Here is a 288,358-nt window from a genome sequence, read left to right as displayed (position 1 = left end):
CAGAAGACATGGTATTGAGAGAGGAATTCATTCAGCATTTCTAAAATAGACCAATATAAAACCCATACATGACCTTCTATATCCAGCAGTGTTTACTGCAGGGTCTCTGCAAATGAGGCTGGGAACCTGAATGAATTTATTACCGTAATCATCAATTCTTCTCGGTGTTCTCATGCATTTACTGCAGACAAGAATGCACTACATCAGCTGGTAAAAAAAGAAGAGCTGGCACTGTTCATTGAAGCTTGCATTGCCAATATCAACATTCTTAATACAAAACTTCTTAAATTGTTTATGTATATATGGGTCCAGAGAAGGTGAAGATACAATTCACATGATGGAGTCTTTAGAAAGTCAATTTCAAGAAACAGAACACTTTATTTGAAAATAAATAACATTGTTTTCACTATAACCTCAATTTAATACAATTGTATGTCCCTTAATGATGAGGATATGTTCTAAGAAATGCGTGATTAGGTGATTTTGTCATTGTGCAAACAACAAAGAGAGAAATGACACAAACCTAGATGTTATACACCTAGGTTATTTGGTACAGCCTATTGCTTCTAGACTATAAGCCCCTACAGCATGCCACTGTACTGAATACTACACACAATTATAACACAATGGTCAGTATTTGTGTATCTAAACATATGTAAACACAGAAAAATGACTGTCAAAATATGGTATAAAAGACAAAAAATGGAATACTTATATAGGGCACTTACCATGATTGGAGCTGGCAGAACTGGAAGTTGCTTTGGGTGAATGAGTAGGTACTATAGACTTTATAAACACTGTAAACTTAGGCTACACTAATTTTTTTTAAAGCATTTTCTTTTTTTAATATAAATTAGCCTTACCTTCCTGTAACATTTTTACTTTATAAACTTGTATTTTTTAAAAATTTTTTGACCCTTTTGTAATGACTATTCAAAACAAAGACATTGTACAGATGTACACAAATTTTTTTCATTATATCCTTATCTATAAGCCTTTTTCTATTTATTCCTTTTAATTTTAAAACTGGTTTTGTTAAAAACTAAGACACAAACACATATATTACCCAAGTCCTACACAGAGTCAGGATCATCAAGACATCCCCAGGTGATAAGGAATTTTTCAGCTCCATTATAATCAGATGGGGCTACCATTGTGTATGTCGTCTATCATTGACTGAAACTTACTTGGTGCATAACTGTATAAGGTTAGTATTTCCTAGTTACACCCAAAGATCAATAAGCAGCTATGGTGGACAACAATACTCTGCCACTCTTCCTCCTGCCTTTGCCTGGCAACAATCTGTCAGTCTTGGCAGCTGTGTTTCATTATGTGATTCAAGCTATCCTTGTAATGGCTTATTGGGCAGGAGTTCAAACTGAACCAGTCAGATACTCTCCTGTGAGAATAAGAGAATGAGATTGAGAGAGAAAATCATGGGGCAACAATATTCTGACATTTGGACAGGAGAAAGGAAGGAAGGGAAGGGAAGGGAAGGGAAGGGAAGGGAAGGGAAGGGAAGGGAAGGGAAGGGAAAAAGAAGAAAGAAGAAAGAAAAAAAGGAAAGGAGAAAGAAAGAAAAGAAAGAAAGAAAGAAAGAAAGAAAGAAAGAAAGAAAGAAAGAAAGAAAGAAAGAAAGAAAGAAAGAAAGAAAGAAAGAAACAGAGAATAAAAGGCAAAAAAAAAAAAAAAAAAAAAAAAAAGGAGGGAAGGAGAGGCAGGGAGAGAAGGAAGCCAAGATGAGAGACAGATTTCAGATTTTCTGGAAATTTTCCCCTTCCTGTGGACTAGCTACATTCAAAATGATACACTCCTGTATCTTTAAAATACAATTCCCTTAATTACTTAAACTAGGATGGATTGTTTTGGTTGTGCAGAACAGAAAACCTTGATTTAAATGACTACCAGCAGAATCATAAAGTAAAACTAAAGTAACTTTCTTTATAAGTCAACTTCGAAGTATAGATTCCCAGAGGATTCTTTTAAACAGCAGTAGAGCATTGATCTGTAACTCCCATAATTGCAAATTAATATTCTCACATAGGCATATATAGGGGAGTTTTTCTAGCATGCTTTTGAAGTCATCTCAAACAAAGCTAAAAATCTCTTATTTTTTAATCAGTTAAATTTCTTAGTTTATTCGCTTTAAGTTTGGCTGTGCCAGTTTTGCTAGCAAACAATTATTTATAATTGATATAGCTTTAGGGAAAAGCTAATCTTAAAAAGAAAAAAGCTGGCATTTCAAAGAAAAAGTCATTTATTTCTGGTCCTTGCTATGTTTCAATAAGTGTATCATACTGTCTTCTTGAGATTTATGCACTGTTTGCTGTACTTCATTTGGAAAATTTGCATTTTTCTCTTATGCACTCAAGCTGGAAGGCACAAAACAAGAGTTACAAGGTTTGTTTGACATGAGATGTATAACAGTAATTTTCTTTCATCAGTTTTATTCTCTTCCAGTTCCAATTCCCAAGGGCAGATTTTTCATTGGATTTTGTGAAATATTTTATAATAACTGCCTTACCTTTGTGAAAGTTACTCCCACAATTTTTCAAAAGATTTGTCACAACTTTGTCCATAAGAAAGGTGTCATTCTTATGCCCATTGTGAGTTAATATTACCCATGTACCCATTTTCACATTAATTCAGAAAATTATAATACACCTATCATGGCTAGCTTTGGTGAGGGTGATGCTTATTCAGACATTTACCAAACACTTATTGAGGACCTACTATGCTTTAGGCATTCTTTCAGATAATGGGTATAACTATGAACAAGAAATATTTGTATTCTGTACTTGTGAAAAATATAGGCTAGATGAGGGACACAGACAGGAATTCAGAATAATAAATGCTAAAACTGTGAGAATATTATCAGAGAAAGGATACTTGCTCAATCGTTGGTGCTCAAGAAAGACTTGTTAGCATAATTTATAATGATGTTCAATGTAGCATAATCATTTTCAGTCACAATGATGTTCAATGTTGGCCTAGTCTGTTGCGTAGGAACATCGTACTTGTATGGAACGTGGGTGAAATTAGTGTTCTGGATAGAAAGAAAAAAGCATATACAAATTTCCCTGCGGTGAGTTAGAATATAAGCATGGAGAATCTAAAAATTTCTAACATTACTGAAACATACAAGGGACTCAAGAGAAGTGGAGAAAGAGAGAAGAGGTAGAAAGAAGTCATACAATTCCGCAAAGGGGAGATTAATTAAGAGGTCATCGCCGTTGTGTAGGAGATACTAACGGACTAGGCCAAAGCAGAGGAAGCAAAGCTGAAGGAGAGTGAGAGGAGCTATTAGTTATCAATAACTTATCAATGGACTTGGAATTAACTAGATGAGAGGCTGAGAAGTGAAGGATGACCCACTAGTATTTATGGGTCTGAAGATACAATTTAAAATGATTCAAACTACACTGAATTAAGGAACATTCATTTATTAATTTAAACATGCCATTGGATACCTATCATATGCTAGGTATTGTTCTGGAGGCTGACACCTTGAACACAAGTAACAACCTATTTGTTTTCATTAAGTTTCTATTTTATTGGAAAGAAAAATATACACCAGTTTTAGTTTATTTCATTAAGAGAATAAAACAGATCAACAGACACCTTTCTAGGATGGAATCCTATTTTAGGTAGAATAGTCAGAGAAAACCTCTCTGAGGAAGCAACATTTGCAAAAAGCCATGTTAAATGAGGAGCTAGCCATGGGAAAGTCTGGAATGTTTCTAGAAGAAGAACATCAATATCCTAGGGTGGAAAGAATGAGAGTGTGGTTTAAATGTGGTGAAAATGTTAGGAGATAAGACTACATGGAGAGATAGGCGGTAAGATAGGAGATGAAGGCCAAAATAAGGGGTTTGTGTCCTATGCCAACTAATATAGGGAGTCATAAACAGGCTTTAAACAGAGGAGTGACAACTGAATCATATATTTATAAGAACATCGGCAACCAGAGGAGATTGACTATAGAGAGTCAAAAGACAGACTGACCAGTGAGAATGCTAATGCAATCTTCCAGAAAAGACAATCACTAAGTTATGGTATTAAGGACTCAATCACTGCACTAGAATGCAGGATGGCTACTATGACAAGATCCAACACAGCAATAGGTTAAGCCAAATAAACATTGATCTCTCTCTCACTTACTATGTAAGTGAACACAATCCAGAATTTAGTTGTGTCCAGAGGGTAAAAGGGACCTAGGCTCCTTCCATTGTGCTGCTCTGCCTTTCTCAACATGTCACTTTGCATTTACTGGTCTAAGATAAATTACTCAGCTCCTGCCATCAAGCTAGTGTTAACTCAATGAGACTCAAAGAAGAAAGACAGTGAAGGCACGCGCTTGTTTGTTTATTTAATAATTGATATGTGAAAATCATGTCTTAAATTTGCATTTTCTTTATAGTAAGCTTTAACATTTTCTAATGATCATTTGTATATCTACTTTTGAGAATTGCTTCTTTTCTTTTTTTTTTTTTTTACTTTACTTTATGTACTGGAATACATGTGCAGAACGTGCAAGTTTGTTACATAGGTATACATGTACCATGGTAGTTTGCTGCACCTTTCAACCCATCATCAAGGTTTTAAGCCCCACATACATTAGGTATTGGTCCTAATGTTCTCCCTCCCCTTGTCCCCGACCCCTTGACAAGCCTCAGTGTGTGATGTTCCCCTCCCTGTGCCCACGTGTTCTCATCGTTCAACTCCCATTTATGAGTGAGAACATGTGGTGTGTGGTTTTCTGTTCCTATGTTACTTTGCTGAAAATGATGGTTTCCAGCTTCATCCATGTCCCTGAAAAGGACATGAACTCATTCTTTATTATGGCTGCGTAGTACTCCATGGTGTGTATGCGCCACATTTTCTTTATCCAGTCTATCATTGATGGGCATTTGGGTGGATTCCAAGTTTTTGTTATTGTAAATTGTGCTGCAATAAGCATACGTGTGCATGTGTCTTTATAGTAGAATGATTTATAATATTTTGGGTATATACCCAGTAATGGGATTGCTGGGTCAAATGGTATTTCTGGTTCTAGATCCTTGAGGAATCGCCACACTATCTTCCACAATGGTTGAACTAATTTACACTTCTATGAACAGTGTAAAAGTGTTCCTGTTTCCCCACAGCCTTGGCAGCACCTGTCATTTCCTGACTTTTTAATGATTGTCATTCTAATTGGTGAGAGATGGTATCTCATTGTGGTTTTGATTTCCATTTCTCTAATGACCAGTGGTGATGAGCTTTTTTTCATATGTTTGTTGGCCACACAAATATCTTCTGTTGAGAATTGTCTGTTCACTCACTTTTTGATGGTTTCTTTTTTTCTTGTAAATTTGTTTAAATTCCTTGTAGATACTGGATATTAGACCTTTGTCAGATGGGTAGATTGCAAAAATTTTCTCACATTCTGTAGGTTGCCTTTTCACTCTGATGATAGTTTCTTTTGTTTTGCAGAAGTTCTTTAGTTTAATTAGATCCCATTAGTCAATTCTGGCTTTTGTTGCTATTCCTTTTGGTGTTTCAGTCACGAAGTCTTTGTCCATGCTTATGTCCTGAATGGTATTCCCTAGGTTTCATCTAGGGTTTTTATGGTTTGGGGTCTTATGTTTAAGTTTTTAATCATCTTGAGTTAATTTTTATATAACATGTAAGGAAGGAGTCCAGTTTCAGCTTCTACATATGGCTAGCCAGTTTTCCCAGCACCATTAATTAAGTAGGGAATTCTTTCCCCATTGCTTGTTTTTGTCAGGTTTGTTGAAGATCATATGGTTGTACATGTGTGGCGTTATTTCTGAGGCTTCTGTTCTGTTCCATTGGTCTATAAATCTGTTTTGGTACCTGTGCCATGCTGTTTTGGTTACCATAGCGTTGTAGTATAGTTTGAAGTCAGGTAGCCTGACGCCTCCAGCCTCCAGTTTTGTTCTTTTTGCTAAGATTGTCTTGGCTATACGGGCTCTTTTTTGGTTCCATATGAAATTTAAAGTAGTTTTTGTTTTTTTGTTTTTTTCTAATTCTGTGAAGAAAGTCAATGGTAGCTTGATGGGAATAGCATCGAATCCATAAATTTATTTGGGTGGTATGGCCATTTTCATGATATTGATTCTTCCTATCCATGAGCATGGAATGTTTTTCCATTTGTTGTGTCCTTTATTATTTCCTTGAGCAGTGGTTTGTAGTTCTCATTGAAGAGCTCCTTCACGTCCCTTGTAAGTTGTATTCCTAGGTATTTTATTCTCTTTGTAGCAACTGTGAATGAGAGTTCACTCATGATATGGCTCTCTATTATTGGTGTATAGGAATGCTTGTGATTTTTGCACACTAATTTTGCATCCTGAGACTTTGTTGAAGTTGCTTATCAGCTTAAGCAGTTTTGAGGCTGAGACGATGGGGTTTTCTAAATATACAAACATGTCATCTGCAAATAAAGAGAATTTGACTTCCTCTCTTCCTATTTGAATACCCTTTATTTCTTTCTCTTGCCTGATTGCCCTGGCCAGAACTTCGAATACTATGTTGAATAGGAGTGGTGAGAGAGGGCATTCTTGTCTTGTGCCAGTTTTCAAAGGGAATGCTTCCAGCCTTTGTCCATTCATTATGATATGGCTGTGGGTTTGTCATAAATAGCTCTTATTATTTTGAGATACATTCCATCAATACCTAGTTTATTGAGAGTTTTTATCATGAAGGGGTATTGAATTTTATGGAAGGCCTTTTCTACATCTATTGAGATAATCATGTGGTTTTTGTCATTGGGTTTGTTTATGTGGTGGATCACGTTTATTGAATTGCATATGTTGAACCAGGCTTGCATCCCAGAGATGAAGCCAACTTGATTGTGGTGGATAAACTGTTTGATGTGCTGCTGGATTTGGTTTCCCAGTATTTTACTGAGGGTTTTTTTCATCAATGTTCATCAGAAATATTGGCCTGAAATTTTCTTTTTTTGTTGTGCCTCTGCCAGATTTTGGTATCAGGGTGATGCTGGTCTCATAAAATAAGTTGGGGAGGAGTCCCTTTTTTACTATTGTTTGCAATAGTTTCAGAAGGAATGGTACCAGCTCCTCTTTGTACCTCTGGTAGAATCTGGCTGTGAATCCCTTTAGTCCTGGGTTTTATTTTTGGTTGGTAGGCTGAGAATTGCCTTTTTGGAACGTGATTGATTTTCAATTGTTACCTTTGGTCTCTACTGTAAAGAAAGTCATTGTTCTTTTAATCAAATTTATTCAGATATATATACTTCGCATACAATAATCACAAATATCTTAAATTTTATATTTCAATGAATTTGACAAATATATACTGTATATCTGTGTAGCTACTACCAGAATGAAAATATATTAGAATTTTATATATAGATAAATCAAGTGTATAAACATATATATAAATCAAGATTTATCTATATATAAAATCCTATAAAGTTTCTGCATATCCCATTCACTTGCAATCAATACTCTCACCTATGTGAAGCTCCAAGACAAATATACATATATTTTTATATATAAAATTCCCAAAATGTTTCTGCCTACCCTATGCACTTGCAATCAATACCTTCCCCTACCTGATGCTCCAAGAAACCACTGATCTACTTTTTGCCACTACAGAATAATTTTTCCTGTTTCAGAATTCATTATAAATGGAATCACACAATTTGTACTCTTCCATGTAAGTCTTCTTTAATTCAGCATAATGCTTTTGAGATTTATGACCGGTTTGTCCCCTGTCGTTACTGAGGACTTTTCCATTGGATAAATATAACATAATTTATTTATATAATTACTCTTTAATGAACATTTAATTGTATCCAGTTTGTGTCTATTGTTAATAAATATGTTGCAAACATTTATGTGCAAGTCTTTGTGTGGAAACATTGTCATTTCCTTTGGATGAATTGTTAATTTCTCTTGAGTAAACATCTAGTAACAGAATTGCTGAATAGTATGGTAAGTTTATATTTAACTTCATAAGAAATTGTCAAACTGTTTTCAAAAGCATTTCCACCAGCAATGTATAAAGTTCTAGTTGCTGCTCTACTTTTTTAATAAGCATAAGTTGAAAGTTGCATGATGACTTCAGCCTACATCCCATTGACAAGAGATTAGTCATTGATCCCCATCTGCCTCCTGCAAAAGAAGCTAGAGATATGATCTGTAGCTGAGATGCCAGGTGCTTATCTAAAACTCATGTTTTCTATTACACAGAAAGAAAGACAAAAAGAAAGTATTCGCGATTAACTTCATTTGAAGCAGAGGAATTAAAAATGGCTTCTAGATTTTAGGTGGACATTAGTGCCATTAACTGATTTGACATGTTAAATTTGAGATGTTAGACATCCAAGTGAATGGATAAGTAAACTGTTTAGTGTACCAATCTGAAGTTCAAGGCAGAGATTAAAGCTGGAAATATAAACTTGGAAATGATCATCATATGAAAGGAATTTAAAGCCATGGGATGGAACGAGGAGTAAATGTAGGATATTGTTTCAATGATGCAATGATTTCATGACCTATTTTCAGAGACCAAGATATAAGTATAACTAGAAGAATGTTAGTTCGCCTAAAGTAAAACAAAACAAAAACCCTTTTTGCCCCTCTTCCCCTGGGCAATAGAGTAGACCGCTTAGGGATTACATTTTTCAGCCTCCCTTGCAGCAAAGTCTAGCTATATGAATAAATTCTTACCAGTGAAATTTGAATGACATAGTCTCCCTGTCAGTCTGGATCCTCATCTTCAGAGAAACCTGATGTAAAAGGAAAAATTAACTTCTATGTTATTTAAGCCACGATATTTAGATTTTGTTTAGCAGCTTAAGCCCTTTTTAGCATCTTAACCAATTCATGGGGCATATCAAATAATTTCTTATGCTCAAGTAACCAATTTCCATTGCTACATATTTTATTCATTTCTATTGGTTTTATCACAATCTTGCTTTTTTACAAAAATTGCTTATTTGGGCTTATTTTTCAAGTAGTGTTAAGTTGCTAGTATTTATAAACTGCTCCAAGAAATAAAGTAATCATATTATCTTGCAGAATGTTAATAAATATTTTCTTCATGTACTTGTGATTCTTTCCAGTCATTGCCTCAATTAGTTCTTGATGCTAGAGTGAAAATAAAAGTTAATGTAGTTGTTTGTGTTTCACTGAAAAAGAAACTAGAGATATTAAATTATTTGCCCATAATAGCAAACCAAGTCAATGGAAAAGGTGGAAATAAAATGCAATTATCTCACTTTTATTTTTATTGAACTATAAGATTACAAGTCACAACTAATTAAAAACATGGTACAAGAGCTAAAGCTGCATAACCTTTTTATGGTGAAGATAGCCTAACAATTGCCCTTCCACGTTTTTCGCATTTTACATTTGTAAAATGTTTCTTTTAAAATGATGTTTATTGAACTTTTTCACTAAGTTTAAATAGATGTAAAATAGATATAGATAGATAAATGAAAATGTAGAAAGTATTTTAAAAGTAGAATATATATTTTATCCAGATTTTCCACACATACCAAAATCTGTTTATATCTGGATGTATTCTTTTCCAGTGGTTTCTCTATTTCTATAACTAACACTTTACTTTTTACATAACTATCATTAATTAAGTATAAATTCAGGTGGCATTTAGTATATACAGTGTTTCTCAACACAAGTGAAATTCAGCAGAAATCCATTGGGTGGAGTTGTACTATAACCTAACATTTCAAAGGGTTTTTCAGTGTTCTTTTTTTAATTTTTTCCTCAATCTTTACATAGCTAATGGCTAAGCAGCATTTGCTATTTGAAGACTTTAAAAATGTTTTATCCGCACTGGAAATAGTTGGAGATGGTTGGTTTAGGTGTTATTTTCTTTTTGATTGTATCAAGAAGAACCCACATGCATGTGGATACAATTTAGGATTTAATAATCTTGACAAAGAATACGGTTGCTTATTTTCCCCCCAAAATATGCAGATTGGAGAGGTTAAGTAGAAAATAACAATTGACTTGATAAAAAATGCTGTTCTGTCCTTTCATCTCTCAAATTCGGTTCTTTTTTTTTTTTTTTTTTTTTTTTTTCCTGCCATTGGGAAGAGAGGTAAAAATCTAATATTCCAAATCCTCTGAGACAAAAGGTTATACATCCCAAAGAAGCAAGTTTTCATTAATGTTGATCCATTTCTAATAGATGCTACAGAAAGTTGCCAAAAACTTGACATATGCTTGAGAGATTAGTTCCAAAATAAAAGGTTTATTCCTGCAGGCAAAATCAGGTTAATCTCTCTCTAGCAGCATTTCTGACTTGAGGGTTCATAAGTATCAAGGGCCCAATCGTGGAAATTCTGATTTAGTCGATCCGAGGTGGACCTCAAGAATCTGTACATTTCAGGAACACTTGCAATGGTCCAATGATCATTCCAGACCAGCCTGACCAACATGGAGAAACCCTGTCTCTACTAAAAATACAAAAAAATTGTATTATTTTTGAAATTTTTCTTGCCCTTTTCTTCCTAAGAGCAAAAATGTGAGGAAGACAGAGATAGGGACAAATTACTTCAGGCATATTTTATTTAAGTCCTGTGAAAAGCAGAGACCATTTGTGTCTCCTTTAAAACATGCTGCTATGTGTGTTTTCACTTTTCACAGGTATTAAATAAAATATTGCCACAGTGTCATATCTGGTTATTGTTATTGTAAAAGAAAGACCAGGGAGTAATGTCCCATGCTCTTGGCTGACATGGAAAGCATGGCATTGCTCACTTTGTCTCCTTTTTTTATTATTGAAACCTTGAGTGTTTAATTTATAAACATAAAGAACTCAACTACTCACCTTAAGACTTGCTAAGAGATTAGTCATAAAGAAGAAGTTCTTGGTGGTAAACAACAACAACAACAACAACAACAACAACAACAACAACAACTGGACTCTTTTCTGCAAAATGCTTTCTGCTACATCTCATTTGTCTTCCCCGACTGCATTTTCTTCGCATTTTTCTGGGTTTTTCTTACAGCCATCAATTGACTTGCTAAGTTTTGTTTGAATTAAGAACCCCACCCTGAGTTTGTAAATGTTCACTAGTCACCTCACACATACTGTATGGATGGCTCATGATGTTCTTTTAAAAATAAATAAAATTTGGCCGGGCGCGGTGGCTCACGCCTGTAATCCCAGCACTTTGGGAGGCCGAGGCGGGCAGATCACAAGGTCAGGAGATTGAGACCATCCTGGCTAACACGGTGAAACCCCGTCTCTACTAAAAAAAATACAAAACAATTAGCTGGGCGTGGTGCGGGCGCCTGTAGTTCCAGCTACTCGGGAGGCTGAGGCAGGAGAATGGCCTGAACCAGGGAGGAGGAGCTTGCAGTGAGCCGAGATCGCGCCACTGCACTCCAGCCCGGGCGACAGAGCGAGACTCTGTCTCAAAATAAATAAATAAATAAATAAAATTTTATTTCTATCCCATTCCAACATACGCACATGCACAAAAACACACTTTTTTCTTTTTCATGTCATGAAAAAAATGATCAGAATGGATTATTTCCTTACTTTATCTTCCTTGAAAGATTACCTGGTCTCAGATATTAATATTTCATTCCCAAACGTAACATGTCAAAGTAGAGAGTTGAGTTGACCAGCAAGAAGTCAGAGGGTAAGAAATTTTTCTGCTTCCAGGAAAACTATTGTTAGTACAGTAGTCAATAAATAAGAGAGAAAGGCAAGAGAGAGCCTTTTATGCTGAGAGAAACGCAGACGACGACAAAACTTATAAGGCTAAGAAAAAACAAATCATCTTTAGGAGAACTTTCACTTGAAATGGCTTTGCCTTTCAAAAGGAAAAATGTCCTGCTGAATCAGCAGCATTTGGAGAAATTAAAAAAGAAAAAAAAAAATCTCTTACGTGATTTTCAAAATACTAAACACATTCACTCGCAAAAAAAAAAAAATAAGTTACATGTGTTTGCTTATAAAAATAAGTTTAAGTTCAGCAAATTGCAAATGAAGGAGACAACAATCAAGCAGAGAGGATGGGGATAAAGAAACAAAGCATGTTTGGGCTGGCAGCATCCTGACATCTAAAAGAAAAATGCACGCAGTTGGTAGTGTGCCTATTTTGTTCTGGCACTTTGTTTCATGAATGTGCTACAAGAAGAGAAAAAAAAAAAATGAATGAGCTTCAATTCTTGTTCAGTCATAGAGCTGTTCAGTCAAGCAAGATTACAGATGATGAATCTCTACAATGGAAAATTGATTCGTGGGCTCTCAAATTTTTCATTTTGTTTATGTTTCAGAAATGTGTAGCTGTGTCAGAATGTCTTACCCATTTTAAAGAATATTTTATCACAGCAAAAAAGGGATAACTTGACTTTAACTGTGAAATGCAAATTCATTTTATCTTGAAGTGTCAGATATAGTATTATTCGGTCTACAACAAATATAAAAAGGCACAGGATTCTTTAAAGGGCCCGATAACATAGTCAATAATATGCTTTTACTATGGAAAATAAAGTATCTGCAGCACTTCAGAAAATTATTCAGTCTGGATATTTATGAACTTTAGAATTACAGGCCTTAAATTATGATATGTATGTTCTCTTAGCTAGAAAATATTTTCTATACCTAGTGAACTTTATTATGTAATATATATAAATGTACTGTATAAATATTTAATGAGCATTTATTATCACTAATGGGTTGGATTTATTACCTAAAGGGTTATGATAGCACATGAAAAAAATTCTTAGATACCTGATATTTGCAACCTTTTAGCAGAATTTTAGGACATGTGTTATACTAGAAGTAAATGTTCTTAAGTAGGTAGAGCATTATCACAAGATGTTATGATTTACATATTTGTCCCCTTCAAAACTTATGTTAAATATTAATCCCCTATGTGACAGTATTGAGGGATGGGGCCAGATTTTTGAGAGGTTATTGGGTTATTAAGGCTCTGCCCTCATGAATGGGTTAAACTATTCATGGATTAATAGATCAATGAAATACTCGATTAATGGGTTATCATGAGAGTGGAACTGGTGGCTTTATAAAAAGAGTAAGAAAGAACTGAGCTAACAATTAGCATGCTCAGCCCCCCTCACCATGTGATGCCCTATGCTAACTTGAGACTCTTCAGAGTCCCTACCAGCAAGAAGGCTCTCACCGGATGCAGACACTGGACCTTAAACTTCTCAGCCTCTATTTTATATGAAAAAAAAAAAAAATTTTTTTTCACTTACTCATGTACTCACTCATTCATTCACTAAATATTTTGTGAATACTTTGTAGCAATAAATTTCTAATACCACACAATAACAACTCCCATTTATAGAGTACCAATTTTATGTCAGGGATTGTACCTTTTCGCTTCAGAAAATTTAATAAACTTGCTAAAGATTTCAGAACTACTAAGTACAAGCCCAGTCCATTTAAATCCCAGTACATCTACAACTGAAACTAATGGTCTTTCAACCACTCTAAACTGCTTGCCTTCTACTATTGTCTACTATTGTCGGTAGCTTGCACTCTGGTGCTAGAGGTAGGGGACATAATTAAAATTAACATATGCTGTTAATGTGGTAGGTACTCTGAAAGAGCATCGAGAAAATCTGAGTGTGAAAAGATCGACTGAGCTGGGTGCTGGAGTATAAGCCAGAGTTTCACAGGTAAAGGAAGGATGGGAATATTATGCCATGGGAGCAGACTTTAGCAGTACAAGGTCATGGAGGTATGAGAAAATATGGTATACTCAACAAGATTTATTATGTATTTATAGTGATACAGAATCTACACCATTTTTTAACTTTTAGACTCATGGGATACACATGCTTGTTTGTTACAAGGGTATATTGCATGATGCTGAGTCTTGAGGTGTGATTAAACCTATCACCCAGGTAGTGAACATAGTACCCAGTAGGTAGTTTTTCAAGCCCTATTCCCCATCCCTCACTTTCTTCTCCAGTAGTCCTCAGCATCTGCTGGTCTCTTGTGTCCACGTGTACTCAATGTTGAGCTCTCACTTATAACTGTGAATATTCAGTATTTGGTATTCTGTTTCTGCATTAATTTGTTTAGGATAATTGTCTCCAGCTACAACCATGTTGCTGCAAAAGAAATGATTTCATTCTTCATGGCCGCATCGTATTCCATAATGTATATGTACTACATTTTCTTTATTCAATACACCATTGATGGGACCCTAAGTTGATTCCATGTCTTTTTTTATTGTGAATAATGCTGCAGTGAACATACACATGCATATCTTTTTGGTAAAATGATTTGTTTTTCTTTGGGGATATACCCAGTAGTGGGATTTCTGGGTCAAACAGGAATTATCTTTGTAGTTTTTTGAGAAATTTCCAAACTGCTTTCTAGAGTGGCTAAACTAATTTACATTTCCACCAACAGTATATAAGCATTCTCTTTTCTCCACAGCCCCACCAACATCTGTAATTTTTTGACTTTTTAATAATAGGCATTCTAACTGATGTGAGATGACATCTCATTGTGGTTTTGATTTACATTTCTCCGATGATTGGTGGTGATCAGCATTTTTTCATATGTTGGTTGGCCACTTGTATGTCTTTTGAAGTGTCTCTTCATGTCCTTTGCTCACTTTTTAATGGAGTTATTTGGTCTTACTTGTTGATTTCTTGTTGCTTAAATTCCTTAGAGTACTGTGAACTTCAAATATCTAAGACAGGTCTCAGTTAATTTAGAAAGTTTATTTTGCCAAGGTTAAGGGTCTGTACCCATGACATAGCCTCAGGAGGTCCTGATGACACAAGCACCAGAGCACAGCTGGGTTTTATACATTTTAGACAGACATGAGACATCAGTCAACATATGTAAGATGAACATTGATTGGTCCAGAAAAGCGGGCCAACTCCAAGCAGGGAAGGGGCTTCCAGGTATAGGTAGGTAAGAGACAAATGGTTGTGTTCTCTTGAGTTTCTGATTAGCCTCTCCAAAGAAGGCAATAACGTATGCGTTTATCTCAGTGAGCAGAGGGGTGACTTCCAATAGAATAGGAGGCAGGTTTGCCCTAAGCAATTCCCAGCTTGACTTTTCCCTTTAGCTTAGTGATTTTGGGATCTCCAAGATTTATTTTCGTTTCACAGCACAATCTACCACTACTTGATGACACTAAATGGATGAATAAAATGTGGTCCTTGGACACAAATATTGTATTGTCTTTTAGAAAATAAATCCAATAAACAACTAGTTATTTTAAACGAACATAGATAATATTCTAAGATTGTGTATCAGGGCCACAATAGAAGAATTAGTTTCAAATGAGAATTTTAATGAAAAACTTCTAAGAAGTAACATTTGAAATGAGTCTCAAAAAATGTTTAAAAGTTCACTAGGCACTTTCTGCTTCCAATTAGGACACAAAAGCCCTTAGTTCTTATTGTTACAGGAAAGGGGTCTAGACCCAGACCTCAAGAGGGGGCTCTTGGATCTCATGTAAGAAGGAATTCAGGGTGAGTCCATAGAGTAAAGTGGAAGCAAGTTTATTAGGAAACTAAAGGAACAAAAAAAGGGCTATCCTATAGACAGAGCAGCCCCGAGGGCTGTTGGTTGCTCATTTTTATGGCCATTTCTTGATTATATGCTAAACAGGGGGTGGATTATTTATGCTTCCCCTTTTTAGACCATAGGGTAACTTCCTGATGTTGCCATGGCGTTTGTACACTGTCATGGCACTGCTGGGAGTGTAGCAGTGAGGACAACCAGTGGTCACTCATCATCATCTTGGTTTTGGCTGGTTTTAGCTGGCTTCCTTACCAAAAACTGTTTTATCAGGAAGGTCTTTATGACCTATATCTTCTGCCAACTTCCTATAGTTAGAATGCCTTGACTGTCTGGGAATTCAGCCCCACAGGTCACAGCCTCATTTTACCCAGCTCCTATTCTAGATGGAGTCACGCTGGTTCACACACCTCTGATGTTATGAGAACATCAAAAGATAAAGTAAAAATCATACTTACATATGGGACTGTCAGTGAACCATGAAAGGCTTGATGAACTGATTTCCAGAGAAAGGTGCCCTTTATAAGTAAGCAGTGAGATCTGGCAGGTCTGGATGCAGGGCAAGCAGAAGGATGCTCAAGATCCAGGACTTTACTGGGGGAAATGAAGCCATCTGAGCTATTGGCAACAGTGGAGATCGTGGGCTACATTACAGTGTGAAAGACTACCAAGCACAGTAATAATTTGCTCAGCACAGTAATTCTCTCTACCTCATCCCGTGTTTGCCAAAAACAATGAAATTGAAGTTAGAACAGATAAGCAGACAGAAATCATCCAATCTTCTGCGTCTCCCATATTCTCCCAATACCTGAAATTTAAAAATTCAAAGGTATTACAAGGAATCCCAAATAAAATCCTGATAAGATCCATGAGACTAGCCCTTCCTTGGAAAACTGAATGTTGGCGATTGGGTTAACAAGAGGGAAGCTTCAGCACAGTCCCAGATCAAATAAACCCTTGGTGAAATCTGAACAATCAACTCCCATTTTAGCCAACAGATGAAAAAAGAACTTGCAATTTCTTGGCAAAAAGAAAATAAAAACCCACTGTTAATCCTCTATCCCTACTTTTCTTCTGTACTTAATTTCTACTGTGCAATAACAAATTACAAGACCTATGTAGAGGCAGAAATAGGACTCACACGCAAGGAAAAAAATAACCAAAGGAAACCACAGGTGATCCAGATACTGGGATTAGCAGAAAATAATTTAAAACATCTATCTTCTGTAGGAAAATATGAGAAGAATAGGTGTCTAGGTGGGTAATATCAACAAAAAATAAAATAAAATAAGTAAGAAAAAATAGTTTAAAAAGTATATATCTCTAAATCACAATATTAAAAAAAATATACTATACAGAAGAATCACAAAACAATCAAATGGTTAGTCATCTTGAAGACAGGTCAAGAGAACTTATCCAAAGTAAAACGTAGAAAAAAAGACAAAATGAACAAACAAACAAAAACAGAGCATTAGTTGAACTGTTAAACATCAAGCAGTCAAATATACCTGTAATTGGAAGAACAGAAGGGTGAGAGAGGGAACAAGTCAGGGGACAAAGATCTTAAAGAAACAATGACTGAAAAGTTTCCTTATATGTTTGAAAATACATACACCTACAAATCCAAGAACGTCAGTGAATCTCCAGTAGAATAAATTTATACAAAATGCACGTAAGTATATTATTGTCAAACTGAAATCCAAAGGGAGAGAAAAAGTTCTAACGGGTACCAGAGTAAAGAATGCATCACATAAGAGGGAGTAACAATCTCATTAACCCAACACATTGACATTTTAAAGTGCTAAAAGAAAACGACTAAAAAATGATTTTCAACTTAGAATCCTACATCCAGCAAAAATCACCTTCAAAATGAAAGGTAAAATACATACTTTTTCAGATAAATGAACAAATAATAAATCAAAGCTGAGAGAATTTGTTGCCATCATATCTGCACTATAAGAGATGTCAAAAGTTCTTCAATCTGAAGAGAAATGATACCAGTAGGAAATTCAGATCTGCAAAAATAATTGAAGAATGCCAAAAATGGTAAGTAATAAGGTAAATATGCAAGCATTTTTTCTCCTAATTTCTTTGAAAAACATTTGACTATTTAAAACATTTATATTGTGAGGGTAATAATATATGGAAAAGTAAAATGCTTAGGGGCATTTAAAAGCATGAAATGGGAATAAATAGAATTATAATTTGATGAGTGTCCTATGTTATGTGTGAGGTGGAATATATTAATTCAATATAGAATATGGTAGGTTAAATGTGCACACTTTAGTCCCTAAAGCAACTACTTAAAAATAAAATGAAGAAGTGTAATAAAAATCTAACAGGTTATATAAAATAAAATGCTACTTTAATACTACTTTAAACTAATACTAGATTAAAAGAAGGTGAGAAATGAAGATCAAGGAAACACAAGAAGAGCAAAAAAATAAAAATATAAATAAGATGTTAAACTTCAAGCAAATCATATCAATAATTGTATTACATGTAAAATGACTACACATTCTAAAGAAAAAGCAATATTTTCAGAGGGGAAAAAATAAGTCAGTATACTAACAGTATACAGTATACCCTCTACAGAAATTGCATTTTAAATGCAATGTGAATAGGTTAAAAGCAAACCCCCAATCATAAGAGACCTGGTTAGTCTATATGAATAGCCAACAAAGTAAACTTCAAAACAAGTAGCACTACCAAAGATAAAGAGATATTTCATAATGATAAATGGAATTCATTAAAAAATACATAATATTTCTAAGTGTGCATGGTACTTATAATAGGGCTTAAAAGTAGGCAAAGCAAAACTTCACAGAAACAAAAAAATAAACAAATCTACCGAAGACATTAACATTTCTGCAAGTAGAAATAGACAAATTCACATTTATAGTAGGAAATTGTATTATGAATAACCAGGGGTTTGCTCTAGGTCCCATTGCTCACCACACAGAAAACCAATCACTGAGACAATGACTATTGTCAGAGAAGAAGCTTTTATTTGGGTGATGTCAGCTGGAGAGGTGGGAGACAAACCCTACAACCACTCTTCACTCTCCCACTCTCCCTCTTTCTCCACTCCCACTCAAGGGTTTATATAGCTGGGAAGGACAACAGAAGGGACATGGAAAAGAAGTTGGTCAACAGACAGCAGGTGCGTTTCATTATACAAATGTAAGTTTCTCAAGCTTCAGTTCTTTAGACACCTGGCTTGATGGAAAATTGGACTGATTTCAATTTCAGCATTCCTCTTTCAATAATTAATAGAACAATCATTTAACATGGAAATAATATGACCAGATTTGCCTTTTTTCCCCCTCTGGTGGTATTGTCAAAAAGATATTGAAGAATGGAGAGAAAGTCAGAGAGAGGGTCTACAAATTAGCAGCCATAGCAATAATCTAGTGAAACAAGATGATAGCCTTAATTAATGCAGAAACTGGGGGGTGGGGGGAGTAGAATGAAGCTAATAAACTGAAGATCTATTTGGTGTTTGAAAATAGTAGAAAGTGATCAGTTAGGTGTTTGACACAGGGGAGAGGTGGCAATAGGAAGACATCTAAAATTTTTAAGGGTTCTTGCTAGGAGACTGGATGGATGCTTTTTATTAAAAACATTGTGAAGAAGAAGAAGCACATTTGAGAGGAAAGGGAATGAGCTCTCTTTTGGACACCTTTGAAATGTCTGTGAGACATTGTTGAAAATGTCTACAAGGCAAGTCAACACGTGAGTATGACATCAGGAAAGAGGTCAGGTTAGAGGTAATTGCAATGGTTGAAATCATTGAAATGGTAGATATACTCCAATGAGGATAGACAGAAGGTCAAATACAGAAGACTTGACCTCTGACATAAACAGTGCAGACAGCAGAAGAAGAAATTGCAATGAAGACAAAGAAGAAAAGGATGAGATAATGAGACAGGAACCAGAAAAAGTGTGTCATAAAAAGCAAAGAGAGATAGGAATTTAAGAAGATAATGCGAGATAAGTGGTACAGAAAAGGTGAATACTGAAGCACAGTCATTGCATTTGGTGAATAAAAGGTTACTCCTGACACCAATAGTTTTCATGAAGTAGTGTGATAGGAACATGGCTGCATCAAATTGAAAACAATAAAAATATGAAAGTGAAGAAAAACTTAGTATAGGTTATTCTTTCAGGGAGCTTGATATTTAAGCTAAATAGGAACTCTTAATCTGAAATTAGTAATTGAAGAAGGTATTCGTGGTAAGTTGGTATCACCAATAATTTAAAAGCCTATTGCTTGAGTTGTAAGAAAGAAGCAATAGGTATTCTCTTCAGCTTAAGAAACCAATAGGCCGAATGTGGTGACTGACGCCTGTAATCCCAGCACTTTGTGAGGTCGAGGGGTGGATCACTTGAGGTCAGGAGTTCAAGGCCAGCCTTGCCAACATGGTGAAACCCTGTCTCCACCAAAAATACAAAGCCCTAGCATGGTGGCAGGCACCTGTAATCCCAGCTACTTGGGAGGCTAAGGCAGGAGAATCACTTGAACCCGGGAGGCAGAGGTTGCAGTGAGCCGAGATAGCACCATTGCTCTCCAGCCTGGGTTGCAAGAGCAAGACTCAGTCTAAAAAAGAAAAAAAATTAATAAATTCTTCTCAAATAGATTATTGTAGTTTCTTTCATTATTGTAGTTCGGTTGATTTTCAACCTAAGCTGCATCTTCAGAGACAATAGTCTTCAATAACATTTTTTATAAGCAGTACTGTCTGTGTGAATGGTACAGGTAAAACATAAATCTATAAAGAAGAATGTGATAAGCCCTTAAAGGCAATTTGGACAAAAGCCTACTTATATTTTTCACCACAAACAGTGGTAAGGTTTGGCACAGAGTTCTTAGTAATTTATATAATTGGAGGCACTCCCCAGGGAACTTAAGAGATTAAACAGTGTGTGGAAAAAATGTAAATGGTAGAGAAATCTAAATCACAGTCTTGTAAGATATTTCCAGTTGGGTACAGTGGCTCATGCCTGTGATCCCAGCACTTTGGGAGGCAAAGGCAGGTGGATCACCTGAGCCTGAGTTCAAGACCAGCCTCGGCGACATGGCGAAATCCCATCTCTACCCAAAATACAAAAATAATTAGCCAGTCACATAACTCAGTCTCAAATAAATACATAGATACAAGTTAAAAATAAAATAAATTTTTAAAATATTTTCTCTTTAGAGTAATTCCCTGTTTGAGCACCATGGACATAGCAAGGAAAGTAGTTTACAATTCAAATTTGATCGCAAATGAGTAAGCCCTTTCAGTTCTCTACCATGATCTCCAGAAATGTAGGTGAAGGGATTGAAAAGGATCAGGGAAGTTGCAAACAAAGAGCCAAATCCTAATTCTATTCTTGAAAATGGGGGAAGAAATGGAAATAGGGCAAATTGGGAAAAATTTTTAATTTGTATGTAAGATTTGGCATTTGAAAAAATAATCTAACTTGAAAGATCAGTTTTATCCAAGTAGTTCCCGACTGCCTCCTGACATAAGAACCCAGAGAACAGTCTGTTGTTTGGGAAGACTGACTCACCACTGTGAAAGCCACGCTTAGCCCGTATTTTTCAAGTTGCTGCAAAGTCAATGCTCACCCAGTCTGCTGGGTGGCGCCAGATCATCATAAAACTAAAGAATCCCAGCTGCGTCCAGCATTTCAAAAACCTGAAATGAATAAATATAAATATGTGCTTATCATCCTCACTATGCATTTTAAATTTATCTAACAAAATCCAAATAAGGATGTGAAAAAATTAAAAAGCAAAAAATATCTCAAGGGCAAATATATTAATTTTAAATGATTTTTTGATATTAATGCTAAAATATTTTATGTGTAGAAATGTCCAATGCTAATGTCCATACCTCTATGTCTTTTCCAGTTGGAGAAACAAAAATAGGTACAATACTGTTTGCAAAAACTGAATATGGAAGTACAGTTGCCCCTTGAACAATGTGGGGATTAGGGCTGCCAATCCCCTGCACAGTCAAAATTTTTCGTGTAATTTTTGACTCCCCCAAAACTTAAGTACTAATAGCCTACTGTTGAATGGAAACCTTACTGATAGCAAAATGTCAATGAACACATTTTTTATTACAAAATACAGTATACACTGTATTCTTACCCACAAAAATCGTTAGGAAAAAGAAAGTGTTATTAAGAAAATCATGAGGAAGAAAAAAAACTTTTTTTCTTCATTTTTGTCTTCATTTTTGTCTCTACCTTGAGTAGGCTAAGGAGGAAGAGGAAGAGGAGGGGTTGGTCTTGCTGACTTAGGGGTGGCAGAGGCGAAAGAAAATCTGCCTGTAAGTGAACTCATGCAGTCAGCTGTGTGTTGCTTGGGGGTCATCTGTATTCTAATTATTGATGTGCTCACAGCTCTGAGATGATTTTGACTTTGTTATATCACCAGCTCAGTATAATATCTCCACTGTGTTCTAAGATGATTCCTCATTGTGCCTTCGAGTTTATCTTTAGCTACCAAATTCTTCTCCAAGTTTATTTTAGGTGACTACTGTTTCAATTCTGCACCCAACTCACAATCAGGCCCAACTATCCTGCAGAGTGCCTACCGACTCTCCCCCTTTCAAGAATATTCCGTTGTATGTCTTATAACCTTGAGATTTTACTACAACAATAGCTAATTTATTAAATGGACTATGCAGAAAATGCTGACTGCTATTCTCTCAGAATAACAGAGTTCAAACAAGGTATGTGGCCACCCAGCTGGAGCCTACATTTTCCAGACTCCTTTGCAGCTGTCTCTGCCATATGACCTAGTTATCACCAAGGGAATATGAATGGAAATGATAAGCGCAATTTCTGCTTCATTGGTTTAAAAGCAAATTTCTTGCCCTCAACATCTGTTCTTTTCCCCTGCTGTAAGCCAGAACGTGGACATGCCTGCAATTCAACTTTGATCATGCAGATGAAAACATTTGCTAAGAAATTAAAGAACTTTTAAAGCCACTGCGTTTGGGATCTACTTTTTTTCTTAAAGAGCAGCTTAACTTTTACCTGACTAATATAGATTTTAATAGACCAGTGAGCTTCATCTCCTATGTTTGCTTTTTTAACATGGGCAGCGTGGAGACCCAGTTACTTAATGACAAGGAGCTCCTCCACTGTAAGAATTCTCCACACTGTAGCAAGCCAATCATGTCTGCCACTCTCATCGCTCTAATGACTTGGAAGGCCAACCCTATGTCTTTCTGGCAGTGGCATTTAGCACAGGTTTTAGTACAATGATAGATGCAGAATAGATGTTTAAAAATATTAGGAATAGAAAAGCTTTGCAAGCTCTGAAATCAGGTCACAGATGTAGCCACCTAACCTGCTTACACAGAGGGTGAGCCCGGGAAACATTAAGCTTTGTGAGCACTAATGTTGCTGTGTAGCAAGATATAATATCAAACTTGAAAGTAGACCACTTGGATAATGCTTAAACATGCCTTCGACATTTTGGCCTGCCGGAAAATGCGGCAGTTCATTAAAAGATCAGTAGTGAGTAATACTGACTTTGCTAACTTTATTGACATCTGAACTGTGCCTTAATATTGGGTGTCATAATATTGCAGAATGGAGAGATATCTCAAGGTTTAATTTTTAAAAAAAAAAAAAAGACTATGGAATTAATTTACCAGATAAAGACCAATAAATTTGAATCTGTAGTATTCATGTTGCTGCTCGAATGCTGTGCAAAAGCAAACCTAGCTCTCCCTGTGGCATCATCTCAGACTGTGTTTGTGTAAGTTAGGGCACATCTGGGTTGACACTGACTTCATTGAAGCATTATTTTGTAAAGGGCACTGCTTGAGAGCATTTCTTGGCCTGCTCTATGCATAATAATCTTAGCTGTAGTTGAATGTTTGTCTGCCAAATGTAGAGACCCATGTAGAAGAAGGAATTCAACCTATAGCTTTTTAAACCAAATAAATATCCAAGAAATACAAATAATACCTCAGTGATAATATTTAATGCCTCTTCACAAAGAAATCATAGTCAAGTGTAGACAGATAAAATGTCTATCAGGAACCAGGGTAGTTCTCAGATAAGAAATCCTAGAATAGTTGGGTTTTATCTCCTGTTCTCTAAGTCTTAAAGTGAAACTTTTCTCCACCACACTTGTTTGGCAGGCATCTCTTTAGATTTGCCTCCCCTTGCTTTTGAAGATTGAATACAAAGGGATAAAATGTGGGCTTGAGAGAGACGTAAGCAAACTGCTCTGCTTGATATCATTCCAGTTTAGGCTGTCCTATCACAGGCTGGAAAATGTTTCTATCTCTTTCTGTCCAGCTCTGCCTATGACACAAATACTTTAAAGTCAGGACAAAAGTTATATATTAATAAAGCATTTGAATTTTCCTGGATATTGTTAAGGATCTGGGTGTGCTGACCTCAAATATTTGTGGGTTACTGGGCAAGAGTACAAATGGAGGCCCACATATCATATATCTAAGTAGTTAAAAGTTATAAGTCAAGCAAAAAATGTAAAAGAAATATGTATATTCTTCTACTTCAATAAGTAAATCTTTATAACACCTGGAAGGCCAAGTTTGCATTTAGAACTCTTGTATTAGTTGGGTTTCTGGAAAAAAAAAAAAAAAATTGGTAGCATAGTAAGAAGCAATTCTTAATCCTCAGTGAGGTGTAACTTGCCTCATTGTCTTCTATCCCTACCTCCATCCCACACAAGAAAAGGCCTGGTTGTATGCTCACCCCATACTGCAAGTCCAAGTTCTATCTCTGCCCCTGTAAATGTTAGTCCTTTGGCTATTTCTTGAATCTTGGGATGGGTCCTCTCATAGTACAGTATTTCCTAAAGAGGATGCCCTCTAGGAAATGCCCTACATAAACCTTGGAAGTTGGTTTGGGGCTGTTTGGGAAGCAAATTTTAGGGTTCCAGGTATTCAAAGAACAATTATAGAGACAGAGTCCCAAATTCTGAATAGACACAATACCCTTGACTTTGCAGACTTTTAGCTCTTTGGAGAGAGGACATGGCTGTAGGAGGGCCTGCAGAGGTTTACAATTGGAACACAGACTCACTTGCTTTGGTCTGAGGGCGACACTGAATCCAGAGCAGCAGTAGGCAGCCAGGAGAAAATTTAAGAGATTTGAGTTCTTGTCCTATTTTCTATTACCACCACCTGATGTCAACATTTGAAATAGTATTCTTTTAGGAACACCACTTGTTAGCTGTGTTATACAATGGTATGGAGGTTATTCCCATCAGATCAAGTCCCTAGATCTCTGAAAGACCAGAAAGATATGATTTCTGTGCACAGCTATGATAAGCATTGAGAATGGGGATTTTCAATGAATTTTTTATAAAAAGAACTATCACTGCAGCATATGTCATATTGCCCTAGTTACTAAGTTAGTCTGATTAAGATCAACTTTCCAGTTTCAAAAGTGGAGCTATAGAAATGATTATTTCCCTTTAACTAAGTGAATATTCACATAGAGACACATAAGCACAGATGTTGGCAAGACATAGGCAAGATTTAATGTCACTTCTAATTTCTCCCATTAACTATGAGGACAAAAGACATGGTTCATGACCAAAAAAGAAGAAATGTTACATTTTCTCAGCATTTTCTAATCAGGGTTGATGGGGAGCAGAATGCATTTCCTAGAAAATAGGTCCATCTTTTTACTGTTCCAGGAAAGTCCTGTTGTTGCATGTGAGAACTGGTGGTGTACGTCTCATGAACTCAGGCTACCGGGGAGGGATAGCATTTAGGCCTCCCATTGTGTGGATGCAGTTGGATATGGTTGTAACATACCAGTAGTGATCAAGTCTGCAAGGAACACTCCAGACACAGTACTTCAATATTAATCTCAATTCTAAGCCAACTGGGAGATTCCATTACAGACCTATGCATATCCACGTTATTTTCTCAGGTCATATCAGCTCCCATTTATATACAGGTTAATTTAGGTGAGTCTATTGCCCAAAGAAATACAGTTCATTACAATGTAGCAATGGCTTCGGAGCCCCAAACTTCATAAAGAGAATTGTCCGGGGGACTTCTATCAAGACAGTTACCTAGCGTTATATGTAAAGAGAGTGCTTACACCAATCACTAAAGCTGTGGTGATTATGTGTTGAAATTAGGTTGGCTGAGACACCGAGTAGGGTAACTAAATTATCTGGAGATAAGTAGAAATTTGTTGGATATACTTACATATCTTTTATTGCTACTGAAATGCAATGTTTGTCCAGCTCACAAGTCATATCTTTGAGAGCTAACACAGTCCTTCATAAACTTCAATGCCCAAACACTTCTAGGCAATAACTAACTTGATCAAAGTTGGACGTATACCCTAAATTGAGTCAGTCTGACTATTCTAACCATTTGCAGTCAGAATTTGATAATACTAGCCAACCTCTGCTGGTGGCTTGCCTTGTAAACATGAGAACTTACATGGGTCATATTCAGCCATACGCATGAAGTAGCAAAATAGGCAATCTACAGAAGCAAATGAATTTATCAGGATCCCAGAGAGAAACTAAGATGTTTTTTAAAACGTAGTTTTCCAAAAAGAAGGACAATAACTTAATAACCTTCTGAGGACTTGATGTTAGTCACCTCCAAGTTCTGATCCCTCCTGAAGCTTGGTTGTACTTTCTCCCTTGGTAATCAAACACCCCTGTATCCTCAAATAAATTTTTCTTTCTTGTTTAGGTGTGAGTGAGTTTCTGTAACCAAAAAGCCTTCACTAAACATTACTTGAACTTCTTTACTCTATAAAGATTTTTGTAAACACTGGGAAAATGAAATATGTCTTGCTCTTCTCTTAATTTATGTTCTCTAAAAACAATTTCTATGATTTTATATTCCCAGAAAAAATTTTGTTTTCAAATGTGCATTGATTCTCTGTGGACCTTCCTATGGCTATATTCTGCTTTCACCCATCTGTCTGTAGTCACACAAAGAATTTTATAGTTATTCTCTCTTCTTTTCTGGTGTGAGGGAGAAAAAAGGTTTTGATGCTGTAGTGTCTGATATAGTTATTCACATTGCACAGATATCTTCTGTGATGTGTCTATTTCAGTGTCATACACTCTCAGTTTTGCAGAAGTGTGCTTCCACTTCCCCCCCGTTACTCATTAAGATTATTCTTTTAATGTTTAACTATTTAATGTCAATGTGGCAGATATATATATGAAATCAGGGTTTCACCACCTTTTTGGTATCAGTATACCTTTCCACACTTAAAAGTTACTGGGCATGTCAATGAGTTAAATATTTCTCATATTAGATAATAAAACTGAGCAATTAATATTTATATTAATCCATTTCAAAATCACAGTAATAAATTCAATGTATGTTAACATAAGTAAATGTTTTTAAACTGTGTTTTTCAAATAAAAATCACAAAGAGTAGCATTTCTTCATATTTTTCATATCTCTTTAATGTCATGTGTATTAGAAAACAGCTATGGAGTCCTGTCTGTCTCTGCATTCAGTCTGTTGCAATTTTACACATCTTGTAGCCCATGGAAACTGCACTGTGCACTCATGAAAGACTGAAGGTGAGATAGGCAAAAAAAAAAAAAAAAACTTTTAATAATATTATGTAAATAGTTTGACCTCAGAGAGTCTCAGGCACCTCCTAGAAATTCTCGAGCTATACTTCAACAAGTGCTGTACATTATACAATCACAACTTTAACCTAACAATTGAAAAGTAAATAATATTTTTACCAAAAGAAAATATTTTTTGTTGTGACATTTAACTGAATTGACCAAATTTAGATATTTTGGGCATCCTGTGCCAAAAAAAATTTTGAAGAGGAAATCACAGTCCTATTTTAAGATTGCTAGTGTGTAAAACACTGTGGTGAAATTTAAATTGAATCTGAAAGTATCTATGAACCATGCAGTAGACTGGTTTAATTTTTCATCATATTATGTATCATTATACATCTACTTATAGTGTAGACATACTTAATAAATTAGTAACTGACTTTACTTAAATGCCTTATATTACTAACATTACATTTTCCTTTGAATGCCCACATATACAATTGGACTATTCTAGCATTTTTCAGTTTTAATATTTTTTATCTTAACTTACTGGTCTAATAAAATCTAGTCAAAATCAAATTACAGAATTCTACATATCTATAAAAGAAAAAGAAGGTATGCCATAATTTGGTATATTTGAGATAGCTCAAATACTCCAACTTAGAAATTATCTTTCTTCAATAATCTCTAGATGGTTTGATCAAGTAAAAATTTCTTTTTATAATCTCTTGAAAATGCACCAGAGTAGCACTCATTTAATCATATCCTATCTGTTCTTAGATTAGTAGCTCCATGTCAAATTCAGTATTTCCCATGATATTTAAAGTTATCTGCTTGTTCTTTTCTCCACTATGGTCATTCACAAATTTTCAAGGTAATGTTAAAGGTAGGAAAAGCAACTCAAGAAAGAGTTTGCCTGAATCGCACAGGGTGCTCGGAGAGAATATGTAGCTACTTTTTCATGGTTGGGGTCTAGATTTTTGCTGTTTTCTGCCAAGGAATGACGCTAATGTGAAGACATAATGAAAAAAAAAAAAATGTGTATGTAAAACTAAGGGGATATTTATATTGACTTTAATAATCAGTGGGAAAAGAAATCAATCAGTAGTTCCCAGAAGTTCTCTCAAGACTTTACCCTTTTACATATAAATCATATCCTTTCCTTTCATGTTATCATTTTTTGTATATAGGTGAATTTTTTATCTTTGGCCTTGAAAAGAGCAAGTTGACCTGAAAGTAATTTTACTAGCTACTAAAATAAAACTCAACTTTCTTTAAAGGCAATCAATAAAATTCAGAATCACAACATCATAATAATAGTAATAATGTCCAGTATCCAGACAAAATTCCTACATATACAAAGAAGTAAAACATGTGATCTACAAATAAAAAATAAATAAGTAAATAGGAAGACAAACCTCAAAATGACATTAATAGTAGATTTAGCTGATAAGAGCTTAAAATAGATATTGTAAATACATTAAAAATTTAAAGGATAACCTTAATAAAAATTGAAGAAAAGGGAAATAAATTTTTTAAAATAAACCTTCTAGAACTCAAAAATACAATATCTAAAGTGAAAATTTTACTGGATGAAACTAAACAGAAATTAGAACCTACTAAGTTAAGATAAATGAACTTAAAGGCACTACGAAAGAAACTATACTAACTCATACTCAGAGAAAAACACAAACAAACTACAGTGTTCTGTGGAGGAATGCAATATAATTTATCATACAAGTAATTGAAGATCAGAGGGATGGAGAGAGAAGAAAAATATTTGGAAAAATAAAGGTCACAATACTCCAAATTTTATTTTAACTATTTACACAAATTTTATTTTAACTGTTTACTATTTATAAATCCAATAAAGACAACAAACCCCAAGCAGAGTAAACACAATGAAAATAACACTGCAGCACATTGTAATCAAATTTACAAAAAGCAGGTAGAAACTGAGACACACTACTTAAAGGGGAATAAAGAATACCACCACGCAGAACATAGTGCAGCAATATCTTTAAAGTGCTAAATTATCAACCAAGAACTCTATATCCAGCAAAATAAAATTTCAAAAATTTAGGCAAAAAAGAAAAGATATTTTAAAACACAGAACCTGAAACTGTCATCAGTAAACCTTCACTATAAGAATATATTTTTTAAGTTTAGGTGGAAGAAATGTTATACCAAAATGTAAATACACATCTAAATAAATAAATAAAAGAGCCTTGGAAATGGTAAATACATGGGTCAATATAAGAGATTTTCTTATTTTTTAATTTTTGACAAAGTTAATTGACAGCTTAAGGCAAACATTTAACCATATATTATAGGATTCATATTATGTGTAGAAGTAAAATGTATTAGTACTATCCATAAATAATGGTGAGAGTGAATGGAATTGTACCGTGGTTAAGTTGTTACATTATACATCAAGAAAGAATATTGGTAAGTGACAGATGAATGTTGTAAAGTAGAGTAACCACAGAAAAAATAAAGAGGTATAGCTGATTAATCTACACAATAATGTCTGCACAGGCAGGCATGCATCTAACCAATATGCTATACCTGGTGTTCTTTGTTCTTGCTATGTTCTGGTCTGGATTCTTCTGGTCTCAGGTAATGGAAAAAAAAAGAAAAAGAAAGAAAGAAAGAAAGAAAGAAAGAAAGAAAGAAAGAAAGAAAGAAAGAAAGAAAGAAAGAAAGAAAGAAAGAAAGAAAGAAAGAAAAGAAAGAAAGAAAGAAAGAGAAAGAAAGAAAGATAGAAATGACTGTCTCTTAACTAAAATAAAAGGTAACTGGGTCCTCCACACAGTCAACATTTTTGTCTCCAACAATCTCACATCTGTACTTGGCTCTGTTTTACAGAGGTGCCTTTAGTGGATAGAAATGGCCATTAGGGAATCTCAGCCTCACATCCTTTCTATTTAGAAATCACAGAAGAATGATATTATTTCTTGTTCAACATCCATATAGCAATCTAAAGGAAGGAATTTGTTGGGTCCTGCCTAGAATTATTATTTTCCACTGAACCAATCTCTGTGTTTAGGAAACTATGACTGGCTGGGCCTTTTTTTAACTTTTATTTTAGGTTTAGGGGTACATGTAAAGGTTTGTTACATAGGTAAACACATGTCAAGGGGGTTTGTTGTACATACTATTTCACCACAGGTAGTAAGCCCAGAGCCCAACAGTTATCTTTTCTGTTCCTCTGCCTCCTCCATCCTCCCACCCTCCCTCCTCAAGTAGACTTATTTTTAAAAGTCAAAAAATAACAGATAGATGCTGGCAAGGTTGTGAAGAAAAGGGAACCAGTGTCTGTTATTTCCTTCTTCGTGTCCACAAGTTCTTATCATTTGGCTCCTACTTATAAGTGAGAACATGCAGCATTTGGTTTTCTGTTCCTGCATTAGTTTGCTAAGGAAAATAGCCTTCAGCTCCATCCATATTCCCACAAAAGACATGATCTCATTCTTTTTTAAGGCTGCATAGTGTTCTGTGGTATATATGTATCACATTTTCTTTATACAATCTGTCATTTTTGGGCATTTAGGTTGATTCCATGTCTTTGCTATTGTGAATACTGCTGCAATGAACTATGCAGCCATAAAAAAGAATTGAGTTCATATCCTTTGCTGGGACAGGGATGAAGCTGGAAACCATCATCCTCAGCAAACTAACACAGGAACAGAAAACCAAACACCACACGTTCTCACTCATAAGTGAGAGCTGAAAAATGAGAACACATGGACACAGGGAGGGAAACATCACACATGTGCATGTGCATGTGTCTTGATGGTAGAATGATTTACATTCCTCTGAGTATATAACCAGTAATGGGATTGATGGGTTGAATGGTAGTTCTGTTTTTAGTTCTTTAAGGAATTGCCATACTGCTTTCCACAATGTTTGAACTGAAGTGTCCCCTTTTCTTCACAACCTCGCCAGCATCTCTTATTTTTTGCCTTTTTAAAAATAGCCATTCAGACTGGTGTGAGATGGTATCTCATTGTGGTTTTGATTTTCATTTTTCTGATGATCAGTGATATTGAACTTATTTTCATCTGCTTGCTGGCCATACGTATGTCTTCTTTTGAGAAGTGTCTGTTTAGGTCCTCTGCCCACTTTTTAATGTTTTTTTTTTTTCCCCTCATAAATTTGTTTAAGTTCTTTATAGATGCTGGATAAGACACCTTTCTCAGATGAATAGTTTGCAAATATTTTCTCCCATTCTGTAGGTTGTCTGTTTACTCTGTTGATAGTTCCTTTTGCTGTGCAGAAGCTCTTAAGTTTAGTTAGATTACACTTATCAAGTTTTGCACTTGTTGTGATTGCTTTTGGTGTCTTTATCATGAAATCTTTGCTCATTCCTGTGTCCAGGACAGTATTAAATTTTGACAGCTTTGTCAATCAGATGATTGTAGATGTTAGTCTTATTTCTGGGCTCTTTATTCTGCATTTTAATAAGTACCTTCTAGCCTTATAACACTCACCAAATTTGAAGAGCATTGTCTTAAAGTAGTAAAACTCTTTAAGAAATAATGCTTTTCCCATTATTACAATTAAACTGTAAGAAAAAGGGTAGGAGAGATCAAGAATAAAAAGTCTTGATAAATTGTGCTATGCTAAAGATAGAATATGATTTTGTTGAAGAAAATTCGAATACATTAAATTGTGATTTTCTAAATATTTCCTAAATACTGACAAAAAGGTAGAACGTTAACTTTAAACCACGGAAATATAGACCATGACTAAAATTTTGATGATATCATGGCATATTATACTCCAAGGTTGAAATACAAAAATCATTTTTATGGTTATATCTTGAAAAGAATGTTAGAAAATGTCTTCTATTCTTTATTTTGGTAAAGTATGGATTTGAATATTGTAGCAGAGATTATTTGGTATGTTGCCTATCAAATTCCCATTCTTGCATTCTCTCAAGTTAATTAAACTCTGATTATTTTCAGCTTTGTACATTGCCTAGCCTTCCCCACAACCCTCCAAATTGAGGAGTAATGATGTGACTAGGAACTGCCAATGTGTTGTAAGGGCAGGTTTTGTATGGAATATTTTTAAATCTCCTAAAGGAAGGGTATGAATCTTTCTCTTCTGCTTCCATCTTGCTTCTTAGAATATTGATTTGATGACTGCTGCTCCAAAGACCACCTCAGATCATGAGCATAAAAGCAACACCATAGGGACAGTGTTACCAAAGGGGATTGAGTCTCTGATAACTGCTAAACCACTGTGCTGAGACTTCTTTTACTTGACAAAGTAAACTTTTTTCATTTTTAAGTCATTTTGAGGGTCGCTTTTTTAAGTCACTGTTACAGTTGAAAGATACCCTAACTTATACAATGTTCTATAACTTTTGGGCCCTTATACAGACTAATAAGGCAAACATGTACCTGAATTAGTAAACAAAGTTTTTTATGTACTTTTTTAAAATTGTACTTTAAGTTCTGGAATACATGTGCTGAACATGCAGGTTACATAGGTATACATGTGCCATGGTTGTTTGCTGCACCTATCAACCCATCATCTAGGTTTTAAGCTCCACATGCATTGGGTATTTTTCTAATGCTCTCCCTCCCCTTGCTCCCCAACCCCAACAGGCCCTGATGTGTGATGTTTCCCTCCCTGTGTCCATGTGTTCTCACTTTTCAGCTCTCACTTATGAGTGAGAACGTGTGGTGTTTGGTTTTCTGTTCCTGTGTTAGTTTGCTGAGGATGATGGTTTCCAGCTTCATCCATGTCCCTGCAAAGGATATGAACTCAATTCTTTTTTATGGCTGCATAGTATTCCATGGCGTATATGTGCCACATTTTCTTTATTTACTTTGTTAAAGAAAAATAAAAATGGAAGCCACGGTTTAGATATACCCCAAGGTCAACTTCCTATAACCACGTAGCCAAAATTTAAGTCAATCTGATTCCCCAAAATGCTATCTTAAATTATAAACACAAAACATAAGCTTTGCATCCTTATCAGCATGATTCAGTGAAACTAAACTCTCTGTTTGCCTTAAAAAGAATGTTAATGTATGGCAGTCTATCACAAAAAAACAGTCAAAAATAGTTTTTCCTTTATGCTATAAAAACTGTGTTGTAATTACTGTAAGGCAAGCCTCTTATCAAGTCATTTGAAATCTCCCAGATCACGGTATATACTTTCTGTTTGACAATAAACCAAATTTCTCCTAACATGATCTGATTTTGTTTTTGACAACTTCAATTTGGTAACCCACTGCTGTACAGTGTTTCCAGGATGCATCAGAGTCCTAGATCTTATGGGAAATGTAAAGATGATAAGATCTCATTATAATTCAGTTAAAAAGAAGATATTATTCATTCTTGTCTCATTGTGATATGAGCAGCTCAAAAAATAACTATTATGAAATAGAGGGAAGTGTTAGAAGAAGTAAAGCTGACAACACCTTGGATGGCTTATTTGGAAAGGAAATATTTAAATTAGGTCTTGAACCCAAATTAGAGTTTTTTCAGAAAAATTTTGCAGAACGGGAAAGACAAGCATCCCAAGGCAGAGGAAGCAGCTTAAACAGTCACCCAATGTGGGAGATTGCGGGTGTGCTGTATACCAATCACAGATGAGTGAAGATGAGGTCTAGAAATGTGGGATAAAATTGTAGAAGACTTTGGACATTGGCTAAAGATTCTTGCTTTTATTCTTCATGCAATGAGTAATCATCATCTTTATCATTTGTTTATATTCTTTAATATGGATTTCTTTTTGAGACAAAATGTCACTCTATTGCTCCAACTAGAGTGCAGTGGTACAAACATGGCTCATTGCAGGCTCAACTTACCAGGATCAAGCAATCCTCTCACCTCAGATTCCCAAACAGCTGGAACTATACATGTGAAACACCACAACTGGATAATTTTGGGGGGTTTTTTGGTAGAGATGAGGTCTCACTATGTTGCACAGGCTCGTTTCAAACTCCCAGACTCAAGCAATCCTCTCGCCTAGGCCTCCCAAAATGCTGGGATTACAGGCATGAGCAACCATGCCTGGCCTCATACAGATTTTTTATGCAATCTTTTCTAATTAAATTTGTTTTCATTAAATTTTGTACTCTGGTGGCTTTTTTTCTATCACTGATTATTAGATCATTTTGAGTATAGTAAATATATATACATATACATATATATATATATAAAATCAGATAAGAGAAGCAGTATACCTCATTTCAGTTGCTCCCAAAGTGTGGTTCCCAAACCAGTAGCAAAAGCATCTCCTAGAAACTTCTTAGAAATGCAGATTTTTAGGACACATCCCAGACATGCCAAATGAGAAATGTGGGGATTGGGGAACAGCAATCTGTAGGTTTTGGGATTTTTTTTGTTTTGATGGAGTCTTGCTCTGTGGCCCAGGCTGGAGTGCAGTGGTGTCATCTCCAGTCTCTGCAACCTCCGCCTCCCAGGTTCAAGCAATTCTCCCTGCCTCAGCCTCCCGAGTAGCTGGAATTATAGGTGCCCACCACCACGCCCAGCTAAATTTTGTATTTTTTAGTAGAGACAGGGTTTTGCCATGTTGCAAGCCCGCAGAGTGATGCTGACACACAGCAAAGGGTGAGAACTACTGGCTTAGTGATTGGAGATGAGATCTTGAGACAAAGAACCAGAGTTCAACAACCGATTCTACCATTTGTCCTGAAGCAAAGTTCCTTACCTTTGTGGAAAGTCAATCTCCTTATTTTATAAAGGGTGACAGAGATGTGAGGTTTATGTAAGACACTGTATGTATTACTCAGAAATGCTAAGTCTCTCTAAATATTAGCTATTGTTAATTACTAAAAACGAAGCTTATTGCAGAAAATTCGCTCTGTATGTTTTCATGGATATAAGAATATGTACAATGTGATATAAACCATGACACATCAAATGATTCAAATCTAATATGTGAATATAATCTAACAGAAAATCTGTTTTGGTCTTCACAGATCCCAGTTGAGAACTTGTTCAGATCAGCTTTTATTCTGTAATTTTCTGTGGAGCACTAAGCACATGATTTTAAATATCATTGGCAAATCAATGTCTTCACTCCTTGCAAAATTTTTTATATTAGTCAAAAATTTGTTCAAGATAAATATTTTTAAAAGATGCCACTTCACTTCCACCACGCACACACACACACACACAGAGAGAGAGAGAGAGAGAGAGAGAGAGAGAGAAATGAGAAGGTAAATGTTGCTTTTTGCTTATGGAAAGAATTTCAACCAAGAGACCTGTATGGGTGTAGCCAGCAAATCATCACATTAGTGGGGCTTTTTGTGTTCTGTTCTTTCTTCTCTTTTGATGCAGATACATTATTATTATGGATCTGAGCGATTTTCATAGGCAAATATGCTGAAATATCACTCCTGACCTTCTTTCACAGAATTAGGCCAATTTAATAAGCATTCCAGAACTTTGTTTTACCATGTCCAGAACTAAGATAACATACACTACATGCTAATATATTTAAAACATGTATAAAGAATATAATTGTATTACTTATGTGAGTACTAGCTATCTGGTTCCTATAGCCTAGCACTATCTGGTGTATTTCTTCCTGGAATCCTTGGTCAATGGTGGTGACACAGGGGATAGGATGGATGTCATCCACATAATCATTCAGCGACCATGGCTAGTGCAGCCTCCGCCATCTTCCATAAAGGGCTTCCATCATCACCCTTAATGCTGAAATTCAGCTAATGAAATGGACAAAAGATGAAGAAAAGTAGGCAACTTCTCATCCTAACCACTACAAACAGAAGTAACAAATATCATTTCTGTTTATACTTCACTGATGAGAACTGATCAAGCAGTGCACCAGGTTCAAGGGAAATGGAAAATGTAGTCTCTGGCTGGATACTGGGTCAGTATTCACATGGTGTGTTTCCAAATTATCACAGGCAAAAATTTTACCAAATATCTCCACAACTAAATTAGCTTTCCTGCCTTCTAGCCTGCTATTTCTTTGTTTTTGTTCTTGTCATGGCTGTCCAACTTCAAATTATGCCACATATTTTGCATTTGGATATAGAAGCCCCTATTTAAAATACCAAATTACCATACACTACTGTCACCAAAACAGCCCCCAAAATATCAATGAAAATATAACGTTCTCAGATTAAAGCCCAATGCAGCTGTGACTGATTTGTTTTAGCCAAAGCTGCAGAGGGACTTTGTGACACACAGAACTAGTAGAGGATCTGTCGTCTTCTAAATATGGCTTACAGGGTCACCTTGAGCACTGGCATCAAGCTGGTAGCAGAGAAGGGAACAGTTAGGAAGGCACAATTGTTTCTTAGTCATTTGGGCTCACAGGTGACACACTCATCTCTACTACATTCCATTGATGAGAACCAATTATAAGGCTCCACTTGTGTAAAGGCAAGTATAGATGAATAGAATTTCCTGGTGAGCCCACCACTGCCCAGCAACAGCTCTATATTGCAAAATGGCAGTCAAAAAGTTTTACTAGATATAGGTCTCTGACACAAAAGTAAAATTGGGTATACATATATATGTGTGTGTGTGTATATGTATACATATGTATACACACACATATATATACATATGTATACACACACATATATATGTATACACACACACACATATATATGTAAGGTCTCTGAGCCCAAGCTAAGCCATCGTATCCCCTGTGACCTGCACGTATATGTCCAGATGGCCTGAAGCAAGTGAATAATCACAAAAGAAGTGGAAATGGCTGGTTCCTGCCTTAACTGATGACATTTCACCACAAAAGAAGTGAAAATGGCCAGTCCCTGCCTTAACTGATGACATTACCTTGTGAAATTCCTTCTCATGGCTCAACCTGGCTCAAAAGTTCCGCCACTGAGCACCTTGTGACCCCCACCCCTGCCAGCCAGAGAAAACCCCCTTTGACTGTAATTTTCCACTACCCACCCAAATCTTATAAAATGCCCCACCCCTATCTCCCTTCGCTGACTCTCTTTTCAGACTCAGCCCGCCTGCACCCAGGTGATTAAAGAGGTTTATTGCTCACACAAAGCCTGTTTGTTGGTCTCTTCACATGGATGCAAGTGAAATTTGGTGCCGTGACTCGGATCGGGGGACCTCCCTTGGGAGATCAATCCCCTGTCTTCCTGCTCTTTGCTCCGTGAGAAAGATGCACCTATGACCTCGGGTCCTCAGACCAACCAGCCCAAGGAACATCTCACCAATTTTAAATTGGGTAAGTGGCCTCTTTTTACCCTCTTCTCCAAGCTCTCTCACTATCCCTTAACCTCTTTCTCCTTTCAATCTTGGCACCATCTTTCAATCTCTCCCTTCTCTTAATTTCAGTTCCTTTCCTTTTGTGGTAGAGACAGAGGAGACACGTTTTATCCGTGAACCCAAAACTCCGACTCCGGTCACAGACTTGGGAAGACAGTCTTCCCTTGGTGTTTAATCACTGTGGGGCCGCCTGCTTTATTATACACCCATGTTTCAGAGGTGTCTGATCACCGTGGGGAAACCTGCCTTGGTCCTTCACCTTTAGTGGCAAGCACCACTTTTTTGGGGGATGAGCACCCCCTGCCCCTTCTCTCTGTGTCTCTACCCTCTCTTTTCTCTCCACTTTCCTCGTGGGGACAAGCACTCACCACGCCTTCTCCACTTTCCTGGGATCAAGTACCCCCCTCCCCTTCTCTCCATGTCTCTACCTTCTCTTTTCTATTCACTTTTTTGGGGGGCAAGCATCCCCCACCCCTTCTCTCTGTGTCTCTACTCTCTCTTTTCTCTGGGCTTGCCTCCTTCACTATGGGCAACATTCCACCCTCTATTCCTCTCTCTTCTCCCTTAGCCTGTGTTGTCAAACACTTAAAACCACTTCAGCTCACACCTGACCTAAAACCTAAATGCCTTATTTTCTTCTGCAACACCGCTTGGCCCCAATACAAACTTGACAACATCTCTAAATGACCAGAAAATGGCACTTTCGATTTCTCCATCCTACAAGACCTAGGTAATTTTTGTCGAAAAATGGGCAAATGGTCTGAGGTGCCTTACTTTCAGGCATTTTTCACACTTCATTCCCTCCCTAGTCTCTGTTCCCAATGCGATTCCTCCCAGATCCTCCTTCTTTCCCTCCCACCTGTCCCCTCAGTCCCAACCCCAAGCATTGCTGAGTCTTTCCAATCTTCCTTTTCTACAGACCCATCTGACCTGTCTCCTCCTCTCCAGGCTGCTCCTCACCAGGCCAAGTCAAGTCCCAATTCTTCCTCAGTCTCCGCTCCTCCACTCTATAATCCTTCTCTCACCTCCCCTCCTCACATCCTGTCCGGCTTACAGTTTAGTTCGGTGACTAGCTCTCCCCGACCTGCCCAACAATTTCCTCTTAGAGAGATCGCCAGTACTGAAGACATAGTCAGGGTACCTGTTCCTTTTTCTCTATCACACCTCTCTCAGATCAGTCAGCAATTAGGTTCTTTCTCATTAGACCCCACTAAATATATACGGGAATTCCAATATCTAACTCTGTCCTACAATTTAATCTAGAGTGACTTAAATGTCATCCTAACTTCTACCCTCTCCCCAGATGAATGGGAAAGTTTTTTCTCTGGCCCAATCGCATGCTGACAACCACCAGCTCCATGAGCCAGACCTCCAGGAAGGCATTAGAGCAGTTCCCCAAGACGATCCCCCATGGAACTATAAGGCAGATTCCCCAGGTATAGCTAGGTGAGATTACATGATTTCCTACCTAGTTTAAGGGCTTAAAAAGGCAGCTTACAAAACTGTTATTATGACAAGCTTAAAGAAACTACCCAAGGTAAAGATGAAAACCCAGCCCAGTTCATGTCTCATTTGGCAACAACCCTGACACGTTTTACAGCCCCAGACCCTGAAGGGTCAGAAGGGCATCTCATTCTAAACATGAATTTTATCAACCAGTCAGCTCCTGACATCAGGAAAAAAGCTTCAAAAATTAGAATCCGGCCCTCAAATCCCACAACAGGAATTAATCAACCGCGCCTTTAACGTGTACAATAATAGAGAGGAGGCTGCCAGGCTGACTTACAATTACTTGGGGGACAAAACCCAGCCGCACCTCCAGCACACAAGAAGTTCAAAATGCCTAAGTCACACACAACTAAGCTGTAGCAGTCAAGCATTCCTACAGGACTTCCTCCATCAGGATCTTGCTTCAAGTGTCAGAAAACTGGCCACTGGGCCAAGGAATGCCCACAGCCCAGGATTCCTTCCAAGCCATGGTCTCATCGTGCAGGAACCCACTGGAAATCAGACTGACCAGCTCTCCCAGCAGCCACTCCTAGAGCCCCTAAAGCTCTAGTCCAAGACTTTCTGACTGACTCCTTCCCAGATCTTCTCGGCTTAGCAGCTGAAGACTGACGCTGCCTGATTGCCTCAGAAGCTGCCTGGACCATCACGGACGCCAAGCTTTGGGTAACTCTCACAGTGGAGGGTACGTTTATCCCCTGTTTAATCTATATGGGGGCTACCCACTCCACATTACCTTCTTTTCAAGGGCCTGTTTCCCTTGCCCCCATAACTGTTGTGGGTATTGATGTCCAAGCTTCAAAACTCCCTAAAACTCTCACATTCTAGTGCCAACTTGGACAACATTCTTCTACGCACTCTTTTTTAGTTATCCCAACCTGCCCAGTTCCCTTATTAGGCTGAGACTTTTTAACCAAATTATCTGTTTCTCTGACTATTCCTGGACTACAGCCACGTCTCATTGCCACCCTTCTTCCCAATCCAAAGCCTCCTTTGCATCTTCCTCTCGTATCCCCCCATCTTAACCCACAAGTATAGGACACCTGTACTCCCTCCCTGGCAACCAATCACATGCCCATTACTATCCCATTAAAACCTAATCACCCTTATCCCACTCAATGCCAATATCCCATCCCACAGCACACTTTAGAAGGATTAAAGCCTGTTATCACTCGCCTGCTACAGCATGCGCTTCTAAAACCTATAAACTCTCCTTACAATTCCCGCATTTCACCTGTCCAAAAACTGGACAAGTCTTACAGGTTAGTTCAGGATCTGTGCCTTATCAACCAAATTGTTTTGCCTAGCCACCCTGTAGTGCCCAACCTGTATACTCTTTTGTCCTCAATACCTTCCTCCACAACTCACTATTCTGTTCTTGATCTTAAAGATGCTTTTTTCACTATTCCCCTGCTCCTCTCATCCCAACGTCTCTTTGCTTTTACCTGGACTGACCCTGACACCCATCAGTCCCAGCAGCTTACCTGGGCTATGCTGCCGCAAGCCTTCGGGGACGGCCTTCGTTACTTCAGTCAAGCTCTTTCGCATGATTTACTTTCTTTCCACCTCTCCACTTTTCATCTTATTCAAATATTCATGACCTTCTACTTTGTAGCCCCTCTTTTGAATCTTCCCAACGAGATACCCTCCTACTCCTTCAATATTTATTCCTCAAAGGATATCAGGTATCCCCCTCCAAAGCTCAAATTTCTTCTCCATCCGTTACCTACCTTGGCATAATTCTTCATAAAAATACAGATGCTCTCCCTGCCGATTGAGTGTGACTGATCTCTCAAACCCCAACACCTTCTACAAAACAACTTCTTTCCTTCCTAGGCATGGCTGGATACTTTTGCCTTTGGATACCTGGTTTTGTCATCCTAACAAAACCATTATATAAACTCACAAAAGGAAACCTAGCTGACCCCATAGATCCTAAATCTTTTCCCCACTTCTCTTTCCATTCCTTGAAGACAGCTTTAGAGATTGCTCCCACACTAGTTCTCCCAGACTCATCCCAAACCTTTTCATTACACACAGCCGAAGTGCAGGGCTGTGCAGTCAGAATTCTTACACAAGAACCGGGACCATGCCCTGTAGCCTTTCTGTCCAAACAACTTGGCCTTCCTGTTTTAGTCTGGCCATCATGTCTCTGTGCAGTGGCTGCTGCTGCCCTAATACTTTTAGAGGCCCTCAAAAGCACAAACTATGCTCAACTCACTCTCTACAGCTCTCGTACCTCCCAAAATCTATTTTCTTCCTCACACCTGATGCAGGTACTTTCTGCTCCCTGGCTCCTTCAGCTATACTCACTCTTTGTTGGGTCTCACACAATTACCATTGTTCCTGGCCCGGACTTCAATCTGGACTCCCACATTATTCTGGATACCACACCTGACCCCCATGACTGCATCTCTCTGATCCACCTAACATTCACCCCATTTCACCATATTTCCTTCTTTCCTGTTCTTCACCCTGATCACATTTGGTTTATTGATGGCAGCTCCACCAGGCCTAATCGCCACTCACCAGCAAAGGCAGGCTACACTGTAGTATCTTCCACATCTATCACTGAGGCTATTGCTCTGCCTCCCTCCACTACTTCTCAGCAAGCCAAACTCATTGCCTTAACTTGGGCCCTCACTCTTGCAAAGGAACTATGCATCAATATTTATACTGACTCTAAACACACCTTCCATATCCTGAACCACCGTGCTGTTATACGGGCAGAAAGAGGTTTCCTTACTACACAAGGGTCCTCCATTATTAATGCGTCTTTAACAAATACTCTTCTCAAGGCCACTTTACTTCCAAAGGAAACTGGAGTCATTCACTGCAAGGGCCATCAAAAGGCCATCAAATCCCATTGCTCTAGGCAATGCTTATGCTGATAAGGTAGCTAAAGAGACAGCTAGCATTCCAACTTCTGTCCTTCATGGCCAGTTTTTCTCCTTCTTATTGGTCACTCCCACCTACTGCCCCACTGAAACTTCCACCTATCAATCTCTTCCCACACAAGGCAAATGGTTCTTGGATCAAGGAAAATATCTCCTTCCAGCCTCATAGACTCATTCTATTCTGTTGTCATTTCATAACCTCTTCCATGTATGTTACAAGCCACTAGCCCATCTCTTAGAACCTCTCATTTCCTTTCCATTGTGGAGATCTATCCTTAAGGAAATCACTTCTCAGTGTTCCATCTGCTATTCTACTGCCCCTCAGGGATTGTTCAGGCCCCCTCCCTTCCCTACACATCAACTTGGGGATTTGCCCCTGCCCAGGACTGGCAAATTGACTTTACTCATATGCCCTGAGTCAGGAAACTAAAATACCTCTTGGCCTGGGTAGACACTTTCATTGGATGGGTAGAGGCCTTTCCCACAGGGTCTGAGAAGGTCACCACAGTCATTTCTTCCATTCTGTCAGACATAACTCCTTGGTTTGGCCTTCTCACCTCTATACAGTGCAATAACGGACCAGCCTTTACTAGTCAAATCACCCAAGCAGTTTCTCAGACTCTTGGTATTCAGTGGAAACTTCATATACCCTACTGTCCTCAATCTTCAGGAAAGGTAGAACAGACTAATGGTCTTTTAAAGACACACCTCACCAAGCTCAGCCTCCAAATTAAAAAGGACTGGACAGGACTTTTACCTCTTGCCCTTCTTAGAATTAGAGCCTGTACTCGAGATGCTACAGGGTACAGTCCATTTGAACTTTTATGTGGATGCACTTTCTTGCTCAGCCCCAACTTCATCTGAGACACCAGGCCTCTAGGCAACTATTTTCCAGTCCTCTAGCAGGCTAGACAGGAAATTTGCCAGGCTGCTAATCTTCTCTTGACTACTCCAGATTCTCAGCCATATGAAGACATCCTAGCTAGACAATCAGTTCTTATTAAGAATCTGACCACTCAAACTCTACAACCTCAATGGATCAGATGCTACTTAGTCATCTTTAGTACCCCAGTTGCCTTCTGCCTGCAGGATCCTCCCCACTGGGTTCACCGTTCCAGAATAAAGCTATGTCCATCTGACAGCCAGCCTAATTTCTCCTCTTTCTCCTGGAAGTCGCAAGCACTTTCCCCTACTTCCCTTAAACTCACTCACATTTCTGAAGAACAGTAATCACCCTTATGAGCCTAATAAATACCTTCATTCTATTAGGTCTGTTCATCCTTACCCTACTTTTTGCAACAGGACTTTATGCAGTCACCCCCACTATTTGAACTGAGCCCCCAAAACTAGTCATCCCTACTATCTTCTGTCTAGTCATACTCCTATTCACCCTTCTCAACTACTCATAAATGCCCAACTCTTGTTTACACTGCCGGTTTACACTGTTTCTCCAAGCCATCACAGTTGATATCTCCTGGTGCTATCCCCAAACCGCCACTCTTAACTCCCTCTTAGAGTGGATAGATAATCTTTGCTGGTAGGGCACCCTCCGATACTTTCACCCTGATGAAGTTCTGGTCTTTACTTTCATACTCACTCTTATTCTCATTCCCATTCTTATGCCAACCTCTACCTCTCCCCAGCTATCTCCACCACACTATCAACCTGACTCACTCTCTCCTTTGCTTTTTCTAATCCCTCCTGAGCAAACAATTGCTGGCTTTGCATTTCCCTTTCTACCAGCACCTACACAGCTGCCCCTGCCTTACATACAGACTGGGCAATATCTCCTGTCTCCCTATACCTCTGAACTTCCTTTAACAGCCCTCACCTTTACCCTCCTGAGGAACTCATTTACTTTCTAGACAGGTCCAGCAAGACCTCCCCAGACATTTCACATCAGCAAGCTGCCGCCCTTCTCTGCACTTATTTAAAAAATGTTTCTCCTTATATCAACTCTACTCCCCCCATATTTGGATCCCTCACAACACAAACTACTATTCCTGTGGCCACTCCTTATGTATCTCTTGGCAAAGACCCACTGGAATTCCCCGGGGTAACCTTTCACCTTCTCGATGTTCCTTCACTCTTCATCTCCAAAGCCCAACAACACACGTCACTGAAACAATTGGAGCCTTCCAGCTCTGTAATACAGATAAGCCATCTATCAATACTGACAACTTTAAAACATTAGTAGTAATTATTGCTAAGGAAGATACTTTTTCACTCCATCCTTGCCTACTTTCCCCTTGCTCATCAGACTCTCCTCCCAGGCTCTCTTCTTGTTTACTTATACCCAGCCCCATAAATAACAGTGAAAGATTGCTCACAGACACTCATACACCATGAAAATCGAACCTCCCCCTCTACACATTTACCCCATCAGTCCCCATTACAACCTCTGATGGCTGCCACCCCAGCTGGATCCCTAGGAGTCTGGGTACAAGACACCCCTTTCAGCACTCTTTCTCATCTTTTTACTTTGCATTTCCAGTTTTGCCTCGCACAAGGTCTCTTCTTCCTCTGTGGATCCTCTACCTACATGTGTCTACCTGCTAACTGGACAAGCAAATGCACACCAGTTTTCCTTACTCCCAAAATTCAATTTGAAAATGGGACTGAGGAGCTCCCTGTTCCCCTCATGACACCAAAACAACACAAAAGAGTTATTCCGCTAATTCCCTTGCTTGTCAGTTTAGGACTTTCTGCCTCCGCTATTGCCCTCGATACTGGAATAGCAGGCATTTCAACCTGTCACGACCTTCTGTAGCCTCTTTAATGACTTCTCTGCTAGCACCACGGACATATCACAAACTTTATCAGTCCTCCAGGCCCAAGTTGACTCTTCAGCTGCAGTTGTCCTCCAAAACTGCTGAGGCCTTGACTTACTCACTGCTGAAAAAGGAGGACTCTGTATATTTTTAAATGAAGAGTGTTGTTTTTACCTAAATCAATCTGGTCTGGTGTATGACAACATAAAGAAACTCGAGGATAGAGCCCAAAACCTCACCAACCAAGCAGGTAATTACACTGAACCCCCTTGGGCACTCTCTAATTGGATGTCTTGGGTCCTCCCAATTCTTAGTCCTTTAATATCTATTTTTCTCCTTCTTTTATTCGGACCTTGTATCTTCCATTTAGTTTCTCAATTCATCCAAAACTGTATCCAGGTCATCACCAATCATTTTATATGACAAATTCTCCTTCTAACAACCCCACAATATCATCCCTTACCACAAAATCCTCCTTCAACTTGACCTGTCCCACTCTAGGTTCCCACGCCACCCCTAACCCCATTCGAACCAGCCCTAAGAAACATCACCCATTATCTCTCCATGCCACCTCCACCAAAAAAAGTTTCACTGCCCCAACACTTCAATACTATTTTATGTTATTTTTCTTATTAATATAAGAAGGCAGGAATGTTAGGCCTCTGAGCCCAAGCTAAGCCATCGTATCCCCTGTGACCTGCACGTATATGTCCAGATGGCCCAAAGCAAGTGAAGAATCACAAAAGAAGTGAAAATGGCTGGTCCCTGCCTTTCCTGATGACATTACCTTGTGAAATTCCTTCTCCTGGTTCATCCTGGCTCAAAAGCTTCCCATTGAGCACCTTATGACCCCCCACCCCTTCCAGCCAGAGAACAATCTCTTTGACTGTAATTTTCCACTACCTACCCAAATCTTATAAAATGGCCCCAACCCATCCCCCTTTGCTGACTCTCTTTTCAGACTCAGTCTGCCTGCACCCAGGTGATTAAAAAACTTTATTGCTCACACAACGCCTGTTTGGTGGTCTCTTCACATGGACATGAGTGAAAATATATATATGCTGTTTTAAAAAAAATAAATCTCAAACCTATAAAGAGATAACTATTAATAAAGAATGTAAAAGATCAAGATCCTTGTGAGAAATAAATGTGGAATGTACTTTGTTTTGTGCAAAATAACTGCTTATAGACAATAAAAACTCAAAAGACATTATTTCAAAGATGTGTCTTTGATGAGAAGCCCAAGGTTTGCCAAGATAGAACTTTGGAATAAATACTTGAAATAGGATTAGTCCAACCAACCCTTCATTTTATAGGTGAGGGCATTGAAGCTCCAGAGAATTGATGTGAGAAGTCAAAAATTATAATGTTGGACAGTGAAAAATATCTCAACTTTTGATTTCTTTTTTATCATCAGAGTGATCAGTTGAGGAATCAAAAGGAGAAAGAAAAGAGATTATTGACATTTAGAATTTTAGGCTTCAGATTTAGAGATTATCATATGAGGAACTATGAAAATAAGGGGAGAAGGGAATCACAAAATGAAATGCTCTTGCAAGCAAACAAATTAAGTAGGCCCACACTTCTACCATGTGCATGTAGTCAGACTCAGGCCAATCCATGGCTTGCAGGTTAGTCCTTCATAGAATATGCTTCAATGGTATAAGGCTACACAGTGAGGAAGTATCTTATTTCCAGAGGTCTAAGACACAGACTTTTAATGAAACCTGCCTAAAGTTTTCTCTGTACCTTTGAAGGTTTCCATCTCATCATTACCCAATTCAGGAGATTTTATAAGCCTCTCCAAAGAAAGAAATTGTTTCTTTTCTCAGGTCTTTGGCCTTTCAGTTGTACTGCGTGATGTGGCAGATTCTGAGATGAAGCAGGGATCCCTCCTACCGGCCTGCCACCCACAAAGCATGGAAATAAAGGAAAATTTTGAGTTCTTTCTGGGGAAATTCCAGTCACCGACCTAGCCCTGAGAAGTAAATGAGCAACCTGATAAGTAAGAATACAGTAATATCTGAAAACAATAGCCAAGGAAGCTAAAGCCACAGTGTTTGCTTCTCTGTAGAAAGTAAAGGTAAAGTCTTCACATATGTCCCTGAGTTGTTTCTCAGAAACCTGGACCCCTCACCACATGGAAAAGCCATCTGCTGGCACATAGATCTCAGATGGGGGGAACTGAGGACTAAACTCTGTCATTCTTTGTTCTTAATTTCTTCCTGAGGGCCCTGAAGGAAATTATACTAACAGGCCAGAGCTCAACTCTCCTTTCTGCTGGCCCACACTTTTAGTCAAAGCCAAACCAATCACAAATCAGAAAATATTTGAATCCACCTGTGATCTGTGGGCCATGCCATCCTCCCCACTCACCTGCTTTGAGATGTCCCACCTTTTTAGGCCAAACCAACCTATAGCCTCCATGTATTGATTTATAGCTTTGCCTGTAACCTCTGCCTCCCTGCCTTTAAAAACTCTTACAGTTAAGCAACTGGGAAGTTCAGGTCTTAAGCATGAGCTGTCTGATTCTCCTTGCTTGTTGCCCTGAAATAAATGCCCCCACTTTTTCTTCTTGCAAATCCCAATGTCATTGTTTGGTCTTGTTGTGCCAGGCAGGCAGACCCAAGTTCAGTCTGGTAACCACTCCTCTAGAATATGCCATGAATTTTAGCTATGTGAAGTCAATAAAACCCAAAGTTTCCAAAAGAAACATTACTATTTTAATAATTATTTTGCCTCCATGAGGAATAAAAATATTTCCTATAGATGTACTGGACTTTTACAAGGGGGTATTAATTTGACAGCAATTTTATCCCATATTAATTATGGACTGTTGTGAATTCTACAGATTTCATATAGTTTAGCAAAGAAAATTATTTCATACTTATTTTCCTTCATAAATAGATGTATGTTTTGTAAATGTATTCCAGGCACTTGTAACCTTTATGATACAAACTTGCAATAACTACTGAGTTACTTTCAATTGAAGGTAAAAATTAAATGTTTTAATTTTGGAAGTGGTTTGGCAACAGTATTTCCAAAACGTGGTAGAAAATGGTGTTTTTTAGCTTCAATCCACACCAGAAGGCTACTCATTCTTCCATAAAGAGCTTATGGAAGACACTCCCATTTTTAAGCCAAATGGAAGAAGAACATGAAATCAGAAAAAAAAATTACCCAACTTCTGTATAATGCTTTCAGGATCCTCAGTAGGGAACTCGAGGCAGACTTTTAGCAAATCTTATTAAAGAAAACAAATATATTAGAAACACATTGTAAGAATATGTGCTTAAAGTGAAACTTGGGTAGTGATCTTATTACATTATCTCAATTATTGAACTCCTTTTGGTTTCTTATTCTGTTTTATTAATGTCATCAGTTATTACCATTTGAAATGAACTTGTTTTTGAATTTGTTCACTGGTTTACTGCTACCAGTAAAATGTCAGCTCCATGAAGACAAGGACTTTGTCAGATTTGCTCACTAATATATCCTTTGTGCTTAGAAAACTACCTGGAACATAGTGGAAGCTCAATATTTGTAGAATGAATGAATGAATCCCGAGAGCATGACATCTAATGCATGAAAGAGGATCAGAAGAATTCAGCCAACCCAAGAGAAACAGGAATGTGGACCACACCTGAATAAAACTACTATCCTCTTAACTCGTTATTCTCTCCTTCCTGAATCAAAGACTCATATTTTTAAAACAGATATGTTGTGAGGAATTTACACCACAAATGTGTGTCACTAACATATAGATTAGTATTTACTGTGTTATATCTTAAGTATGCTCAAATTGAAAGTAATAAATATTGCTTTCAACTATGTTATGATTTTTAAGCAATCACAATTCATTCTAAAGTTGGTTTCATAATGTCTTGAGTATTGCTGCTGGTTTTTCTGTAGATGGATACCTAGACTTTGAAAATTAAAGTAGAAGATGAAGGACAGCAGAATATGCCACCCTCAAAGATGCCACTTTTGCATAAGGATTATTTTGAGCTAAAGGCAACTGAGAAGAAGTAGATACAGGAAAAGTTATTTGCCTTGCCTAAACAATTTGCCTAAAAACAGGATACAAATTCACAAAGTTATCCCTCCTCCTCTCTCTACCAAGTGGGACAGAATTTGATCACTGAAGATGACTTAAGATGCTTATCATCCTGGAGATATCACCACAGGAATCTACACAACAAATTTTACAAAATAGCCTTTATCTACCATATATTTGCCTTCCTACAATTTACTGCCCTTAAAAATCCAAGGTCCTTTTCCTTTATCATTTCTTCAACAATGTATTATTCTTTGTCAAAGATGCTATGTAAGCCAGAGTTCTAAGCCACTTCTTTGAGATTTACCATTTTTTTCCTGGGTATCTTCTATGTGTACATGTGGTATATGTGTTAACAAATGTCTGTTTTTCTCTTGTGAATCTTTTGTTTTTTGAGATGAGGACTCACTCTGTTGTCCAGACTACAGTACAGTAGCATAATCATAGTTCACTGCAGCCTCAACCTCCTGAACTCAAGTGATCTTTCTGCCTTATCCTCTCGAGTAGCTGGGACCACAGGCATGTGCCACCACACCTGGCTATTATTTTTAACTTTTTTTTGGACAGGATCTCACTATACGGCCCAGGCTGGTCTTGAACTCCTGGCCTTAAGTGATTCTCCCACCTAAGGCTCTCAAAGTGCTGAGGTTACAGATGTGAACCACCACACCTGGCTATCCTGCCTTTTGTTACAATGGATACTAGCTCAAAGCTATGAGAAGTAGAGAGAAAATTACTTTTTCCTTCCCTGCAAAGGGAATATAATTCAGTAATTAAGGTCATAGATTTCTAGCTCGAGTAGTTCTGAGTTCAAATCTACCCACCATATTTATCAGTTATGTGTCTTTGACTAATTTTATAACATTTTTGAATCTCAGTTTCTTTATCAGGAATTTAGGTAATGCTTTTTCATAAAAATTTTAGTACATTTAACATAATGTAAAAAGTGCTTACTTCAGTGAGCCCAACACACAGTTAGGGCTCAGTGAGGTGTAGCCATTATCATTAAGCTCTCTGCCAAAATTCCCAAGACAAACAAACAAAAGGCATTTTACAACATTAGCTTGAAAATCGAAAAACTATGAAACATGCTACATGAAGTAATATTGGAATGTAGTTTCAGCTTTTGATATTTAGATGTGATGTTTCAGAGTATTCAAGGGAAGGGATCTGCATTTAATCTTTATAGTGCACAATCTCGACTCTAACACTTCCTTGGCTCAGTATTGTAAAATTGTGGAAGTTCAGCTTCCTAAGTCACACTAATTATGCTGCCACTTTCACCTATAAAAAGAGGAATGCTTTACAAAAGTGCTCAGTATTTCTATGTTGTATACATTTTAAAACCATAAATCAGTAGGAAAAAAAACTGGTATGTCTCAAAATTATTAAATGTAACATGTCAAACAACAAGTTAAGATTAGCGAAATGCCCAAAGCTCCTCTACTGCAAGGAATACTGGATCTCTGTGTCTTAAGCGACACCCCAGAGAGGCATGTACCATGGCCACGGTCTCTTGACCTTACCTCCCCATAGCTAGATAATGGTGCTATGTGTGAGTTTAACAGTCCAGTATTTTAGGATATAATACATTTGATATATAAGACAAGAATTTGATATTTAAGATATTATAGACAGGATTATTCTAACATGTGAATGGTAATATTTTATATATGCTCAAGGCTTTAGATGCACATAGATTTTCTAAAAGATACAAAAAGAACAGAAACAAATGCATACCTAACTTTACTTATTCATCAAGACAGATATCTATTAACACAGGCACAGTTTAAAACAGAAAAGATATAAGATATAGAGCAAATATTGTCAAGATGATGATATTTAGCCAATCAACTATTTTCGAGAAATCATCTTTTATTCTGAGGCTGTGTTTTCATTCACAGTGAATCTAAATCTCTTCCTTTTATCTCTTGGGTGTCAGGATTTGTCACTCTTCCCATAAACAAAATTGATTCTAGGGAAACAAACAAACAAACATATTTTAGGAATTTCTGGAGAAAACAACTGACAATAATTAGTTTTTCTTAATATTTAACATATTATTTGGCCTTTTTTCTCGGTAAGATAAATAGGTGGTGTCCAATAGCAAAGCCTTCTCCTTTGTCTCAAATTCATAATTATATCATTATTAATCATTTTCTGGTAATTTATGAAGTAAATTAACACCCACTACAGCTTGTCATGGAAAAAGCATTAATCCTGTTTTTCGGCCGGGCGCGGTGGCTCAAGCCTGTAATCCCAGCACTTTGGGAGGCCGAGACGGGCGGATCACGAGGTCAGGAGATCGAGACCATCCTGGCTAACACGGTGAAACCCCGCCTCTACTAAAAATACAAAAAACTAGCCGGGCGAGGTGGCGGGCGCCTGTAGTCCCAGCTACTCCGGAGGCTGAGGCAGGAGAATGGCGTAAACCCGGGAGGCGGAGCTTGCAGTGAGCTGAGATCCGGCCACTGCAGTCCAGCCCGGGCTACAGAGCAAGACTCCGTCTCAAAAAAAAAAAAAAATAATAATAATAATAATAATAATAATCCTGTTTTTCATTGAGGGAAGCAAAAATAAAAATAAAGTGACAGAGAGGTGTTCTTCTAAATATAGAGACCCAGTCTGGAGAACATAGCATAACAAAATGGTGATGAGCATGGTAGAGTTTTAAATTTAAGGCATTAGCAGTCATCATTTTATGCATATAATGTAACCCTTCAGGGTTAAAAGTGCAACTTCTCAGTTCTCCTTTTTCAGCGCTGAATCAAAGCTTACTTTACTGCCAAAGACAATATTTTTATATCTCTAGTATTTTCAAATCCTCACCAAAGTGATATAGTATACAGCATAAATGCAAATACCTGTTTTCAACCATTCTGTGTTTGCAAGTGAAAAGGAACTAAGAACTGAAGGACAAAACAGAAAGAATGATGTACCAAAATCTATTCACCATTCTTTTCAACTGGGTTAAGAGAAGTGACCTAAATCAATCAGTGTCAAATGTTGCCTTAAGTTCCTTACGCTCAGATGTAATAAAGATTAATTTCCAAAGTGATCAATTTTGCATAATTTTAAAGCTAATGAAAATGATATTTAAATGTATTTAAAATAATAGTAGGATGGCCCTTTTTTATTAACTCTACTATTCAGTCCAAAGACACACTCTTTGAAGAACCAATAACATGAAAATAGATATAAACTCCAGCAGATTTTATATATTTTGTTTGTTTGTTTTGTTTTGTTTTTGTTGTTGTTGTTGTTTTTGCTTTTGAGATGGAGTCTCGTTCTGTCGCCCAGGCTGGAGTGCAATGGCGCGATCTTGGCTCACTGCAAGCTCCGCCTCCCGGGTTCACACCATTCTCCTGCCTCAGCCTCCCAAGTACATGGGACTACAGGCGCCTGCCACTACGTCTGGCTAATTTGTTGTATTTTTAGTGGAGACAGGGTTTCACCATGTTAGCCAGGATGGTCTCGATCTCCTGACCTCGTGATCCGCCCTCCTTGGCCTCCCAAAGTGCTGGGATTACAGGCGTGAGCCACTGCGCCCAACCCAGATTTTACTTTTTATTATGAATAATTATAGTCAACAATGTTTTGTTTCAAAATATTAAAATAATTATGGGAAAAAGAAAACAAATACCCCAATATTTCAGATAGATAAAGATACATAAATACATTTCCCAGAATAGATATTTCATTTAGTCACAATAGGAATAAGCAGTGACTCTTTTATCTTCATAATACTAATGCCATAATGCTATGGCATTAAAATGTTCATTAGAATAGTTTGCCTGGAAACATTTTAAAGTAAATTCTATAAACACTAACTTATAATTGAACACAATATCTTAAAATTTTAAATACCTAGAAGTGTAGAATGTTACATAAAAGCCATTAGTACCAGCCTTTTCAATCTGTTTCTTCAGGAAGAATCACATTTTGAATTGAGTCCATGCCATCATCAATCTACTCACTACTAAATTGGGCAGATTAACAAAATCTCCCTTGACATAATAGTGAAGAATTTAGAGGCAGACTGAAGCAAAAATGATTATTATTTTTTATCTTCATGCTTCCTTTCTAAATAGGTATCCCCATATTTAATCAACATATTTATACAACATCTTCATCAGATGTAAGCAACTTTTACCTCCTAATATTACAATACAATAGCATTACCAAGCTAATGGCTAGAAAAAAAATTCTTAATGGATATTCTGCAATCTGCTTCTCCCCTCAACACATGACCCAAAAGAGTTCTAAATGCAATAACTTTCATTATATCTGGAGTCCTGTCAATTTCAAAATCATAATTGACTATTTTTTCAGGAATAGTACCTTTCATGAGTATCTTTCACAATTTTCTTCTCAAAGCCTATAAAGTGGGCCTATATCCTCAACCTTAAAATGGTGCTTTATTGTTCTAGAAGTTTAGCTTAGTAAGGGCTTTAGATGAATATACTGCAGTATAAAACTCATCTGATAGGAAAATCCAAATAATGTATAGATTTTACACAAAAGGACTGTTTGGATAAAAGAAAATTTCCAGGCTACGTAAAAATTGGTTGTACTAAACCTGAAATCATTCATCCTCATACTTCAGAAATCATCAACAGAATACATTTTATGTATACCATGAAGCCATTTAATAGTTCACTATGGTGATGCGAAATCACTATCTTCATTAATCTCAATGATTTCTTGAGTTCATTTGCAAGAGAAAAATTGATAAATCACTAAATATGTATTATCTTAAGATAACAGCCGTTTCTGTATTTTATTAGGTAACAATGAACAGTCCCTGATAAATGAATGTCCATTTATTTTAAACAATACTTTAAAGGGGCAACCCTAGTTTAGAAAGTCTCATTACAATAAAGAACATAAAACAGTTCAAACTGTCATTAAGATCTGCTAGTGAAGCATTATCATAAATAAACAGATAAGTGGGTTTTGAATTTTTGCTGCTGTTTTACTGATAGCTGTTACTTGGCCTTCGCATATAACAAGTCATCAACTTGGAAAATAGAGTAAAACATAATTATTCTAAATGCCATTATTTACTTGTGCGTTGATGCCCAATGAAGTTCCATACTACATAATTATATATTAATTCTGAAAAATTAGAATTATCTAAAGGTTAGACGTAGAGATCAAATGACATACTTAGAATACATTTGAACACTGACATATCCATTACTAGAATTGAAGTTGTGTTAATGCAGTCTCATCAATTCTAAAACTTTCATTGTTTTTAAAATATGACTTTCAGAAGGGTCACTCAGCATGAGTTTCATGGAGCCAAAAAAAGAGTGATGTATCCCTTACTGGGCCAATAATATCAGTATCCCTAGTTAATCTAACAGATTCAGATTCTGCAATTAATTTTGTCTCTTCTCCCTGTAAATGACTTTATACTTTTTCACTTGCCTTTCTTCTTTTATTCACTCACTCATTCATATTAACTTATTCATAATGAACACTTAGTATGTGCCAGGCACAGTGTTACAGGCTTCAAAAATTCTTTTATGTAACTCTGTGAGATAAGTACTACTATTATGTTCAAATAAGATACAGGGGAAATGTGGCTTAGAAAGGACAAGCAACTTGTTTCACAACTGTTAGTGAATTCAGCTGGAACTTGAGCCCTACCCAATTTCACACCCTGTGTCTCTAGTGAAACTGATATTATGTGCAAGGCATTTTGCCAAATATTGGCCTGAATACAGAAATGAGTAAAATGTAATTTCTACTATCCTGTGGCTTGTAACTCTCACATGAGCATTATGACTGCTGAAGGATCCTAAACATAAACTTGACAGTTTTCCCACTGTATTCACATTTCTGGCTTCTCTTATTCCCAGGAGAAAGTGCTGAAGAATCCATCCAGACAATCTGCATTTCTCTGTGTTGGCATTGTGCCCAATGCCAATCCAATCCACTACTTCCATGCTCCCTTTTTTACCTAACTGCATCGTCTTTCACCAGTTGACCAAGTTGGAGATTTGACTCCTTCCTTCCCCTCAGAACCTACACTAGTCACTTACTGTTTTGGCATCCACCTCTGAGTTCTTTCACAACTCCACACCTCTCAATTTCCATCCCCAATGTGGTATCATACACAGACAGTTGACCGGCATTCCCACTCTGACACTTTCTAGTTATGTAACCTGAGACAAACTATACAATCTTTCTCTGAGCTTTTATGTCTTTACTAGTCAAATATCTAATCTTTTGGAGTGGTTTCAGCTTTAGTGATGGTTATATGAAATGACTACCACATATAGTAGCCATGATGGCAGTTATTATTACCACTGCCCTATTTTAGGCCTCTGTCTTCTCTTAAAATACGATACCTGATATATAAAATGCACTTAACAAATATCCATTGAAAGAACAAAAGACTTCAGATATGTACATTGCAATTAGAAACTGGAACTAGTTCTGCCTAACATAATCAGTTCCCCCAAAGAATTCTCAAAAAAGGTACCTGTTGGGTTATGCTTCATAACAAACAGAAATGGATGATTTGCTACAAATTGGTTTTGAGCCAAACTCATGATCACAGGGATGTGTATGCCTATAAAATAGAGACAACAGTTATTTAGATACCTGCATTAAAAGATCAGTAAAGAAAGTATATTAATAATACATTTTGTAGATAGGAAAAGTCATTTTGTGTAAGGAGTTAACATGTGGAAAAATAACCATTTTCTAAATACAGAGGAATTTGCAATAAATTTAAAAACCAAAGTATTGAAGAATAAATATTAGGTCACTCACAGAATAATTCTAACTTTATATTTATGCTCAGTGAAGAAGAAAGCCAGATACCAGATTCAATTTAGTGAAAGCAGTTGAAAAAATTTATCTTTTAAACAGTAATTTTCTGTTCACTTTTTATTTGCATTATATGATTTATTTCTACAATGTTTGTAATTCCTAATTCCTATTTAGGCATGTTTGCACTTCGTTTTTATACTTCGGGTTTGTGGTAATCACATCTGAGCTCAAGTTAATTTTTTTTTTACTTATTCTCTCAAAATTATTCTGTGAGCTCAGAGTTTTTAGGATTTGGCAGTGAATGTGTGTGAGATTTTTATTATGAGATTCGAAGCAGAAACTTGCTGCCTTAAAAGTTACTTTCTGTGATAATTGATATTATGCTGCTCCATTATATCATTTGGCAATATTTAGAATGGGAAAATATAAAAAGTTACATATTTTTCCTATCTAGATTAAATGTTTTATGCTTAATTCAGATACTGTCTTTACCAATAATATAATTATTTTGTACTGTTATTTTCAGACCCCAGGAAAAATAAAATCACTACATATCATTAGAATTGTAAAACAGTCAAATATAATCTTAGTATGATAACATGATTGGCACTCTCCTATCCAGAATATCAAGGGTATGCTACCCAAATAATCAGTGAATATAGGCTCATGTATGAATTATTAAGATAAATCCAAAAGCAAGGTCAGTTTTACTCCTATTCCCATTCACAGTGAATACTTGGACTTTTTCTGCTTTTGAACAGTCCCTGAGTGGATTTCTGAAAGTCAAAATATCCAGGCTGACAATTCTGAAGAGTTTTACTATTGATTCATCTGTTTTCTCTTAGTGATTGTTACAGAATCCTAGAAAAGTTTAGACTTAAAATGAGAGACAGTGGGCAATAACATAAAGAGCTCTGAACTTAAAGTCAGGGAACATGAGTTGTGTTCAAATGCTGCTGTCAATCAATAGTATGGCCACAGGTAAGCCACTTTACATTGCTGGGACTGTTTCCTCACCAATATAATGAGATCAAACAAAAATCTATAAGGACTTTCTCAGTACTGTTTGAAAGCAGCTGGAAAATTTGTCTACATGACAAATTCATCCAGCAATTTCATCCAAATATAACCTTTTGACTTCTCCAAAGATTAATATAGTTCATCCCCTACAATCCAAGTTCCTTGAGCACAGCAATGCAAAATCTTTCAGATGACAAAATCGTAATGGAGTCCAGTGTGTTTCATCCAGATGTCAAAATCCATTGGCCCAATGCATCATTGCAAATTAATCAAGAAATTAATAAATGAATATCAATTTTTATATATTTATCAGTAAGACATTTTAAATGACAAATAGCTTTTAAATATTGATTAAAATCCAAGTAGTATGAGAAATTAAAATAGACATGAGGAATTCACTAAAGTTGCTTGTCCATTTCTAATTGATTTTAGGGCTTTTTTCTAATTATTTTTCAAGCATTATTTACATGCAGCACAGATGCTATTTAAAATGTCATTTGTTCAAGGAAATATGGCCTAGAAGAGTGGTTCTCAAACTAGAATGTACATACAAATTTCCTAGTGATCTTGCAGAATGCAGATTCTGATTCAGTCGGTCTAGGTTTTGGACCTGAGATTTTACATTTCTAACAAGCTCCCAGGTGGTGCTGTTGTTGGTCTATGCACCACATTTGTAATAAAAAGGGCAAGCTGCAAACCACTATGGAGCACTGGTTCTTCGATGCACATTGGCATCGCTTAGGAAAACCTAAGAAAATATTGGAGTCTGGATTTCACTTCCAGAAATACTGATTTAATTATTTTGGGGTGTGGACTGGGCATAGGAGTTTTTAAAGCTTCCCAGGTGATTTTTATGTGCAGGTTAAGTTTGAGAGCCACTGCCACAGAGATAATAACAAGAATCAAATTAGCGAAGTGGGGACTAACTTGGTGTAGTGAAAGAATGAAATAAAATACAATTATGTAAGGGTGAGCATTTTGAACCCCAAAATTTTCTCCACAGGTCCTGTCTGCTAATTTGCAGTTAATCCAATTCAGAGGTGAGCAAATATCAGTAGACAGGCCTCAACTCCTAACCCTTCCCTTCCTTTTTGTATCATGCTGTGACTGAAGAGAAATATGAACAGCATATACAACCATTTCCTTTTTTTCCTCCTGAAGTGTATTAGATAGCAGAAGAAAAAGATTACAATACTTCAAAAGGGTCAGCACCGTAATGTTCATCCTCTCCCCATCATTCCTTCTAGCTTGGCCAGAAATCATTCACCCTACCAGTTGATGTTGCAGCTTCACTGCCATCTTCATTTATCTCAAAGAAAACTTTCTGCATGATGTGGGAAACTTTCACTTCAGATGAATCTGGTTAAAAGAAAAACACACAAAAGTGTATTTAAGAGTTAAAATCAAAAGCCATTACCTATTAGGTCCCAGATTAATTACTTTTTTTGGAGATGGAGTCTTGCTCTGTCACCCAGGTTGAAGTGCAGTGGCACGATCTCAGCTCACTGCAACCTCTGCCTCCCAGATTCAAACCATTCTACCATCTCAGCCTCCCAAGCAGCTGGAATTATAGGCGCCTACCACCACACCCACACTTGGCTAATTTTTGTATTTTTAGTAGAGATGGGGTTTTGGCATGTTGGCCAGGCTGGTCTCGAACTCCTGACCTCAGGTGATCTGCCTGCCTTGGCCTCCCAAATTTCTGGGACTACAGGCATGAGCCACCACGCCCAGCATCATTACATTTTCAAATGATCAAAGGCAAGGAGACAAATAAATGAACTTTTTCCTATTTAGTCAATTTGCTACAGATAAAGGTGATTTAGACTTAGCTCTTCCAGACATGACATATATACAGAAAGAGAGAGAGAGATCACGTTTTTCTGTGATATAAAAGGTAAATGATGTAAGCCTCAAATCACGTATCCAACTAAGTGAAATATTTGAAGGGACAGAGAGCTTTTCCTCCCTTAGCCATTGTCTATAGACAGAATGAAAGAGGTTTTCCAGATTTGAATTAATCTCACTCTATATATTTAACCTCAAAGCCAAAGTGCCTTTTATATTCTGTATTTAGTTTTGATCTTAGTTTAAAATAAAATGTACTTGCCTTCAAATCTGGGGAAGCTATGAAATTCTAAGGAACTTCTGTGTCACCTGTTACAAAATCACTTCAGAGATACACTTTAAAACCTATTAAAGTTTTCAGCATAAGATCGTGTCTTACAACGTTTTGTTCTGGTGTGGATACAAGCTGAGAATGAATGCTCCTTTTTCTCCCCTTGGTGGAACTGATGTGTAGGTGAAGCGTTTCTGGTAGAGTGACTTGCAAGTATAATCTCCTCAAGAAGGAAGAAGTGAAACTGGGAGCCCAGAAGGCATGTCAAGCTGGCCTTGCAAGACAAGATAGATCTGACAGTGTTCCTCAGAGGACAAAGGAAGCATGCTCTAGAAAACTGCCTGGCTCATAATTGGCTTGCTATAAATATTTGTCATATATAAGCCAATAATAAATAAGTCAATGCATCTGAGTATGTCTAGTGATAGAAACCTGCAAAGTGGAGAGAGACGGGCATCTACTCTATTAGTGTGAATTAACTGAAATGCAAGAGAATGTTCTCTCAAGTTCCGGCAAATAAGCACCTTCTTCTCCCAGGATTGCCTGGAATAAGACAAATAAACACAGAGGGAATGACCTAGTGGCCCACACCAAGAGGAAAGACCACAAAGCAGGTTAGGAAGGAGTAAAGAATTTCACCCAGTTTAGCAATGGCACGAGCCAAATGACTCCCTCGCTATTAGACTACACCACTTAATCTCCTTTGTTCCATCTCACTGCAGACAAAACCCAGTCTTAGGAAAAGAACAGGCCCTGAAATATGATAGGTTAGAAGAATGTGAACTCTATAAACTCATTCATTGTACCTTCATAATAATTATTTCTTTTAATTTTTAAATAAAAATTCTAAGTACATTGTTATTAAATTAAGACAACAAGAAAACAATACATTTGCTAGATGTGCAAGTAATATTAATGTGATACTTTTCCCACTTGCTGTTTCATATTTAACTGTGTGCCAAATGTTAAAGTAGATTATTTACATACATTCTTTTATTTATTTCCCCAGTCACTATATTGTCTCACTTAACAGATTAGAATGCTTACACTCAGAAAGGTTAAATATTTTACTACAGGTTACACAAGGAGTAGTAACTGAGTGAGAAGTCAAATATTTTTTCTCAAAGTTTCCAAAGTAACTCTGTACAATCATTTCATTCAAAACTTGTGAACTATATAAATATAAGGTAGTGTCCCTTTCACACTGATGGCCCATAAGACTAGTGTTGGGCTGTTTCATAGTAGCCTTTAGTGAATGTTTATTGTACAAATGATAAGTAGAGATAGCGGAGAATTTACTGTGCTCCTAGCTACCAGTAGAGGTATCAGCATTGGCTATGACTATTCTATTCTAGGCAATAAGACAGAACCAAAATGGTTAAAACAGCTCAAATAGGTAACTCAAGAGGGAAAGAACAGAAAATGCTAGACATTTATTATTTTCTGCACTGGGTTATTTTCTTGAATAAAGTCTTCTATGAAACATTTTGGAAGTATTTTCTTTAAAAATCTGCCTGTAACAGGAGATTTTTTAGAAGTCACAAATTGCTGGGAATTTGCAGAACAAGTGGCTGTTTGAAGTGTCTGAGGCATATTGAGTGATCTCCCTATGGCTGGAAAGAAGTTTAAGAAAAGGAAGTGCATGACAAATAGTTTGGATTATTGAAGGTTGAAGAGGTGGTTGTGTCTCAGGGCACACAGAGCATCCTGTTGCAGTATTTAATGTTGACCATCTCATACCTAGTGCTGACAAAATTGTCAGAGAAGTCAGATCTATCTGTCAGTGTGAGAACGAGTAGCCACATCATGTGTGAAGGTGATAATGAACATTTTGATATTTGTGACCTCATTCACCTCCTCCATCAGGAAAGTTTTTCATTCTATTCATTTGCCCACATAATTGATGAATGATGACTAAATTAACAACATGTTTCCAAAGCCCAGATAGTTATATAGAAATAAATACATAAAACATTTCTGCAGTATTTCACGTTATGATTTACAACCTCATCAGACAGACACGCCTAGGCCCCTTTTTATAGAACAGAAGACTGAATTTAAAAGAGGGTAAGCAACTTGGGACAAATTGGCTCTCTTCATCCATTTTTTTTTTAAGCTAGTTATTTTTGAACTACTGAGTACCACTGAAACTCGAAGAATTCATAGACTGTGTTGGCTTTGTTGTGCAAGTGAACGTGTTAACCATGCAGGATTCCCCCAGTGCAAGTGAGCATAAAAGCTCCATCTTCTCAGATTTGTTGTCAGCCCAAAAGACACCGTTGCTAAATCTGCAAGCTGTAGCATTACAATTTCTTGATTGCGCTCATCATCCAGCAGCTTATGGATGACTATTGCATGTGTTCTCATATTAGTGAATTAACATTTGCAAATTGGTTTCTAAGAGTTGTATTAGCTCTGCTTAGATGAGAGACTCAAAGTTGTAATTCCCATTATTCAGATGAGGAAATCCAAACAGGGCAGAAATAAAAACCCATATAACACTTTTACGTAGTTTTATTAGAAGTATAGCCAGAGTGCTTATCTAACATTCCAAAATGCTTTTTGACTTTCATTAAGAAAAACTACTTAAATATAAAATAAAGTACTTGTTTACAGACAGCTCAACATGCTACGACATTTATTCACTGTGTGTATATTTACCAGAGCTGAATGCTCTTTCGGTTTTAAGCTCAGTTAGTTAATGTAGTCCTAACAAAACAAATTAACATGATAATATAAGAATTATTTATCATACTACCTGTTATTCCAGAAAGGTCGCAGCCACCACTAAATATCTCGGTTATGTTCAAAGAATATAAAACATCTTTGAAGTCTACTTTTTGTTCTACTTTAAATCTGTTATTTAAAAGAAAAAAGAAAAAGAAAAAGTCTTGAAACACTGCACATTTTTGCTATCAATTTTTTTAATGGATGTCTTGGAGGATAATATATTGTAAAATCTTTTGTTTGTATTATCTCAGTTACATTTTCTTACATCTCACACCATTTTCCCCAGCTCCAACAATCAGTTCTGGGTTGCCAATAACTTGCTTCCCAGATAAATGGATGGAGGAAAGAAAGAACAGAAATTGCATTTTTTTGAAGTAACAATTACCCAACAAAACTAGGTGAGAATTCTAAGTTCTATCTAAGGTCTCAATTGCTTGGCTCCTTTCTAACAAGTCTAAAATTTCCCTCTTAGGTATTCAAGATTTTCACACCATCAAAGATGGCTCCTGGCAGATGTCCATGACATGATGAGCAGAGAACAGGAGTCCACAGTCCTTGGAGAAGATTGTTAGCTATTAAGCAATAGAGAAATATTTATAACCTATCATTCATCTCGCCCATTGTCACAGTCAATGAGATGTTCTTCAGTTTATGGACAGGCATAATATCTTCAGAATAGGTCCTGTAAAAGGATAAAGGAAGGGGAACCACATTTCCGTCAAAGGAAATAAAAGACAAAAATTACAGGAGAGGGAAAAAAAAAAAAAAAGCAACTAGCCAGTGCTTCCAACACCAAACCATAAGTTAGGAGGCTAGTGTCTGGCTCACCTGTCTGTGCCTTAATTTGCCTCACCTGTGAAAAGGGAACTTAACCAGATAATCCCAAAAGATTTTCTCAGCCACTGATCTTCTATGATTCCAAATCAAAAGCAATCACTGAACCTCACTTTCCCATTTAAATAAAAGCGGGTGGGGGGCAGGGGGAAGCTGGTACTTATTGACTTCATAGATGCTTAAAGCATTAATTTACATTTTAAATACAGATTGGAAACTTGGTTTATGAAAGAAAAGACATGTGTAATAATCTTAAACAGGGAGCTATATATATTTCTGACATCAGCAAAATTCCAGGCAATTTCTACTGAGGAGCTTTGTCTGTGCTCTCTGGGCATTGGCCCCTGTGCTCCCGTTAGAATGCATACACCAGTGCTCAAGGATATGTGTTCATTCAGCAGGAGGCCCATATCTGGAGCTAGAAATTAGATGGGGCAATCAGTCTAACTAGATCATTGTTTTAACTGGCAAATACTGAATGACCTTCTTAATTATAATTCTCCAAAGCAATGAACATGGTGTGGCAGAACTCTACTGGGACTAAATTATTTCTTGGCAAAACAATATGCTTTTGTGGAAGATGGCAACTCATTCAGAACCCTATCTACCTGGGAATGGACACAACATGCACATTAAAATCAGCTGATAATGAAAATAGCTCATTCTATGCCCACTGCTTTCAACTTCTTCCTTGTAACTTCCTACTAAGAAAGATAATATGCAGCATGATGGTTTGGGAGATTTGCTTTTTTCCTGTTTTTATTACCACAGTCTTTAAACTGAATGGAGTATGGGCTTTTAAAGGGTGGAGAATATATGTTCTAATCTACCTATAAATGGGCTATAATAGTCCAACAATTTTAGGATAATGACAAGAATACCGCAAGACTTATTACAACTTCTAATAATGCCTAATTATCACTGGAGAGTCGTTTAAGTAACAGTCCTGCTCATAATATAGTCCGATGAAACCTACAGCAATAGAAACACATTCAGCCATCTAATGAAAGTATAATCTACAGCCAATTCCTAATTATCCTTAATTATTGGAGCCATGAATAGTCAGGTGTGAAGAAGCACTGCCATGTGTTAGGTACTTAATATAAATTACAGTTTTTAATCTTTACAAAAATCTAAGGAAGTCGGCATTATTATTTCCATTAATGTATAAGAAAATAGAAGTCTGAGGAGGTCAATTTCCAGGCTGAAGGTTGATTCCAGAGGTATGATTTAAACTCAGGTCTATTTGAAGTCAAAGCTAATGTGCTAACTGCCACTACCTTCTAATCAAAATATAATTCAACACCACCATATTGGTCAATATATATAATGTCCCTCTTCCAAAGTTTATGAGTCTTCGTATTTCTCCCAGTTGTGGTTCATTTTCCCTTTTCCTTAATCCTCCTCTAAAATTGTCAAAAGAACAGCAGGCAAAGGTAAAAGAATGAGCAGCAAAATGCTAGATAAACAAGTAGCAACTAAATCATGAATGGAATTTTTAGCATATACAAATAATATCTATTTGTTTAAAAGACAGTAATTCACTCCCAAATGTAACCATTGTGCTGAAACAGATCTCACATAGATAAAAGCTGCAGAAAAATGAAACACAATCCCAAGTTTTGTTTTAAGAATGACCTACTTCTGGCCTCCAGGCCCTGCTGGGGAATAGTATTGGCCCTTCCTTTCCCCTTATCCCCACAGTTCTCGTTTAATGAAAAAAAGCCTTGGATCAATTTCCCTCTGGGTTTGTGTCCTTATTATCTGAAATCCCAGCTTTGGTACAGTGGGCTTGAGTCATTCTTGGTGTATTAGACTATTCTCACACTGCTATAAAGAAACCTGAATCTCAAAGAGAGAGAGAGAGAGAGAGAGAGAGAGAGAGAGAGAGAGAGAGAAATACCTGAGACTGAGTAATTTATAAAGAAAAGAGGTTTAATTGGGTCACAGTTCCAAAGGCTGTACAGGGAGCATGATGCTGGCATTTGTTGGTTACCGGGGAGGTATCATGAAACTTACAATCACGGCTGAAGGCAAAAAGGAACAGGCATGTCTTACACGGCTGGAATAGGAGGAAGAGAAACAGGGGGCAGGGACTACACACTTTTAAACAACCAGATCTCGTGAGAACTCTATTACCATGAGCACAGCACCGAAGGGGGAAATGTGTCAAATTTGTCCCCAAGATCCCATCACCTTCCACCAGGCCCCATCTTCAACACTGGGGGTTGCAATTTGACATGAGATTTGGCAGGGACATAAATCCAAACCCTATCACTTGTACTGTTCAGAGTTGAAATCAACCAAACCAAATCTTAGGGTTGCTCGTGAGGAGAATAATACAACACAATCTTTGACAATGGTGGCCCTAGATGGTTATGTGAGTACACAGTAAATCCCGGTCACTTTCCAATCAATTACCTCAGTGTGTGTGTGTGTGTGCGCGTGCACATGTGTCTGTGTGTGTAAAATAATTAAAATAATCTATTAACCTCACAGACTGAATTTAAAATACTTTCTGTCACATATGAAACATCTGGATGCATAATGTATGCCTAGTATTCCCATTTTTATCCATGTCCAATAGGTCAAAGTAAATGAACATTTTGTAATCACTACTGCAGCTGGTCACAACGTATCTATTCTCATATCCAGTCTCATTTTCCTTGCCTTCCTCCCATCCACACACAATTTACATTCACCCACTTATAGATCCAATGCTGGTCAAGCCTAGAATTAATTTCTAACCAGCAAAAAGATGACCCTTTATGTCCTGTGGTAAGTGTTATATGTTTTGAAAAGTCTCCTTGGTACGGCCACTCCAAATCTCTCATCCTACTGCTCACTCTATCACTGACTGCTTGTTCTGTTCTGTGCTCCCTCTCATGCTTGCCCTACAGTCACCTGTTTTCCGATGCCTGGCTGACCTCTTCTAGTATTGGCTCAGCCATTAATTAGCTGTGTGACCACAGGCAAGGTATTTGCCTGTCTCCATCTTGTCTGTAACCTGAACATAAAACTAGATCTTCATCAAATTGATTGAGGAATTAAATGAGATATGATGGGGGGTCACCTATTACGATGTTGGCGTTATAATATATGGCCACTGTTAGAATTAAATGAGTAATAATACAAATAATATTCAGCTAATATTGAGTACTAAAAATTGTATACACATTATCTCATGGAGTCCTCACAACAGTAAGAGGCATGTATTATCATTACTGCATTTAATAGAATAGAAAAATCTTAGAGAAAAGTAATTTGCTTAAAGTTATATAGTAAGAAAGTGGCAGGGCTCTGGGTCTTCAATATTATTTTCAGTAATCTGATTTCAACAATTGACAAAAGATACTGTGAGGCGCCACATCACTCAACATTTTTAAAGAATGACACGTCTCAGAAAGACTATGGCTATTATTAAGATAAATACTTTTGAAGAGAACTGTAGTGCTTAACAAGTTTAAAGGCCTAGACTTCCAAAAATTTAGTGAGAACTATAAAGCCTCTCCCAAGGAAAATACATACCTAACCTTACGTGCATAAACTTGCAAATAATTTCAGGATTTCAAGGACCCTTGGAAGTATATCCTAGACCTCTCTAGAAGTCCATGGTGCCCAGATAAGGACTACTACAAAAAAGCAAGAATTCACAGCCCTCTTGTTTTCTAGTAAGTTGAGCCTGAAACCCCAAAACAACCTATTTCTTCTTAACCCATTACTAGTTAGTCACACATTCCAATAACTTCACCAGTTCCTTACTATTCCCAGTGAAGCTGCTCCCTTTAAACTCTCTTTACTTAATGTCTGAATTGTTGCAGTGGTTTTTAAACTGATCTTTTAGGCTTTAGTCTTTCCCTCTTTATCAAATCCGGGATATTACCACTAGATCAGTTTAAAGCAACAAATGTTCATTGAATAGCTACCTTTTTTTATATACATGCTTTTTGCTGCAGTCACAGAGAGAAAACATGCGCAGCTCTTCACCTCAAGTAGCTTAGGGGTCAGAGGGGAAGACAAACAATTCACTTTAAAGCAATTGCTATGCAGAAATAAACACAAGGTACTAGGAGAACTTTTCCCAGGGGGAGAAGGGAAGATGCTTGTATGATATTGCATGGAGAGATCAGAAAGCCTTTCTAAAACTCATACTTAATTTTAAGGACAAATAAAAGTTATATAGAAAAATAGGGACGGTAGGCAGGGGTGGGGGGTAAATGAGGAGCAGGGAAATTTTTCAGACAAGTTATCCAGGGTGAACGATTCTGACTACTACATATACCTTTCTAAAACACTGACTTAATCATTTCATCACCTTACTTGGACATAGTCAATAATTCTTCATTGCATATAGGATTTATTCCTCAACTCTTTTAAAACCCAACTCAAGTCCTTCTTTCACGAACCCTTTGTTTACAATTCCAGTTTCCTGTGCACTCTCCCTTTTTGTGAACCTTCTAATGCTTACTGATTATACCATTCTTTTAGTACTTACTGTACATTGCTGTGTAGTGAATTTTTTTTTTTTTTTTTTTTTTGAGAAGGAGTCTTGCTCGGTCGCCCTGGCTGGAGTGCAGTGGCATGATCTCGGCTTACTGCAAGCTCCGCCTCCCGGGTTCACGCCATTCTCCCGCCTCAGCCTCCGGAGTAGCTGGGACTACAGGCGCCCGCCACCAGGCCCAGCTAATTTTCTGTATTTTTTTTTCTTTCTTTTTTTTTTTTTTTTTTTTTTTTTTAGAGATGGGGTTTCACCGTGTTAGCCAGGATGGTCTCCATCCCCTGACCTCGTGATCCGCCCGCCTCGGCCTCCCAAAGTTCTGGGATTACAGGCGTGAGCCACCGCGCCCGGTCGTCTTAGTGAATTTCTTGCACAAATCTAGTACTATTCCATTTTATTAATAGGTGGTAACCATCTTATCAGTAGAGAACCTAATGCTTTACATCTATCCCAGCCTCTTGCCCACAGTAGAATCCCAATCAATGTTTTTGAACAGGAAATACACTTTCTAATAATTATCAAACTAATAAGGCTGTGACCCAACAGACATGAGAGCTAATCCTTCCCTGTCAATACTCATTGAATGGCAATCAATTTATCTTCTCAGTGTCTCAGCTTTCTTATCTTTGAAATGGGAGAATGACCAAGTCAGATGATAAAAATCACATTTACTATTAAAATATAAATGCTAACACTTCACAAAGTTAAAAGTTATGTGTTTATTTACCTTATATGTATTAAACTATCATTTTTGCCCATACACACAATTTTTAAACTATATTTTCAGAGTGTTTCTTCTACAGAGAGAATCTGGCGTATAGCAATTATGTTTTAGACTCTTCAACCAAAGGAAGCTTTATTACTAACATTTTTAAAGGATCTCATATTACATTTAGACAAAGTAATATAATTATTTTAGCTGACATTCAATTGCAGGATGATGTCCAAAATTATATATCTAGTATATTACAGATAATAAATAATGGAAAGCACTCGAGTATTTTTAGATATCTTATTGGCCTTGATTCTAAACTAGTTATGCACAATAGAGGGGAAGGGGAAGTATTTCTTAAGCAGTAACTATAAATAGTCATTCACATGCTCCTTTCTACTGTAGCTTAAATATAAGCATTCTTATGGGTTGTGTGTGTTTTTTTTTTTTTTTTTTTTTTTTTTTTGGCATGTACTAAACTTTGCTACCAAAGAGCCATTTTGTTTTACAACAATATAGATTGTATTACAGTTGGTGTAATGGGTTGAGCTGTGCATACCCCTTTTCCCAAATTCATGTGTTGAAGCCCTAACCCCCAGTATCTTTTAATGTCACCTTATTTGGAAATAGGAATGGGCCTTAATCCGATATGATTGGTATCCTTATAAGATATGAGAACACCACACAAAGACAGATGGCTACATGACAACAGAAGAAATAATTGGAGTGATTTATCTATAAGTAGAGGAACACCAAGGACTTCCAGCCGCTATCAGAAGGTAGGAAGAGGCAAGGAAGGATTCTCCTAACAGTCTCAGTGAGAGCCTGTAGTGCTGACACCTTGATTTTGACATTTAGCCTCCAGACTGTGAGAGAATAAATTTTTGTTGTTCTAAGCCACCTACTCTATTGTGTTGTGCTGTTATAGCAGCTCTAGGAATTAATGAAGTTGATTAAGCTGTTCCAATTTTATCAAAATATTTAGTTATTAGTTTGAAAGCCATTACACATTTATTCAGATGTAAAAGAACCACAGTATTCAGTAATAAAATATAAATCTGCCAGTCTACCCCAAACATTTATTGAGCCTACATTGTTTTCTCTCTTCTCCACCAAACACTTATTTTAAACAGGTATTTTTCTGTTGTGAGGAAATTGTTCCTTTTGGGAGAAATGTATTTCAGAATTTTTAATCCATGATTTTAGTGCTCAGGAAACTTAATTCATAAACATGTTCTGATAAGTTAAAATTGTTAATGAACTAAATACATAAGCAAATTGTTCCTTTAACAAATCAGAAGACATTAATTTAGTAAAAAATGAACACATTTTACATGTAATTCTGTATTAATGTGATTAAACAATAACAAATTTCTGTCCTCTGAATTTAGAAAAAAAATCTCACTTTTCCTTTTCTAGAGAGAAGTTTTGAAGTAAATGTCTAATGTCCTATTTTTCATGATGCCATATGTATGGAAAGGTGGGAAAGCTTCATTCAGGGTCCTCAAAGAGAATAAATTAGAGTGACTGGAAAGTTGAATTCTGGTTTTGAAGATATTTAAAATTAAATAAAGAGAAATAATATAGAATTTCTTTCCTTGAAATTATTTGTGTACTTTAACTCAGTAATACTCATTTAGCACATACTATATACCATGAAGCATGCTAGGAACAACAGAAACTAAAATGAACAAGACCTAACCCGCTGTCCCAGAAATCACATTTTAATAGGACAGACAGGAATGTGAGCAAGAAATAAAAATGCTGTGTAACAAGTGCTATGATGTAAATTTTCCTGAAATGTTCTAGAAATGTAGGTAAGGAATGGTTCACTCTAACTAGGCATATTTGAGTATATCTACATGGAAGCAATAACTTCAAGGGAAACCATGGAGGATTAATGGGAAGTCATTGGTCAGACACCACAGAGAAGGGCCTGCCACACAGAAGAGAAAGGAGTGGAGTCAGAGAATTCAGAGAAGACATTGTTTCTAGTTTGGTACTGACTAGGCAGTGATCTTCTTAACAAAGAAAAAAATAAAATAAAGCTGTCATTTATTTAGCACCTTCTAGTTGCCAGACTTTGTGCTATGAATAGAAGTATGTAATGAGATACTGTAACTGAAACTGCCAAGTTTTTAAATATCATTGGTGGCTGGAATTTGTATGGAAAAGGGGGATACAACTGCCAACTATTGTTTCTGTTTCTATATAAATGAAGATTCAAATTCAGGTTTTAAGGCAAATTGTTCTTTTGTTTGGGGAAAGCAATACAATGGGCTTTTTCATTTTGCAAGCAGAACCAGTGGGAGGGAGATGGAGTTTGAGATGATGAGGGCATAAGCTATTTTATATGATATGAAAACATTGTTTTCACTGAAATCTCTGCTATAGATTTTGTTTGTTTGTTTTTTGAGATAGGGTCTTGCTTTGCTGCCCAGGCTAGAGTGCAGTGGCAGGATCACAGCTCACTGAAGCCTCAAACTCATGGGCTCAAGCGATCCTCCTGCCTTATCCTCCACAGTAGCTGGGACTACAGGCACACACCACCATGTCCAACTGATGTTTTTTTGTTTTTTTTTTTTTTTCCTAAAGACAGGGTCTTTCTTTGTTGTTCCTGCTGGTCTTGCACTCCTGGGCTCAAGAGATCCTCCTGCCTTGGCCTCCCAAAGTGCTGGGATTACAGGCATAAGCCACCACACCTGGCAACTATAGATTCTTGTCACAACTGGGAAACTGGCCTTAGAGAGCATGGAAGAAAATCTGGGTCACTTTCTCTTTATACGGGGAAATGGTGAAGGACTCTGAATGCTGAATAGGAGGGAGGTGTAAAGATAACTCTTTTGGGTGAAGGTGGGTGCTAGTACCGCTGCAATGGTAGGCTAAATATAACAACGGACAGAAGGGGACTCTTTGGTACAAGAAATAGTCTACACTCAAGGACCTATCATGATTGGTACCTGGTTTTAAATTGCTTTCTATGTTGCAAGCCCCTTTCACTATCACCAAGATTTCAGTAAAATTTGCTTAAACATTGAAGTCGTTCTTCTTGTATTAGTTTGCTAGGGCTGCCATAACAAAGTACCACAAACTGGGTATCTTAAATCACAAATAGATTGTCTCACACTTGCAGAGGCTAGAGGTCTAAAATCAAGATGTCAGCAGTATTGGATTCTTCAGAAGGCTGTAAGTGAAAAATTTATTCTATGCGTCTCGTTGATTTGTAGATGACCATTTTTTCCCCTGTGTCTCTTCACATCATCTACCCTCCATGTGTATCTCTGTCTAAATTTTCCTTTTTAGATGACACCAGTCATGTTGGATTACAGCCCGGCCTAATGACTTCACTTTCATTACTCTGCAAAAACCTTGTCTCCAAATAAGGCAACATTCTGAGTTACTGGGTGGGGGGATGCAACTCAACCCATAACAGTTGTGCTTGGAAGAATTAAGAGAGAAGTCTGTGTCTACAATGTGAGAGTAGTTGTATGGGAAGTGTAGAGTGTGGAGATGCTGAGAATAGGGCCAAACAGTTCAAAGTTGTCTACACTGTGGGAGTAGTTGTATGGGAAGTGTGGCCCTGGAGTGGAGATGCTGAGAATAAGGCCAAACAGTTCGAAGTTGTCTACACTGTGGCAGCTTGGACAGATTTTTGGACTGTGAAACATTCCTCTAAGGATTCCTAAAAATGCTGTCAAAGGAAATTCTGGTGAAAGCTTGTATTTCTTCTTGTCAATTGAGGTTGGGGCTTATGCATTATTATTTAGACTGAAAAATCTGGCAATCAGTATCATTATCCACATTTTAAATTGATAAAACCGCAACTCAAAATGGTCAAGTGACTCTCCTGAGACCCCACTGGTGGTACATGTCACAGACAGTTTTCAAACTCAGTAATTTCATTTTTGTCTCCAAGAAAGTGATTATTTCAAAGCTAAGAGAAGCAAATTTGAAAATAAACAATTTAATTTCAAAAAATATCATTTCATTATTAGAAGGTAAACAATCTGTCATACACACCATTAAACTCCAGTGTTTGGCACAGTAGGTGCTAAAAAAATTCTTTGAAAAAAAGAATAATGTCAAGTAGAGATATTCAAATGGCTGGGAAATGAAAGAGAAGTTGGGGTTAGAGATTCAGATTTTAAAAACCAGAATAACAGGGGATAAATAATATTTCTCAGAGAGAGTAAGAAGAGGAAAATTCTGAAGATGAAACTGATAACATTTTTGCCTGGGAACAGAAACAAAATAGAAGTAAGTCAAGGAGCAAGGAAAATTTCCAGAAAGAGAGAAAGAAATAAATCAGTAGTGTCCTGGGGACTAAAGGAAGAAAGCCTTTCTAGAAAAAAAGGGATGCTTAATAATACTTTGATCAAGATCCCAGAGTTAGGATGTGAGAAGTAGAGGATACTTCTTTCTCCACAATATCAAAGAAGGTAAAGATTAATAAAGATTTACATAAAATTTGAGATGACTTCTATAAATAAAAAGGAGAAAGTTTACCTGATAATAGGTTTTCTTTAGGATATAGGAGACTGGCACACTTGATGGAAGTAAGAAAAATCAACCTAGAGTAGTAAGTGAAGGAGAGAAGTAATGTCCTGGTATGGTGTGGGTAGGAGTAAAGAAAGTTCTCAAGAGTAAGCAAGGAGTGCTGAGCTCTAGTCTTGGTGAGGCCAGAAGTTACTGCTTTCCAGGTTTTTGCTCCAATAAAATCAACAGTTGCAGTAGTTGCAGTAGTTGAAGAACAGGAGCGGCTTTCACTGCAAACCTCCATGTTCACTTGATTCTCCTGCCTCAGCCTCCCAAGTAGCTGGGATTACAGGCACCCACCACCATGCCCAGCTAATTTTTATATTTTTAGTAAAGACAGAATTTTACCACATTGGCCAGTCTGGTCTCGAAATCCTGACCTCAGATGATCTGCCCGCCTCAGCCTCCCAAAGTGCTGGGATTACAGTCATAAACCACCATGCCTGGCCAGGAGTGGCTTCTTGAGTATACTCAGAATTGAGGATAATTGAGAAGAGAATTAGGAAAGGGATAAAGACAAGAAGGCAAAAACATTAAAAATGTTAATGAGACTATGATTGAAATAACTAATGACTACATCCTGGCTTAGTGGAAAAGGAAGTAAAAACCAAGAGGTTTAAGAGACCAATGGCCAGAAACAGGGGAGCACAAAATAATTAGGGATTGATGAGTCTGAAAGAAAATTTAGAAATAAAACGACAGTATATAACCTATTAGACATAAATCTCTTTTTAAAAGCTTGGGTAGAGTGTGAATTGAGTCATTTGGGCACAACTTTCTCTTTGAATTTTCTCCTGTCCCTTAGACGCATGATGTTAAAAAATTAGCTCATAATTACTGCCTCCTGAGATAACTCTTTGCAATTTTCATTTTGTACTAACTACCTAAAATTGACTATAGGATTCTGTTTATAATTCAATGATTAGAGCACTATCTATCAAAGTGATATGACATATCTTTCAATTGTATAAAACACACCATTATAATTATTTTTTCTTAATAAGAGATAAATATTAAAAATTCCAATCAGGAAAAAAGTGGAGAAAGATAAATTAGCATAATAAAAAGACAATAATTCCTTCTAATCCCAATATTCTAATTTTAAGACATAGACTTATCTTTTTCAGAGAAAACTAAGCCCTTAAATTCAGTTCTTCTCACAGTAAAGCAATGCTAGCACAGGTAAGCCCTGCTTTAGTATCCAAAAGTAGAGTGAAATTTCCAAATGCATTTGTATTTTCATTTGCGTCAATAGACTTTTCAAGTATTTGCTACCTTTCAGCTGACTGCTCAAATTCCTACGTAAGTGGAAACGTAAGAACTCGTATAATAAAATAACATCACCAACCTAGGGAGGCTTATTTCCACTTCCTCTTCTTGCATCTCAGAGAGCCATTTTAGGATTTGCTGAGCAGTAATAAGTTTTTCCACTTCTTCTATATCCATACCTTCTGCAGGAAGTATGGTAATTAAGCTAAATTCATCACCTTTATAAGACAATTCTAAAACTTGGTAGTTCACAGAAGATTCAGAAAAATAACCTGGAATAGACAAAATAAAATATCAAATATACTTGGCAATTCTCAAGACTATGCTTAGGAACTGTGGTTTCTCACATTACCATATTTTGTTCTCAGAAGAGCCTTCATCATTGGAATTTTGACAGTTGAACCATTTTTCTTAGTAAAATTTATCAGCTGTGTGTCCTCTTTTCTGAATTTCTGTTTCCAATCTCCTTTGAAATAAATAGCATTCACCAGGACAAGCCGAGTCAGAGGGCCAAATTCTTCCCCTGAAAACATGTCTTTAATTTTTCCTAGGAAGTGGGTGGAGGAGGAGGTAAGAAGAAATGTGCAATAGTGATTCAGTGGAATCGCTTTGAATAGAATTAAAGCAAAAGTGTCTTTTGCATATCAGTTTTGGATAGGGCATGTTATCATCTAAATATGGTAAATTTGAGAATAAACAGGATTGCTATTAAATATTTCATGAAGAAACAGGTGCAAATGGAATTTCACTATGAAATTAGAAATATGAGACTGTTTTAGGCAAACTTAGATATACATAGACTCTCTTCAGTAAGATCATTTGTAACCATTGTATGTCAGACATAAAGAATAAAGATATTTCTTCTTCCATATTTACTGTTATTATTCTGTCTATTTCAAGGTCTTCTAACATGTCAGTCATCATAAGTAAGTTAATGGTACACCCAAACTTGCCACTCTGACAGCTGCGTCCACTGACCATTGGAAAGGGAAGAGAATGGAGGTTACTAGCATGATTATTTTCCTCCAAATAACCGATCTCCTACTTCTATGTCCAGTGAGTTTTTCCAAGTTATGAGAAATAGGCATGACTGGGTGCCATGGAGCTGTCTAGTGATGTCCTCATTTCCTACAGCTGTGAACATGACTCACCACACTTATCTCACACTTTCAACTTATGCTTCCCCATATAAGGCTTCCTATAAGGCATATGTCTTATAACAACAGTTTTCGTAGCTGATTAAATGAAGAAACAAAGTACTATTAATTGAGGGCTTGGTATATGCTTGTCACTTCACATACATTATTATTAAAATTCCAAAGAATTCTGAAATGTTTTAATAATATCTTCATTTTAAATGGAGCATAGCTTATAACTTTCCAAGATTTCAACTGAGATTTGTATGAATTTAAATTAACTATATCCCTCTGTAGTCAACTATGAAATTTTTGCTAGCTTGCCTTTAAAGTTTAGACTACCATGTTTATGATAGAACTATTAACATTTATTATTAAATATTAACACATTCAACTAAAATGTGTTAATCGTTTTCAGCATCTGTGGGAAAGAAGCCATTTGGGATTGACAGATTTAACTTCTACCTAGCCAAAGAGATTATTTCTGCTTTTATACCTGAAAAATCTAGGTTTTAACAAAAATTATTATTAAAATTATTTCATTAAAAAGTCTATAAGCAAGTATCCCTAAAAATAAAATAAAAGAATCAGTATACTTTTCAAAGCAGCTTACAATTTCTTTCCAGTTTTATAATTTAATATTAATTTAAATAACAATGAAATGAAATAGGACATTTGATTCCTCTGATCCATAGTGCAGTAGGAAAATATTCAGCCATTCCTTACTTTAGGATATTAAAAACCATGAATACAATGGCAAATAATAATTTTACAAAAATGGGAAACTTTACCATCTGTTTTTCTTTCTACCCAGGTACTTATCATCTCTGCACAAGCCTTTGCATCTTGAAAATCCACCAGTTTTATAGCACTCTGAAAAAATTCCTTGTTGCCATGGAGATACTGTTCTTTCACAGTGAATCCTTCTTGAAGGTAGAGGGCATTGGCAAGATTAAATGTAAATTCCTGTTTTTTCTCTGAGATGGCAGAGAAAAATGACTTCAGTACAAAAAATTCTTCCCCTAGAAAATAATTTTAATATATATTGGCATATTGAACAACACAAAAACAACAGATTTTCAGCTTTGCTATCTAAGCACTCTGATTCATATCACTATTTTTTTTGCACCCTTAGGTATAACTAATAATCCCTTCAAAATTAGTATAAATATTTTAAGGATGTATCTCCTGTAGAATATGCATTTTGTAGAGAAATCATCTTTTATATGGAAAAAAGAATGTCCATGTAAATTTGAAATTTGTCAAAAACAAGAATATGCATTTATAGAAGCTGAAGGGAAGTCCCTCTTGATAGTCACATTTAGCTCATTTTTAGTTGTTGAAGTTTATGTTTAGAATCTTATTCTTTGCATAACATGAGCATGTGATTCCTATGAAAAGGGAATGCTAATGAATGCTGATGGGGATATGACAGTGATGAGCAATCCTTTTCAATATTACTTTTATTTCAGCTGAAGAAAAAAATTGTTCTCTTATAAGCAACTGCACCTGTACAGGTTTTAAAATTTACAAGGCAACCTCTGTAATCATCTCTAGAGATGCGTAAGAATCAGAATTGCCTATTTCTACAATTCATGAATTTATATACTTTGGCTGTCGACATCAACCATAAAAATCTTTAACCATTTTAACTCTAACCACTAGCCAAAATAAGTCAGTCAGAGTCAACTGAAATAATCACTTTAGGCCTATTATTTATTTTTGGACTGTTCTGACTGCCGTGTTGTCCGGAAGCTATATATGCCTATGAGAGAAGTCTACCCTGATATTTGGTTCAATAGCTTCCTGTTCATTGCCAAAGTGTACTGACAGTTTTCATTTCCTTCTGGCTTAATCTTAGAACTCAATCATTAAGTCTTGTAACTCTATTTCAAACAGGTTCTTTCAGGGCCTTCATTATATTTTCAGTTAAATACTGCAAATGCCACTTTCATAACATAGAAGTTGATATATTCAATTAATCTTTATTCAAGAAAACTGGGTATTACTAAGAGGGATTTACTACTAGATTTCTATTGGAAATAATGAGGATGTGTGTGTGTGTACCTATGCTTGTGTAAATACATTTTTTTTTTTTAAATCAGAAAGCTAGCAGCCCATAGGGCATCTTTATGCAAATAAAAATAGTTCCCTCTCTGGGGGCTGGGCAGCTCCATGGCCTCTCATCTTGTCCAGCTGGGTAGAGACTACATTTCAGTTCCTACTTGCCTTTTTTGCCTGGCATTCTCATAATCTCACAGGAGGCTTTATGAAGTATATTACATTATATTTCAAACTCCAGGATTCTCTGTTAACTAGTATATAGACACAGGTATAAACAATTTCAGATATAAAAAAAACTTGCTTCCATATTATTAGATCAGAAGAATTTCAATAATTCTTTATAACCCTGAAATTCCTTACATTAGGAAGGGAAGAAAGTGAAGCCATTTTGCGATGTATGTAATGATTTCAGATGTAACCATTTATTGCTATTTGAAGCCTGAAACAAATATCTCCATCGCTAGGCGGCTCCAGAAAAGCCTTTCTGAGTAAAGACATGAGAGCTTTTCCAAAAGAATTAATTAAGGTCAGAAATGAAGTGACAGAATCTGAAACTCATTTTCAGAAATCTGAAATACATGAACATTTTTAAAGGAATAAAAAAAAAATAAGGGGAGAAAAAGGAGTTCCAAATCATTTGTCAAAGCAAACAGATTTATGTCATGTACTTAAGGTCTAAGTCTATGTGACAAACAGCTGCCCTTTGATAAATCGTGGAACTCAGAAGTCAGTGAAAAAAAGGTCACCAAGCAGTACAAGTTTGGAGAAGAATATAACATTATCTGCCCTATAAATTTTATTTGGTTTCTAGATTAATGATATTTTTAGCACAGATCAAAAAAGAATGTATATATACACATATGTATATGTATATATGTGTATGTATGTGTGTATATATATATGTGTATGTGTGTGTGTGTGTATATATATTTCCTAATAAGTAATGAGAACAAGTTTATTTCATTTTCTAAAATAGAGCCATGGATAACCCACAGGTCATGGGTGAATGTGGCTCTTGATTTGATTGTACCAGACCTCCAGAAAATGTTCTAAAATTCAGTGCATGTTCTCTTCTACTAGTAAAAGTCTAAAAGCCAATTTTGTGTGCATATGGGAGATCCAAAGATGAAAACCAAGGTAGTCATAGAATTATAGATTATTTCAGCCAGAAGGTCCAAATAAATTACCTAACCTCAACTTTTCTTTTTACAGTGAGGAATCTGAGGCCCAGAGAGATTAAGAAGCTTCACAAGTGGCATTACTTGTGCCAAATCACAAAGTCATTTAGTTGCAGAACTGGGACAGGAATTCATGTCCCGTTCTCTTTTCAAAACCCTGTGGAAAAAAGAAGCACCTTCAATTTTGCCTTTCATTCGTCATCAGCACTAACAGAGGTAAAATAAAAGGGAATATTAACAGATGTTCAGCAAAACAGAGGTGTTAAATTCAGAGCAGATGTTTTTACAATGAAGTAAAGAAGAAGACCTGAGGACACTGAGAGTCTTACATAATATATAATAATTCATATTCTTATTAATGTATTAATGAGAATATATTGCTCTTATATTCTTAATTGTCACTGAATTATTTTAGGAATTAGCGCTGAGCAAAATTATTTAACCTTTCTTTGCCTCAATTTTCTGAGGTTTATTAGAAGGCTGTTTAACTAACAAACTAACTATAAATATTAAATGAGAGAATATACATTAAGCGCATGAAGCAGTGGCTGAAATGCTATCTATATTTTTGACAGTGCATTATTATTATTACTTTATCATGTTCACAATTCACACTTGTTAAAACTTCTGTGTTTCTCTATATGATGTATCCATTTAAAGTCATTTAGTTTCCACAGACTCTAATTTATGTATCTTCACAAATATTGTATTACTTTTTCAAAGCTATAGCATGTAATTTAAACATTTCTGGGAGTGGGTGTAGTGGGATTTGCTGAAATTAATCAAGTTAAATCTGGAATACATTGACTTCAGTATGCACTATTTGCAAAGAAAAATTCTTACAATTCACTTCACTATTACCAACTTCTTTTCTGTATAAAATTGTCTTTATTTAAAATGAAGCAAATAAAATCTTGTAAATAGTATTTTCAGGAAAGCAAATTTATAAATACAGCTACTCTGTGACAAGAAAAATATACTGAAATTATAGTTGTAGCAACTAAATTCCAAAATCAAAAATCTATATTTAGAACACAGTATCTCAGAGTAATCCAAAAGCTGAAAATTAAAACAACTACAGAAACTGAGAGGATGAGATAGCTAAGGAGATGAGCAACAACTTTTTTTTTTTTTTTTTGAGATGGAGTCTGTTGTGTTGCCCGGCTGGAGTGCAGTGGCACGATCTCAGCTCACTGCAACTTCTACCTCCTGGTTTGAAGCACTTCTCCAGCCTCAGTCTCTCGAGTAGCTGAGACTATAGGCACATGCCACCATGCCCTGCAAATTTTTGCATTCCTAGTAGAGATGAGGTTTCACCACATTGGCCAACCTGGTCTCGAATTCCTGACCTCAAGTGATCCACCGTATCAGCCTCCCAAAGTGCCGAGATTACAGGTGTGAGCCACCACGCCAGCCGAGCAACAATTCTTTCAAATGGGATGCCAGCACAAAAGCACAGTATCCCAGTAAGAGGGATAGACACTATCCCAGACAGACCATGAGGAGACTCCAACAAAACAACCAGCATTCACAAGCACAAAGGCCTCTGATGATTTAAATCCTTTTTTTTCCATTTTCCTTTTAAAACTACTAACAAGCTCTTAAAATGAACAAATTAATGTTTTTTCTTGGTCTTGTTACAGATAAGGTGCATTTTTTAAAAAAGAAATGTTGGAGACAACCTACTGAAGAAAGGCTAAATAAGTAATGGTATTTCTAATAAGATACAGTAATTAAAATTATATTTTGAATCAGTTCCATGACATGGGAAAATGATCACAACATAGTGATAGTGAAATAATATGTATGTATATAGATGTATATTTTATGACTAAGTACATACACACACATATGCATGCCCAATATAATCTCAAGTAATTAAAACTGGCTAAAACAAACCAGAAGAAAATGTACAAATATATACTTAATTTTACATTTACACAGATGTCAATTTCTCAATAATTTTTGTAACTTTTTAGAGGAAATAATTCTAAACAAATGAAAATTACATTTACAATTCTCCATTTTATTACAATTTTCTACTTTTCATTACATTTTCACTTATTAAAGTTTTTTTATCCTGAACTTCTAATATTAAAAAATGAATGTGTCCATATCTTATCCAGTATAAGTAAGGAGATGTAAGGGTCTCACCAGCTGAGGTTTCCTGTTGTTTTAAAGTTTGTCTTATCTGCTGCTGTGCTTTTCCTTTGGCTCCCAGTTGTACCATCTCAAGAACCAAAGTAATTCCAAGGGGTGAAAATATAATGTTGTTCTTATGAGATAAGGAAAGCTCTTGATAAAGATCCACTGCAAATTCGGTATTTTTTTGAGCTGAGCGTCTTGAGGCTTGACTTCCAAAAAACAGCGATAGGAGACTCCACAACAAGATTGTGTCCATTTTGACTCCTCTGTATCGTTTAAATCAAAATGTATTCATTTTCAAAATAGAATTTTCCATAGAGAGCTCAACAGAAAACTTTCTACCTATTGTAGCTTTCTATCTTAATAGAACTTACTAGCGCGAGTGAACTCTATCCAATTAGATTTCTAAGTATCATCTATTTAGAAAAAATGGTTCAAGTGCTAATGGTATTTCTTATATATCTTCAAGAACCAGTAGAACATTTACTTGTAGTTTTGTAACAAAAATCAAAAAATACACTGCAGTATCGGAATGTTATCAATGGCAATGGAATCTCCAATAGTTATACAATAGTTTTTTCTATCTTTTCTCATGCTTTTTAAGTGGGATAACTGTAACTCTGACATCAGATAAACCTTCTGTGCAGTCTACTCTACAGTAATTTATACATCAAGAGGAGAAATGGAATAAAGACAGACTTACTCCAGTGTGATTTTAGACCTATAATATTAGAAAATTAATGTATTCTAAAATAACTGAGTAATCGGGCTAACATTTTACAATTTTCCTCGCTCTTTATTTCTTAGGACAAAATAACCCAAAGCCCTCTTCCTGCTTTTCCAAAAGAAGAAAAATGCAATGCAGAAAACCTGCAAAGTTTGAGACAAAATGGCAATCAAATATAAATGATACGATAAAGTACTATGCTCACTATCTGGGTGATGAGATCATTTATACCTTAGTGTCAGGCCATATACCCATGTAGCAAACCTGCACATGTACCTTTTAATCTGTAATAAAAGTTGAAATTGTAAACGAAAAAATATAAATAAATGAAATATAATATCAAAGAATTGACAAAAATACTAACAAACATAAGAGTAGCAGCAATTGAAAACCATAAACAATTCACAAGATTAATAATACCCTATTAAAGTGCTCTCCACTAAAATTGCAGGAAATTCAACCATTTGATTATACCTCAAGCAGAATTAGTTTTGCAATATTACCACATATTTGGTAGAATGTTGACTCCAAGGCCTCATAAATTTTAGTAACAATAATTTTACCTTATAAATAACACATGTTAGTAACCCTTAAAAACGTATCCATCAGTAAGTTACCAGAACGTAATCACTAATTAGTGGTAAAGATGAAAGTCTTCAGAATAGTGTGTTGCCAGCCTTAAGTAGAGACTTATATTTCTAGAGTGTTTTGCAGATCATTAAGGGGGCCACCATGACCCACAAATGGGTAGGAGTCCCTAAGAACAACTGTATTTATATATAAAGATTACTAATAGTCAAGTATTCTTCCAAACTAAACTATGGAGTTATTATTTAGATATTTCAAATTATCTTTCAATGTATTTTGTTAAACTGTATTTGTTTAGACATACATTTGCAAAAGACAAAAATCTCAAAAAACAATCCAAGGCAATTGTTAGAAAATGTGTTGGTAAACTTTAGATGTAGACATATGCTATTAATATCAAGCAAATGTTTCATTAGGGATTAATTTAGCATACAAGCTTGTAAATGACAGTGCAATAATAGTTAAAAACCAGTGAGTAAGAGAAGTTTTACTTGCAAAATAAATGTCTATGTATCATTATCTTCTAATATATTCAATTTCTCAGAAGACTTCTGATCAAAATATGTGCTTGTAGATAGTCAAAATGGTATTAGTACTTTTAAGTTATCAAGTGGAAATACATTAGATATAGCTTTATATATTTGGTTTATATTAGAATAATGAACAGTATTATTAAAAATGTAACTTTTTCTTTGCGGTAGAATCTCAGTATTAGAGTTTCCTTCTCAATATTTTTAATAATCTTAATAATTAAATTTGTATTATTTGAGCATCTATTTTTTCTAGAAAATTTCTAAGCACTTAATAAATTATAACCTCAGACAAATATTTGTTTTAAAAATTCACTTGCCTCATTGGGTTTTGGATCATATATTATCAGAAAGCACAAAGTACTGCTGAACTAAACAACCTGATGAATAGTCCTATAAGAACTGGGTCTTCTGATTTGTAGTGAAATCATTTAAGGAGAATAAAAGCGATATGTTAATTAAACAAATTCAAACGATTTTTACACCAAAGCAAATTGAAATGCCATTCCTTACTTTACTAAACACTCATACACAATGTTATTTCATATATACTTATTCAAAAGCTATTTATTTCTAAGGTACTTACCCCAAATTGGCTTCTGATTATTCACTGGAATGTTACAACTAAAATATGCTTGCAGGAAAACCCTTGTACATAAACACCTGAGCAATCAAGGCCAACTCCACTTATCTTGAACATTGCTTGATAAATTACTCTAGAACCAAAGCAGGTGTTCACTACATTTGAATTCAGAACTAACATGATCGGGTTAATGATCAACTGATGAAACGTGCAAGAATTGAGAAATAAAACAATTATAGAATTTCTTAAATTATTAAGTTCATATTATGATTTTATCCATTATTTTACTTCTTTTAAAAGTTGCACAGAATTTGAAAGGATGTGCTGGTGGTTGTAAATTTGCTAGTAATTAGTTCTTTTTGTTTCTCACAGGACTCCCACATCAGATTACCAATGCACTTCGTCATAAATATTTCAGAATGCCTATGAGAAAAAGAATAAAGCTAAATCAAGTCCGGAATACAGAGACAAATTACTACTGCATGTACAGAGTTCTCAACAATTTGTCAAATTATACAATAGTCAGAGGAGTTTCCTGTGGATATAAGGTCCATTTGAATTCTTAAGAAAAAGAGTGGATATTGAAGAAATATGTTCTTTATTTTGAGTAAAAAGGCCAGCAAAAAAGATAATGGATTTGCCAAAATATATCAGCATAATACTATTAGCCATAGGTAATTTAATGATAAAAATTGGTGTTACCTTTATATACTTTTAAAACGCTACACGATTTTCTTTGCAAAAAGGTCATTAATAAAAAGTCATTAATAAAAAAATGCATAATTTAATGGGTTTCATCTCACTTTTATAGGTCAAATCAATCACCTCAATGGCAATCAGATATTAAGCACATTGTATTATTTATCCATGGCCTTTGAGAAGAGAAACATATTAGTCCAGTTTTAATTAAACAAATATCTGTTGATCCCCAAATTTAATACTATTGCTGATAAACTCATGTAAAAGAAATAAAGCGAGTGTAGATAGCTTTAAATGGAACTCATTTTATTAACTAATAAATTGACTAATAAAATGAGTTCCATTTAAAGCTATCTACACTCGCTTTATTTCACGGAGGACCCTGTTAACATCTTTCCATGTCCTAACATGACTATAACTTAAAACAGGCCTAAGAGTAGATCATTGCAGGCCATAATCTACTAATCAACTAAAATTTTTGATTTCCCATATAGGCATCTCCAAATATTTTCTAGATCTTGAGTTTTATTCTAATATTTCCTATTCTAACATAAGCATACTCTAGTGTAGCTTTAAGTTAACACAGAGATAATTTTCCAAAAAGAGTTGTGCAACACAAGAATACTATCATTCTACTTGCTTCACACTGCAATACATAAATATTAAGTCTGAATGTCAAGAGTATCATTCAATCAATGCTTTTCTACCCATTTACTGACACCAGCAAACATACATCACCAGTACCCTTGGCTACCACATTATTATGTCTGTACACTGCTCAGATCACAATGTGATTTATCCAAAAATAGGCCATTACTTTTCCTACCAATGGCAGAGACCATCACTCTGTCCTACTAAGACCATTTAATGAAATTGTTCTGCAAGGACCTTATATTAGAGCAGTTCAGGCAGAATGTTCATTTTCCTGTCTCTTGAGGAGTAAAAAGCAATAGCCATAAATTTATTCTCCCTGGTTTATACTCTTTTAATAGACAATGAAGACAATACAATTTTCCATAAAATATTGCACAAATTTTTAAAATATTATCCCAAACCTCTTCTTTCTGCAATCCTATTTTGCTCCTAGAAAATCAGGGGGTGGGGGGAATTATTCGTTAATACAAGCCAAGGTGTCTTAATATAAGGTTGATTGCCATTACTGCCCCACTGTAAAGTATAAACCTGGGAATAGATATAAAAACCACACAAGGGGTTACAGTTATTATCTCATCATTTTTCTTATCTTTTTATAGTTTTTTCAAGTAAAAATGCACTTGATTCCAAACTTTAAAAATATATAAGCAAATGCCCTCATCAGTAAAGAACTTAAAAGTTAATTCTTCCATTTAAGCAAGGACTCATTTCAGGCAATTTTTCTTGGTCAAGATTGTTCCTAAATTTTGAGTGATAATAGGAAAATGTTCTGTCAAAAGAAAAGGTTAAATTATATTTAGTGTAAATGTAAGTAATACAAACAAGGTAGCCTATTGAAGATTATGACATATCCTATTTTAATGTGACCAATTCCTTTCACCATAGAAAAATGGATCATAAGTAATTGAATCTGAATGTTAATTTGAGAAACAGCTTATAATGCCTTCAGTTCTGTTAAGAGTTGATAGGTGAGATCCTGCTACCTGCCTAGAAAATTAGATGCTGTGAGTTACAAAAGAAGAGTAAGACATATAAAAAAGATATTGTCTTTTTTCTTCTTTTTGTGTTTTTTCTACAAATTATTAGAAACAGTTACATTAAAAGAAACTCTCATACCTTTAAAAGTTCCCTTCTCATTGAATATATTTATGAGACAACTCTTCTTAATTCCTTTTACAGAAGCAGCCCTGATGTCAATTAAGGGTGGAATTAGAGTTACAGCGTAATACCATGCACATGTAGTAGGCTATAGAAAGAAGGTCTGTCTATATGAACCACACTATCTCAGGCTATCACATCAAACAAAGCTATCTTCAAGGGTAAAAAGTAACATATGTTGAGCAAAAGAATGTCCAAATTATGCCAGAAAAAAATATGCCAAATGATGAATTTCCAACTTATGCCAGTGGGCTCATTCAGTGTTGGTTTAATAAACCACTACGTTTTATATAGCTTCACTTCAGAACGCTGAGGGTAGAAAAGGTGGATTCTATTTATATGTGAATATCTGGTACCTAAAATAGTCTCTTGTACATGCCTTCAATACTTACATGAGGGATGGCTGGATCAGTGGGGAAAAGAGCCTTTGCAAATTATTTGGTACCCGCATTCTACTTCTATAACATCTTAACATTCCATTAAATTTCTGGGAATTGGCTCAGATTTCACTCCATTGTACTATCACCAACCTATGATTCATAAATCATATGCTCTGAGTTTGAAATGGATGGACTATCCAATCAAACCTCCTACCCCGTGCAAGAAGTCTTTGCAATATTCCTTTTGAGACAGTTACCCAGTGTCTGCTTGAACATCTCAAATAATCTTTTTGTCCAAAAGCAACTTTTCATATTTAAAAAAAAATTTACCTTGAAATACTTTCAAACTTACATAAAAGTTGCAGATATAGTTCAAAGAACTGCTATCTCCATCTCCACCTCCTCCTGTTTCCCCAATTGTTAGCATCTACCGCATGTGTGTGTTTCATCTACATATCTATCCTCCCAATCAACAAACAGATGTAAACATAGATATGTATATGTGTTACCTGTATGTGTATATATATACATTTTATATATACATATAATTAGTATTTTCTGAATCATTTTATAGCAAGCTGAAAACATAATTTCTATCATACGTAAACATTCTATTATTATATTTTTCTAAAACAAGGACACTCTCCTACATCATCACACCACTCAACAGACAAACAAACACACATGCACACACACACAGAGACAAATATACTTTTCTCCTACAGTCTTTCCTGTATGTAATTTTCATTCCATGGGGAGGGAAGGTGATATGAATAGCAGTCATAATGCCTAACTCAGAATGCACTTCAATGTAGTTAGAATAGGCAGCTGTCTTCTGAAAATCTTTCCGTCACTGCGTTCTCCACCAAACAAAAATATTTGTTCCACTGGTGCTGGAAAGTCTATTGTTAGAATTCATTCCAATGGCTTTATACTATTAAGAAGCAAGTGAACCGAATGATAAATGACAAATACCACGGTTTGGGAGTAAAACAGACCTGGGCTCCAATCTCAACTCTGCCATTGATAATTGAGCTCTCTCCTAATAGATTCATATCTCATATTTTAGCTCTAAGCTAATATATTCATATGATTATTGGGTGGTTTAAACACAACGGACATTTGTAGTTGCTATACCAAGTGGTCCCCTACATATTGCAAATTATTTTCCTTTATTACATGTATTAATGAAAAATTCTGAGCTGGCACTTATCACCGCATTAGAAAGCAGCCTCAGGACCTGCCACCTCCATCACTGGCGTCACCATGGGGGCTGTTCTGGGTGTCTTCTCTCTCGCCAGCTGGGTTCCATGCCTCTGCAGTGGTGCCTTATGTTTGCTGTGTAGTTGCTGTCCTAACAGTAAGAATTCCACGTCGACTCACCTCATTTATGCTTTCATTCTCCTACTGAGCGCTGTTGTATCCTATATCATGCAGAGAAAAGAGATGGAAACGTACCTGAAGAAGATTCCTGGATTTTGTGAAGGGGGATTTAAAATCCATGAGGCTGATATAAATGCAGATAAAGATTGTGATGTGCTGGTTGGTTATAAAGCTGTGTATCGGATCAGCTTTGCCATGGCCATCTTTTTCTTTGTCTTTTCTCTGCTCATGTTGAAAGTAAAAACAAGTAAAGATCCCTGAGCAGCAGTACACAATGGGTTTTGGTTCTTCAAAATTGCTGCCCTTATTGGAATCATGGTTGGATCTTTCTACATCCCTGGGGACTATTTCAGCTCAGTCTGGTTTGTTGCTGGCATGATAGGGGCCGCCCTCTTCATCCTCATTCAGCTGGTGCTGTTGGTAGACTTTGCTCATTCTTGGAATGAATCATGGGTAAATCGAATGGAAGAAGGAAACCCAAGGTTGTGGAATGCCGCTTTACTGTCTTTCACAACCGCCTTTTATATCCTGTCAATCATCTGTGTCGGGCTGCTCTATACATACTACACCAAACCAGATGGCTGCACAGAAAACAAGTTCTTCATCAGTATTAACCTGATCCTTTGTGTTGTGGCTTCTATTATATCGATCCACCCAAAAATTCAGGAACACCAGCCTCGCTCCGGCCTCTTGCAGTCCTCCCTCATCACCCTCTACACTATGTACCTCACCTGGTCAGCCATGTCCAATGAACCTGATTGTTCCTGCAACTCCAGCCTGATGAGCTTTATTATACGCATAACTGCACCAACACTGGCTCCTGGAAATTCAACTGTTGTGGTCCCTACCCCTACTCCACCATCAAAGAGTGGGTCTTTACTGGATTCAGATAATTTTATTGGACTGTTTGTCTTTGTTCTCTGCCTTTTGTATTCTAGCATCCGCACTGTCACTAATAGCCAAGTAGACAAGCTGACCCTGTCAGGGAGTGACAGCGTCATCATTGGTGATACAACTACCAATGGTGCCAGTGATGAAGAATATGGACAGCCTCGACGGGCTGTGGACAACGAGAAAGAGGGAGTGCAGTATAGCTACTCCTTATTCCACCTCATGCTCTGCTTGGCTTCCTTGTACATCATGATGACCCTGACCAGCTGGTACAGCCCTGATGCAAAGTTTCAGAGCATGACCAGCAAGTGGCCAGCTGTGTGGGTCAAGATCAGCTCCAGCTGGGTCTGCCTCCTGCTTTACGTCTGGACCCTTGTGGCTCCACTTGTCCTCACCAGTCGGGACTTCAGTTGAACATCTGAGTGCCAAGGACAGCACTGAAACTCACAAAAGTCTCCTTCACCGAAAACTCATATACCTTTTAAGTTTGCTTCAACTAAAATATTAAGTGAATGCTTTGCAAGTTTGACTGTATCCAGGTTTATATCAGAAGGTGAGATTGAATAATGCTTGATGCAGAATCTAAACTTCTCATTTATCTGTATATTTTGTTTACTTTTAAAGATATAGCACAAAGGGAACATTTTTTGTTTAAAGCGAACTACAGCTGTGCTATGAAGAGAGTTCTTTATAAAGCCTGTAGGTTCTTTCAACTTTGGTTTAAAATGTAAGATAGGAAAATGTTGGATATTTGAGGCCATGCTTAATATATTTATATTACAGTATCCTTTAAAAGCAAAAAAAAATGCATTTATATTACAGTTTTCCTCTATGAAAGTCCTTACTTATATGATACAAGTGCTCTGTTTTGTGCTTAAACTCTTCAGAGGGGTAGCATCAGAGTTCTTGGGGAAGGATTGTATATGTGGGTCCCTTCCCTAGAAGAATGGTTGCTGATTCCCAAGAAGAATGGCTACTGCTTCTACATCTTGAGTTTTTTAATTTACTTTTTGTACACTGTAGTATTGATACTGCTTGATTCAAGTCTGGTGCTTTGCCAGATGTATTAATTTCAATAAATGCTTTGTGAGTTTGGTTAAAAAAAAAAAAAGATAAAAAAGAAAAATTCTTCTTAGACTACAGCTTGTTTTGAAAGGACTCTTTAAAATATAAATATACAGTAAGTCATTATAGTTATGTAAGTGAATTTACCAATTCTTTCTATAGGACACAATAAATAAAGCAGAATAATAATATTAGTTGCCTGGAACATGATTATATTTATAAATAAAGACGCGTCAACAAACAGAGGCAGTAAGTTGCAGAACCAAATATTTCCCACTTGACTTTCCATATAAAGTGGGTCCTTTATATAACCCCAGGCCCTTTGATTTTTTTTCAAGACTATTACTTCTTTGATGTGCTATGATATTCAATTTTTTTTATTATACTTTAAGTTCTAGGGTACATGTGCACAATGTGCAGACATTCAATTTTAAAGTACAGTATAACGAACTATTGAAGTAGATCATATGCAGTACTTTCCCAATAAGCTTATAGAATGAATAAAAGCCAATAAGAATTAACAAGAAGTGGTGCTATTGACAAGGTCTGATTACCATTATGAGAATTATTTAAAAAGCACTAGAAAGTATAAAAAAGTGGAAACAGTTTTCTTATTCACATTTGTAGATATTTACTGTATCAGTACTTTTCATATATTTCAATGCAGGTTTTACAAGGCAAATTGATCAAAAATACTTGTCTATAGGAACAACCAGAAGGGCAACTGGTTAGAACTTTGTTCTGGAATCGTAAATTTTTTATATAAAAATTCTTGAGAATAAATACCAAGATGATGCTACAACTTCAGTTCAATATTTATTTTATTAAGAATACAGAGAAATTGAAAGACGATGGATAAGAGCAGTACTAAATTATCCCATGAAGACAAAACTTCCTGAAGTTCAAATATAAAATAAAAGGCAGAATTCTTGATGCTTTTTCTGCATTTTATATATGTACTTTATGTGACGATGAAGTTTTTCCTATTATAATTACTTCTTATTTTTCTTCACTTCACAACTTTTTTCTTGGCATAATTGCTTGACTTTTCGTTCATGATCCAGAATTTCCTTGGGAAACAGGTTTTTCTCATCAAATACAGCTTTCAAAGCTACAAAATGATGAGGAAAATTAAAAGTAAATTATATTTGTTAAGAGACCTATTTACATGAAATAGTGGGAAGAAAATTCTCAAATTTTGCTTTTTCTAAAAATCTTTGTAAAACACAGAGTGTATTTGGGGAAATTTTCTCTAAGCTTCTGCTATTCTGTTTACTTCAATTTACATCTAAAAGTTAAATTTTAGTAGAGTTTGTTCTTTTAATGCATATATCTTAATAAAAATCCACCATTCTAAGGGTAGAAGATTATAGAAGTTTGTGTTTTCCGTTTTTGTTTTTTAATCTACTTAACAGCTATTAAGACATAAAGAGCCAAGAAAAAATTATTCTGTATTGAAATAAGACAATTAAAATAATAAAACACAGTTTTACTGTCTGCATGAATAAAGAAGTGCATCTACAGTCACATCCATAGGGGTTGCAGTTTTAGGGAAAAAAAAGAACCAAATTATTTCCATGAGTGGTTATATTGTGCATCAGTGAGAAGTAGGAAGAAACTGTGCCATGCATTCTAGAAAATAATTTTGGCATTTTGCATAATTTTATTATTTAAACAAATGCTTATTGAATGTCTATTATACACAATGTTCTATGCTCAGACATAAATGAGGCACAAATACGACTAAGTCATCACCTTTCTTCCAATTGGTGGAAACTAGAAGCAGTAACCAAATAACCAAAATATCATATACAATAAGATATCATTCCAAGAGAATATAAGCAATGCAAATTGTGTATAAACATGTAAAAGATATTATAACAATATATAAAGATTTTTTAAAAAGCTTTAAGAATTAGGTACTTATTTGAGGTAGGTCTTGAATTCCAGATAGGATTTTAATTGATAATAAGAAACATGGAGGTGGGGAAGAATTGGCAAAGGTTGGATAGGAAGTGTCAACTAGAGAAAAAATGGTGAATAAAGAATGGAAAAATAGTCCGGGCATGGTGGCTCATGCCTGTAATCCCAGCACTTTGGGAGGCCAAGGCAGGTGAATTGCCTGAGGTTGGGAGTTCAAGACCCGTCTGGCCAACTTAGTGAAACCCCATCTCTACTAAAAATATAAACAATTAGCCAGGCGTGGTGTCAGGTGGCTGTAATCCCAGCTACTTGGGAGACTGAGGTAGGAGAATCGCTTGAACCCTAGTGGCAGAGGTTGCGGTGAGCCGAGATCACACTATCACACTCCAGCGTGAGCAATAGAGCGAGACTCCGTCTCAAAAATAAATAAATAAATAAATAAATAAATAAATAAACAAACAAACAAACAAACAGAATGGAAAAATAATAACTACTATTGGAATAACTCTAAATAATTCAGTACAATTTAAAAGAAGCATAAAATATGTGAAAGAAAGTAAAGTGGAATAAAGTTGGAGCTGGACCTAGGAACTTTTTAAACACCAACCAAAAAATATGAAGTTTAAAAAGTAAACATCGAATGACTTTACAGTATAGTGGCATCTTTATATATTTGGATTAAACACAAAATAAAACAAAAACTTTCCCCTTCCAGTATAAACTATACTGTATATAGGAAGTATATGTAGACCTTGGCTACAGAAGTCAAGATCTTCCCTCTTCTTCTCACGGAAATCATATAAAAGCAACCAAGAAAATGAGAGATAATAACTTTGCAAATAAATTGTACTTTAACAAAACTCAAAGACAGATGTAATCTGCAGCTTACAAAATATAAAGAAGGAAAATAGCTGAGACAGGACAAAAGTTGCTCAAGAAAAAGTGAAAAGTATAGAGAGTATAAGAAGGCCAGCAGCAGCATCTTAGCATGTGCTGGGAAAAAGATAGTCACTGTGAGTGACAGGCTCACCAGGAAATACAAATGCTTTATTCCTTATATACATGGATGCTAAAAAGAGGTGAAGGTAGCTGGAAGCAGAAGCTCTCTGGGACCTGGTTTGGACCGGTGAAATAGATGAGGTAGGGCTACTTGTATCACACACATGAGTCATTTTTCGCTAAAGCAGTCTGTCCCCATGGGATGTAAAACCTGAAGGATACCCTGTTCTCACATCCAAGCCTCTTACTCAAGGATTTACCACGTATTTCAAGTTAAAAAAAAAAAAAAACAAAAATCCACCTCATTAAAGCTAATTAATTAAAAGAGGAAACTTTTAAAACACAGCATGAACACAAACTTACATAAGGAAAAACTAAAACCAATCAAATTGAAAAAAGAGCAGCAAAACTAATCAATACATGAGTTACCACCAGAAAAATATTGCACAAACATTGTTACCAAGCATTTTGACAAAATTAAATTTTAAAAATTAAAAAACAGCAGTTGCCTCCATGAAGGAAGATCACAGAGCAGAAGTGAAAAAACTCAGGGAAGAGATGAAGACACAAGAGGAAATGATTAAATATGAGGTAGCAAAACTCAGAAATAGAGGCAAAAAAATCACCAGGGAAAACAAAGTTCCTGGAACACAGTAGGAAACCTAGAATATAGAAATGAGAAAATATATAATAAAAGGAAAATTATAAAAAGAATGAATTAGAAAAATAATAAATGTTGAAGACACACAAATAAATAGATCTACAAACATATAATTAGAGTAGGTACTTATATTAGTTTGCCTTTACACTGCTGATAAAGACGTACCCGAAAATGGGAACAAAAAAAGCTTTAATTGGACTTACAGTTTCACGTGGCTGGGGAGGTCTCAGAATCATGGCAGAAGGCAAAAAGCACTTCTTATATGGCAGCAACAAGACAGAAATGAGGAAGAAACAAAAGTGGAAACCTTTGATAAACCCATCAGATCTCATCAAAGTTATTCACTATCATGAGAATAGCACGAGAAAGACTGGCCCCCATGATTCAATTACCTCCCCGAGGTCCCTCCTACAGCACATGGGAATTCTGGGAGATACAATTCAAATTGAGATTCGAATAGGAACACAGCCAAACCGTATCAGTACTTAAGAAAGAAAACCAAAATATAACAAATATTTAAAGGCATCATTTAATAAAGGTTTCTTCAAATAAAAGTCAATCTGACATAAGTCGAAAGGACACATTGTGTACTAGGAGTAATTGACTTAAAATACTCAAAACCAAGTCATATCCCAGTAATGTTATCAGACTTTAAAGATAAAGAGGAAATCCTCTGGCAACTATACAAAATAATCAAGTGACCTAAAAAGGAGGAAAGTATCTTGCATTTGATATTTTATAGGAATGACCAACACTAGAAAAGGGTAGAGCAATGCCTACAAGATAATCAGGGAAAGAACATGTGAGCTAAGAATATTACATACATTCAAGTTGTCCTTCAAATCCAAAAACTATCAATGGTGTCAATATGTAAGAAATTTAGGGATCATTGTTCCACAGAGTCCTCTTTGAGGAAATTCCAAAAAGCTAAACTGAGGCCAGGCACGGTGACTCACGCCTGTAATCCCAGCACTTTGGGAGGCTGAGGCAGGTGGATCAAGAGGTCAGGAGATGGAGACCATCCTGGCTAACACAGTAAAACCCGGTCTCTAACAAATACAAAAAAAAAACAAAAAAACTAGCCCGGCGTGGTGGCGGGCACCTGTGGTCCCAGCTACTTGGGAGGCTGAGGCAGGATAATGGTGTGAACCCGTGAGGCAGAGGTTGCAGTGAGCCAAGATTGTGCCACTGCACTCCAGTCTGGGCGACAGAAGGAGACTCTATCTTAAAAAAAAGAAAAAAAAAAAAAAAAAAAAAAAAGCTAAACTGAGAAATGACTGATAAATTTTTGAAAAAAATAACTTGGTGGTGATCACTGAATATATTTAAGTGTAGAAGTAAAATTAAAACAATGTGGAGTTAAGGATGACAAATTTAGAAGGTAAAGTCCATGTGCCTGACAATGTATGAATGATACAATTGACAAAAATTATGAGGATAAAGGAGAAAGAAACCTTGTTTATGATAAATCAGAGACAAAGAATAACATTGAAAACTGAAAAATCAACTAATAGCATAAGCAAATTTAACAAAATAAAAGTAAGCATAAAGAAAATCATGTTATGGAATGAAATTGTGTGGTAGAAGGGAGGCAGGAGAATGAGAAAACAAGTTTATTCTATCATCACTGAGCATAGATCTAATAGTGTCTAAGAGAAATGAAGAACTAGAGGAATTATGTAATTCCTATGATTATAAAGTTAACCACTAGAATAAACATACACACAAACATAAACAAATAAAAAGCTACAGATGCAGTGAAAAATTTAAAAATATATAAATAGCATAAAACAGTCTGAGAAACAAAGTGTTTAATATATAAATATACAGATACTCTATTTCCCAATTTTTTTAAAAAAATGATTTTTAAAAAATGGATTAAAAGCGAAACAACACATCTGATATAAAATGATTCAGGAATTTATTAATAAAAGAATGGAAAAAATATATTAGACAAATGAAAGAAGTTTCACCCTTGACTGACATACTTGCCAAAGAAAGCAGGGATCATGTTCAAAATCATAAATACATATAGAAACCCTAAAAGTTTACACAGAAACTTGTAATAGCGGCTGCAAGAAATAGATGACAGTGGGAACAATACAGAACATCATCATAGGAGGGAGGGAAACTTCTCAATGAATAATTTTTTGTATGTTCTAATATTTGAATTCTGTGAATATGTTTTTTTTAAGCAATAAGATGAAAATGAATAAATCTGGAACTAGCATTAAGCAGAGATAAAGTGAAAGACAATACTTTCTATTTGCCTAATACCAGTGATATGAGATAATGTGGATATCTGTACATCAGCAGCTGGTCCTGTCCCGTATGACTGCAGATTAGCACTTTAGAAGCACAAGCAATTCTGACGCCTTTGAGCCCTTCTGAGATATATTGTAAAAGCCAGAATGTTACTTCTGAAATAAATTCTGTTTTACTGAGATTTGTCTCTCAATTAGATGACAAATTTTCATTGCAATTGACTGGGTTTCAAGACCATTAACCCAATAACTGATAAGTCTTTGTAAGATATTGAAAGAGACAAACTCACTTGGATGGTTCATTTTTAATGTTTTTTCTTTTTAGTTAACAAACGGATTATAAAAAGTACATATGCTGGGGTGGATCCCTGTTTCTTGGGCCTGAAAGTTACAATTTTGGGAGCTCTCTTTAGAAAAAAAGAATATAAAATTACAAATATAAATTTATTTATAAAAGTGGCTATTTAGGATAAAATAAATTTCAACAAATTTCTAGTAATTTTTAGAGTTAGGTCCTTTTCTCCTGAGATCTCTTTTTAAAAAGATACCTGAAATGCTTACCTGGAAATGATTGTTGCTTGTAACCTTGCTTCTGCTCTTCACCTAGAACACTCTCAAACTCCTAGCAATTTCTAATACTCAAAGGGTCTTTGTAGATGAGGCCCAGAAAACCTAACCTTCATTAGCTTCATTTGTAAATCTATATGTGGCAAAAATGATGTCATTAACTTAACATCTTTTAAATGCATAATGGTAATCAATTCCTCTCACTTTCGCAGTAACGTCTGCTAGGTTAATGGCATAATGATTTTTTATGATGATATGTTAAGTATGTAGTAGATCATAATACATGTAAGAAATAATCATTTATTGAACTTGCTTACAATAATTTTTAAAATGTTTTTAACCTTACTGTGATGACTTTCTTGATGTATTAAGTTGCGTAGGGTAAAGTTCACAGCTATGAAGTCAAATATTAATATAAGTGTTGCTTTGAAGGGATTTTGCAAATGTAGTTCAAGTCCCTGATCAACAAACTTTAGATAAGGGAGATTACCCTGGATAATCTGGCAAGCCAGACTTAAACAGATAAAAGGCCTTAAAAGAAGACTGGAGGTTCCCTAAAAGAGTGAAGAAATTCTACCAATGAACGTTTCTGCCTGTGCCCAGCCTGCCCACGATCTTTTCTTCTTGACTTAGTGCTACATATTTTGAACTTGCTCAGCCAACCCAACAAACCCGTAAGTCAACTTCTTGTAATAAATCTCAATATGGAGTCCTGCTGATTTTACTTCCCTGTTTCCCCTCTGACTGATACACTTTCCATGAAGTACACTATCACAAGATGATGGCAACAACAACAACAACAACAAAGTGGTGTGTTCTTATTATAGCAAACAGGCTGATTTGTCAAATTTCCTTTGGTTTGTGTCTGGAGATGATTGAATACCACTTGTAAAAAAATATATATATATGAACCAGAGATACCATTTGACCCAACAATCCCATTACTGGGTACATAAAGAATTATAAATCATTCTACCATAAAGACACATGCACACGTATGTTTATTGCAGCACTGTTCACAATAGCAAAGACTTGGAACCAACCAAAATGCCCATCAATGATAGACTGGATAAAGAAAATGCAGCACATATACACCATGGAAAGCTATGCAGCCATAAAAAAGAATGAGTTCATGTCCTTAGCAGGAACACGGATGAAGCTGGAGGCCATCATTCTCAGCAAACTAACACAGGAACAGAAAACCAAACACCACATGTTCTCACTCATAAATGGGAGTTGAACGATGAGAACACATGGACACAGGGAGAACATCACACACCAGGGTCTGTCGGGTGATGGGGGCCAAGGGGAGGGATAGCATTAGGATAAATACCTAATGCATGTGGGGCTTAAAACCTAGATGATAGGTTGATAGGTGCAGGAAACCACCATGGCACATGGATACCTATGTAAAAAACCTTCACGTTCTACACATGAATCCTAGAACTCAAAGTAAAATAAAAATAAAAACAAAAAAATAAAAATAAAAGTTGAGAAAAAAAGAAAATTTGTGTCTACTTGAATACACAACTTAGACATAGAATTCAGCATCTGGATGGCAAGGAAGCACAACAAGATTTAGGACACAGCTGAAACCCAATGTAAGGAACCCAAGGAATACAGTAAAATGATTCGAGAGCTGAAATATTAAATAGCTATTTTAAGAAAGAACCAAACTGAACTTCTAGAACTTAAAAATTTACTACAAGGATTTTATAATACAACTGGAAGTTTTAACAGCTGAATAGACCAGGCTGAGGAAAAACTTCGGTACTCAAAGACTGGTTCTTCAAATCAACTCAGTCAGACAAAAATAGAATTTATAAAAAATGAACAAAACCTCTGAAAACTATGAGATTATGTAAAGAGACCAAATCTAGGACACACTGATAATCCTAAGAGGAGACAGAATAAGCAACTTGGAAAATATATTTGAGGATATAGTCCACAAATATTTCCCCAATGTTGCTAGAGTGGTTGACACACAAATACAAGAAATACAAAGAACCCTGGCAAGATACTATACAAGAGGGCCATTCCCAAGGCACATAGTTAGCAGATTCACCAAAGTCAATGCAAAAGAAAAAAAATATCTTAAAGGCAGTTAGTCAAGTCACATACAGAAAGACCACATCAGGCTACCAGTAGACTTCTCAGAAGAAACCTCACAAGCCAAAAGGGATTGGAGACCTATTTTCAACATACTTAAAGAAAAAAAAATTCCATGCAATAATTTCATATCCCTCCATACTAAGCTTCATAAGTAAAAGAGAAATAAAATCTTTCTCAGACAAGCAAATGTTGAGGGAATTTATCTCAATGGGATCAGCCATAATTACAAGAGTCTCTTAAGGGCATCTTAAATACAGAACCAAAAGAACAGCACCTGCTACCACAAAAACACACTTAGGTGCATAGCCCACAGTTCACTATAAAGCAACTATATGATCAAGTCTACATAACAACCAGCTAAGAATATAATGACAGGATCAAAATCTCACATACAAATACTAACCCTGAATGTAAATGGGCTATAAACCAACTTAAAAGACATAGTGTGGCATGCTGGTTACAAAAACAAGATCCAATCATCTGCTATTTTCAAGAGACCCATCTCACATGTAAAAATGCCTATAGGCTCACAGTAAAGAAACAGACAACCTTCTCCCATTGAAACAGAAAACAAAAAAAGAGCAGGAGTCCCTATTCTTAAGCCAGATAAAACAGATTTTAAACAAATAAAAATTAAGAAGGGCATATGCATATAATCCAACAAGAAGATTTAACTATCCTAAATATACACATACCCAGCATTGGAACATCTAGATTCATAAAACATGTTCTTGGCCTATGAAAAAACTTAGAAAACCACACAATAATACTGAGAGACTTCAACACCCCACTGACAACATTGAACAGGTCATCAAGGCAGAAAACTAACAAAGAAACTCTAGGCTTAAACTCTACACTTTATCAGTTGGACCTAATTGACACCTACAGAACACCCCACTGAACAATCAACAGAATATATATTCTTCTCATCTGCACACAGAACATATTCTAAGATCAACCACATGCTTCCTCACAAAACAATAAATGTCATTCATTTAAGAATTAGAAAAAAACTATTCTACAATTCAAATTGGACCAAAAATAAAGAGCCCAAATAGCTGAAGGAATCATAAGCAAAAAGAATAAAGCTAGAGGCATCACATTACCTGACTTCAAACTATACTATAAGGCCACAGTAACCAAAACAGCATGCTACTGACACAAAAACAAACACATAGACTAATGGAAAAGAATAAAATAACTCAAAAATAACGCTGCCTACCTACAACCATCTGATCTTCAACAAGGCCTACAGAAACAACCAATGGAAAAAGGACTCTCTGTTCAATAAATGGTGCTGAGATAACTGGCTAACCATATGCAGACAATTGAAACTGGACCCTTACCTTTCAACATATATACAAAAATTAACTAAGGGTGAATTAAAGATTTAAATATAAGACCCAAAACTAGAACATTTCTGGAAGAAAATCTAGGATATACCCTTATTGACATCAGTCTCAGCAAAGAATTTTTGGCTAAGCTCCAAAAAGCAATGGTAGCAAGAACAAAAGTTGGTAAGTGGAAACTAAATAAATAAAAAAGCTTCTTCACAGCAAAAGAAACCATCAACAGAGTAAACAGACAACATACAGAAGGGGAGAAAATATTCACAAACTATTCATCTGACAAAGATTCGACATCCAATTTCTATTAAAAGAAAAACTTAAATCAACAAGCATAAAACAACACTATCAAAAAATGGGCAAAGGACATGAATGGACACTTCTCAAAAGAAGACACACAAGTGGCCAAAAAACATAAGAAAAATATTCATCAGCACTAATTATCAAAGAAATGCAAATCAAAACCACAATAAAATACCTTCTCACACCAGTCAAAATGGCTATTATGAAGTCAAAAAACAACAGATTCTTTCAAGGCTGTGGAGAAAAGGGAAGGCCTTTCTGTGGAGAAAAGGGAAGGTAGGAATGTAAATTAGTTAGGCCACTGCGGAAAGCTGTTTGGAGACTTCTAAAATAACTTAAAACAGAGCTACCACTTGACCCAGAAATCTCACTACTGGAAATACACCAAAAGGAAAATAGATCATTATACCAAAAACACACATGCACTTATGTGTTATCACCATGCTATTCACAATAGCAAAGACGTGTAATCAACTTAGGTACTCATCAATGGTGGATTGGATAAAGAAAATGCGAGATACACACACACAGATACACACACACACACACACACACACACCATGGAATACTATGCAACCATAAAAAAGATGAAATCATGTCTTTTGCAGCAATGCTGATGAAGCTGGAAGATATAATCTTAAGCAAATTAATGCAGGAACAGAAAGCCAAATACCACATGTTCTCACTTATAAGTAAGGGTTAAACATTGAGCACACATGGGCATAAATATGATAAAAATAGTCACTATGGACTACTAGGACAGGGATGGAGTGAGGGGCGTGGTTTGAAAAACTACCTATTGAGTACTATGCTCATTACCCGGGTGCAATATACCTATGTACCAGACCTGCACGTGTGTTCCCTGTATCTAAAATAAAAGCTGACATTTTTAAAAAGTAATAAATAAATAAATATATAGCTTATCTTAAAGCACCCTCAAGTTCCCATATGATCACAAGCTTAGGAACCTCAAGCCTCCAACTTCTTGCCTCCCAGGCCATATAACTTATTTAGAATCCTGGACAGTAGTTTGCTTAGAATAGTGAGCAACAGACACTGTCTAGATTCATCAGGTCACATTCCTCTTTAAATCCTCTGAAGGCTTCCCTTTATACTTAAATCAAATTTTTTGCCCAGGCAACATGGTCCCACATGACAAGACCCCTGATCGCCCTCTAATCTCATCTGATACCTGTCTCCTTACTCCATTCTAGCAACGGTGACCTCTTTTCTGTCCCTGGAACATGTCAATTTTGTTCTCAGTGGCTTCATACTTGTTTCCTGTGCTTGGGACATTCTGGCCCAACATCTTTGTAGAACTTTCTATCTTAGGATTTAGCTTAAATGTCAGAGAGACCTTCACTGATATTCTTCCGAATGTCACCTTATTACATTATCTTGTTTTATTTTCTTCTTAGCTCTTATCAATATCACTCTCCAAACTTATCATCTTTATTTATTTACTTACTTATTACCTATCTCTATTCCTAGACAATAAATTCAGCAGCAGTAGACTTTGTTTGCCTTTGTATACCATATATCTCTAGTACCCAGCATTGTATCTGGTTCATGGAAAGGGATTCAAAAAGTATATTTGTTGAATATATGAGCACATGAATGAAGGAACTTTCAGGCATGCAAAGGCTTTGGCTCACTCCTCACCCTTTGGAATCCCTGCATTCCAGAGACCTGGGGACCCTATAATATTGATAAAAGGGTGATTCTCCACATCATATATATACATATACATCCATTTAACCACAACCAAGTTCTTAAAAATTAACATCTAGTGTTATCAGTAACCACTTACATTCACTATTCCCTTCCTGGGAAAATATGACATTTATATACTCATCACTTCTCTTTATACTTGGCTGCCTGACAAGGTTTGTTATAATGATAGCCAAAAGCTGTTTTCACAGTGATGAAAAGGAAAGATGTGGTGGTCAGGAAAGTATTCAAAACATTTTCTCTATAATAAAATGATTCAAGGATCTCAACACAGAAGAATTGGTTTATATATTATCTTCTGGTCTTTCCCTTGCCTGCTAATTGGCATCTAACTATATCAGCTGAACAACAGCGGCAAAACTCACAAAGATACCCTGGCAACAAGGGACTTGGCAGCTACGTAATGTAGTATGCAATGACTACCTGTCTATGAGTGTACAGCATTCTGAAAACTCCTTTCTAATTCACATTCTTCCTCCTATTCTGTGTCCTATTTTGTGTCTTCTAGACAAATCATCCTTATTTATCAAACTTTTATGTGCATAAGAATCACCTGGGATCTCGTTAAAATACAAGTTCTCATGCAACAGATCTGGGGTGGGTCCTGAGATGCTGCATTTCTAAGGAGCTCCCAGGTGATGCCCATGCTGCTATCCACTGCCCGCATCTTGATGTCAAGGTTCTGATTTCTAAATTTAAGCTCTAGGTCAGTATTGTCAAATGTCCTTTTATTTCAGCCACCATCCGGTAACAACCAGGCAACAAAGCAACTGGTTGGTGAGAAAGAGTGCTGATGATTAATCAAAATACTGCAATAGTTTTCATATGACTCTCAAATAATGGTTGCTTGGGACCTGTTGAACCTTTTAAACATGTTGTTCACATATTAATGACTTCTGTTTTATAGATCCCAACTTTTGGTATGTGTGTATTGTATTTGTGAATTTTGAGATAATTTAGTGTTATGTAAACAAAAATGTAGAGCAATAGGAAGGATTTCTACTTTTAAAATGCCCCCGAGTTTTCTGTTCATTCTAGATGTTCACTATCTAAAAGGTTCTGAGGTAAGCCATGTGTAGCAATCTCTCGTTTATCATATAGTCAATGTATATATCTATGAATGCTTTCTTCCTGCATTTTAATTATTTGTTCAAGTAAGAACTTTTATGTAATATCAAAGATTATTTTTCTTTACTGGTGCTAGATTTAAAATAATATTCTAAAACAAAGATACATTAAACTAGATTTTACTAAAAGCTTACGTGTATATTTTTCATCTGTAGTTTAAGGGGTAATGTGAAACATTGTGTGTTCCAATGAAATCCTATGTATTATCTCCAGCACACCCTTCTGGGTTGTTAGATTCTGGTTGAGTTCACTGTTTTTGAATTATTTTTGTCCCTCTTTACAAGTTGCAAGTCTCTGATGGACATGCAAACTTTTCTTATCTACTAGAGATTTGATTTCCTCTTCTCCTTGGAAACACCACTTTTGGGATTTACTTCAAATTGGACTGGAGTCTGCTACCTTGCACAAATTGTCAACTCTCCAAACTTTTCAATCTTATGTGGTTTTTTTCCACATTTAACTACTACTTTCCAAACTAATATTTTCAGTTTTTCTCCCTCCCACCTAAGGACATTACCAAGAACTAAAACCTGACATCCCAGATCCCCATATAGACTTTTGGTTGCCTTGCAGCTATCCCTTTCTCCCAGGATCTTCAGGACTTCAAAACAGCTGACCTTTGCCTCCACCTGGCAATATAAATTCAAGTGGTTTTGTACGAGCAACACCAACAAGAACCCCTGAGAGGCTATTTCTGAGACTCTGCTTTGCCCCACCCAGGAGCTTTAGGATCACTACTACGTTGTTCAGCAATGAGTGATACTCATTTTTCTTAAACAAAAGGTGGATGAGACTGACAATGCTGAACTTTACCTCAGTCCAGTGCTCCTCGAAAGTGAAGACATTTAAGAAATCTCTCTACCCTTTCATGTTCTAGAAACAGCTAACCACAAAGGACTCCTCTCCTCTCATATATTCTAAGACCCTCTCTTTCCTTCCACATGAGTCCTATAAGAAACATAGATGACTTCCTCATCTACCTATCTCTACAAAAGCTCAGACCTCCTTTCTTGTCTTTGAGATGTTCCTGTTTAATGAACTTCCTCCGTACTGCAGTAGGCTGAATAAAACCATCTCTTTGTTTCATACACTTTGTCTTTCACAGAACAACAACAGCTACAACAAAACAATTCACCTGAAGTATCACTAATAGAGCATTTTCTCCACACTGTTTCAAGTTTTAAAGATTTTACAGATACAATGTGAATGGGTCCTGGGGAATTTACTGGCAAAACCTGACCCAGAGCCAGTTCTAAGTAGCTTCCAGGATTTTGAATAAGGCATATCAAAGAGGGGTTTCAAGCTGTTTAAGAACCAACTGGGAACAACTTGAAAGCTTAAAGGTAAGTGCGAAGAAAGATGTTTCAAGTTGAAAGGGAAAGAAAGAGAATACCAAAGGACATAAAAAACCCAGCAGATACGGCTAAAACATCACCTGGGGATTTTAAAGTGTTTGAAAACCGTCCCAAGTTCCAAAGTGATAGTTTAGGACATTGAAAGTGAAACTGGCAAAATGCCTCTCATTGTACAATTGCCAAATAACTTATGCATGAGGTAATTATGGAGATTGCAGCAAGGTGGGTAAAATGCAGTACAAAGACATAAGGTAGATTCTGTAATGATAGTGTGCAGGAGAAATATATTGGTAATTGAGGTTTTTTTGAAGTGTTGTTTTATAATAACGATTTTTAAATTCAGCATTATCCTTCTGAAAAGATGAACAATTTTAAATGAAAATAATAAAAAGAGGTAATACAGTAAAAATGGCTGGTTTTAGAAATAAGAGCAAGAATAAGCAACTAGGGAATTGGATTTGAATACTATTTGAACAGGGGAGGCTGCATTTAGAAATATTAATAGCATAAACACCTGAGTCAGTTTTTTAGCATTCCCATCTAGGCTCTACCTTTACTATCTATGTGAACTTAGGTCAGTTATTTGAATTCTTTATGCCACAATTCTTCATATAAAAAACGTGGGGAATAGTAATTCCTACACTGTAGAACTATTTAGTTGAATAATAATACAGATACAGAACATTACCAGTAAATAAAATGTATCCAAGTCTTACTAGGTATCAGGCACTGTGCTAAGGGCTTCACATGGGTTACATCATTTAATGTTCACAGAAACATTATGATGATAAATAAGATGAAGCCTGTGTTCAGTTGAGGAAACTAAGGCACACAGTGTTTACTTGAATTGCTTAAGTTTACAAAGCTAGTAAGTAGTAGAACTTTGTTTTGAAACCAGTCTTACGCTCAAAATTTTGTCTTTATACCTATATTGTTTCCATGGTTTATTCTCTTTATAAATTGCAATTCCCACCCCCACCCCCAAAGACAACCGTTACACCTTATAACTTACTGGGGATAAAACTGTAATTTTAAAGGTCCTAACATGATGTAGAAGGACCAGGAGTGGAGAACAAGCATGAAGGGGCAGATAAGATGAGAATATGCCCAAATGTATTGCCCAAACTTTTTGATGCCTGCTCTGTGATGACAGACTCAAGCCTACAATGTCTCCTTTGCTAGCTGGCATGCTGTTGGCTAAGGGGCAATGGAGAGACACTGGAGGAGAAATGGATTTGTCTTCCAAGTTCTAGTTTCTCTGTGCTCCTCTCCCAAGAATCCTGCCCTGCAGTTTCTCCAGCACCAGGCTCTTATAGGATGACTTCTCCAGTACCAAGCTCTTGCAGTAGCTTTTCCAGCACCAGACTCCGGCAACGCAGGTAAGGCTTCTCCAGAACCCAGAGCTAGCAGTTTCCCCTGTCAGCAATATGCCAACTATCTGGTACCACTCCATGAATGGTTTTCCATAATATCCTTGACAAGCAAGAGGCCAACTGTGTGACTCTTCCGTGTGAACAGCCTCCCCTGTACCCTCTTAATGGGTTTGCAGTAAGTTCTGAAAAACAGCACCTTCCTATGGATAGTTTCTCCTGAAACCCTGGTGGTAGATTTCTGGTAAGTTCCACATACAGCATCTCTGTGGGTTTGCCATTCAGTGAGGCAGCCCTGGGATGAGTAGGACTCTTCCTTGGTCAATATATCTCAGGCCTGGGAAGTAGTGGCTGCTCTTTCATTTTCCTATTCCTATATTCCTTAGAGTTCTGCTTACTTCTTACTAGTCAATTTTCTATAATACGCATGCATCAAATCTAAAATCAGAAGAAAAATATTGAACTTAATTCTAAAACAGGCCTATCAACTATAGTTTCTTTTCAGTTATCACTTCTTTTTTCTTTCTATGATGGCTAGTTTCTTGGAAAAGTGTCAGCTTTCTTTAGTACGTGTCCCATAGTCACCTCCATCTCAACATATCTTAGAAACTAATGTCATTTTCTAACTCTATATCATCTTCTTCTGTATTTCCTCTCTCAGTGATAGTCTTTTTACTTCAACATAGTTACCCAAACTAGAAGACTGATTGACATACATGTATTCATCTCTTATTGGGTACATAATCCTTTAAATTCAACCTCCTTAATGTCTCTCAAGCTAGTTATTTCCTTTCTAGGTTTTCCTCATCTTCAAAATCATAATAGATATCATCTAGTGAATGGTTAGTGTGCTAGCTATTGCGCTATAATCAACCCACATAACTCTAAGAGGCAGGCATCATTATCCCAATTTTACAGATGAAAAATAAACTGAGACTTAATAGGGTGAATAATTTATTCAGATATAAACAAATAGTAGAAGGCGAAGTGATGACTCAAAAGCAGAGAGCTGACGCACACAAGTTCCCATTACTATAATATTGCTGCCTTCAGTCTAGCCCCATCAGACTAATGTATCTACCACAGTTTTCAGAACGCTTCTCTAAAATGCAGATCTGGTCATGACACTTTGTTTTAAACATTTCAACAGGAATTTTGTTTCTGGATAGGATTTAATAGGTAGTTGCAGGTTATCTTTCTCACTGCACCAGATAGGAAAAAAAAAAAAGATAAATTACAAATGATATGTTTAAAGCCATCAGAAGGCTGTGGAAGCAATGATGACCAAAATAACTAATTCCAGAGATGGTAGGGCCCTTCCTAGATGAGCTAAAATTGCAAGTATTTTCTTCTTTCTGAGGATTTATTATGTTTGGGCATTGCTAAGAAACAGACCTGCATTCGACTGAGAGACTCTATCAAGAAAAAGTAAATTTGGAAGTGTTTTGATGGCTATGTGGGTTGGTGTGATGTATTGGAATCTAGAGAAATGTCAGAGTTTGGTCCATCTTTCCCATAGGACGTTCTCTGAGCCCTGGGGTGGTGTGGGAGACTGTGGATTGGACTGGAAATGCAGAGTAATGTTTTTTGCAGTTTTGCAGTACGTGGGAGACAATACCCCACTAAAAGGAGAAACCTAAAACAGACATTTGAAATCAGAAGTGGACTAAGCCGAACTAAACCTGTACCTCAGCACTGACCCGGCGCAAGTCCTAATTAGATTAAGGTCATCAGCGTCTTATTCTCTCTGCTGAATTAAGGAAAGAGTGAACGGATTGCTGAGAGAAAATATTAATTTTGGTGTCTATAGATCTTTTAAATTTTCTGTCATATAATAAAAAATTACAGGACTTGTAGAGAAGCAGGAGAAATGAGACTAAAAACCAAGAGGAAAAAAAACATGTATTAGAAGCAACCCAAGGATTATCCAGATATTGGAGTTAGTCAACCAGGACTTTAAAAATTACCATTATAAACATGTTTCAAAAACAGAGAGAAAAGATGAACAAAATGGATGAAAAAAATTTAACTGAGAACTATAATCTGTATAAAAGAGATTCAAGTGGCATTCTAAAACTGAAAGTATAAAAATATGTGTGTATATATATAATTTCAGATATACATAAATGTATAATCTGAAACTGGGAACTGATTAGATGGGTGTAAAAGCAGACTGGTCAATATAAAATATACAAACTGAAGCCTACCTAAAGAAATAAAATGTTTTTCCATTTTATTTATTCCATTATTTAATTCCACTTATTAAAAGAGCATCAAAAACATTTGTGATATAATTAAACAGTCTAGCATATGTGTAATTGCTATTCCATCACAGAAGAGAGCAGGAATAGAATAAAACATAATTTGGATAAAGATAATGGCTGAGAATTATTCAAAATTGAAGAAAGATGCATTCGATAACTTTCTATGAACCCCAAGTAGCATAAATACACACACACACACACACACACACACACACACACAAAACAGTACTTAGACTCATCACAGTGAAACATCTGAAAACCAAGGCTAAAGAGAAAGATTTTAAAAGCAGCCAGAATAAGATGATTCAATAATATTAAGAGCAGGATTTTAAACAGAAACTATGGATGCAGGGAAATATGTTAACTTTAAAAAGTTGAAACAGCAACAATAACAACAACCCTGACATCTAGAGTTTTAAATCCAATGAAAATATCCTTCCAAAGTCAAAATGAAATAAATGCATTTTTCAGACATCTAAAAGCTGAGAAAATTATTCACAAGCAGGCCCATATTTTAAGAAATTCTGTAGAAAATTCTTCAGACCAAAGGAAAATAGTCTCAGATGAAAGCCTAGTGTCACAAGAAGGAATAAAGAGCACAGGAAAAAGCATTGTAACTTCTAGAACAATCACTTTAAGAATAATACAAATAAAAATAAACATTGAAGAAGTAATATAGGATATAAAATGGTAAAATTCAGAATGATTAAAATATTTCAATAGCTCCCTACTTCTGATTAAATAAATGTCAAAGTCCTTAGTATAGTTTACTAGATGCTCCATTGCCCCCCACCTACCTGTCTAGCCTCATTTTCTTCAAGCTCCTTCTAGAACCCAGCCAGTAGCAACTACATGTAACTCCCTTAGCACACCATATTATTTATACCACCTTAGAGCTGCCTATACCACTCCTCTACCAGAGTATCATCCCTCGCTTTTTTTTTTTTTTTTTTTTCCCCAACCTGGCTCATAGCAACTTAACTTTTAACATCTAGTTCGGGTATACTCTGGTTTTCCTGAAAAGTCATCTCTGGATTTTCATGTGTTCCCATAGTATGCAGTATGTATCTCTATCACAGCCCTTGTTGTAGAATATAATTATTTGTCTATTTATCTATTTCCCCACTCCACTTCGATGTCAAGATCTCTGAAGGCTGGGTATCTACATATTATCTCTGCATCTTCAGCATCCAGCACAAATGCTACTATATGCAATATCTAGCCTAGGAAAAGCTAAATACAAGAATGAACAAACATTATTTCAGTATCTGCTTGTGAAAGACTCTATGATATCACAGAATGTATATACAATCTGCTTCAATCCTCCAGAATTTTATTTGTAAATGGCACACCAGTACCTCTAACTTAACACATTCCAAACACATTTTACTTTACCTCTACTAACACGTGTAAAACTCAGTTAATGTCTCAATACCTGAAGTCACTCATTGTAGCCAACTTGGATTCATTTTGACTTCTGCTCTTTCCTCAACCTTGATATGTCCTTCCTCACTATTTCCTTGTTTTCTCCCTCATCTTTGACGTACTCATCCTTTAAGTCCCCGCTCGAATGTGACTGAATTCTTTCCCATGCTCCAGCCAGAATGAGTCAAACTTTTTTCCTGGCATTTTCATGGAACCTCATTGGTGGTGTCCTATGTCATCAATAATCTGTATCTGTTTCTCTCACAAGTTGGTGAAGCTTTTAAAAGAAAATTATTTTCACTTGCAGAAAAGGTAAGTAAGAGGAAATACTTTCAAAACAGGGAAGTAAAGAAAGAAAAACTGAAGAAAGAAAATAAAAAACCAAAAGAAAGAAAACATTTTTAAAAAACCGTGGGGAAGTTACCGGAAATTTTAATAAGAAATCCAGGGGAAAAAAAATTCTCTTTGAAAATTTATTAGAGTCTTTTAGGTATTTTGGTTATTTCTGCCCAGCCATTAACCCCACCTCTTCACCCACACATCTTCCCTGCCCATATGAAGAATTCATGTGTGGCTTCCTTCTGCCACAGATTATATAAAAGATTCTTCATAGAAGCAGGAACTCTCACCCACTGAAGACAGGTCTTTTCTGCTCTCATTACCTGTCTCTCTCGCTTCTTTCCTCCAGCTTTTGCATATTCTCTGTCACCTATTCATCTTTCCTCAATTCTGACTCCATTTTCTGTCTTGGTTTCCTCCTGTATGTATACCTGTATCTGGACTATCTTTACAACCTTGTCCTATGTCTGGATCTTTTTTTACTGGTCGTTCCTGTTTCATGTCTGTTTGTGGCTCACAAGGACAAGATAAGTACTTCCCATATTCATTCTTTTTTTTTCCCCCAACAGGCTAGTGCAGTGGTGCAATTTTGGCCTCCACCTTCCGAGTTCAAGAGATTCACCTGCCTCAGCCTCCTGTGTAGCTGGGACAACAGGCGCACACTACCATGCCCAGCTAATTTTTTATATTTTAGTAGAGACAGAGTTTCAACATGTTGGCCAGGATGGCCTCAATCTCCTGACCTCATGATCCGCCCGCCTTGGCCTCCCAGTGTGCTGGGATTACAGGCATGAGCCACCATGCCCAGCCCCCATTTCATTCTTAAAAGTGAATCATCCTGGTGAAAAATGATGGGATGACAGACTGAAATCCTTATCAGCCACACTAAGAGTTATTTAGAGCTGTAGGGGAGTTTAAACCTTCCCTCTGGAGGTTGGGCAATTGAGCTTATTGAGGTAAATTGAAAACACGAAGATTAACAGGTAATAATATACAAATTTATTAATGTACACATGTGCATGAAAACCCCACAAAATATGAAACTCAAAGAAGGGCCAGAGGGTTGAAGTTTAAATACTCTATTCACAGAGAAGAGGGAAATGGCAAATGGCAGGGTGGAGGAGGGAGGGTGAGAGGGGTAGGCAATTTTACAGGAAGAATAAATACTTTATAGGGGAAATGAATGAGCCCAAGGAACAGAAAATAGCCCAGGACAAAGTTTCTTTGTGCTCTGGGGGAGCTGATGACAAGTTTTAAAAGGTGAGGGGTAGAACTGCACTGTGAACAAAGGTTGTCTTATTTTGCAGGTAGTCTTTTAGGTTAAAAAAGAGTTATTTTAGAGCACCCTCCAGAAAAGTAGGCAATAGCCTGTTTGGATGTGGTGATGACTTTTAATTTCTCCTCTGATAAATAACATTTCCTGGTTGTTTGATGAGATTCCTAGAGAGGGGGTTCAACACAGTTGCATTTCTTTAGGAAGAACCCTCCTCAGTCAGATAAGGGAATTTCAGAGAGAAACCCTCCCTGAACTTGGAAAGGAAAAGCAGAGTAGACAGCAGGAGAAGGTAAGAGAGACTGGTTCTGAAGCCTTTCAATCCACTTCATTCAAAGCACTTAACATGCCAAAGTGGCATATTTTGGGGTATCATTTTCTGAGCCCGCAAAAAAGCCCTAAAGTTCTGGCTTCATTTTTAAGAGAAATGAGCAGAAACCATAGATTACCCACACAAGAGAAAGCAAAGAGAAATTCTAAGAAAATGTTTTTTTTAAAAGAAAAAGAAAAAAAATACCTGATAATAATTAGACTGTAAACTATGGTAATGAAGTATGACAGCTGTACCTTGCCTATAAGTAGAATTTCAACAACAACAAAAATGTTGACCAGCTGTTCTCCCTTTCCATAGGCACAAAGCAAAAAGGAGACTCTTAAACTTCCCCTACTGTGGATATAAGGAAACACCTTTCTACTGCAAACATTATTATTTCTCAAGGATGATGCTGAATCCCAGCTCAGAGGATTTTAACAGTTTTGAAACCACAGATCTCAGATGGCTTAGTTTAATTCTGATTTTTTCTGATTCTTACAAGCTGAAAACTTGAACTTTTTATTAATTATTTTAAATGAGCTTCCCTGCAGTGTCCATATGCTTTCTGAGTGCTTCACTGAGAATCAGGTTGTGTTACCCATTCTCCCACAGGGCCCTTCTTTGCTGGAAGAATTTTTCTACAGAATTATTCCTCAAACTTTTAAGAACTCAGAAGACTATAATAGTCCGAAAAATAAAGAATTATTTTGTACATCTTGTTTCTATATCTTTAGACATCATTCACTTATAGTTTCTAACTTAAGCTTTCTTGTCTTCTCATCTCATTAGCCTAGCTCTGCAGCTGGAAGACTTTAAGACAATACATTTTAAGTCGTCTCTATTTAGAGTGTTTCACATGAAAATAAAACAAGATTGCCAGACACTGTGTTCTAAAGTGGTCTTATGATGGCTTCCTCCAGCATCGGTTTTGAAAATTAAGGTTATTTGGGGAGAGAGATTCTCATCCATGGAAGATTCATGGATACGTGTTCGTGGCATTCTAACTTCAGAAAAGGAACAAATTAAAAATATTCATTTCATATATCCCAGCCTGTTGGCTGTCCTATCTGAGAGCACAGATCAGCAGCTGAACTATAAATCTTAACAGTCAAACCACACTTTGTTTCACGGCAACCTACAAGGCAAACACTTGTTATTTTCATGCTTTTCTACTCTATTTTTAAATGATTAAGTTTCATGAAAAGGGATAGTAGAGGTGTATGATGGCTGAGAACTTACTGTCAAAAAGTGACGGGGCCTCTGGAATTTGGGGACGCTCCTCCTCTGGCTCTTTCCTAAAGTATTTCTCAGGGTCTAGAAGGAAAGCAGGTTTATTCACTTCCGGCAGCTCTTCCAGGACTCCAATGCTTAATGACCTAAATGCACCTTCACAACAGCAGGTTTTAGAGGAAGACAGGGAGAAAAAGAGTACAATATCATTAATTCTTTGGAAAGAGCTAGCACATTTCCAAGTTAACATTTATAAATTTAACCTTCCTATTACTCAGCAGGTACAGCTGCAGTGATCTGCAAACCCTATAAACACAGCTGTTCAAAATAAATCCATAGTGCTTTTTATTCAAAGGAACCAAAAGGAACTCAAGGCTTCCCATTCATTTTTTTTATTTTGTATTTTTCTGCTATTTTCCCTTGAAAATGAATATTCTGCAGTTTTGGAAAAGCTCCAGTTTTTCTTTTATCTACAAGAAAATTGTATCCTTTGTGAAATGGAATCTATTTTTTCAGTGCTTAGTTTAACAAAACATCTAAAATTTTGAATTGGCAGGTACTTTTTAAATAATGTTATCAAATAAACCAGAGTTGTGTTACTGTATTTATTATGCACACAATGAGATGATAGAAATCTATTTTAATCATGCTCTCAAAGGCAAAGTCTTGAACAAAGTGAAAAGAAATTCTCTGTGCTTCATGTAATAATTGGATAATAGCATGGAAATCTATAAAAGCTCAATTTGAGATATAATTTTATGTTTCTTTGTTAGTTCTGTGAAGGTAGGAACGGGGTTTTTGTCATGATGGTGGCTCAGTACCTAAGAAAAGGAAACTAATCCATATTCAGCAGCTGATACGGAACAAGTCTTGTTTTATGTCAGTGGATTTCAAACTATAACAGGCATCAGAATTACCTGGAGGCTTACTAAAACACAGACTGCTGTGTGACCCCCTTGGCTTCTGACTAATGGAGGAAAGCAGGGATGAGGGTCCCATAATTTACATTTCTAGTAAGTTCCAGTTGATGCTTATGGTGCTAGGCCAGGGACCACTCCTTGAAAACTTAATGTGCTATGTCAAATTAAAGAAGAAATCTTTACAACATGTAAGGTATTATTGTGCCCTTAAGACAGATGAGGAAACTGAGGCTTAGGATGCTTTAGTAGTTTGTCTCAGTTCACGTAACTGTTAAATAGCAGACCATGGACTTAAGTTGAAATATGTTTAATCCCAAAGGTTATGCTCCGAGGTATAACAATAACAACATGACTAATAAGATTGTATTGGTTGCTGTAATATGCCAGGGAGTAGTCAAAGTGCTTTACATATCTATCTCATGTAAACCTAACAAAAAATCTGTGGCGATTACTTGGTAAATGGGCATTGAATGTTAACAAATAATTAGGCAGCTTTTTACAGCAACATTTCATCAGAAATTTAGAAATCAACATATCTGCTCTATGAAAGTGTGACATTCCCTTGGACATAAGTTGAAAAGATTATTTTGCAGTAAGTAACATATTTTTAATATAAAATAAAGCTTCAGGAAGGATTCTCATCTATGTTTCTAAACAATATACCTTAGTATAATAATGATTCCTTTGTTTTAGGTTACTGGTCTTACAATTCTTTTCTGGTCAGTCAACAACTAGACTAATGCATTGTTCTGTGTGGCTTCAGGATTTCTGAGAGCAAAACTAGTTTTTATTCATCTTCATTTCTTAAACACTTAAGGGAAAGAATAAAAATTCTGGTGCCATCTCTTCTTTTAGAACTGTATTAGGTACTTCACACATATTTTCTGACTAATACAGTTAGGATATTTGTCCCCTCTAAATCTCACATTGAATTGTAATCCCCAGTGTTGGAGATGGGGCCTGGTAGAAGATGACTGGATCATGGGGATATATTTTTCATGAATTGTTTAGTGCCATTCCCTTGGTGCTGTCTTTGCAATAGTGAGTGAGTTCTCACAAGATCTGGTGGTTTAACTGTGTGTGGCACTACCCCCAACTTGCTCCTACTTTCACCATGTGATATTGCCTGCTTCCCCTTCACCTCCACCATCATTGTAAGATTTCTGAGGCCCTCACCAGAAGGTGGGCAAATGTTGGTGCCATACCTGTACAGCCTGCAGAACGGTGACCCAATTAAATCCCTTTTCTTTATAAATTACCTAGTCTCAGATATTTCTTTACAGCAATGCAAAAATGGCCTGACACAGAAAATTGGTACCAAGAGTGGGGCATTGCTAAAAAGATACCTAAAAATGTGCAAGTGGCTTTGGATCTGGCTAGTCGGCAGAGCTTGGAAGAGTCTGGAGAACTCAGAAGACAGGAAGATGAGGGGAATTTTGGAAATTCTTAGAGACTGGTTAAATAGTAGTAGCCAAAACGCTGCCAGTGATGTGCACAGTGAAGTACAGGCCGACAAGGTCTCAGATGGAAATGAAGAACGTACTGGGAACTGGAGCAAAGGTCACCCATATTATGCCTTACCAAAGACTTCAGCTGCATTGTGTTCATGGCCTAGGCATCTGTGGAAGCTTGAACTTAACACTGATAATTTAGGGTATCTAGCAGAAGAAATTTCTACACAACAGAGCATCAAGATATTCCCTGGCTGCTTCTAATAGCCTAGCTTAGATGTAGGAGCAAAGAAATGATTAAAAGTTGGAAGTTATATTTAAAGAAAAAGCAGAGTATAAATCTTTAGGAAATTTGAAGCCCAGTCATGTGGCAAACAAACAAACAAAAAGCATTATCAGGAGAGGAATTCAAGCAGGCTCTGGAGCAACCATTTGCCAAAGAGATCTGTATAACTAAAAGAGAGCCAAGAGCTAATATCCAAGACAACAGGAAAAAGGCCTTGAAGGCCTTCTAGACAGCCCCTCCCATCACAGGCCCACAGGCCTACAAGGACTATAGCACTGTTCTCCATATCCCTGCTGCTCCAGCTCCAGCTGTGGCTCAAAGAGCCCGATACAACTCAGGCAGCCACTCTAGAGTGAGTAAGCCACAAGCTTTGGTGGCTTCCATGTGATGCTAAGCCTGCAGGTAAATAGAGTGCAAGAGAGAAGGAGGCTTGGCAGCCTCACTTAGATTTCAGAGAATATAAAAAAAAATCCTGGGTGCCCAGCAAGAAACCTGCTGCAGGGCAGACCCCTCACAGAGAACATCTACTAGCACAGTGCAGAGGGGAAATGTAGGGTTGGAGGTCTCATGCAGAGTCCCCACTGGGGCACTGCCTAGTGGAGCTCTGTAAAGAGGGCCACTGTTCTCTGCACTTGAGAATGGTAGATTCACTAGCAGCTGCATCCTACGCCTGAAAAAGCTGCAGGCACTCAACTCTAACCCATGAGAACAACCACAGGGGCTGTACCCTGCAGAGACACAGTGGCAGACCTGTGCAAGACCTTGGGAGCCTACCCTTGGTGCCATTGTGCCCTGGATGTGGGCATGGAATCAAAGGAGATTATTTTGGAGCTTTAAGATGTAATGACTGCCCTGTTGAATTTCAGACTTGCCTGGAGCCTATAGCCCCTGTCTTTTGGCCAATTTCTCCTTTTGGAATGAAAATGTTTACCCAATGCCTATCTCACCCACCCCGCACCCCCACCCCCACCGCCACCCCTCACCACCCATTTTATCTTGGAAGTAAATGACTTGTTTTTTATTTTACAGGCTTATAGGTGGAAGAAGCTTACTTTGTTTCAAATGAGACTTTGAACTTTGTACTTTTAAGTTAATGCTGGAATGAGTTAAGACTTTGGAGGACTATTGGGAAGGAGTGGTTTTATTTTGCAATGGGAGAAGGACATGAGATTTGGAGGTGCCAGGGATGGAATGATATACCCTGGATACTTATCCCTGCCCAAATCTCATGCTGAAATGTAATCCCTAGTGTTGGAGGTGAGGCCTGTTGAGAGGTGTTCAGGTCATGAGGGTGGATCCCTCATGGCTTAGTGCTGTCCTCATGGTAATGAGTCCTCAGAGATCTGGCTGTTTAAAGTGTGTAGCACCTCCCCCACTCCCTCTTGCTCCTGCTCCCACCCTGTGACGTGCCTGCTATTGCTTCACCTTCCACCAAGCAGATGCCAACATTATGGTTCCTGTACAGTCTGCAGAACTGTGAGCCAATTAAACCTCTTTTTTAAAAAATAAATTATATAGTTTCTGGCATTTTTTAATAGCAATGCAAGAGTGGTCCAACACACTGACTTAGACCTTACACTTTTTCCGCTAGTATTCTGTGGGGCCTTGGACAGGTGACTTAATGTCTCTGTACCTCAATTTTCTCCTTTGTTAAATGGGGTTCACAGGACATTACGTTCATGTTTATTAAGGAATAGGTACATTCCCAACACGCAGAGTAGCCATTTGTATTCACACTAATCTATTAAATAACATTATAAAAATACATTAACAACAGAGACTACTTACTGAATGATTTTTTTATAACTTCACCATAATAAGGTTTTTGTGTTTCTTTCATGCAGGTACTTCTTTCCTTATATTTTATGCCTAAATTTATATCTTCTGATGGTCTGACACTGGAATAAAATAAATTCATGATGAAATACATTATTAACCACTGGGATGAAGAGACTCTTTCTGGCTAGATGTATCTTTGACCGAAAAAAAAAAAAATCTATTCCTGTGAACAGAAGTAGTGATATTTGTCTACACTAATCAAGCCATATCTTTTAACAAAATGCCTGCTAGCCAGGTGATAATAGAAAAGAGTGAGAGCCAGAGTGTCCAAGAGTCTAATCAAACAAAGACCCTGTCCCCATAGCATTATTCAGAAGAAAATTTTACAGAAACACATACATTATCCTTGTCTTATTAATAAATTACATAATGAGAAGTAAGCATCAATGCTTTGTGTCAAAGCTTATTTATTCAGTGTTAGGCATGTATCTTTAGTTATGGTTATGGCATCCAAAATGTAAAAAAGTTCAGTATTTTTGAGGCTTTCTCATATGAATTTATAAGAAAACTTTAGTGTAACTTGAATCCATAGAAAGAATTTTTATCAATAAAACATGGGAAATCAAATCATTACATAGTTGTATATAATCTTGTAAGAAAACAGAAAATGATCTCAAATCTATTTAAAATTCACTGTCATAGACTTCAACCTTAACAGTTATAAGTTGCCAAAAATTGTTATTAGTCTCTTCAGAGTACCATGCCAGAAAACACATCCATCATCACAAAATCGTGGAGAGTCCTGGGGATCTTGACTCACCCTCTTCCTTCTGCCTCCCTTCCCTGCATCCCTCAGCTCTTTATAGTTCCTTTCCATTCTTCCACTCCCTGACTTTTATTCTTATATCTTCTATGGATTTTGTAGCTATAAGACCCTGAGTTGTTTCCCATACTTTCAGCCTCAATTTTCTCCTCAATGTAATGGGACTCTTGCTATAGATTTAAAGGAGATAAGATGGATGAAAGTTCAGAAATGTGCCTAATAAATAATAGCATTCAAGTAATGTTCATTTCCAGCTTTCTTTTTCCTTCACCCTATTTTTACTGTATCTTCCAATTTTAAAAGATTTTAAAATATCAATACAAGTAAAAAGTCTATATATCTTTCTTAAATTTAATATCAGATGCTATTTGCATGGCTTTAAGTAGTAATGTATTAATTGCTTTCTCATATATAAACTTTTCATTTTAGAGGTTTTAGATTTGCAGAAAAGTTAGTAGAGCTCCAGTATACCCCTCAACCAATTTTCCCTATTATAACATCTTACACTACCATTTGTCACAATAAAGATATCAATATTGGTACATTACTATTGCCAAAAAATGTTATTAGTCTCTTCAGAGCACCATTACTATTAACTGAATTCCATATTTTATTAGAGTTTTACTAGTTTTTTCTTAATGTCATTTTTCTGTAATATCAACATTATATTTTGTTGTCTAACTCCTTAGTCTCTGGCCTGTGACAATTTTTGAGGCTTTTCTTGTTTATTATGATCTTGACAGTTTTAAGAAATACTTGTCAGATTTTTTTGGTAGAATATCCCTCAGTTTGGGTTTGTCTGATATTCTTCTCACAGTGAGACTGGGGTTATGAGTTGTTGAGAGGAAAGCAACAGAGGTGAACTGCTGCTCTTATCCCATCAAACCAAGTGTGCATGCTACCAACCTGTCTTCCATGGTTGATGTTAACTTCAAATACCTGGCCACCATTGTATTTGCCAAGTTTTTAGTAATGTTTACAATAGCTACTGTACAGTTATTTTTTCCCTTTTTCCATATACTACTCTTTGGAAGCAAGTTTTCAAGCACAACGCACATTTAAGAGGGGATGGGGGGAGGTACTCAATCATGATTTCCTTGAATCAGGAGAGTATCAACATAAATTACTTGGAATTATAGATATTTTTTTTTCCTTTTAGGAGAGCTTTGTGATTGGGTAAGTGGCAGTTTTTCCCCAATTGCACTGGAATGGCATCCCTCGCCATATGCCATCTCATGTGAGTAAGAATTAGTATTTAGCCACTATTTAGGCTTTCAAGACAAGACATAATGATATCCTTAGAGAGGCATTTTAAGATAGTAAGGGGATCTACAAAAATAAGAAGTCGGTGTTGGATACTGAAAGCATGGAGTGTAGTACAGTTAGGCCCTGCAGTTATTGGATTAAGAATATACCTTTTTCTAGAAAAGAATTATTCATGTAAACATGTGCAAAAGATTGGGGGGGGGGCACAAGTAAAGAGGTTCCCCTTTAGAGTAGTTAACGACATACCTTGATTTTTTTTCCAAAATACACTAAACTCTTCCCTGTTTTCAGACCATTTGCTTTCTGACTATCTCATCCTGTGGAATCTAAATCAAAGCAAAACATTTTGCCCATTTCCACTAAAGAGTTTTATCCACAGAGGGAGAAAAGTAGGCAGAGGGTAGGAGAGCATCTCTTGGAAATCACAACAAATAAAGTCAAAAATCTATTGCTTTCTTTTCACAGGTAGACATCTGACATTTGCAGGAGTGGTTACTCTGAAAATGTACAAGGAACTGGAACAAGGCAAATATTCTCAAGAGGAGAAGTGATGGATGAAGAAAAAGCAGAAGAGGGGTGGAGCAAGATGGCCGAATAGGAACAGCTCCAGTCTCCAGCTCCCAGCGCGAGCGACACAGAAGACAGGTGATTTCTGCATTTTCAACTGAGGTACTGGGTTCATCTCACTAGGGAGTGCCGGACAATCGGTGCTGGTCAGCTGCTGCAGCCCAACCACTGAGGTCTGAAGCAGGGCGAGGCATCGCCTCACCTGGGAAGTGCAAGGGGGAATGGAATACCTTTTCCTAGCCAGGGGAACTGAGACACACAACACCTGGAAAATTGGGTAACTCCCACCCCAATACTGAGCTTTACCAAGGATCTTAGAAACGGGCACACCAGGAGATTATATCACACAACTGGCCAGGAGGGTCCCATGCCCAGGGAGCCTCCCTCATTGCTAGCACAGCAGCCTGCGATCTAACTGAACGCAGCAGCGAGGCTGGGGGAGCGGAACCTGCCATTGCTGAGGCTTAAGTAGATAAACAAAGCCGCTGGGAAGTTCAAACTGGGTGGAGCCCACAGCAGCTCAAGGAGGCCTGCCTGTCTCTGTAGACTCCACCTCTGGGGATAGGGCACAGCTAAACAAAAAGCAGCAGAAACCTCTGCAGATGCAAACGACCCTGTCTGACAGCTTTGAAGAGAGCAGTGGATCTCCCAACATGGAGGTTGAGCTCTGAGAATGGACAGACTGCCTGTTCAAGTGGATCCCTGACCCCTGAGTAGCCTAACTGGGAGACATCCCCCACTAGGTGCAGACTGACACCCCACACCTTACATGGCAGGGTACACCCCTGAGATGAAGCTTCCAAAGCAAGAATCAGACCGGTACACTGGCTGTTCAGCAATATTCTATCTTCTGCAGCCTCTGCTGCTGATACCCAGGAAAACATGGTCTGGAGTGGACCTCAGGCAATTTCCAAAAGACCTACAGCTGAGGGTCCTGACTGTTAGAAGGAAAACTAACAAACAGGAAGGACACCCACACCAAAACTCCATCAGTACTTCACCATCATCAAAGACCAAAGGCAGATAAAACCAAAAAGATGGGGAAAAAGCAGGGAAGAAAAGCTGGAAATTCAAAAAATAAGAGCACATCTCCCCCTCCAAAGGAACGCAGCTCATTGCCAGCAACGGATCAAAGCTGAACGGAGAATGACTTTGATGAGTTGAGAGAAGAAGGCTTCAGTCCATCAAACTTCTCAGAGCTACAGGAGGAATTATGTACCCAGCACAAAGAAACTAAAAATCTTGAAAAAAGAATGGAAGAATGGACAACTAGAATAATCAATGCAGAGAAGGCCATAAACGAACTGACAGATATAAAAACCATGACACGAGAAATACATGACAAATGCACAAGCTTCAGTAACCGACTCGATCAACTGGAAGAAAGAGTATCAGTGATTGAGGATCAAATGAATGAAATGAAGCGAGAAGAGAAGTCTAAAGAAAAAAGAGAAAAAAGAAATGAACAAAGCCTTCAAGAAGTATGGGATTATGTGAAAAGACCAAATCTACGTCTGATTGGGGTGCCTTAAAGTGAGGGGCAAAATGGAACCAAGTTGGAAAACACTCTTCAGGATATCATCCAGGAGAACTTCCCCAACCTAGGAAGGCAGGCCAACATTCAAATTCAGGAAATACAGAGAACACCACGAAGATACTCCTCAAGAAGAGCAACTCCAAGACGCATAATTGTCAGATTCACCAAAGTTGAAATGAAGGAAAAACTCTTAAGGGCAGCCAGAGAGAAAGGTCGGGTTACCCACAAAGGGAAGCTCATCAGACAGCAGATCTCTCGGCAGAAACTCTACAAGCCAGAAGAGAGTGGGGGCCAATATTCAACATTTTTAAAGAAAAGAATTTTAAACCCAGAATTTCATATCTAGCCAAACCAAGTTTCATAAGTGAAGGAGAAATAAAATCCTTTACAGATAAGCAAATGCTTAGAGATTTTGTCACCAGCAGGCCTGCCCTACAAGAGATCCTGAAGGAAGCACTAAACATGGAAAGGAACAACCAGTACCAGCCATTGCAAAAATATGCCAAAATGTAAAGACCATCGATGCTAGGAAGAAACTGCATCAACTAACGAGCAAAATAACCAGCTAATATCATAATGACAGGATCAAGTTCACACATAACAATATTAACCTTAAATGTAAATGGAATAAATGGTCCAATTAAAAGACACAGACTGGTAAATTGGATAAAGAGTCAAGACCCATCAGTTTGCTGTATTCAGGAGACCCATCTCACATGCATAGACACACACAGGCTCAAAATAAAGGGATGGAGGAAGATCTACCAAGCAAATGGAAAACAAAAAAAAAGCAGGGGTTGCAATCCTAGTCTCTGATAAAACAGACTTTAAACCATCAAAGATCAAAAGAGACAAAGAAGGCCATTACATAATAGTAAAGGGATCAATTCAACAGGAAGAGCTAACCATCCTAAATATATATGCACCCAACAGAGGAGCACCCAGATTCATAAAGCAAGTCCTTAGAGACTTACAAAGATACTTAGACTCCCACACAATAATAATGGGAGACTTCAACACCCCACTGTCAACATTAGACAGATCAACGAGACAGAAAGTTAACAAGGATATCCAGGGATTGAACTCAACTCTGCAACAAGCGGACCTAATAGACATCTACAGAACTCTCCACCCCAAATCAACAGAATATACATTCTTCTCAGCACCACATCGCACTTATTCGAAAACTGACCATATAATTTGAAGTAAAGCACTCCTCAGCAAATGTACAAGAACAGAAATTATAATAAACTGTCTCTCAGACCACAGTGCAGAACTCAGGACTAAGAAACTCAATCAAAACCACTCAACTACATGGAAACTGAACAACCTGCTCCTGAATGACTACTGGGTCCATAACAAAATGAAGGCAGAAATAAAGATGTTCTTTGAAACCAATGAGAACAAAGATACAACATACCAGAATCTCTGGGACACATTTAAAGCAGTGTGTAGAGGGAAATTTATAGCATTAAATGCCCACAAGAGAAAGCTGGAAAGATCTAAAATTGACACTCTAACATCACAATAAAAAGAACTAGAGAAGCAAGAGCAAACACATTCAAAAGCTAGCAGAAGGCAAGAAATAACTAAGATCAGAGCAGAACTGAAGGAGATAGAGACACAAAAACCCTCCAAAAAATCAATGAATCCAGGAGTTAGTTTTTTGAAAAGATCAACAAAATTGATAGACTGCTAGCAAGACTAATAAAGAAGAAAAGAGAGAAGAATCAAATAGATGTAATAAAAAATGATAAAGGGGATATCAACACCAACCCCACAGAAATACAAACTACCATCAGAATACTATAAACACCTCTTTGCAAATAAACTGGAAAATCTAGAAGAAATGGATAATTTCCTGGACACTTATACTCTTCCAAGACTAAACCAGGAAGAAGTTGAATCCCTGAATAGACCAATAGCAGGCTCTGAAATTGAGGCAATAATTAATAGCCTACCAACCAAAAAAAGTCCAGGACCAGATGGATTCACAGCTGAATTCTACCAGAGGTACAAGGAGGCGCTGGTACCATTCCTTCTGAAACTATTCCAATCAATAGAAAAAGAGGGAATCCTCCCTAACTCATTTGATGAGGCCAACATCATCCTGATACCAAAGCCTGGCAGAGACACAACAAAAAAAGAGAATTTGAGACTAATATCCCTGATGAACATTGATGCAAAAATCCTCAATAAAATACTGGCAAACAGAATCCAGAAGCACATCAAAAAGCTTATCCACCATGATCAAGTGGGCTTCATCCCTGGGATGCAAGGCTGGTTCAACATACACAAATCAATAAACGTAATCCAGCATATAAACAGAACCAAAGACAAAAAACACATGATTATTTCAATAGATGCAGAAAAGGCCTTTGACAAAATTCAACAGTCCTTCATGCTAAAAACTCTCAATAAATTCGGTATTGATGGAACATATCTCAAAATAATAAGAACTATTTATGACAAATCCATAGCCAATATCATACTGAATGGGGAAAAACTGGAAGCATTCCCTTTGAAAACTGGTACAAGACAGGGATGCTCTCTCTCACCACTCCTATTCAACATAGTGTTGGAAGTTCTGGCTAGGGCAATCAGGCAAGAGAAAGAAATAAGGTGTATTCAGTTAGGAAAAGAAGAATTCAATTGTCCCTGTTTGCAGATGACATGATTGTATGTTTAAAAAACCCTATCATCTCAGCCCAAAATCTCCTCAAGCTGATAAGCAACTTCAGCAAAGTCTCAGGATACAAAATTAATATTCAAAAATCACAAGCATTTTTATATACCAGTAACAGACAAACAGAGAGCCAAATCAGGAATGAACTTCCATTCACAATTGCTTTGAAGAGAATAAAATACCTAGGAATACAACTTACAAAGGATGTAAAGGACCTCTTCAAGGAGAACTACAAACTGCTGCTAAGTGAAATAAAAGAGAACACAAACAAGTGGAAGAACATACCATGTTCATGGTTAGGAAGAATCAATATCGTGAAAATGGCCATACTGCCCAAGGTAATTTATAGATTCAATGCCATCCCCATCAAGCTACCAATGAGTTTCTTCACAGAATTGGAAAAAACTGCTTTAAAGTTCATATGGAACCAAAAAAGAGCCCGCATTGCCAAGACAATCCTAAGTCAAAAGAACAAAGCTGGAGGCATCACGCTACCTGACTTCAAACTATACTACAAGGCTACAGTAACCAAAACAGCATGGTACTGGTACCGAAACAGAGATATAGACCAATGGAACAGAACAGAGTCCTCAGAAATAACACCACACATCTACAACCATCTGATCTTTGACAAACCTGACAAAAAACAAGCAATGGGGAAAGGATTCCCTATTTAATAAATGGTGCTGGGAAAATTGGCTAGCCATAAGTAGAAAGCTGAAACTGGATCCTTTCCTTACTCCTTATATGAAAATTAATTCAAGATGGATTAGAGACTTAAATGTTAGACCTAATATCATAAAAACCCTAGAAGAAAACTGAGGTAATACCATGCAGGACATAGGCATAGGCAAGGACTTCATGTCTAAAACACCAAAAGCAACAGCAGCAAAAGTCAAAATTGACGAATGGAATCTAATTAAACTAAAGAGCTTTTGCACAGCAAACGAAACTACCATCACAGTGAACAGGCAACCTACAGAATGGGAGAAAATTTTTGCAATCTACTCATCTGACAAAGGGCCAATAACCAGAACCTACAAGAACTCAAACAAATTTACAAGAAAAAAACAAATAACCCCATCAAAAAGTGGGCAAAGGATATGAACAGACATTTATCAAAAGAAGACATGCATACAGCCAACAGACACATGAAAAAATGCTCGTCATCACTGGCCATCAGATAAATGCAAATCAAAACCACAGTGAGATACCATCTCACACCAGTTAGAATGGCGATCATTAAAAAGTCAGGAAACAACAGGTGCTGGAGAGGATGTGGAGAAATAGGAACACTTTTACACTGTTGGTGGGATTGTAAACTCGTTCAACCATAATGGAAAACAGTATGGTGATTTCTCAAGGATCTAGAACTAGAAGTACCATATGACCCAGTCATCCCATTACTGGGTATATACCCAAAGGATTATAAATCATGCTGCTATAAAGACACATGCACACGTATGTTCATTGCAGCACTATTCACAATAGCAAAGACTTGGAATCAATCCAAATGTCCATCAGTGACAGACTGGATTAAGAAAATGTGGCGCATATACACCATGGAATGCCACACAGCCATAAAAAAGGATGAGTCTGTGTCCTTTGTAGGGACATGGATGCAGCTGGAAACCATCATTCTCAGCAAGCTATTGCAAGAACAGAAAACCAAACACTGCATGTTCTCACTCATAGGTGGGAACTGAACAATGAGATCACTTGGACTCGGGAAGGGGAACATCACACACCGGGGCCTATCATGGGGAGGGGGGAGGGGGGAGGTCTTGCATTGGGAGTTATACCTGATGTAAATGACGAGTTGATGGGTGCTGACAAGTTGATGGGTGCAGCACACCAACATGGCACGAGTATACATATGTAAGAAACCTGCACGTCATGCACATGTACCCTAGACCTTAAAGTATAATAATAATAAAGAAAAAAAAAAAAGAAGCAGCAGAAGACTGTAGTTCCAGGCTTAAATAGAGTTTTAAAACATTTTTCAAAAATGCCTTAGTAGGTGATGCAGGAAGGTGATCTACTATGGGATCCACTAGCCTTGGCATAAATACTATGAGAAGGAAAGTCTGTAACTGATCTCCCTTCTCTTGGCTCTGGCTGTGGAAGGGAGGTATGACTGTGACAATCACTCGAGTACCCTCCTAGGCATAAAAAAGGGAGTAAAAAATGCTTAGAGTAGTGGCTTATACATAGAAGGTACTTGATAAAATATTTGATGGCTTGACTCGCAAACCAATAATTTGTCAATATTTTCACATGATGCTTGTTAGGTAAAGTACTAACTCTGGAGCCTGAATGCCTGCATTTGTATCCCCGGTTCACCTCTTGGTTGGTTGACCTTGTGCAAATCACTAAATTTCTCCACCTGTTTTTCAAGTTGTGAAACGGGGATGATAATAGTAGCTATCTCCAAGGATTACAGTGAGAATTAAATGAGGTAAACATATAAAGACCTTAGAACGGGCCCTGAAATATAGTCAGGGCTCAGATGGTGTTGGCTACTATCACTTTAAGCAAGAACGAGACAATATTTTTCACTCCAAGCAGGGAGTTCTAACATCCCCCTACAGCAGCTCTAATATTCTTGAGAACTAGCAGAATGATCAGACAAAAAGTAAAAAGATGCGGCACTCCCCCAAATAATAATTTACTGCTCTAGTATTTTTAAATTTCAAATTTCAAAAATTGAATAGAGCATCACATGCTTTCATTTGTCATACATGGACATAGGATAGTTATTGCCAGATTGTTGGTGAAAGTAGACTGCCAATTCTTCAAGTATTTACACCACATAAAGCCTAATTTAAAATGGGATTTTAATATTTTGTGTTTTTCTTATAGCTATTTATCTATTTTCTAATTTAATTTCTCATGTGAAATCTACTGACAGAATAACTAGGTAATCAAAAGCATGTAAATAATATTAAATATCAGTTCCCTCCTAACAATAACATGGAATTTAAAATACCATAATTATTTTCCATGTTTAAGAAACATTAATTTGAGGTGTGCTTTCTGCCTTATATAAAATTACTGGGAAACTAGCAGAATTTTTGTTTCATTTCTCATCTGACTCTTTATACTCGTTTCTAGTAATGAATCCCTTCCAGACAAGCAATTTTTTAAATGGTAACCAAAGGAAAATGTGTCAGATAATAAAAATGGAGTAGTTTATGCTCTTTGTTGCTCTAGAATAAGAATGAAGATCTTGATAAGTGAGAGTTCTACAGATGGATTTTACTTAACGTTAGAGACATTAAGAATAGACCAATAACAGAGAAGTGCATCTGTGAGATGTGAATATGTCATACAGGAACTATTCAAAAAGGCTGGGATGTGTTTCTCTTAAGGATACCACAGGAGTTAGTCTAGTAGACTTCGAGTATCCCTTTCAAATTTATTATTGAATTACTAAAGGTTAATAAACCTGAAAATTGTTTACTTTCATAAATAATCAAAAACTGTAGTTTAAAACAATAAGATATCATAGCAACACTTTTAAGATGGCAATAACATCCATTCTTGGTTCAAAGGCAGGAAAGCAACCATTTGTATTGCTGCTGGAGGGAGAGCTGATATGTCCAGACAGCAAGATGACCTTCAGCAAGATGACCCAAAGGCCTTTATGCCTTTTGACTCAGCAATTTCTCTTCAAAGAATTTATTCTAATTATGAATTCAATAAAATATTCTAATGTGTGCACATGAAAGTATTTAAAGAAGTGTTTTCCCAGTTAAAATTTGTAAACAATCTATGTATTTGAAATAAAGAAAATGGTTAAAAAGCTACAAGTCATTATAAATGTTGTTGTCCATGGATATTCATATTAACTAATATGAAAATGTACTTACTATATATTTTTGAGTGATAAAACAGGTTATAAACTGAGTCTACTAAGCTCCCATTTTTATAAAATGTACATTTTTTCATTGTGGTAAATAAGCCTAAAACAAGGTCTTAAAAGTGAAATGCCTAAAGTTAACAATGGCTTTACCACAGATATTTTCACCTTTTGCTCATTTGTACTTCCAAATTTTCCCATAATAAAAATGTATTATTTTTGGCCAGGCACAGCAGCTCACGCCTATAATCCCAGAACTTTGGGAGGCCAAGGCAGGTGGATCACGAGGTCAGGAGTTTAAGACCAGCCTGGCCAACATGATAAAACCCGTCTCTACTAAAAATACAAAAATGAGCTGGGCATGGTGGCACATGCCTGTAATCCCAATATTAATTTTATAATAAGGAAATATTCTGAAACTGTATTTTCTAAATTATTCATTTTATCTATAATTTTCCTTTTTTAGATAATTTTATATGAGTCCAGAAAACAAATATTCCTATAAACTAGGAAAAATATATGTCCACTGTAGTTTTTTTTTTACGATTTTATCCCTTCACTTATTTGTTTATTTATTTTTAAAGTTTTTTAAAGCTAGTATGACTTTTGCAGAATCTAGGAAAAGGATAAATCTATTTCTCCATATCAATTGTTAACTTAGAATTAGGCCTTTCTATTAATCTCTTAAATTCTATATTCATCTCCCCAAGACTTAAATTGAAGATAATTCTTTACCTTCTACCTACTTCTCACAAATAGTGTTATAAAATACTTTCAGCCCTGCAAAAATCCAAGTATGTTTGTATAAGCCAGAAGATAATATATACCCTAATTTTTTAATCTGCAAAGAGACTCTTAGGTGTTAAAATGAGAAAATAGCTTTAAAACACTTAAATTTTTCTTCATGTTTCTTGTTTCTCCCATTTTCTTTAGACTTTTTCTTTTTTCCTTCATCTTTCTTCCTGTGCACACCCCCCTCTCTAAACATACCCCCACCTGCATATATACACCAAATGTACTTTTTGCCCTGTAGTCTAAATTCTTTCACATATTTATTTTCCTTTCATATTTTTTCATATGGATGAGAGTTAGCATGATTCTCTCCTTGAATTTGCCAATCTGATTAGGTAAAGGGGCAGATTCTTCAGAACAATATTTCTTAAAAACAAAATGATTTATAATATTTTCTGTATCAGATGGAAAGCACAAAGGACATTCTATAGCTCATAATTTTATTGTGTTTGTCTGATTTCTGCAAAGGATTCCTGATCATATTCCTGGGAGAACTGAAGGATGTACATGATAACCAATTCTGAGGATACGTTTTTAACCCTTTTTTTATTAGTTTAATTCCTAAATGACATTTTTCTATACTATCTCATTATTACAAAGTCTTAAAATTATATCAATCCAGTCTCATCTGAATTAGATTAAGACAGAAACTTTAAAGATCACAAGTACTTTTTGATGCATTATTTTTCATTTCACAAAATGCTGTACAGTAGAAATAACTTTGCCTCTCACCCCCAGAAGTCTACCAATGCCTGTATAATCTTATAATCAACCTGAGAAGACCTGTTTGCTGTACTCCTATTTAATCTGATAGACAACAAAGCTCCAGTTTTAAGAGAAATCTGTGAACTACAAAACCTATATATTGGTGAGTGATTGAGCTACCCCCCAGGGAAACCATGTTTTTTCCACGGATCTGTGAACCCATGAATCAGATCACCTCGTGAGCCCACACCACCAGGGCCTTGGGTTCCAAGCACAGAACTGTGCAGATTCTTGGTGACCGCTTGGGTGGCAGCCAGTGGCAGCACGCTGGAGACTGCCTAAGACAACCAACTACCCAGTGGGAGGGGCAGTCACCATCACTGTGGCTCCAATCAGCCGTTTTCCCCTGCCAGTGCTGGGGAGACTGGGCAGTTTGGCCTGGGAGGAATACCCCACAGGGCAGCACAGTGGCTGTGGCAGATCGTGGCCAACTGCTTCTTTCGGTGGGACCTGGATCCATCCCTCCTCTTTGGGTGGGCCCTCCCTGTGGGAACTTCAGCGATTCCAGCCAGGGGTTTACAGACAGAACTCTGATCTCCCTGGAATGGAGCCCCTGGGGGAAAGAGTAGCCATGGTCTCTGGTTCAGTGGACTTAGTCTTTCCTTCTGTTGGCTCTGAGGAATCAGGGCAGTCGAAACAAGTGGAATTCCTGCCAGTGCAGCACACCCATTCCACCAAGGGACAGATAGAGTGCTTCATTAAGAGGGTCCCTGATCCCATGCCTCCTGAGTAGGTGAGACCTCCAAACAGGGGTCACCAGACACCTCATTCAGGAGAGTTCCCAGTGGCATCAGGTCAGTGCCCTTCTGGGATGGAGCTCCCAGGAGAAAGAGCAGGCAGTCATCTTTGCTCTTCTGCAGCCTCCACTGGTGATACCTCTAGGTGCAGGAGGGACCCAGGTAAATAGAGTCTAGAATGGACCCCCAGCAAACTGCAGAAGAAGGGTCTTACTGTTAAAAAGAAAAACAAACAGAAAGCAACAACAGCATCAACAAAAAAGACCCCACAAAACCTCATCCAAAGGTCAGGAGCCTCAAAGATTGAAGGTGGATAAACCCACAAAGTTGAGAAAAAAATCAACACACAAATGCTGAAAATTCAAAAAGCCAGGGTGCCTCTTCTACTCCAAAAGATTGTAACACCTCTCCAGAAAGGGCACAGAACTGGGCTGAGGCTGAGATGGATGAATTGACAGAAGTAGGCTTTAAAATTTAAAGGGAAGCCAGAGAGAAAGGCCAGGTCACTTACAAAGGAAGCCCATCAGACTGACAGCAGACCTCTCAGCAGAAACCCTACAAACCAGAAAAGATTGGGGGGCCAATATTCAACATTCTTAAAAAAAGAATTTCCAATCCAGAATTCCATATCCAGCCAAACTAAGCTTCATAAGCAAAGGAGAAATAAGATTGTTTTCAGACAAGCAAATGCTGAGGGAATTCTTCACCACCAGGCCTGCCTTGCAAGAGCTCCTGAAGGAAGCACTGAAAATGAAAAGGAAAAACCATTATCAGTCAATACAAAAACACACTGAAGTACACAGACCAATGACACTATGAAGAAACTACACTAACAAGTCTGCAAAATAACCATCCAGCATCATGGTGACAGAATCAAATTCACATTTAACAATGTGAACCTTAAATATAAATGGGCCAAATGCCCCAATTAAAAGACACAGAATGGCAAACTGCATAAAGAGTAAAGACCCACTGATGTGCTGTATTCAAAAGATGCATCTCACATGCCAAGACACACATAGGCTCAAAATAGAGGAATGGAGGAAATTTTACCAAGCAAATGGAAAGTAGAAAAATCCTAGTTTCTGACAGAACAGACTTTAAACCAACAAAGATAAAAAAAAAAAAAAAAAGACAAAGAAGGGCATTACATAATGATAAAGTATTCAATTCAACAAGAAGAGCTAACTCTCCTAATATATATACACCCAATACAGGAGAACCCAGATTCGTAAAACAAGTTCTTAGAGTCCTACAAAGAGACTTAGCCTCCCACACAATAATAGGGAGACTTTAACACCCCACTGTCAACATTAGACAGATCATCGAGACAGAAAGTGTAAAAGATATTCAGGGCTTAAACTCAGCTATAGATCAAGTGGACCTGATAGAGATCTACGGAAATCTCCACTCAAAAACAACAGAATATACATTCTTCTTGGTGCCACATGGCACTTACTCTAAAATTGAAGACATAATTGGAAGTAAAACACTCCTCAGCAAATGCAAAAGAACTGAAATCATAACAGTCTCTCAGACCACAGCACAATTAAATTAGAACTCAATATTAAGAAACTCACTAAACACCACACAACTATATAGAAGTTGAACATCGTGCTCTTGAATGACTCCTGGGTAAGTAATGAAATTAAGACAGAAATGAAGAAGTTCCTTGAAACTAATGAAAACAAAGAGACCACGTGCCAAAATCTCTGGGACACAGTTAAAAAGTGTTAAGAAGGAAATTTACAGCACTAAATGCACATATCAAAAAGCTAGAAAGATCTCAAATCAACATCCTAACATCACAACTAATGAACTAGAGAACCAAGAGCAAACAAACCCCTAACCTAGTAAAAAACAAAAAATAAGCAAGGTCAGAGCAGAACTGAAGGGGATATAGACACACACACAAAAAAACCCGTCAAAATATCAACAAATCCAGAAACTGGCTTTTTAAAAAATATTAATAAAATAGATTGCTAGCTAAGTTAATAAAGAAGAAAAGACAGAAGAATCAAATAGACACAACAGAAAAAGATAAAGGGGATATCACCACTTGCCCCACAGAAATACAAACAACCATCAAAAAATACTATAAACACCTCTATACAAATAAACTAAAAAATCTAGAAGAAATGGATAAATTCCTGGACACAAACACCCTCTCAAGACTGAAGTTGAATCCCTGAATAGGCCAGTAATGAGTTCTGAAATTGAGGTGGTAATAAATAGCTTACCAACCAAAAAAGCTCAGGACCAGAGTGATTCACAGCTGATTCTACCAGAGATACAAAGAGGAGCTGGTACCATTTCTTCTGAAACTATTACAAACAATTGAAAAGGCGTGACTCTTGCCTAACTCATTTTATGAGCTCAGTATCATCCTGATACAGAAATCAGGCCGAGATAAAACAAAACAACAAAAAAAAAAGAACTTCAGGCCGATATCCCTGATGAACATCAATGTAAAAATCCTCAATAAAATACTTGCAGAACAAATCTTGCAGCACATCAAAAAGCGTATCCACCACAATCAAGTTGGCTTCATCCCCAGGATTCAAGGCTGACTCAACGTAGGTAAATCAATAAACGTAATTCATCACATAAACAAAACTAAGGACAAAAACCACATGATTACCACAATAGGTACAGAAAATGCTTGCGATACAATTAAACATTTCTTCATGTTAAAAATTCTCAGTAAAGTAGGTATTGAAGGTACATATCTCAAAATAATGAGTCACTTATGACAAACCCATAGCCAATATCATACTGAATGGGCAAAAGCTGGAGTCATTCCCCTTGAAAACCGGCACAAGACAGGGATGCCCTTTCTCACCACTCCTATTCAGTGTAGTATGGGAAGTTCTGGCCAGGGCAATCAGGCAAGAGAAAGAAATAAAGGGTATTCAAATAGGAAGAAAGGAAATCAAATTCTGTTTGCAGATGACATGATACTATATCTAGAAAACCATATCGACTCAGCCTAAAAGCTTCTTAAGCTGATAAACAACGTCAGTAAAGTCTCAGGATACAAAAACAAAGTGCAAAAATCACAAGCACTCCTATACACAAATAACAGATAAGCAGAGAGCCAAATCATAGATGGATTCCCATTCACAATTGCTACAGAGAATAAAATATCTAGGAATACAGCTATCAAGGAAAGTGAAGAACGGTCTTCAAGGAGAACTACAAACCATTGCTCAAGGAAATCAGAGAGGACACAAACAATGGAAAAACTTTTCATGATCATGAACAGAAAGAATCAATATCATGAAAATGGCCATACTGCCCAAAGTTATTTATAGATTCAGTGCTATTCCCATCAAACTACTCTTGACATTCTTCACAGAATTAGAAAAAAAAAAAAAAAAAAAAAACTATTTAAAAACTCATATGGAACCAAAAAAAAAGCCTACATAGCCAAAACAATGCTAAGCAAAAAGAACAAAGCTGGAGGCATCATGCTGCCCAACTTCAAACTATACTACAGGGCTACAGTAACCAAAACAGCCTGGTACTGGTACAAAAACAGACACATAGACCCATGGAACAGAATACAGAGCTAAGAAATAAGACCACACATCTACAACCATCTAATCTTCAACAAACCTGATGAAAACAAGCAATGAAGAAAGGATTCCTATTTAATAAATGGTGCTAGGAGAACTGAATAGTCATATGCAGAAAATTGAAACTGGACCCCTTCCTTACATCTTATGCAAAAATTAACTCAAAATGGATTAAAGACTTAAATGTAAAACCCAAAACTATAAAAACTCTAGAAGAAAATCTAGGCAATATAGTTCAGGACATACGCACAGGCAAAGATTTCATGATGAAAACATCAAAAGTAATTGCAATTAAAGTAAAAATTGACAAATGAGATATTAAACTAAAAAGTTTCTGCACAGCAAAAGAAAGTGTCATCAGAGTGAACAGAAAACCTACAGAATGGGTGAAAATGTTTGCAATCTATCCATCTGACAAAGAGCTAGTATTCAGAGTCCACAAGGAACTTAAATAAATTTACAAGAAAAAAAACCATTAAAAAGCAGTCAAAGACAAACTGACACTTCTCAAAATAAGACATTTATGCAACCAACAAACAGATGAAAAAAGGCTTAACATCACTGATCATTAAAGAAATGTAAATCAAAACCACAGTGAGATACCATCTCATGCCAGTCAGAATGGCAATTATTAAAAAGTCAGGAAACAACAGATGCTGGTGAGTCTGCAGAGAGATTCAAACGCTTTTGCACTGCTGGTGGGTATGTAAATTAGTTCACTCATGGTGGAAGACAGTATGGTGATTCCTCAAAGACCTAGAACCAGAAATAGTATTTAAACTACCATTTGACCCAGCAATCTCATTACTGGGTGTATACCCAAAGGAATATAAATCATTCTATTATAAAGATACAGGCACACATATGTTCATTACAGCACTATTCACAATAGCCAATAAATGGAATCAACCCAAATGCCCATCAATGATAGACTGAATAAAGAAAATGGTGGTACATATACACCATGGAATACTATACAGCCACAAAAAGAAATGAGATAATGTCCTCTGCAGGGACATGGATGGAGCTGGAAGCCATTATCCTCTGCAAACTAACTCAGGAACAGAAAACCAAACACCACATATTCACATGTTCTCACTCAAAAGTGGGAGCTGACCAATGAAAACACATGGACACAAGGAGGGGAACAACACACACTGGAACCTGTCCAGGGGTAGCAGATGGGGAGGGAGAGCATCATGAAAAATTGCTAATGCATGCTGGGTTTAATACTCAGGTTATAGGTATATGGGTGCAGCAAACCTCCATGGCATACATTTACCTATGTAACAAACCTGTACATCCTACACATGTACCCCAGAAATTAAAATAAATTTTTTAATAACTGTATATATCAGCACTGATTTGCATAACAAAAAGTTTTCAGGAACAATAGAAAACAAAGTTAACTGAAAACGAAGTCAGGAAAGAAGTAAAGAGTTCAAATTGCCAATGTTTGAATCTAGGAAAAGAATGGTTTAAAAAAGTATTTAGGACGGGAGTGATGGTTCACATCTGTAATCCCAGCACTTTGGGAGGGTGAAGTGGGAGGATCACTTGAACCTAGGAGTTCGAGACCAGCCTGAGCAACATGATGAAACCCCATCTGTACAGAAAAAAAGTGTGCGTGCGTGTGTGTATGTGTGTGCAAACTGGGTGTGGTGGCACGCCTGTAGTCCCAGCTACTTGGGAGGCTGAGGTGGGAGGATTGCTTGAGCCAGGGAGGTTGCTGCTGCAGTGAGCTGTGGTCGCACCACTGCATTTCAGCTGGGCGACAAAGCAAGACACTCTCAAAAAAAAAAAAAAAAAATGTTTAAAGGATAACTGAGTTTGTCATAAGGAATGGGAAAGTATTATATTGGCTGAAATACTCTTAAACAGGAATCTGTAACACTTGCCTTCACTCTTCTATGCATGTGATGGAAAGAGAAAAAAAAAATGATCTATCTGTGTTATCCTAAGGTAACTTTATTTCTTCATCTGTAAGATTGAGTAGGGTAGGTAGGCGGGGACATTTTATCCTATGTAAAGTCTTTCCATTCCCAGCATTCTATGATTGTACAGGATTGCTCATGCTAGATTTCTAAATTGAAAATATCCTTCTGCCTAAATGTAAAATGCCACTTGACATTTCTGCAAGCCATAATTCAAGGAAATGGAAGAACAAATACCAAAGTAATTTAGCATAACAGAATGCTAAAGGGGAATTTTTTTCTTCTATCTATCTGTCAGTAGAGGTTCAAAAAGTTTGAAAGCAAAGTAATCTATTGAGATGTTTAATATAAAAGTATTTCTGCATGCCAACATGAGGTGGTTAGACTCTTTATGTGCAGGGTCACTTTGCCAAGAAGGTAGCACCAAAACTGATCTTGTGACACTTAAGCCAACATCACTGTAAGATATAAACAAAGGATGCGGAAACTATAAGAGATGATTGCATCAGAGAGAGTCTTATGTGCCAATTGTGACCCACTCCCATTGGAAGGGAGGAAAGTTTTTCTCTTTTTCATTTCTAGCCTCTATTCACATAGCCCAAATAGCTTAACGTAGTCTTCTAGGGTAACAATGAGAGGGACACAGCAGACCTTTGTCTCACTAACATCTGAAGAAGTCTACAGGCAAAAAGCTGTACCTGGAGTTGCAGGGAGCAGTGGGGAAACAGTGGAAAAGTTGGTGTTGCAAAATGTGTTTCCTATAGGCCAAGCAGAAGTTAAACCAGCAGTTGTGCAAGAAGGGAGGCTTGGCAATGTGCAGGACTGTAATAGAAAACACTGTGATGTGTATTACAAGGGGCATGAGCTGCAGAAGGTGAGCCATAAGAAACTAGCCAAAGAGTTTATGAAATGTGCAATGCAGAGGTCCCTGAGTGGGGTCATCAAAGAACCCTCAACTATATCGCCAGGAAGAAGAGTATGCTGTGCACATCTGCCAAGCCTCAAGAACAGCAATGCTACCTTTTTCCTGCCTCCCAACCCACCTTTAGAGCATCAATGAAAGGAAAACTGTGACTAGTGAGTTAAAGGGAAGAAGGAAAGACAGTCCTCTCCGGTGTTTCACCTGTTTAACATAGAATGTTACAAAAGCATTGAATTAAAACATGGTGGGAGTTTTATAGAAGAACTATTTTCTTGTCAGCTCTCTGAGTAAGCTCCATTTCTTTTCTTACATGGAACAGATAATAAATCAAAGGCACCAAAATATTTTTATTATTCTCCAACTAATAAGCTTGGATATCTATCTCTACGAGAATAAAATAGCCATTTAGCATGAAAGTTAAGTTATGAGAGCATGGTTTGGCAAAAGCATAGAAAACAAAAGAACTAAACTCCTTGACATGAGAGCATAAATGGAGTGTAAATATGGGACCTAGCAGAGTGACGTGAAGAGAAGAACGTCTGAGCAACCTAGAGGCATGAGAAGCCTTAAGGAAATGATGTCTAACTTGAAAGTTAAGCTCTTTGAACTTTTGTCACATAAACCCCTGTGCACTTCATCAAAACCAGGAGTAAAATCTGATACACATTCTAAGATAGATAGATAGACAGACAGACAGACAGACAGACAGACAGACAGACAGACAGATAGATAGATAGATAGATAGATAGATAGATAGATAGATAGATAGTTTTTGAAGAAAGGGGTCAATTTTCACAATTAGATTGATGATGGAGTAGAAATATAAGACTAGATGGCACTTAACACATATCAAGAATCAATGTAGTCAAGAAATAAGAACCAAATATGGCCTTGATAATATAAGTCACTCCTCCATACATACCTACCAACACCCCAAATTTTGGAAAAATCTTAAGGTAGTCACTGAACATTCCACAGAGGACAGAAGGAAGTTTGGACCAGTCTTATCTATGTCTTACCTAGACTCCAGTTGACATCTGGCTAATGTTCAAAATTACTTACTTGTATGTTGAGTCATCTTTGTTTTTCTTGTTAAGTAGAGAATGTTCTGTTGGGTCTAAACAAGATTCCTCCTTAGAAAATAAAGAAATTTCCTTTTGAATCTCACTTTCCACTAAATTAGTATCTCTTTTAGGAAGGAAAAGGTAGTTTTCAATATGCCAGTGCTTTGCCTGAAAAAAACGAAAACATCTTTTATTTTTATGAAATTTATTTTCTTCAAACATTTACGTGTGTTTACCATGTGCTAGATTACTAATTAAAGTCCTGGGGTGGGACACAGAAGAAGATGAAAAAGACGTGACTTTTCTCCACAAGAAGCTTACAGTTTTACAGGGGAAATGAAAGAGATTCATGTACCTTTAATGAAGGTAGAAAATGAGATGTGTCATAAGAAACAATGAAAAGATAATGAACTACAAGAAATTTTTTACCTTTCCTATTTTAAAATTCTGAATAGTCAGATATATATTTACTAAAAACAAAACAAAGCTTTTGTTAAAGAATTGCCACAGTTATTTTTTCCCTCAATTACTTTATTTGCATGTTACCTCCTTAAAATGTTTTCAAAAGCTAGTTCAGTTATTAAATATTATTTTCTAAAAATTATGTGGGTTATATAATAATTTTCACAGATTTTGGCTACACTTCTTAAAATGCATTCATCTAACAAAAGTTTCCCGTTAACAAATTATTTTATGTTTTAAATACAGAGCCGATTTTCTCGTCTTATATCAATTCGCTTCATGCACACAGAATGTTCCAAAGAATGCAGCCTGTGAGATACGAGGGGAACCGTAGGCATCCTGCAGATATTTGGCTGGTCTGCAAATTGATCAGCCTTGTCATAAGTGTTTGCAGAATAAAATGCCTACAGGGTCAGTCAAATAATATCAATGAATGAATTGAACCTAATACAAGAAAATAAATGGGTAATAAATAGTAAATAAAACTCGCCCTCAGTATTTAAGGCAATAAAAAAATTCAAGGACTATACTGCTACACTGAATTAAAGAGAACTCATTTTACATAAAGGCTATAGTTACTCTTAAGGAATGATGTATGTTCTCTTTTTTTTTTTTTTTTTTTTTTTTTTTTTCCCCACTGTAAGTTCTGGGATACATGTGCTGAATATGCAGGTTTGTTACATAGGTATACATGTGCCATGGTGGTTTGCTGCACCTATCAACCCATCATCTAAGTTTTAAGCCCCACATGCATTAGTTATTCATCCTAATTCTCTACCTCCCCTTTCCCCTCACCCCCCGACAGGCCACAATGAGTAATGTTCCTCTCCCTGTGTCCATATGTTCTAATTGTTCAACTCCCACTTATGAGTGAGAACATGCGGTGTTCGGTTTTCTGTTCCTGTGTTAGTTTGCTAAGGATGATGGTTTCCAGCTTCCTCCATGTCCTTGCAAAGACATGAACTCATCCTGCTTTATGGCTGCATAGTATTCCATGTTGTATATGTGCCATATTTTGTTTTTCCAGTCTATCATTGATGGGTATTTGGATTGGTTCCAAGTCTTTGCTATTGTAAATAGTGCTGCAAAAAACATACATGTGCATGTGTCTTTATAGTAGAATGATTTATAACCTTTTGAGTATATACTCAGTAATGGGATTCCTGGGTCAAATGGTATTTCTGGTTCTAGATCCTTGACGAGTTGCTACACTGTCTTCTACAATGGTTGAACTAATTTGCACTCCCATCAACAGTGTAAAAGCATTCCTATTTCTCCACATCCTTGCCAACATCTGTTGTTTCCAGACTTTTTAATGATTGTCATTCTAACTACTGTGGGATGGTATCTCATTATGGTTTTGATATGCATTTCTCTAATGACCAGTGATGATGAGGTTTTTTTCATATGTTTATTGGCCACATAAATGTCTTGTTTTGAGAAGTGTCTGCTCATATCCTTCACTCACGTTTCGATGGGGTTGTTTGGTTTCTTTCTCGTAAATTTGTTTAAGTTCCTCGTAGATTCTGCATATTAGACCTTTGGCAGATAGATAGATAGATTGAAAAATTTTTCTCCCATTCTGTAGGGTGCCTGTTCACTCTGATATTTTCTTTTGCTGTGCAGAAGCTTTTTAGTTTAATTAGATTGCATTTGTCAATTTCAGCTTTTGCTACAATTGCTTTTGGTGTTTTAGTCTTGGTATCTTTGCCCATTCCTATGTCCTGTAGGGTTTTGAAAGGTTTTCTTCCAGAGTTTTTATTGTTTTAGGATTTACATTTAAGTCTTTAATCCATTTTGAGTTAATTTTTGTATAAGGTGTAAAAAAGGGGTTCAGTTTCTATATTCTGCATAAGGCTAGCCAGTTTTCCCAGCACCATTTATTAAATAGGGAATGATTTCCCCATTGTTTGTTTCTGTAAGGTTTTTCAGAGATCAGATGGTTGTAGGTGTGTGGTGTTATTTCTGAGGCCTCTGTTCTATTCCATTGGTCTATATATCTGTTTTGGTACCAGTACCATGCTGTTTTGGTTACTGTAGCCTTGTAGTATAGTTTGAAGTCAGGTAGCATGATGTCTCCAGCTTTGTTCTTTTTGCTTAGGATTGTCTTGGCTATAAAGGCTCTTTTTTGGTTCCATATAAAATTTAAAGTAGTTTTTTCTAGTTCTGTGAAGAAAGCCAATGGTAGCTTCATGGGAATAGCCTTGAATCTATAAATTACCTTGGGCAGTATGGCCATTTTCATGATATTGATTCTTCCTGTTCATGAGCATGGAATGTTTTTCCATTCGTTTGTGTCCTCTCTGATTTTCTTGACCAATGACTTGTAGTTCTCCTTGAAGACGTCCTTCATGTCCCTTGTAAGTTGTATTCCTAGGTATTTTATTTTCTTTGTAGCAATTGTGAATGGGAATTCACTCATGATTTGGCTCTCTGCTTGTCTATTATTGGGGTATAGGAATGCTTGTGATTTTTGCACATTAATTTTGTATCCTGAGACTTTGCTGAATTTGTTTTTCAGCTTAAGGATTTTTTGGGCTGAGATGATGGGGTTTTCTAAATATACAATCATGTCATCTGCAAACAGAGACAATTTGACTTCCTTTCTGCCTATTTGAATACCTTTTGTTTATTTCTCTTGCCTGATTGCTTTTTTTTTTAAGAGAAATGAGAAACTTGAATCTTTACTTGAAATCTATTATTGTTTAAATGTGGGCAACTAAATCAAATTTTAATTATTCACTGGATGAAGAGACACAATCAAAGTCACTGGACATCAAATCAATCAGATGAGGAGAGTTGCCAGTACATAAACTCTGTCTAGCATAACAGTAGTTAGTGCACAAAGAGGGGCACTGAAGAATTTCAAGCATCATTTGAATTTCTTCTTATCCGACAATCACCTGACAGCTTCGTGGGATAAACATGCATTCATGAATAAATCCTCTTCACTCCTATTTCTCCAGCTCTAGAAATAGACATACCACACAACTTACTTTTAAAAATCTAACCTGAAAACCAGCCTAAGCCCAATAGCTATGTTATAAAAGGGATTCTAAGTTTTGTTTTGTTTAAAAAAAAAAAAAAATCCCTTCTCTCCTCTCTCTTTCCTTTCCCTCTTTTCCTTTCCCCTTCCTCTCCTTTCCGTTTCCTCTTCCCCACACTCTTTGCTCTACATCTTGGGACTAATGGCACCTATATTCAAGACAGCTTGATAAAAGTAAATCCTTTAAAAAAAAAAAAAAAAAGAAGAAGAAGAAGAAGAAGAAGAAGAAGAAGAAGAAGAAGAAGAAGAAGAAGAAGAAGTAGCACAAACAGAAGGAACTAGGAAACCGTTTTCCCCAGCTTTGCTAGCCTTCAATTTTTAAAACTGACCCAGGTCGGATGACTCTTCTCCTGTCTTGAACAGAAGGGAAAAAATAAAATTATTCTCATGAGGGCTTTTTGGGTCTGAAGTCCTTAAAAAACGCAAGATTTCACAGAAACAACAAATACTATCAATAAGATAAAAATAAGTAGTTTTATAAGCACCCATTTCTGAATTAAAATAAAATTTAGCTACAGATTATGTTTGGTGGGTGAACTTTATATGGCACCTACACCTAGAATGGTGTTATTTCTTGGTTCAACCCCAGATGTCTAAGGAACTTCTCAGGTCACCCACTTGATGATGTTTCGTTTCTTTACCATTGTTCAAACCTCCACCTCATCTTGCCACAGCCTCCGTCAGCAATGCATCGGCTTCTTCAGTGGCCCGAGGCAGGCTTCCACCTTCTTTCCTGTCCAGACTGCCAGCCATGTCCCACTCTGTCTCACTCATCACACACCCATATGAGTTCCCACTTAGCCGCTTTTTTTCCTGATTGAGAAAAATCTAGTGCTTGTCTTGTTTACAAAAATACAAGAGATTGATACAGCTCCTGAGTGTTACATTGACACTCTCATTGTCCAGCCAATGTGGGTCCACCTCCTAGATGATTTTCTGATTTGCCAACACCCTCTGCATCCTAAAGGGTTGCTTAGACTTCTTTCCACACAGGTTGGTCTCATCAAACTGACTTTACAAATACAGCAACAACAAACGTTGTCTTCCGACACTAAAAGAATTGCCTACTCATTGTGGTTTTGATTTGCATTTCTCTGATGGCCAGTGATGATGAGCATTTTTTCATGTGTCTGTTGGCTGTATGAATGTCTTCTTTTGAGAAATGTCTGTTCATATCCTTTGCCCACTTTTGGATGGGGTTGTTTGTTTTTTTCTTGTAAATTTGTTTGAGTTCTTTGTAGGTTCTGGATATTAGCCCTTTGTCAGATGAGTAGATTGCAAAAATTTTCTCCCATTCTGTAGGTTGCCTGTTCACTCTGATGGTAGTTTCTTTTGCTGTGCAGAAGCTCTTTAGTTTGATGAGATCCCATTTGTCAATTTTGGCTTTTGCTGCCGTTGCTTTTGGTGTTTTAGACATGAAGTCTTTGCCCATGCCTATGTCCTGAATGGTACTACCTAGGTTTTCCTCTAGGATTTTTATGGTATTAGGTCTAACATTTAAGTCTCTAATCCATCTTGAATTAATTTTCGTATAAGGAGTAAGGAAAGGATCCACACCAGTTAGAATGGCGATCATTCAAAAGTCAGGAAACAACAGGTGCTGGAGAGGATGTGGAGAAATAGGAACACTTTTACACTGTTGGTGGGATTGTAAACTAGTTCAACCATTATGGAAAACAGTATGGCGATTCCTCAAGGATCTAGAACTAGATGTACCATATGACCCAGCCATCCCATTACTGGGTATATACCCAAAGGATTATAAATTATGCTGCTATAAGGACACATGCACACGTATGTTTATTGCAGCACTATTCACAATAGCAAAGACTTGGAATCAACCCAAATGTCCATCAGTGACAGATTGGATTAAGAAAATGTGGCACATATACACCATGGAATACTATGCAGCCATAAAAAAGGATGAGTTTGTGTCCTTTGTAGGGACATGGATGCAGCTGGAAACCATCATTCTTAGCAAACTATCACAAGAACAGAAAACCAAACACCGCATGTTCTCACTTGTAGGTGGGAACTGAACAATGAGATCACTTGGACTCGGGAAGGGGAACATCACACACCGGGGCCTATCATGGGGAGGGGGGAGGGGGGAGGGATTGCATTGGGAGTTATACCTGATGTAAATGACGAGTTGATGGGTGCAGCACACCAACATGGCACAAGTATACATATGTAGCAAACCTGCACGTTGTGCACATGTACCCTACAACTTGAAGTTTAATAATAAATAAATTTAAAAAAAAAAAAAAAAAAAAAAAAAGAATTGCCTACTCTCCAGAGTAAGATTGGCACCTGAGGATCCTAAATAGAACCAAATCAGCTGGCCGAACAGAAATTGAGGCTTCACCTTAAACTTATACCAGGTTTGAATAGTACTGGTTGAAACCAGTCAAACATATTTTGTCCCCAAAAGCATAAATGGAACAGGAAAAGTTCCCAAGAAGGCAAAAGGATAAAAGAACAGAAAATATGAGACTAAATATTTCCTTTATTTCATGCCCCCTACTTCCATTTCATTTTATAGGCAGGGACAAGTCAGATCTTGAGAAAGGGGTTAAAGATGTGAGCTCTAAAGTGACCCAACTTGAGTTAAAAGCAAAACTCTACCACGATTAGCTTCTGCGAGCTCAGGCGATTAATTCAAACTCTCTGTGCCTCTGTTTGCTCATTTGTAAAATGGGAATTGTGAGAGCTGCCCCCTCCTGAATTGAGCAATTGTGAAGATTAAATGAGTTAATTCTTGAAAAAAATCTTAGAACAGTGCCCCAGGTACACAAGAAAAACTCAGCAAATGTTAACTATTATTATTTGCGGCAATAAACCAGAGAATGAATAGGATGATTGGTTTTTTCTTAAAATTTTCTACATTTGATTATTACATTCTTAGTTAACAGTCATAATCACCTGTCTTTTTAGTAACACTATCATTTTATCCACGTTGAACTTTTACTAAATTTTGAAATTGAAGGAATTTATTTTAGAGGAGAATTTTTTCTTAGAAATCTTGGAATATTTTGAGCTGCACAGAGCTCCATCTTTCCGTGTCTCTGGTGTCTTCCGCTTGATGAAACTGTCTTGGTTAATGGAAAACAGGACAAAGTCGCCTGGAGCTACTGCTTCAGAAATGTTGTCAGTTCTTTCATGACTAATGAACATTAAACAGCTGATGAGATTCAAATAGAAATCAGCCCAAGTTAATACTAAACATCAAGTAAATACTAGAATAATAAAGAGCAATATTTCTACCTGACCAAAGATCCAAACAGGAGCATTGCAGACACCAGTCACACAAATGCTGCAGTCTGCAGAGGAGGAGATAATCAGTAACTGACCACCCGGCTCACACATCTCTAAGGAACTTATCCGGTCCTCATGAGGTTGGAATGATCTTATCAGAGTTGGGGCCTTTGTGATTTTGTTCTTACTGGAATTAAGACAGTACTCCTGAATGAAAAGAAATACCAGACCTCTAAAAAATTCAAATATGAAACGATTACAATGACATAACACTTTTTTAAAAAGGCCGATTTTCAAACTTGGGAACAATAACCTGTGATCCAAATGCGAAAGCAAAGTTCATGATAAAAGAGGCTAGAAAATGAAATTACATTAAGAAAAAGAGGTTTCTAACTTATCTGACTACTTGGGAAATACAAAAAGGAACTAGTGGGGAAGGAGGAAGGAAAGAAAAATATAAATAGTATAGCCAATTATTTGATAGAGATGAACTTTACCACATATATGTGGTCACATATACAACTTTTAAATATTATTGGAAAATCGAGGAGGTAATCAGTGATAAAAAAGAAAAAAATCCCAAACTAACTCAGGGTAACAATAATGTTAGATGAGGAAATAGTCCTCTAGTATTTAAATTACATTTACAGTCTCATTGCAAATAAGGTGTAGTCTCACCTCAGTCAACATAGTGAGACCCTGTCTCTACAAAAAATAAAATAAAAATAAAATAAAATAATTAGCTGGGCATAGTGGAACACGCCTGTAGTCATAGCTACTCAGGAGGCTGAGGTGGGAGGATGGCTTGAGCCATGAGTTTGAAGTTGCAGAGAGCTATAATCATGCCACTGCACTCCAGTCTAGGTGACAGAGGGAGATCCTGTCTCAAAATAAATAAATAGATAAACAAATAAATACATCAAAAATAAGGTATATCCTAATTATTTACATTCACATAATGCTGCAGTGCCTTCCTAACAATATTGCATTTCTAAATTGGATGATTTACTTAACAGAAGGCTGTCAATATTGAGAAAAATATGATTTTCCTCATTAATTATTTAAAAGAAGTCTCTGCACGAAACTTGTAAATGTTTTATTTAAAACACTTAGACTAAATATTTTTTCCTTCGTTTAGGAGACAGACAAGACTTGATTCATAGTTACTTGCAACAAAGGGTCACCAAAAATCTTAAAGGTAATGTGATAATGTTTTTCAATTTACCTCTATATCCCAGATTTTCAACCATCCATCAAGATCTCCTGTAGTAAGGTATCGATTCATCTTATCAGTAGACATAATAATCGTTCCAGCTCCACTATGAGCCAAAAATTCAGCCAGAAGTTGCTTCTTATATATATCCCAAAATCTGACATAACCAGATCCTCCACATGATACCAGGTTAGCTCCTCCTAACATGTAAGGGAAAATCTAATTAGAAAACTGAACAACCCATGTCGGAAATAACTTCTTCAGTGACTTTCGCTGTGGAAAGCATATGATGTTGGAGAGGTGAGTAGCCCTGAGATCAATTCCCAGCACCACTTTAATTTTGTCAAATATAAAATGGAGGTAACAGTATGATAACCTCACTGGTTTGTGTTGAGTATTAAATGACATAGGATATTGAAATGTCCCATTACATTTAGTTCCCTTTTCTTCATTCATTATTCTGATGTTTTGGGGGTTTTTATATTTATTTATTTATTTATTTATTTATTTATTTATTTATTTATTTTGTTTGTTTGTTTGTTTGAGACGGAGTCTCACTCTGTCGCCCAGGCTGGAGTGCAGTGGCCGGATCTCAGCTCACTACAAGCTCCGCCTCCCGGGTTTACGCCATTCTCCTGCCTCAGCTTCCCGAGCAGCTGGGACTACAGGCGCCCGCCACCTCGCCCGGCTAGTTTTTTGTATTTTTTAGTAGAGACGGGGTTTCACCGTGTTAGCCAGGATGGTCTCCATCTCCTGACCTCGTGATCCGCCCGTCTCAGCGAGGTGGCTAGTTTTTTGTATTTTTTAGTAGACACGGGGTTTCACTGTGTTAGCCAAGATGGTCTCCATCTCCTGACCTCGTGATCCGCCCGTCTCGGCCTCCCAAAGTGCTGGGATTACAGGCTTGAGCCACCGCGCCCGGCCCAGGGGTTTTTAAAAGTTAGATAGAATTAATTTGTTTCCTCAGACAAACATGAAATATTAATTCCAACATTATGATAATATTCTCATTATATAAAATTCATCTTCCCTAATAACCCATTGGATATATACAGTGAAGTAAAAGTCTGCATGCACAGATTTGGATGGAATATGTAGTGACAGCAGAATAGCTATTGACTTCTCCATTTGGCAGCCTGCTTAGAATTCTATTTATGAGCTTTCTTTAAATGTTTTCATCAATAATTCATTGTAAACCCTTATAAAACCCTTTTTTGGTGAATGAGTCTAGAACTAACCTTTTCATTTTCCATTTTTATGTTTTGTTGAAGCACCTTACCTAAGTTATTCTTCTGTGGCAAGGTTCCTATTATTTGATAACTCTCTGAATGACTTCCAGTTTGCCTCACAAATGTACTGCCAATTAACAATCATATTTATTTAAGGTAGAAATAATAACACGTAGCTGCTTCAGTGAAAACAATCTGGGAATACTGATAACATTAAAATTAGTATTGAGGAAATGAGAGTAATTTCAGGATAATAATTCATATTTTGAGTATAAGCAAGTTCTAGAAAATGGAAAGTTTTAGAATCTAATTGTTTCAAAGTTTATTCTAAACAACTCAGAATGTTTTTAAACTATACCTTTATTGATTCTTAATGATTAAAAATTTTATATGAAAATTATACAGATTTTTCATCTGTAAATTAAATATGGGAAACAATAAACATAATTCAGATATGTTCATTTCCTTTTCAAATCCATAATACATATGTGTCTAGATTTCAAATACACAATACATATGTGCATTATTCTCCAAGGCAGATTTTCATTTCGGAAAGATGCAGCCTGCATCAACACCATGCTAATGTTGCCACTGACAACAGGGAAAAAAATTAAGCAAATGGTTATTTCATTTACATAATATCAAATAACTACAGTAAATCATAAAATAGCATTAATGTTAGTATACATCTCTGGAGAATATATAACTAATACTTCAAAAAAGAAAAAAAGATGAGAACAGAGAAGAGAGCAGGCAGCTCTTATCCTGGGATTAGCAATTCTTTCAAATTCTGTTACTGTGCTTAACATCCATGCTCCTCATTATTCTCTTCCAGCCTATTTTGATTAGGTACTCATATAGTCAGTCTCAGACTCAACTCTTCTGCTATATGTGGACTTAAGCTTTGACTCTGGCATACATCTTGCTGTGCCCCTACGGTATTAAAATCTCTATGCCATGTCTGGGACAACAATTCTGATTGTTGCCCGTATTCAATAATTTGTCAGAATTGTTCCCTTCCTGATTTTAACATATACAACACTGGATAAATTAGTAGTGGGGTGTAGTCTGCCTCCTACTCTTGAACCCATCCTCCTCAATTCCAACTTCCTTTGCCATGGTCTGTGACCTCACATGACACACTCCTGACTGGTTAGCTACATGCACTCAAATTCTACAAGATCTAGTAGAAATAGACTGGATTTTCTTTATTGCTCCCTTTCCAACTACATGTAAAATGTAAATATATATTTTACCTGTCACTGCAGTGTTTTTTCTTGCTTTGAGGAAGCAAAGCCTCATAACAGCATTTTTGCCCTCAGTGTCAATCTCAAAGTTGCGGACTCCCATGGTAGATTGGTCTGCCACGGGGTGGGTGGAGTGGCTTCTCCCAGCACTGAGAAGTTTTTGAGGTTTTGTATCTGTGATGGAGACAAAGCCAGGTATATTAATGAAGAAAAATATCTGCTTTGAAAACTAGTGCCTATGAAACAGCAGGCCGCCATCTATCACTATCTCCAATGACTCCAAGTCTCACAATAGACTTCCAGTCAACATCTATCAAGCCTTCTGACATTTCTTAACCGCAGCTGGAAGAACTGTTTGACTTTATTTTTGTTTTTCATGTTGCATACAAACTTGCTGTGTTTTCCTTGATATGAGTTAAATAAGAACTTAATATTGGCATCAATGCTAACATCTTAGGGATCCTAATATGCCCAAGACAAATGTAATTCTGATATTGTGGCATTTTCAACTTATTAATCATTAAAATTAATCTTGGAAATATTATAATGAACAGGAGCTCTAATGACTATGTTTAATTAAATGAGGCTTTTTAACAATACTATTTGTCAGTCAGTTACTCTGGAGAAAACATTTCTAAGCATACTTCAATTATCTAATGATATCATCTCCAGGCCACACTAGTAAAACCTGGGGATATTCATCTCAGAATCTATGAACAGTCCGTCCATAATTATGGAAAATCTATACAGACATATTTTCAAAATTCCCAAATAAGAAATCGATTGCAGTGCCTTTCATGTCTTTCAGAAATTTGACATCTATTCACTTTTCTCCTTAATTATCTCTCTGTGTATTCTAAAGCCCAGTGTAGAGGAAGAGGCAGAATTCCAAACCCCTCATGGTATAAGTTCAAATGAATCCTAAAATGATTAGCTCTTAGGACATAAAGCAGGTCAGAGCTTTGTGTTTGCAGCCAAGTATCCCCTAAATCTCTTGTTTGTTTTCCTACTCTTAATAAAATAGCTTCTCAGTTTTCACTCAGAAAGAAAACTGCATCTGATGACCAGTCCATTCCTAAAGTTCAATTCAGCCTCTATGAGTTTATTCAGTTGAGACAACAGAACCTCACTGGGCCATGAGGAATGACATTTTCATTACCAAAATAAATTAGTCTAAAGAAAAACCTTTAGTATCTAAGGAAACTGAAATAAAACGTGAAAGGCAATTGTCAAGACATTTTACTTAAATATAAAATATTCATGTGCTCTGCTAAACTCCCATAAAATACAATATACTCCCATCTAATGTTCCTCATGGGCTTCTAAAGCAAGGAATAATTTAAGATTTCCAGGTGGCATAATATTTATTACAAGCTCTAGATTGAGTATTAACAGCCTATCGAGTGAACATGAATTTCCATTTTCTTAGCAAAGGGTACCTAACGTTCACTCTTAGGTAATTTGGCAAGGTTTATTGAAAAAAATAAACTAAATAAAAATGAGAGTCTTGCTCCCTGCTATCAGTAGTTCAGAAATGCCAATGTAGCATAAAGAAAAGAAATGTCATGCCATGGAGAATTTGCTAAGCCAAGTAAATCTCAAGATTCTCTTTAGCCACGTTGACAAGACAATGATATCCCTAATCCTTCGTGCTTACAGCCAATCACCTATAATTTAGAAGCAAGTTGCAGCAGGCACATGCATGAACAACTAGGCCTACAGTGATTTGACTAGCCATGTTATTTTAGTTTCAAACTCACGCTTACCTAATTTTGACTTTAGCAACCTCTGGTAATCAGGGTGAAGAACATGGTGAGCACTCTCTGTGCTATTGTTCCATAGAACAATTTCTCCATCATAACTCCCTGCACAAGACAGGATGGAGAATATAATTTGCCAGGAGATTAAGATAGAAAATACGAGCAACAGCAATCAGAAGAAGTTATTAGCAGTATATCTTACACAGAATATGGCACATAGTGGGCACGCTATATTTTTAGAAACATGAATAATAATAATTGGTATTTGTATTAACTTTAGAGCTTACAATCCCCACAGTATAACCTGAGCATATGTGTGTAGAAATTACTGCTGTTTCCTTTTATCTTATGGTAATAAAGCATTCAGAACAAATGCTTTGCAGATAAAAAAACTGGAGCTTGAGTCTTGGTTCTCTCACTTACTGTGTGACCTTGGACATGTTATTTAATTCTACTTGATGCTGCAATTTTCTCATCTATAAAAAATAGTTAATAATTGTATTTATCTCCTAGAGTTATTGTAGAGAATGAAAGTACTTACAGTAGCACTGAGCATATTGTAAGTACTGGAGAAAATGTTAATTACCATCATACTTTTTATTATTGGGTAAGGGCAAGTAAATCAAGTCCTCCTATGTTTCTGTTTCACACATCCCTTCTTGTGTGTGTATGTGTGTGGATGGGTGTGTGTGTGTTCTCTTCATTCTTGTCTTCCACAATCCTAAAGTTTTTCCTACAGAAAGTCCTTCAGTACTCCTCTTCACAGAAAACAAAGAAAAGCCCCAATAGCCCAAAAGCCCAAAGTGAGGTGGAGTCTGAGCAACCTTGTCCTGTGGAGGAACAAAGCAGCAATGTCCAGACCATTGTTCTCAGTGACTTAGTGAGGACAGCTACCCACTGAGCAGAGTGTCTATGGCAAGGAGAGCAGAAGAGTTTGGGTGGGATGTACAAATGGTGACTTTTTTGGGAATAGGGGAGAAGAGAGAGAAATGCACACTAAACTGTATTGTCCTAGAAAGAGCAGTCTCTTTGGGAGGCTGAGGTGGGCGGATCAGGAGGTCAGGAGTGTGAGACCAGCCTGGCCAATATGGTGAAAACCTGTCTCTACTAAAGATACAAAAAAAAAACCTTAGCTGGGCGTGGTGGCATGTGCCTGTAATCCCAGCTACTCAGGAGACTCAGGCAGGAGAAACACTTGAACCCTGGAGGCAGAGGTTGCAATGAGCCAAGAGTGCACAATTGCACTCCAGCCTGAGCAACAGAGCAAGACTCCACTCCATCTCAAAAAAAAAAAAAAAAAAAAAAAAAAAAAAAAAGAGAGAGAAAGAAAGAAAGAGCAATCTGTGCAGCTCACAAATTGAACCAGGGGGATGGAGTTCAGCTGTCCATAGAAACATCCATCTTCTCTTATGCTTTACTAGCAGTGATTGACCAAATATTTCCACATAGGATTGATGGGAGGAGAATGAGTGAAGAGACTGTCAACCCACCAATACAATGGTATTTACTAATACTTTCACAATAACAACCACACTGTTTTGCACTTCAGTGCCCATCACATTTCAGGATGCGATCCTCCCTGCAGGGGTGGCCTTCCAGTGACTGTAAAGCTAATTTATCTACAGAGTTGGTCTTACTAGAAAGTAATTTAGTTAGTCCTGAAAACAGGGGAACTTTAAATGTAGATAGATCAGTAAACCTCATATTGTAACACTTCATAGATATCCTGGATCTTTTCCTGTAAGTTTTCATTCCTCTTAATTGATGACATTTTTGGTTCTATAAAAAAAAAAAAAAAAAATTCAGCTGTCAAAATATGGACTTGAAAATTTCATGGTGCAATCTGTCTCTATAAATTGTATTCTTTGGCCAGAAATGATACAACAATTTTTCATTCTCTTTAATATGTCACATCAAAGCATGCCTATGAATCATTTTAAGACCTTAGATTTGTAGACATTTTGTGAGGACAGACTTTTATCAACATTATCTGGGCTAAATTATGCCAAAGAATTAATATGTTCACATTATGAAACATCTAAGTGCCACCAATGTGTGATTCGTACCCAACAGTCCTAATGCTGCTCCTGGAAAATGGACAATACAAATAAAAGCTAATATTTATGGATGAGCTTATTGTGTGCTGAGAACTGTGCTAAACCTTTGCACAGATAATCTGAACTATAAACCAAAAATATAGATATATTATTATCTTCCAGACAAAATTACGATTTAGAGTTTAAATAACTTGCTCATTATCAAGTTGTGGCAATTGGTAGAACTGTGATGGGAAATCAGACAGCCAGGCATAGGAGCTGATGATCAGAACTACTAATATATTTCCCTAGAAATAAGGACTAAGAAGAGCAAGCGCTGCTTCTTCAAAAATCTATTCATGTTCAAAGGAAACAATCAACAAAGCAAAGAGACAACCTACAAAATGGGAGAAGATAGTTGCAAACTGTACATCTGATAGTATAAGGGGCTAGTATCCAAAATATATAAGAAAATCAAACAACTCTGTAACAAAGAAAACCTGATTTAAAAATGGACAAAAGACCTGAATAAACATTTCTCAAAAGAAGACATAACAAATGGCCAACAGACATACAAAAAAAAAAAAAAGTCCAACATCTCTGGTTATCAGGGAAATACAAATCAAAACAACCTGAGCAAGACATCACTTCACTCCAGTCAGAATGGATCCTGTCAAAAAATCAAAAGATAAAAGTATTGGCAAAGATATCGGGCAGAGGGAACACTTACATATGGCTGGTGGGAATGTAAATTAGTATAGCCTTTATGGAAAACAATATGGAGGAATTGAAAATAGAACTACCATATGATCCAGAAATTCCACTACTGGGTAAGGAAATGAAATCAGCATGTGGAAGATATATCTGCACCCTTATGTTTATTGCAGCATTATTCACAATAGTCATGATATAAAATCAACCTAAATGTCCATCAATGAATAAATGAATAAGGAAAATGTGCTATATATACACAATGGAATAGTATTCAGTCATAAAAAGAATAAAATCTTGCCATTCGCAGCAACACGAATGAACCTGGTGGACATTATGTTAGGTGAAATAAGCCAGGCATATAAAGACAAATATCACATGGTATCACTCAGTTGTGGAATCTAAAAAGTTATTCTCATAAAAGTAGAGGGTAGAATAGTGGATACCAGAGGATGGGGAGGGGAGAAGGGAGCAGGTGATGGTGAGAGATTGGTCAACAGGTAAAAAGTTACAGTTAGACGGGAGGAATGAGTTCTGGTGTTCTATTGCATAGTAGGATGACTAGAGTTGACAATAATGTATTGTATACTTCAAAATAGCTAGAAAAAAAGACTTTTTAATGTTCTTATCACTAAGATATGATATATGTGTAAGGTTATTAATACACTAATTACCATGATTTGATCATTGCACAATTTATACATGTATTGAAACATCATGTTGTGCCTCACAAATATGTACAATTATTAATATTATGTGTCAATCATAAGTTAAAAAGAAATACATGGCCGGGCACAGTGGCTCACGCCGGTAATCCCAGCACTTTGGGAGGCTGATGCAGGTGAATTGCTTGAGCTTAGGAGTTTGAGATCAGCCTGGACAACACAGTAAAAACCCATCTCTACTAAAAATACAAAAAATTGGCCAGGCATGGTGGGGCGCGCCTATGGTCCCAGCTACTCAGGAGGCTGAGGTGGGAGGATCACTTGAGCCTGGCAGACGGAGATTGCAATCAGCTGAGATCTGGCCACTGCACTCTAGCCTGGGCAATAGGTAGAGACCCCATCTCAAAATACATATATATATAACAACTGAGAAAAGGCTTTTTAAAAAGTGAGTGAGCCAAGACAAACCAAAACAAACCAAACTTCACCAATGATTGTCAAGTGAAAGTTCAATTTACCTGTAACAACAGTTTGTGGAGGTAAAAACGCAGCACATAAGATGTCATGATGGTGCTGTATGCCTCCTTTCCATTCTTCAGGCTGGATGAAAAATTGATTGAAGTTTTGGGGTCGAAACACAGCAATAGCCCTAGCAAAAAGGATATAGAATTTAGCTGTGGATCTAAAATTGATGTAGATATTGAGTAACCACTATCCACTTGAATGATGTGATTAGAGACTTCTAAAAGACTATGCTGCCCAAAATTTATCCCAAATTGACATCCATAATACTGAGTTTCCCACACTAAACATTTTTATTACCTCATTAAATTATCTGGTAAATTATAAATTTTTGACAATAGAAGATTAATTATCCTTTCACAATCATTAACAACAAACCATGTAACCATTTATCAGATTAATTATCCATCACCATGACCCTAAAGCAAAGTTTCCCCACATAGGTATTATGAGATCACTGAGTTTTATAGTAATAACAATTAAAACAGAGGGCAGGCCTATGAACAAATAATGTTTTGTACTTCAAACAAAATCAATAAGGTTTTTTTTCCATCAAAATTTCTCAGGACATTTAGCACTCCTTGTGGCATTTTCAAGACTTAACTGATCACAGAATCCATTCTCTTGGAATCTACAGCATCTTGAAGAACTATAATTTGTGGAACACACTTAGAAAACGCCACCCCAAAGAAGTGGGACATAGAACAGATACATTTTGAACAGAAAGAACAGTATTAGAGAGATCAGTATCTGGGGGCACTGCTGATAAAATTGAGAATAGGACAGGATGGGCAAAGAATGAAATGCCTTGTGCCTGGTGGGGAAGGGAGGAGTGTAAAGATTCCATTTTTGGGGCATTAACACCACCCTGTTTTCACTTGCTGATCTGAGCTCTGGCCATCAGCCTATGCTAAGCCTCTTGTTCCTTCTAGAGCCATCTAGATCTCAAGTGAGCATTTGCAACCATAGTTATGGGGTCTTTCACCATCATTCTCTCTTCACCTTCTTGAGATCTTTTATTCCTGCCACTCTAAAGGTTTCCTAGTTGTCCTACCAGTGTTACTCCTCAGCCTCAGAGTTTCCAGTGGCCTGCTTCTCTTCCTGCCTCCTCATCTTTCTTTCCCCACTCTTTATTTTCTATTCCCTTCTTTCTCTCACCCTTTTTAACATGTGGTATATATACACAATGGAACATTCCTTATCTTCATTCCTCCACTTCTGTCTATCCACTCAAACTGGCTTAGAGATCTCATATATCACCATGAGTTCCAAAGTCACTGCTATACAAATGGCTCTTAAATTATCTTCATTCATAATCTTTGCCAGAAATAGCTTCCATTTGCCAGTTGACAGTTCCATATAATGCTTCTATCAGCAAAAGATCTCAACATGTCAAAAATCCAAATTTGACATCTTCCCTCCATACCAGCCCTCTGTCTGCAATCGCAAATATGGTTAATAGACTAACATTCCAGCCTCTTTGGATGTCTTTCTCTTCCCCAGTCAAATTAAATACTTAGATTATATCTCTGCAATATGTTACATATTCGTTTCTTACTATTTTACTTCAAACAGTCAATGACAGCTTCCTGGTTCTGTGCTAACTACCTCATGGTTGAATGACTGTAATAGCCTACTGATTAATTTTACTGCTTCTAGTTTACCCATCTCTGGCACATTCTTCATCTGGCTACTAGATTAATTATTCTACTCTGGGGCATTTTCATTTATTCTGTAAGAATTTCTTATTTGCCACATGGAAGTCACAGTTCATAGTGATGCAGGGTACAGAGCCATCAGCATAAAATGACTAAATTCAAGGTAAAATGTGGTAAGTGCTAAGAGAGTACTGATCAACTGCCATGAAAGGCTGGCGTAGAAATCAAAGAAGGCTGAGTTGAACACTGATATTTGAACTAGACCATAAAATATGGGTAGATTTTGCAAGATGAAAACACTCTGGATGGAGAAAACAACATGATAAATGATAAGGCTAATGCCCCATTAGAAAACATTTGTTAGTTTTTCATTTCCTACATGATAAAATTCAAATGTGTAGATCTGTTATTTAAGACCCAATAGTACATAGATCTACTCTATGTTTCAGAATTATTTCTCTCTATTCTTCTACCCTTGCTTTTCAGTTATATGTGAATGTCCAATTAAATATTTGACAGAGGCACTGGAAGCCATAGGGTAAATATGGTATACCTTAAGTGTTGGTTTTACTCAAAAAGTTTGAGGAAGAATAATTTTCTCATAAAATAAAGATAGATGAATTAATGCAAGAGAATGCAAAGTTCACCTGAATTTCAAAAAAGGAATTCAAAGTTTTAAATTTATTTTTTGCTTGCAGTAGCTGTTTTGAACTGCTAGGAGCTACGTTTCTGAAGCACAACTTCTTGTCCAACCCAAACAATATTCTTAGTCTTCTCTAGGTACCTCTGACATTTCTGTCTGTTTTGTTTTGTTTTCATTCACGGTATGCTTTTTCATGCCCTTAGGAATTTATTTTTATACACAGACTCACATGAACCTAACCACACACCAACTCTTTAAGGCCCATCTTATTCTGGTAGAATTCCTTAATAACTAGGATTAAAAGAAATAGTTCCTCTTCTGACCTCTTAACATCATTCACATTTAACTTACAACATTCAATGTTATATAGTTTCAGCTCCTTGGCTAAATTATAAATTCCTAGAAACCATGCATCTTGTCTTAATCTGTAACCCTACAGTAGCAAGCATAGTGACCTATACATATTGAGTGTTCAATAAATATCTGTCACATAAATGAAGAAAAAATTATCTGCTTAAATGTCACCTCCTCAGGCAAGCCTTCCCTGACCACCCTATCTGAAGACTCTCTGAGTCTCTCATCTCTTACTCTATTTCATTTTTTATAACACTTACCATTGTATGACACTGTGTTCTATATTTATTTGCTTATGTTCTATCTCTCCTATTACAAAGTAAGTTCTAGAGGATCAAGGACTTTGTTTTTTTTCTTCTACAACAGCAGCATCTAGAATAATACCTACACATGATAGGCATTTAATAAATATTTGCCAAATCAATGTACGAATTATTCTATTTTAAATAATCAGATCCTTTGAATGAAGCAACAGGTTGCTGTAAATTCCACGAGACAGGAGAAAAACTGGTGCTTTCTCAAAAACGCCACCTCCTGGCTGGAGGCCAACAAACTCAGGACATTACAGTAACTCATGACAGAACAACCCTGCTCCAAGGGAGGAGAAAACAACAGCTAATCCCACTGCCTGTAACATCCTGGCTAACCAGCGGTCCTGAGTCTGTCCATGTGACAACTTCACTGTTAGCATAATGAGCATTCAAGAAAGTCAGCACACTAAATATATCTACAAGGACTCTCACAGAGTCTACTTCACTCTCCCGACTCCTCCACCAGAGCAGGTGCTGGAATCTATGGCTGAAATACCTAAAGATGGATCACATCAGAGGACTCTTTGCAGACACTCCCCAGCACCAGCCCAAAGGCTGGTAGTTCCACTGGGTGACTAGACCCAGAAGAGCAGCAACAATCACTCCAGTCTGGCTTGTAGGAAGCCCCATCCCTAGGGGAAGGGACAGTGCACCACAGCAAGGGATCGCCCCATGCCATGAAACAAAAGAATCTGAACAGCAGCCCTTGAATTCCAGATTTTTTCACTGAAATAGTCTACCTGAATGAGAAGGAATCAGAAAAGTAATTCTGGTAATATGACAAAACAAGATTCTATAACACCCCCGAAAGACCACACTCGCTCCCCAGCAATGAATCCAAACCAAGAAGAAATCTCTGAATCATCAAATAAACAATTCAGAAGGTGGATTATTAAGTTACTCCAGGATATACCAGAAAAGAGTGAAAAGCAATGAAAAGAAATTTTTAAAAATACAGGATATGGATGACAAAAAATGCTCCAGAGAAATAGATACCATAAAGAAAAAAACAATCACAACTTCTGAAAATGAAAGACACACTTAAAGATATACAAAATGCACTGGTAAGTTTCAACAATAGAATCAGACAAGTAGAAGAAAGAACTTCAGAACTCAAAGTTCAGAACTCAAAGGATTTCAAATCAACCCAATCAGAAAAAGAAAAAATAATTTTTTAAAAATGAACAAAGCCTCCAAGAAATTTGAGATTATGTTAAATGGACAAACCTAAGAATAATTGGTGTTCCTGAGGAAGAAGAGAAATCTAAAAGTTCAGAAAACTGCTTAGAGGGAATAATTGAGGAAAACTTTCATGACCTTTCTAGAGATCTAGACATTCAAATACAAGAAGCTCAAAGAACACCTGGGAAATTCACCACAAAAAGATCATCGCCCAGGCACATAATCATCAGGTTATCTAAAGTCAAACAAAGGAAAGAATCTTGAGGCCTATGAAGCAAAAGCGTCAGCTAATCTATAAAGGAAAACCTGTCAGATAAACAGTAGATTTCTCAGCAGAAACCCTACAAGCCAGAAGGGATTGGAGTCCTATCTTTAGCCTCCTCAAACAAAGTAATTACCAGCCAAGAATTTTGTATCCAGCAAAACTAAGCTTCATAAATGAAGGAGAAAGTCTTTTTCAGACAAAAATATACTGAGAGTTAACAACTACCAAGCCAGGACTATAAGAAATTCTAGGAGTTCTAAATCTTGAAACAAAACCTCAAAATTCACCAAAGTAGAACCTCCTTAAAGCACAAATCTCACAGAGCCTGTGAAACAATAACACAGTGGAAAAAAAAACAATGTATTCAGGCAAAAACTAGCTCAATGAATAAAACAGTACCTCACATCTCAATACTAACATTGAATGTAATGGCCTAAATGCTCTGCTTAAAAGATACAGAATGCCAGAATGGATGAAAATCCACCAATCAAGTATCTGCTATCTGCAAGAGACTCACCTAACATATAAGGACTCATAAACTTAAGGTAAAGGAGTGGAAAAAGATATTCCATGCAAACAGACATGAAAAGCAAGCAGGAGTAGGAGACATGAAAAGCAAACATGAAAAGTCTTACATCAGACAAAACAGACTTTGAAGCAACAACAGTTATAAAAGACAAACAAGAACATTATATAATGATTAGAAAAACAATCCAACAGGAAAATATCACAATCCTAAATACATATGCATCCAACATGAGAGCCCGCAAATTTATGAAACAATTATTACTAGACATAAGAAATGAGATAGATGGCAACACAGTAACAGTGGGGGACTTCAATACTGCACTGACACTAATAAACAGGTAGTCCAAGACAGAAAGTCAACAAAGAAATATTGGATTAAACCATACCCTAGAACAAATGGGCTCAACAGATATTTACAGAGCATCCTACCCAACAACTGTAGAATATACATGCTTTTCATCAGCACATGGAACATTCTCCAAGATACAACATATGATAGGTGACAAAACAGGTTTCAATAAATTTTATAAAATGGAAATTATATCAATAAATTTTAGAAAGTTGAAATTATATCAAGTACCCTCTCAAACCACAGTGGAATAAAATTGGAAATTAGCTCCAAAAGGAACCCTGAAAACTATACAAATACATGAAAATTAAGTAATCTGCTCCTCAATGATCTTTGGGTCAACAATGAAATCAAGATGGAACTTTAAAAATTCTTTGAACCGAACAATAATAGTGACACAAATTTTTAAAACCTCTGGGATACAGCAAAAGTGGTGCTAAGAGGAAAATTCATAACATTAAATACCTATATCAAAAAGTCTGAAAGAACACAAATAGACAATATGAGGTCATACATCAAGGAACTAGAGAAACAAGAAAAAATCAAACCCAAACCCAGCAGAAGAAAAAATATAACAAAGATCACAGAAAAATAAATGAAAAGGAAACAACAAAAAAAATGCAAAAGATAAATGAAACATAAAGCTGTTTCTTTGAAAAGGTAAACAAAATTGGTAGACGATTAGTGGGATTAACCAAGAAAAGAAGAGAGAAGATCCATATAAGCTCAATTACAAATGAAATGGGAGATATTACAACTGATACCACAGAAATATGAAAGATCATTCAAGGTTACTGTGAACACCTTTACACATCTAGAAGATTTGGACGCAAATTATTTCCTGTGCAAAGCCAAGAACGCTCTCAGGCTGAGCCCCAGTTTGGGAGTTTACTTGCATTAAGACAAGTTGCAGAAACTGTAGCATGTCCTTTATTCCTGTGGTGTCTTACTAATACCAGTGTGTCAATCTTTCCTTATGGTATGTACTGATTTTAAAATCTAGGGGATTTGGACGCATTTCTGGAAATACACAACCCTCCTTGATTAAATTGGGAAGAAATACAAACTCTGAAGAGACCAATAACAAGTAGTGAGATTAAGACAGTAATAAAAACGTTGCCAACAAAAAAAAAGTCCAGGACTGGATGAATTCACAGCTGAATTCTATCAGATATTCAAAGAATAGTTGGTACCAATCTTACTGAAACTATTCCAAAAGATAGAGAAAGAGGATATCCTCCCTAAATCATTCTATGAAGCCAGTATCACCCTGATACCAAGAACAGGAAAGGATAAAACAAAAAAAGGAAACTACAGACCAATAACCCCGATGAACATAGATGCAAAAATCCTGAACAAAATACTAGCCAAATTAATCCAACAGCATTTCATAAAGATAATCCAACATGATCAAGTGAGTTTCATACCAGGGATGCAGAAATGGTCTAACATACACAAGTTAATAAATGTAATATATCACATAAACAGAGTTTAAAACAAATATCACATGATTTTATCAATAGATGCAGAAAAGACATTTGACAAAATCCAGCATCTCTTTATGATTAAAATCCTCAGCAAAATCTGCATCAAAGGAACATACTTCAAAGTAATAAAAGCCACCTATGGCAAACCCACAGCCAACATTATATTGAATGGGGAAAAGTTGAAAGCGTTAACCCTGAGAACTGAAACAAGACAAAAATGTCCTCTTTCACCATGTCTATTCAACATAGTACTGGAAGATCTACCAGAGCAATCAGACAAGAGAAAGAAATAAAGGGCATCCAAATCAGTAAAGAGGAAGTCAAACTGTTGCTGTTTGCCAATGATATGATTGTATACCTAGAGAACCCTAATGACTCCTCTAGAAAACCCTAATGACTCCTTCAAATGCTCCTAGATCAGATAAATGAATTCAGTAAAGCTTCAGGATACAAAATCAATGTATACAAATTGGTAGCACTGCTATACACCAACAACCACCAAGCTGAGAATCAAATCAAGAGCTCAACCCTTTTTACAACAACTGCAAAAAAAATAAAGTAAATAAAGTACTTAGAAATATACCTGACCAAGGAGGTGAAAGATCTTTACAAAGAAAACTATAAAACACTGCTGAAAGAAATCATACCTGACACAAACAAATGGAAACACATCCCATGCTCATGGATGAATAGAATCAATATTGCAAAAATGATCATACTACCAAAAGCAATCTACAAATTCAAGCAATTTCCATCAAAATACCATCATCATTCTTCACAGAATTAGAAAAAACAATCCTAAAATTCACATGGAACCTAAAAGTAGTCCACACAGACAAAGTTAGACTAAACAAAAAGAACAAATCTGGAAGCATCACGTTACTTGATTTCAACCTATACTACAAGTCTATAGCTACCAAAACAGGATGGTACATAGACCAGTGGGACATAGATTGGTGGGACATAGGCACAAAAAGGCCCATAGACCAGTGGGACAAAAATAGAGAACCCAGAAATAAAACCAAATACTTAAAGTCAACTGATCTTTGACAAAGCAAACAAAAGCATAAAGTAGATAAAGGACATCCTATTCAACAAATGGTGCTAGGATAATTGGCAAGCCACATGTAAAATGAAGCTGGATCCTTGCCTCTTTCTTACCTTACAGAAAAACCAAGGCAAGACGGATCAAAGACTTAAATCTAAGACCTGAAACCACACAAATTCTAGAAGAACATAGGAAAAACTCAGGTAGACATAGACTTAGGCAAAGAGTTGATAACCAAGAACCCAAAATCAAATGCAACAAAAGCAAAAAATAGATGGGACCCAATTAAACTAAAATGCTTCTGCACAGCAAAAGACATTATCAGCAGAGTAAACAGACAATCCATAGAGTGGGAGAAAATCTTTGCAAACTATGCTTTCAACAAAGAACTAATATCCAGAATCTGCAAGAACTCAAACAAATCACCAAGAAAAAATACAACAATTACAAATAATCCCACCAAATGTAGGCAAAGGACATAAATAGAAAATTTTTAAAAGAACATATACAGATGGCCAACAAACATGAAAAAATGCTCAACATCACTAATTATCAGGGAAATGCAAATCAAAACCACAATGAGATACCGCCTTACTTCTGCAAGAATGGCCATAATCAAAAGCAAAATATAATACATGTTGGCATGGACATGGTGAAAAGGCAACACTTTTAAACTGCTGGTGGGAACGTAAACTAGAACAACACTATGGAAAACAGTATGAAGACTTCTTAAAGAACTAAAACTAGATCTACAATTTGATCCAGCAACCTCACTATCAGGTATCTCCCCAGACAAAAAGAAGTCATTATATGAAAAAGACACATGCACACGCATGTTTACAGTAGCACAATTAACGACTGCAAAAGTATGAAACCAGCCCAAATGTCCGTCAATCAATAAGTGGATAAAGATAATGTGTATATATATATTCACCCTGGAATACTACTGAAATAATAGCAACCAGGATGGAGTTAGAGACCATGATTCTAAGTGAAGTAACTCAGGAATGCAAAAATCAAACATTGTGTGTTCTCACTTATAAGTGGAAGGTAAGCTATCAGGATGCAAGGGCATAAGAACGATATAATGGACTTTGGGTACTTGCGGGGAAGAGGGGAAGGGGAGTGAGGAATAAAAGACTGCACACTGGAAACAGTGAACACTGCTTGAGTGATGGGTACACCAAAATCTCAGAAATCACCACTGAACAAATTTTCCATGCAACGAAATACCACCTGTTCCCGCAAAACTATTGAAATAAAAATAAAAAACAAATAAATAAATAAATGTAATATTAATAGCTATATTATTTTAATATTATTAATAAGGCTTCACAAGATAAGGTAACACAAGGTAACTTGAAGTTCTGAAATTGCAGTTTAATCTCATAGTAGCTTTATGTGTATGTATTTTTGATTTTCTCTTCTCCTCCTGGTAAGTTTGGTTGAAGAGATTACCCTTTGAGGAGGGAGACAGTGAGGTGGCAATGGGAGATAGAAGGTCAATCTTACATATTTTGCATTATCTTTCAAGCAAAATTCAATGTCTAATGTCTTTTTGCCAAGATATTCATATCAAATTGACATACTAGGTATAGTCAGAGAATAACACTCAAAAGCACAAAATCCATAAAAAATAGTCTTTCTGATATTTGACCTTGTGTGTCAAAATGTTGAAAAACTAGTTGGCTACCACTTTCCCCTTGAAACCGAACCTGAAACCTTCATTTGAAATGACAGTTGTCCTTAAAATAATTTAAGAATCTTCACTGCAGCTCTCACTTTTTCTGTTTCAAAGATAACGGTTTTTAAGTTTATACTTTTGCCAAGTAAAATTAAAGTTCAGAATGAGCCAATTTTAAGGCCATTTTAGGAGTCTGAGAGACTTCTTTTTCTGGCATTGAAGGAGTTTACTAGTTCCAGTACACACTCCACATTTGCCACCCTGAGAGTATCACAGTACTGCTACTGAATGATTGTATCATCTTGTGAAAATGAATCACGCCTCTAATTTAGAATTTTGATACGACGACCAAGTCTGTGAGAACAAAATTAGTTTACCTGTCAAGTGCAAAAAAAAAAAAAAAATACAAAAAGAAAAATGTTTAAAACCATCTTTTTTCTAGGATGAATGAGCTAGGCAAATAACTTTTTAACCCAAACTTATCATGTAAAAATTGTCATGAAGAGAACACAAGAATTCAATTAACTACTTGTTCCCTCAGAAGTTAATTGTTGTTAGTCCTATTGTCATGTCTTTTTAATGCCTGTTTTTCAAGTCATTGCTTTTTAGACTTAAAAAGGGTATCTCAAAGGCAGAGAATTCATTTGATATAAATCAGCTTATTTTTAGTCATTTTCCAATTTTCCTAAAATTTGTAAAGTCAAATTTTGAGTACTAGAATAAGTATAAATTATATGTAAGAATTATTTGTGAATTTCAAAAATGCCTGCCCCCTCTTTCCCTCCAATATGGTTATTCTAAAATAAATTACAGCTTTGGAATATTCCATTCTGATTCTTATCCTAATAATGGAAACCAATTGAGTCATATAGAGTTATAGTTTCTTAGTAAGGCAATTATTAAGAATGTAATATCTTGTGATATATAAGTTTTATTTTTTGTAACTTCAAATCTTTAGTCTTGTTTCACTTAAAAATACTTTTAAAAATCACATCAATAGCTATTTATTGAATTCCTACTTTCTACAGTGCTCTGTGAAGGATGCTAGTATAAATAAAATTTTCACAATCATTTAAAATTATATGAAAAATTCTCTTTTTAGTATGTATGTCTAGACTTTTAAGGAGATAAAATCTTCATAAACAAATTTCTCACAAAAGAAAGCAATAAATATATAAGGTGACAGATATGTTCATTAGCTTGATTTAATCATTTCAAAATGTATACAAGTATCAAGACATTACCTGTGTACTGTAAATATATACAATTTTTATTTGTCAATTATACTTGGATAAAGTTGGAGGGAAAACTACAGAGATTTCTCCTTTATAGAAAAGAGAAAATTAAAATGGGGGGAACTAAGAGGTATTTTTTTTTTTTTAGAGAGCTTTAAATATATTATAAAATCATAGATTTTGGAGGCAGGATAAAATCTTAAATTCTTAAGAGTATTTACTTAATTTTACTAGAACTATACATATTATATGCCTACTTTGAACAAATGCAAACTTAACTGATAATCTAGCCATTTAATTTTAGCAACATAAATACGGCCACAGATTCAACCAGGTATTTTTGAATTGACTCTGTGCCAACTCACAACTTAGTTCTAAGTATATTTTGCTTAAAATAATGAGAAACACATTTCTACGGTTCTAAATTTGGGACTTCTTTTTACTGACAGAAAAATTCTCTAGATATGAATGACTGTATTCCTAAATAGCTAACATGTGCTCTCTAGTTCATTTTGCTTAGGCCCAAACATTCATGTTTACCATATCCTGCCTTGTATGTATTGACCTGCCATCCATAAAAAAGTGGATGCGTTTGAAACAGGAATCATGATTCTTTACATTCAGCCTTCTGTAGTTTCTAACTCAGGGCTTTCAACCTAGTGCAATTTAAAAATATATATGGGAAGGAAAGGGAAAAAAGAGAGTAAGCTATATATCTGAGTTGTTAAGTTGCTAACACGTGTTTTTTGTGTGTGTGTTTCTTCATATGTACTGAGTCATTAGCTTCAATTAAAATGACAAAATGCTCAATTAATCATTTATTTTAAAATATATAATTGCTGTCTCATGGTGAGATGACTCCATTTGCAATCAGTCCTACTCAGGAGTGGTAGAAAGAGTACTGACTTTGGCACAGAATTCTAACTCAGCGACCTACTAAGTTTGTCACCTTGGCTGAGCTACCCAACCTCTTCAAGCCTCGGTAGCCTTCCTTGTAAAAAGGGGTTGCTAATACTTAGACTTCTGATTCATTGTGAAGAGAGACTATAATAGATTTTAATATCTATGCTGCTTGCCTCTCACTAGGAATGTGATTGTGAGTAATTAATCTCTCTAATCCCTAGTTTCCCTGTCTATTCAACTAACATTTATTAAGTCACTCAATGAGTATCACCAAGTATCTAGTAAGCTCCAGGAATGCACACATACACAAATATCCCTATTAAAGAAAATACAAGAAACTAGAGAGCACAAAGACAAAATGGGGACATTTTGTCTTCTATACTGAGAGTTAAGAGAAATGTCCTGGTGGAGAAGATATCTGAATGAGTCTTCAAATAGGAATAAATGTTAGCCAAATGAGCAAAGTTTGAGAGGGATTTCTAGATGAGAGAATAAAGGCATAAGGGTGTAAAACAGTATGGTTTGTATGCGAACACCCTAAGCAAGCTGCTATTTGATAGAGTTTAGAATATACAGAAAATGGGTGAAAATGAAACTAGAAAATAAAAGAATAGGTCCAGGTCAGAGGGAGCTTAGATTTATTTTGTAGACACTCTGAAAGGTTTTAAGCAAGGACATAACATAGAATTCATTGGAGAAAGAAATCACTGTAGCTAAAGCGAGCAGAATCTATTTAAGAAGTGAGAGGTGGGCATTAGGAGGACAAAGGATAAGTTAGAAGGCTGTGGCATTCATCAAAGTGGAAATTATGCTCTGAATTATACTAATACCATAGTACAATTTATAGGAGCAGGTTTAAGAAATATTTAGGGCATAAAATAGATATGACTTAGTGATTTCTTTGTTGTGTGCAAAGAGAGAGAAGCAGAGTGGATGTCTTGGTCTCTGGCAATTAATTGAAGTTCCAAATAAAAGAGAAATAGCAAGTTTTGGAAAGGAGATAAATAATTATTTCAGTTGAGAACATGTTGAATTTGAGATTGCAATCAGACACATACAGCAAGCAAATGGATAACTGAGCTTAGAGAGATAAGACCTGAAGACAGACATTTGAGGTATCTATAAAATATTGCCTACCTTCCAAGATGATGCTAAGGATTAAATTAGCTAATGTGTATAAAGTGGCTAATGCTACACAGCACTGTAAATAAAATAAATCGGATGGCTTATTTAAGTACTTTACTCGAAAATGTAATTACCATTCCATCCTGCACATAATTCTTGAACCAATCTCTGAATTTGAATAAAATCTGAAGTAAAAGTTACAACTTAACCTAATAGACTCTAAAATAATGCATTGAAGAAAGCTTAATAAGACGACTGTCAATCTTCTAGTTATTTCTTCTGTAATCACTAAACTATTAAGGAGTTGGCTTAATGGTCCATCCTCCTCTAACTACAACTGAACAGTTCCTGCCCTGTTGCCTCTTTTGTTACATGCCTCCTGGTAAAAAGAATCCTGTCTTAGATCCTGTAAAATCTATCTTAACATAAAGCCTCTGACTTAGAATATATAATTTTTAAATTCACCAATATAAAAGTGAAATAATATAACGGAATGTATTAATTCAATTTTCAATTTCAACTAAGGTATCCAAGTCCTGACAACCTTGAGGATAATGGAAAAGATGAAAGAAGATGGAAAAAGTGGTAAGTTTTCCTACTCTCATCCCAGTTTTTCCAAAGCTTCTTCCCCAAATTATAGAAAGTGACCACCCACCAACATAGATAGAATAATAGATGTTCCTTTAAACCACTTTTAGGTGACTCTACATCTAATCTTTCCAATTTTCCCTTGTAAGCAATCAAAAAAACTTACAGTTGATGCTAATTCCTAACGATGGATATCTAAAAATAAATTAAGGAAATGGCATTGCCAAGTTTTGACTTGATTATTTTTTTAAATTCCTTTTTGTTATGTTTAAAACTTAAATTGAATCAGCTGGACATCACACATGGTAGAGAGCTAAACTTATTCATTGCTATTTTCTAATTATAGAGATCATTAGATCATAGACTGTGGAGTGGTTGTGGGTTGATAATGGATCATGAATCCTTTCCGAGATGTGAAGAAGTCTTGTCCTTCATGGATGAGGATGACTGAATTAGTTATTAATATCAAGTAGAATAATCTGGCTATACTTACTTTCTTATTGTCAAATTACTCCTAAAAATAAGGTAGTGTGTGGCACTATGTTTGCTGGTCTGTATTTGCACATTTGCATTAGAAAAAACTCTTCCCTGTGATTGATAAAAATCCCCACATATATACTGCTGGTTTTCTAGGTATAAAGTCTGATGTAATCCTGGCTTCAAAGCATTAAGGTCATAATTCTATAGTGAATAACATTGGATGATTAACTATTAAAGCAATATTTTCTAAACTGATGAATTAATGGACAATATATTTTCAAAACATATCACACTTTAATTTTCCTACTGCTTATACAGTGCCACAGAACTGTTTATGATCCTTAGTTCTGTCAGAAAGAAAAGGAAACAGAAGTAATTTTCCTTGTAATGAAATGGATGCAATGCTCCTTGAGAAGAGTAAGTGCCTTTGAAAAGCCCTTTTCTGCACTGATAGAAAGGAGGAGCTATCACAGGACTCAGTTGGCTATTTCCTTCTTGTGTTGCAATTGAAAATAAGTCATGAAAAAAGAAGTAATGAGTTTCCTTTACAGTTGAAGGAATGTAATTTACAAGTTAAGAATTTATTGACCATAAAATTTGGGAAACTTTTGGAACCTAGGAAGTGGTAATACATCCCCACCTGAAATGGTTAAAGAAAGAAAAATTTCCAAAGCCAGAAGAAATTTCCAAAGCCAGAAGAAAACCTTCTAACAATTCTCAAAGCCACCCAAGCTACGCAATCTTCTAATATTTTATTCACTAAGCATTCAGTCAATTCCAACTAGGGTATCACTCACCTAGGTCACCAGCAAGTTTTAATGACACACAGTCAACCAAGATTTTTATGTTCTCTTTTCTTTTAGATTTTGATTAAAATAAAACATTCTCCTTTTCACCTTCCTATAGTTTTCCATGAGGCATAATCATACCTCTCCCAGCCTGTAACCAGTATTGTCTTCTCAAGAATGAGGATTTGTGAAATATCCACAGCTCCATCTTGCCCAACATTTAGTGTATGGTGACAATATCCATTGAAGTCCCATATCTTTAAGAGAAAAATTAAAACCACCTTTGAGACAGGCAGGTAAACTTTTGTGTTTATATTCTGAACTAGGATTAATTCATTTAGGATATGTAATCATTAAAGAAAATCAACTCATCATTGAATTTTGCCACTATATTACTCTAGTAATATTGTGAAATATCTACTTGGTCTTCATCCCCATTTCTCAGCACAATTATTTGTAAAGCCCTCAGACTCTTTCTCTAATGATAAGATAGTATTTAGTATGCTAATGATATGACTCCAGGCTGGGGATCCCCTAAATAGCTTCAGAGTGGGGGCCGGTCTCAAGAAACACCAAGCCCCACCCCAAAACCCCTAGGGAGCAGAGAGGAGTTTAAAGTTGAGTTCATCTCCAGTGGTCAGTGATGGAATCAATCATGCCTGTGTAATGAAGCCTCCATAAAAACCCAAAAGTATGGGAGTTGAAGAGATTCTAGACAGCTGAACATATGTGGAGGTTGCTGGTGGGTGAAAAGCCCAGTATGGAAGAACTGTGTCCACATGCCTTGCATTATGCATCTCTTCCATCTGTCTGTTCATCTGTATCCTTTGTAATATCATTTGTAATTAATGAATACATGTAAGTCAAGTGTTTCCCCGAGTTCTGTAAGTCACTCTAGCAAATTAATCGGATCCAAGGAGAGGGTCACAAGAATGCTGATTTACAGCCCATCAGTCAGAATCACAAGTTACAACATATGCTTGTGACTGGCATCTAAAGAAAGAAGCAGACTTATGGGACTGAGCCCTCAACCTATAGGATTTGACTCTATCTCCAAGTAGCTAGTGTCAGAATAGAATTGAATTGGAGGACACCCAACTGGCGTCCTCTGGAAAATCTACCACAGAATTGGTGTATGGGAAAAATCCCTACACATATTTTGGTGACCAGAGGTGTGTATCGTATTCAGTGTGACGGTAGGAGAAACTGACTTTTTTTCCTATATAAAGTCATGCATCACTTAATAACAGGATACATTCTGAGAAATGCATCATTGGGTGATTTTATCATTGTGCCAATATCATACAGTGTACTTATGCAAACCTAAATGGTACAATCTACTACACACCCAGACTATATGGTATAGTCTATTGCTCCTAGGCTAAAAAGCTGTACAGCATGTTACTGTACTGAATACTGTCAACAATTGTAACACAATGGTAAGTATTACTGTACTGAATACTATCAACGATTGTAACACAATGGTAAGTATTTGTGTATCTAAACACAGAAAAGTACAGTAGAAATATGGTATTATAATCTTAAGGGACCACCATCATATATGCAGTCTGTTCTTAACTGAAATGTTAGACAGTTCATGACTGTACATATTTTAGACTCTACTTGTAACTCTATCAATCTATTCCAATAATAGTTCTTCAAATACTATAAGTTAATATGTATTCTAAATGGAGACACAATATAAAATCATGAAGAAAACCATTGTGGAATCTGTTGACATCCTGAAGTTTTCACTATGTCTAAACTTCTGCTTCCTCATCTGTGACACAGGAACTTTACTCTTCAGGGATGCTTGGAGGATTAAACAGCTGACACAGAACCAGAAACAGTCATCATTTATTAGGTTTCTCATCCTCTACCAATAAAATCTCCTGTTGATAGTGGGTGCTAGACACAGTCCTCAAGAGGACACAAGCAGTTCCGGTTTACCTACTGAGGCAGTGGAGTGAAAACTTAAGCCCAATAGGCATACTTTAAGGAGAGCATCATTACATTAGTAGCAGTTTAAACTAAGCTCTACTATGAAACCTTGTTGGCACATCATGCACAGAGGTCACATTGGCACTATCGAAATTAAAATGCAGGCCAGGCACCGTGGCTCATGCCTGTAATCACAGCACTTTGGGAGGCTGAGGCAGGCGGATCACCTGAGGTCAGGAGTTTGAGATCAGCCTGGCCAACATGGTGAAACCCTGTCTCCATTAAAATTACAAAAATTAGGTGGGACCAGGCACAGTGGCTCACACCTGTAATCTCAACACTTTGGGAGGCTGAGGTGGGCGGATCACAAGGTCAGGAGTTTGAGACCAGCCTGGCCAATATGGTGAAACCCCTTATCTATTAAAAAAACAAAAATTTGCCAGGCATGGTGGCATGCGCCTGTAGTTCCAGCTACTCAAGAGGCTGAGGCAAGAGAATAGCTTGAACCCAGAAGGCAGAGGTTGCAGTGAGCTAAGATTGTGCCACTGCACTCCAGCCTGAGCGACAGAGTGAGACTCCATCTCAAAAAAAAAAAAAAATAGCTGGGCATGGTGGTGCACACCTGTAATCTCAGCTACTCAGGAGGCTAAGAGAGGAGAATCACTTGAACCTGAGAGGCAGCAGTTGCAGTGAGCCAGGATCGTCCCACTGTACTCCAGCCTGGGCAACAGAGCAAGACTCTGTCTCAAAAAATAATAATAATTACTAAAAGTCCTATACCCTTTAAAAATTTAGCTTCTAGAAAATCATGCCACAGATGATTAAAAACTGGCTTAAATTTCGGCTTCAAAGTTCAGCTTCTAGAAAATCATTCACAGATACATTTATATATGTAAAATGACATACTTTCAAGCATATTCTTGCAGCATTGTTAAAAAGCAAAAGATTTGAATCAATGTAATTGCTCACTAGTAAGAAAATAGCACAATCAGAATAAGGACTGTCTATGCAGTAGCATATAATGTAGCCGTAAAGAAGAATGAGTCATTCCATTTTTCATTTTCCTAGACTCTGCCAAAACTCAACCACCTATGGAAGCTTGAGCAAGTTGCCTTAACTCTTTGGGCTTCAGTTTCCTCGTTTGTAAAATCAGGATGATAAGAGTACCAACCTTGTAGATATACGTATATGTGTGTGTGAAGTCCTTAGAATAGTGCCTGGTTCATAGTAAGCATGGAATAAATATTAGCTAACATTATTATTATTGTATCCATTTATATGAGTCAATATCCTTGACAGAAAAATGCAAATGCAGAACAGCATGTATAGTAGGCTGCCATCAAGAAACAAATGACCAGCCACAGCGGCACGTGTTTGTAATCCCAGCTACTCAGGAGGAGGCTGAGACACTAGGATCACTTGAACCTAGGGGTTTGAGACTTACCCAGGAAACATAGTGAGACCCTGTCTCTAAAAACAAACAAACAAGAATGACTGAGTGAAAATAAACAAACAAATGGTGCTTATGGCCAGAAGGATGCACAAGAAAACAGTAACAGTGGTAGCCTCAGAGAAGGAGCTGGAAACAGCGATGATATATTTTCACTATACATCCATTTTATATTTCAAAAATTTTATTATATGCACACATTAATTATTCAAAACATTAATTAAAAATAGACCATTCAAAGCCATGATGAATAAGTTAATAATTTTAAGTCTTTGATTACATAGGTACTGAATTTGGATTCTAAATTATAAATTAGATTGGAAAATGTCATTCATTCTTGTTTCTTCATAGAATACGGCCATAGCAACTCGAACCTGATTTATGTGTCCTACACAGAAGTTGCCAGACTTCAGAATTCTGTTGTGCTCTTGTGATAAAGATAAATGCACCTTCAGAAGCAGTTATTATACTACTAAATTCACATTAACTTCTAAGATGTCAAAGCTTCAGTTGAGACTTGAGGCACACGCATACTCTTCATCCATGTCACTATGTTTTCCTCTAAACATAGCTCTTACCAAGTTCACCTTAAATAATTTCCACAAGTAGGTATTGCAAAGATCTGAATGTCCCCAGGTCCTACTAAGTCCCTTAGTTGGGATTATTTTAGCAACATCTACAAGGTAAGCCTTACCCTAGATTCTATACCCAGTTACTTTCCGAGATAGAGTTAAATAGAACCTAATCCATTCACTCCAATGTTCAATTCATTCTCACACCCCAGGACTGGTAAGTGAGATATTGGCTTTTCCTATTTGCCTGAACCACTGTCTAATACTCCAATTCCAGTTATTTCTCTTTTATTTCACCTCAATTATTGGGATTATGGTTGTCCTGGTACCTTCACACATCTTATCAGCTCTCCTGTAAACTAGATTACTTTACTTAAACCCAAATCTCCAGTCCATACCTCATTCCATTAACCTTCTCATAGGCCAACTTCTACTAATTTCCAGAGATTCCCTTTTCAACCCCCCATAGCACCTTCCTCACACTAATAATTCCCAGCCTGTAATCCCATTGAATACTTAAACTTCTAGGATGTTCTACCTACATATCTAGGTAGCTTTCCATCACCCTCCCCTACAGCTTAACTGAGTGCATCATACACTACACCATGGAAGGTAGTCTAATGCCCAGTTTTAGCAAGTTTGAGAAACATTCAAAGTTTATTCAGGAAATTACCTTCTATTGTCTCATAGTGGCACAAGCCATTTCCAATCAAAGACTCGTTACTCTTGGGGCTGAGGGGAGCAGAGAAGATTCACTGGTGGACATGACTTCAGATATCAAGTAACTAGTTTTTCATGAAAAGTTGATAATTTTGCAAAAAAAATTAGCACCTTCCTCCCAGAAGAAACAAATGATAAATATAGAACAAGAAACTTAGAAGCATCAAATCATGTTAGTTTAGAATGGATAAGATTATGATTATTCTTTCTACTATCTGAATTTCACATAACAAAAATTAAAATTACAAAATAGTTTACTTTTAAATATTTATTTCTTGAAAAATTTGCATCTATGACATTTTTTAAAGTTTACTTAAGTAGTCCTGATTTCTCATTTAATCAACTTTAAAAAGAGAAAACTACAGACATTAGCCGAAGCACATGAAATTATCCAGGCGTCGTATTCCCCAAAGTAGTCCCCTATTCACTACAATAAAAAAGGGGCTTTCTGAAATGAGTAAGCCAAGTTATATTTTCATTCTAAATAATTTATTCAGAAAAATTATTTATTCATTTTTCCACAGAGGTTTATTTTCCTAGCAGTTTTGTTATTAGATGGTTGGAATGTTCTCGCTCTTATCATGTCTCATTTCTCTTCTTGCAATGCCAAAAAGGCAAAAATGAGAATATCTATAGCCATGTCTTCTGGCATAGTATTTTAATCTCCTCATATCTGGATAGAAAAGCATCATTGTGTTCGCACCTTTACAGTTCCATCTGTGCTGCCAGTCAAAAGCCGAGTCTCATTTGCATCAAGGGCCATGGTGCTGATTTCCGCGTTGCCATGGCAACCAGTAAACTGTTTGATTTTCTGCCCAGTGTCTATCATCCAGAAGGAAACAGTAGACCCTGTATCAGAGCTGATTACCTGAGAGAAAATAACATTTTAAAGAAATTAAATATAGTCTCAGAATCAACCATTTATATTTCAATAAAGATATCCAGCCTGTGCATTTCTAGTCCGAAGATCGCCCAATAGTCAGAGACATTTTTGTGATGGACTTTCTTTCGGTTAAGCCGATAACATTTCAATTTCGACTAGACCTGAGGTAATGAAGTCATGATCCTCTTTATCAGAGGAGATAGGAATCTGCTTTCCTTACTCACCATTCAGCTTTAGTATCTAGAGGCCATTCCAAAATCAAATTCTGAAAATAAACTTACGAACCTTTCCCATTTAGATGAGAAAGCTGATTTTACTAGTCATGGTGCTCTGACACTATTTACTATATGAAAAGAAACATTTCACAATATAGCAGCTTTCATTTAGCATTCAGAAAAGAAGCTCTATCAGCCATTATGGAAAATGTTAATTTCAATGAATTACTAGAACTATGCTTTTAATGCCATTAGTCCTTTGTTTTCTTTTTTCCCAAACTACTGTGTATCTTTTTATAGCTAAACGCAATTACTGATAGGTCACGAAAACAAACGAGCACAGGTTAAATATAAATCTACATGCACACTTTGAGAGAAAGGCAACAAGACAAATGCTAGAAGGGAAAGGATTATATACAGCAGTTCAAAAATGAGAAATTTTATGGTGGCAAGTGGACTGCTAATTTCAGTTCAAGATATTTAAGAGATTCATACGTTAAAACCACCTACCTAATATGACTTTGAAAACCAAAATAATGAAAGAAAAATAATAAGCACATAAATGCATAGCTAGGAAGTTGTCTAAAGCAATATGTAGATTTTACCCAGCACTTTGGGAGGCCAAGACGGGCGTATCACTAGGTCAGGAGATTGAGACCATCCTGGCTAACATGGTGAAACCCCGTCTCTACTAAAAAATACAAAAAACTAGCCGGGCCAGGTGGCGGGCCCCTGTAGTCCCAGCTACTCGGGAGGCTGAGGCAGGAGAATGGCGTAAACCCGGGAAGCGGAGCTTGCAGTGAGCTGAGATCCGACCACTGCACTCCAGCCTGGGCGACAGAGCAAGACTCCGTCTCAAAAAAAACAAAAGAAAAGAAAAAAAAAAAGAAAGCTTAAAGCATTTCTTTTTCTGTTTGGGTATTGATTACCATTGTATAAATGTAAATGTATTAATAACATGTTAAATTTAAATGCTGCATTTTCATAATCAAACGGGCTGAAGTTTATCAAATGTATATTCAGAACTGGTCATCATGCATGCATTCATTCATTCATTCATTCATTCTACAGCCACTTGCATAACATCCAGGCTCCATAATGGCAATGGAACTTCACTGGCAAAATCCTGCTCTCAAGGAGTCCATTGTCTATAGTTTACACCTGTACATTAAAACAACCTGGGGAACTTTAAGAATCATCACTGCATACCAGACCAGAAACTCTGATTTAATTGGCCAAGGAAATTGATTTTTACAGAGCATCACAGGTGATTTAAATTTACAGGCTGACCTATGACCTGCTGGTCTAGATGAAGAAACAGGCAAGAAACAGATAAATGCTAAACAATGTTTCAAGTTTAGAGGTATCACCTTTGGGTGCTGTGGAAGCACAGAGTGGAAAACCTGAAGTCCACTGGCTGGAGTAGGGGATTGGGTTAGGGAGTGGAGGAGCAAGGGGCAAGTCAGGATTCACAGAGAAGGTGATAACTGATCTGGGATTGAAGATGGAGACACGTGTTTATTATGAGATGTACCCCAAGCCCTTTCACTTATAATCTCATTGAGTCTTTACAAAAACTCTATGAAATAATGTTAGCACCATTATTTTACCAATGATGAAATTGAGTTTGTAATTAGCTAAAAATGTCCCCAAACTTACAGATTTGAATTCTAGACATAGAGAGCCACATCGTAAGGTCTTCCTCTATTCCAGCACAGTATTCCAGACAACTAACAGTTCACTTAGGAAAGCACTTGGAGAATATTCCAAGAATGAGAAACAATGCAAAGCTTCATGGAGCCCGAGTACAGAGTATTTGAAGCGACAAATATGGTGGGATTTCAAACGAGGAGGCAAGCTGAAGATGAAACTTTAGAAATCTCTGGTAAGCAGCTCCAGAGAATACTGAGTAATGTATAAAGTCAGTTTTACTGGGAGAGGGCCCACAGCTTTCATCAATTATCACTGGGGGCCAGTGATTAATGTAAAAGGTTAAAAATATTATTATTGTTCTTAATAAGGGAAAGAGTAATATAGTATTTTTTGTTGGTTGACTTGTGAAAATACTTCTTGCAACAATGTGGAGAATAAACTGGAGTTTTGGGAAGACCATTTGGAGGCTGCTGTAAGAGTACAGATAAGAGATTCTCACCTAATAGAGTAGTTCTGGGGTACAAAGGAGGGGAACAATTGAAAGAAAGGGCCATGATTTAGCAACATTTGTATCTCAACAAAGAAATGAGCCAGGTGCGGTAGCTCATGCCTGTAATCCCAGCACTTTGGGAGGCCGAGGTGGGTGGATCACAACGTCAGGAGTTCGAGGCCAGCCTAACCCACATGGTGAAACCCCATCTCTACTAAAAATACAAAAATTAGCCAGGGGTGGTGATGCACACCTGTAATCCCAGCTACTCGGGAGGCTGAGGCAGGAGAATTGCTTGAATACAGAAGGCGGAGGTTGCAGTGACCCAAGATCGCACCACTGCACTCCATCCTGGGTGACAAAACAAAACTCCGTCTCAAAAAAAAACAAAAAACAGAAAAAAAACAAAGAACTGACAATGAGCATATGATCCTTTTAGCCCTTCTTTTTCTGAAATTACAACTTTAATGAGACAATTTCTTAAATGAAGTAAACCTGTATTTATACTACACATTTTCTCTCACTGAAATCAAAGGTACCTTAAATATTTAATTACCATTGTTAAACTACTGTGTAATTTCTAAGACTAAATGATCTGGATCTTTGAAATAATGTAACAACACATTAATTATCATCCCATGTCATTAACTGTTTCTATTTGATTGTGTTTGTGCACTATACACCGTGTTTAGGAGCACTGGATCTGGAGTCAGGACGCCTAAGTTTGAATGTCAGCTGCCTCACTAACTATTTTTCTACCTTGGACATTAAGGTCAAGCACATTAATTACCTTTATGCTTCAACTTCCTTATCTGTAAAGCAGAGTTATTCATAGTAACTACTTCAAACCATTGTTATGAAGTTTAAACAAACTAATACTTTTAAAGCATTTACCACAGTGCATGGCATAGCCATACATAAGCCATAAAAGTTAAGTAGTGTTACTATGCCATCTAAGCTTTATTTACCTAACCTCTTAGGCTTGTATCACTGTGCATATCCAAATCAACTTAAGGAAAATAATATCTTGCTTTCCTCCAACTATGACAGTGAATGTAGACAATTATATTTTAGAAACCAGATTTTAGATGCACATTGAAATTTTGAATTATACTTGTGAATTTCTCACGGAAGTGCTTAGGAAGTTGGATTACATTCATTAAAGATAAAATCATGAAAGTATAATTTGCCAAGCTTATGTGAAAATTTTGATAGTGGTCTTTTAAGAAAAGGTTAAAGATTGTGAAGGATTTTATTATTTCTATTAAAGAGCATTTTTTGGATTTATTTGTTTGTTTTTATTATTTTAAATTGACACATAATAACTACATACTTATGGGGTACCGTGTGGTATTTCAATACATGTACACAATGTATAATGATCAAACAGGGTAATTAGCATATCCATCACCTAAAACATTTACTATTTCTTTATGCTGAAGCATTCAAAATCCACTCTTCTAGGTGTTTGAAAATATACAATAAGTTTTTGTTAACTATAGTCACCTTATAGTGCTATAGAACACTAGAACTTATTCTTCTGATCTAGCTGTACTAAAAAGCATTTTCTGAGCAGCTATTATATGTTAGCCATTTCAGTACCAGAAGATGGTACTTTTTATTTCCCTAACAGAAATAAAAGAGCCATGTTCAAAGAAAAGACTTGATTTCCTGTTTGGGGTGGGCATCACCCACATTTCAAAGCATCTAATCATTCACCATTGTTATCTAATATAGATATTCAATAAGGAATTAGTAATGTTCACTTTTTGCCATTTTATACTCTTTCCCCTGCCCACCTGACTGAGCCCCAACATACTATTCACCAGTTTTCATTACCTTTCTCTGCTCATTTAACAATTTCTCATGAAATCTAAATCAGTCATGATAACAGCATATAGCCAGTCTGATTTCATTTTATGGCAGTCTGCCTCACGGCACAGTTTGCAGGAAAACAGTGTGTTGAAACTGACTATGTCTCAAACATCCAACCAGTATTAACCAGAATCTCCTCTCACTATGACAATATTGGAATACAAGAATAACAATACGGGTGAAAAGGGGTTCGAAGTTTAGTGAAAGAGGAGTACATTTAACATTACTTGGCAGATGAAGAAAATGGATTCACTTCATGACAGTGGAAACTGTGTTTGGCAAGTTGTTTTCATCAGTAATAAAGCCTAGGAATAAGTCCTGGCGTCACATTTCTATGCCACATTTTAATGATACCAAATCTCTTTAAGTTTGCAATTTATTTCTGACTATCTCTTATCAGGCTAGACCTCAGCTGATGAGGATGGGGCCCTGACACTGCAGAGTGAAAATGGTGCTAACAACCACACTCCAGGGCACGTGGGCCTCCTCAGTCGATCGTCGTTCTGATGGGAACAGTCTCCCTCTCATGTACTTCAGTTAGTAACTGTTTAGGAATATGTGTCTCCATTTTGTTTCTCTCATCTGAAGCTGTCACAGCTAATCAGACAATTCTAAGATATGTGAGGTTGTATTCATGTTACCTAATTGTCTTATTGCTATTCCAATAACAGTAGGCACTTTCATTGTCTTTTATTTGGATTTCAAGTCCTAGGTCTAAGAAAAAAAAAAAAAAAAAACAGGAACCAAAAATTACAGCAGCAAATGCCACAAGCTAACAGAGGGTTGAGATATTTGATTCCATCACTGTTTATGATTTTATTTATTTTAGTTAGTGCTGTTTATGATCCTATAATATAAAATAGCTTACTTCCTTTATTTCCATTTTGTAGAAAATCTCTAGAAGTTACATTTCAGTGAATAGGGAGGTGAAGAGAATGATGATATCTCAGAGTACAGGTACAAATTTTTCAAATATTTTAGGGCAGCCATTCTTTATTTATAAATCTTGCTAATTGGATTTTGTCTTTTCTTAAATTAATTGGTAATTTGCTCTTTCAAATTCATTATTTGAATGTATTGAATACCTGTAATATGCAAGGCCCTAAATCTAGAAACTAGTGATCCAGCAGTGAGTAAGTTCTGTTCTTACATTTTGTCCAGGGGAGAGGCAACAAGATCAGGGAAAAAAGCATATCTATCTACACACACACACACACACACATATATATGTAAAATGCATGTGCATATATGTAATATGTGTGTGTGTGTGTATATATATGTATATGATGTTTGGTGGTAATAAAGGTTATGGAGGAAAATATGGTTGAGAAGGAAGCAGAGGGCTTTTGTTGTAGGTGCAAAATTGGGGAATCTGGGAAGGTCTCCCTGAGGAATCATTTGTGGAAACACATAACTGAGATGAAGAAGTGAGCCAACCAGATACTTGGGTGAAAAGAGTTGCAGACAAAGGAAACAGCAGTGCAAAGGCCCTGAGGCACAGTGTCCTTGGCACATTCAAGGAATAGCAAGGAAGCCATCAAGGCTTAAGCAGCGTGAGGGAAGGGAGGAGCCATTGCCTGCAGTCGGTGCGCAGAGATTCAAAACAATCCAAAACTACCAAACTCCCATAAGAACTAGGGAACAAATTTTAAAAATGGAAAAAAAAAAAAAAAACTTTCCTCTTTTTGGCTAATATTAATTAAGCATTTACCCTTGCTTTATTTCATGTATCTTTATATATAATATCACTTGTTCTTAATAAAAATTCTACAAGAGATGTATTATAATTAGTATTTTATAGATAAGAAAGCTGAAACTTGAGGAGTTGAATCACCCAGTCTGTGTAAAGTATTGGGAACTCTGCCTGACTCTAAAACTCCACCAGTTCTCTTATTCTAAAACTCTTCTTCTAAAACCAGTTAAGACTGTGATGATGAGAGAGGCTGAGGAAAGGGTCCTCTCCTATACTGGTTTAGTGTAGCTTTATGGAGAGCATTTCACAACATTTGTCAAGATTACAGATGTGAATATTCCTTGCCCCAATAATTCTAACTATAGGAATTTATCCTATAGGTATTTTCTCATCAGTGCAGAGTTCTGAGCCCAAGGTGAAAAACTGCTACATTATTTTGTAACAAAAACTGCTGGAACTAACCTAAATGCTTAAACGAAGTTTGGAATATGCATGCAATGGAATACTCTGCCACTGTGAAAATGGACAAGGACACTCTTTAGGTAATGAGATAAGACTATCTTTAGGATGTATTGTTACGTATAAAAGCAATGTACAAAGCAGTTGGTCTGTACACATAAAATGCTCTCATTTTTGTAAAAAAATCCTATAAAATAATATATATTCTTAAATATTGAGTTATTAAATATTACATATCTATTTCAAAGAATAAGTTTACCCTGCAACAACACAGGGGTTAGAGATGCCTACCCCCCACACAGTTAAAAATTCATGTATGATGTTGATCCCCCAAAAACTTAAGTACTAATATTCCACCATTGACCAGAAGCCTTACTGATAACATAAACAGTTGATTAATACACATTTTGTATGTTACACGTACTACACACTGTATTCTTACAACAAAGGAAGCTAGAGAAAAGAAAATGTTATTAAGAAAATTATATGAAAGAGGAAATATACTTACTATTTATTGAGTGGAAGTCAATTATCATAAGGGTCTTCACTTGTGTCTTCTTCACATTGAGAAGGCTGAGGAGGAGGAAGACGGAGGGTTGGACTTACTGTCTCACGGGTGACAGAGACCAAAGAGGTAGCGGAAGTGGAAGGGGAGGCAGGAGGCCAGGAGAGGCAGGCACACTTGGTGTAACTTCACAGAAACATCTTGTAATTTCTGTCTGACTTTTTTGCTTTTTCTTTTCTCTAAAAATGTTTTCAAATAGTACCAATCCCTCTTCCAATATGTGCTTTAGTTTCAGTGCCTATATTGTAGAAAGGTCTATGCCATAAGATAAGTCAAAAGCAGTCTTGAATAATCAGAATGCTGCTGCCAGATTGCCTAACGTCCATTATTGTCTAACGTCCATTTGTTTTCTGGCACTGCTTCTTCTATGTCTTCTTTCTCAGTCACTGGTTTGAAAGCACTCCTCTTCATCAAGTCATCTTCTGTTCATTCCTCTGATTTAGTGTTTATCACATCTTGAATTTCCCCAAAATCCATGTCTTGAAACCCTTCACGTCACCCCCATTCCCACCGTTTTTGCCATGTTCACAATCTCTTTCATGATTTCCTTGACTGGCTCTGTGACTCCTGTGAAGTCCTTGACTCCTGTCATGACTCCTGTCCGTGACTCCTTTCCTTGACTCCTGTGAAGTCATGTGCAACATATGGACACAGTTTTCTTCAGCAGGAATTTATTGTTTCGGGTGTGAGGGCTCTCGTGACCTTTTCTATAGCAATGATGGCATCTTCAATGGTGTGATCCTGCCAGGCTTTCATGACATTCTCTCTATTCTGATTCTTTTCCATAGCATTGACGGTCTTTTTCATAAAATCCCAGTACCATGCGTAATGAGCCTTAAAGGTCCTCATGACCCCCCTTGTCTAGAGGTTGATTTAGAGATGTTGTGTTTGGGGGCAAGTAGATCACTTTGATGCCTTTAGTGTTGAAATCATGAGGTTCTGTGGGGCCAGGGGCATTGCGTAATATCAAAAGAACTTTAAAAAGCAGTCTCTAACTGGTAAGGTGCTTCCTGACTTCAAGTGCAAAGTATTGAAAGAACCAGTTCAGAAAAAGCATTCTCATTGACCAGGCCTTCATGTTGTACAGCCAAAAGAATAGTGGTTGATGTTTGTCTTTTCCATTCTGGGCTCATAGGTTAGCAGCTTTGTAGACAAGTGCTGTCCTGATCAAAAGCCTGGCTGCATTTGCACAAAATAGCAGAGTTGGCCTATCCCTTCCTGCCTTAAATCCTGATGCTTGCTTCTCTTCCTTATTAGTAAACATCCTTTGTGGCATTTTTCTTTCAGAATAAGGCATTTTCATCTGCTTAAAAAATTTGTTCAGGCAGCAATCCTTTCTTCTCAATGATTTCCTTAATGGTGTCTGGAAACTCATTTCTGCTTCTTGATTGGCAGAATCTGCTCCTCCTATTATTTTGATATTTTTTATACCAAACTATTTTCTAAGGTTATCAAACTATCCTTTGCTGGAATTAAATTCTCCAGCTTTAGGTATTTCACCTTTCTTTTGCTTTAAATTATTGTATAATGACTGCTCATTCTCTAATCATATTAGTCTATAGGTATGCCTTTCTTATAGCAACCTGCACCCACATAAGACCTATATTTTCAATATGAGATAAAAAGATATTTCACAAAAAATATATATGGTTTTTGCACCTGCTGGTGTAACTATAGCAATGGTTTCATTAATTTCTTTTTCTTTTTTTATGGTGGTCCTAATGCTGGATTCGTTTATATTGAAATGGCAAGCAACCACAACTGCAGACCTCAACCTATCGTACGTATCAAGCAACTCAACTTTTCTTACAATGTCATCAGTTTTCTCTGCTTCTTGGTAGTACTTACAGCATCCCTAGTGACACTTCTTATGAGTTCCATGGTATTATTCAAAGTTTATGGTACTGCAATAAACAAGATGAAAATATGCAAGAAGTTCGAGAGATCACATTTTCCTGAGACAGGTCATTTAATGTAGAGAGCAACTGCTCATTTGGAGATGATTAGTATCACATGGCATTTTAAGCAAATGCAACACTTGAGCTCACCACAACAGCAACAGGGGGTGGCTATGAAATCACTACAGTAGTGCAGTATGTACTACAGTTAATTTTTTTGTTTGTTTGTTTGAGACAACGTCTTGCTCTGTTGCCCAGGCTGGAGTGCAGTGGTGCTATCTTGGCTAACTGCAACCTCTGGCTCCCGGGTTCAAGCAATTCTCTGCCACAGCCTCCCGAGTAGCTGGGATTACAGGCACCCACCACCACACTCGGCTAATTTTTTTGTAAAGACAAGGTTTCACCATGTTGGCCAGGCTGGTCTTGAACTCCTGAACTCGTGATCCGCCCACCTCGGCCTCCCAAAGTGCTGAGATTACATGCACAAGCCACTGCACCCAGTCCGTACTACAGTTAATTTTACGCAGTTATGATTTAATACTATATCTTTTTGTTTGCATTTCTCTTGACTGCAAATGGTGCCATGTACAGTCTGTTTGAATATGTAAGTTTTGATAAATTTTAACTTTTTATAATAGATTTTGTATATTTTATGGTACTAACTAATAAAATAGGCTAGTATATATATTATATATATATATATCTTTTATGTGTTCATTCTATGTATAATATTTTCTTAATTTTTTTATATTTCTGGGTAATTTATCTGTATTTTTTAATTGTTGTAAATATCCAAAAAAAAAGTTCCAATATATTCATTTTTAAAAATCCATGTGGAGCTGGGCACGGTGGCTATGCCTGTAATCCCAGCTACTCAGGAAGCTGAGGCAGGAGAGTCACTTGAGGCCAGGAGTTTGAGCCTGCAGTGAGCCATGATCATGCCACTACACTCCAGCCTGGACAACACAGTGGAAAAAAAAAAAAAAATCAAATACATATGGCCCCTCCCAGTTCAAACCAGTGAAGTTGAAGGGTCAACTGTATATATAAAAATATATATATATATTCACTTGTTTAAGAAGTAGAATAGCCCTTAAACATTGCTTGTGGAAGTCATAAAACTAGTTGCCTAAGGGAAAGGAAACTGAGTAGGGGGATAAGAGAAAATATTTGCCATATTCCTTTTTGTTGTTTTGAATTTTTCAGTATGTAAATATGTTATTTCTTCCAAGCTAATCACATTAAATAAATGTGTATCTGTTCGGACATGTATGTGTGCATGTACGTGTATGTTTTAGTATAACCTCCAAAACTAGGAACTTCTTATCAAGTGACGACAGCACACTGCCTCAGAACTGACATATAACAAATTATAGCTTTAAGCTAGCCAAAACAACAACAACAACAAAAAACACAACTGTATTAACAGAACGGATGTCGCTTGGTGCCCAGCAAAGAGGCAGGAAAGGAGAAAATTTTCATTGTATAAATCCAGTTCTGTTCAAAACAGCAACTCATGGATTTTGCACTAAGTGTAAATCCTAAAAAGGTAGACTGTCTTGTACGATGGAAATAAATTTCCCTCAAACCTGTCCTCTTTTCTCCGATTTTACAATTACCAAGGGAACCACCAATTGAATTGTTTGGGTCCTCAAATACCCTCAATTTCCAAAAAATTATGTGCAGAAAAGAGGACAAAAGATATGCTATCAAGAGAAAATTATACCTCATCCCTCGTTTTTTAAATAATGGAAGGCCACATGTTTATTATAAATTTTGGACATGCATATGTATACATGGAGCTGTTTGGACTGCAATAATCTAAATTAAGATAAGGTAACTATAAATTGTAAATAAGGTTAAGGGTGGAAAAGTTTACTATAAAATTTTGAATATGATGGCATAGATAATAACTTGGTACAGATGCTTTACATGTATACATAATGGAATTTTTTGACAAGAAAGATTTTTTTAGTGTTTACCTTTGATATATTTTTATATTGTGCCACAGTAAAGAAACAAAAAGCTGCAATTAAATGATGATAAAGCCAAGTGCAATGGCTCGTGCCTGTAATCCCAGCACTTTGGGAAGCCGAGGCGGGTGGATCACAAGGTCAGGAGTTCGAGACCAGCCTGACCAACATGGTGAAACCCTGTCTCCACTAAAAATGCAAAAATTAGCCAGGCGTGGTGGCACACACCTGTAATCCCAGCTACTCAGGAGGTTGAGGCAGGAACCCAGAAGGCAGAGGTTGCAGTGAGCCGAGATAGCACCACTTCACTCTAGCCTGGGTGACAGAGTGAGACACTGTCTCAAAAAAACAAAGATGATAAATATTTGCTTGTCAGTTAATCTTGAAGCAACCAAAGGTAAGGGCACCACCACTCTATGGCTGTGACCTGGACCAGCCCCCATTTTTAAAAAATAATTTGGCAGTTTGTAGATAGTATAATAATCAAGCCTCAAGAAACAGCATCACGCCAGATAAAGTGAAGAAGGTCTAGTATTGAAATTTGCAAAGCCAGCATGCTTCCGGATTATGAAAACCCCGGAGAGAACCTCAGGTCGCTTGGAATAAGCCAGGTGATCACTGTCTGACCTATCTCTTCATGTAACCAAGTATGTGATTAATATATTAGAGGTTAGAAGCGGGATAAAAAAGTAAGATTCTAAGACGCAATTTGTTTCTCAAATTATCTGATATTCATATCCTTTAGCCTAGAAATTTACTCCTAAGAATTTACCCTAAAGAGATATAGTCATAAGTATCAATGTATTTATCTACAAAAAAATCATAATAGTAAAATCTACATCAAGGGAAATGGATCAGTATATTACGATATGTATATACAATGGGCTACTGCTGCCTTTTAAAAATGATAAAGTAGTTCTACATTTAGCCGCAAGAAAATATATTCTAACATATTATTGAATAAAAAAGTATGTTACAGAGCCTTGTTTATGTAAAATAGTCTATGCACAGAAAGATGTTTAGAATATGTTGATATCAGCAATAGTTTTGTATTTGAGTTTTACTGCATTGCTTTAATTTCTTACACTAATCATGTAACATTTTGCAGCAGTTACTTAAAAAAAGTTATTTTGATAAGAAAAATTGTAAATACCATTTAGTCTATTAAAATTTGATGACACCTGAATGTCTAGCTTGATTATAAATGTGTTCAAGGTTCCCAACAAACTGAAACATTATCTATTTTACAAAAATACATAAACCTACATCATTAGGATGAGAATCATTGTGATAACACAAATATTTCATCTCTTCTAGTTTATATATCTAGACATACATGTTTTAAAGTTTTCCAAATTCATGAGTGTTTTTTTGTTTTCTTTTGTTTTCTTGTAAAAAGCTTCATAAGAACTGAGTGCAGAGATGGTTCATTAGATCTGCTTTCAGGATATTGGATTGCTTTAATTCTTTCCAAGTTGTACATTCCAGAGGACTCCTTCATCCAGTCCCAACTTGTTGTGCAGCTGGCTGTGAGAAAAAACTTTGCCAGGTGAAATAGAGTATATGATTTCTTTTAAAAGGCTTTGCATGGCTTAACACCACTTTCCTAGACTAGGATACAAGGGTATCAAAAGACAGGAAGATAAATAAAAGTTACAGAAATGTCCCAAGCTGCTTTTATATAGGAATTATATTGGGTCCCCACTGAAGTCCAAATACAAGGAAATAATAAAGTGTAGGCAACATGTTGAAATGACAACAGAAGGGAAGGTTTTCATTAAATTCAAGCAAAGGGAAAATGTTCAAGAAAGACACCAAACCAAATAACCAAAGATCAAGAGACCATGGACTGAAAAAGCATGACTTCCTGTTACGCTTGACATGAAAAATGGCAATAATTTATCAAGTCTAGTAGTTGAGCATTCATTTTGTGATCAGAACAGTGTTAGGAGCTGGGGGAAAATACAAAAATGGAAGAAAAGGCTCTTCCCCTCACACCAAAAACATAGAAAGAGAGAGAAATAAGTTTAGTTAAGTGTTTAACTGGGAAAACAACTAAAAAATGTGGCCAATGCTCAGGAAGAGGAGAAGTAAGTGTGGGTTCAGAAGGCTCTGGAGACTTCAGGGAGCTAAGGACCAAAGCTGAGGCTTGCAACTAAATGTTTACAAGACGAAACTGCAATGGTGAAGAAGAGAAGGCGGAGGATAAACAACTTTTCCACCTCAAGGGGCATTCCTGAGGAGAAGCAGGGGTAGGGACAAACTGCAGTTCAGGGTGTCCTCACCCTTCTAATTCTTCCTAACATTTGTTAGCACATGCCACAGTGTTAACATAAAGATTAAGGAATCTCAAGAAGTTAATAAGAAAAGGAGATGTCATAATGCAGCGACATTCACCCTATGTGGTATGGGGGACCTGAAAGAACCTTTCAGGGCTGGCAGCATGAGAGACAAGAGGACACTTCCAAGATTTCAGTCCTAACAAGGCAATGCCAGGGAGGCACATGTTATTCCCATTACTATTCCTACACCCCCACAGACACACACATTTTAAGAAGCTGGCAAACTAAAGCTCAGACAGGCTAAGCAGTCTGTTCAGAATTTGAACCCACATATTTCCAACCCAGCAGTTCTGAAAACTTTTGGTCTTGGGATTCCTTTGCATTCTTAAAAAGTATTGAAGAATCCAAATAGCTTTATGTGAAATACACACACACACACACACACACACACGTACACATATATAATACAGATAGATCGATCTGTATTTTTATATATGTTTACCATATTAGACATTTATAGGGAGACGGTAATGCACAAAAATATAACAGCACACATTCCCTTAGTCATAAGAGCAATGCTGTTATCACACAACACACATCATACAGCCTCTAGAATACTCCAGTGTACACTTTTGAGAGAATGAAAGTTTAGAAAGAAAACAATAAATTAATATTATGATGAAAATAGTATTGACCTCCCAGATTCCCTGAGAGAATCTGAGTCTCCCAGAGGTCCAAGATCACACTGTGAAAAATGTTGTTTTAATCTCAATTCTATGCTTTACTTTTCCAAGACCAGACAGTGATGCATTCAACGAATGGCCATCAATATGCTAACATCCTTTTACTGCTTTAACTCCCACAATGTCTGCGAAGTATTCCCAAACTGGCCACCCCAAAATAAACCCTCTCTCCAAAAATGCACTGTGAGTGCTCAAGCTTCTTTGCAGGTGCTCACGTTGTATCTTCGGTCTAGAACTACCTCCTCCTCCTTTTAGAGATTTTAGCTTTCAGGGTTCTGCTGAAATGTGACCAACACTGGCCCCAGGCAGAATTGATCGCTCTCCATAAAGAGCACTTCGGTTTTACCTCTACTTCGTTTTACTGCGTTCTACTGTTTCCTTGTTAGTAATATGTCTCCCTTCCCTTCTTTCATTCCACAATCCTGTAAGGAGCACCTGTCCAGCAATCATCAGCACTATGGGTAGGACCCAGATCTTCCCTTAAAGAGCAGAATCTTCCTGAGCTACTGGGGGAGTAAACTAGTTTATTAATCTCTAATTCTTCATCCTTGGCACCTGACACTTGTTCAAAACTGTGTTATTTGCTTTGTCTGACTACTCTAAAATGATAAATTATCACTGGTTTATGGGAATGTGAGTGATATTTTCTTTGCACTTTTCTGCAATACATTTTTATAATTATAAATATAACACATACAGTGTTCATGTTTCTATAGCTTAGCAGCTAATAGGAAATGCTGTGGTATGTGGTACACAGCTCTATGTGCTTTACATACATATCAATACTTATCATTATTTATGTTATTCACAGCAAGTAGAGGTGTGAATACTCAATCATATAGTGATACATCCTATATCATATACGATATGTACATTGTTCTTCGGTTGTCTATAAGTTGCATGTATGTGAGTTACCTTGGCTTTGTCTTTGTGCCCCAAATAAATCCAGATCTTCTTTGTGTCTAATTTCCTGAATTTCTCAGGGAACATTGCTCATCTTACGGCCAGGCAACATAGGATTTTAACATCTACACACAAATTTAGCATTTTAACTTTGCAGATCTCAATTAGGAGAATGTTCTCTTGGAAACAAATACATCTTTCAGTGGCCACCAGGGAGTCAAATTAACTGGTTGCCTTCATAAAGTTCAGTAAAACATTTAGCAGGAAATGTTTTCCCGCAGATGGAATTCAAAATGAGTTGTTTTCTAAATGATTTTATTTCCTAGAATAACCAGAAAACAGTGTTTTAAATAGTGACATGACACACTACTCATTACTAACAAAGGGCTTCCCACCCCTTGCACAAAATCTCCACTAGTCATTTCTGTGTGAATGCAGAAACTTCTGCAGAAGGGAAAAGAAAGAATGGATTGAGTTACTGTTTAATTGGCTGCAAGCTGGAGACTTGCTTCTGTTTGGCTCCTGCTGTGCTGTTACCATCAGGCCTGAGGGAATCGCTGCAGCAGGCTAACCTCTGATGCTGCTTGCTCCCGTCATGGCACCCACAGGCTGCCCCACACTGAGCTCACTGGCTTCACTGGCTGGGCCGCCCTCTCCTCCAAGAAGGGCTGTGGTCTGTGCAGCAACTCTGCTCCAGGGGAGCCCTGCTTCTTCATTGAGATGCAGGTAATGGTCCCCTAAGCCAAGGCTGCGAAGCGTCATTAAAGTGGTGGGGAGACAAACAACACTCGTGCTGCATACCAAGTGGCATCACATTTAACCGAATCATTTTATTATGAATACATTCCAGGCTGCCACTGTGAACCACTGGTGTAAAATATGCTGGCAAAATGGATCTCTGCTAATTATGTTTCATGCATATTTCAGAACTTTCCACAGGGATACAGGAAGATGGTATTCATAAAAGGGAATATTACAAGCAGGGTCACTTGCATTCGGCTCAAGACTAGCAGATAACAAAGACAAGTTTGATTATCTTACAGGTTGTTTTGTTTTAGCCGGAATGCTGTAATTCCTTATAACTCTATCGCTGCTCCTGGGGTCACTGGCTGAAAATGAAATCATTCTCCAAGTCCAACTGAATGTGTATTATTACAGAAAAGCACATGGCTATTAAATCATTTCTTCCCATATTTACCTTTACTATATTTGTCTTCCATTTTACCTTAAACTGAATGAAGTAAATGAGCCTCTGGATTTGGAGATATATTAGGAGAGTGAAAGAAAAGAAAGCATCATTACCTGCTTCAGGATAGAATTGTAAAGAACACAAGTGACTGCTTTCTCATGGCTTTTCACCCTCTTGCTGGCATCGGTTTTCATTGCCAACAATGCTAGCCGGTTATTAAATGAGATGAAAAGTCGTCCATGGGCTTCATCAAAGTGGAAGAGACATCTGAAGTCCTGACTTTCGGGGAAAGAACAAGCTATCCTCTGGATGGACAGCTGGTGTTGAATATCCCAGAGTCTCAAAACCTGGATGAAAAGTGATAAAATCGTTTCAATATGTCAAAGATAATTCTAATTTTGTAGCAAATTTTTTTCCAGCTCACCCTCAGTTGTTTCCTCCACAGTGTGGTAACTGGTTCTCAATTCTGTCATAGCACCTATTATTTTGTATTTCAGTCACCTGTTTAAATATCTCCTAAATTGTAAGCTCCTCCAGGAAAGGGATTGGGTTCTATTTCAGTCCCTGGTATAAGGCTTGGCATTTAGTATGTGTTTGTGGTGGGCAGAATAATAGTCCCCCAAAGATGTCCGTGTCCTAATTCCTAGAACCTGTGAATATGTTATCTTTGTGGCAAAAGAGATTCTGCAGTACGACTAAATTAAGGACTTTGAGATGGTGAGATTGTCCTGGATTATTTGGGTGAGTCCAATCACAAGGGTCTTTAAATGTGAAAGAGGGAGGCAGAAAAATGATTAGAATGGTGCAATATGAGGACTCTTCCTAGTCCTGCTGGCTTTGAAGAGGGCCATGATCCAAGGAAGCTTGAAAAGACAAAGGAATGGTTTCTCCCCCAGAGCCGCCAGAAAGGATGAGACTCATGTCAAATTCTAACCTACAGAACACAAAACAAGTTTGTGCTGTTTCAAGCTACTAAGTTTGTGCTCATGTGTTATACTAGCAATAGAAAACTAATACAGTTCTCTCTCCCTCTCTCTCTGTCTATATATACACGTGTGTATACATATATATGTGTATATGTGTGTGTAGATATATGTATCTATATATGTGCATATAGCTATATACGCATATATATGTATGTATGTGTATATATGTATATATATGTATTTTTGGTAAAATAAAAGAAGTGGCATTAAATGAGGTCAAGTTCATATAACCATAGATATTAAATTCTTGTTCAAACACCTTCAAGACACGTAAATGACATGCATTTACCAATGGCTAGTAGAAGGCAACACTGAATCCTTGCTCAAGAAATAAGTTGCTTTAGATTCAACAGACATTAAAAAATTGTTTTTCTTTTTCTTCTATTTTCTAATGGCTCCCTTCAGTCCAAAGAAGGTGAGTCACACTAAGTGTCCCAGGAAGAAAACAGAAAGATAGCTTTGTGGTGCAAGTGTTGGTGCTATCAGTAGTGGTGCAGAATTAACAGAGGCTATTGAGGCAGTAAAAAAACCTCTCCAAAAGGGGATATCAAGCAAGTCATCAAGACCTTGTTTACTTTTAAAAAACATGTAGAATGTGTCTGTTGTACAAAATCTAGAAGCATCACAGGGCTTTTATTTTAACCATATCTCTGTAACCTAGGGTCAGATTTCCTGGGTTCTAATCTCAGTTCTATTCCTTACTAACAGGGGGACCCCCAATAATTTTTTTTTCATCTGAGTTTTTAATGTAGTTTCTACCTCACCTAATGCTATGAGAATTAAATGAGAGTCTATATCAAGCACTTAACATGATGACAAGCCTGTAATGTGTTCAGTGAATGTTCCTTATTATTATGTCTATTTTATTTTTTCATTGTGTAAATATTAGAACCTAAAAGCAGAAAATATTATTTCAAATAAACTAGTCTATCCAACCTGAAAAATATTTCTAAATTATCTATAGAAGATAGTTTCTGTTTAGATGAGTCCTTATTACCCCATAAGGCAAGCAACCTTATAATTTTTAACCTATTTTAAATCATATATCCCTTTGGGGGAAAAAAAATCTATTGAAAATGATAGTTCTATCCCAACTCATCAAATGCATATACCCATATATACATACAATTTTACACATAATTTATTTGGGTACATAGACACACCTCACAAATATACCAACAGGTCCTAGGAATCTACAAGATAGGAATCCTTACAGTAATTATTAAATATGTTCATCCAAAGACATCTTCTTTTACCTTTTCATTCTACCTTACCCTCTTCTCACACCTGCATAAGCTTCCTCTTACCCCTTTTCTCCAGGTTAAATGATCCCAATTCCTTCAATTATTTCAGTATCAGTTTTCAGATCTCACTACCACCTACCATGGTGCTCATGTATTACCACAATGGCCACTTGATTCTCTCAATGTCTTTGTTTCCGCTTTCTCTCTAGGGGAGGGTCGTCATCCAGATCTTGTTTACTTTTAAAACCCATAGTAAGATGTGTCCATTGTATAAAGTCAAATAGCACCAGAAGGCTTTTATCTCAAATCATATATTCTACTCCAGTCCCAATCCTTAGAGATGGCCTTCTTTTACTCTTTCATTCTTTCTGGGTTATGATTTTTTCCGTAACACTAAATAATATAATTGTGTACACATGTGTGTATATATATGTGTGTGTAGTGTATATACTTTATATATAACTAGATCTAGTGACTCAGAAAGAAGAAGAAAAATTACTTATACTCCTTTTCTCCCTTTCTCCTCCCGTTTCTCCCAAGTTAGCATTTTAATTTTTTTTGACTTGTTGGGGTCATAATTTTAAATATGTTTATACGTTAATTATTGACCCATTAATTTAACACTATCTGTAAGCACCCAAAAATCTTTAAGGATCTGCTTTAAGGAAGTCACTCAGAATTGAGCTAATATTTCCACTGTGTTCTAATCATTACAGGTGCTATTATTTCTTTAAGGCAGCCTATTTTTGCGTTAGCTGATTAAGCCTCTCCTTCATGCTTTTCACTTGCCTTGATGTCTTAATTGAGCAAAATTCTATATATTATTCCCATGAACAAATAACCAAGCCAGATGTCTACTCTCCTGTTTCCAAAAATACATTTTTTAATTAAGACTAAAATTTTTCCTATTTTTGATGTAGAGTTTCAAGTGGCAATATCATTTTGAATCCTAATTTAATTATATTGACAATTCCTCCCTGATTTCTCCACATATCCCATAGGACATTGATATGGTTAGGCTTAGTGCCATTATGTCACCACTCAAATCTCATCTTGAATTATAATCTCCAGGTGTTGAGGGAGAGACCTGGTGGGAGGTTATTGGATCACGGGGGCAATTTTTCCCATGCTGTTCTCGTGATAGTGCATGAGTTTTTACGAGATCTGATGGTTTTGTAAGCATCTGGCATTTCCCCTGCTTGCAATTCTCTCTCCTACAGCCATGTTAAGAAGGCCCTTGATTCCCCTTCACCTTCTGCCATAATTGTATGTTCCTGAGGCCTCCTTAGCCATGTGGAACTGTGAGTCAGTTCCTCACCATTCCTTTATAAATTACCAAGTCTCAGGTAATTCTTTATAGCAGTGTGAAAATGGGCTAATACAGACATAGGCAGTGTTTGATAAATATTTTTTGAATTAAAGATTGTGGCTCACTCTGTCTATACCCAGATCATTGATGAAAAGATCAAACAAGATAGGCCCAAGAATACAACACTCCCACACAAAAAGTTTCCTTCACTTCTACATATTTATTTACCCAATTGCAGATCTCACATAATCCACAATGAAAATTTACAGGATTTTTTAAAATATCTTGCAAAATAATTATGCTTCTAGCATAGGGTAATGTCTCCATTTACCCTAACTACCAGCCCTTATAACAAACTTGAACTAGCCTAGTTAATCTCTATTTAGTAAACCACATCACCAATCCCTCTGACCCGAAAAATATAGATTCATAGGGAAAATTGGGTTTTCTTGCCAAAGATTTTTATTAAAGAACTCATTTGGGTTTTTAATCATCACTAAAAAAAAAAAAATTAAAAAAATTAAAATATTCTGGCAGCTCTCCAGGAAATGCTTATCTTAAAAAAATATATAAATTCTGTTCTAAATATAAATAGAATTGATAAGCTTTTATTTTGAATGTTAGTTATAAAATTAGACATATTTAGATCATTCTCAAATACTTATATTACTAATGATAGTCATGCCTTCATTATTCAAAATCCTGTCTTGTTTAGTATGGACCCCTTCTAACAAATAGACACTTCATGTCAGAATAATAATATAGGGTATAGTTGAGTACACATTGACAATAACTCCACAGTATTAATGAACTATAATTTCTCCAGAATCATTTTTCATTGTGTTAAGTAATTTATATTGGATTTGATATTTCACTGACATTTAGAAACATAAATTATATGATAAATTAAAAACAGGTGAGTCATAGCCTGTCTAGTCTACAACAGGTTACTTCTTGTTGTCAGGAATTAAAACTAGAAATATTTTTATCAGAATGTGCACATTCATTAATTTTTTAAATTAATGTTTACTGTTCTTCTTCCTCTGGGGAACCCTAAACTCTCTCAATTAATGATCCCACTAAGTTCACCTTCCATCTTTAATTCTCTAATTTTGCTTTCTGCTGAGAATTAAGCAACAGCATTGAAGTACAGCCATGAAAGCATAAAATGGGTGACGGTATATGACCTCCCTTATGTTCTTAATTTTTCCTACCAGTGGTTCTTAAACTTGACTTTAGAAACAACTATGATGTTCTAGAAATCTCTTATGCTTTGACCCTTTCCCAGACCGATTAAATCAGAATCTCTGAGGATTGGGCTCAGATATTAGTATTTTTTAAAATTTTTTCCCAGGCATTTCCTTTGTATTATACCTAACTTCTCTGTTTTGTTTTAAGGTCAATAATAATCTCCTTGAAAAAGAAATCTTTCCTTCAGCTTAATTAGTAATATCGCATAGCTTGGCTTTAAACCAAATAATTGTATTCCCCTTCTTTTTTATCAGTCTATATCCTTTTAATCACAAAAGCCCTCACATTAATTCAGTTTTATTAATCAAGTCCTTTGACAAAAATGTCATTTAAATATCTAGTCATTATTTGAGAATCCTGCGTTCTCACCTTCTTTTATATTCAAGTTGACTTCTGGAATAGAATTAAACCACAGTTCAGAAAGGAGTATGTCTAATTTCAATTTTCATTTCAGATATCCTAGAAAGGTTTTCTTTATTCTTAGTAGAAAAATAGATTCACAAACCTTTAAGCTTAAAAATTACAATGGAATACTTTTTGTAATTTGTATTATCCACAAAGTTTTATTTAAATTGATCTGTATCTATTTACATCACTACATCTGAGAACTTGTGATATCTGTCTAAACTCAGACTTACTAAATCAAGTCCATGAACAGGCATGTTTGGGGGCTCTGTATTTCATGTTCACTTTTATATTAGCAATAATAAGCACCTAAGTTTATGATTTTATATTAAGGCAAATAAATGTTGCCTTAATTAGTAATATCATATAGTTTTTCAAATAATGATGACATTTTCTTGCATAATCTTTTTCTTCTTTTAACTGTTAACCTCTTAGCAATGCAATATTACAAGTGAATACTGTATTATTTATATACTATAGATCTACAAATCAATGGATTGAGACTCCAGATACCCAATCCTAGTTTTCATCCGAGTCAGTTCAGGTATGTGATTTTTATCTTTCCATTTGCTCATCTTTCTGCTGAAGGGGCCTCTACCAGCTCTGGAGTTCTGTCAAATTTGTCTGCAGTGTAGTATCTAAATACTCTAAAATAGCAATATTTCAAACAAATTTAAAAAGGTACATTGTGAGGATCGAATCAAAGAAATGAGGACATCACCATGTTTTCAGTCTAGCTTTGCTGAAGAATCCCCTACTCCCTGCCAGGGATGGACAGAATCACTATTATTCACATAGGCATCACAGAGCTATAAGAAATAAATCAGTAAATAAAGAAAGAAAGCGTTTCTTCTGTGGTACAAATAGTACATTTATAAGTGGATAACTTCATAGATATAGGTAGGGGTATAAATAGATGTGTGAATGGATAGAAAATCTATTTTCAGTGCACTTTTAAATCCAAATCAGTATTATTTACATACTAGCAACATGTTTAATTCAAAGTAGTCAGAAAATTAAACAATTTGTAATTTCCTCATAAAGGCATAAAAGTGAAGGAGACGTAGAAAACAGACTTAGAGATTCCATTTAAAGGAGACCTGCTTGGCTTTACCAAACATGTACTAACTCCTCTCATCCTGTAAGAGATAAATATAAAATAACAATAAGAAAAAAGGGAGAGTGTGTATATGCCTCCGTGTGTGTGTGTGTATGTGTGTGTGTGTGTGTGTATTACTAGGGGATTTTTGAGTACAGCAGTGCAGCAGCCCAGCTCACCAGGAGCAATCCACACAAATGGATAGCCTACTTGCAGATAATAGGATAACAGGAATGGAGGGCATTGCTTTTCCTGAACACACATTTATGTACTAACAATCTATTTTATTTATTTAGAGGTTAGGCCTTTCAGTAATCCACAAAAGCATAATCAGTAAATGCTTAAAGACAATTTTGTTTGACATGATGTATGCTAGCAGAACTATTCTACTGAATACCTTGGCTAACATTTTTATCTTAAAGTCATATAACAGTTCTTCCTTCAAAAAAGATTTTTGCTATTTTTTTCCCAGGACTGAAATCAAACTTAAAATACTAGTTTGAAATTAAAATCTTCTCCTCTGCCATTTATCTTTAAATTGCTACTATAACTATTGTCAGGCCTCTGAGCCCAGGCTAAGCCATCACATCCCCTGTGACCTGCACGTATACATCTGGAAGTCCTGAAGTAACTGAAGAATCACAAAAGAAGTGAAAATGGCCAGTCCCTGCCTTAACTGATGACACTCCCTTGTGAAACCCCTTCTCTTGGCTCATCCTGGCTCAAAAGTTCCCCCACTGAGCACCCCCTGCCCCTGCCTACCAGAGAAAAACCCCCTTTGACTGTAATTTTCCACTACCCACCCAAATCTTATAAAACGGTCCCACCCCTATCTCCCTTTGCTGACTCTGTTTTCGGACTCAGTCCGCCTGCACCCAGGTGATTAAAGAAGTTTATTGCTCACACAAAGCCTGTTTGGTGGTCTCTTCACATGGACGCAAGCGAAATTTGGTGCCATGACTCGGATTGGGGGACCTCCCTTGAGAGATCAAGCCCCTGTCCTCTTGCTGTTTGCTCCATAAGAAAGATCCTCCTAAGATCTCTGGTCCTCAGACCAACCAGCCCAAGGAACATCTCACCAATTTAAAACCAAGTAAGCAGCCTCTTTACTCTCTTCTCCAACCTCTCTCACTATCTCTCAACCTCTTTCTCCTTTCAATCTTGGCACCATCCTTCAATCTCTCCCTTCTCTACATTTCAATTCCTTTCCTTTTCTGGTAGAGACAGAGGAGTAGCGTTTTATCCGTGAACTCAAAACTCCAGCGCCAGTCATGGGCTCGGGAAGACAGTCTTTCTTTGGTGTTAATCAAGGGACGCCTGCTTCATTATTCACTCACATTTCAGAGGTGTCTGATCATGCGGGGACACCTGCCTTGGTCTTTCACCCTTAGCAGCAAGCACCACTTCTCTAGGGGGCAAGCACCTCCCACCCCTTCTCTCTGTGTCTCTACCCTCTCTTTTCTCTGGGCTTGCCTCCTTCACTATGGGCAACCTTCTACCCTCCATTCCTCCCTCTTCTCCCTTAGCCTGTGTTCTCAAAAACTTAAAACCTCTTCAACTCACACCTGACCTAAAACCTAAATACCATTTTTTCTTCTGCAACACCGCTTGGCCCCAATACAAACTTGACAATGGCTCTAAATGGCCAGAAAATGGCACTTTCGATTTCTCCATCCTACAAGACCTAGATAAGTTTTGTCAAAAAATGGGCAACTGGTCTGAGGTGACTTACATTCAGGCATTTCTCACACTTCGTTCCCTCCCTAGTCTCTGTTCCCAATGCGATTCCTCCCAAATCCTCCTCCTTTCCCTCCCGCCTGTCCCCTCAGTCCCAATCTCAAGCGTCCCAGAGACTTTCCAATCTTCCTTTTCTACAGACCCATCTGACTTCTCCCCTCCTCCCCAGGCTGCTCCTTGCCAGGCCAAGGCAGGTCCCAATTCTTCCTCAGCCTCCGCTCCCCCACCCTATAATCTTTTTATCACCTCCCCTCCTCACACCCCCTCTGTCCAGCTTACAGTTTCCTTCCACGACTGGCCCTCCCCCACCTGTCCAGCAATTTCCTCTTAAAAAGGTGTCTGGAGCTAAAGGCGTAGTCAAGGTTAATGCTCCTTTTTTCTTTATTCGACCTCTCCCAAATCAGTTAGTGTTTAGGCTCTTTTTTGTCAAATATAAAAACTCACCTGGCCAGCAATTTCCTCTTAAAGAGGTGGCTGGAGCTGAAGGCATAGCCAAGGCTAATGTTCCTTTTTCTTTATCAGACCTCTGCCAAATCAGTTAGCGTTTAGGCCCTTTTTCATCAAATATAAAAAATCAACCCAGTTCATGGCCCATTTGGCAACAACACTTAGACGCTTTACCGCCCTAGACCCAGAGAGGCCAGAAGGCCGTCTTATTCTCAATATGTATTTTATCACCCAGTCAGCTCCTGACACTAGAAAAAAGCTCCAAAAATTAGATTTCGGCCCTTGAGCTCCACAACAGGACTTAATTGACCCCACCTTCAAGGTGTACAATAATAGAGTAGAGGCAGCCAGGTAGCAACATATTTCTGAGTTGCAATTCCTTGCCTCCATTGTGAGAGAAACCCCAGGACATCTCCAGCACACAAGAACTTCAAAACACCTAAGCCACAGTGGTCAGGTTTTCCTTCAGGACCTCCTCCCCTAGGATCTTACTTCAAGTGCTGGAAATCTGGCCACTAGGTCAAGGAATGCCCAGAGCCCAGGATTCCTCCTAAGCCATATCCCATCTGTGCGGGACCCCACTGGAAATTAGACTGTCCAACTTGCCCAAGGCTCTGATTGACTCCTTCCCAGATCTTCTCAACTTAGCAGCTGAAGACTGACTCTGCCCAAATGTCTCAGAAGCTTCCTGGACCATCACAGATGCTTTAGGTAACTCTTACGGTAGAGGGTAAGTCTGTCCCCTTCTTAATCAATATGGAGGCTACCTACTCCACATTACCTTCTTTTCAAGGGCCTGTTTCCCTTGCCTCCATAACTGCTGTGGTATTGATGGCCAGGCTTCTAAACCTCTTAAAACTCCCCAGCTCTCGTGCCAACTTGGACAACATTCTTTTATACACTCCTTTTTAGTTATCCCCACCTGCCCAGCTCCCTTATTAGGTTAAGACATTTTAACATTATCTGCTTCCCTGACTATTCCTGGACTATAGCCACATCTCATTGCATCCCTTCTTTCCAACCCAAAGTTTCCTTTGCATCTTCCTCTCGTATCCCCCAACCTTAACCTGCAAGTATGGGACATCTCTACACCTTCCCTGGCAACTGATAACATGCCCATTACTATCCCATTAAAACCTAATCACCCTTACCCCGCTCAACGCAAATATCCCATCCCACAACAGGCTTTAAAGGGATTAAAGCCTGTTATTACTCGCCTGCTACAGCATGGGTTTCTAAAACCTATAAACTCTCCTTACAATTTCCCCATTTTACCTGTCCAAAAACCAGACAAGTCTTACAGGTTAGTTCAGGATCTGTGCCTTATCAACCAAATTGTTTTCCCTATCTACCCTGTAGTGCCCAACCCGTTCACTCTTTTGTCCTCAATACCTTCCTCCACAACTCACTATTCTGTTCTTGATCTTAAAGATGCTTTTTTCACTATTCCTCTGCACCCCTCATCCCAGCCTCTCTTTGCTTTTAACTGGACTGACCCTGACACCCATCAGTCCCAGCAACTTACCTGGGCTGTGCTGCTGCAAGCCTTCAGGGACAGCCCTCATTACTTCAGCCAAGCTCTTTCTCATGATTTACTTTCTTTCCACCCTTCCACTTCTCACCTTATTCAATATATTGATGACCTTCTACTTTGTAGCCCCTCCTTTGAATCTTCTCAACAAGACACCCTCCTGCTCCTTCAACATTTATTCTCTAAATGATATTGTGTATCCCTCTCCAAAGCTCAAATTTAATCTCTATCCATTACCTACCTAGGCATAATTCTTCATAAAAACACACATGGTCTCCTTGCCGATCCTGTCCGACTGATCTCTCAAACCCCAACACCTTCTACAAAACGACAAATCCTTTCCTTCCTAGGCATGGTTGGGTACTTTTACCTTTGGATACCTGGTTTTGCCATCCTAACAAAACCATTATATAAACTCACAAAAGGAAAGCTAGCTGACCCCATAGATCCTAAATCCTTTCCCCACTCCTCTTTTTGTTCCTTGAAGACAACTTTAGAGATTGCTCCCACACTAGTTCTCCCTGACTCATCTCAACCCTTTTCATTACACACAGCTGAAGTGCAGGGTTGTGCAATCGGAATTCTTATACAAGGACCGGGACCGTGCCCTGTAGCCTTTTTGTCCAAACAACTTGACCTTATTGTTTTAGGCTGGCCATCATGTCTCCGTGCAGCAGCTGCTGCTGCCCTAATACTTTTAGAGGCCCTCAAAATCACAAACTATGCTCAACTCACTCTCCACAGCTCTCATAACTTCCAAAATCTATTTTCTTCCTCACACCTGATGCATATGCTTTCTGCTCCCTGGCTCCTTCAGCTATACTCACTCTTTGTTGAGTCTCCCACAATTACCATTGTTCCTGCCCCGGACTTCAATCTGGCCTCCCACATTATTCCAGATACCACACCCGACCCCCATGACTGTGTCTCTCTGATCCACCTGACATTCACTCCATTTCTCCATATTTCCTTCTTTCCTGATCCTCACTCTGATCACATTTGGTGTATTGATGGCAATTTCACCAGGCCTAATCACCACGCACCAGCAAAGGCAGGCTATGCTATAGTATCTTCCACACCTATCGTTGAGGCTACCACTGCACCACTACCTCTGCCCTACTGCCTCCACCACCTCTCAGCAAGCCCAACTCATTGCCTTAACTCGAACCCTTGCTCTCGCAAATGGACTACATGTCAATATTTAGGATCTACACTCTACATATGCCTTCCATATCCTGCACTACCATGCTGTTGTATTGGCAGAAAGAAATGTCCTCACTATGCAAGGATCCTCCATCATTAATGCCTCTTTAATAAAAATGCTTCTCAAGGCCACTTTACTTCCAAAGGAAGCTGGAGTCATTCACTGCAAGGGCAATCAAAAGGCATCAGATGCCATCACTCAGGACAACACTTATGCTGATAAGGTAGCTAAAAAAGCAGCTAGCATTCCAACTTCTATCCCTCACGGCAGTTTTTCTCCTTCACATCTGGCCACTCCTACTTACTCCCCCACTGAAACTTCCACTTATCAGTCTCTTTCCACACAAGGCAAATGGTTCTTGGACCAATGAAAATATCTCCTTCCAGCCTCACAGGCCCATTCTTTTCTGTCATCATTTCATAACCTCTTCCATGTAGGTTACAAACCTCTAGCTCACCTCTTAGAACCTCTCATGTCCTTTCCATCGTGGAAATCTATCCTTAAGGCAATCATTCTCAGTGTTCCATCTGCTATTTTACCACTCCCCAGGGATTGTTCAGGCCCCCTCCCTTCCCTACGCATCAAGTTCGGGGATTCGCCCATGCCCAGGACTAGCAAATTAATTTTACTCACATGCCCCGAGTCAGGAAACTACAACGCCTCTTGGTCTGGGTAGACACTTTGACTGGATGGGTAGAGGCCTTTCCCAAAGTATCTGAGAAGGCCACCATGGTCATTTCTTCCCTTCTGTCAGACATAATTCCTTGGTTTGGCCTTCCCACCTCTATACAGTCTGATAACGGACCGGCCTTTACTAATCAAATCACCCAAGCAGTTTCTCAGAGTCTTGGTATTCAGTAGCGCCTGGTTTTACCTCAAACTGCCACATTTAAGTCTCTCTTTAAGTGGATAGAAGATCTTAAGTGACAGAGCACACTCCAATACGTTCACCCTGATGAAGTCCTATTCTTTTATACTTACTCTTATTCTCGTTCCTGTTCTTATACCAACCTCTACCTCTCCCCAGCTATCTCCACCACACTATCAATCTCAGTCACTCTCTCCTAGCCATTTGTAATCCTTCTTTAACAAACAATTGCTAGCTTGGTATTTCTCTTTCCTCCAAAATTGCCGAGGGCTCGACTTACTCACTGCTTTAAAAAAAAAAAAAAAGGCCTCTGTGTATTTTTAAATGAAGAGTGTTGTTTTTACCTAAATCAATCTGGCCTGGTATATGACAACATAAAAAAACTCAAAGATACAGCCTAAACTTGCCAACCAAGCAAGTAATTATGCTGAACCCCCTTGGGCACTCTCTAATGGGATGTCCTGGGTCCTCCCAATTCTTAGTTCTTTAACATCTGCTTTACTCCTTCTCTTATTCAGACCTTGCATCTTCCGTTTAGTTTCTCAATTCATCCAAAACCATATCCAGGCCATCACCAATCATTCTATATGACAAATACTCCTTTTAACAACCCCACAATTTCACCCCTTACCACAAAATCCTCCTTCAACTTGACTCCTCCCACTCTAGGTTCCCATGCCGCCCCTAATCCCACTTGAAGCAGCCCTGAGAAACATCGCCCATTATCTTTCCACACCACCCCTCAAAATGTTCACCTTCCCAACACTTCAACACAATTTTGTTTTATTTTTCTTATTAATATAAGAAGACAGGAATGTCAGGCCTCTGAGCCCAAGCTAAGCCATCATATCCCCTGTGACCTGCATGTATACATCTAGATGGCCTGAAGTAATTGAAGAATCACAAAAAAAGTGAAAATGGCATGTTCTTGCCTTAACTGATGACATTCCACCACAAAAGAAGTGAAAATGGCTGGTCCCTTCCTTAACTGATGACACTACCTTGTGAAATCCCTTCTCCTGGCTCATCCTGGCTCAAAAACTCCCCCACTGAGCACCTTGTGACCCCTGCCCCTGCCCACCAGAGAACAGCACCCTTTGACTATAATTTTCCACTGCCCACCCAAATCTTATAAAACGTCCCTACCCTCATCTCCCTTTGCTATCTCTCTTTTCGGACTCAGTCCGCCTGCACCCAGGTGATTAGAAAGCTTTATTGCTCACATAAAGGCTGTTTTGTGGTCTCTTCACAGGGACACGAGTGAAAACCATTATCTTCTATTTTTTTTAGCTCTCTTCAACAGAAATGAGAGAAGACACACAGCTCTAAGACTCGAATTTCCATTACGTGTCTGTTTATTTTTTCATTGACCTTAAAAGAGGCAAAACGTTTTCTAACAACTCTGATTTGTTGGACAGAAATCTCATTGATTTCCCAGTTCAAATTTGCAATAGGCTGGGCACGGTAGCTCACACCTGTAATACCAGCACTTTAGGAGGCCGAGGCAGGCAGACCACTTGAGGTCAGGAGTTGACCTTCCTGGCCAACATGGTGAAATCACGTCTCTACTAAAACTACAAAAAAGTAGCTGGGCATGGTGATGCAGGCCTGTAATCCCAGCTACATGGGAGGCTGAGGGAGGAGAATTGCTTGAGCATGAGAAGCAGAGGTTGAAGTGAGCCAAGGTCACTGCACTCCAGGCTGGGCAACAAAGCGAGACTTCGTCTCAAAACAAACACACACACACACACACACACACACACAAAAACACACACACACAGAGAGAGAGAAACAAATTTACAATAAATTTAACTAATGCCAACATTTCATTTAAGGTGCATTCTTTTTTTAGGACAGAAGTTCATTTGGAGAATTTTTTTTTTTTTTTTTTTTGAGGTGGAGTCTCACTCTGTCGCCCAGGCTGGAGTGCAGTGGCCAGATCTCAGCTCACTGCAAGCTCTGCCTTCCGGGTTTACGCCATTCTCCTGCCTCAGCCTCCAGAGTAGCTGGGACTACAGGCGCCCGCCACCTCGCCCGGCTAGTTTTTTGTATTTTTTAGTAGAGATGGGGTTTCACCGGGTTAGCCAGGATGGTCTTGATCTCCTGACCTCGTGATCTGCCCGTCTCGGCCTCCCAAAGTGCTGGGATTACAGGCTTGAGCCACTGTGCCCAGCCTGTTTGGAGAATTTATAAATCTCAGGTTGATTCTTTGCAATTATCATTATTCACATAAAATTAAAATCTTAACGGAATTTTTCTTTGCCTTTAAAAATGTCTTTTAACTTTCAAAGATGACAGCTCCTCTTTTAATTTACAAATTAAAACACTTTAAATTTTAAAATTCTTTTTTTACTCAATACTTATACTAACAACTTAAAAAAATCAAAAGCAGCTACAACATGAGAATTCTGATTCAATTATCATTAAAAACTAGGTTTTTGTAAGGGGTCTTCCTGCTTCAAAGAAATACAGTTCTGAATAAAACATAATTTTTGGCTGGCTGTGGTGGCCACATCTGGAATCTCAGCACTTTGGGAGACTGAGGTGGGAAAAATCTTTTGATGCCAGGAATTTGAGACCAGCCTGGACAACATACAAAGACCCTGTCTCTATTAAAAAAAAAAAAAAAAAAAAAAAAACACCACACACACACACACATACACACACACACATAAATAAAACATACTTTCTGTTGCCTTGCTGGACCTTCAGGAAGTAAGAAGCATTTCCATGGGTCCAAAAACAAAACAAGGGAAAAAGAAACAAACTTAAAGTGGGGACAGTAACAGCAGACATAAAGGAAAGAACTACAACCAGAAGCCTAAGCCTTGGTCCACCAGCAAGATATAGCCATTGCAGTGAGACTCCTAAACTGGGCAACTGAGATGTAGAATGTAGTAGCCTCAAGACAGTAGTTTTGCACATTTATACCCTACAGAAACAAACACAAATCTTCTGTGGAAGAAAGCATCTTCAGTTTAGTTCCTCAGAATAACTATACATTAGTAACAGTAAAAAATGAGGGAACAAGAAAGATAACCAAACATAAAAGGAAACAAGTCACTATGAGGAAGAATCACCAGAATAGCAAATATCAAATTAAGAACACAAAGAACTCCAGATATTCTCATTATAAGCAAGAATGTAAAATAATTAGGTATAACATTAAAGAGTTAAAAGTCAGGATCCCGTAAATGAACAAGCAACAAGAGACTATCCAAAATTACAAGAGAGTTCAAAAAAAAACTTTTAGAAAAAAGTTAGTTGAAATTAAAACCCAATGTATGAGTAATATAGAAAGTGGCCTGCTCTCCATTAGAAACAACCTCAAGAAAGTCAAGAATATAAGAATGCCTCCTAAAATACAGAGAAACAAATCTGAACATAGAATGGGATGTAAATTAAAGCATGCAATTTTTATGGAATTTAGTGAAGACTGAATAAACAGAGAAATACTGAGAGCTCTTTCTCAATGTTTTAAAGATGTCAAACATTACCAAGCTCAATGAAATTTCAATCCAAATACTGATAGAGCTTTTCATGGGAATGGGACATTTGTATTGATCCTAAAATTTACTTGGAAGGATAATATGTCAGAGGATAGTTCAAATGGAAAAAGAAAAACAATAAGTAGGAATTACCCTACCCGGCATCAAAATACACAATAAAGATAGAATGGTTAAACCATGGTATATTAGTATAGGAAAAGATAAGTAAATTAATGGAAAGAATAAAGCATATACAAACAAATTCATGTATCTATAGTAATTCAGATGATGATAACAATGGCATTTCAAACCAGTAGGAGAGACAGATTATTCAAAAAATAACCTTAGGCAACCATTTGTAGAAAAAAACTACACAAAAATGAACTATAAAGTTAAATGCAAAAAACAAAAATCAACAATAGAAAAAGTATTAGCAGAAAATAAAGAATATTTTTATAATAACTTACAAATAGGAGATGTGGAAGATATTTTGTGTCTAAGCTAGACACAAAATTTAAAGCCATAAAGAAAACCATTCCTTAGACTCATTTTTTGAAAAGTCTTGACTTTTTCTTGATTGAAATAGCTTAAAATTTTTTGTTGTCTTTTCTTTGTTATACACATTGCAAATATTTTGCCTCTTTAAAGCATAAATTTTCAAACTTTGTTTTTTTCATTTAAAAGTTTTAAATATGTATAAAATTGAGTCTAAGAAATGGTTTCCTTAGATAAATGTCATGATCAAATATTGCACAAAAATCAATAAATATAAATGGCCAATAAATATTTGTAAAAGAAATTCACCCCAGTTTTTGTTCATCAGGTTCACACACAAAAATGAACCCATTTTCACTGTTGACAAGAGTATGGGAAAACAAGCACTTTCCTATACCTCTGATGAGCATGCCTATGGGTACATTTCTTCACTGTAATAGGCAATATTTATGGAAAGCCTTTGAGATCTAATAGTAGCATAACTTCTAGAAACTTATTACAAAAAAAAAACCCTAAGAGGTCTTAAAGGGTTGTGTGTGTGTGTGCGCATGTGTGTGTGTGCGTTTGTGTGTGTGTATCATGGCTAACAAAGGTAAAAAACTTAGAAACAATATCTCTTTTAATCAATAAGTGATTAAGTAGTTAAATTATGGCCATCCATACCATGAATTACTATATAGCCAAAAAATGCAGATATATGTATATCTATGTGTCTATCTATAAAGATCTTCAAGCGATACTGTTTAGGAAAAAGCAAATTGTAGAAAAATATGTGTCATATGATACCATTTACATAAAAACTAATAATAAATACTACCCTGTATTCGTTCACACTCACAGGATAATATATAGTAATATATTAAAGTTGTATTTTATTACAATGATATTATAATACATTATTATGTATAACATATTAAGTATATAGCAAAATAATATAAGAAGATATACATCAAGGGTGGTTAATAGTTATTCCTTGGGAAAGAAATTGATTTGAAGGTGAAATGATCATAAGGAATATTCACTTTTTGCACTATATGCTTCCTCATCATTTGTAATTTTTATAGGATGGCATTAATCCATTTACTGGTGTACTTTAAATGAAAATTCTTGGTTTCTGGACGGATAGATGGAAGTCGGGGTGGGGAACAGTGTGGAAAAAAGAAAAGAAGACAAAAGGGTAAGATGTAGTCATTCCACACAAAAGTCTGATTATATTCTTACCAACCATAGGTCTACAATATAGAAGCCAGGTTCTGAGAAAAAGCAGAACCTCAAACAAAGGATAAAGTCACAGACTGATTTGCTTCTTCTGACCAAATCAGGATTAGTGGCCTAGGGGAGAATAGTTAGGAGTAATGAAAAAACTGAATTAGGCTCACAGGCTGAATGTCAATCTCCAGCAGAGAGGTTTGACATAGGCTTTGAGAATCATTTTTACTCCGCATGGTGGTTCCTCTCCAAATGACCAAGTTACTTGCCCTCAGCAGGGCCTCAACGCCAGTGACTGCCATCTCAAGAGAATCAGTTTAGGAGTTCAAAGCAAAATACAACTGAACTCTTTAATCATCACTGGAAAGTAGCAATAGAGAAGATTTCCAAAAAAGAAATGAAGTTTCAGATCATTTTTGCAGAAAATTTTGTAGATCTAAATTGCTTTGTCTACAGATCTTCTAATTCAGCAATTCATTGACCAAAACATGTTTCAATCAAAAGCTCTTGAAAACATAAATGTGTTTTCATTTTTTCTAACTTAGCCCCAGTCCTATAAAATATCCACAAGAATTTGATGGCAATAAAGCAGAGGCTTGCCCTGGTGGCGGAATGCATTGTTGTTTGTTGTAAGGACATAAAGACTGAGATCACGGTGCATTCATTAAAGTGAAATAGGTTTAGACTAACAGAAAGACAGCATGACAAGCTTCATTATAATGTAATGCAAACAAAACAAAAATAGAAAGATAAACTGTTTTTGGAAGAGGCCAGGTAGTCTTAGCACTGATGATGGCTGTACATAATCAACTGTGACTCTAAAGACATTTTTTCACTTGCTTTTACATTATAAAACCTCTCATAGAAGTCTGTAATGATAAAATATTTGATACTTGTTTCATATATATATTTGATAAAGATTCTCTTATTTAACTACAATTTATTGGGGACCTGGTATATATATGGCATAATTCCAGAAAGACATTGCCCCTAACCTGATGAATCCTATCATTTAGTTGATAATTATATGATTTCATATATTGTATTCAACATGTATTTAATACATTAATATTTTCTAGGTCTTGGGAAACACAAAAATAAATTCAACAAATAATTTTTACCTTCAAGCAATCAGAATCTAATGAAAAACAAAATATACATATACAATGCTCTGGTATCCAAGTCAGATTGTGTTAAATTCAATAATGGAAATGAAACAAAGTGCTAAAAGATCTCAAACAGTAGGCCAGCTAAATCTAACTCAGGCATCATAAAAGGTTTCACTCAAGTTTCTTTGGTACTTTAGACTCAAAGTAATATGTCTTCACTTCAAGCTGTCAACATGTAACTATTGAATAAGCACTACAAGGTGCCAAGCCCTGTGATAAATACCAAGAATACAAGCTGAAAAGACACCGACCTTTTCTTGTTCATTTTTTCTTTTTTGAGACAGGGTCCCTCTCTGTCACCCAGGCTGGAGTGCAATGGTATGATCATGCCTGACTGCAGCCTCAACCTACCAGGCTCAGATGATTGTCTTACCTCAGTCTTTCTGGTAGCTGGGACTACAGGTGTGCACAACTATGCCCCCTAATTTTTGTATTTTTTGTAGAGATGGGTTTTTTCCATGTTGCCCAGGCTGATCTTGAATTCCTGGGCTTGAGTGATCCACCCACCTCGGCTTCCTACAGTGCTGGGATTACAAGCGTGAGGTGCCACGGCAGCCCTCTTTTTATTTTTTCTAATTAATTTATTTTTATTTTGGTGGATACAGAGTAGGTGTATATATTTATTGATTACATGAGATATTCTGATACAGATATGCACTGCATAATAATCACATCAGGGTAAATGGAGTAACTATCACCTCAAGCATTTATCCTGTGTGTTATAAGCAATCCAGTTATATTATTTTAAATATTGTAAATATACAATTAAACTATTTTTGACTATAGTCACTCTGTTGTACTAGCAAATACTAGGTCCTCTTAATTCTTTCTATTTTTTGTACCCATTAACCATACTCACTTCCTCTCCAACCTCCCCCACCACTACCCTTCCCAGCCTCTAATAACCATTCTTCTTCTATCTCCATCAGTTCAATTGTTTTAATTTTTAGCTCCCACAAATAAGTGAGAACACTTAAAGTTTTCCTTCTCTAACAGGCTTATTTCACTCAGCATAATGACCTCCAGTTCCAACCATGTTATTGCAAATGACAGGATCTCACTCTTTTTTATGACTGAATAGTACCCTACTGTTTATAAATACCACATTTTCTTAATCCATTTATCTTCTGATGGACATTGGGGTTGCTTCCTAATTTTGGTTATTGTTAACAGTACTACAGTAAACATGGAAGAGCAGATATCCATACAATATACTGATTTCTTTTCTTTGGAGTATATACCTAGCAGTGGGAATGCTGGATCATATGGCAGCTCAATTTTTAGGTCTATTATAGTGATTTTACCAATTTACATTCCTACCAACAGTGCATGAGAGTACCCTTTTATCCACATCCTCACCAGCATTTGTTATTGCCTGTCTTTTGGATATAAGCCATTTTTAACTGGGGTGACATGATATCTCATTGTAATTTTGATTTGCATTTCTCTGATAATAAATAATGTTGAGCACCTTTTCATATGCCTGTTTGCCATTTGTCTTCTTTTGAGAAATGTCTGTTCAGGTATTTAGCCCACTTTTAATCAGATGATTAGATTTTTTTTCCTACAGTTGTTTGAGCTCCTTGTACATTCTTGTTATTAATCCCTTGTCAGATGGATAGTTTGTAAATATTTTCTCCCATTCTGTGGGTTGTCTCTTCACTTTACTGATTGTATACTTTGCTGTGCAGAAGCATTTTAACTTAATGTGATCCCACTGGTCCATTTTTTTCTTTGGTTGCCTTTGCTTTTGGGGTATTGCTCAAGAAATTTTTGCCTAGTCCAATAGGCTGGAGAGTTTCCCCAATGTTTTTATTTAGCAGATTCATAGTTTGAGGTATTAGTTTTAAATATATAATCAATTTGGATTTAATTTTTGTAAATGACAAGCTTTAGGTGTCTAATTTTATCTTCTGCATATAGATATTCAATTTACCCAGCACTATTTATTGAAGAAACTGTCTTTTCCTCAATATATGTTATTAGCACCACTGTCTAAAATGAATTCACTGTAGATCGATGAATTTATTTCTGTGTTCTCCATTCTATTCCACTGGTCTATGTGTTTGTTTTCATGCCAATGTCATGCATTTTAGTTATTACAGCTCCACAGTATAACTTGAAGTCAGTTAGAGTGATTCCTTCACTTTTGTTCTGTTTGCTTAGGATAGCCTTGGCTATTCTGGGTTTTCTGTGATTCTACATAAATTTTAGGATTGTTTTTTCTATTTCTGTGAAGAATGTCATTGGAATTTTGATAGGAATTGCATTAAATCTGTAGATTGCTTTTGGCAATATGGATATTTTAACAATATTTATTCTTCTAAACCATGAACATGTAATATCTTTCCATTTTTGTAGCTTCTTCAATGTCTTGCATTAATGTTTTATACTTTTCATCATACAAATCCTTCACTTTTTTGGTTAAGTTTATTCCTAGATATTTAATTTTATTTGTAGCTATTCTAAGTGGGATTACTTTATTGATTTTCAGATTGTTTGTTGTTGGCATGTAGAAATGCAACTGATTATGTTGATTTTGTATCCTGCAAACTTTACTGAATTTGCTTACCATTCTAATGTTCTTTGGTGGAGTAGTTTTTCCAAACACAAGATTTTATTATCTGCAAATAAGGATAATGTGACTTCTTCTTTTCCAATTTGGATGTCCTTTTTATATTTCTCTTGTCTGATTATTCTAGCTAGGACTTACAGTACTATATTGAATAACATAGTGGGCATTGTTGTGTTCCAGATCTTAGGTGGGAGGCTTTCAGCTTTCTCCCATTTCAATATGATACTAGCTGTTGGTCTTTTATATATGACTTTTACTATGTTGAGTTATGTTTCTTCTAAATTAAAACATTTTGAGTCTTTTAAATCATGAAGAGATGTTGAATTTTATCAAATGCTTTTTCAGCATCAATTGAAATGATTATTTAGTTTTTGTCCTTCATTCCATTGACATCATGTATCAAATTGATTGATTTGCAAATGTTGAACCATTCTTGCATTCCTGGGATAAATCCCACTTGGCCATAATGAATGATCTTTTAAACATGTTGTTAAATGTTGATTGATAGTATTTTGTTGAGGATTTTTGCATCAATGTTCATGAGGGCTATCAACCTATAGTTTTCTTTTTTGATGTGTCTGTGTCTGGTTTTGGTATCAGGGTAATAATGGCTTTGTAGAATGAGTTTGGAAGTATTCCTTCCTCCCTTATTTAGTGGAATAGGATTGGTACTAGTTCTTCTTTTAATGTTTCGTAAAATTCAGCATCGAAGACCTTAGGTCCTAGGCTTTTCGTTGTTGAGAGGCTTTTTTCTATGGCTTCAGTCTCATTACTTGTTATTGGTCTGTTCAGGTTTTGAAATTTTTTAGGGTTTAATCTTGGTAGTTTGTATACGTCTAGGAATTTATCCATTTCTTCCAGATTTGTCAAATTATTAACATATAGTGGCTCATAGTAGCCATTAATAATCATTTGAATGTCAGTGATATCACTAATAATATATCCTTTTAAATCTGTACTTTTATTTATTTTATTTGGGTTTTCTCTCTTTTTTTCTTAGTTAGTCTGGCTAAAGGTTTGTCAATTTTGTTTATCTTTTCCAAAACCAATTTTTTATTTCATTGATCTTTGTATTCTTTCTTCATATCGACTTCATTTGTTGCTGGTCTGATCTTTATTTTTTCTTCTACAGATTTGGGGTTTGGTTTGTTCTCGTTTTTTGAATTCTTTAAGAGGCACCATTAGGTTGTTTATTTGAAGTTTTTTCTCTTTTTTGATGATAGCTATAAACGTCTCTTTTAGTACTCCTCTCACTGTATCCCACAGGTTTTGGTATGCCATGTTTCCATAATCATTTGTTTCAAGTAATTTTTCAATTTCCTTCTTAGTTTCTTTATTGACACACTGGTAATTCAGGAGAATATTGTTTAATTTCCATGTATTTGTAGTTTTCAAAATTACTCTTGTTATTGATTTCTAGTTTTAGTCCCTTGTGATCAGAGAAGATGCTTGATATTATTTAAATTTTTTGAATGTTTCAAGACTTGTTTTGTGACCTAACATATGGTCTATCTTTGAGAATGATTCATGTAGTCAGAAAAAGATTTTGTATTCTGCAGCAGTTGGATGAAATGTTCTATAAATATCTATTAGGCCCCTTTCTTCTATAGTGTAAAGTCTGATGTTTCTTTGTTGATTTTCAGATCTTCTCAATGCTGAAAAACGAGTGTTGATGTCTCCAGCTATTGTTGTATTGTGGTCTATCTCTCCATTTAACTCTAATAAAATTTGCTTTTTATATCTGGCTGCTCCCGTCTTGGGTACACATATATTTACAATTGTTATATTCTCTTGCTGAACTAATTTATTTATCATTATATAATGATTTCTTTGTCCCTTATAGGTTTGGCCTGAAATCTATTTTGCCTGATATGAATATAGCAACTCCTGTTCTTCTTTGTATTCCATTGGCATGCAATATTATTTTTCCTTCCTTTATTTTCAGTCAATGTGTGTCTTTATAGGTAAAGTGTGTTTCTTGTAGGCAATAGATAACTGGGCCTTGTTATTTTTTTATCCAATCACTCTACTATGTCCTTTGATTGGACAGTTTAGTCCATTTACATTCAATGCTATTATTGATAAATAAGGACTTACTATTGTCATTGTGTTGTTTTCTTGTCTTGTGGTCTTCTCTTCCTTCTTTCATTCCTTCCTGTCTTCCTTACAGTAAAGGTGACTGTCACTGGTCATATGATTTAGTTTCTTGCTTTGTATTTTTTTGTGTATTCATTGTATGATTTTTGGTTAGAGGTTACCATGAGGCTTGAAAATACTATCTATAATCTATTATTTTAAACTGACAGCAACTTAACACTGTTCGCATAAACAAACCAACAAGCAAAAAGAAAACTAACAAAGACTCTATACCTTAACTTCATCCTCCCACTTAACTTTCTGTTGTTTCTATTTATATCTTATTGTACTGTCTGTGTCTTAAAAGTTATTGTAGTTATTTTTGATTAGTTCATCATTTAATCTTTCTACTTCAGATAAGAATAGTTTACACAGCACAGTTACAGGGTTATATTCTGTGGTTTTTTGGGTACTTACTATTACCACTGACTTTTGTACTGTTGGATGATTTCTTTTTTTTTTTTCTTTTTCTTTTCTTTTCTTTTCTTTTCTTTTTTTTTTTAGATGGAGTCTCACTCTGTCGCCAGGCTGCAGTGCAGTAGCACCATCTCCACTCACTGAAACCTCCACCTCCTGGGTTCAAGCGATTCTTCTGCCTCAGCCTCCCAAGTAGCTGGGACTACAGGTGCACACCACCATGCCCAGGTAATTTTTGTATTTTTAGTAGAGACGGGTTTTCACCATGTTGGCCAGGATGGTCTCCATCTTTTGACCTCGCGATCTGCCCATGTCGGCCTCCCAAAGTGCTCGGATTACAAGCGTAAGCAGCTGCTCCCGGCCAGATGATTTCTTATTGCTCATTAACATTCCTTTCTTTCAGATTGAAGAACTCCCCCTAGCACTTCTTGTAGGACAGGTCTGGTATTGATGAAATCCTTCAGCTTTTATTTGTCTGGGAAGGTCTTTATTTCTTCTTCATGTTTGAAGGATATTTTTGCCAGATATGTTATTTTCCTTCGGAACTTTAAATATGTCATGCTATTCTCTCCTGAAAATTTTGCTGCCAGACATATTGAAACTCCATTTTATGTTATTTGTTTCTTTTCTCTTGCTGTTCTTAGGATTATTTCTTTATCCTTGACCTTTGAGAGTTTGATTATTAAATGCCTCGCATTAGTCTTCTTTGGGTTAAATCAGCTTGGTGTTCTATAACCTTCTTGTATTTGGACACTGATATGTTTTGCTAGGTTTAGGAAGTTCTCTGTTATTATCCCTTTGAATAAACTTTCTACCTTGTTTCTCTCTCAACCTCCTCTTTAAGTCCAATAACTCTTAGATTTGCCTTGTTAAGGCTATTTTCTAGATCTTGCAGGTGTGCTCCATTCATTTTTATTCTTTTTCCTTTTGCCTCCTCTGACTGCATTTCTAAATATCCTGTCTTCAAGCTCACTACCTTCTTCTGCTTGACTGATTCTGCTATTAAGAGACTGACACATTCTTCAGTTTGTCAATTCCATTTTTCAACTTTAGAATTTCTGCTTGATTTTTTAAATAATGTTAATCTCTTTGTTAAATTTATCTGATAGAATTCTGAATTCCTTCTCTGTGTTATCTTGAATATCTTTTGAGTTTCCTCAACACAGCGATTTTGAATTCTCCGTCTGAATGGCCACATATCTCTGTTTCTCCAGGATGTGTTATTATGCCTTATTTAGTTCATTTAGTGAGGCCATGTTTTCCTGGATGGTGTCGATGTTAGTAGCTGTTCTTTGGTGTCTGGGCATCAAAGAGTTAAGTATTTATTGTAGTCTTCACTGTCTTGGCTTATTTGTAGCTATCTGATATGGTTGGCTCTGTGTTCCTACCCAAATCTCATCTCAAATTGTAATCCCCATGTGCTGAGGGAAGGACCTAGTTGTAGATGACTGGATCATGGGGGAGGTTCCCCATGCTGTTCTCATGATAGTGAGGGAGTTGTCACAAGATCTGATGGTTTAAAAGTGTACAGTGGTCTCCATCTCTCATTCTTCCTCTCCTGCTACCATGTAAGATGTGCCTTGCTTCCCCTTCACCTTCTTCCATGATTTTAGTTTCCTGAAGTCTCCCCAGCCATGGCACTTGTGAGCCAATGAAACCTCTTTTCTTTATAAGTTACCCAATCTCAGGTACTTCCTTGTAGCAATGTGAGAACAAACTAATACAGAAAATTGGCACTGAGATAGTGGGGTGCTGCTATAAAGATACCTGGAAGTGTGGAAGCAACATAGGAACTGGGTAACGGGCAAAGGTTGGAAAAGTTTGAAGGGCTCAGAAGAAGACAGGAAGATGTGGAAACATTTGGGACTTCTTAGAGACTTGTCAAATTGTTTTGACCAAAATGCTGATAGTGATATGGACAATGAAGTTCATGCTGAGGTGGTCTCAGATGGAGATGAGGACCTTATTGGGAACTGGAGCAAAGGTCACTCTTCCTATTCTTTACCAGAGACTTGTGGCATTTTGCCCCTGCTCTAGAGATGTGTAGAACTTTGAACTTCAGAGAGATGATTTAGAGTGTCTGGCAGAAGACATTTCAAAGCAGTAAAGCATTCAAGATATGACCTGGCTTTTTCTGAAAGCATACAGTCATATTCATTCCCAAAGAGATGGTCTGAAGTTGGAAATTATGTTTAAAGGGAAGCAGAGCATAAAAGTGTGGAAAATTCGCAACCTAATCATGTGGTAGAAAAGCAAAATCCATTTTTTAGGGAAAAATTCAAGCTGGCTGCAGAAATTTACATAAGTAACAAGGAGCCAAATGTTAATAGCCAAGACAACGGGGAAAATGTCTTCAGGGCATTTCAGAGATCTTCATCACAGGCCCAAAGTCCTAGGAGGGAAAAATGGTTTCATGGACCTGGCCCAGGTTCCTGCTGCCTCTGTGCAGCCTCAAGGAATGGTACCCTGAATCCCAGCTGCTCTAGCTCTAGCCTTGGCTAAAAGGGGTCAAGGTACAGCTAGGGCTGTGACTTCAAAGGGTGCAAGCTCCAAGCATTGGCAGCTTCCACATGGTGTTGAGCCTGTGGGCATACAGAAGACAAGAATTGAGCTTTGGGAGCCTCTGCATAGATTTCAGAGGATGAACTAAAATGCCTGGATGTCCAGGCAAAAGTTGGCTGCAGGGACCCCTCATAAAAAACCTCCACTAAGGCAGTTCAGAGGAGAAATGTGGGGTTGGAGCTCCCACAGACAGTCCCTCTGGGGCACTGACTAGTAGAGCTGTGAGAAGAGGGTCACCATCCTCTAGACCCCAGAAGGGTGAATGTACCCTTTCAGGTGCGTCATGAACCTGAAAAAGCCACACACACTCAACACCAGCTTGTAAAACAGCCACAAGGACTGTACCCTGCAGAGCCACAGGAGCAAATCTGCCCAAGGTCAGGGAGCCCACCCCTTGCTTTAGCATGTCCTGGATGTGAGACATGGAGTAAAAGGAAATTTTGGAACTTTAAGGTTCAGTGACTGTCTTGTTGGGTTTTGGACTTGCATGGGGCCTGTAGCCCCTTTGTTGTGGCCCACTTCTCCCTGTTAGAATGGTAACATTTACTCAATGCCTGTATCCCCATTGTATCTTGGAAGTTGCTAAATTGCTTTAGCTTTTGCAGGTTCATAGGTAGAAAGGACTTGCCTTGTCTCAGATAAGACTTTGGACTTAGGCTTTTGGGTTAATATTGGAATGAATTAAGACTTTGCGGGACCATTGGAAAGGCATGATTGTGTTTTGAAATGTGAGAAGGTTGGGCTGGGGACAGTGGCTCCCAGCACTTTGGGAGGTGAGGCGGGCAGATCACAAGGTCAGGAGATCGAGACCATCTTGGCTAACATGGTGAACCCCGTCTTTACTAAAAATACAAAAAATTAGCTGGGCATGGTGGCCAGTGCCTGTAGTCCCAGCTACTCTGCAGACTGAGGTAGGAGAATTTCTTGAACCTGGGAGGCAGAGTTTGCAGTGAGTCAAGATCGCACCACTGCACTCCAGCCTGGTGATAGAGCAAGACTCCATCACCCCCACCAAAAAAAAAAGAAAAAAGAAAAAAGAAATGTGAGAAGGACATAAGGTTTGGGAAGAGCCAGGGTGGAATGATGTGATTTGGCCCTGTGTCCCCACCCAAATCTCATCTCAAATTGTAATCCCCATGTGTCAAGGTAGGGAGGTGATTGGATCATTGGGGTAGTTTCCTCATGCTGTTCTCATGATGTAAGTGAGTTCTCATGAGATCTTATTGTTTAAAAGTGCATGGTGGTTCCCCCACCCCACTCTTTTTCTCCTGCTGCCATGGAAAATGTGGCTTGCTTCCCCTTCACCTTCCACCATGATCGTAAGCTTCCTGAGGGCTCCCCAGCCATGTGGAAACATGAATCAATTAAACTTCTTTTCTTTATAAATTATCCGGTCTCAGGTAGTTCTTTATAGAAGTGTGAAAATGGACTAATACACCATTCTTTTTTGAGAGGCTTTCCAGATATTGAAAGGACTTGAGTGTTGTGATATATCTGTATCTTCATTAGGGAGCACCCCAAGCCCAGTAATGCTATAGTTCTTGCAGACTCATAAAGGTCCAGTTTGGAATCTTGCATAAAATCCAGAAGTGTCCAGATTACTAGACAGGCTCTTGTTCTCTCACCTTACTTTCTACCAAACAAATAGAGTCTCTCTCTCTCTCTCTCTATTCTGAGCCACTTTGGGTTGAGGGTGGAGTGACACAGGCACTTATATGGCCATCACCACGGAGACTATGCTGGGTCAGATATGAAGCCAGCACAGCACTGGGTCTTGCCAAAGACCTGCTGTAACCACTACCTGGCTACCACCTATGTTTTCCCAAGGCTTTGGGGCTCTATGGCCAGCAGGTGGTTAAGCAGACAGCCTTGTGTCCTTCCCTTCAGGGCAGTTAGTTCCCTCAGGTTCCAGGCAGGTCCAGAGATGCTGTCCAGGAACCAGGGCTATAGTCAAAAACCTAAGAAATCTACTTGGTGTTCTATTTTACTATGGCTGAACTGGCACTCAAACCACAAAATTAAGTTCTTCCCACTCTTCCCTCCCATTTTCACAGGCAGAGGAGCCTCACTTCATGACCATCACCACCACTGTCCCATGGGGAGAACTGCTACGCTACTGCCATTATTCACTTAAGGCTTAAGGGCTCTTCAGTCAGCTTGTGGTGAAGTCTGCCAAGCCTGAGACTCACCCTTCAGGGCAGGGGGCTCCGCTATGGCTCAGGGCTGTCCAAGGGACGATGCTAGAATCATGGACCTGCTTGGTGCTCTATCTCGCTATGATTATTCTGGTACCTAAGATGCTAGACAAAAATCACCTTTACTTTACTTCTGCTTTTCTCAAATAGAAGTGGCTCACTGCAGCCACCACAGATAGTAATATTCCATGTCTTACCTGAAGTCAACACATCTCAGTCTTATCCAAGTTCCATGGTGTACTATCTGGGTATCCCTGTTGTGGTTATTTAGAGCTCAAGGACTCTTTAGTTAACAAGTGATGGGTCCTTCCAGGACTACGTCCTTTCCTTATGGTAGCGGGTTCCCTTCTGGCCCAGGATATGTCTAGAAATGTAATCTGGGAGCTAGGGCCTGGAAGGGGGCACCTCAAAATTCTAACCAGGGACCTATCTTATTGTGGCTGTGCCGGTGTCCAAGTTGCAAGACAAAAGTCCTCTTTATGAATTACTTTCCTCTCCTCAAGTGGAAGGAAGGGGTCTCTTTTGAAGCTGTGAATTGTGCTGCCTGGGGTTGGGGGAGTGGTGGTACAAGCACTCCTTTAGCTGCCCTGGCTGGTATCTCAGTAAGTCATGTCTCCCCGCCCTTCCCCCAAGTCTACTGACTTTTAGTCCTTCTCAGGCACTACAACTCACCTAGGAGTTGCAGTCCTTGTGGTCCATGTCACACAGACACTGTGGTGGGAAAAGGGAAGGGGTGGCATTAGTAATTTGAGACTGTATTTCCTACCCTCTTCGGTGATTCTCTGTTAAAACCAGGCACTGTGAGTGCTCACCTGATTTTTTTTGGTTCTTAGGAAGGTGTTTTTGTGTATGTGGAGATAGTTGTTAAATTCTAAGGGGGGTACTTTTGGTAGGGTTTTCTCTTCCATAATCTTGCTCTATCCCTATGTTACATTTTCAATATTGATGCGCCTTAAGAAAGCAAACTAACAATATCAGTACAGCATGATACATGCTGTAATGAGAGACACACAAATGCAACAGGAGCACACAGAAAGAAACACCTTTGTCTGCATAAGAGACTTCAAAAAGTCTAAAATGTGGAGGATACATAGGCGTCTGCCAATTAATAGAAGACAGGGAATTGAAGGCAGAAGGAAGAGCACGTTGCAAAGCCATGAAACTGCATGGTGAGAACAGATAATAATTTGATATGACTGGAGCATTAAATGAATTTGAAAGAGAAAAGTGGGAAGTGAAGTGGGACTAGTAGATGGGGGAGCTTTGTATAAAAGGTTAAGAATTTTGGAGTTCATATTTACATAGAGGGCAGAGATGAAAGACTGAAAAATTGTTCTGCAAGCTTCTTGCAAATTAGCAGAATGGAGGGCAGATTAGAGTCAGATCAGTCTGAAAATAAAGAAATATGTTAGAAAACCTTTGCAGTATTTTGGGGAAAAGAAGATAAGGTTTCGCATTATAACAGTAGCAGCTGAGATGGAGAGGTGAAACCAATCAACATATTTTGATGATAAAATCAACAGGAATTGGCAGTTGATCATTGAAGTGCAAGAAAAAGTTTACATGCTAGGTAATACAGTAAAATAAGTAAGTTTGGTAGAATTTATGGTGGTTAATTTTGGTAGAATTTTTGGTAGAATTTATAGGGTGTGGCTAAGGAGTGGAAGATGAATTTCTATGTAATTTATATTTGCATATATTTTCAAATACACCAAAAATTTATATTCACTCAAAGAGTATCAAAGACTATCATCAATACACTTTATATGCACCCTCCTCTTCATAACCAACTATCTTGAAATCTATCATGTTAACTGGATCTTTAAGTTGGGCATTAAGATTGAAATTTTACCAAAGAACAAAAGTCAAGACTCAGAGAAGGAGAAATTTGCCTAAGCGGATATAAGTGATAAATAGTGTTGTCAGGATTCAACCTGGACTCTATGACTCCAGTGCCATATTTTTTCCACCATATTTAAAATATCCCATCAATATCATAAAACAGAGATGAACTGATATATTTAATTAAAAGGTTCTTAATGTGTTTGATATTCTTCAGATTAACTTCAATTTGTAATTAACTGAGTCTCTTCAATACCAAAGCAATAATATCTAATTGACTATGCCTAGCCACTATCTTATCAAAGCAACATTTCATTTTCTGTTTTTTCTATTGAATTTGTGAGAACATTGGAAGTTGTCAAGGTGTGACATATTGAGAATCCAATAAAGATTAAATCCCTGAGTACATGATTTGAAAAAATTTAATGAAATACTTTGCCCAGTTGTCTAGGACTACTGTTAAGTAACCATCAACCAACACCTTTTCCAAATATAGATTTCCAAAAACATAAGTAGCTAGCCAGTCTATTTTAAAAACTGACACAATCTCTCAGAGAAATTCAGATCCCAGAGTTGATTTGGGTAGGAACCAGGGAAGCAAAACTAAATTAATTAAAAGAACAATGTTACTTACTTTATCCTTGGAGAAGCTGAAAAGTTGTTTTCTTTCCACAAAGAATTGGACGGCTATTACACTGGCCGAGTGGCCCCAAAGGACACCCACGGGTTTAGAGACAACATAGGGATTCCAAAGGCAAACTTTATTGTTAATGCCAGCAGTTGCTAATCAGAATTAGAAAGAAAAAAATGTTTTTAATAGCATAAATAGCCCACAGCATTTTCTTTGTGAAATGAGTTTACCATATAACTGTAGCTTGATAAATGTCAACTGTAGATTGACTAATGCACCCTGTTTTGCCATTGTCTAACTAGACCAGGCTAATAGGGCATGAGTTCTGTCAATAGAAATAGTTGAAATGGAGGGAGTAGGGAAGAAAAAAATTCATAAAGGGGAAAAGGCTATGTATGAGGTGAAAGAAAACATATAGTCCCATTTAGAAACCAACCAACAGCCCAACCAGGAGGGGACTGAATCCTTCTTTCTAATCCTGATATTTCCCCTCTCCAGCCAGCTTCACCTAGAAATGTAGGCAGTGTTAAAGTTATCCCAAGAGTAAGAAAGAAAGAAAACAATGTTGAAAGTTCACAAATTAATTAAAAAGTATAAAAAGACAAATTATCAAATAATCAAGTACAGTCATGCATTTCATAACATTTCAGTCAACAACATACAGCATACATGAATATGTTCCCGTGAGACTATAATATGGTATTTTTACTGTACCTTTTATATGTTTAGATACATAAATACCATTGTGTTACAATTGTCTACAGTGTTTAGTAAGTCACATGCTATAGAAGGTTGTAGCCTAGGAACAATAGGCTATAGCGTATAGCTTAGCTGTGTAGTAGGCTACACCATCTCTTTGTGTAAGTACACTCTGTGATGTTCACACAATGGAAAATCACCTAATGATGCCTTTCTATCCTCATCATTAAGCAATGCACGACTGTACATGCAAGCAAACAAGTAGCACAAATATACTTTTGACCTGCTTTATTAATGGAATAAGATATTTTTGAACATCAATCGGTTAGTTATATTTAGGGAGCTCTTCAAGAGCAGGAAATGTATCTATTCAATACAACACAATACTCTTTGTTGCTTCCTAGTTTAGGGCCAGTTGTGGAGCTGAACTTAATCATCCTTATTTTTTCCAGCACTATAGCAGGTACAAAGTAATTATTATTCTACAGAGATTGAAATGATTAACCAATCAATATATTAAATAGTTGCTATTTGAGTCCTTGCCAAAATGAGTCACCAACTCCTCTATCCTTCTCTAATAAATCTACAGTACTCCTTGAAGATTTGATGTTGGCATATTCATGAATTCATATTCAAGGTATCTGTTACTGTGATTGTCAGGTATTATTTGGGGAATTTTATGGACACAGCTCCTTAGCTAATATTAAAACTCTTTGTATGAATGACAACTATTGAATGTGAGTTAATATGACCCATTCTGTAGACCATGTGTATGCTCTGTAACTACCCTATTAATTTTTCAATAATACATCTATACTTCATTTTTATGTTTGAACTAATATATATGTATATCAAATTATCAGCTTTCAGAATATCTAAATTTTTAATTTAAATAGTTAACGCCTGAGAAACTTTATATTTCCTCAGCTAAAATATACTTTTTTTTTACATTGAAAGAACTCCCCTCTAATAAACAAACCTAGGATAATCTGAACATTTTCAAAAATCATTAGAGATTGTATTCTGAAAGGTAATTGAAAAACAATCTACATTTTGCAGTTCCCTTGTGTATGGATGTGTGTGTGTGTGTGTGTGTGCATGCGCTGGTAGTGGTAGCTGTAGTAGTAGCAATGAAAAAATGCATTTGTTTGGGTGGAGCATTTGGTGGTGTTAGGAAGATGGCAGAATGGCAGATGCTGCACAAATTGTCTTCCTTCTCTGTATCATTTTACACCCTTCATCAATTGTAATAAAAAAGACTCATTAAAGCACTGGGCAGTTTCTCATATTTTTACCCCAATGTAGTTCATATACACTGCCTGTCATAATGCATCATTATCAGACATTCTCAGGCAATAAAATGTGAGCTGCTCAAGATGGTCTCTCTAGCAATAAAACAACAAGGTGGAGAAGGCTCCATGCATACAAATGCACCCCAGACTATTTATGAGGCCCTCATAGTTATCAAGATTTATTTTACCTACCAATTAAATTGAGCCAAGAGTGATAATCAAAAGCATGAATGCCCTGGGCAATGTTGAAGGATGTCATATGAAGATGCTTTTTTGATTTCTCTCTCCAAGCTAGCACCACACTATTTGTATTGCTGGTTGTACTGGAAATGATAGCATCTAAAGATGCATTGTAAGTAACTAATAAAAAATTAAAAAGAGAAAAACAATCTTTAGTTGATTCTTCACAAGATATTAGTAAAATGGAGCTGTTTTAACATGTAAAGTTAAAAATTAAACTCAAACTATGATGATACAAACTGACACTTAACACCTCACAAACCCCTTCTCCCACCTCCCACAAAATAATTCCATTGAGAAGTTACAGGAAATTCTACATTCTGACTTTGCCCCCAATCTAGAGATATCTTGAAGTTTTAAAAATTGGAACACCTGGCACGAAACAATGTTAATCGCAATAATCATATGGGGTTCTGAAGCTGTAAGATGAGTAATTGGCCAAATTCCTATGTTCCTCCTCCTGGGTCTGGGACAAGCAGGAGCTTATCAACCATCTGCTGCTCCCCAAAGGTCCAGCTCATGCCTAAACAATGGTTTATTTAAATTTTGACTGATCTAAACTGTTGGAGAGTGAAATGGCCAGGACTCAACTCCTTGCCAAGATTCACAAACAAAGCTACAGGCTCAGGTCAAAGTGGCTCTTCTGCATTCCTGATGAGCCAGTGCCAGACATTGTGGAGCAAATTCACACTTTCCAAGCAAGGATAAAGATCCTACTACCTTTTGTTAGGAGAACCTTGCCATTACTCTCACACCTACAGGCTCCAGAAGGCCAATGAATAGCCATAGCTGCTCTTTGATCAACTTGAAACCACCATGCCCTCTGTGGTTAGGCAGAAGTTCTCTTTGGCATTGTGCTCAATTATTTGTGTCCCACAGTTGGAGGATTTCTGATTTGACCTCAAGATCAAATTCCTGCCCCACACAAAGAGGAATGCTGTTGCTTTATAACGCTTAAGGGAAGTATTTTTTAGTAGAATGGCTCAGAAATATTTGTGATCAATTTATTACGTAGAATCAGGGGTAACGTATTCTGGGGAGTCAATTCTCAATGGATTGCTAGCATTTCTGCACTTCTTGTGAAGCTAAGAACTCACTGCCCTTTGTTCTGGATTATCTTTTGAAAGAGTTTTTGTTTGCATAGCAAACAGCCGTAGAATGTAAAGATAGCATCTCCCTTTGCCCAGAATAATAAAGATAATGTCTTCCTCTGGAGCAAAAGTTAGGCATGCCTTCTGTCCAACATAAAAGATTCAGATTCCTTAGGTTTGGGGCTCCTTTACTGTAATGGAATACAGTGCCTGTGCAGGGATTTGTCTGGGCCCATCTGCATTGCCTCTGTGGACTTGATGGCCAGGGGAACTGAAATAAATGTGATGATATTTATGCTGTTGCTCTCCTGAGAATAATAGTCTTTTTTTCTCTCTGACATGGAAGTCTTATGTCCTCTGTCTATGTAAGATTTTTAACATTTCTCTCTCCAAGTAAGCATCACAATATTTGTATTGCTCATTATGCTGGAAATGGTAAGCAAACTTGTTAATAGGTAACTAGAAAATAACATAAAAGTTTAGACCCTTCACAGTTCTTAATGGGCACTGCTATGGTCTGAATGCTTGTATTTCTGGCCTTCTCCCCACCCCCCAACCACCTAATTCATATGTTGAAACCTTCACCCACAAGATGATGATACAAAGAGGTGGAAATTTTGAAAGGTAATTAGGTCAGGAGAGTAGAACATTCAAGAATGGGACGAATGCCCTTATAAAGGAGGTCCAAGGAAGCTTGTCTGCCCCTTCCGCTATGTGAGGGCACAGGTGGAAGGCACTGTCTAGGAAGCAGAAAGTAGGTCCCCACCAGACAGCAAATCTGATGGTGCCTTAATCTTTGACTCCCAGCCTCCAGAACTATGAGAATAAATTTCTGCTTCATAAAAAGAGCATCCCTTATTAAAGAGTTAAAAACAGTATCCAGTTTTACTATTTTGGCATGGTAACTTAATTTGCTCTGTGTGTGTGTGTGTGTGTGTGTGTGTGTGTGTATACATATACATATAGAGTATATACACACACATATATTTGTAATATGTATATGTGTGTGTATATATATGTACACACACACACATAGGTATTTATACATTTCCAATTACTAAAAGCAAGAAAGTTCTGAGAAGCAGGAAAATAGCTCAATGCATTCTTTTTCCTCTTACCTATTCAATTGGGCTGTCTCTAAATGTAACTAGGATTTATTCATTCAAGAGCTCATACTGATATGTAAACAGCTTGATTTAGAAAATTTCATAGCTATCTCCCTAGGAAATAAATGGCTTAACACAACCAATTTATAACTAAATTAATGAAGTTGAGACTATTCAATGTGTCATTTACAGATATCGTCTCTCAAAATACGGCATTCAATCCTCAAAGATGTATTGGGCATCTACAATGTGTTCTGTGCTATGATAAAGATAACAAGGAAAGAAATAGACTAGACGCAGCCTGGACTTCAATTATATGGCCCCAAACTTGGAAGAAAAAACATGTAAATCAAACAATTAGAGACAATTTTCGCACATCATAAAGTGATAAATTGAATGATACAAAATGTATAACAGAATTTCAAAGAAGAAAGAAATCAGTGTGACTTTCAGCGTTTAAGAGACGTTTGGTGAATGTTGACAAAAAGCATTTCAATAGATGAGAGGCCATTACAAATCACCTGTGTGGGAAACAAAAGGTAAACTCCAGAATTGAGAGCTGAAAAAGAGCTAATCTACTTCTATATCTCATAGGTAAAGAAATAGAGATTTATCCACACAGTTTCAATGATTTGCCAAAGTCAGCAAGTAATTGTCAAACTCAGGTCTGAAGTTCTGAGATTAACTCTTAAGTTTGGTGTTATGACATGCAATATTTTAAATCGAAGCTTAGGACACTAGTATTTGGCAGAGCCAGAGTACAAATTCAGAATACAGGGCCTGATCTCTTGACTACGGGAACGCGGCTTCTCAAATTTCAACATGCACACACATCACCATGTGAAAATGCAGATTCTCATTCAATGTAAACCTGAGATTCTGCATTTCTCATATCCCCAGGTGTTGCTCCTGATGCTCTCTGAGAACCACACAAAGCAGCAAAGCACTAGAATGCAAGTGTTGCCATTATTTTATACTCTAGAGAGTATATGAATCCATAGTTCTTAAAATTTGGGAGGTCGAACATCCCTTTGGGAATCTTATGAAAACTGTAGACCCTCTCCATCAGAAAGGTATACATGCACACAAAATTTTATATAAAATATTATGATCTTGAGAACCTCCTCACTATACTCATAAAGCCCAACCATAATAGTTCTGAGGAACTTAGGTGATAAACCTCCAGTCACAGGTAATTTTGGAGTGAGAAATTATTCTTCACCTGCTTCCTCAAGTGGTTCTTAAAATTTCTATTACTAATGATGTACATCCTTTGTGTTAGTCAATACCCACTTTAGGCTCCTCTTTTAAGCTTCTACTTCTTTGATGTAAATGAGTGTAACTGGCCCTTGATACTGGCATACTGCTAATAGCAGAACATAATTTCTAAGAGGAAAATAAAGAGAGAACGGGATACAAAGGAGACACTCAGAAAGGGGACCAGAGTAGAGCTGGCTCACAGAATAATTCACTGGGAAGTGTGTCATGAAACACAAAAGTGCTGCCAAAGGCCAAAATGGTCTGTTTCTCCACTCTGCCTAGAATTTACCTGGATGTTGTTATAATGGTAGAGAGGACAGTGACCCCTTTCCTCCTCATGATAAATGTCATGGCCAATACCCCTATAACCAAAGACAGGTTAACAAGAGAAAAGCACAAAAAAACCATTTGATCATAGATTTACATGACACAGGAACCTTCAGAATGAAGACCCAAAGATATACAAGACACTGTCCATTTTTATACTTAGGTTCTATGACGCAGGGAGAGCCATGTAGAAATGTGACTGGGAAAAAGGAATATGCGTTAATGGAAATAGACTGGGTGGAAAACCCAGCAAGTTTTGTCAGTTCAGATTCTTCTTGACTTCTCTATACGGCATTCCTTTCTCCTGGGTATGGGGTAGGACCACTCTAGAATGAGGGATGTCATTCCATTTATTTATGGTCAGGTGTTACACTAAAAGTAGGGGAATGTTAGAATAATATTTTTTGACTTTACAGCTACCTTTGGGGAAAAGGAGTTCTAGCTTCTATGACCTGGCTCAGGAAAGAATGAGCAGGAGAGACAGACGGGCAGGAGGTCAGAGAGAGACTTTGCTCCTGAGGCTGCTTCTGAGGTTTTCATTTTTGGGTATCATTTCCAGAGCCCCAACAGTACGTTTATTGCTTCTCCCCCATATGGAATTTCTCTTTGACCTATGACTACTTTAAATAATTATTGGATTATTTTTTGAATCGCTCCCATGTACAAGTACCACTCTGGGTGCTCCCACCCTATAATAATCTTTAGTGGGTAAATTATTCCAAGTTTCCTAATGAGAAGATAGCAATCTGAAAGCCAACTTGCTCAAGGGCATGAAGCTAATTGGAGGTGGAGAAGAGATTGAACCCAGTCCTGTTTGGCTGTCAACTCTCCTTTCCTGTGCTATTGCCTCCATCTTTCCTACTAAGCCTCACTGCAATGTGTATCACAGGTCCAGATGTGGGGTTCTTCCTATTACCAACTACCTTTCTGTTCCCATACCCTCAATACCAGACCAAGCCCCTAATTTATCTTGAGTCTTCCCTTCCCTGATCACTTCACTCTGATCCCCAAGGGAACAGTATTTCTATGTCCTCCTTGGTCTCTCTCATCGTTTTCCCTCCTTTCTTCTTAATAAAAGGAAGGAAGAAAGGAAAAAAGGGAGGGAGGGAGGATAAAAGAGAGGGAGGGAGAAAAAAGGGAGGGAGGGAAGAAAAAAGAAATAAGGGAGGAAGGGAGGAAGAGAAAGAAAGGCAAGGATCTGGGAAGTAATTCATTTCTATAAAGGAGAATCCTTTAAGTTTTATTAGAGAGCAATTAATTTCAGGGACATAAAGTCCCATGATTACCTGCTGCACTAATACTACTACTGTACTAGAAGTTCCAATAGTATAAAATCTGATGGCAATAATTCTCATTCAGGAAGCAGCCTCACTGAAAATACTCTGTTTGTTTACAAAAAAGGGTTATTATAACCTGACACTCAGTCAAACAATATTATAAGACCTAAACTATACAACATAATACTACAATTATATCTTCAAGTGCATGGAAATCCCATAATGTAATTACAATACAATCATAATAAAATATTCCTACCCAGAAAATTACTTCGTCATGTGTTTCCCCATTTCATCCAACTATCATCTTTAGTTTTCAGTTTATAAAGAAATACACAGAAGGAAGTGTATGCTGCTCTGGCATCCGAAGCATTGCTTTATGATTTAAATCTCCAGGTTACAAAACGACATTTATGGGCCTGAAGTGTTACATATTGGAGGCTCAACAATTCACACTTAATGTCTAAACCAAGATACAACTTGTTTCTGATTAAATTGTAGAATGCCAGAGTTCTTGAGAATGCCTGAGTAAAAGGTGAGAGGAAAGCCATTTCCTTAAAATCAAATTGTCTGATAAATAAAAATGTTTTTCCCATTTCTTGAATTGAGGTAAGGAAATGATAGGTTATGATGGAAAAGTTTTAAAAATATCAAGCTAAGGAATAGGATAAGCTGGTAAAATAAATGATTTCTTGTTCATATTCTCAGTAAGTTTTGGAATTGGTAGAGGAAAATATTTTAAAATTACTTTTATATAACATCATAGAGAAAAAAACAACTTGATTATATTTGTCTGTTAAGATGCTGACTTTCAACTCTTTAATTCTCTTGCCACACAGTCATAAAAAAAGATATTAAGGAACCCTGCCACTGATCTGTGTCCTCATGTGTGCTGTCAAAATGACCCTCTGTAACAGCAATTAGTTAATGTGGGAAAGTGATTTGAAAATGAAAGGTGATACCTAAAAACTAAGTAAGTAATGCTTAGTAAGTAAGTAACGCTATTAAGTGCACTTAGAGTAAAATAAAATATGGCACTCTATAACATTTGCCAACTGATAGACATTGTGGCAGGGTAGGAAAGAAGACTCCACCAATTCTCCCCTCTACCCGGGCAAGGACAACAAGTTAACAATCTACACAGAAAAAACACTTTTATACAAAACAAAAATTAGGTGAGCCCTCATTGTACCTGGTTTTCACTTCATATCATTGAAAGAAGCACTGAAGAGATAGAAAAAAAAAATAGTCCTGAAATCACCAATGCCACCCTTCCCCACCCCTAGCAGCAGCTGCGTGGTGCTGAGAGCTTCTCTGGGAACTGGGGGAGAAAGAGCACGGCAATTGTGTGGCATTGAACTCTGTGCGTCCTGGTAGAGCAGAAAGGAAACCTGGACCAAACTCAACTGATGCCCACCCACAGAGGGAACCTTAGCAGAGGGGAATCGCCCAGCCCAGGGGTCTGACCTTGAGCCCCAGTAAACCTCACCACTGAGGGCTACAGAACTCTTTGTCTCCAAATAAACTTGAAATGCCATAAAGCTCTAGGCTATGAATACTGCAACTCATAAGTGAGTCCTTGTGAGGAACTAGGCCCAGAGACAATGGACTGAGGGGGCACGACATACTGAGACACCAGCTGGGGCAGCCAAGGGAGGGCTGGCATCACCCTCTCTTAACCCTAGGCTGCAAGCTCACGGCTCCAAAACAGGTGCCTTCCTTTCACTTGAGGAGCGGAGAGGGAAGAGTGGGGAGGGCTTTGCCTTGCATCTAGGATACCAGCTCAGTCATAGCAGGAGAGGGCATTGGTTAGAGTTGTAAGGCCCCCAACCCCGGCCCTCATTCCTGGATGACACTTCTACACAACCTGGGCCAGAAGGGAACCCACTACCTTGAAGGAAAGGAGCCATTCCTGGCAGCATTCATCACCAGCTAACTGAAGAACCCTTGTCCCCTGATGCAATATCCAGGTATTACTCGAGGGCTTTGGATGAGCCTCTGAGACTTGCTGGCTTCAGGTGAGACTTAGCATATTACTAGCTGTGGAGGCTATGGGGAAAAATTCCTCCTGCTTGAGAAAAGCAGAGGGAAAAGTAAAGGGGACTTTGTCTTGCACCTTAGGTACCAGCATGGCCACAGGGGTATAGAGCACCCAAGCAGGCTCTTAGCTTCCCCAATTCCAAGACTTGACTCTTGGATGGAATTTCTGACCTGCCTTTGTCCAGAGAGGAGTCCACTGCCCTGAAGGGTAAGCCCCGGGTCAGGCAGCATTCAGACAAGCTGACTTAAGAAACAGTGGGCCATTAGGGAACATCAACAGTAGTCTGGATGTACTCTTCTTGGCCTGGGGGAGCAGTGGCTACAGGGTGAGGCTTCTCTGCCTTTGGAAAAAGGAGTAAAGAGTGGGAAGAACTGCATCTTGTTGTTTGAGTGCCAGCTCAGCTGCAATAAGAGAACACCAGGTAGACTTCTAAAGTTTTTGACTCTAGTCCCTGACTTGCAGATGGCATTTTGGGACCCACCCAGGGGCTGGGGGACCTTGCTGCCCTAAAGGCAAAGACACAGGCCTGGCTGGATTTGCCATTGGTTGATTGCAGAGCCCCAGGGCCTTGAGTGAACATAGGCAGTAGCCAGGGAGTGGTTAAAGCAGGTCTTGAGTGAGACCTAGCGTTGTGCTGGCTTCAGGTCTGACCCAGCACAGTCACAGTAGTGGTGGCCACTGGGGTGCTTGTGTCACTCCACCTCCAGCTTTAGGTGGCTCAGAACAGAGAGAGAGAGACTTTGTATGTTTAGGAGAAAGTAAGGGAGAGAACAAGAGTCTCTGGTAATCCAGAGAATTTTCCCAGATCAGGTCTGAGGTCTGAAATGCTAAGAATACTTTAATCAGAAAGAAAAGGACATTCATGAGCAATGAATAGTCAGTCACCTGAAGGTACAAAACTCACTGATGATAGTAAGTGCACAGAAAACCACAGAATATCCTAACACTGTAACTGTGCTGTGTAAACTACTCTTATCTGAAATAGAAAGACTAAATGATGAACCAATCAATACTAATAACTATGACTGTTCAAGGCATAGTACAATAAGATATAAATAGAAACAACAAAAAGATAAAAAGCAGAGGGATGAAGTTAAAGTGTAGAGTTTTGATTAGTTTTCTTTGCGTTTCTTTATGCAAATAGTGTTGTTCTCAGCTTAAAACAATGGGTTATACAATAGTATTTGCAAGTCTCATGGTAGCCTCAAACCAAAAAACATATGAATATACAAAGAAAAGCAAGAAACTAAATCATATCACCAGAGACAACCACCTTCATTAGAGGAACACAAGGAGGAAAGAGAGAAGGAAGAGAAAACCAGATAACAAATCACAAAATGGCAGGAGTAAGTTTTTACTCACCATTAATAATATTGAATGTAAATGGATTAAACTCTTTAATCAAAGACACAGACTGGCTGAATAGGCAAAACAACAACAGGCATTGATATGTGATCTTCAAGAAACACACTTCACTTATAAAGGCACACATAGACTGAAACATGGAAGATAAAAGGGATGAAAGAGATATTCCATGTCAATGAAAACCAAAAAAGAGTAGGAGTCATTATACTTTTACCAAAAAAGAGTAGGAGTCATTATACTTTTATCACATAAAATGGATTTCAAGATAAAAACTATAAGGAGATACAAAGAACATCACCATGTAATGATAAAGGGGTCAATTCAGCAAGAGGATATAAAAAACTTTAAATATAAATGCACCCACCATGGGAGCACTTTGACATATAAGGCAAATATTATTAGAGCTGAAGAGAGAGATAGGCCTCGATACAATAATATCTGGAGACCTCAACACCCTACTTTCAGTACTGGACAGAACTTCTGGAAAGAAAATCAACAAACATCACACTTAATCTACACTATGGACCAAATGGATCCAATAGATATTTACACAATATTCCATCCAAGAGCTGCAGAATACACATTCTTTTCCTCAGCACATGAATCATTCTCAAAGATATAACGTATGTTAGGTATCAAAAAATATCTTAAGGCATTCAAAAAATTGAAATAATATTGAGTGTTTTCTCTGACCACAATGAATAAAACTAGAAACTAATAACAAGAGTAATTCTGGAAACTATACAAATACATAGAAATTAAACAATAGTCTCTTGAATGACCAGTGAATCAGTGAAGAAATTAAGAAAGGAAATTGAAAAATTACTGGAAACAAATGATAATAGAAAAACTACGTACCTATGGGATACAGTAAAAGCAGTACTAAGAGGAAAGGTTATAGCTAAAAATGCCTTCATCAAAAAAAAAAAAAAAAAAAGGAAAAACTTCAAATGAACAATCCAATGATGCGTCTTAAAGAACTAGAAAAGCAAGAATAAAACAAATCTAAAATTAGTAGAAGAAAAGAAAGAATAAAGATCAGAGTTGAAATAAATGAAATTGAAAAAAATACAGATTAATGAAACAAAAAGTTTATTTTTGGAAAAGTTAAACAAAAGTGACAAAGCTTTAGCCAGACTAAGAAAAAAAGAGAGCATATCTAAATAAATATAATCAGAAACAAAAAAGGAGACATTATGGCTGATACTGCAGAAATTCAAAGGATCGTTAATGGCTGCTATGAGCAACTATATGCCAATAACTTGGAAAATCTAGAAGAAATGAAAAAATTCTTAGATACATAAAACTCACCAAGACTGAATTGGGAAGAAATCTTGTTATGTAAAGCAAAATAAGCCAGGCACAAAAAGACAAACATTGCATGTTCTCACTTATTTGTAGGATCTAAATATCAAAACAATTGAACTCATGAACATAGAGAGTGGACAGATAGTTATCAGAGGCTGGGAATCGTAGTGGGGGCCTAGTGGGGAGGTGAGGATTGTTACAAAAAAAAAAATGCTTAAAAAGAGTAAGGCTATTGTTTGACAGCACAACAGGGTGACTGTAGTCAATAATAACGTAATTGTATATTTTTAAATAACTCAAAGAGTGTAATTGGATTGTTTGTAACTCAAAGTATAAATGCTTGAGGTGATGGAAACCCCAGTCCCCAGGTTGTACTTATTTCACATTTTATGCCAATATCAAAACATCTCATGTACCACATAAATATATACACCTACTCTGTACCCACAAAAAATTTAAATTAAAAAATAAAGTATAACTGTCTATTCTATCTTTAAAATAAGAATTCAGCACTGCTAGGCATATTTAAAAATAATAATGCAATTAATTCAATTACTTTTCAAAACGCCAAGTAGGACCATGTCCATGATACAAATGAATCATATTCTTCTAACATGCTACAGAACAAGCTGTAGGACATAGAGCCCTTTCCTCAAACCAGGGTCACTGCTCACAGCGGATTTCAACTGCTTTAAACATAGTGACAGAACTGGCAGGAAAGGCAGTGTGGTCTAGCTACCTCGGTAGGGTCTGGAAGACTGATTTAGATGCAGGGAAGTAGAGCCACACACAAGCAAGATATTAAATCTGGCTTCTCTGCCAACTTAGCCCCTATCAATTAAAAGACTCCCTGAGGAGTCTGTATTCTAAATTTTCTGGCCCTTGTTCCACTAATTAGTGTAGCAATTAGCGACTGGGTGTGGTGGTTCACACCTGTAATCCCAGCACTTCGGGAAGCCAAGGGGGGGGAATCACCTGAGTTCAGGAGTTTGAGACCAGCCTGGCTAACATGGTGAAACCCCGTCTCTACTAAAAATACAAAAATTAGCCAGGCGTGGTGGCACGTGCCTGTAGTCCCAGGTACTTGGGAAGCTGAGGCAAGAGCATCCCTTGAACCTGGGAGACGGAGGTTGCTGTGAGCCGAGATTGTGCCACTGCAGCCTGGGTGACAGAGCAAGACTGTCTCAAAAAAAAAAAAAAAAAAAAGCAAAAAAAGCAATTAGTGATTTTGTTAACAGTTCAAACTGTTTTGTGTCTTCTTCTAGCCCTGGTCAAATGGGAGAAAATATTTTCAACGCAATAAAATATCAATGACTTTCGTTGCTGGCAATTTCATGTTCATTTTTTCTTTCTTTCCTCCCCAACCCCCGCCGCCCCGGAGATGGAGTCTTGATCTGTCACCCAGGCTGGAGTGCAATGGGCAACGGTGTAATCTCAGCTCACTGCAACCTCTGCCTCCCAGGTTCAAGCAATTCTCATGCCTCAGCCTCCCAAGTAGCTGGGATTACAGGCGCCCGCCATCACACCTGGCTAATTTTTGTATTTTTAGTAGAGACAGGGTTTCTCCATGTTGGCCAGGCTGGTCTCGAATTCCTGAACTCAGGTGATCTGCCCACCTCAGCCTGCCCAAATGCTGCAATTACAGGCATGAGACAATGCTCACGGCCTCATTCTTTCAATATCTGCATTCCCAGACTATGGTTTCCAAGGTTTCCAATGATACTGGCTATATGAGGAGAAAATTATTAAAAAGGAAAATTCTCTGAAATTCAAGACATTTATATCTTAGCACTATTACACAAAATCTCTATAATTACTTTACAAGCATTTCAGAATGTAATTATTTTTCCACTAAAACATGACACAGAACCACTCAGAGAAGATGAAAACATTCACTCCTTCAAAGTTTTAAATAAGAAATTTGAACCTTATCTTAAAGCAGTATGCTAATACTCTTATGTCTGAAACTGAGTTTTTCTTGTGACATTTCATTTTTACAGATATTTTATCCTTAGCGTCAATACAAATTATTAGCATATTTGCTCATGGGTTTCTTTCTTTTCTCAACTGTATATTCCCTCCTCACACTGAGACAAAAATCACCAAAAATATTTCATGAAGAGTTCTAAGAATATCAAATCATGTTACTGGGGTAAAGAGAATCCCAAATTAAACAGCCATTGGTTGCTCGCTCCTGGTACAGCAAATCTTGCAGACAAAGGAGCAGAATCCAAAACAACTACAAATCCCACTCTATTACATTTGAATCCATCCTGCCTTTCCTCCTTCTGCCTTCCTCATTCAGTCTTCCTCTCTTTTCTCGTATTGAAATAACTGAGCTTCAAACAACAACCAAAAGTCATATTTAAGTTTCTAATCTCTATTATTAAATCTAAGAAAAGGCATTCTTTCGTTGGTTAGGACTGAAGCATATTCACCTTTCAGAGGTACTTGAGGAGTATAGTGGTGATCACGGCTCACTGCAGCCTCAATCTCCTGGGCTGGGTGATCCTTCCAGCCTTGGCCTCCTGGGTAGCTAGGGCTACAGGCCTATGCCACCACACCCAGCTAATTTTTGTGGTTTTTATAGAGACAGGGTTTTGCCTTGTTGCTCAGGCTGGTCTAAAACTCCTAGGCTCAAACAATCTACCCACCTTGGCCTCCTGAAATGCTAGGATTACAGGCATGGACCACCACTCCTGGCTCTCCATTAAAAAAAAAAAAGAAAAGAAAAAGAAAGAAAGAAAGAAACTCTACAAATATTAACATAATTTATTTTGATATTTCTCTTTTCTTGTGAAAATTCACCCAATAATTTATCTAAGACCTTCAAAGTCAAATTGCAAAATGGCTTTTTTTGCTTAAAATCAAAACATAAAATCCCATAGAGGAAACTAATAGGAATTATTAATTAGAGACACAAGTGTAATTCTTTTAAAAAGAAAAAAGGAAGAAGAAAATTAATATAATGCTTTCACGGGACTTCAGATAGTTCATTTTGGCATACACTAATATTAAAATACTGCTCAGTTTCTCAGCATCAATAGATAAGCTTCCAGTTCTTCTCTGCCCTTAACCAATCTCAACAAGACACTCACTCCAGCATCTTTTGATAAATAAATTATCCATTGTTCCCTACAATAATTATCACAGAGCTCCTAGTATACAATACCATGTGCAGAGGATACTTTGTTAAGGGTTACTGACTGGCTGCTTAGTTTTGAGTGCTTCAAAGTGAACATGATAATAAACAAACCCTGAAGTGATTATTTAAAAATCTTAGTTAGTCGGATGTTAGAAGTTAAGTTTCTTGGGATGGATCTAGATAACAGAATTCAGCTGAAATATGCTAGTGCTCAGTATGGTGCCTATTACATAGTAATTACCTAGCAAATGTTTTTTGGGTGAACATCACATAGAAGTTCCTATCCTTGCAGCTGGTAAAGGGTGTTAAGGTGACTGGAAGATCTCAACAAAAGAAAGAGACTAACTGATTGACAAATATTTATTGTATATTCACTATTTAAAAAGCACTGTGCTGGATTTCTGCTTCCAGCCATGATGGCATAACAAGCACCGAATTTAATCTCTCACCATAAACAACTGGAAAACTGGACAAATATTAGCAACAATATTTTCAGATTTTGACAGTAGGCAAAGTAGAACTGTGAACCCTGAAGGAAGAGAAACAAATGAAGTGGGCCCTACAATTGCTCTGACTTTCTTGGAAGAAATTTCCAAACTATCAGCACACATAGCAGGAAACCACACAGAGCCTAGCAATCTCCAGAGTTGGAGAAACAAAGATTAGAGTTAGAGGACCATAAGGCAGCTAGAAAATATGGGACAGAATTGTGGAAAGGCAAATAATTGGAGTCCTAGAGAAAAAAGAGAGAGAGAGAGAGAGAAGAAAGAAAATTTTGAAAAAATAACAATAGAAAAATTTCAAAGTTTAATGAAAACTACAGATTCACAAATCCAAGCATTTTAATGAATTTTAACCAGTATAAACACATACACATATACACATACACCCCAGGAAAAACTAAGGTACATCATAATCAAATGGCTTAAAATCAGCGATAAAGAGAAAATCTTATAAAACATTGTATTCTGTGTTATAGTAGATACTAAGGTAAATTGCCCCAAGAAGGATGTTTTAATTTCCATTTATATGTAAATGTAATTTTCATGTGGGGCATTCAAATTTCCTTCTAGGCTTGGGAAGTTAAGAGGCAGGACCCAAATTCTAACGTGGGTACAGAAATTGGTAGGTTTGGTTCACAGGGTGGGCAGCATTGCAAAGCAAGATTTTGAAGAAGAATTCAGGAGCAATGCCAAAATTGAGAACCTTGCAAATAATGCAATGAAGAGTCCATCTGAATTAGACAGAGGAAGAGGCAAAATAAAGAGTTTGATGTAAGGTGAAGTGGCAAAAAATAAAGGACGTTTCAGGAAAAACGTTGGCAAGAAAGACTCTTCTGTGGTAGGCCAGACATGGTGGCTGACACCTATAATCCCAGCACTTTGGGAGGCCCAGATGGGCGGATTACTTGAGGTCAGGAGTTCGAGACCAGCCTGGTCAACACAGTGAAACCCCGTCTCTACGAAAAATATAAAAATTAGCCGGGCGTGATGACATGTGCCTGTAATCCCAGCTACTCGGGAGGCTGAGGCATGAGAATCGCTGAACCTGGGAGGCAGAGATTGCAGTGAGCCGAGATCGGACCACTGAACTCCAGCCTGGGTGACACAGTGAGTGAGAGTCCATCTCAAACAAATAAACAAAAGAAACTTCAAAAACATTTTTTAAAAGAAATACTCGTCTTTGGTTGCAGAATCTGGGGTATCTCAGAATGAAGAATCCTCCGGAGGAGGAGAAGATGAGCTGTGAAGAGTCTGTGCATTGGGCCAGGTAGGGATCTGTAATCTTCAAATAAAAAATTCCCTAGCTAGAAGTGGAAAGTTGTATAAGACATCCTAAGATAGTTTATCATTCCACATTTTTAGACCTCAAATCCTGAAGATGGTTGCTTCAGAGAGCTGCCTGTTTCTGTCCTTTCTTTATCATTTCCATTTTCTAATGATCAAAAACCTTCTAACTAGCCAGTCTGATTGCAGTTTCTTTCTCCTCCAATCCATGCTGAACAAACTACCAAGTAAACTTTTCCTAAATGCTGTCTGCATTGGGTCTGTCCAAGTTTCCTCAAAAGCCTTCAATGTTTCACGGCCCATATCTTCCAACGTTATGTTCCCATATGACCTATTTGTTTCTATTTCCCTAATATTCAGTGTCTGATCTATTCATGTCTACCTCTCCTTCTGTCATCATTGTGTCCGCTTGCCTACTTTTGTTCATGTTGCCCATGTTCTCTTTTTCTCTCCCTCATCCATCCTTCAAGTACCACCACTAATCCTTAAGGCTTTTTCTTATGGCTTTTTAGGCTTAAGAACTACTGTAGGAGTCAAAATCTTGTTTATAAGGTTTAGTAGTTAATTTTCAGTACCACTGAACAATGTTCTAATAAGGTGACTTGTATTAGTTTCTATTTCTTTCAGTTATTAAGTTTTCTGAGTGTTGAGTCTATAATTAATCTTTCTTCTATAGTCTCAAATGTCTAAGACCATTTTAAGACACATAAAAGATAAATAAATAATTGTTGATTGACATTCCAGTCCATAATTCAAATAAACTGTTTAAAGTAAATGTGTTTGTGTGTATTCCTGTTGTTGTCCCAAAAATTATCTACTTGATTATAATGAATTTTTTAATCAAAGAACTGAGAAATATGTAACATGAATAAGATAGCAAAGATTCTTAACTATATATGTATGTATGTGTATATATATATATCTAATTTGTATTACATACATAGGTCTTTATATATATATATAACTTCTCTGTAGCCAATTCCTACTTTGCAGTGATTTGACGCCAGACTGTGAAATTGGATTCCTTAGGTCATAAACGTGAATCTCCACTGCTAATACTAAACTAAATTCCCACGTTCATTTGTCAGTAGAGGAGGGAATCAAAGATCAGAATGCTCTGATGGACACATGATAAGTAGCAAATCAGCATTGACCTAGAGAACAATCCTTGTCCTATAACTTAAGAGATAAATGCTCACTGATAGGTTACTTCATTGGTATGGTTGATTTTTTGAGAACCTTAAATAAAATTGAGGCAGAGTCTGCAGTGAGAGCTTTCCCATTCTCTTCTTAAACATGAGAGTATATAGATATAATGCATCATCGGAAAAGACAATCATAATTTAAAAGCCTTACTTGTTATCTCTCCAACCCTTTCTAAGACAGCTTTCTATAGGCTTCTCTGTATTTACTCATATTAATTTAAGATTATTGACTCAAATAATACATTAAATTTCAGAGAACCTACTGGGAGTAACTTTCAAGAACTATCACTTTATTATTATAATCTAGTCTTTGGCATATGTATCTAAAGAACAAATGAATATGAATACAAATAAAAAAATATAATGTTTTTCAGAAGAAGTTGAAATAGCTCCATTCTGGATATTTTTAAAACTCTGATTCTCATTTTCATGTTATGAAAACTTAACACATAATTTTCTGCCTGTCACACTTAGTAGATGACCAAAAACTGTCATCTTTTGTTTTTCCTGCAATTAATATCATGCCAGAATTTTAAAATGTATAGAAGGTACTAAAGGCATGGTATGATTTATATAAAATAAAAAAATGCAGAGCACATAGTTCCTCACATAGGAAATTATTACTGTGGGCATACATTAAAGAATTCGTTTCAACCTTCTGAAACCCAAAGAGGGTGAAATTACCATAAAAGCCAACAGTTGGATCCATGTTGACTGTCTCTTCTTCAAACTATATTAGGAATAGACCAATAACATTAATCTCATCAAATTTCATTAAAGTCAATGAGATTGTTAATTTTCATTCTTTTCAGTGGACATTCTTTAATGCAGCAATTTAGAAATGAGAAAATTATCATACTCATTAGTATTTAAACAAAGAAATATTAGTGCAGATATTGTACATTTGAATCTTGAGCCATCAGATAAAATTAAGATATTTTATGAAACTAATTCATTGGTGACTAGGTTTTAAGAAAGTTCTGGTTTTCTATAGACACTGATTTTATAACATAGTCTTATTACACAAAGAACCACTACTCAAGTACTCTAGATTAGAGAAATTCGGTCATTACATCAAAAAAAGAAAATTAAGACGATTCAATTTTAAAGGCAGTCAAACTAATATGCTTCCCATGAGAACATAAAGAAAACAAAGGAATGTTCTTGAGGGAACTTGTTAATTTCTTTTATTAAACAGCCCTGAATGTAACTAGATGAGGTTAGCTAGGATCAGAGTTGAGTTGAAGCTAAATGAATTCTACAACAATGTTTTTCTTTCTCTTAAGATTTCTTGAGCACATTGGTCACCTGAATTAATTGTATGAGGCATAAATTCAGAAGGAAAAAAAGAAAAAGAATCCCTGCCAGCATTCAAGGGATAGCAGAGTGCAGGCCACAACCTCCAGAGAACCAGTTATTGGTTTCTAGACTTAAACATTTTGTGTGAAGCATTTTCATCAAATAATATAAATGTACAAGTCAGAGGTGACCATTTACTTTCATTACTGTTCAAATTCAATACCTTGCCTGACCCAGTCTCCTTGATGAAGTTTATGCTCTAATATGTGGCAACATTTGTGACATCCAGAGAGCAGCTCTGCCCAGTTAATGGTCATGGTGGCTTCTCCATCTTCACATGCACTAGCAGGCCGTTCAAACAGGGAAATCAAGGCTGCTGTGAAAGCAATTGCTTGAACCTTGATGGAGACATTGAAAGAACAACAGTCATGGACAGGATAATTGTTGCAAGAAGATTCTGTGTTATTTTAGTTTAATAAGGAATAGCTCTTAATTTAATAAGAATTTCTTCAATACTATTTAAAGGATGCAGGCTATTATACTAAAAAACAGAACAATTATTAGGTTGGTGACACAATTACTAAAGGGAAGTCTTTTACTTGTTTTTAAGACACATTCGTCGTTAAAATAGTAAGAATGAAAACCTTTCACAATTACAAAAGGAAATTGTTTAAATTAGCCTACTTCAGAGGTCACAGATATATTCTAGTTTCATTCAGTAAGTAATAATTTTTCATAGGTCGGGTGAAATTTGATAGGAAGACAGAAATATTTGTATCCAATATCTAGGTTTCAGAGCTGCCATCTCTAATCCTTTTGTTATATGATACAGGCAATGGGCACTCACTAGGAAATTGGTACTGAGAAACCCAATACTCTATGTAGGAAAACCAGAACAATAAATTTGAAAGCATTTTGAGGAATAAATGTAATCATTTAATATTAAACATTTATTCATATTGGGATCTAATAAATTAAGCATCCTATGGTGAAAAAGGTTAGGAAGATCTTTTTTTCTAAATGAGAAAAGCGAGACTATAGACAGACCAAAAAACAAACAAACCCACACACACAATTAAGATTTGTTTTTGTAAGCAAGAAGACAAACTGTGACCTAATCCATCTCTTCCATGTCCAATGTACATATAAGCCATAATGTAATTAAATTTGGAGGTCACACTCATTGCATTTTAATTTCTATTTTAAACTACAGTTTGATGATTAAATCCATAGTATTAAATCTTAATCTACCCTCACTTACCTTTCCAGTTATATCCCCAAAAGAAAGAATTGATTTATTGGCATCAAGAGGATCATACCAATAATCCATACAAATTGGTGTTCCTTTCAGGCCTTGGAGTTTGTACTGGCAAGCAAATTCTTCTTTGGACAGCAGATCATAGAAACAAATCTCTTTACTTGTAAAAGCCACTGCTATCTAAAGTAGCAGAGTAGAAAATCAGAAAGTAATTCTGATGGATTTAGCGAAATTAATATGCAAAGCAGACATGCCACTCTAATTGCCAAATCAAACTTTGTTCTCTGAGGATCCTTAACAGTATTACAGAAGCAAAGAACAGTGGCACAAATGTACTTTATCCTAACTGTGGAATCTAGCCAAGAAGAAACTTTTCCTTTTAGAGGCATTTGAACATGCTTTATTTCCTATCCCTATTCCACACGCTCACCAACATCCCCATCCATGGGCGACTAGACCTCTAATCACATAGGAGAGACTAAGGCACAAAGATATGGCATTATACAGTCATACCAGAAACTTTACAAACCATGTTTTATGATGCAAATAGAGACTTTCATGGAAATTATTTGATACAGACTCTATAAGTAGCTTTATCCGAAGTCAGAGAAAACCCTAAAGGCTATATGAGAAAGGGGAAAATATTTAACAACATAAAAATAAGTCAATAGAAAATGTCCCTGTGAAGATTCACACATTGGATTTACTAGAAAAAGACTTCAATTCAACATATATATATACACACACACATACACACACACATGCACACACATACATACATATATATATATTCAAACAACTAAATAAAACAAGGTCTAAAGAAGTAAAGGAAAGTATGTGGCTGGGTGTGATGGCTCATGTCTGTAATCTTACCACTTTGAGAGGCCAATACAGGAGGATTGCTTGAGGCCAGGAGTTCAAGAACAGCCTGGGCAACATAGCGAGACTCCCATCTTTAAAAAAGAAAGAAAGAAAGAAAGAAGAAAGAAAGAAAGAAGAAAGAAAGAAAGAAAGAAAGAGAGAAAGAAAGAAATGAGAATGATGTCTCATCAAATAGAGAATTTTAAGAAACATGTATAAATTATTAAAATCACCATTCTACCAATCTTTGCCCTTTAATTGGAGTGGTTAGTCCATTGATATAATTACTGAAAAGGTAAGATTTACATCTGCCATTTTTCTAACAGTATAGCCCCATAACACATGAAGCGAAAACTAAAATTATTGAAGACAGAGTAGGCATTTCAACAATAACAGTTGGAGATTTCAATACTCTACTTTCAATAACAGATAGAACAACTGAGCTGAAGATCGGTAAGAAAATGAAGACTTGACAAACACTATAAACCAACTAGATCTCAGGTATGTCTAAAGAACACTCCATTCCAACCTCAGCAGGATGCATTTCTTCTCAAGTGCACACAGCACATTCTCCAGGGTAGACCATATATTAGGTGATAAAGCAAATCTCAATAAATTTAAAAGATTAGAAATTATATAAATTACATTCTCCAAACACAATGGAATGAAATTAGAAGTATCATTCAACCAAACAAAATTTGGGAAATTCACAGCTACATGGAAATAAAACAACACACTTCTAAGTAACCAATGGGTCAAAGAAGAAATCACAAAAGACATGAAAAAAATACACTCAGATGAATGAAAACAAAAACACAACATACAAAAAACTTATGGAATAGAGTAAAAACAATGTCTAGAGTAAAATTTATATTTGCAAACATCAATCTAAAAAAAATCTGAAATCAATAACCTAACTTTCCATCTTAAGAAACCAGAAAAAGAAGAGCAACCTAAATCCAAAGCCAGCAGAAGGAAGAAAAAAATTAAATTAGTACAGAAATAAAGCAAATAGAGAATGAAAAAGCAATAGAGAAAAACAACGAAATCAAATTAGTTCTTTGAAAAGATAAACAAAATTGGCAAAACTTTAGCTAGACTAACCAAAAAAAAAGAGATGATAGGCCAGGCGCGATGACTCATGCCTGTAATCTCAGCACTTTTGGAGGCTGAGACGGGTGGATCACGAGGTCAGGAGATGGAGACCATCCTGGCAAAGACGGTGAAACCCCATGTCTACTAAAAACACAAAAAATTAGCCAGGCATGGTGGCGGGTGCCTGTAGTCCCAGCTGCTCAGGAGGTTGAGGCAGGAGAATGGCGTGAATCTGGGAGGCAGAGCTTGCAGTGAGCCGAGATCCTGCCACTGCACTCCATCCAGCCTGGGAGATAGCGTGAGACTCCGTCTCAAAAAAAAAAAAAAAGAAAGAAAGAAAAAAAGAGATGATATAAATTATTAAAATCAGAAATAAAAGAGTGGACAGTGCCATCGACGTTGCAGAAATAAAAAAGTATTAGTAAGATATTAAAATTATTATATACCAAGAAATTAGTTAACATTTATGAAATGCATAAATTTCAGGAAACAAAAACTATGTAAACCAACTCAATAAGACAGAAAATATCAACAGAACTATGATGAATGAAAGATTAAATTAATAGTCAAAAAAAGTGTCACAAAGAAAATCCTCAACTAGATGGCTTCACTGATAAATTCCACCAAACGTTTCAAGGAAAATAATACCAATACTTCTCAAACTCTTCCAAAAAATTACAGCGAAGGTAACACCTCCCAAATCATTTTATCAGGCCAGGATTACCCTAATACTGAAACCAGAGAAAGACATCACAAGAATAGAAAACTGCAGATCTATACCTCTTAATATAAATGTAAAATGTATACTGAACTAAATACTAGCAAAGAGAATTTAGCAACATACAAAAAAGTTTACACATCATAGCAAAGTAATATTTATCCCAGGAAAACAAGGTTTGTTTAACATGCAAAAATCAATCAGTGTAATACATCATATTAATAGAATAAAAGACAAAAGCTATATGGTAATCTCAGTAGATGCAAACAATGCATTTGACAAAATCCAACACATTTTCATGATAAAAACACTCAACAAACCAGAAATAGAAGAGAATTTCTTCAACCTCATAAACAGCATATACTACTACAACAACAACAACAACAACAAAAATCCTACAGCTGACATCACACATATTGGTGAAAAAATACATATATTCCCCATAAGATCAGAAACAAGACAAGGATGTTCACTCTCACCACTTCTATTTAATATGGTATGGAGTTTCTAGCCAGATAAATTAAGCAATAAAATGAAAATTTAAAATATCAATATTGAAAAGGAGGAAGTTAAACTAGATCTCTATATCTATTTGGAGATAACATGATACTATATATAGGAAATTTTAGAAATGCTCAAAAACACTACAGAACTAACACATGACTTCAGAAAGATGCAGAATATATTATCATTTTTGAAAAATCTATTGTATTTCTATACAATGAACAATCTAAAAATGAAATTACCAAAGGCAATGTTAAGAGAATGTAAAAACTGAGATGCAGGTTTTGCAAAGTATCCATCTGATAAATCTATCTACCCAGAATATATAAAAACTCTCGAAACTCAATAATAAGATAACAACCTTAATAAAAAATTGGAAAAGATTTGGATAGACATATTACAAAAGAAGATGTACAGGTAGCAAACCAGCACGTGAAAATATGCTTAACATCATTAGTCACTAGTTAAATATGAATTAAAGCCATAATAAGATCTAAATGCAGGCCTTTTAAAATGGCTAAAATTGAGAGAGAAAATAACTGATCATACCAAATGTTTGTGAGGCCGTATCCACAAAATGGAATGCTGCAGAGCAATAAAAACTAGTAGTATACCTCAAAACATGGATAATTCTCAAAATAGTTATGCCATGTTAAAAAAAAAGAAAAAGAAAGAAAAAGAAAAAAAGGAGTACACACAGTATGGTGCCAATTATACAAAACTCTAGAAAATCCAAATTAATCTATAGTGACCGAAAGCAGATCAGTGCTTGCTTAACAAAAAAGGGATGGGGGGAGTTACAAAACACTGCAAGGAAATTTCTGAGGGTGATTAATATGTTCATTGTCTTCTTCATACTGTTGATTTTTCACAGGTCATGTATGTGTTAAAATCTATGAACTTGGGACACTTTCATATGTGCAGTGTATTTTGTATAATTATATTTCAATAAATCTGTTTCAAAAAGAACAAAAGCAACATTCTTTAAGATTCTATATTGAGTAAGCACAAAAGAAACACTAAGATTTTAGTTCAGTGCTGAAAAGAAGAAATAGTGCAACAGAAATATCATATAATAATAACAGCACACTGCAAACAGATATAAAAAAATCATCTGGACTATATCTTTTAATTCATACAAGTTAAATATTAGCACTAGATACTTAGCAAAAAGGAATTGGATCTCATGTCAGCAGCCACTATAGAGGCAGCAAAGACTGAAGCCCAGGTCTAAAGTTGGCCTACCTCAGTTTACAAGTCTTGGCAACCCTGATTACATCCTTTGTGACTGAGGGTAAATTATACAACTTCTCTTTGCTCCATCTCTCATTTGTGAAGTGGGAATAATAACTACTCCATGGTGATTTTGAGAGGATGAATAGATAAGGGCATAGGAAGCTACTGAGGATGAGAATGATTTGTGGTTCCAAACAATAGAGCATACATTTTCCCACTAAAAATAACTTGCCTTTTTGGAGAAATGCTGATTTTAGGTCTGGCATAGGAAATACACAAGATGATTCTAGAACATTTTGTCATACCAGGAAACAAAGAAGCTTTCAAGTGCTGTCAGGATTATAAAAAGACTCAGAAGCCAACCTGCATTGTTCCCACTCTCTAAAGAGGGTGCAATTTCTGGTATGGGATAACAACTCAGTAGATTAAAACAAATCAAAAATTTTAAACCCATGATTTTTTAATTATACTGATAATAATAATAATAGTACTCATTGTTTATTTTTAGACAATATTAGAAAACCAGCTCATTATTTTGAAAACTGGCAAAAAACGTGAAAAATTAGGCATTTATTCTGCCTTTAATTTGTATCACATGATGACTAAACAATTAATGGGATTATTTCTTTTTTATAAGGTATTCTAGCTTAAAGGAAAAGGAAATTGTGAAATTAGAATATCATCTTCTGACCCCTAAAAAAATTCATGGATTTAGGAATAGTCAGCAATAACTGCTAACATCTCAAGAAGAGGAAGAACCAGGTATTTAATACCTACTAGCTGAAGAACACATAGCCATCTGTTCTAAACAAACTAACACAAGGCTTTACACTTGACTACCAATTCACTAGAAAAATCACGGAATGGCTGGACATATTAAACAACACCATGTAGACACAATCTGTGAAATCCAGACTGTGGAAAATTCTAAAGGACAAACCTTGGTTTCTTTAACAAAAACATCAACAGCAACAGCCAAAATTTGCAAAAAAAAAAAAAAAAAAGCAGGAAAAAAGAAAAGCATGTGTATCAAAAGAGACATATTAACCATTCACAATATTTGGACCTTATTCAGATCTTCATTGAAATAAATTATTAATAAGATAATCAGGAAAATATGTACATGACTGGATATTTCATGATACTAAGACAATATTGCTATGGATATTAAGTGTGATAGCGGTATTTTGGCTATGCTAAAATAGAGACATCTTTTAGAAATACAGAAATATTTACAGATGAAATAATATAATGTTTTGGATCTTAAGGGGGAGGTATAGATGAAACAAGATTGGCTGTGAATTGAAAATTATTGAGTGAATACTGAGTATATCAGGTTTCTAATACTATTCTCTCTGCTTGTGCATGCACTTGAAAATTTTCATAGTAAAATCTGCCTTCTGCTTAATATGAAATATTAACATGTAGATTCTTCAAGATCCAACCTTCCATGTCAAAATTATTTTACTCACAGTATGTTATCTTTCTGAGAGGTATAGGTATATGAAGATGTTTAGACCCAGTAGGCCCTATTAGAATGAAGATACTGACTAGTACAGTGATCAAAATTAGATAAGCAGTTCTCCTTAATTGCACTGAATCCTGCCATGCACAGTAATAGCCTCTCAGTTCTACATATAGATCCATGATCCTGCTGTAAACTATACAGGAGTAAAGTTCTTATAAGCTAATAATGAAGCATGGCCTCATTGAAGACAGAGCCAGGAATCTGAGCCATCAGTCACAGTGTCCTTACAAGGCACCCAAGAGAACAGCTTGGGAAATCATGTAGTTCTGTTGGCACTACCTGTTCTCCCTCCAGGTCAGGAGAAAGCCACCAAGAGTAATATAGCTTTCTGTTACTGCTAGCCAGGAGTCCCACCCCATAACTTTTTCCTCTTTTACAAGCAGTAATTATTTTTATAAAGAGTCTGTACCTTGTTTACATTTTCCAGAGAAACCAGGCTTGTCACCCACAGGTGTTTGAGCTTGGTGGCATCTGAAGTGATGGGGAATGTTTCTTGCAGCTTTAAATTCTCTCCCCAGATTGCTAATAAACCTTCTTTACTAATCGTCAGATAATGACTTGAACTTTTTAAGAAAATTACTTTTTGAATGTTGTCCTTGTGTTTTACTGGGAGGAATTCCAGATCCTTCCACTGGGGCACCACAGTTGCCTTTGCTCGTTCATCTTGCTTGTTAAGCTCTAGCAGTATAAAGGAAGTCAGCTTGTCCCAATTAATGAAGCCGTCTTGGGCCACATCCACTTTGTCAAAGAGCTCCCCGTATTCTTCCTTCGTGCCCCAACCAACAATCTCTGTCATCTTCTGTGTAAAGTCTTCTCTGGACATACAAATGATTTTCCTTGGCTCTGGGGACTAGAAACGGGAATCCAAAAACAATAATGAGACAGCAGTGAAAGCATCATATGCACAAGAGCACTGTGCTACCCACAAAGGTGAATTTAATCAGCAATTCTGCCAACATGAAAAGAAAAATGTCTTTTGCTTGATAACAGTAATATACTCAAGTGAACTTAAGCTGGGGACCAAGTAACTGACAGGACTAGAAGTTGACATTCTCAGTCACAAAAAGTCAATCATGAAAGTACTTATATCGGGAAGAGTAAGGCAGGAGAAGATGTGATGATGAAAGCATGGAGTGATGTGAGGCTGTGAGCCAAAGAATTCAGGTTACCTCTATTTAAGCTAGAAAAGGCAAGGAAAGGTTTCTCCCCTAGAGTCTGCAGAAGAAAGGCAATCCTGACAACTTGATTTTATCCCTGTAAAATCCCTTTGAGGTTTCTGAACTCCAGAACTGTATATTAATATATTTGTGTGTTTTAAGTCATGGTTTTTGGTAATTAGTTACAGCAGCAACAGGAAATTAATACAGACATATCTCCTTTTGTTGCACTTTGCTTTATTGTACTTTGCTGATACTGTGATTTTTACAAATTGAAGGTTTGTGGCAACCTTGCAAGTCTATCAGTGCCATTTTTTTTCAATAGCATGCCTACATATCCCTGTGTCACATTTTGGTAATTCTTATAATATTTAAAATTTTATTAGTAGTAGTATTATATCTGTTACGGAGATCTGTAATCCATAATCTTTGATGTTACTATTGTAACTGTTTTGCGGCAGCATGAACCACGCCCATACAAGACAGCAAACTTAATTCATAAGTGTTGTGTATGTTCTGATTGCTGCACCAACCAGTCATTCCGCTTTCCCTTTCCCTTTCCTTGGGCCTTCCTATTTTTTCAGACACAAAAATACTGAAATGAAGCCAATTAATAACCCTATAAGAGCCTCGAAATGTTTAAGTAAAGTCAGAGTTTTACATCTCTCACTTTAAATCAAAAGCTAAAAATGATTAGGCTTAATGGGGAATGCATGCCAAAAGATGAGCGAGGCTGAAAACTAGGCCTCTTGCACGAAACAGTCAAGTTGTGAATGTAAAGGAAAAGTTCTTGAAGGAAAAGTGCTATTCCTTTGAACACGAGAATGATAAAAAAGTTAAACAGCCTTATTGCTGCTTTGAAGAAAGTTTTAGTGGTCTGGATAGAAGATCAAACCAGGCACAACATTCCTTTAAGCCAAAACCTAATACAGAGCAAGGCCCTCACTTTCCTTAATTCTATGAAGGCAGAGAGAGGTAAGAAAGTTGCAGATGAAAAGGTGAAAGCTAGCAGATGTAGATTCATGAGGTTTGAAGGAAAGAAGTCATCTCCACAACATAAAAGTCAACATGAAGCAGAAACTGCTGATGTGGAAGCTGCAGCAAGTTATTCAGAATCTCTTAGCTAAGGTAACTGATTAAGGTGGCTACACTAAACAATACATTTTCAATGTAAATGAAATAGCCTTATTTGGAAGAAGATGCCATTTAGGACTTTTCATAGCTAGAGCCATGCTTGGCTTCAAAGTTTCAAATGACAGAATGACTCTCTTGTTAGGGGTTGATGTAACTGGTGAGTTTAAGCTGAAACCAATGCTCATTTTTATTCCCAAAACTCTCTAAGGCCTTAAGATTTATGCTAAATCTGACTGGGCACAGTGACTCATGCCTATAATCCCAGAATTTTGGGAGACTGAAGGGGAGGATTGCTTGAGCCCAGGAGTTTGAGAAAAGACTGAGCAACATAGTGAGACTCCATCTCTACAAAAAATGAAAAAACGAGTTGGGCATGGTGACATGAGCCTATAGTCTTAGTTACTTGGGAGACTGAGGTAGGGGTATCACTCAAGCCTGGGAAGTAGAGGCTGCAGTGAGCCATGATTGCGCCACTGCACTCCAGCCTGGCCAACAGAGAAAGACCCTGTTTCTGTGCTCTATAAGTGAAACAACAAAGCCTGCATTATAGCACACTGTTTACAGCATGGTTTATTGAATATACGTGGTTTACTGAATATACAGCGTGGTTCACTGAAGCCCACTGCTAAGACATACTGCTTTGAAAAAATATTCCTTTTAAAAAGGTACTGCTCTACCATGTCCCCGGTGGCTCGAGAGCTCCAACAGAGATATACAAGGGGTTTAATATTGTTTTCATGCCTGCTAACACAATGTACATTCTGCAGCCTATAGATTAAGAAATAACTTCAACTTTCAATTCTGATGTTTTGTAGGGTATAGCTGCCATAGACAGTGATTTCTCTGGTGGATGTGAGCAAAATAAATTAAAAACCTTTTGGAAAGGATTCACTAGAATGGCATCATTTTAGATGCCATTAAGAATATTCATAATTCATGAGAGGAGGTCAAAATGTCAAAATTAACAGGAGTTTGGAAAAAAGTTGATTCCAACTCTCATGGAAGGCTTTGAGGAGTTCAAAACTTAGATGAAGAAAGTTAACTGTGGATGTGGTAGAAATGACAAGAGAACTCCAATTAGAAGTGGAACCTGACGATGTGACTGAATTGCTGCAATCTCATGATCAGACTCGAATGGATGTGGAGTTGCTTCTTATAGATGAGCAAAGAAAGTTGTTTCTTGAGATGGAATCTGTTCCTGGTGAAGAGTCCATAAACATTGTTGAATGACAACAAAGAGGTAGACTATTAAATAAACTTAGTTGATAAAGCAGTGACAAGTTTTGAGAGTATTGACTTCAATTTTGAAAGAAATTCTATTGTGAGTAAAACACTGTGAAATAGCATCTCATGCTACAGAGAAATCTTTCATGAAAGGAAGAATCCATCGATGTGGCAAATGTCACTGTTATCTTCCTTACGAAATTGCCATAGCCATCTCAACCTTCAGTAACCACCACCCTGATCAGTCAGCAGACATCAACATTGAGGCCCTCCACTAACAAGAACATTACCTCTCGCCAAAGGCTCAGATTATTGTTAATTTTTTTAGCAATAAAGTATTTTTTAATTAAGATATGTACAGTTTTTTAGATATGTGCTATTGGACATTTAATACCCCAGAGTATAGCTTAAATATATCTTTTATTGCTCTAGGAAACAAAGAAATGTGTGTGACTCAGTTTATCCTGATACCCACTTTATTGCAGTGGTCTGGAACCAAATCTGCACTATCTCCAAGGTGTGCCTGTCAAATGGTTGATGAAAATTGGGTGAATCCCTGAAGAGTGCTTAGTGAAGCCAGCAAAATTACCCCATGGTGAAACTTTAATGAAAGGGCAATAAGTTAACTTCTATACATATGCCATTACAAAGAACAGTGAAGCCACGTGCAATTGATTCTTGCTGTTCATAGCTATATTCTCTAAAGTCTCTGAGAACACTAAATTAGCAGATACTGAACCATTGCTCCTAAGGGAAACACAGGGTTAAGTTTCTGCAAGCCTCTGCACAACTGCTCACTACATAATTTTGTTTATGTGTGTTTCTGTTGAAAGACATGTTATTTAATGTATTGTTAATTAATCACAATTAAATTCATAGCCAACAGCATCATAACTTGTGCCTGAATGAAGCTAACATATATATTTTCTCAGTGAGACATATCTCAGCCTTCTCGCGCTTAGGAACACTAGCCAGCACTCCACCACCACACTTGGGGGCCATTTTAAAGAGTGAAATCCCCAACAATAAGCACAACATGTGAAAAAACGTGGCACTAAAGAGGTGTTGAAAACAATGAGATCACTTGGACACAGGGCAAGGAACATCACATACTGGGGCCTGTCAGGGGGTGGGGGACTAGGGGAGGGATAGCATTAGGAGAAATACCTAATGTAAATGATGAGTTGATGGGTGCAGCAAACCAACATGGCACATGTATACCTACATATCAAACCTGCACAAGGTGTACATGTACCCTAGAACTTAAAGTATAATAAATAAAGAAAAAAAAAGAAAAAAAGAAATTGCCATATGGTAAAAAAAAAAAAAAAAAAAAAAAAAAAAAAAAGAGAGAGAGAGAGCGAGAGAGATGTTAAAAAGGACGCTTGCTTACAATATGAGAGCTGAACAAGAAAGCAGACTGTTGCCTTGTTTGATCTCCGCTTGGAATGTACACATTGGGAGACTCAAATTTTTTGCCACTCTGCACATGTCTGGGAAAGACCATTAAAGTGCCACGAGTATTGATTTGGGGATTAATCAATTTTAGGAAGTAGGCAAATTTTCAAGTATAAAATTCACAAATAATGAAGATTAACTGTATTTCAAACAAGTATTTAGCTTAACATTGATGGGCTGTTTAGTTCAGTGAGATTCATTATGAGAGAATAAACTTTTCCCACCATGTCAGAGTCAGAGTCAGGCCTGGAAGAAGCACTAGAGGCAGCATACTGTGGAGCAGGTCAAACCAATGTAGGTTTAAGCCTGGTTCCACCAGAGATTGTGAGAACTACTGGCAAGGTACTTCACTGCTAATTTCCCATCTGCAAAGTAGGTAAAGCAGTATCAGCTGCAAGAAAATTGTTATGAAGATTAGTTGAGATAATAGAGGTTAGTTTAATGGAGGTTAGTCTAGGCACTTAACTAATTAAAATAACTTTCTGAGAAATAATTGATATCAAGCCCTTTGAACCAGCCAGGAGTTAATTATTCGTATCTTTTTTCAATTATTTTCAGTCTAAAATGTTTAGATAGCTGGACATTTTTGAGGGACCCAGATTTTAAGGGTAGAGAAAGAAACCTGGTTCTAAAAGTGCTCCATCTGTGTCAAAACTGCAAACTATTTCTGAAAACTAAGGCAATGTTGATTTTTATTTTAAACTATTACATAATGGCATCAATCAATCTCTTAGATTGTCTCATCAATAAAACAACATTTAAAAGCAGCATCTCAGTGTATTTTCTTCCTATAAGCTAGTAGTTTACTTTTTATTTCTGAGAATAAGAAACTACTCTGACAAATATCAAAACAATTTCTTCTTTACATTTAACAATGTAGAATTAGAAACAAATTGTAAATGACAAATTTTCTTTCCCAAAGTAATATAAGCAATCAACTACATACTTTTCTGCACATTGATAATACCAATATCCACTGGGGAAAGAGACAAGAAATATGGCTAGGTTATGAAATTTGGCCCAAAAAGTACAATTGTATGATATCCCTGGCAGTTCTGTTATCCATTGTTCACCCATTAGCTTGTTAAGTTTGAAAATGAAACCATGTTTTAGCCATACCTTCAGTTAAAATCTAGTAGTTTATTTTTACTAAAAAATCCTAACTTTTTTGAAGAAGCATGATGCTTTGATTAATATGTTGTTTATTAATTCTGTCATATGCCAACTTGAATAAATTAGTTAAATGTACAATTAAGGTAATTGATCTTTTATACAAGCTTAAAAGCACAAATGCATTAACTTTTACCACAAAATTAATTCTTGTTTTATCAGTGACTCCCACCCTCTGGGACTAGAATTAATTCATTCACGTCTTCATACTACATATATCATACACTGTGGTTGGGAAATCGTGTGGCAGTGAAGAAGGTGGAGCTCTAAGTCTTAGCCCCAATTACGGCACCTCTAAGTAGGAATAATAATGAATTCCTAGTGCTGTTATGAAGATCTATTCATAATTTAATGTATATATAGCACATGGGATAATTTAATGTATGTATAGCACATTTATATTCAATAAATGTTAATGCCCTGCTAAAGAGTTTGGGGAATAGAAGAATTATAAATTGAGTCGTCATGTCAGCAATGATGGTTTTCTGAGAATTTAGTCAAACTCGTGTGTGTGTGTGTGTGTGTGTGTGTAAGTAAGGCTTTGGAGACGTTCATAATTACTAATATTAATGATCTCTACCAGGGTGGCTAGGGTGGCTAGTTGCTAACTAGATAGTTCTTAAAGGTTTCTTAGGGGCCCAGAGAATATGTGCAGGAGACTGTACCAGCAGAATGGTCTGAAACTCTCTGCTTCTATGACTATTATCATCATAGCAGCAGATCTAATTTTTGTCTTAAAAAGAAACAACAATGCACACTGTTTCAGTTGCTCTTCCTCAAAGGCACAAATATAAAACTGCCCTAAGTGAGCCTGGTGAAAGTAAAGTTTACCCGTTCCCAGAACCATGGCTCTTTCACATATACAAGAGCGACATTTCATCCATGTGAGTAATCCCAGCTTCTGTCTTGTCTTTAGCTGCTCATAGTGGTGCTCTGTGAGCCAAATATCCCCATCCTGGACTTACTGGCGGAAAGTAATTCCACAAAAAGAAAGCAAAGATAACCTTTCAATCTAAATAGGAACTTGCATAGAGCATCATTTAGTTACTACAAACTCTTAGTTTGCATTAGATTCAATACTGAGTGGCGAAATAATTTACCATTGAGCTGTCTTTAGGGATATACATACACATGCATACACAGACACACATCTTCAAATTAGTGCTAATTTAGTCAATGTCTGGCCTTTATGCCTGGATTTGACACATAACATTTGTATGCCCTTAAGCCAGTCACGACCTCTCTCAGGGTTTGCATGAAGTACCAAAAAGATAATCTGTATGAAGGCCATCTTCTTTACATTAGACAACTCTATTCAAGCATTCATTATTGCTGACGCATCTACAACAGGATGAATTCACAAGTATACACTTAATATAGATAAGGAAATATTAGGACTTTAGGAAATTTTACTTCATTATAAAACATAGAGCGTAAAATAATTCTCATTTCCTTCAATGAAAAGTGTAATTACTATGGCTTTAATAAAATCTTTATTATTCCAATAAACAATGTGCTCCCATTCAAATGTAGGCTTTCAAATAAAAACTACTTAATAGTGTTTTAAAGATACGTCCTTTGATTTGTATTAATCTATATTATCTATATGGTCTTTTTGAGGTAATAATTAGTGCTCATGCCTTTGTTAGAACTCCTCTTCTAATAAAGGTGAAAAGTATATGAGCCATTAGAAAACATGATCTCTAGTACAATGTTTGTACATTTATTTTGCTATATCTATTTAACTACTAAGAAAATAACCAGTTATTAAATTGTCTACACTTGTTGTGGCAAGAGCCAGAAAGCTAATATACTCAGAATGTCCAGCTGATTATATCACTAGACACAACTTTAGACCTTTTGAAAATGTTCTTGTCTTCCTGAATTCTTGTCAAAGAATATTCTGAAAATCATTTCCTCTTGCCTAAAAAGCATGTTTTGCAGTTACAGTCAGTTCTAGTGAGCTGCCTGTCTATTTAGAAAAAGCATAAACTCTAAAATTTCCTTCAGCTCTGAGCTTTATAAGATTTGAATTTAACCATAATTTATACGAAAAGTGAGCTCTAACCGTAAGTGCAAAACTTTAAAAAAAAAAAACCTTGACACTCGACAGGCATTTTTGCCATTAAGAAGAGATCATGTGCCATTGGCAACTTAAGTGTGCCAACATACTTTTACAAATTTTTATTTTTTGCACAAAAGAATCCACATGTATTATAGAAAATGAAGATAATTTAAAAATTAAAATCATTTATAATGCCATCAGTCTTTCAGATTTATTTCTAGGCAGAAACAGAAATGACCACTTATTATTTACAAAATAGCATCATGATATACATACATATCTTTCTATGTTGCTTTTTCCACTTATACCATAAAGCTATGCCTCTTATAATATACATTGGTCTTTATTACTATTTTTAATGACTGCACAGTATTTTACAGCGAAGACATACAATTATTTATAATCCCATTATTAAAAATTTCAATCGTTCCCAATGCTTTACAATTTTATATAAACAACCCAGCAACATATATATATTCCTACATACACATCATTGCTAAGCTGTCCAATTATATCCTAAGGGAAATTCTCTAGAAGCATAATTACCGAATCAAAGAATTTACATGTCCTGAAAGTTTTTTAAATATATTTTGCCAAATCCTCTTCTAAAAGGTTGAATACATTTACATTCCCATCAACAAAGTAGGAGGTTGCCTGTACTCAAGACCCTCATAAAGGTGTGGTATTATTCTTCTTAAGACTTATTGATTGGTTGCTAAAGCATAGTTCTATTAAATAAGCCTAAATATTACTTACTTTCTGGAGGAAAAATATATTTCTAAAGCAGACATTTTATCTTTCAAAATCTGCCAACCCTTAGAAATGTTGTTTATATTTTCGTCCCCTCTTTCCAATAGCATATTTCATAATGAAATGAAGAAAGAAATACTTTCTTTTCTCCTACTCTGCAAATAAGAACTTGGCCAAGACAAAAGTCCCAGTTCAACACCATTGAGAAAGCACAATCCAACTTGGTCTGGGTATTTTCTCTTCTGTCAATGGTTGTCAGTGGGTTAGCATTTCACTGACCCAAGGTTTACTGCCCTTAAGTCATTGGTGAGTATTTGTTTCCAGAAACTGAAAATAAATGTCAAATGATAAGTTGTAAGCCACTGGGAGAAATACATCCATCCATCCTTCCACCTATTGATCTATTCATTAATAAATGTATATTAAAGATGTATACCATATAAAGCAGCACAGCATAGGTATACTTATTTGTTCAGTCAACAAATGTTTATTAAGTGTCGGTTCCATGGCAAACATTATTGTAAGTACTCATCACTAAATTTTTAAAAATTTTTTTATTTCCATAGGTTTTTGGGAAAGAGGTGGTATTTGGTTACATGAGTAAGTTTTTTAGTGGTGATCTGTGAGATTGTGGTGCACCCATCACCTGAGCAAAATACACTGAACCCAATTTATAGTCTTATATTCCTCAACCCCTTCCCACTCTTTTTCCCTGAGTCCTCCAAGTCCATTGTATCATTCTTATGCCTTTGCATCCTCATAGCTTAGCTTCCACTTGTGAGTGAGAAATACGATGTTTGGCTTTCTATTCCTGGGTTACTTCACTTAAAATAATAGTCTCCAGTTAAATTCAGGTTGCTGCAAATATCATTAATTCATTCCTTTTTATGGTTCAGTAGCATTCTATTGTGTGTGTGTGTGTGTGTATATATATATACACACATATATATATACATATATATACACACACACACGTATATCATAGTTTCTTTATCCACTTGTTGATTGCATATATATATGCATATCACAGTTTCTTTATCCATTTGTTGATTGCATATTATATATATATATACGTATATCACAGTTTCTTTAACCACTTGTTGATTGCATATATATATATATGTATATCACAGTTCCTTTATCCACTTGTTGATTGATGGGCGTTTGGGTGGCTTCCACATTTTCACAATTTCAAATTGTGCTGCTGTAAACATGCTTGGGCAATATCTTTTTGGTAAAACAACTTCTTTTCCTCTGGGTAGATACCCAGTAGTGGGATTGCTGGATCAAATGCTAGTTCTACTTTTAGTTCTTTAAAGAATCTCCGCACTATTTTTCATAGTGGTTATACTAGTTTGCATTCCCATCAGCAATGTAGAAGTGTCCCTTCTTCACTACATCCATGCCAACATGTATTAGTTTTTGATTTTTTATTATGGTCATACTTGCAGGAGTAAGGTGGTATCACATTGTGGTTTTGATCTGCATTTCCCTGATCATTAGTAACGCTGAGCACTTTTTCATATGTTTGTTGGCCATTTGTATATCTTCTTTTGAGAATTGTCTATTCATGTCCTTAGCCCACTTTTCGATGGGATTGTTTCTTTTTTTCTTGCTAATTTGTTTGAGTTCATTGTAGATTCTGGACATTAGCCCTTTGTCAGGTGTATAGAGTGTGAAGATTTTCTCCCACCCTGTGAGTTGTCTGTTTACTCTGCTGACTGTTCTTTTGTTGTGCAAAAGTTCTTTAGTTTAATTATGTCCCAACTATTTATCTTTGTTTTTATTGCATTTGCTTTTGGGTTCTTGGTCATGAAATTCTTGCCTAAACCAACATCTAGAATGGTTTTTCCAATGTTATGTTCTAGAATTTTTATAGTTTCAGGTATTAGATCCATCTTGAGTTGGTTTTTGTATGAGATGAGACATGAGAATCCAGTTTCATTCTCCTACATGTGACTTGCCAATTACCCCAGCACCATTTGTTGAATAGGGTGTTCTTTCCCCACTTTATGTTTTTGTTTGCTTAGTTGAAAATCAGTTGGCTGTAAGTATTTGGCTTTATTTCTGGGTTCTCTATACTGTTCTGTTGGTCTATGTGCCTATTTTCATACCAGTACCATGCTGTTTTGGTGACTATGGCCATAAAGTATAGTTTGAAATCAGGTAACATGATGCCTCCAGGTTTGTTCTTTTTGCTCAGTCTTACTTTGGCCATGTGGGCTCTTTTTTAGTTCCATATTAATTTTAGGATTGTTTTTCCTAGTTTTGTGAAGAATGATGGTGGCATTTTGATAGGAATTGCTTCGAATTTGCAGATTGCTTTTGGGAGTATGGTCATTTTCACAATGTTACTTCTATCCATCCATGAGCATGGGATGTGTTTCTATTTGTTTGTGTCATCTATGATTTATTTCACCAGAGTTTTGTAATTTTCCTTGTAGAAGTCTTTCACCTCACCTCCTTGGTTAGGTATATTCCTAAGTATTTTATTTTTTCTTTTGCAGCTATTGTAAAAGGAGTTAAGTTCGTGATTTGATTCTCAGCTTGGCTGCTGTTGGTATATAGGAGAGCTACTGATGTGTGTACATTAATTTTGTATCTGGAAACTTTGCTGAATTATTTTATCAGTATCAGGAGCTTTTTGCAGTAGTCTTTAGTGTTTTCTGGGTACAGCGTCATATCATCAGCAAACAGCAACAGTTTGACTTACTCTTTACCAATTACTTTGAACAAGACAACAAGATCAATGCTCTTTGAATACACACACTTCAGTGTAGAGACTAGGTGTGCTGGTTACTAATAACACATGTTTTTAGGTTATCAAAAGTAATAAGATTACAAGCATCACATTAACTATTGCTTTTCCTAATTTTAAATGGCACGTAGCCTTTAAGCATGCTGAAACATTCCATTAAAACGTATTTTGTATGGACTAGATACCTTTCCATAATTTTGAAGTTGTCTGATTTTATTTCAGATCATTAGAATGCTGCAATGCATTTTTTATCTACACGAAAAATTGCTCATAATAGGATCTCAAAATTTTATTTTCTGCATAAGCTGCTAGTTTTATCAACACTTCACCAAAATTAACATTTCTTTTGTCAGACATTCGGCATGATTTTTCTTTAATGTTCCATGACAGCTGAATGAGTATATGCTATCAATATGCAGCCTTTTCCCCTATAACTATAATTACATTTAAAATTAACATGCTGGTTTCTCATGCTTCATTCTGTTGTACTTGCCTCAATTTCCCTTGGTTACAAAGCATATTGGTTATGAATATGTATTAGGGCTTGCTGTCAAATTCTGTGAACATCTCCTGGAGCAGAAGATTAGCTATGTTATTGCAAAACAGATGCATCAGTTTATATCATCCCCTGCAATTTTTACCTACTAATGAACATTTATGAGAAAATGAACAACAGAACAGGGGAAATTAGTCTGCTAGTCAAGGTCCATAGCACTCTTTTTTTCTTGCTTCAATAGATTTTAGTAGAATTTAATTTTCATTTTTACTATACTATCAATTATTCAAGAGCTCATCAGTTTGAATAAAGTTAAAGTTTCTTAACTAACAAAGACACAAACCTTGACTGAATTTAAAGTTTGGAACCAAACTCTCACAAGTCAATAATTCAACATTTCGATTTCCTATCTAGCTGGTGAATTAGAAGTGAATCAAAGCTGAAGGAGAAAAAACTCAATAAATCTTTCTCTTTTAAATGAAGATGATCATCACCCCTGAGAAATATAATTGTTCTTAATAATTTTCTCTAAGCCTGTGAAATTCTTCAATATCTGCTATGGATCTAAAGTGTAGTTTATCACTATCATCTTTTGCGCCTAGGGTAGAAACTTGGGGGAATAAGAGTGACCAGTGAAATGGTGCAGCCAACAGAAAGCTGAGCTACATTGACTTTCATTTGGAAATCTCACTGTAGCAATACAAAGATATATTTTTTTAAATTGCTATTCCTTTGTTGGAGACCATGATTATGGCAAAGAAGTTTATGCATCCATAGGATCATAGATTCATACCATGTTGGAGCTAGAAGAAAGTTTAGAGAATCTACACCAAACCCTTCCTTTAAAGGGAAGAAACTGATGTTCAGGCTTATTAAGAAAAGACTTCTCTGAGGTCACATAGTTCACTATTGGCAGAAACAGGCCTAGAACCAAGAATTTCCAATTCTTAACCACTTTTACCACACTTCAAATACACTGGCTTCAACAAAATCTGATTTTCTTTAGGATAACAGTCATGAACAAACCAGAAAAATATGAGGTTGGAATGTATACTCCCAAATAATCTCATACTATTTTGATAAAAGCTATCTATTTAGAATCCTAAAGCTTTATAATGATATACTTACATTTCACATATAAACTTTGAATCGATAAGATAAGCATAAAAAGTCAGAAAGATTCTAATCCACGTTCTGAGGGGAACCTTTTCAACAAACTATCAGCTCTTTCTTACTGTCACATCCTTCTCAAACCAAAGATCCAACTTCAACCAATCTCTGGTAATTATCTTCATTCTTTGGTTCTGCCATCCTTTCACCCCAGATATCTGGCAAAACACAGCACTGGAAAAGTATCCTCTCTCTGCCTATACCCAGGCTGCTGAACACTAATGGATAGGGCAGAATGATGTCACCACAACAAAATAATGATCTCCAACCTCAGATGTCCCTCTATAATACTAGGAATGCTTCCACGTTTTCTTGCTGAACTCTCACTCTTATTCTCTACTTCTTTTAAACTCCTACTTTATCATTTCCCTTCTCTTCTTAATAAAGAAATTTGACTCCTAACCCACAAGGAAAAGGAGTGAAAGATAGAGAATGAAAAGGGGGAGAAAGAAATGGAGGAATCAATTAGGTCGAAATGTCCTCAATGTTTTTACACCCAAATATATAATGACCTGTATCTGCAGCCATCTCCTTCCCCGCTGTGACAGCAGAACTTCTGTGTTCTGGATACATCCTTCTCCCACCACCTAGAGAATCTCTTCTATTGTTATTCTCTCTTGTTCTCTATTGACTCCTTTTCATCAGCATTTAAACATGATCAAGTCATTCGATTAACCATCTTCCCTTGACATTGCCATCTGCTTTTTGCTAGTGTCTCATCCTTCTTTCACCCAACTTGAAATAATCATGTTCTCACATTGTCTCAATTTCTTCACCTCCAGCTTACTCAACCTATTGCAATCTAGCAGCTCCACTGAAGCTGCTCTTAACAAGAAGACCAAAAATCCTGTGGCTAAACATTTCAATACTTTTTTTTTCTGGTTCTCATCTGATAAAAGTGAAAATGTACCAACTTAATGTTTAGTGCCAAAATATCTTTGTTTGGGAAAATAACTTGAGATTCCCATTTAGTTGGAAAATGAAACCTGAGTTATGTGCAAGACCCCAATCAAGAAAGAACAGGGATCAAGCTGCTGTAAAAAAAAGAAGAAACTAATTTAGTGTTTGTTTTTCTTGATTTTTTTATTCGATTAGACAGAGGGAGAGAGAAGGAAACGGTGGTTGAAATGGGAGGTGGAAAGGATGGGAGACTCCAAGATGGCAGAGGGTTGCATAGTAATAAAGTGCCATTGAGAAAATCCCACAGGCAATATGGCAAAAATTATTTTAATAATGGGAGTATCTGTGTGTTTCTGACATATTTCCCACTCCAACCCACACACCTACTTCCCAAAAACCTTCAGTTGCATCTACTTGACTTGTAAATGCTTTCTGAATGGAAAGTCTTGAATAATTACATAAGGAGCTGAGTCTCAGGCATGTGTTAATCTGATAGAGAAGAGAGATGGCAGCTGCAACAGAGGGCAGGCGGAGGTGATTTTACATTTGCAGAAATTTGGAAAGGGCTTTGGATTTCCAATATTATGGCATAAGGGTTTGAGCCAATGATTCCATCTCTCTAAGTTTGGAAGGCTCCCACCCATGAGTTATGTGTTTTTAATGTGTATCTCTGCAGAATTTCCCTCTGTCGACTCTTCCCTACTTCTAAGAACATTTGCTTTCCTTGGTTTACATTACACTGTGTTTCTCAGCAACACTTCTGATCACTCCTTCTCAGTATCTCTTGTAAGTACCACTTTTTCTGTGGTACTTACAGAAAGATAAAACAAAGATAAGACATGATGAGTTATTACCCTTTGGCCCTATGACCTGTTCCCTTCTCCCATCATATACCCTAGCTGATTTATATGACCCAATTTCTTAGGCTTCAAACATGGTCTAATTGCTGAGAATGCCCAAAGAAATATATTTATCTAGACCTCTCTTCTGAGCACTAAATCTTTATATCCTATTTCGCTTCTGGATATGTTAACTTGGAAGTCCTGTATAGATAATTCAAATCAACATGTCTAAATAACAATTCATTTTCCCTCAGAAATAATCATTTTTCCTCTTTTCTTTAGATTTAAATATTTTCAGAATTAAACACTGGGGGAAAACACAGCCTACAGGTCCATGAATATGACAGAGGTTGAATGAACCAAACTATATTTAACAAGACAGTGTAATACAGCTGTTAAACAAACGAAAATACTCTCTATCAACTTATATGGAGATACATTGCTAATCAAATACAATTAAAATACCACAGAGAATAAACGTATGCTATGTTTGATGTGAAAGAGAAGGTTAAAAAAAAATGCACATAGGCAAACATGTATTTAAAACAACAGAACCACAGAAAAAATTTTCAGAAGTTAATGAAAATTATTATCAATGCAGAATGAGAGAATGGGAAGAAAAGGATAGGGAAGATAATAACATTTTTCTAAATATGCATTTTTATACTGTTTTAACTTGAGAACCATAAAAATGTTTCATATAGTCAACAAAATAAAATCAAAACAAAGAATTTTTAAATTCTAAAATTTACTATGTATATATACTCACCTAACCATGTAACAAGCTTATACAACCACACAATAAGATAAATTAATTTTAGTATCATCTATAAGCCCAGTTCTCTAACCCATGTGCCCTTAATGCAATATAATGCAAAAAAACCTGCAAATAAGTCTTGAATTTTACTTTCATCTTTAGAGTAGTATTGATGTAATAGTCCAATACTATTTCATGTACATTATAGAATAAAGCATAGGAATAAACATTTTAATGCTGCTAGAACAAAGGTTCAAAATGTGACAGCATGGAAATACAAATGATACAAGTATGGAGTGACGGAGGGAGGGGAAGAACCCTGTGGTATTTGAATTGAATTGGAAGTATTAGTATACGTTCATTAGTTTTAAAAATATGTATAGATCAATAAATATAAAGATTGATTTAGATAGGTATACATATATCCTAGCTATGTCAACTGAAAGGACCTGGAAGCAATGACACCCCTAATAGCAATGAACACACTACTACCCAGATCCTGTTACTCTAAATACCATTCTCCAATAAATGGAACTGGGGATCCTTTGAGAAATAGCTGGTTCCAGGTCTTGGGCAGTAACATCATCTTGTGCCGGAAAGCAAAGCAGTAATAAGAGATTGATGAAAATATGTTAAAAGGATATAAGAGATGGTTTGAAGGGGTCTCACACTAGCCAAATTTGGGGCATTTTGAGTATCATAAAATAATGACCATAATAGAAAACAGTACATTGAATAGAATAAACGAATCCATAAATCTGTGGTCAGACTCAAGGCAGAGAGAGAGAATGAGAGCGTGAAAGAGAAGAGGGGCAGAAGACTCTCTCTTACAGAAAGAAAAATGCCATGCTGAAAACGAGGAAGAATCAATAGCATTTAAAAATCACCATTTTTCAACCTTCGGTACAGTCGTTGTTTCCAGCAAAGATAATCAATCAGTAGTGAAACCAATGGATGAAACATTGTTGAAGAATATTCACAATATACTATAAAAGTATCAGCCTACAAGTTCCTTTACAATGGATAACTCTGGTGGATCCACTTTAATCAAGGGATCCAACTTATAACATCACCAGTAATGGGACAAAGTGACATAATGGGACTCTCGATGCCATACAAGAAGTGGAGATAACTACACAGTATTCTCTCCAAAAATGATGAAAGTGAATCTAACAGTAAAGAATCAATAAGAAAATCCAGATTATGGGATGTTCTAAACAACTGGCATGAATTCTTCAAAAATGTTTATGTCATGAAAGACAAGAAAAAGTGGGGGACTCCTCAAGATTAAAGGAAACTACAGAGATGTGTCAACTAAAGTAAATGTATAATTCTGGATTGGATCTGTGATTTTAAAAAGAACTATATAAAGGACATTATTGGGACAAGAAGGGACATTTTAATATCAACTTTTGCATTATGTAATGTATAAAGTTGAATTTCCTGAGTATAAAAATGGCATTATGGTTATCCAGAAGAATGCCTTTGTTCCTAGGGAAGTTTACTTAAAATATAGCCCTCCATAAAGGAAAGCCTGGGTCTAAGCAGCTTTTAACTGCCACAGGGTAGACATTCAATAAATATCTGTTGTAAGAATGAGTAAATGATAAATATATTGTAAACATTCTTTTCTATATTGAGAAAGAGATATTCATCTGTTTTACTGATAATAGCAAGTTTGGGGAGGGGGTCATAATAGTGAATGATGGCCAAGATTATAGAATAATAATGTATAAAATAACTTTGGGCAATTATAAACAAGTTAAAATAGAATTAAATTGTTCACTAGAGAAAAGAAACACAAACTGGCTACCAACCATGTTGGACAAAGTTCTGGCTCTGCAAATCACCCAATAGAAAAGGAGAAATCCCACCCCTACCACCTTTGTTTGTTTGTTTGTTTGTTTTGGATTTCTGTTCATCATCTGTAAAATAAAGACAGCATAGTGGTGGTTTTCTATGTTCTCTCTCTTAATGCTAAAATACAATGGAAGGAAGTTAATGCTCTGAGTAGAAGGACATAGTATCTATAAAAGGCACTACTTTTAAATTCAGTACTCTTAATTTCAGCATTGCTAGACATACATTTAGAAATAGTACCACGGAGTCTTTAGGTTATGAAGATATACCAGCATTTTAAGAATGTTTATGTTTGCATTGAATTATGGTATGGATAAGGTGCCCACAAACCCATTTGCTATAACTTACCCCACTACAATCACAGTTCTCTTTTTCTATAACCTCTACACCACACAAATGTGTACTTTTTTATTTTAGAACATGATTATGCACTATTAAGTGATTTTCTTGTTTTCACTCAACATCAAATCTTGGCAATCTTATGTAAGTCTCCCTTATTCTTTTTAATAGCTGAGTAATAGTAGTATACCATAATTTATCTATTCATCCAATTGATGAATATTTGGATTGTAAATACTGTAGTTTATAAGTGATATTACAATCATACTTTTGCATGTATTTTCTTCTGTACTTCAGAATTTGGGGTAGCTTGGAGGATTAGAATTGCTGATTAAAAAGTATACATGTGGTACATTTTATATTTGATATATAATGGCAAATTGCCTTCCAGAAAAGTTTTGTCAATTTACAATCTTAGTAAGAGTGCCTATTCCCCTGGTTCTTTGCCATCAGTGAATGTTATTGATCTTTTCAATATTTGCCAATCTGATGATTGTAAAAAGAACGTCTTCTTTCTTGATTAGAGTATCAAATCAAATTCTTAACGAGTTTGGGTACTTTTTCACATGATTAGCTGCTATTTATATAGCACTGTTTCTTGAATACATAAAATATGATAATGTATGTAAATATATTCTACATAAAACAAAGCTACATGTGATATGTATATGTGTATATATTTGTAAAAATGCATTTAAAATATACCAGAAATTATTAAAAGTAGTTACCCAGGGGAGTATAATAACAGAGGGTGGGCCATGCTAAGGGGGAAATTTCATGTTTAACTTGTATTTTTTACCATGAGAATAATGTGTTACTTATATTTATTTTATTTCATTTTATTTTATTTTATTTATGTATTTAATTTTTTTTATTTTTATTTTTAGTTTTGAGATTGAGTCTCACTCAGTCACCCAGGCTGGAGTGCAATGGCGCAATCTCTGCTCACTGCAACCTTCGCTTTCCAGGTTCAAGCAATTCTCCCGCCTCAGCCTCCCGAGTAATTGGGATTACAGACACCTGCCATCATACCTGGCTAGTTTTCATATTTTTGTAGAGATGAAGTTTTACCATGCTGGCCAAAGTGGTCTTGCACTCCTGACCTCGAATAATCTGCCTGTCTTGGCCTCTTAAAGTTCTGCGATTACAGACATGAGCCACCATGCCCAGCTTTATTTATTTTAATAATACAAGGATTGTTGAATAGGAATCATAAAAATAAATGAAATTTTATATGGCTAACTATACCCTCCTTTTTTGTTTGTTTATTTCTTCTCCTTCTACTTCTGGAAAATAACTCAGCTGCTTTATTTCTTGTATCAACTCCAGCTATTTCTCCACAGCCTTGAAGAATTTTGTCAAGTCCAGTCTTAAACAGTCTGTTCTCTTCTCCAGATATCTCATCTCACGGTCTCTCTCCCCTAGAATCTATGTTGCGATTCTCTCACACTCAATTGTCTCTCATAGCCTGCCTGGGACTTCTATTTGACTTTAAACAAATAATGGCATTGCGCTAATCAGAGCATCTAAGAAGAAAGCAACCAAAGGAACATATAGGAAGTTATAAGAAAACAGAGTCAAGGTAGGGTGCTAATCCCACCTTCATGGTAAGAGAAGGCTTTCCTAAGGCAGTGGTATTTACAAGCATGTGAGTAGGAGTTAGCCAGGAAATTGTTGGGGATGGGAGAGAAATATTCCAGACTGAGGCACCAACATCTGGTAGGCCCTAAAACAAAAGTAAGTAAAATACGATCCGCATGACTGAAACGCTTTGGGTAATGGTCCAGGTCAGATAATTTTGTGGTGGACTTGTTGGAACCATAAATCCAGACTAAACACCTGTGTGTGTGTTGGGAGTTGAGAGGAGGGGAGTTGCACAGAAGGAAGAAGGAAAGATTCCCCTGAAAGGAATAGATCTTCCCATTCTTTACAGTCCTACGAAGGGAACATGGAAAAACAGGTCTTAGACTAGAGCGAAGAGAAATATTTTCTGCTATCTCTGGGACAAAGAATCAGTTTGGTCTCTGGGTTCTAAGACATGGGCAGTCTGATGTGTTTACAGGGGGCTTGAGGAGCTGAGAGCAGCTCCTTGGTCACAAATACATGTCCAGAAGTGAGGAAGCAGAACAAGTTAGTACGAACTCATGAGAAAGGGTTGGAAGTAGCATTGTCCAGTGGAACTTTCTGCAATGATAAAAATGTTCTATATTCTTTGCAGTCCAGTATAGTAGCCACTAGCCACATGTGGCTACTGAGTACCTGAAATAGCTGGTGCTTGTGAGGAACTGAACTTTATTTTATGAAATTCTTATTTTATTTAAATAACCAAATGTAGCACATATTGAAGAGGACACATCTGTAGCAAAACTAGTGTGATAATTTGGCCTTGGGTGTATTGAGAAGATTAGAGAAAGGTGTATGCATGCACACATGGAAAGTGAAGCAGTAGAGGAAAATAATGTCTTTGGTAATGCCTCGACAGAGATGTCGGTGCCTAGAGAACCAGGATTTCATGATAGTCACATCCATAGAATGTTGGTGAGACATGATGAAGGGAGAAAAGACCCCAAGGGACTTTTTCCTGGACAAGTATGAGGCAGAGCCTTGGGAAAAGGTAGGAAATCACTAAAGGACAGTTTAGAGGCTTCCTACTTCTAGCAGTAGAGCTGGGGTTGTCTTGTGTCATCATTAATATGTTATACTTGGCAAAACATGACAAAAACGATGCCAAAATGCCACAAATAATGGTTCTTTCATTCTTTTATTCATTTTCTTTGTTTAACTCTCAGGAAAATTTCAAAAGTAGCAGTGCCCTTAGTTCACAGGTCTGGCTAAGCTGATGCACTACACATGAACAGCAATAGACATCTTTGCTTTCTTTCTCCCTCCCTCCTCTGTAATAAGTTTTTCTTGGTTGTCCTCACTTCTCCAGTTTTGGCCAAAGCTCAAGGTTAAAACACTTGTTTACTAAAAGCACTCTTCATCACACACTGATCCAGATTAGTTTTTATAAGTGCCTGTTATAAAAGTACACAGAGAGGGTCGAAAAGGCAGGAAACTGTTAGAACTTGTCACAAAATTCAGCACAAAGGCAGCAGGATTCGGAAAGGCAAATTTTTTGTTTGTAGTGAGATACAACTTCACTTCCTTGGGTTTTGGTGTTGACGCCATTTGCTATCATTTTTCGTGAATTTTAAGAAATCAGATAAAACCACCACAGAATTCCTCTGCCATTTTTAACTGTGCCAACTGCAGTGGTATTGGATTTGTCTTCATGCTATCACCTTAATGTTTTCTGCTGCCATTAAAAATAGGTATTTTGATTACACTAAAAGCGATGGATGAGAAATGCTATGACCTGCTGTCTTTGTTGGACAGATGATGAATTGACTGAGGCAGCAAAATGCACTATTTACTATATACAGGTGAGACTAAGCTTCACCTGTTTACCTTCTCACAAGTCTCCATTGAGATGCCTTTAGAAAGAAAAAAGCATTTTTTAAAAAAGGAATTGGTTATTATTTTCTTTTCATTCTTCCACCCTTTCTCTACATTGATTTCATTGTAGCTGTTGTTGACTATTTGCTGATTATGCATTAGCTCCAAGTTAGCAAAACACAGGGCCTGTGCACTATTAATTTAACATGCATTTTGTTTAGGAAATCTTTATCCTGTTGGATTCATGCTCCTTAGAGCAACGTGCCAAAGGAAGGTTATCTTGTGGCCAGTGGAAGTCATGCCATATATGGACTCCAAAGTTGACAATCTGCCTCTGAGTTCTGGCTCTGCCCACGGGGGAATTCAGTTGAATATTTTTAGTCTTGCATCTCCTTATTTGTAAATGGGAAGTAAAAATGTATGCCATCCTATATTTCAGCCTGGTAAAGGATCAAATAACATGATGCCAACATAAGTGCTTTATAAAATCTTACTATACTTGAAAGGTATTAAATTTTTATTCATCATTTTTATCTACACTGATTTTCAGAAAGAATTTTAGCTCAGTTACAACAGAAGATACATAGGCAATAGGACTGACTATTAAAGATAAAAAAAACAAGAATCATATAATAAAAATAGCAGATAATTGTCCCAGAAAACCTAAGTTAAGCATAGTTGTAACAGTTGAACACTAAATTTAGCTTTGAACTTCCTGGCAGCTAAGAAAGAACACAAAATACAGTTAGACACAAAAGTCTCCATAATTTACAAACTGAAGCATGCTGGTTCATTAGGAGAGAAGAAAGTTTTCCTTCCACAAAATTCTAAGAGGATCACGGGTGAGATCATTATCTGGACACACAGGTGTCCCTATTTGCCATACAACTTGAAGTAACTTGAAGTTACATGTAGACATATGACTGAGTGCTAGCCAATGGGATGTGAGCTGGACCACAAAAATTCCCAAGTGCTCCCCACTGCTACCAGCTGATGCATGGCTTGTGTAGAAGGCAGAAGGTGGGAACAACCTGAGACCTGAATCCCTGCTTGCAATTCAGGTTGCAATGAGGGACCTGAATCCCTCCCTTACAGTTTTATCTAAGAAAAAATTTTAAATGAACTTTGTGAACCATCTCATCAGAGACAAGAACATCTAAACGTTCTGGGGAAAGGGAATGAAACAAAAATGGGTAATTGTATTTATGTGTTTGGGATGGTGGTGCCTGGGTAGAAAGGAAAGAAGCAAGAGATGAGAATAGTTTCGGAGTATGAGACACGTCTAGGAAGACCCGTTCATTTGGGTACCTTAGTAGTGAAGGTACAATGGACAATGTGAAGGCCTAGAGAAGGATGAGTCCTCCATAAATTTGGAGGAAACTTGACAGTTCAGAAAGAAGGACAAATAAAAGAAGATAAGAAAGGGCCCGATCTGACTTTCTATATTCCTATAGAGCCTAACTTTCCTGGCAGGACATCAACATTCTCAGCTTTGTCTTGAAGCAAACAAGCACAGTTCATAGACCCTGCTGTAGAATGCTTTCTAAAATTCCCAAGATACTGTTCAAGGTGTTTTGGGAATTTTATAAAGATAATCAAGGATGAGAATATCAAAATTCTTTAAATGTAATTGTATTACCCATTAAGCACAATTCTAGAACTTGCAGAATTGACTACTGAACTTCTCTGGTCTTTTGAGATTCAGTTTGAATAAGTGCATTGTGTTTAGATCTCATTCACCTCCGAAACACATTTGTTTTAAGAATTCTCACCGAATAGTCTCTGGGGCATTCTTTCTAGGATTTTTACTATGTCTTTCTTACACTGAACTATTTGGCCCTTCCTACTTTAAGGATAAATATCTCACATTTTACGTGTGGCTCAGGAGGTTTCACTTCTAGCTATAGTTAAAGCTAAAGATTTAGCAGGGCTTGGCCAAATGATAGCACGGAGCTGACAGGGTAGGGCCAGCCCCCAGCTCTCAGCTTACAATCAGGCCAGATCAGATATGCCAGGAGAAGATATAGACACAGTTGCTGATAAAGGCAGTTCAGGACCTAACCCGGAGAGCCCAGGAGCACAGGGCAAACAGGAGCAATTAATCTAGGATCAAGGCCTAATGTTAAACCATTGTTGATATAGAGAGATCAACAATGGAAAATGTAAAAAGAGAAATACTCAGATACCTACATAGCCAGACTCTCTTTACTCTCAGTAAATATCAGGACCCATGGCTTTCCCAAAATTCCATTTTCCTTAGACCAAAATTTCTACTTCTCCCCACTCCTACAAAATCAGCAAACCACAACTACTCTTGCTCAAATAATAGTTGGCTTTTGTAGTTTCAAAGAAAATGTAAGATACGGTTGACATCAAAATCATATGAGCATCCAGAGATCATGTCATTTCTCTAAGTATTGTAAGTGCTACAGGAAAGTTTGAGTAACAACCATTTTACGATTCCATGAATAATGCAAGTTTCTCTCCCTTCAGGCTGATATATGGCTTTTTTGACACCATCACTTAAAGGAAAAGGAAATCCACAAGTTACTTTTCTGTCTTCTACCTGGGTAACTTATTTGTTCCAAAGAAAAGAATCAAGATGTCAATTAAACTTTTTGCCTGCTAAGAAAATATGAAATGAGAGAACAATTATGTTTTTTACTCTTCTATGTGAATTAATGTCTTTGCAACTCTTACCACTTCTTTCCACCACTAATAGGAATGAAGACACATAGCAGCAAGTGTCACTTGAAGTTTAATTTCCTTTAAGAAATGTATGAATTAGAATCAAGGTACTGTCAGAGGTCATATGGTTTAACTTCTACTTACTAAATAAGTAATATCTAATGTTAATTGAGCGCTTAATCTCTGTGGCATGCACTTTTTAAAGTGCTTTCCATATAGTACCTCTTTTAATCCTCATGAAAACTCTGTTATCCTCATGTTAGAAATAAAAGAAACTGAGGCCCTGAGAGATTAAGTATTTGCACAGAGTCACACTGTAAGTGTCAAAGCTGGGATTTAAGCTCAGGAAATCTGACTCCCGGATCTGAAACACTGCATGATTCTGATCCATTTATACCATTGCACAATGAACATGAGCACTACTTGCTTTATTCCTAAATGTTACTACTACAATTCATATGGTACGTGATATTTTATTTGGAAAGATACGTAAAACATTTACTGCATAATTCAAAGACCCAACTTCCTGTTTTTTCACTTAAGAATTGCCACTGCTATTTAAGGAGATGGACTTCACCTAATATCTGACAGCTCTTCAACCCCACACAAGCAGTCTGTGTAAGAAAAAAAAAATGAAGATACAAGGGAATCTGGTGCCAGAATCTTTGCATTTCTGAGAGCATGTCCTTAGTAACTAGACCACAAATAACTGCCTTTAGAGTTTGAAGTTGCAGGAATGCTGTTGAGGGCATTTTATTCTTTTACAAAAATCTATACCTGTGGCCTCTGGGCCTAAAACTCATGACAGATGGACTGAATACCATTAAAATTGTCTAGTGCATCATTCTTCTTTAGGTGTCCATGCTGTGTTTGGAAATCATGTTGGCTCAAAGGTCTAACTTTTAGTACTGGCTGCACATTTGCCATGGGATTATTCCATTCACTGGCTGTTGAGTCTGCTAACATGGATAAACTTCAGTTTTTTTTTTTTTTTTTTTTTTTTTTTTTTTTTTTTTTTTTTTGAAGTTACACCTGCAAAGCTCAATTTCTTTTTTTAAAAAAACTGTCTATGTTCATACAAGCTCTGAATTACCTTCTCTTCTCTCCTTGGGTCCATTTGTTCCTGCTTTTCCAACTGGTAATGAAAAAATAAGTGGTCTGGCCTTTGAAATGTTTAACATAAAATAAAATTAAATTAAAACTTGAGGTTGAATTTTCCAGTTTCACTTGGGTTCACTCAAGACTAATCTTTAGTTTGGAAAGAACACCCGCCTCTAACCTTCTGTAGCAGTTTCACTAACACATCAACTTTATAATGTAGACTCTCCTAATAGGCCCTAGCATTCAAATTCTTTATGTTCTTAGCACCAGAACAAAACTGCCACATTTCTGTTCACTACAGAGTCAAAGCTGTCATAATCTGCTGTTACATTTTACTGAATGTCCTCAAGCTGTCAAAATGTTTGCTATGTCTATCAAAATATGCCAAATTTACTTGGGGCACTGGGCATGAGCAGCAGCAGTGAAATCTTTCAGATAAATGAGGTTGGGTGAATAGCAAATATATGAAGGTTAAAATGAGAAAAGTGTAGGACAGAGCATGTCTTGCTATTAAATATGATAAGTTCTATTATAAAGAAATAATTGATACTATTGGGACATTAATTTATCAATACAGGTGGAACCCAACTTGTTATATTCTTTCATGGATATCTAAAGATAAAAATGTGTGCCTATTACAGGCCAATATATTGTGAGCTTTTATTATGTTTTATTAATTCCCAGGTGGTATTCCAAAATATTTTCTATTTCAAATTAATATGGATACTCCTAGCACCCACAGACAATCTTAAGAAGCCCCTAGATCATATTTTAGCAAAGATAATATAGTAGAAACGTTGGAGGCTCATGACTACCTAAATTCTACATCACGGAAGAGCACTTCTTTCTATCCATATTTGAAACCAAAAATCACTTTGATGTATGCTGTTCATTATGCGTAGCTGCAGAATTCAAAATTAATTGACTAACAGAGAAAGAAGAAAATTATTCACGTTAGTTAAATTCCTACGGTTTATTTTTTATGTAGAGTTAAAATGAAAAATTCAAATTTTGTTTTTATTGGCATTGTTCCAGGATTTACAAAATGAGTGGGCGACTCATCCCTCATAAGGGATCTTGAGACAACAAAGTGCCAAAATCAGCTTAGAAAAGGAGCTGTGCCACTTAGGGTGAGTGAGACAGGAGGAAATTTTTGCAAACTGTGTATGCATATTTGCATTTGCTGAGTTCTATGTCCGTACTAAATGCAAGAACAATTATTCCTGAAGGTCACCTTAGAGATCTGGCTTTCCTCACTTACAACCATAATTTTTTTGTTTCCCCAAAATATGTTGAACTTTGAGAAAAAATTTTTTTCCAAGAGGAAATAGTTCTTTCTTGATAGTAATGAAATTCAGTGAAGCAATTTCAAACTAAAAAATATTATTTGGCCCAAAGAACTGGGGGGCAAAGTTACCAAGCATATTGTGTTAAATCTAGGTCTAACCAATTACGTTTAATTCTCTGCTATAACCATTAAGTATATTTTTCTAATGCTGAAAGAAAAATATCTCTGTGTTTCATTCTAGGCTCCTTCATGAACAACTCAAACTATCTGGTCAATAAGCTTCACACTTACCTCAAAGGCCTTCTGTATTTTTACAAAGTCACAAACGCTGAGTTTGTTTTCAAGCAGGCCTGTGCCATAGTCTTCAAATGCAGTTACATCTTCTGTTCTCTCAGGGCTCTTTGGCCCAGGCTGTGACCCTGTGTTTAACTCAAGTGCAGCTTTCTGGCAACTCATAATGGCTTCACGTTTTCTCAGCTGCCTTCAACTATTTCTAGATGGTTGGATCTTTTTTCCCTTCAACAGGTGCCTTTGAAAAGAAACTCAACTTAGCAATAGAATTCCAAAATGAAAGTACAAACCTTTCAAGGCGTACGATTAGGAGGCAAGCTGAGCTAGGAAATGAAAGCCCTCAACCCCCTCATTTATTTGATTCCAGAGTTTATTTTCAAAATTTACAGTTGAATGGTTTTAAAATGGCATTTTTACCCCTTCGTTATACTCTGTTTAACCTGACTTGATTAAAAATGTGTAAAGCTTTCCCCACATTTATAGTAACTGACACAGAAAACAACTTCCAATCTTCATTTTAAATGCATTAGAAAATCACCTTCCCAAAAATCTCTTTGGCTAACCTTGCTTCCATTAACATATTGTAGTTTTCAACTCCACTTTCTTGTCTGGAAGAGTTAGATGACAAAGCTGCAAAGTTTCCCTACCAATGAAGTACTTGACTCTGAAGGCCACATTCCCAGCAATGTGGAGTTGTTTGTTTCACCTGTTCTGATCCCTTTGTATGTTTCCTGGCAACCAACACAAAGCCAACTAAAACTTTCCCTTCCACTTCCGCCTCTCCAGCTAATGACTGAACTGAAAGTTTGAATATATAATGTAAATGTTGGAATTTTTTTAATAAAAGGACAGTTCATTTCACTCATTTTTTATTAGTTTTTTGTATTTAATTTATTTGTATTATTTAAGGACTTTTAACATTATATAGGACATATTTTATGAAACAATATGATTAGTCAAAGAAAAAAGCATGACATCCTGGAATTTTATGTTTTATACACAGAAAATGTTTTATTCTTATATAATAGGAATATGTTTCTTATATTCTTTTTGTTTTAGTTTCTATGTACATAAAATAGAGATAGTTCAAAAAAGCTCCCAACTTGTTGAAAATGTTATAAAAAACACAGCATAACATGATATGATAAATCTAATGATAAAATTGCTTACAGTGTCATTACTGGTTCAGCTAATAATAATGAAAAAGAGGAGAAAAGAAGAAAAATTAACATTTTTTGGGTATTCACCATGTGCCAGGCACTAAAACTTTACGTTCATTGTCTTGTTTAAGCTTCACAACAATCCTACAAGGCAGATATGATCATTATCCCCATTTTACTGATAAAGAAGCAAAAAGCCAGGCACAGTCGCTCACGCCTGTAATCCCTGCACTTTGGGAGGCTGAGGCGGGTGGATGGCTTCAGTTCAGGAGTTTGAGACCAGCCTGGGCAACATGATGAGACATTGTGTCTTAGTAAAAATACAAAAATAATCAGCCGAGCATGGTGGTGCACACCTGTGATCCCAGCTACTCCGGAGGCTGAGGTAGGAGGATCCCTTGAACCTGGGGGGCAGAGGTTGCAGTAAGCCAAGATTGTGCCACTGCACTCCAGGCTGGGCAACAGAATGAGACCCTGTCTCAAAAAAGGAAAAAAAAAAAAAAAAAGCAAAGAAAATGCCAAAGCTCACACAATTAGTAACACATGGAAGAGAACAGAATGGCTCCCAAACTTCAAAGACTGCATGTATTAGTCTGTTCTCACACTGCTAATGAAGACATACCTGAGACTGGCTAATTTATAAAGGAAAGAGGTTTAATTGACTCATAGTTTCACCTGGCTGGGGAGGCCTTAAAATCATGACAGAAAGCAAATGAGAGCAAAGTCACGTCTTACATGGCAGAAGGCAAGACAGCATGTGCAGGGTAACTCCCATTTATAAAACCATCAGATTCCATGAGACTTATTGACTACCAGGAGAACAGTATGGGGAAGTGCCCCATGAGTCAATTATTTCCACCTGGCCACACCCTTGACACGTGGGGATTATTACAATTTAAGGTGAGATTTGGGTGGGGACACTGACAAACCATATCACTGTACTTTAGATGGATGTGCCTGTCACACTTTATTTTTATTTCTGTAAACTAAAAAGTTGGCATTACATATTCTCTAGGGTCTCTTCCAGCTCTAACATTCTCTGAGCTGGTATTCACTAGAGGCATTGTACAGAACAGAGAGAAGAGCATCCTGTGGGAGTTCCTGTACCCATTATGGAAAAGTTCATTTATGCTTTCATTCATGCTTTCATTTATTCATCCATCTATCTATCATTATTCTTTCAAAAAAACATTTATTAATAGCCTAATAGGGAGGGCATGGTGGCTCATGCCTGTAATTCCACACTTCAGGAGGCCGAGACGGGCAGATCACTTGAGGTTAGTAGTTCAAGACCAGCCTGGCCAACATGGAGGAACCCCGTCTCTACTAAAAATATAAAAATTAGCTGGATGTGGTGGCAGGTGCCTGTAATCCCAACTACTGGGGAGGCTGAGGCAGGAGAATCGCTTGAACCTGGGAGGTGGAGGTTGCAGTGAGCCGAGATCTCACCACTGCACTCCAGCCTGGGTGACAGAGATAGACACTGTCTCTCTCTCTCTCTCTCTGTCTCTCTCTGTACATATGTGTGTGTGTGTGTGTGTGTGTGTGTGTGTATACACCTAATATATGTCAAGTTCTGAATTGTGACCTGGTGCCTGCCGTGAGGGCTTTACAGTCTAGTCAGAGCAATTATCCGTCTAGCTCATCTTTAATACCGATTCCAACCTCTTGCTCTTTATAGTGCTATGTTCAGAGGATTCTGAAGCCATAGCTAGGCTCGAAGGAAAAGAGTGGAATTAGATAGATAGATAGATAGATAGATAGATAGATAGATAGATAGATAGATATAGACATAGATATAGATATGTATCTCACACACAGAACAGAGGGTATATTTACCAGACTTGCTTTTCTTAGATAAGCCCTTCTTATAAGTTAGGAAAACAGTTTTAAGCCCCAATATTATGAGTTCCCCTAAGTTATCTTACATGGGAACACAATTTGTCTACCTACCACCCTAGTTAGTAAGTTAATAATAGTTTAAATCTGTTGGATCAGCCCCATAAATGTTTGTAAAATGTTTTATAGTGATATTCTAGAGAGTTGGGCTTAGTTCAGTAACAGACACTAATGAGGGAAGGAAGAGGAAATAGAAAAAACATTCTGTAAAGATGCACCATGAGAGGTAGGTATCCCACTGGCCGACAATGCAAAATTCTCTAATTATTCTAAGACAGACAAGCTGCCTGGCCTACTTAGCTGCCATAAAGTTGCAGCTCTAAATGTTTTCATTAGTCAAAACAGGAAAGTATAATGAGCAGCTAACAAATTACAGTAGAAGTTAATCAATTGACACAGTTTTCTTGCTATAAAATTATGGCATTAGAAATAATTCTTGATCATAAAGTCTTAAGAGGCTCTAACCTTCTCTGTAACTGTGTGGTTAATTTTCAGCTTAATTTCTGTAGCACTGTAAAATCCATAACTAGTCTCTCGACTGATGAAATTTACCCTCTTGCTTGCCATGCATCTATTATGATATTGTGAAAATCAAGATGGTGACAGTTTAATCACCTTTAGAAGGCCAAAAAGCAGATTGACACTTGCTCCCTTCTCCTATAGGGATCAGCCAACACCTGCCAGCAAGCATCGTGGAGCCCTAACTACCAAGAGGGCAGAGTAAGCTAATACATCCACTGATCTTTGACACTTTGGGACTGAATAATTCTCCCCACTAAATAGACACATCAATCTGTGTCTTTATCACAATTCACAGTCCACACCCAGATCCCTGCTCTCTCCTTCCCCCCCAATTTATTGCCACCAACATAAATATAGACATTCCTTTTATATTAAGGACAATTTTTTACCATTATATTTTCTACAAAGTAGGATACATATTATGAAACAATATGATTAGCCAAAGAAAAGAGCATGAAATTCTGGAATTGTATGTTTTATTCTTATAGGATAGGAATCCATTCCTTATATTCTTTTTGTCTTAGTTTCTATGTATATAAAATAGAGATGGTCCAAAAAAACTTCCAACTCATTGAAAATGTGAGAAAAACACAGTATACCATAATATAATAAATCTAATGATAAAACTGCTTGCAGTGTCGTTACTGGTTCAGCTAATAATAATAAAAAGGACAAGAAAAAGAAGAAAAATTAACTTTTTTTGAGTAGTCGCCATGTGCAAGGCACTAAAACTTTACATTCATTGTCTTGTTTAAGCTTCAAAACAACCCTACAAGGCAGTTATAATCATTATTCCCATTCTCCTTCCCATCCACAATTTATCCCCACCAACATATAGATCTCCCTTTTCCTTTTCTTCTAACTCCTCTTTCTTTCTTCGCCACCGTTCACACTGAAGCCTGTTCTTACTCATTAATCTTTGCCTAAATTCTCCCTCCACCTCTCACTTCAATTGAAATCAGTTTTACTTTACCAACCTCATTTCCAGCCAAGCCTTCTCAAGTCCTCAATGCTCCTTGTTCCAGTCCTCATCTCTCCAGGAAGAGAGAGAGAGTACGTTTCTCCCATCAGCTTCTTGCCTCTTGACCTCATGCCTTCTCAGGATAGCCCCAAACACCCGCTGGCTCTGTGTAAAGGGAACTTCCTCTCAAAGCCTCGGGAAAGCTCTGGCCCTGCCCTTGGCACCTTTTAAGCTCTCAACAGATATTAGTTTCTTTCCTTCTTTGTTCCTTATCCTCTCAGTTAGAATTAATTATTCCTTTCATTCTGCAACCACAGCATTTTTTTCAGACTTTAACCACAGCACTTTTTCTTCCTTCTTTGTAATGTAATTAGTTGTCTGCGTATCTCTCTCTCCCACTAGATTAACTCCTAAGAACAGGGATGATACCTCACTAACGCTGTAGCCTTACATTTCCCAACACAGCGTGTTGCATAAATTTCTTGACACTACAGTAATGTATGCTCATTTGTAAACAGGATAGGTAAAGGAGACATTCACCTATAACCTTGAGTTACCAAGCAAGGGTCCTGGGAATAGGTGGCAATGAATCAGAAAGAGCAGCAAAATTCTGGGGAAAAGAAAATCATATGACTCAAAGGTCATTAAGAAAAAGAGAGAAAGAAAATTAGTGACAGAAATAAAATTTGAGATAGTATCTTGAAGCCACTTAACAAAATTATCAAGTGCTTTTTGAAAAAATTCATTTCTTTTTTTTTTTCCATACAATTTCTATGTAATGTGCAAATATGTGTTGAGGCTTTACTCTGTCCCAGGTACTGCTTCTAAACACTGGAAAGGCAAAGATAAATGAGATAGATCTCTGTGCCCATCATTGCTCAGAGACACATATCACAGTAAATGTTGGCTTTGAATTCATCCTATCTTTTGAGAAAGCAGTTTCCATTGTTAATCTTGAGCAACATAACGTTAGCCTTTTCTTTTTTTTGATATGCTGAACAATATTCAAAGTAACAACACTGTAATTTTTTTATTATTTTCTTTCTTTCCTTTTTTTTTTTTTTTTTTTTTTTGAGAGAGAGTTTTGCCTTGTCACCCAGGCTGGCATGCAGTGCTGTGATCACAGCTCACTTCAGCGTCAACTTCACAGGCCCTTCCACCTCAGCCTCCCAAGTAGCTGGGACTACAGGAATGTGCCACCATGCCTGGCTAATTTTAAAACTTTTGTGCAGAAACAGGATCTTCCTATGTTGCCCAGGCTAATCTTGAATTACTGGGCTTAAACCATCCCCCTGCCTCAGCCTCCCAAAGTGCTGGATTCTAGGAATAAGCCACTGTACCCAGACAAAACTGGATTTTCATAACAGCATTTCTCAAACTTTTCAAGTATTTGAACACAGTATTATTAAAATAATGATATCCTAAAACAACGAAATACATAATTTTGTAGTAAATTACACATCATAAAGAAGCAAGCAGCGGTAGCCAAATTTAAAAATAGATGTGGAAGTGATCGTAAAATTGAGAAAATTTTTCACTTAAATGTTCTAACTTACTTGAAAAAAGTGCACTAAGACTTTATCAGTAGACACTTAGAATCCACCAAATTTAATATTGAGATCAGTACTTAAAAGTATTCATGGCTGGGCACAGTGACTCACACCTGTAATCCCAGCACTTTGGGAGGCTGAGGCAGGAGGATCATTTGAGGTCAGGAGTTCAAGACCAGCCTGGCCATCATGGTGAAACCCCATCTCTACAAAAATACAAAAAATAGCTGTGCGTTGTGGCACACACCTGTAATCCCAGCTACTCAGGAGGCTGAGGCAGGAGAATTGATTGAACCCAGGAGGCGGAAGTTGCAGTGAGCCAAGATCACACCACTGCACTCCAGTCTGGCAACAGAGTGAGACTGTCTCAAAAAAAAAAAAAAAAAAAAAAAAGTATTCAGAAGGCCAGTCTATTTATGCAAATTCTGATGAGTGTTTCCAACAACAAATCACTTTTGTCCCTCTTTGCTTTAACATATCTTCCCTTTGAAATCCAGCATCCTTGTTTTCAGTCATATGTGGGTCTCTCAGACACCAGTGGGGCTTTCATAAGGGAGCCACTTACTTGGCAATTGCTCTGAACTACCTAACTAAATTTCTTTACATTGCCTCTCTGAGAGAACTGTCTGCTATTCTACTTGGGACTTTAGAACAGTTTGTCAAAGTCACCTAAATATCGAACACTTGCAACCATGTTTAGAGCCACTAGAAAACAGTCATAAAATCATTGCATGAAAGAAGTCACTCATAATCCAGTAAGCATTTACTGATTGTCTCCTCGAAGAAAGACAGAAAACAGGTGGGAAATGAACAATTATTGAGTTCCTAGTATATGCCAAACATTGTGTTAAGCACTTTCACAAATGTTATTTTATTTAATCCTTGTGATATCTCTGCAAGGTACCTAATGTTTCCTCTCTTTTTTTTTTTTTGACAGATGAGGAAACTAAAACAAAAAATATCTCATCCAACTACTTACAACTTGCAAATTGTATAATGTAGCAATTCCAATAGAATGACGCTATGCACTTTAAGAATATTACATACATTAGTTTCTTTAATTTTCCTGGAAATCCGATGACATGGGTGCTATTATTGTCACCATTTTTAGATGAAGAAGCTGAGGCTTAGGCAGGGCAAATGATGTGTTAGGATCATCCAGCAAGAAGTAGAAAAGCTGGAGTTCAAACCCCAAGTTTCTCCATAGTATAAAGCCCTGTGCAGGGTAGACTGCTAACCACCACAATAAATTCTAACCCAGTTCAGGAGCTAAAATGTGCAAAATGTAAAGAAATAAGAAAGCCCATACTAGGAAATAAAGTCAAATGGGCTTAAAATTTGGAGTCAAAATACCAGGTTCAAGTCTTGTTTCTCTCATTTTCAGCCCTATCATCTTGGGCAGGTTGAGTCATTTCTCAAAATGAGATCGCAGAATTGTTTATCTCATAGAATAGTCTTAAGGTTAAAAAGAGAAAATACAGTGAAAACTCTATGTAAATTTTAAAACATTATGCACATGAATTAACATTAATATTATTACACAGTTGGAAGAAGGTATATTTCGTGCAACCTTGGAAAAATAAGGTAGGAGTTCACAGAGAGATTGGAATATTAGAATTGTAAAACAGAATGAAGCAAAATTATCTATATCATGACATTTCACATTAAAGCTGAGATTCTGTAATCATTTTAATTGTGTTTAGGAAGGTCTTATGTCTAAATCTATCCCAGAGAGCAATGCTATATCAATATTTCAATGTTAGTTATTAAATGCAATGATTGTGTGTGTGCACACATTTGTATGAGTTAGTAGATGTATGGTTTTATCATTTTGAAAAAATACTTCCTTCCTTATGATTAGTCAGAGTTAATGTCAACTATAGATATTGTCCCTAAGAGGGCTTGGTCTGTTCAGCACTGTCTGAATCTGTTTTTAACAACAACAGAAATGATATTCAAAGCAGTGTAACTACTGTCTACCATAATGTGACTCTCTTAGAGTGTCTGAGTGCCTGAATCCCCAGAATCAGATGCTTTTTCCCTAAAACATTAAACGCCCTATTCTAGAAAGAAAGTCAATTTTAATTTGGTCTCACTGAATGACTTAACCCCAAAGGAAGAGATATATACATATAAACACATGCGCGCACCCGGAGACGGAGACACAGAGGAGACAGAGAGAAGAAGAGAGATAGAGAGAATTGGAGACATGTCACGGTATAAGACTGGAAGTTTCTTAGATAAGTTGCCTCATAAGGGGAAACTGTGGGCAGTTACAGTACTTTGGGTACACTGACCACTAACTGGGGTGGCAGAAGTATAACATAGCGATAAGAGTATCTCTGAAGGGAATAATATACAATGAAACAGTAATTCTAAATTTAGAGTCAGGAGACCTGGATTTTGGTGCAGCCTCCACCATGTCCTTATGACTCGAAAATTTACACTTATTGGGTGTCAGTTTCCATAGTCCTAAGTGACGATAATGATTCCTACATGCACAGTGCAAATAATTACTTTGAGACTCAAATGAAATCATGTATAGAAAAACATTTTCTAGCCAGAAATGGCTATGTAAATATTTATTTTTTGGTTGGATCATTAATTCATTTTTCATGTTTATGTGACTTAACATGTGTAGAGCATTACCCTAGTGATACCCAATAGCTATCAGTTATGAGTCTTAATATTAAGGAGCATAAAGTCCAGAAAATGACATAAGCCATCTATATGAATCAGATAGGTAAAAAAGGGTACAGATGAAATGGTACAGATGTTAAGGAAAACACTGCTTAATTATATATGGTTGAGGAGGCATGGTAGATTGAGTAAAAATGGCTTTGGAATTGGTGACATTTGAATGGGTGTTATGACTTGAACTGTGTGCCCCAGAATTAATATGTTGAAGTCTCAACTGGGGCTACCCAAGTACCACAGAATGTGACCTTATTTGGAATAGGGTCATTGGAGATGTAATTAGTTAAGATTAGGTTATACCAGAGTAGTGTGGGCTCCAATCCAATATGACTGGTGTCCTTATAAAAATAGAAAATTGTCTATAAACACACACACATACACAAACACACAGGGCAAGCCATGTGAAGATTGGAGTTTGCTGTCACAAGACAAGGAACTATCAGAAGCTGTAAGTGAAGCCTGGACTAGATCCTTTCCTAGTGCCTTCATAGGGAATATGGGCCTGCCAATGCCTTTATGTCACCTTCTTGTCTCTAGAAACAAGACAGTAAATTTCTGTAATTTAAGCCACTGAGTTAGTGGTATTTTGTTATGGCAGCCCTTGGAAACTAATACATTTGTTTATATGGGAACACAGCAAAGCAAGTTTATGGGTAGAAATGTATGTTGTTGAAGTTTGTTATTATTAGACTAATATAAGATACAAATAAATAGAATCATTATATTATAATAATATACCTACAATATTAAGCACCCAGCACAGTGCTTGACACACAGTAGGCACCAAATAAATATTAAATGAATGTTTTTACCAACAAAAAGGAGATCACAGAAAGAGGAATGGACTGGCATCAAATATATGTTTTAATCTGTTTCATCCTCTTTTTTTTTTTTTTTCTGGGCAAAGCCTCTACTTACCACAAAAAAATCAGAAACATCCACATTTCTATGAAAAATGCTACCACTTCACCTTTGTTTACTTTAAGAAATTATGTCTAGGAAAACAAATAAAAGGGAAAAAGGGCAATAGAAAGGAATTTTACACTTGTAAAAATCAAAGTTCTGAAACAAAATGCACTTTGAAAGATTGAAAGCTATAGTCCCAAGAGAGAATACTGGCACAATAAATATTTCTCACGGAACATAGTGTACTTCCTGAGCATGGTGCCTTTGATTGAAAGCTATGGAGACCAAAGGCCTCTATTTCTCCACAGCAGGAGCAGCAATCATCAAATTAATATCGGAAGTGCACTCCTAAATCAAGTTGTTGCAAGTGTACTCATAAAGAAGACATCTTACAAAAATGCAGATAGAGCTTTTGAAATCATTGCCTAGGCCAAATGCTGTCAGAGAAAATGGATCTCAATTTACTCAACACATTTTGGTTTTGCAATTTTCAAGATTAACTCTCGCCATTGTCTGAACAATATGAGGTTCTTAGGAGAACTTTAAAAACGCATTCTTGTATGTTCAGTGCAAATGGTACAAGTGATAATTGTTGTGTTCAAGTCCACTACACGGAGGGGGGTTGGGTGGTGATTAGCTCAGGAAACAGAGCTCATGTACCTATTGGGAAAATACAGTGGAGGAAATCATGGGGCTTACAACTTTACCAAATGGGACATTAATTTAGGGAAATGAGTTAAGTTTTCAATTAGGAGGAAAATGATACAGATATATGACAATAAACAGCTGCATGACCTTGGGTAAGTTACTTAACTTCTCTGGTTTCAGAATCTTCATCTGTAAAATTAAAAGATTAAATTACATTTTCTTTTAAGTCTCTTCTGGTACTTAATTTAAGAAGGACGGGGAAGGGAAAGTACAAGAATACTGACAGCTCTACAGAAAAATAAAAGACACTATGTCCCAGGTAATATTATTGCATTTATACTGGAAGTACTCAGAACATGACTGTGGATATTGTAAATACTTTTTTGATAATTATAAATGAAATCATCATATGGACAAATAAGTCGACCTGTCAGTCAAGCATCTGTACAACCTGTCACACACTTAGCCTTGCACTACCTGTTTCTCTTATTGGATTACCAGTGAGGATTTTGGAACTTAGTTATGGCAAGTGGATTCTATCAAAAGAATGCAATTTATTTATTTGTTTATCCACACAACTATTTATTTCCCCACTCGTTCATTGAGCAGCCACGATGGCCAAGGATGGTGATAGGCACTGATGATGACAGAGATAGGCTGGCCCTTCTCCCATGAAGTTTGTAATCTAGTAGGGTGAGATAAGCAAAAAGCAGAACGTTACTACACATTTTTATTAAAAGAGTAATAAGGGGGTCCAAGGAAGAACATACGCAGGCTCCTAAACCTGACATGGAAGATCAGGTAAGAAAGATGTGATTAAAATAAGTCATATCTATGATGGCACCCAAATGATTAGATATTAGCCAGATAAAGAATAGGAAAAAGAGGGTTTAAGCAGAAGATACAGTGTGTGCTAAGGACTGGAGGTGGCCAGGCCTTTGGTATCCCCTTGGATACCTGGGGATAAAAGTAGTTTACTCTGGATGGTTCTTACAGCATAGGTAAGGAAGGTTAGGGAGAAGGGGCACAAGTCTGACTGGAGAAGTAAGCCTAGATCATGGAGCCATAGGGAGGAGTTAGGTGTTCATGCTGAGGACACTGGGAAGCTATCGCAATTTTATGCTGGGAATGTAATATAATGACATATTCATTGATGAAAGATCATTGAATTGCCCAGTGGTTTTCATCTAGGTAGTTTCGTAAATGATCTAGGCAGTTTTTGTTTGTTGGTTTCGTTTTTAAATCCAATAACAGCCCCCTACAGAAGAATTACTTGAAATCCCTGGAGGTGGAATCTAGGCACTAATATATTTTAAAATTCCTTAAAATATTTTATTGTGCAGCCCAGGTTGAAATCACTGGATTGAAAGGGGACAAAACCAGCTAGCTAGGAGGCAATAGAGATAATCAAGTTGACAGGTGATGATGGCTTATTTACACCCTAGAAAAATATCAGAAATACAAGAAAGAGTATTCAGTGAGTATAGAGGAGAAGAATCAAGAATGGATCAGCATAATTCTGAAATATCGTTTTGCAAAGTTTTGAATTCAGAAAATGTGTAAATATTTTAAACATTAAAAAATAAAAATAAGTCAACAAAAGTGAGGAACAAACTAAAATTGAATACAAATAGAAACAAGTGAACCTAACCAAGTGCATGACATAACCACAAGGGGCGGAGGGAAATCCAAAGGAACTTTAGAGCATGTGCAAAGAAATTTTGACCTCTAATAGATTTCTAGATTGTGGTGGCATGGGAGTAGCAATTTTGTGACTATTATAGAATTGTACAAATAAGTAAACATTGTTTTATTTTAGGAATCAGGGTTTCCATCATAGCAGAAGAGAGATACAAATATGGAAAGGAGAAAGGCAAGGAAGAACTCTGTGCTATTGGATGGGAATGAGTAATATCAGTATAAATTTACACACACACACACACATTTATTTCCTAGCACTGACTGTTGACACATCTCAGTTACAAAGTGACACCTGCAGTCCAAGTCTTCATTTCTAAATACGATTCTACTTGTAGAAATGAATGATTCTTGGGTTAGTGTAAGAAATCTGGAATGTTTTCTTGCCTAGGAAGTAATAAAATGCTTTTAAAATAAGAAAATAGGGCCGGGCGCGGTGGCTCAAACCTGTAATCCCAGCATTTTGGGAGGCCGAGACGGGCGGATCACAAGGTCAGGAGATCGAGACCATCCTGGCTAACGAGGTGAAACGCCGTCTCTACTAAAAATACAAAAAACTAGCCGGGCGAGGTGGCAGGTGCCTGTAGTCCCAGCTACGTGGGAGGCTGAGGCAGGAGAATGGCGTGAACCTGGGAGGCGGAGCTTGCAGTGAGTTGAGATCCGGCCACTGTACTCTAGCCTGGGTGACAAAGCGAGACTCTGTCTCAAAAAAAAAATAAAATAAAATAAAATAAGAAAATAAGAGAAACCAAAAAGGAGCTCCCACTGACCAAATCAGGGTCATTAAAAAATACATTTTTCAACTTTTAAATTGTTAAAAAATTTTTATGGGTACATAGTAGGTACATATATTTATGGGGTACATGAGATATTTTGATACAGGCATGCAATGTAAAATAAGCACATCATGGAGAATGGGGTATCCATCCCCACAAGCATTTATCCTTTAAGTTACAAACAACCCAATTACCTTTCAGTTATTTAAAAATATACATTATCGTTGACTACAGTCACCCTATTATGATATCAAAAAGTAGATCTTATTAATTCTATTTTTATTTGTTTTTACCCACTAACCATCCCTACCTCCTTCCAAACCCCCTCTACACTAGCCAGCCTCTGGTAACCATCCTTTTACTGTCTAGTTCACGAGTTCAATTGATTTGACTTTTAGATCCCACAAATAAAAAAGACAAACATGCAATGTTTGTCTTTCTGTGCCTGGCTTATTTCACTTAACATAATAATCTCCAGTTCCATTCATGTTGTTGCAAATGACTGGATCTCATTCTTTTTACGGCTGGCTGAATAGTACTCCATTGTGTATAAATACCACATTTTGTTTATACATTCATCTGTTGATGGACACTAAGGTTGTTTCCATATCTTAGCTTAGTAAACTGTGCTATTACAAAATCTTAGCTTAGTAAACAGTGCTACAAGAAACATAGGAGTGCAGATATCTCTTCGATATACTGATTTTTTTTTCCGGTGGGAGATGGGGGTATCTATCCAGCACTGGGATTACTGGATCATATGGAAGCTCAATTTTAGTTTTTTTAGGAATGTCCAAACTGTTCTCCATAGTGGTTGTGCCAATTTACGTTCCCACCAACAGTGTACAAGAGTTCCTTTTTCTCCATATCCTTGCCAGTCTTTGCCATTTCCTGTTGTTTGGGTAAAAGCCATTTGAATTAGAGTGAGACGATCATCTCATTATAGTCTTGATTTGCATTTCTCTGATGATCAGTGATATTGAGCACCTTTTCAAATCCTCGTTTGCCATTTGTATGTCTTCTTTTGAGAAATGTCTATTTAAATCTCTTGCCCATGTTTTGATCTGATTACTAGAATTTTTTCCTATAGAGTTGTTTCAGCTCCTTATATATTCTACTGATTAATCCACTGTCAGAGGGGTAGCTTGGAAATATTTTCTCCCATTTTGTGGGTTGTCTCTTCACTTAGTTTATTGCATCTTTTGCTTTGTGGAATCATTTTAACTTGATGTAGTCCCATTTGTCCATTTTTGCTTTGGTTGCCTGTGCTTATGGGGTATTGCTCAAGAAGTCTTTGCCCAGGCCAATGTCCTGGGGATTTTCCCCAATGTTTCCTTGTAGCAGTTTTGTAGGGAGGGAGGGAGAGAGGGAAGGAAAGAATGAAGGGAGGGAGGGAGGGATGGGAGAGGGGGGGAGGTAGGGAGGGAGGGAAGGAGAGACGGAGGGAGGGAGGGAGGAAGAGTGGGAGGGAGGGAAGGAGGGAGGGACGGGAGAGGGAGGGAGAGAGGGAAGGAAGGAAGGAAGGAAGGAAGGAAGGAAGGAAGGAAGGAAGGAAGGAAGGAAGGAAGGAAGGAAGGGAGGGAGGGAGGGAGGGAGGGAGGGAGGGGAGAGGGAAGGAGGGAGGGAGGGGAGAGGGAGGAAGGGAGGGAAGCAAGGGAAGAAGGAGGGGAAGAAGGAAGGGAGTAAAGAAATTTTGATAGAGATAGAAATCATTATTTTATAACAAACTTTAATAATAATTGATTCAGGAAAGGATTATCTATAGATGAAAGTTTCTTAGGAAATAAAATATGTATACAATTTCAAAGCATCTTCTCCATAGATTACTTACAATTACAGAAAGAAAGGGGGTACTCTGGAGCAAGTTACGGAAGTTAACATCACCAATAATGGGACAAACAGACATCATGTGTATGCTGATAAGATGAACTAAGAGGAACCTACCATAACTTCTGCAATATCCTTGCCAAAATTCATAACTAAATATAATCATAAGTCAATAATCTGACAAACCCAAATTGATGGAATTCTATAAAATGACCAGCTATTCTCTTAAAAAAAAAGTCAATGTTACGAAAAGACAAAGAAAAATTGAAACTGAAGATAGATGGTAACTGAATGCATGTCATAATCCTAGATTGGCTCCTGAATTGGGGTGGGAGGGTGGGGAGCGAACAGTATTGGAAGGATAGACAAAATTGAAATATGACACTATATTAGATAACAGTATTAAATCAATATCAGATTTTCTGAATTTGATTATTGTCCTAAGTTATGTAAAAAAAATACCTGTTCTTAAGAGATATATGGTCAAGTATTTAGGACAAGGTCATCATGTCTGCAACATTTAAAACTGGTTCAACAATGATGATAATATATATTATATTACAATGATACATACATATATATAGACATATTATTGTACAATTCTTGCAATTCTTCTGTAGCTTTAAATTTTTTTCAAGCTAAAAGAAAAGTGCAAATTTTAGGATTTAGGCTTGAGCTGTTGTAGCACCAACAGATGGCTAGTTGAGTATGAGGACAACCTTACCCAGGTAAGTCCCTGGTTCTGGGCTATGCCCAGGTGTCCATGACTAGTGTTCATTCTCCAGTGCTGTCTGTCTGCATCTCATTCATCTCAAGGTTCACAAATTTCAAGAAAACTTTATTTCTTATAAAGTATTGCAGCCTATAGGGAAGTATAGATAGCCTCCAGCAGAGGCCAAAAACAGTCACTTTGGAGGAAAGGTGAGACAGGAATTTACACTAAGCAGGTTAGCTAGGTATATATATTCAACAGGTTATAGGAGGAACTATGAATATTGACAAAGTGGGGGACATCTGCATGTGTATTAAGCAAATGTGCATGCATGCATCTTTGGCATAGAGACTTAACATTTAAACGTATTTAGGCCCAATATGTCAAAAGGTGAAGCTCAATATGTCAAAAGGTGAAGCAGCAGAGGCAAAGGCACTCAGTGTGCAGCCTCTGTCAACTGGCCAGAACAAGTCCATGGCCAGTAGTCTCTCATCGGCCGAAAGTTACTGAAATCAGTCTCTTGTCAAATCGAAGCTGTACTTATGGCTTGTGGA

General features: G+C 36.8%; 2 protein-coding genes and 1 pseudogene across 3 annotated transcripts; 1 reads left to right on the top strand and 2 right to left on the bottom strand.

The window, feature by feature from the left end:
• Positions 1–50,307: 50,307 nt before the first annotated feature.
• SERPINI2 (serpin family I member 2) lies at positions 50,308–85,303 on the bottom strand. 2 transcript variants are annotated; one of them, XM_073023816.1, is made up of 10 exons: positions 84,941–85,303; positions 82,041–82,170; positions 79,619–79,875; positions 75,014–75,244; positions 73,439–73,633; positions 73,166–73,358; positions 61,266–61,363; positions 57,661–57,747; positions 55,076–55,165; positions 50,308–50,557 (listed from the first exon to the last, which is right to left on the bottom strand). In XM_073023816.1, exons 3-10 carry the CDS (start codon positions 79,863–79,865, stop codon positions 50,481–50,483), a joined length of 1,218 nt encoding a protein of 405 aa, XP_072879917.1. In that variant the 5' UTR covers positions 79,866–79,875; positions 82,041–82,170; positions 84,941–85,303; the 3' UTR covers positions 50,308–50,480. The 2 variants fall into 2 exon arrangements, with proteins under 2 accessions (XP_072879917.1, XP_072879916.1); XM_073023815.1 differs by lacking the exon at positions 84,941–85,303 and adding an exon at positions 81,775–81,865 and having other exon boundaries at positions 82,041–82,080.
• Positions 85,304–86,135: 832 nt separating this feature from the next.
• On the top strand, positions 86,136–88,303 carry LOC103221298 (serine incorporator 3 pseudogene; annotated as a pseudogene).
• Positions 88,304–89,140: 837 nt separating this feature from the next.
• WDR49 (WD repeat domain 49) lies at positions 89,141–272,681 on the bottom strand. Its single transcript, XM_037988593.2, has 18 exons — positions 272,449–272,681; positions 245,972–246,412; positions 239,624–239,800; positions 238,586–238,760; positions 221,104–221,271; positions 218,924–219,072; positions 188,234–188,467; positions 172,003–172,167; positions 166,725–166,873; positions 151,985–152,115; positions 148,061–148,159; positions 146,304–146,468; positions 143,831–144,018; positions 142,615–142,812; positions 135,838–136,007; positions 115,316–115,425; positions 110,880–111,026; positions 89,141–89,378 (listed from the first exon to the last, which is right to left on the bottom strand). Exons 1-18 carry the CDS (start codon positions 272,611–272,613, stop codon positions 89,260–89,262), a joined length of 3,150 nt encoding a protein of 1,049 aa, XP_037844521.2. The 5' UTR covers positions 272,614–272,681; the 3' UTR covers positions 89,141–89,259.
• Positions 272,682–288,358: the final 15,677 nt, after the last annotated feature.

Source organism: Chlorocebus sabaeus, chromosome 15, assembly GCF_047675955.1.
Source record: "Chlorocebus sabaeus isolate Y175 chromosome 15, mChlSab1.0.hap1, whole genome shotgun sequence".
Classification (NCBI taxonomy): Eukaryota; Metazoa; Chordata; class Mammalia; order Primates; family Cercopithecidae; genus Chlorocebus; species Chlorocebus sabaeus.
The sequence above is the reverse complement of the archived record's forward strand: the minus strand, read 5'-3'. Positions and strand labels throughout refer to the sequence as shown.

Excerpts from the sequence above, each read along its gene's own strand:
- WDR49 (XM_037988593.2), bottom strand. The coding sequence starts at position 272,613 with ATGAGTTGCCAGAAAGCTGCACTTGAGTTAAACACAGGGTCACAGCCT. Across the intron at positions 221,272-238,585 it reads AGGAGACTGGGTCAGGCAAG|TTACTTACAATGCATCTTTA; the intron begins GTATTGAATTTG and ends ATTTTTTATTAG. Across the intron at positions 111,027-115,315 it reads AGTTATAAAAAAATCATTCA|GTGCATTTAGGTCATTAAGC; the intron begins GTAAGTAGTCTC and ends GCTGTTGTGAAG.
- SERPINI2 (XM_073023815.1), bottom strand. The coding sequence starts at position 81,794 with ATGATCCAAAACCCAATGAG. Across the intron at positions 75,245-79,618 it reads ACAACAGGAAACCTCAGCTG|GGGAAGAATTTTTTGTACTG; the intron begins GTGAGACCCTTA and ends ATTATTTTCTAG. Across the intron at positions 61,364-73,165 it reads GTGGAAATAAGCCTCCCTAG|ATTTAAAGTAGAACAAAAAG; the intron begins GTTGGTGATGTT and ends TTTAAATAACAG.